The sequence below is a fragment of the Diadema antillarum genome, unplaced genomic scaffold (assembly GCF_040938485.1).
Source record: "Diadema antillarum isolate AM-2024a unplaced genomic scaffold, OU_Dant_1.0 seq00000054_RagTag, whole genome shotgun sequence".
Lineage (NCBI taxonomy): Eukaryota > Metazoa > Echinodermata > Echinoidea > Diadematoida > Diadematidae > Diadema > Diadema antillarum.
In genome coordinates this window covers 460,922-744,236 of record NW_027271162.1, presented here as the reverse complement: position 1 = coordinate 744,236, position 283,315 = coordinate 460,922, and the positions used below count along the sequence as shown (strand labels likewise).

General features: G+C 39.0%; 8 protein-coding genes, 1 long non-coding RNA gene and 1 pseudogene across 9 annotated transcripts; 4 read left to right on the top strand and 6 right to left on the bottom strand.

Moving 5' to 3' along the window:
* Positions 1–488: 488 nt before the first annotated feature.
* Positions 489–13,688, bottom strand: LOC139725698 (RISC-loading complex subunit tarbp2-like). The gene is made up of 6 exons (XM_071636780.1): positions 13,651–13,688; positions 11,555–11,835; positions 10,378–10,529; positions 5,992–6,104; positions 3,312–3,420; positions 489–2,634 (listed from the first exon to the last, which is right to left on the bottom strand). The coding sequence occupies exons 2-6, from the start codon at positions 11,809–11,811 to the stop codon at positions 2,348–2,350; spliced, it is 918 nt and encodes a 305-aa protein (XP_071492881.1). The 5' UTR covers positions 11,812–11,835; positions 13,651–13,688; the 3' UTR covers positions 489–2,347.
* LOC139725686 (uncharacterized) lies at positions 8,103–9,063 on the bottom strand (annotated as a pseudogene).
* Positions 13,689–17,641: 3,953 nt separating the features above from the next.
* Positions 17,642–24,474, top strand: LOC139725707 (uncharacterized). Its single transcript, XM_071636788.1, has 7 exons — positions 17,642–17,760; positions 19,497–19,645; positions 20,965–21,140; positions 21,819–22,027; positions 23,204–23,427; positions 24,240–24,417; positions 24,465–24,474. The coding sequence occupies exons 2-7, from the start codon at positions 19,504–19,506 to the stop codon at positions 24,472–24,474; spliced, it is 939 nt and encodes a 312-aa protein (XP_071492889.1). The 5' UTR covers positions 17,642–17,760; positions 19,497–19,503.
* LOC139725697 (uncharacterized) lies at positions 24,472–30,282 on the top strand. Its single transcript, XM_071636779.1, has 3 exons — positions 24,472–26,880; positions 28,668–28,737; positions 30,003–30,282. The coding sequence occupies exons 1-3, from the start codon at positions 24,482–24,484 to the stop codon at positions 30,006–30,008; spliced, it is 2,475 nt and encodes an 824-aa protein (XP_071492880.1). The 5' UTR covers positions 24,472–24,481; the 3' UTR covers positions 30,009–30,282.
* A 17,136-nt stretch (positions 30,283–47,418) lies between these two features.
* Positions 47,419–141,313, bottom strand: LOC139725696 (uncharacterized). The gene is made up of 11 exons (XM_071636777.1): positions 141,244–141,313; positions 105,558–105,716; positions 83,393–83,552; positions 66,951–67,075; positions 60,677–60,898; positions 59,729–59,978; positions 56,264–56,402; positions 55,540–55,661; positions 54,657–54,905; positions 49,100–49,271; positions 47,419–48,422 (listed from the first exon to the last, which is right to left on the bottom strand). Exons 2-11 carry the CDS (start codon positions 105,675–105,677, stop codon positions 48,023–48,025), a joined length of 1,959 nt encoding a protein of 652 aa, XP_071492878.1. The 5' UTR covers positions 105,678–105,716; positions 141,244–141,313; the 3' UTR covers positions 47,419–48,022.
* A 277-nt stretch (positions 141,314–141,590) lies between these two features.
* On the top strand, positions 141,591–181,640 carry LOC139725706 (vacuolar protein sorting-associated protein 41 homolog). Its single transcript, XM_071636787.1, has 25 exons — positions 141,591–141,614; positions 148,009–148,317; positions 149,161–149,244; positions 150,669–150,743; positions 151,732–151,797; positions 152,837–152,905; positions 157,408–157,527; positions 159,416–159,565; positions 160,487–160,553; positions 161,084–161,181; positions 161,792–161,924; positions 162,548–162,663; positions 163,902–164,020; positions 164,767–164,941; positions 165,529–165,704; positions 166,348–166,486; positions 167,516–167,566; positions 168,161–168,353; positions 169,015–169,155; positions 170,508–170,569; positions 171,901–171,975; positions 173,388–173,493; positions 174,380–174,424; positions 175,697–175,770; positions 181,309–181,640. The coding sequence occupies exons 1-25, from the start codon at positions 141,591–141,593 to the stop codon at positions 181,375–181,377; spliced, it is 2,736 nt and encodes a 911-aa protein (XP_071492888.1). The 3' UTR covers positions 181,378–181,640.
* An 8,447-nt stretch (positions 181,641–190,087) lies between these two features.
* On the bottom strand, positions 190,088–211,977 carry LOC139725705 (uncharacterized). The gene is made up of 10 exons (XM_071636786.1): positions 211,742–211,977; positions 203,429–203,719; positions 202,176–202,322; positions 200,108–200,299; positions 198,475–198,709; positions 197,561–197,716; positions 196,706–196,855; positions 193,998–194,356; positions 192,935–193,955; positions 190,088–190,128 (listed from the first exon to the last, which is right to left on the bottom strand). Exons 3-10 carry the CDS (start codon positions 202,284–202,286, stop codon positions 190,088–190,090), a joined length of 2,265 nt encoding a protein of 754 aa, XP_071492887.1. The 5' UTR covers positions 202,287–202,322; positions 203,429–203,719; positions 211,742–211,977.
* Positions 211,978–219,958: 7,981 nt separating this feature from the next.
* Positions 219,959–222,259, top strand: LOC139725695 (uncharacterized). The gene is made up of 3 exons (XM_071636776.1): positions 219,959–220,171; positions 221,469–221,537; positions 222,215–222,259. The coding sequence occupies exons 1-3, from the start codon at positions 219,959–219,961 to the stop codon at positions 222,257–222,259; spliced, it is 327 nt and encodes a 108-aa protein (XP_071492877.1).
* A 12,354-nt stretch (positions 222,260–234,613) lies between these two features.
* LOC139725694 (nuclease EXOG, mitochondrial-like) lies at positions 234,614–261,231 on the bottom strand. Its single transcript, XM_071636775.1, has 5 exons — positions 260,933–261,231; positions 252,725–252,883; positions 251,115–251,254; positions 242,963–243,154; positions 234,614–238,717 (listed from the first exon to the last, which is right to left on the bottom strand). Exons 1-5 carry the CDS (start codon positions 261,084–261,086, stop codon positions 238,280–238,282), a joined length of 1,083 nt encoding a protein of 360 aa, XP_071492876.1. The 5' UTR covers positions 261,087–261,231; the 3' UTR covers positions 234,614–238,279.
* A 10,227-nt stretch (positions 261,232–271,458) lies between these two features.
* LOC139725692 (uncharacterized) lies at positions 271,459–273,693 on the bottom strand. The gene is made up of 3 exons (XR_011710565.1): positions 273,581–273,693; positions 272,790–272,935; positions 271,459–271,938 (listed from the first exon to the last, which is right to left on the bottom strand). It is a non-coding gene; the product is annotated as an uncharacterized lncRNA (long non-coding RNA).
* Positions 273,694–283,315: the final 9,622 nt, after the last annotated feature.

Here is a 283,315-nt window from a genome sequence, read left to right as displayed (position 1 = left end):
GCAAATTTTCAAGACCATTGGGCATTGCATTTCTGAGATGGGGAGGGCAATAATCATCCCCCCTCCCCTAATCTTTATGGCTCGAAAAAGCTCAGACAGTACCTAAGGGTTTTGAACACCTTCAGACAACTAGCAAAAAATGTATGAATCAATAATGTACTACTTGTTTGCATACTGGTAGACAGAACCACATACACATAAGGCTTGCCAATAGATCACCATGTCCACAAAAGAAAACAAGAACAACGGGTCAAGGGTAGACTGGTCAGGGCAGACTGGTCAAGGTCAGACTGGTTAGAGGCAGACTTGTCAGAGGTAACTCTTTGCCCCCAAAATGGTGAGGTCACCCATCTCCCGTTACCTTAGATTTTTTACGCGTGGGAGTTCAGATGAGAGTTAAGATACTATATATTATGCCATATAGAAATGTACATGTATTTTGCAAATTTTGCAAAAATCATGTGCTATTAATTAATTCAATAGCACGCGAAGATATTAACCCTAATCCCAACACAAATGCTTACATGTACTGGTACGCAGTACACAATATGTGATCAAGGTGCATGGTAACTGTTGTGCTCCACAATTGCAAATTTAACCACTTGCGAAATTGTTGGAAGTCCTGATTTGAAAAAAAAAAATATATATATATACTCGCTAAATGGATTGGGAATACAGGGAACCAAAAAAAGAAGAACGGAGAGAGAGAATAGATCAAACCATGTTTACGGCAAGTTAATTGTCTTTGGACTAGCAGATGAATTATACAGTGCTGTTGAATTGATCTGATTACGATGTCAATACCCCATGAAGTAGAACTGGTACGGAAGGTATGGGGATAATCATCTAGTCTAAAGAAGTTCATCCCCAGTGCATGTAAAATCCATTTTATCTTAGTCCTCTATCCGCCGACAACTTGACTTCTCTTCATTTCAGCGGCCAGCATGCATGCATCACCCTGAATCTTTGAGCAATGTGTTTTGTAACCTGGACAAACTCAGAATGGCCTTTGGTGTACAATCAAAAAGATGGCTATTGGTAAGCAATGCTGTCTTCATACTTTCCATACAGTAGTACTTCAGTGTGTAGAATAAAACTCTGTAGGACCTACTAGAGTATGACTGCACAATATCCCTGAATACAAAAGGAAACGTTAAGCAACGCATCAGTAGTTTTTTCATCAAATGTTCACAGGCACCACTCTGCATATACATGTATATACAGTATAGTAGAAGTTTGCAAGTACAAAAACATGTTGTTTTTCACATGATTCCTGACAATGATATCTAAAAATACTCTATCCACCCCCTCCCCCGAAAAAAAAAAAATTTAACATCATTGATTACCACGTTACTCTACAAACCATGTGGCAAGAATGCCCACAGAAAACACACTTCAACAGGTATGTAAACACACAAAGAGAGATATTGACCCTTGATGTGCTTTCGAGTGCCGATTAGCCCAGCATCCTGTATACTGTCCAAAGTCCCTGGCAAAAAAAGAGAGTCAAAGAATACAGCTCTCATGGAGTAGTCTGGCCTTAAGGACTGAATTTTTACACTGCTTTTATGATTGAACATAACATAAGCATCTACACTCTGTAACAAGTGGACAATGTATTGAATTTTTAACAACAAAAAAAGAGAGAGAAAAGGAATTAATACATGAACTCTGTGAATACAAAGTATATGATCCTCCTCTATTCCTTCTGTTCACACTTCTAGAAATATTTCTATTACTGCTTGCCCTGTTCATAACTGGTCAAGGGCAAGGGCTGGGTAATCACCTTCACTTTTAGTTCTGTTTTGTTATTTATTTATTTATTTATTCAGTTTTCTTTACCCAGGGTAGCCCCATCAGTGGTTTATACACTGTTATCCTAGGGGGCCCTGCAACAAAATGACAAAATATAACAGTTCAACATACATACAGTATATGGGGACTATTTTTTAAAATTCCTCTATTTTTCCTGTCTATAAATCTGCAATGCATGAAAAATGAATGTGCTACAGATGGCAATATAAACGTCTTCATGAAAATATGTGCACATCATCTTCATCCTCATCAACGGGTCTATTGACGCTGTGTCCATAATTAAAAGGGTAAACTGGGGTTTTTGTTACATAATGAGGTACACCAAGACTGTAGTCATGCCAGTGACGAGGCACAAAATTTCAGCGTGATGCAGCCATGGGATTCTGGATCGTATCAAATGACATGCCGACTCCTTCGAGTTCCACATCACCTATTCTATCCTTGATACTGCAAGAGAATAAAACTCTTTGAAAAAAAAAAAAACAGAACCGAAATGTCCATTACATCACATGCAACAATGGCAGGCCCTGAATCAATGCGGCTCGAGTTTCACCCGCATCTGTCCGTTGGCTTCCATGGGCTTGGGCACGGCCGCCCGCAGGGCCATGACCTTCAGGTACTGCAGTGCATTGTGGGAGGCCGTCTCCATGGCGTCGTTGCGCGAGAGGCCGTTGGCGAAGCAGACAGTGACGGGCGCGGTCTGGAGGCGGACGAAGCACTGGTAGTGGCCAGCCTTGGTCTGCTCCTCCATGGGCACGTAATCCACTTTGAAGTGCTGCTCCCCGGCCAGGTCCTGAAGCATCTGGGAGTAGGTGGGATCTGGCAGAAAGAGGGAGCAGCAACCTTAGATCACCCAGTATATATCAGTGGATAGAGAAAGCTTATTCTCATACTAACACCTTGGCTCTTTAGAGTCTACCTTTGGCCTGAAGATCCATATTTGGAATGACAAGCTATCATTTAAGAAACCTCTTACTGCTTAACACTTACCAACACTATTCATGATTTGAACAACAACAACAAAATCATTTGAAATAGCTTCAATAGTCATACCTTGGTTCAAGAAGTGACCACTTTGCTGGTGCATCTATGGGACTGTACTGTTTTAGTGGAATGCATGAGTTGAAACATATGCTTGTGTATACGTGTGTGTGCGTTTGTGTGAAATGTGTAGTTGTTCTTTTTTATTTTAATTTCTTAACTTTTATCTTTAGTTGATACAAAAAGTAACAAACACAAGGTACTTTTCTTTTTGTATACTCAAGTGGAATGTGAGTTGCACAGTAATATGTTTCACGCTTAATATGTTTCCATTGGTATATATTGTACATTTGCATACTATATCTAAATACGGAATGTGATCAACAATAATTAAGTAAATATGCGCATGCAACCGAACCTAAACCAATTAAACAAACTGGATCAAACCCACAAACATTCTAGTAAACAAGCAAAGAAACAAACAAAGAAACAAACAAACATCTGACTGTGTTCACCTGGAAACTGGAGTGGGTTCACCCTGAGACTGCCAATAAATGGACCGTCAGCTTGAGGTAGATTCTTGATAAACAGTCGGCTCTGGGAGGGAAGCTTTGGACGCTTTTGCTACGAGCAAAGAAAGCAAAAGACAAAGAAAAATTATGCTTTGAAAATGACATCTGCCAATGCAATCATTTGACAGAAAGCAAAGAAGGTTTTGGGCTCAAGTTTTGCAGCATGGGTGCGGTAGAGGCACTGCAATGTTCGGCATCGCAAGTTGCAATTCCCTAGCCCTGGCCTGCATACTATGCTATGATATTAAGCATTGAGCATTGGGGGAAGTCGCCTGGAATGTGGTAAAGGGCCTGACATGTGCACCTTGTCCACGCAAAAAGGCTTAAAAACAGTTAACACCAACTGTCTAAATAAAGATGTTTGCCTGAAAAAAAAAAAAAATCTTGATCACTTAACACATGCATCCCTTGGTGTATGCCAAACTCACTTTTGAATATTGTGCCAAACCATGACATTAGCCAATAGCAATATCTCATCTTGATTTATTCCTGTACAAAATGTAATGATGTTAAATCAAATTCATACCAATTCATTGTACACAATAACAAGATTTCAAAATTCTTACTGTCTTGAACCTGACCCTTACAGTATCTCTGCGCAGCCAAGAGAACTCCTCCACAGAGAAAGTATATTATGTTTGAAGACCTTGCAAATACTGACCAACTTGTGTACACAGACAGAGGCCCTTTAGTTTGTCTTCTGTGGGCCTCTTGGCCTAATGTGGCAGCATACATTTTAATCACCTACTCTTTCTTTTTTCTGGTATATTGCTAGTTATTTAAAGTAAAAGGAAGTATAAGATACATCATAAATCTAAGTGCACCCATTCATTTCTGGGGAGGGACAATTAATTGATTGATATGTAATTGGGAATCACACATGTGATAACCATTGCAGATACAATGTGATAAACTAGAATTATCACTGAAGGTGATTAATACCCTCGTCCCTAGTGTCGCTTTATAGTATGTGATGTCATGATGGCAATCATACAAACAAAATGTGACCACAGTTGCTTGAGTGCTATGGTAACAGTTGGTTCCACAAGGTTTGGGTAAAAAGTGTGGTTACCATGGCAACTCATTGTCTGATACAGACACAAGGGACATTTTGCATAACTACACATTATACAGGCACCAAATTTGACCTTCATAGCTTGAATGATTTATTTCGATACAAAAATGAGTGATTACGATGGCAACACATTTTCCTTGTACTAACACATTGGTGTCTTGCAAAGCTACACTTCTACATCATGATACATACTAAATTTGACTTTAATTGCTTGAATGATGAAAAAGTTATTCGATCTGCAAGGTTTTGGTAAAATTGTGGTTACCATGGCAACGGTTTGTGTGACAAACACAAAAATTATGTGTTCCACATCTATACCTCAGGGCCATAATGCCTACCAAATTTGGTTTCAATTGCTTGTAAACTGTGGAAGAAGTTCACTCCACAGGATTTCAAAAAAAAAAAAACATGCGGTTACCATGGCAACACATTGTCCGATACGAATACAAAGGACATTTTGCAAAACTACACTTAAAGAGCATCATACGCATACACACCAAATTTCACCTTCACAGATTAAATGGTTCAATTTGATACAAAAATGAGTGGTTACCATGGCAACACATTTTTCTTATATCAACACATTGTTATCTTTTTTTTTTCAAATGATAGAATTTATTGATTTCTCGAAGCAATATAATTTTACAGAGGATAAATGAATTACAAAGTTATTACTTCAACACAAAAACATTTCTTTGATACAAACAATTTAAACACTTATCTGTGTTTTTTATGCTTTTTTTCAAATATTTAAATAACTTACACATTGTTATCTTGCATAACTTCACCTCCCGATCATCATACATACTAAATTTGACCTTAATTGCTTGAATGATGTGGAAGTTATTCAATCCACAAGATTTTGGTAAAATTATGGTTACCATAGCAATGCTTTGTCTGACAAACACAAAAATTATGTGTTCCACATCTATGCCTCAAGGCCATAATGCCTACCAAATTGGATTTCAATCGCTTCAAAACTGTGGACGTTGTTCACTCCACAGGATTTCGAAGAAAACATGTGGTTACCATGGCAACGCTTTGTCAAGTACAAATACAAAGAGTGTCTTGCATAACTACACCTATAAATCATCATAGATACCAATTTTGAAATTGATTGCTTAAATACTATGGAAGTAGTTCCCTCCACAAGGTTTTGGTAAAATTGTGGTTTCCATGGCAACGCATTGTCTGACAAACACAAAAAACATGTCTTGCACATCTATACCTCAATATCGTCATTTACCCTAAGTTTCATTTAAATTGCTTCAAAACTGTAGAAGGAGTTTGCGACGCAAGATTTTGCAACAGACCGACCGACCACCCGATCGCCCGCCCGACCGCCCGACCAACATCATGGTGATTCCTATACACCTCCTTCACACTAAGTGTGGCGGGGGTATAAATATAGTTACAACCCTACAGGCCATTATCTTTTTTTTTTCAAAATCCCATTGAGCAGCTGCAATGTACAGACTTGACCAACATGGAAAGAGTGAATGACAAAGGCAGTCAGTAAATTTATTTGGAATTTCTCCTTGCGCTCACCTTCTGCTTCTTGTTTATGAGGCCTGGGTTGACGTCAACTGGTAATTTCTGCAGTACTTCCAACATTGCACTGGCTGCTGCCCTTTTTGCCAGCCTTTTGCTCTGATCAATGCCTGATGCCAAGATAGTGAGGAAAAAGTGTTGGATGTTCTGGTGATTTTTAGAAGAACTCTTAAACTTTCAATTACATTTTACAGTTGTCACTTTGGCGTAAAAAGGACAAGCTTGGCCATGAAATATATAACTAAATAGAAAGACTAAATGAGAACTTACCTGTTTGAAATTTGATCTTTATTTTATGAGGGAGTTTCAGGAAGAGAATACATTGAGAGACCCGCTTTGCGCACGAGCAGTCATTTTTCGAAGCATCAAATGTGGCTGCTGGATATTTGAAAGATTATGGAGAACTTAGCCTCAAGTTTGAAAACTTTGGGAGGGAGAGGAAGGAATGTATTCTCTTCCTACAACTCCCTCGTAAAATGAAGATCAAATTTCAAACAGGTTAGTTCTCATTTAATCTTTCTATTTTACTTCTGGAGTCTCCGAAAGAGACTACATTGAGATTTTGAAGCCCAGCAGCCATATTTGTAGCAAAAGATTACAGAAATGACTCTATGAATAGTCATTTATCAAACGGGTAAATTGTTTACCTTGTCTGGTCATTTCTTTAGTAGAGCAGTTGTGAGACACTTGCTCCCATCATCGAGCAAGGGTTTGCTGTAGAACCTCCTGAAAGTTCTTTCGTTCGTCCAGCCTGCCTTCTCAAGGATGAACGAAACTGGCAAGTCTGCTCTGTGTGCAGCTGACATCGCAGCTGCTCTTGTTGAGTGAGCCTTATATTTTGAAGTGTCGATACCTGCCGCTGCCATAACATCTTTGATCCACCGGGACATGGTTTGCGATGTTACTTTCGCGTGGGGTCTGTGAAAGCTAATAAAGAGCCGACGCTCTTGACCTCGAATTTCCTTGGTCCTCTGCATGTAGGCTTTGATGTAGTTGACAACGCACAATCGACGATCCTCAATGACATGATCTATCCACCATTTGAGCTCTTCTTTCCCTTCTAATGACAGCTTCATACAGTAGGTCTGTCAAAATGGCCTTTGTTAGATTCAAGGGCGGCAATTTTGTCACATTCTAGGCATCTGTAGAAAAGAGGGCCATGTTGGACTCCAGGGAAAGTAGCTATTATCTTGCCAAATAACATGTGACACCTGTCTGATTGTGGGTCTAGTAATGTCAAGCAAATCTGAACAGACTGTGATAATGTCCTGCATTTTCTCTTCTGGTAGGGAGATAGTCATATCACCCGTGTGCAGCTTAAACCCTAGGAATGTGAGCTCTTGTTTGGGTTCTAGCATAGATTTCTCCTCGTGGACTACGAATCCTAGTTCAGACAGGAGATTTGTAGTTGCATGTACAGCCTCCTTTGCTTGTTCTATTGACTCTCCGATAATGAGAGTATCATCAAGGTAGCCTAATACTTTGTGCCCCATTTCTCTCAGTGTAGCGAAAACAGGTTTCATGGGCTTGGTGAAAAGTCTGGGCGCTGTGCTGAGCCCATTTGGTAAGGCTTTGAATCTGTAAAATTTCCTTTTCCATGGAAATTTCAAGAATTTTCTGTATTTAGTGTCAATTGGGATGGAGTAGTAAGCATCTCTGAGGTCGACTGAGGCTAGGAAATCTCCTGCGGAGATCAAAAGGGCAGCTGTATGAATGTTATCCATTTTGAAGTGTTGTACATACGCTCACACACTTGCTCAAATCTGACAAATCAAGTATTAGTCGGACACCCCCATTTTTCTTCGGTCATGTGAAAATGAGGAGAGAAATTCTCCTTCTTCATGACCACACTCTTCGATAACATTCTTAGTCAGTAAGCTTGCGATCTCTCTGTCAATACAAGCTGAATTGTGTTGGTTTGGTCTGTGTTGAATGAAGGGCCTATCCCTCCTAGGGGGCATACATGCTTCTTCAAACTCAATTTTGTTACCCCTGATTGCTGCCAAAATAAATGGATCAGCTGTGATTTGGCACCATCGCCTGTAAAAAAGCCTCACTCGATCTCCGACTGCTACTGGAGCTTTCATTGGAATACATTGCACACATGTACAAATACATTGGGGACTGCAGGTATGATCATGATGTGAATCGAAACTACCTACCTCTTTGGGTATGCTGGTAGTTATTTCTTGCGCTGCATTGGAGGCCTGTGCTGAGAAGCCTGCTGTGGGTGGCGGATCGCTGTGTGAGGTGGTGGCTGCTTGCTGTGACCCCACTGTGGGCGCTGACCTAAAAAAGGCCTGCTACTACCGCCGAATGTTGGTCTGTGCGTTGAAGCAGCTGAACTTGCAGTCCAGCCGACGCTTCTGTATTGTCGCTTGGAGAAAGCTGCTCCCCTGTATGGGTGGTACGTACTAGACTGTGGCCGTGACACCGGGTTTCTCATCACTCCTGATGCAGCTTTCTGCTCCTCTTTGAGATCTTTCATTCTCCTTCCCAATTCGTCCCCGAATAGGAATTTAGTGACGGGAGTGGAAGGTTTGCAAAGATGAGAGTAAGTGGCTGCCATGTCCGGCTTGATAAGCTCTTTCCTCAACGAATTGAGTTCAAAATTGGCATTGCACAGCAACGCCAATGCGTCCTGCTGTGTGTCAGTCAGCCGAGGTGATGGGAAGGACTGTATTAGCGCACTTAGGCCCTTCGTCAGCAACTTCTGCACACGCTGTAACTTGGCATCTCTACTGCGTGTGTGTTGCGGTAGGTTATCCCATATCGGGCTGTTCACCTTCGGTGTAGCGAGGTAAATACAGTTGCTCGGGGCTGGGTACTTAGACGCGTCTCTTCCAACACTTTTTCTTCTAGCAGGTGGCTGATGAGGTAAGTAGTAGAGCTGGCTAAGTCCTCGTCCACCGGTAGCCCCGTATCACCCGGCTTAGCAAATTTTGCTGCGAGAACGGGAATTTCTTGTATGACATCTGCCGCGTCAGACACAAACTCGCCTTCTTCCTTGTTGGCTTCGACCGTGTCACGCGCGTGCGGCTCCCCGCACTGTTGAAAATCAGTTTCCATAGGAACTTCACACGGCCTGGCGCTGTGCGCCTTATCGTACGCCACAAACTAGCGCGATGCCGGTTTCGGCGTGGAGTTTACAATGGGCAGTGCGTCAACTACTTTACTGAGAAGACTTTCAAGCCTCGTTAGTCTGTCCTGGACATCCGAGGACTTTTCAGCCATCTTTGGGCCCCGCTTTGGAACGGCCGATTGCGGCGCTTTACCCGCCATGTTACTAGTAGTACCGGAACCAGTACCCGACTTTTTAATAGCGGATTTTTTTTTCGGCTCGTCTATTTTGTCTGCCGGAGAGGAACGTTCTTCGCAAACAACTTCGATGGTTTCCGCTGCGCCGGGCTTAGCCGGATGATGCAGCTGTTGAGCCTCCATCACGATATAGCCACCGTGTGACTTTCGTGGAATGAGACAGAAGAAGCTGTGCTTGCTGCCTTGCTAAGCACCGCAAAGATCGTTGTATGATCTAGAAGATTGTGGAAATCTAAATTCCACTAACTGCTGGTTTCCAGAACCGTTAGTACCGCGAAATGCGATAAAAAAACGGATAATGCGATAGGAGAATTACGTTCAAGTACTTGTGTGTAGAAAAGCGATATGACTGCGCGTGCGCAAAGCGCGTCTCTCAATGTAGTCTCTTTCGGAGACTCCACAAGTAAAATCTGATTTATACTACTAACATGATAATACATTGATATGCCACATAGCACATAATAATCTCTTAAAGATTCTCTATGCTTTCCATAACTTTTGTCTTATACATCAGAAAATTACAAATTACAAAATTACAAAATACAAATTGCTTAGTGTCTGTCTCAGCCATAAATCTGTCCAGCAACTTATTCCACAAAACAGGCGCTGGAACAGCAAACAGATCTCCACATCAACAAGTGGATGAAACTGGGGCAGTAAGTAAATGCTTATCAGAGGAGCAGAGGTTTCTTATAGGTGAGTAGGGAATCATTACAGTATATGAACAGGAAGGGGATTTTTTTTTTAATTACAACTCTATGACATAAAAGAACAATTTTATAGACAATTCTATTTTGCAACAGTTATCTAATGCCAGTGATTCACTCAGCATTGGCATAATTGGATCCCTACCTTAAGCATGTTCAATTAGTCCTGCAGCATTATTTTGGACTATCTGTAATATTCCTATTTCTCTTATAGGGAAGCCACACACAAGAACATTACACAAATCTCCTCTAGATGAACAAATGCATACATCATGTATCAATTTCTCTGTAGTCTTCTCACACAAGAAATTGTGAATTTGTGCCACTTTTTCAAGAGCACACTTAAATGATTGCATACCTTGCTCCTTGTACTTGTCTACGGTGACGGCGACGACGAAGCGTCTGTTGTGGGGTGGCCCACTCTCATCCACAGCCTCGTACTCTGGTTTTCTCCATCCCAGGCAGGTCACTAGCTCCTGAAGCTTCCCAACGGGATTGTATTTCAGTGTTCTGCAAAAATATGTGAGACCAGCACAGCTGTAAAGCTTCTGTTGTTGTCATTCATTTAGTTTCTAGTGTAATCATTCACCTGTCATTATCTATTCCTCGTATAATTTTGTTGGAATCTTATGGAGAAAGAATTACTGAAATGGAAAAGCCCACGCTGTTTCATTCGCGCAGTTCTGGAAATTCTGAACGGGTGGTCATTATTAATCCTTGGCTGTGTTTTAAATATTTTCTGGCTATAGTCTAACTTCTACACTTCTCTTCACAATAATATCAGAGCAGAACACATTACTGGGAACATTTCTTTCTCTTTCTCTCTCTTTCCTATGGAATTTACATTTCCCCATCATTTCCAGACTACCAGAATACAGGTAGTCATTACTATTTGAGAAATGAGTCAACTGAGATGCCAAAGACATGTGCCCTTGGATAAGAGTATTACAACATAAAATATCAAATCTTCTCACAAACTTTGATCTAAGATGCAGAAGATATTGTAGAGTGTTCGGGAAACACTTGGAAACAAAACGCTTGATTGAGTGAGAACATACCAGACAGAAATAGGAATTTGGCAGAAAATATCATACACAATGGAGAGCCCAAAATGAGATGTTTGATGTACAGAAGAAAGACTTGGGGGGGGGGGGGGGGCAGGGAAGTTTGATGATGAGAAGGCATATCTCTGCTAATAGGTAACAATTGTGATGAAGAGAGGACAAACCTGCCAGTTCAGTTTGGTGCCAAAGGACAGACAAGCAAGTTTGACAGTCACACACTGTAACAATCGTTTGATGAGTGGATGATACACTTGAAAGAATATCTGATGACAGAAGGTCGATTTGGGAGAACGTTTGATGAACTAAAGACCTACTTGAAAGAAATATTGATGAGTGAATACAAGACAGAAGTAAAAGTATAATGCTTGATAAAGAATGGAAGACAGACTTGAAAGCATACATGATGAGTAGTAGACAGGATTCTGACACCCACGAATGAGGATTCTTTCTAACTCAAAAGATTCTGCTCACCCTCCATCAGCCTGTTCAGTCTCCACTGTTGGCACTTCTACATCTAGCTGCTGCAGAACATCTTCCGCAGCTGACTGCTTGGCCGCCCTCTTGCTGGGGCCCTGCCCCGTGCCACCGACATCCCCCGCCGTGCAGCGGATGGTGAACTTGGGCTGGTGTGAGGCGCCCTCCTGGCCTATCGTGTCGTAGACTGGCGTTACCCCCTTGCTGGCACACAACTCCTGGAGGATGCTGACCGGAGTCTTGCAGTTTGCCATGGCGACCGGATGAGATCCAAGCCACTATAAACAATTAAGGTGTGCACACAACTATTCTTAATGGCATCATACTGAACACAGAAAAGGGATGTAAATAAACTATCAGTATGAAGAACTGCAAATTTCCTCAGCCAGCTCAGGATTAATTCTGGTGTGGTGGTCATATCATCACACATTTATGCATAGAACCTAATTACCATTTTGTAGTCATTACTATTATGATAATTATCTGTAATCGTATTAGATTTGTCACTTCTTAAATGTTCTTCTCCTTTTTCTTCAATGACTATGATTGATGAACTGCAGTACCCCATCACTCGAGGACCACGCTGTATTGCCCACCTCATCATGCTGTACAAGATCCATCACAGCCTTGCCTACGTGGGAAATATCAATGAACAGTTCCACCCACTGCCATGAAGACAAAGAAGGGGCCACAATCAACAATTTGTCACCCCACAATGCCACACACATTAAAGGACAAGTCCACCTTCATATAGGATTGAGAGAATGCAGCAATATTAGTAGACAGAAAGATCCGTCTGTCCGGAGGAGTCTTTTATATTTTTGACGTTATCGCTCTCCTCCGTAGACAGACAGAAGGTACAAGTACCCATCGCTGTGTGGATGTTCTTAACCACTGTCTCTATGGAAAATTGGGTGAGGTCGGGTGGGTGAGGTACCTCACCCTTCTCGACTGCGTCTAATTCACGGCCCTAGGTCAGCAAATTTAAGCTTGTATAGCAAAATCAAAATTTCAAGAATGCACTACACTCACCAGATTAATGAATAGTTAAAAATGGAAATATGTTGAATTTGTTTTATTCTTTCTTTATATTGTTGTACACATGTGACATCACAAGCTAAGTAGTCTTTTCAATCAGCCATGACTGAGCAGAAACTTCACAAATTCATAACTTTTGAACAGATTGTCTGCTTTTCTTCAAAATTCTCACTGATGTGTTCTACTATTATTGCTGCATTCACTCAACCCACATGTCTATCCATGAAGGTGAACTTGTCCTTTAACATAGATCTGAAATTTATTCCTGCCACACACCACCATCAAGCAGTGGATCGGACTCTCACAGGATGTTGTTGAGACCAATTGCAATTCCATTGACACTTTTGTGTCAAGACCTCAAGTCTCAAGACTAGATCTAGTCTTTAGATCGTAGACAAGAGAGTAGGTAGCTAAAAAATTACTAGCTGATCATAACATCTGCAAGCCATTAATTTATTTCTGCTTATCATAATATTAACCACTGCTAATCGCGCCTATTGCCATGATAATTATTATATTGATTGCTATTGACATTTGATTATTGACGGTCGCTGTGTTTGAAGCCAAAGCAAAAAGGCAAAAAGGATGAGCTGCCATTATTGGCTGATCCTCTGATTATCTTCACTTGTTGTCGTTGTAGGAGCATGAAGTTGTACAACTGTATCTTAAACATGAATACATTGATTACACGCCATTTGCGTCACGTCAGGAATATGATGCAAGTCCTTCTTGCAATCTCTCACACTCACAGTCACAGACATAGACACAGTCCATTTCGGCATTGACATCGGTCATCACTCGGTTTGGTCATTGCATGCAGCATGCAGTGACTGACTGTCGTCTCACTAACACAGGTCTCAATAAGTGGGACCATGGCAGCCACTCCAGCTACTAACACTGACCCCCAGGCAGGGCCCGGTTCGACATGAAACAATGTTGAATTACACTGTAGAATCCTGGTTTCATTAATGGAACTATGCAAGAAGCAGATTGCAGTAGACTATTATGACGACGTAATTAACCATTACATCACACAGATTTTCATGTCAGCTTACCTCCTCAGAGTCAGATGGTCGCGCGTGCACAATACACACGGTAATACACGCTATTAAAACACAAATGCGTACACCACACCACATGCATGCATGCACATGCCAGCGCAGCTACTGTACACTGTAGTGACGGTGATGTAGTTACCCATAGTGCCCCCATATATCACCATGTGTTGGGGGGGGGGGGGGGGGGGGGAGCAACAGTGGGGCAAGAGTTGCAATTAAATTGCCAGAATTGAAGAATATTATATTAGGTACATATTGTAAGGATGAAAAGGAAATCCCCATTAAAAGAAATGAATTGGGTTTTTGCATTCATTGAAATGGGAGTGTTAGGCCTACAAACTTTCAGCCCCCGGACGTTACTTTTTGTGTCCCTCTTTTTTCCCCCATCATAACAACGGCTATATCTCTTTTTGACAGGTAGTTTTTTAAAAGTATTTTTATGAATTATCTTTCTTATTATAACAACGGCGATATTTGAGTGGGGTTTCTTTCCATGTTTTCTTTTTTTCTAATGAGTGATTTGTGTTTAGGTATATCTAGTAAAATAGTAAAATTGTATATGGGCAGGGGTATAGGAAGAACTACTTAAGGATGAGCATGTATGGCTGGAGCAGGGTGTCCTTTTAGTTTTAGTGTTTTTGTTGTTGTTGTTGTTGGTTTTTTTTTTTTTTTTTGGGGGGGGGGGAAGGGGTAGTTTCTAGTAATTAGTAGTACTCAAGTACCTCCGCCAAGAAACGAGGCTATGTTTTCATCGGCGTTGGTTTGCCTGGGTGTGCAAAATAACTCAAAAGTTGTGGACAGATTCGAATGAAACTTGCAGGAAAATTTGATAATGACACCACAGGAACAAATGATTCAATTTGGGACGGGGTAGGCCTATCTCCCTCCCACATACACCCTCCCCCCATCCCCGCTCGGTCGCTTCCCTCGCCGAGGATCTCAACATTGTCACATAGAATATGTGCCCCAATACATCATCGAAGTACCCCCCCCCAAAAACACACACACACACACACACACACACACACACACACACACACACACACACACACACAAAACCAAAAAAAAAAAAAAAAAACCCAAACTAAAAAGTGTTCTGGCATGCTTGCATACCAGCTTTTATGCATTGTGATAACTCGAGTGGTAAAGGGTGGCTTTTGATACGCAATTTCAATAGACCCTATTTGACAAGAAGTAGGACTTTTTACACATTTTTTTTTTGTTTTTTTGTAGCCTCTAGTCTAAATATTTCACTTCCATGTTTGAAAGTAAGTCCACCATTAGATACTGGTATATTTGGGCAGATCATGGGTTTTTTTTCTGTGTGTGTGTGTGTGCAAGAATTTTATGTTTTTTCCCAACTTTATTTTCCCGATTCACGTGCTGCTTCATACACCAAATACATGTATGATAATGAATAGTACATTATGGACAAAAATAACATAGAAAACTAAGATATATAAGAGCTTGCCATTTCCTCACATGAAAATCAAGACGATTCTTTTTCATAGCTACAACGTTCTGTCTTTTTTCCAAATGCTTCATAGAAAACAAAAACGGACTTAAAGGTGGAGGGATATTTTTGATTTTACAAGAAAATATAAAATATTTTGCGTAATAGATAATTGTATTCACGAAATGCCCTCTTTCAACATGTTAAAATTGTGTGTGCGCGAAATTTATGGGTTTATTCTTTTCCCGTTTATCCCTTTCTTTTTCCCCTTTTAGTAAAATTATTTCTTTTTCATTCGCAATATTGATAATGTGAAATTTATGTTTTCATAATGAAATTTGTATAATTATTACCTCAACTGTTGTATCTTTTTTCAGTATTATGTATAAAGATCCCCCAATTTTTTTTTTCAAAGAGTTAGACAGAAAAATTTATAAATTCATTTGGAGTGGTGGAAGAGATAGAGTAAAAAGAAAATATTCTTGTAAAGATTTTGCTTCGGGTGGGCTGCGAATGATTGATCCATAACTTTTTGCCATGTCACAGAAAATGGCTTCTTTTGGACAAAAATTACAGTAGTTTATGGATGATAATTGAACTTTCAGTATTAGAAGATTTTAGTCAGATGAATGATATTTTGTGGAAATCTCATGTACCTGAATCTGTTTTAATGAATAAGCTACCATGCTCTCAACTATCTGACTCTATTACAGCTTGGTATTTTTTCAGGGAGAAAGCAATATAGGGAGTTTGGTGTGAAATTCTCAGATTTAGGATCATGTCAATGTTTATATGGTTTAACAGAAATATTAGATCCAAGTCAAAGCGATTCTTTCTTTTGTTTATTCAAGAATGGTTTGATAGGGGTATAGTCTTTGTCAGTGATCTTTTAGATTCACCACTCCCTGATGGAAGCAAACTTTTTGAAGAACTTATTCTTGATTTCGGTATTTCGCCCAAAGGAAGGAGGAAATTTATATTTTTAATGAGCAATATTCCTCAACCATGGTTAACTATCTCAAATTGGGATCACAATGAAATTTTTGACACAGTAGTAAATAACTTGTGTTTAACAAATATGTTTACTCAATTATGGCAGAGAACTGTGCTCCAACAAAACAATATCAAATTTGTTTTTGGGAAGACCTGTCATTAGATCCAGATTCAGAATTGTGGGATAACGTCCATTTGAGAAATTTTAAAAGTTTTATTGACCCTCGAGTTCGTTCCTTTTATTTCAAGCTATATCATAGAGTTATAGCACTAAATGATTTTTTTTTGCACAAAATCAAAAGGAAGGACTCCCCAACTGCACATTCTGTCAGAGATTGCCAGAAACTGTTATTCACATGTTATTTATTGAATGTCATCACGTAAAAAAAGTTTGGGATGAGATAACTAATGTAATAAATCAAAATACTAAGAAAAATTATAACCTCTCCGGTTTTGAAAAAATTTTCGGGTTTAAAGATGATAAATTCATAACTTATATTTTCCTTATCCTTAAATGTTTATTTGTGTAAATTCAGAGGTAACCAACCCTCATTTCAAGGATTTAAGGTGTACCTAAAAACATAAAAGAACTTGAGTATCGCATTGCTAATAAGAATGGAAAACTTGTACTTCATTTCCGTAAATGGAGATTTGACATATGGTGTAAGGGTATGTTATTGCGGTGAGCACTCTGAATTTAGCATATTGAAGCGATCATTATATTGTTAATGACACCAGTTGTAATATGCGCCAATCTGTGGTGCCAGTGGCAGTGGGTGTGGGCCTCCTTTGGGCTTTTGGGGGCATCTACTTGGTTCCACATATAAAGTGGTTTAGCCATTTGTTATGTATACATGTTTCTATATGCTGTTAATTGTCTCATGTGGAATCTGGTGGGTTCTCCTGAGGGCGTCTTAAGGGCGACTTGATGCTCTCTTTTATCTCTTAAGGCTGTTTTTCAAAGAATGTACCATTGTATAATATTATGTACAACATTCTTATTGATTTTATTCTATGCTGCTTTGCTTTGATTTTCTATAATTTGTCGACTTAATCTTTTACTATTATTTATTATAAGTAGTATTTTTATCATCTCGAATTTTGATGTGATGCTTTTGTAATCTTGCTAATTTGATCAATAAAAACTCGATGATTTTTTTTTAATAATCTTGTGATAAATTTATAGTATGTTACTACATGTAGTATGATCTTTATTGTGTGATGCAGGTGTGCTTTTTTTTTTAAAGAGCCAAACGTTGAAAGGCTGTACTCCCCAAGACCTCACCTCCCTCCCACAGCCACCCCCACCCTCACCCACACTTCCTTCGAAGTTCCCACCCCCACCTCCGATCCGCGGCCCCTGTAATGAATACTAGTATACTACACTGTAAGCTCCTCGATTACGAAAGACTGGTACCCGGCCCGGTAATTCAATAAAATTTTATCGATTTTTCGTGTCCGAATGCTTAGACTACACTTGCTACCTTTTAACCAATCAGAATGCTAGAAAATTATTAAAGCGCAGTTTTCAAAATGGCGTCTGTTTGACAAGGACGAGGCAATACATCGTTGGCGTAGCATTTGTAAACAAAGTGCCGTCAATCAGAGGTTTACATATTTACAGCCATTCAGGAGACAGAGAAAAGACAGAACAAATTGCGGTAAGTAGGATGTCTACATTGATTTTGTAAGTGCATGATTTTCGAATGTGGAACGATTACGATGAATTTTTCCACTGCTGCACTGACCTTAGGCTTATGACTGGCACTCGCACACACACTGCGCACTGACACAGCACCATCGAGACCCCTCGCCCTGCCCTCGGTCGGCTAGCCGGCCGGCCCGCGAGCGGCCCATGTCCGCTTCGCGCTTCCTCGCTGCGCCGCATCAAATGCCGCCGCATCCGCATGCCGCCGCGCCGTTGGCCCATGCATGGATATGGCGTCCAGCATTGTATATTAAAAGTTGACCGGAAGATCGGTCTGTATCTTGTAGTCGGGGATATCTTCATCATCATCATCTTCTTCTTCTTCGAACTTCTTCTTCTTTCAAGAACAAAAGATCCGTCTGTTTTCTGTATCTGGTTGTCGGGCCTGATCGGGGATACTCTGAGTCTGAGTAGTCTGAGTCATAGTCGTGGATAGAGAGCAAGAGGGAGCTCTTTTCTGTGTAACGTTAGCAGTTAGCTTCTTTTCTGTGTAACGTTAGAGTTAGTATGTAACAGTTAAAAATTGTAAGAGGTCTATGAGTACAGTGCACTCCCGTTATAACGAACACGGTTATAACGAAATTCCGGTTATAACGAAGTAAAAATTTTGGCTGCAATGCCATCCACTCTATGTATTTCTATTGTTTATTTGTTCGGTTATAACGAAATTCCGATATAACGAAAGAAAACTGCTGGTCCCGAGGACTTCGTTATAACGGGAGTCCACTGTATGACTATCTTAATGTTCCGCGGAGACTGCGTCTGGCTTCCCAGATCCCCTCAAAGGATCGTGGCATGAAATTTTCGCGAATATTATTGGAATTGCCACTGGCGTTCAATGCATAGAGTTTTATAGATAATGTAGTGTAACTGTTAGACAAGAAATTTCGCATGCATTTCAATTTCGCGAATCTTGGCACTCGCGAAATTCGCGGAATTAAAATGCACGCGAACATTCCTCGTTTTACAGTAAAAGGTTAGATCTATACCGTAGTTATGGGTAAACTCGGCCTAGCGGGTAAACTCGGGCCCCCAGCGCGCGCATTATACATGCGTTAGATAGTAGTAACGTGCGCGCTGGGGGCCGAGTTTACCCATAACTACGGTAGATTAATAGCAGATAGACCTAGGTTTAGGGCCTAACACATCTTCCGCAGAGATTAAAACAAAAAAAAATGTCAAGTTTCACAGAATCCCCTCGGAGGAGGCCCGTATTTTAGTTTTAAAAAAATGATTAAAAAGAAGCTCCTCTATACGGACGGATTTTTCTGTCTAAATCGTTACACTGAAAGAGCTCTAGCTTATCCTTAACTACACGCAGCCGCTGTCGCGAAGCACAGCGGTCTGGTCAGGCTAGCTTATCCTACACCGTGATGGATACATCGTGTCGCAGTCCGATACAATACAACTAGGGTTTCCATCATCATTATCATTATGTACGTGACTCCTTTACTCCTGTAGGATATTTTTGCAAATATAAGTAGATCCTCACTCGTATTGTAGAATGGATCTGAGAGTGTCTGTAAATACTGTATTAAAATAGTTTGGCCTGTTAGCCTGGAGCATGTGCCCTGACCTGCTGAAGGACGCTTGTGGGGTCCTCACAAACCACTTTTTTCGTCATCTATCTTGTACTAGTTTACCCAGAGATTCACGCTGATTGGTGGGTATCCAAATTGTTATTCTCAGATACAACATGGATGCAAAGGATGATCCACCCTCGAATAAAGATGGGATGCTGGAAAGGAGCATCGAGGAGATTCGCTCCAAGATGAAGGAGAAGAGGCGGAAGAAGTTCCAGGCTGATCTCAGCTCATCGAGGTCTCGCTACAAGAATGGTGAGTTTGGCCATCCATCTAATACCTCTTTCTTTTCTGTGTTTGTTCTTCAATTTGAAGTTTATAATTGTATTGCTCATTACATCCATAATTGGTCCACAACATGACGGGAGTAGATTTACCACAGTTTGCACACATCATCAAATTCACAACAAAAACTGAAATGCATGATGCATTCACAACATGCATGCATTCAATGAGAAGAAAATGAAAATGGCTACATGTAAAATGAAAAACAGCATTATACAGTGAGTATCTTCCGTACATTCTCACAGCAAGTAATAACCTCATGTTCTATGTCTGTCCAGTGAATGTTATTCTGAAAACCAATCTGCTGATGAACAACGTATAGCCGTAGAGTAATATCTTTTGTGCATTCTCACAGCAAGTACCGTAATAACCTTTATGTCCCGTGTCTGTCCAGCGAATCTTATTCTGAAAACCAGTCTGCGGATGAACAAAATATGTGTCCCGCTACAACAAAAGGGTTCTAAAGTCGCTAACGGCTGAGCCGAGAAAATCGAGTTTGAAGTCACATCATCAAAATTGGTCAAACCAATCGAATTTCTGTTTTCGGCATAATTTTGTAGTGTAATGTTTTGTCTATCATTTGCTGAAATCTTGATATGATTAAAGGAAAGGCAAGAAATCAGTGATTTTCTGGGCCATGAATTTCCGACTTTCAGCGGAACAGAAACATGTCCAAAGATTTGGATTTAGCGCTGCAGCTATACTGTGCCCCTAGCAACGAGGGAGTGATCTTATTGGTCAGTGCAAGGCATTCTGATTACTGATTGGTCGTGCGTAGACCACTGGCGCTAAGCTTGAATGAACATCTGGGAGGTCACTAGGAGCATGCCTTCTATTGTCAAGCGATGAAAACTCTCTCGTCACCCCTTGATCATGATAACGTCGGAAGGAAAAATTTGAAGGCGTTTTTCTCAAAACTGATTTCCTCGGCTACTTGACATGCGCTAATGAAATCATTGATATCTCAGCAACCGAGTACTTTTATGAGTTGTTGTGCTTCATATGAAATTAAAGTAGAAGAGTCAAGGAATAATGCCGTGCCATTTTTAGAAAATTGTCCTCCCCCAACTTTCGGATCCTTTTGTTGTAGCGGGTCACATATAGTCATAGAGTAATATCTTTTGTGCATTCTCACAGCAAGTGATAACCTTTACATGTATGGTCCATGTCTGTCCAGCGAATCTTATTCTGAAAACCAGTCTGCGGATGAACAACATATTGCGATAGAGTAATATCTTTTGTGTATTCTCACAGCAAGTGTTTAACCTTTATGTCACATGTCTTTCCAGCGAATCTTATTCTGAAAACCAGTCTGCGGATGAACAATCGCAGCTTGGCCAAGTCTCTGGAGGTGGCGCAGACGGAGTTCCGCCAGACTCAGCAGGCTAACCTTGAGCTCCAGCGGGAGCGCCAGCTCCTACAGAGCGTCATCAATCGGTACCAGGAGCAGCACAGCAAGCAGAGGGTGTGTCTCTACTGCTTTCTTTGGGTTAATTAAAGGGAAAAATCTACCCAAAAAAATCAGTTTTTGTGAGTAGAAGCAGAAACTTTGAGTAACAGATCTGTTAACGGGTTTGAGCAAATTTTGTTCAAAACTTTAGTCCTTCTTTGTAAATTCCCAGACACTATGACAGTCTGTCATTTCGGATGTTTTCATTCAAATCGTGGCACTGTTGCTATTAGTTTGAATGACTTGCTTGATGAATAGCTTGATTCCAAGGGATAAGGTAATCATGGCAGTGTCTGTACCCAGTTTATGAGTTGGGTTTATGTGTGTTTAAGACTGAGGGTGTGTCTGTGCTTGTAAACATCTGTTTTTCTTGTGTATGTGAATGTGTATAAAAATTGTGTTTGCGTATGTGTGTATGAGTTCATTTAACTTACAATTCATACCTAGTTCGATTCCAGTTCAATTATTCATGCAATCCTGGAAAAAGAAATGAAAAGAAATAGAGTTATTTTTGGTAAAGGTTTTCATGTACAATTGTACTTTTGTAGTGTCAGTGTGGCAAACAAGCAAAGCAATAAATAATCATAAAATCTGACATAGGAAGAATAAAAAAGAAAAACTGCATATTAGATTTTCAACAAAATCTCCACATGTCCTTACTTACTGCTTACTATCTTCACTTCTGCACTGTAGAATCAAATATCAGGGGTAAGAGACCTGCTGAACAAAGTGACCGCCAGCCTCCTGGACACTGTTGGCATTCTCGGTCAAGCTCTGGACATGTGCGTCATCCCGAGACCAAGCAAGGACAGCAGCCTCGGCACAGTGTTTCGCAAGTCATGTGCCATGTCTGACGACGATGACTCATCCTCGTCCGACTTGGAGAAAAATAGTGCGGGAAGGTGAGGTTTTGACTCTTTAACTTAAACCGTTGTCACAAATCATAGCATGGTTAGCATGGAGTAGTTAAGAGTAGCACAGGTTTACTGGAATGTGTATACTGTGCTCTGGAGATTGGGAGAATTTCCTTACATTGATGCAAGTAGATTATCTAAAAGTATCATCTAAAACAAAGGATTCTCAGACAATAGTTGTCTCTGTATAGCAAATTATGTTGTGAGATGTATTTCATTTATGCAAACCATGGTCAGGATGTAGCATTTAAAGAGCAAGTAGAACACATTTTCAAAGATGATTCAGACTGTTTTAATAGCCTAGGAGAGATGCCAATCACTTCCAGAAAGAGTTCTATTTGGGTCACACTTTGCTCAAGATTCTGTTCATACCTTTTCCTTGAATAGTCTGTGTATTCTACAAAAAAGAAGAAAAAAAAAAAACCCTGCATGAACCAAGGGAACATAGCAGGTGCACTAGGTTGAACTCAAAGATCCAACAAGAATGGTTGAGGACATTCTTGATTGGTAGTGTAAGCAGTGTAAATAGACAAGTGACCCATTTTCGAACAACTCTTGATGTGTCCAAAACATAATATAGGACTGCACTGTATAAAAAGGGTATATGCAGGTGAGAAAAAGAAGGAGAAAAAATATGTTCTGTCAAAGGCTTTGTCCAATGTTCTTTCCTTTTGTCTGTGTTTTTGTCCCCGCCGAACGAGTTCGAGCAGGGGACTATGAAATGGGCTCCGTACGTGTGTGTGTCTGTGCGTGTGTCCGTGAGTGATCAAAATGCTACAAAATGCTACTCCTTCGCCATTTCTAACCCGATTTCGATTCCGTTTGCTTTATGTGATGGCACTAGGTGAGGGCTTCAAAACTTCTACACAGAATTTTGACCTTTGACTTCTTTGACCTTTGACCTTGATTTTTGACCTATATTGTACATTGGCTACAAAATGCTACTCCTTCGCCATTTCTAACCCGATTTTGATTCTGTTTGCTTTATGTGATGGCACTAGGTGAGGGCTTCAAAACTTCTACACAGAATTTTGACCTTTGACTTCTTTGACCTTTGACCTTGATTTTTGACCTATATTGTACATTTTGCAACAAAATGCTACTTCTGGCGGGGACATATATTACGCACCGCGTAATTTCTACTTTTCCTTGTTAATGTCTCAGATCGGCTCCATCCAGCAATCCAAACATCTTCAATCAGAACATTGTCAGTAAGAAGAAGCTGCAAAAGATGTCTGCCCGTTCAAAGGGCCCAGTAGGCGACCAGGAGGATCTCTGCCAGGACTCGTCCAGCGACAGACCCCAGGATGAAATTCCAGACCTTCCGGACATAGACATACCGCTCATGTTTATGTCGGATGACTACCCCCTGTCCAAAAAAGGCAAAGGTACTTATCTTGACCTTTCAACCACCATGTTTGATTTTTTTTTTCATTACTTGTATTGTTGCTGCACTCTGCGAAGGTCAATACAGAAGGCCGTATGTGGACATTCAGCTTCTTGTGTTATGCTAATGTAATTTACTATAATGCCAAGTTGTTGATAGAAAGCTGATATGAACATTGCTTTCCAGCAATACACCTCACTGTGTGCATTCTTAAAACAGGAGCAGCAACCAAAATGGAAAGAGGCAAGGGTCATCTAACGACAGCAAAGGTGCTAGTTTTAGCTGCAGTTTATGCAATTATCGTGCAAATGATGTACTTTTGGTGACAAGAGTGTGGACTCTTTCATATATGCAAATTCTTGATTTCTTTATTTGACTTTTTAAAGTTCTGGTGCACTTTAAAAACCAACCTATTATTAAAGTCAATATATAAAGGGTTTGACGGCAAAACAAGTTACGTCCATTCTTGTGAATTTGAGATTCCTTGTTATGTAGCAAGTGAGGTGTCATTGGAAAGGTTGAATTTTGCTCTGTGATGATAGACTTACTTTGTAATATTTGCAAATGGTACCAAAATCATTATGCAATTAAATATTTCATATCTCAAGCTAAAACTGTGATTTAAAATCATAGTTGCTGCCAGTGATGCTGACATCTAATGAGAATGCATTTTGGCAAGGTCTTGTCAGTTTTGAAAGTTTTGTCAGATGCCGGAATTACTCGATAAATTAATCTTTTAAAGGCTATCAAAAAAGTATGCAAATTAATGAGTGTAGTACTGATTGCATTATCACTTCCCGTCCAATATTTCAGTGACGGCCAGAAGGGATACCAGAAACATCTCACCTGAGGAGCTGTTACCAATGCCAATCTCACGCGAGGATCCTGGAACCAACTTCACAGCAGATTCTGAGATCAAGGAGGTAGCCGAGGAGACTGAAACGATGCTGAATGAGGCAGCGGCAGAGAATCCTGTCCGTAGGAATTCATCGCTCGACTCAAATGCAGATTTATTTGAAGCTGCGCATGCTGGCACAGATGGAAATGAAGTTGAGATGATGGAAGATGTAAGGGTTCCGCGAAAGAGGCGCAGCAGGCAGTCAAAGAAAGATCGCACAGGTGGGAAGCCCTTAGACCAGAAGAACGATGGAAAGGATGGATGCAAGAATGACGATGCGGAGGAAAAGCGTGGCAAGGAGAGAAGGAAAAAGAGTGGGCGACGGGGAAAAGAGGAGGAAATGGTTGCTCCTCAGCAGAATTTAGTGGAGGAGGAGATGGAGGCAGACTTGGAAGCCATGGAAGTGGGGCCAGATGAGGACCTAAATGATGGGACAGCAAGTCGCAGGAGAAGCAAAAGACAGTCAAAGAGGAGGGGCACATTTGTCAAGCACAGTCATGAGGATCGGGAGGCGGCAGTCCAGTTGGGCGTCAGTGAAACAAAAGACGAGCCGGCGAGTGAGCATACAGAGGCTGAAATTGGTGGGATTATTGGTGAAGGACAGCCAGAGCGCTCGGGCAAAGAGAACAATTCCAGTGGAAAGGATGTATCGGTGGTCGCCCAGGCTGAAGAGATTGAGCACAAAGTAGATGGCAGTTCTGGTAAAGGGAACTCCACAGACTCAAGTAGCAGGCAGGACAAGTGCAGTCAGCTGCAGAAAGAGAAAGAAGATTCCAACGGAAATAAATCGGATTACAGACTGGCAGATATGGAGATGACCAGCACGGCCCTCGGACACATTTCAGTCTTGGAATCTGGCAGGGATAGAGGTGTTGAGGCCATGAGCAAAGGTGATAACAACTTAGAGATCGGAGAGGAAGACACCAACAGTCAGCCGACTTCGAAGAAGAGTAAGTTGCCTGTAATGAAAAAAGGGAAACTCAAGGACAAATCAAAATCCCTGAGACTGGTCAAACACAGCTCAAAGATTCCCTCGAAGGCTAGGAGCAAGAAGGAGATGCGGGACAAGACGGATGACAGGGATGTTGCGCAGATGTCCATCTTTGATCTGTCAGTTGGGGACAGTTTTTCCCATCCAACCCCTTCCCGCCTGCACAAACCGCATCCTCAGACCCAGCCCGCTCCTGATGCGATGGCCAGCCAGGAGGCAAGAATGCCTGAAGGGGACGATGACCACAACAGATCAGTGAGAAATTCTCCATCTTCTGCAAAAACCACAGAACTGGCGCATACTCAAAGCTCAAAAGGCCAAGAGAATGTGGAGAAACATGGCGTGATCAAGAGAAAGTCCCGAAAATCAAAATCGGTTGTCACCCCGAGGAATCCGGAGGCCAAGAGGATGACGTCGGAGAAGGCTCTCCTGGAAGAGCTGAATAACCTCGATGCCTCCTACTTGAGCGAGGTCACCAACCCCGAGAGGAGGAGCAAGATCGGATCCTCCCTGCCATCGCGGAAGAGCAGCAACCAAAAGGAGGAGCGGGAGAGTCTGAGCGATTTGATCACAAGACCCCTCGTGCGAAAGTCTTCCAACAAACGCAAGCTCTCAAAGATGCAATTTTTCTTGGAATTGGAGGATGCTGAGAGTGAAAGCCGCAGCTTGAGTCTTGGCAAAGAGACAGAGAAGAAAAGAAGCTCAAAGGTTTCTGACATGAAACTGAAGGATTTGCGTGATGATGATGTACCTGATTGTAAAGGAGGGCAGAAAAGCCTTAATGTTACCCACGATGTCCTGGAAGACATAGATCATCTGGTGTCAGTGAGTAATGCTCAGGGCAAACTTAAGCCAGTCCCAAGACGTACCACAATCCTGAAGTCAGGCAAACAGACAGAGACATCCAACCTGAATGTAACATTTGATTTGGATGTTCAGCCAGAGAATGATTGTGCTCGGATGCAAATTTCTCACAAGCCCCAAAACTTTCATGGCAATGATGATTCCTGTCAAAACCGTAAGGCGCTGAATGAGGGTGGAAAGAAAAGTTCGAACTCAAAGAAGGCTACCGAACAGTATTCGAGTCCCTCGAAATGCTTTGATGATGAAATTGGCCATGACAAAGAGTCGACCCAGGGTGTAGCCAGAAAAGCATCTTCTGATACAGCAACTGAGAACCGCGAAAGAGTTCAGCAAGATCGGCATGCCCCCTTGCCCCGGGAAACAAGTGATCGCCAAACAGCCGATGCTGTTGAAGCAGCTGGGAGGAAAGGTATCAACACCAGCAAGAGCAAGAAGAGGCCGGCCGAAGACAGCTCCAGCGGCGACCGGGAGGAAAAGCCGCACAAGGTCTCCAGGACCGATGCTGTGTCAAAGGTCATGACAGATGTGACCAACACATTAGCAGCTGGCGAGGAGAGCCGTGGGGATGACGTGGTGCGCACAGGGGGCAAGGGAGATGTTCCTGCAGGGGATGCCACGAAGGAGAATGCCCCGGAGGTGCCCCAGAGAAGGGCGCGCAGGACAAAAGGCATGGTCAGCTACAAGGAGCCGTCAGGAAACAAGTATGCTCATTTGATATTTGTATACCTCTGTGTTATATGTTGTACTGGTGGATAAACTGAGAACCTTTAGATATCATTAGAGATAGTGAAAGGGAGTTATGTGGCATTTGTTTCAAATATATTCCATAGGTTTCCTTTACTGTGTACTTGCAAGCTACACAAACTGAAATATAGAGGGCAAGAACTGAGACACGTGAAGGTATTAGACAAGGTTAACCTCTGCTTTTCTCTAGTGGGGCAGATATGTGAAAAAGATGCTCACATCCGGCGGAAAATATGAAATTTTGCATATAGGGGTATTTTGGGGCGCTGATTTCAAAAATTGCTGGATCCAAGAGATCTGGCCACGGGGTCGGCCGCCATTTTGAATTCCAATATGGCCGCCGTCAAAGATCCCTATCTTCAGTTCTGAATGACATAAGCCATTGAAATTTGATACATAAAAGCGTGGTGATATGATGACTTCAATAACAGACTTATTCGATTCTTCTGACAAGCTGCACGGCAGTCAATTTGAATTTTCCTACGTAGTTTCCATGTTGCAGTGTTGAAAATCTCTTTCTCGGGTTTGTGAATTAGGCTACCTGATTGAGCGCGCGTCTGTAACTGATTGAGTGCGCGCTGCTGTATTTACATTGTGACGTCAGTGAAAGGTGCGTTATGCTTCATTTTTGTTGCACTTTTTGGCATGCCCGTGAATGTTAGTCGTGATGTTTGTCTTCGCAACCATATTGGAATTCAAAATAGCGGGCATTGCATTTGTCAGACACATCGCATTAGTCCATTTTTAAACTCAGTATGTTAAAGTACTTCTTTCCACGTAATTTCAGCGTCACTCACCACTTAGAACTCGAGATAGGAATTTTGACAATTTCGTTGAGGCGGCCATATTGGAATTCAAAATGGCGGCCATTCGATGATTGTCAGACACCACAAATGAATCTTTCATCACATTTAATATGTCAAAACGCTCTTGTGAACCAAACTTTGGTGCCACAGGTCATTTAAAACTCAAGATAGGGATCTTTAAATTTGTTTTGTGATGGCGGCCATATTGGAATTCAAAATGGCGGCCGATCCCGTGGCCAGATCTCTTGGATCTGGCAATTTTTGAAATCAGCGCCCCAAAATACCCCTGTATGCAAAATTTCATACTTTCCGCCGGATGTGAGCATTTCGATCAATTTTTGTTACATCTGCCCTACTACTCACTGTATACTTACAAGTGTATCAGGCAATATTTGCTTACGAACATGCATCCTTATAGCACATGATGTCTGCCATTATACATCATAACCAATCCTTTTTTTTTTTGGAATGCACTATTCAGTGCATTGATATTGATATGTTTTGTTTGTATACTCAACTTAAAAACATGTTATCTAATCACCAAAATCAACACAAAACTCCTAGTAACTCAGCTACAATTCTGAGTGTATTTCTGAAGAAATTGGTCACTCAGCTTGCCAAGACAAATTTAGTTTTGCTAATTATCCCTTGGTGTCCTGTTTCACATCTAAATCTGCACATTATTATCATTATTATTTAAATGTGCACATGATGCTACATTTCTTCGTATTTGCCTGCTTTTTGTCTGTTTCCACCAAACTTTCTGTCATTACTTCCCAATTTATTCAAATCTCATGCATCTCTTAAAAAAAGACAAGAGCACACCTTCATAGCATTACAGTGCTGTATATGAAATGCTAATTTGAATCTGCACATGTACAGTGTAATTGCAACAAATCAAATTTTGTCATATCTGCATGTACTTATTTTCATTGCAGGAAACTCCGCCAGGGGGATCCCTTCACAGACACAGTATATAAGAGCATTGCCCCAACCAACGTACCCAAGGTAACAAAATCATTGAGCTCTGTGCTTCATCCCTGTCATACATATATGGAGCTCCCAATAACGCACCTTGAATCACTTTCATAGTGCAGTCCTGTCATAACAAACACAGTTATAACAAATTTTCGTTACAATGAAGTAAAAATTCAGGTCCTAAAACTCTTATCTAATATCTTGACACACTTTTATTTGATTAGTGACTCTTCCTCTGACGCTATCCCTAATCCTAATCCTGAACGTAATTGTAAATCGTAACCCTCAACTCTTATCCTAAACCTAACCTTCACTCTAATCTTTACTCTGACCTTATCACTAACCAGTATTTAGCCGGGGGAGGGGGTGTAATTGCCCTGATACGATTTGTTCAGCTATAACAAAAAATGTATTTTAGCAGGAGTTGCCTGTACTATTTTTGAAATTCAAGAGTGGACTGGTATGGGAATATGTCACATATTGCAATGGATTCTTTTTTTATTTTTTAGGCGTGTGTCTCATGTGTCTTTAACCCTTGATGAAGTAAAATTAGTTGTGATGTAGCTTTTCTGACTTTGGTATTATGCATCAGTTGTGTAAGGATTCATTTTGTTCTTGTATTACACGAGCATCAAATTTGGAACTCACAATCTGATGAGTTTCTATGATTAAGTTTTGTGACTATGTCCCTTTAATAGTAATTGCCAGCCAAGAAAGTGACCATTGAATTACATATAATCTCAAACCAGAGTGGGTGTGTTCTCATGTGCCCTTGATATTAGGCTATGATCCAGGCAGAGGATACAGCTATTGTCTTTGCTGTAAATGCTAAACGTCTGATGCAGTGAGATTATTGTCTTTGCTACGGTAAGACATATGTCTGATGCGGCGAGACTATGAACAGTGGAAGCATCCACCGCCTACAAATGTATATCCACTTGTCTTGCTTTAGTTCTTGTTATTTTACCAACTATGAATCGGTGGCAATTTTTCTTATGAAAACTGCCACTGATTCAAAATCAATTAGAAAAAAAAACAATGACTACAGCAAGACAAATGGATATAGGTGGTGGATGCTTTACATGCATTCACTGTTCGTAGTATGGCCGTTTCAGATGTTTCACTTAACAAAGACAATCATGCTGTATCAGATGTTTAGCGTAACAGCAAAGACAGTAGCTGCATCCTCTGCCTGGATTATAGGCTACCTAGATATTGGTTTCAGTGGTTGATCATGAGAGGTACATATTGTACGTTGTATGTCATACTGTGTTTACCTGTTTGCCCATCTCCAGGCCTGAAAGAAATTAAAGGCTTACCAACATCACTAGCTGAGTAGCACAGCATTCGGCTGGTGTCCGAGCAAGAAGCAGGGGAGTCCCCCAAACCAAACAGTGAGGTCAAGCCTGCAAGGATGGCAGGTGTGGCCAGGGCAGTAGGCATCATCTTCACTGGACAAATCACATTACTGTTGGTCTTAAGTGGCACTCAAGCATCTGTAGTTGCATAATCCACTTTTTTTCTTCTTCTGAATCCTTGTGATGTTGATTGATATGTTCGCCGTATCTCAGTCAAATCTGGATATAGTATAAAACAGTAAGTTCTGAAGACAGTTCCACTGAATGCTGAAATTTTGCTAGGTTTCAGATAACCTCCCTTTTACTGAATTTAATCCTCAGAAGTGACTACATATGTTCTTTGTTTTTACGGTATCAGCCACTTCACTTGTGATATTGTAGTGCATGGTTTTGAGTTTTATGCTGTCTATCAAAGTGATTCCATTTCAGCTATGATACAGTCGTGTATGTGAATAAGAGAGCAGTGATAAACACAGTGTTTTTTTTTTTTTGTGACATAAGGAAAAAATTGCCTGTTAGGACATTCCAGTCTTTGAAATTGCATATTTAGGGTTTGGATGATTGGGAATAGGGAAAATGTCGCTAATCTTACATGTAAGAATGTCAATATGTTAATTCATGCCCCAAATTCATGGCTGAACTTGCCTTTCCACTGTATCCAAGATGTCTCCTTCATAAAGTAAAGAGTGAAAATTCAATCATCTTAACCCTAACTTACCTGGGCTATTTAGCGAGCTTGAATTCCTGGGGGGCCATTATCATGGCCCCCCCCTTCAGATCTCGGCCGTTGATCGCGTGATCGCCACAAAATTTTGCATGAACATAAAGCCGGATGTAATCTACAAGGCTATTACGTTAAATTTTCCAAAAACTGCATTTTCTATTTTAAATTAATTAATTATGCAAATATATGCAAAAAACCTAATTTTCGTCTGTAATTGGCTTATAAAAGCTTACGGACTGCTGATTTTTGGTGTAAATATTCCTAGTGACATTCCAAACATTTGTGCGTAAAAAAAAATTCAGTATCAAAATTAATTTCTTATGTTTTTTATTGTTTTATCAATTTTTTATGTATTTTGTTGTTTTTTCGAACTTTTGCTTTCGTTGTTTTTTTCAACAGAATTTGTCATACACATTTTTTGAAGCATGATTATACTAAAATAAATTGATTTCAGCCATTAGAATTAAAAATACGAATCTTTATAAGAATTGATTGAAAAAACACAATTTGTATTGACTTTGTACACAAAATCATGTTTTTGAGCAATTTTGGGGTTGACGAAAATTTTTTGAAGGGGCGTGGCTTCAGAACGGTATGCCCGGGCGCGACAAATTTGGTTTCAAAAGTTGCGCGAGACTTGAAAGTAAAAAGTCAGCGAGCGGCGCGGTCAAAAAATTTTGCACGCCGGAATGGTTGCGGAATTCATCGAGGGGGGGCATTATGCCCCCCCGGTAAGTTAGGGTTAAAGGCACTCAATCGTGGCGAGTGGTTTGTGCGGCACGGAGACGAACGCAACACGCTGCCTCCCCCATTCTGTATCAAATGTAGTGACCCCGAATGAGAATAGTGCTGGCTCAATGGGTCAGCGAACAATACGCTAGACTACAAGAGCTCTGTGCTACAAATCTCCTAACCCATAATGGCTGTCCGAGCGAACCACGAAAGCTTCCGAATGGACGCATACTCTCAGTGCGCATGCGCATGAAGAGAGGCCAAAAGAGCCACGCGTCTTCTGGCCTCTCTCCTCCAATCACCGCAGCTCGCGATGACAATGTTTGTGCATGATGCGTACACACACACGCACACACACACACGTGTCTCAGTGGCAGCATTGTCCCACACGTTTATGGATATAGCACCGAGTCTGGCATTGCGCAATTGCATGCACAAACTTCGGTCGTTCGGAGTTTACGTACCATAAGGGATGACGATCGTATGCCTTTAATATTGTATGTGTGATCATCAACATCGGCTACTCAAGTTACTGCTTGCTTGGGGAAAATGTGTTTACAAGTAGACTCTACTTATGTCAACTTTTATGAGTCTATATATATTCACATTTGCAACAGTCGCCACATATTCTTCTGTCCACAAATATACAATGTATGATGTGCTACATAGTTTGGTGTGTAAACTTGATGTACAATCGTGAATGTATCACAATACATGGTGTACAGTATTATGTTTATTTGACAGCTTTGTTGTGTCCATGAAGTTTCTTGAAATAGATTTGCTGTAGTACCTGTGGGTAATGATAGATACACATTTCCTTGGCAAAATTAAGAATAGAAGTGTGGCCAAACCTGATACCTTCTTTCTTGTGTGTGTGCGCGCTTACCAGACCATGGGATTGTTACCACAATGTATGTTCGATTTAATACAAAAATGTATTCCTCTTGATTGTGATGTCTTTAACATTTTCTTTTGTTTTTTGTTAAAATGTGATCAACATGTACAGGCAACTCCTGTTATAATGAAGTCTGGGGATCAGTAGTTTTCTTTCATTATACGGCTGTATCAACATTTCAATATAGCCAAGTGGTGTGTAAATATACAGTCTGCAGATAATTTGGGACTTGAATTTTTATTTTGTTATATGGAGAATTTCATTATAACAGGAGTGCACTGTCTTTACTTTCTCTTTGATGATGTAATTGTATAAAGATTGTAAGTTTGCAGGTATGTACATGTAGAATATTTTGAAAATACATAATCAGAGAATGAGTGTAGATCACAATTTTATTGTAGTCTGTGTAGACTGTGTGGTCTTTGATTTTTAAGAGTAATGTTGTATTTATGCCTGATGAAGGGCAACAGAGTGTATTTTGTCCTTTCTTATCTTATCCTGAGAGCCACTTTACTTCCGAGGCCTTTTGTGTAGGTCGAGGTACTTCGTACAAGGTATTTTCCCAGTCCTGCATATGTCCACTTACAATACACGTAGATGACAAGTTTGTTGTCTGTCCATGTTACCAACTGCTAGTGTACAGTGTTCATATCACTTTCCACATGTTCATATATGTCCAAAAATTAATGTTTTGTGTAGGTAATGAATGCACGGAATCATATGTCAAAGTTTTTCAATGTACATGTATTAAAGCTTGTGTACAGTGTACAGTGTAAGACCTGCCACATGGGAATGTACAAACATATGTATAGCATACCTAGGTTTATTTAACAAGGCAGAAAGAATCACATTATCCTAAACATTACCTCTTGACTGCAAATGGCAAAAATGGATGAATAAAACAGTGTACAAATGTATGATACATAAAGGAATAGTGCATGTTGAAAAAACCTTAATGACTAACACTCCAGTGTTTTGTACAAATCAAATTCAATGTGTCCTAGTTTGTCCCATTCACACACTAAAAATTGATATTTTTTTTTATTGATTGTTGCAATGCAATGCGAAATCTTGATTCTTGTGTCTTTGGACACCTAAAAAATGGTTAACTCTTAAAATACGCATCACGATGTGAAAATCAGTTCAGCTTGATTTTTTTTTTTTTTTTTTTTTTTTTTTTACTTACAATAATTTGATCTGCATGACAGTGCATGAATAGCATGCAGATTTATTTTTTTTTTTTTTTCATCCCATAATGCAACTTGCCACACTAGGTCTGCACACTTGGATGCCCGGGTAACACTCCAGTCATATTGTTTTAACATACTGTGTAGTCTGGAGATTTAAAGCACTTGATTCTGATCGTGATCTGAGGGCCTTATTTCTTTTGGTGTGTGTGAACAGTGGCAAACATAATTGATTTTCACTTCGCGATGCAAACACTGATAATTTCTGTGTGTAAATGCAGCTAATGTATGGCCAAACCAATAACAGCATTGGTTTGATACTTGACGGATGCTTCTGAAATAAGAAGAACAGTGTGACTGTGCATGCGTGTGTATGCAACTGTATGTATGTGTGTGTGCACACATTCTTTATACAAGATGCTTCAACTGGGATACGATACAAGTTGTAGTTTGCTAAGGGAAGCCGGGCATATTCCATTATTTGTTTCTTAAAAAAAATATACATATATTTTCCAATAAATCAACAACTAGTACTTGATATTGAAAAGCATAGAAATAAATTCTGTGTGTTTTATTTAAATACAGGTTAAAATACTTGCACTCAGCTGTTAGGCAGTTTTTCAGCAAGTCGGTATGATATACAGGAAAAACATGTAGTGGTACAATCAACGTACGGATTGTATAAGATAACACACAATAATCATTACAACAAAACAAAAAGATGAGAGAAAAAATACTTTAGTAAGTAAAAAATCAGGCTTCATGTATTGTATAGATAATTACATAATAATTGAGGACATGTGTAAAAATGTGCAAATTTCCCCATTTGAATGGGTAAATATGCAGGTGCATTCATACAGGTACAGCTGTACCCCTCAGGTACTGTACCCCTAGGGCCTCGAGAGGGCGGTTTTCATTTGTTTGAAATACATTTCAACAAACAGGCATATGTGCTATGTGAAATGTATTCCTGGTTGCCTGGAGTGACACACTAGATTGAAGCTGTTTACGAGAACGTGTGTGTGTGTGTGTGTGTGTGTGTGTGTGTGTGTGTGTGTGTGTGTGTACATTAGAATTATGATACATATTCACAAAGACTAGAAATCCTCCTATGCTGTAGTTTGTATTACTGTAAAAGTGGATATTTTCGCGCGACTAATTTTTCGCGCTCGGCCCGGCAAGAAGAGTTTCGTGTGTTTTTAATTCCGCGGAATCAAGACAGTAAGTACGGGAACATATGGCAAGCCAAAATATTTGCGTGCTTTTATTTTCGCGCTAGTTTCTGGTTGCACGAAATGCGCGAAAATTTCAACACCGCCAAAATTTCCTCTTTTACAGTATCTCCTGTGAGCCATTCTTCCTTCTCTCTCTTGCTTTTGTTTCAACAGTAATTTCTTTTTTTTTAAAAATAATGACTACATGTGTATTATCTGTCTTCTATCTCACAAAACAGATTTACACACAACCTCCACAAGAGCATGGGCACACACGCACACACACACAAACATAATCGAGGAACCCTCATACAATGAGGTCATCATGCAGGGACTGCCAAGTTTACATATGAAGAGTTTGTTCGCAAAAACCGTAAGTCCATTTTTGAAGATTTTGAAGTACGGTCTCTGTCATAAAGTACAAAATGATACCTTTTAAATGATATATTGGTCACTACATATATTATAAAGGTACATTTTTGAAGTTATGGTCAAAAGAAGCAAAAATTTTCCTATCATTCTCTTTATTTTTCTTGACCTTTAATCGCAAATATCTCCATTTCGCAAATATGGACTTATCGGTTTTTGCAAACAAAGTCTTCATATGTACCTCGTTATGATCCATACCTTGTATGCATTATAATGTAACAGTACCTTTAATTCATCAATTTCATTTCATTTCAAAAAATCCCTGCAGAACAGTACACAAATGATCAAAATCTGATAAGAAATAAGGAAGAAATGACTTCAAATTTCCAGAGAAATTTATTCAGAAAACACTTCTTGACCACTCATGAATATTCAAATCAGCAAGATGATGATGTTATGCTCTTACAATTTCTCATTCATTTCATGTATAGAAATGACAAATATAAACTTGCCACCCAAAATAAAGAAGAATAAATGTTAACTCTGATATATTTTGCTATGGGCATATGCTTTTACCTCTGAAAAATATAGCAATTTTTCCGAACTTCATATACATGTGTATAACATCCATGAAAAATTGTGAGGGCATGACATCATCGCCTGACTCACTCATTTGAATATTCATAAGGACTGGTCAAGAAACATTTTCTGAAGAAATGTGAAATTTCAACATGTCATATCTTCCTTATTTCTTATCCAATTTTGGTCATTTTTGGAATGTTCTGTACATATTTTTCCTCTTTCTTCTAGAGTTTATTCATGTTTGGGGTGGACTTCCTCTTTAATGGAAAATTGGGACTTTACAATTCACCTCGTTCAAAGCGGTACAGTACCTCATAAGCAAGCTTGTAATAGGAGGATTCCCTGTATACAGATACAGCACCAAACCACATGTTGTGGTCTCTTGAGACTTGATTTTCAGATTGGATAAACCCATGACTTGGTTGTTTCTTTTTTCAGTGCTCTGGAGTATCAAACTACAAATTCTCTTTCCCTAATGCATTTTGCATTCATGGCTTGTCTTACATTTATAAACACGCACAGGAGGATGGCTGATCCCCGACAAAATGACTGCCAAACAACACCGTATCATCTCGCATCTACCGGTACACAAAATCAGACCACATGCAGCAAAGTTCTGTCATTCATTTTTAGTTTTTATTCCATTTTCTTCAACACTGGTAGAAATGATAAATACAAACAATCACGTAATTCATAATTTAAAAATAATTCCACTGTAGCCAGCTCAATCTTTGATTCCTCTCTGCATGATTTCTTTATAGCCAAATTCGCCACACCATGAAAGTTCAAGAGGAAGGGGGTGAAAATTAAGAGCAGTAGGAGGAAGAAGGAACATCAAATAAGTTAAAAGGGTGAATACAATAAGACATAGTTGTAGCAAATTATACTTTGCACAATAAATACACAGACAAGATACAGTACCAAATTGGCAAGACAAAAAAAAAAATACAACATTTCGTCCATTGAGTTTTCATATACATTTTTCTTTCTTTCAGAGTCAGATAACAAAGTTACTTTATGTACAGGGAGCAACAATCTCATGAAATCTGTACACGAAATGACACTAACATGCAGGTAGCTCACTTTGAAACGGAATATCGACACAGGCCACTAACAAAGCAAGCCAGCTAGTACAGAGCACAGTTTGCCATGTTTCTTTACACATTCAAATCATCGCGAGGAAAAACAAAAGGCATTTGGTCCAAAATAAATCAAAATAATTCTTCAGTCCAGCAGAGCACCAGGACCTGTGCAAGACAACACACGCAAAAAACAAAACAAAAACAAACAAAAAACACACACACAAAGAAAAAAATCCCAGACAAAAAACAAAACAAAACAAAACAAAAAACAAAAAACGGTACACTTATATATCTGACAAATTTAACACTTCATAACAATTAAGATTCATCGGCAGGGCTCTACATCAGTGGCATGGAAAAATAAACCACCCCAAAACACGAGATGACGTTAGAATAAATGGCATGGAAAAGAGAACATCTATGTCTACGTTATCTAAAGTTGTAATTAGGCAGTGTACACCGCTGGCTGTTTCAAGTTAAAACTTTGCAAGAGTTGTGTTTTGTAAAGTATCTAAAAAAGACAGAGAGGAAAGTACATGACAGACGTAGATGCATGGGAAATAAGAGCACAAGGTGGGCAAGATGAAAGCATTACACTTTTGAGTATTTTGGCAAGAATCTCAGTTCTTTTTACGATACATATGTTAGTCAGCTTGGCTTTTTAGTTCATGTGCCAAAATCTTGCACTGACTTCAGGGGTACAATAACACTTCTGGCAATGAAAAGAGATGATAATATAAATAAACTTCAATATTCACAGATGAACAAACCACCTACAAAATAAAGGGGGGGGGGGAGACTGATCCAAAGCCTAATTGATTTGCGAGAAATTACAAGTTAAAGTATTGTGAAACTTCATTCTGAAATTCATTCATATAATGAAAGAAGACATTGTATCATAAGTGTGAGAAATCTCCTTCATCCTCCAGACCAAATAACTTTCAGATTTGTTGGCAGTTTTCTTGAAAGAAATACAATACAAACTGTATGTCATTCCCTCATACCCACGTACGTTTGTACATAGGTACTTTTTAGTTTGAGTGAATTCCAGCTCGTTCTCATAATTTTGCATTAATTTTCCTATTCCACATAAAAACAGTCTTTACAAGAAACTTGCACAATGATCAAGCAATCTCCCCCAAATGGAAAGGTTTCAATGCAATGAATGGCCCTTACACTTTAGAATATATATACTGAATAAATTTTTCAACAATAGTAATCAAGGTTGCATATGAAATATTTCTAAAGGTGTGACATTAAATATACTACGAATCTCAAAAAAGACAGTCTTTTGTAGGCTTATAGTGCATTTCCAATCACACTGATCAATGCACTCGACATGGTCAAAATCGTCTGAATGATGAGGTCAAAAAGAATATCCGATCTTGTTTATGTTGACCCCAAAAATTCCAAGAGAAAGTGTACGAATAAATGAGGACACATCAACCTCTCATAAAGATCATCAATTATTTAAAAATAGATTGACATACCTCATGATACATGGATAATTTCTACAGAATGAAATTTGTAATCAAAATTTGATAGTCTGTTCTTCCCCACCATCCATTCCCACACACACTATCACCTCATGAGGTAAATCTTGAGATAGTTTGCCCACATGCATTGGATTAAAGTAACAGTTTTCATTGATGTGAATCAGATATTAAGCTGGTGGTCAAAAGCGGAGAGTCAGCTTGGTAGATGATATGCTAGTTTTGGGGTATTCAGGGTAAATGGTCTCTTTAAGTTTAACCATACACCTACCGAAAATTTGTTATTGCTTTGTTTTGTGACGGGTCTCCCCTTACACTACGTCAAGTTGTATAGTCCCTTGCATAGGGTATGGGGGGGGGGGGGGGGGGAGGTGGAACATTTGCGGATTGTGGTGTGCTTGTGTACAAACCCTGGTCCCAACAAAGGAGCTGTTATGCCCCCTTTTGGTGTTGCACACACCATGCCCTCCCCTGCATTGCAAAAGACCTTCCCCTTCTTTTATAGAATGGAGGGATTGGATTATCTGCCAAAAGCTGTTTTGAATTTTGATGGGAGAGAGTGGTTGGTCAAATTTCCCATGTGTGGAACAAATTTCTGCTTGGCTTCTATGTATGTGCCTAACTCATGTCTTAAAATCAAGGCTCTCTTACGTTTAGAATGAGAGTTTTTGTGCAAGAGAGAGCACCACAAATGTACAATAAACCCAGTTTCCCCGACACCAGTTTTCCTAAATTGTTAGAAAAACTGTGGCCACATGTAGTACTGGGGGTGGGGATCCAAAATGCTTCTTGTTCCATCCAAGATGGCCAGAAACTGTTAAAAAGATGATCAGCTCAGTCACATTATGCCATAAGCAAAGGACTGTCTGTAACTGAAAAAAACAACATATGTATATTAAATACAAAACACAGTAAGAACTGACAAAATATCATGTACAAAATACAAAAGCAACGACTACACAAAAGTCTTGGAAAGTGAAACCATACAACTATTACCACCCTAACCCCCTTTGCAGTAACAACAAAGCAACATTGTGTAAGAGCCACAAAAAATCAAACGGCTACACTGAAATGAATTCTTCCTGAGTATGTATGTAGTAGTTAGAAACACTATACAACATAAAAAGTACAGAGAACAATAATACTGATCTTCACGTTGGGTACTAGGATGGACCATCAAAGCAAGAAGGATGTTAATCTCTCTACTGAAAATGCTTTGAGAGGAACACGACACAAGATAACACATATTTTTGTGTGGGGGGGGGGGAGGGGGGGGGGGTGTTCATGTAATCACACATGAAGGTTGAAATAAACGAAAGGATATTGTCGATTCTTCTCCGTCCCAAGCTGATCTGTAAGGAGGACAGTGGGGTTCAGGCAGATTCCATCATATGCACAATTTCCATGTGTATGGGATGTAACGGTAGCAGCTGCAAGCACGTAACCACATAACGTAGCTAATAAAATTTCACTTTTTGTTGTTGTTCTTGATCTAACCAAACAAACAGCGCCAATCCCATACACACATGCACTGAGACTAAAAAATGACTTAAAAGCATTTCAATACCACCACATCAGTCAGCACGCAGAAGCCTCTGTTGTCTTCAGTTCTGCTTAGAATATTCTGGAGAGGGGGAAGGGGTCTAGAGGCTTTGGGGTATTGGGGTGTGGGTTTTAGAATTTGGTAAACCCCTGATACCAAACACACCTGAACCACTGCAAAAGAAGACACAACAAAACAAAACAAAACAAAACAAAACCCAGAAAGAAAGTCAACTGCAAAGAAATGAATGCACACAAGAGCACGCCAACGTTTGGGTTTAGCGGCTTGACTCGCATGATTGCACCGCATAAACATCAACACGCGCAAGAGAGATTCAGTTGCCACGCCTTGGGTGTCACAGTTGCTCTCGCTCAGACTCTATACGCCCCTTGCTGACATCATCATCGTCCATGCTATGTGCTAATGGCCAAAAACTTTTGGAGCACATCTGGCCACAAAAGAGACGCCAGGAAAATTGCTTCCTGACTTGCTGTTTTGTTTTTTTGTTTTGGTGCTTTCCATTTTGGATAATTGAATATTTCAGCTATAAATATGAAACTGCCATCAAAGAATTATCCACATATTTGGGGGCACAGGATAAAAAAAGAAGAAGAAATGAAATGAACAAACAAAGACAATGAACAGGGAAAGGGGAGGGGGTAAGAAAATGGTTTAAAGCTCGGTGGTTGTAGTACACAAATACACGACAGAACAGTCCAGACATAAGTCAAATACCACGATAACACACAAGCACACAAAAACACGTCTACATGTACCAAAAATAAGTATTGTATTCTGTGACAGAGAAGACACGGAGAGACTAACTCTAGTCTAGCAAAAACAAAGACATTCAATAAAGCTTTCTAGTACTGTGAAAGGAACAACTGAAGAGGCGAAGGGGGGGGGGGATGAGGGGATGAGGAAAGAGAGAGGGGGGGAAGTAAGGTGCGATAAGTTATCTACACACAAAAATACATGTATGACTTATGAATATTGTACACACTCTGTCAAATATCATTACGTCATATAAATAGATAGCCTCATCTACAAAAAAATTCTGAACCTGCTGAAAACAAGCCATCAGCGATTTGATATTGTTAATCAGTACATACACTGTATGGTAGTAAAAAGGATAATTGCTGAAGCACCTAAAGGTAGTAGCAAAAATGCAAAAACACATTCATATAATTATGTATCTTTACTCGGGGCACTTAAAAAAACAAAAACAAACATATTACAACATATCATAATCTCCAAAACTTAACAAAATGACAAACACATTGTACAGTGACTATATATGTAAAAACTATTTAAAAATGCACTCATAGTACATTTGCTTGGTATGACAAGGATTTAACTGCATTCTTTCTTCTTCTTTTTTTTTTACCCCTGCTACATACAAATACATGTATACCACTTGATACAAGTATTTCTCATATTCAGTCTGCATATATGCATATCAAATGATAATCTGCATAACAGATGCTATTCAGGGTGTCATTTGCACTCTGGAACCAAAAGGATCTAGGGATACATCCATTTTGATTCCCCACAGCAAATATTTTGTGTTGGGAAGATTGCAGCATTTGTCCCATTGCAAGCAAACTAACAAAGGAACGTGAGTGAGCGCGGTGTGACACGCAGATCGCTGTTGAGAACAACTGACTGGCCCAGTGGGAAAATAACGCCCGGAGTTGCGTAGAAATTCTATACGAGTCTCGGCGGCTCAAAGTCCTTGACATCGTCTCGCGAGAGCATTAAACCTGTTTCGGTCGCTTCGATTTGGCAACAACGCACACGGGATATTATCGGGAACATCTCATTCCTGGGCACAAATCATGCAACACCCACTGCCTAGCTACAATGTAGGTTGCACTAAAAAAAAAAAATATATATAAAAACCTGACATGTCCGTTAGGATCAATTTGGCATTTCAGATAGACTACGTGTAGGTACTAACGCCTGGTGCCTACTGTACTACACAAAATACATACAGAACTTAATAATGAATACTATGGCAAGACACTATCAGGAATAATATTGCATTTTGAACGGAATTGAAGCGGGAATGGCAACAGGGTTTGACTAAAAAACAGTAACGACAATAAATAGAAAATTGACAGGAATACTATTATAGCAACGGCCACTGTGCCTGCATGTCACAAATCTCATAATGGCTTAATAGTACATATCAATCACAGAGTCATGATTTGTAAAATAAAATCACTCCAGCTTGGTTGCAAGTTGAAGAAAGAATATCTATATATACATTATACATACAAATGTATATACTATTGTTTGCATGTCATTTGTCATCATACCCACTGAGTGTCAACTGTTAAAAGACGCCAAGAGCTGCATCACTTTCAATACAAAATTTAGTTGTCACAAGTTGGCATACAACGTCATGTCTACATCGACATCAACCTCGAATTGCTACTTTATAAACGCACAGAAAAAAGTAACTACATGTAGTAGACTTGCACAACTACCGGATGTGACCGTTTGCTCATGCTAAGCATTCAAAACACACTGGTAAGAGTCAACGGCAGACAAATTTTGCCAGCTCTTGAGATTTGGCACTGAGCGTTGTCAAACCATGGCAGGTTTTTATGGAATAATTACTCTATACTTTCTAATCATTGGACACTGCGTGATACGTCAACTATAAGCAAATCTAAACTGCACTCTACCTTTTGTACTGAAATTATCATATAATCGCTGGGGTGACAAAACCTCACATCTCAAATTTTGTTGAAAATCACTTGTTCGAGTTCATTGTAAGATAATCACTTTAGATGATGTCCTGTTCAAATCCTACTAATTGTCTTGCCCTCATAGTAAAGCCACCACTGCATGTTAAAGGAAAGGTGATCCCATTTGTTATAGTGCTTTAGCTGCTTTTTTTTTCTGCTCTCCAAGAAATTTTGATATTTTTGAGATATGAGGTTTCGTCGCCCCATCAGCGATATTTGTATCATGTGCATGTGTGAGTGTGTGTGTGTACTGTATGTGAATGCTTTGCTTACAATCTTTGATGTCATAGTTACAGTTGAGCAAACACCTTAACCCGTTAAGGACAAGCTGATTTTGCTACAACGCACATTCCCAAAAGACACCTGCCCGAGTATACTCGGGACTAGTCTTCAATGGGTTGAAAAAAAAAAAAGCCCTGGGATATTTTGTCAAACTGTTTACGTATTGTGTTTACCCCATCACCTGTATGAAGTTGGCATGTTAAGTATTGAAACCATGGGAAATTACTGATCACAAAGACGGGTGGGTCAAACACACCCTGGCTAGAGTCTACGGAATGTGGGTGTCTCACCTGCGAACTCTACTCTTGTTGAGAAAAGATTCTTAAGTTGTCAATGCAGGTGCCAGTACTAGCATATTCTACACACACACACAAACACACACCTACAAAAGGTATTTTGTTACTCCAGCGGTATAGCACAGTATAGTTCTGATTGGATTATTCATGGAACTTTCTGACTTAACTGTACGACAAGAGCATCTTCTCAAAGTCATTTGAATAAAGTGTTGTCACAGTGATTTTTTTTTTTTTTGGCCTCCCTCTCACACATTATGACAGTATAACAAGGAAGAGGTTGACAAAAGCCTGGATCGACACTAGCACTTCAACATGTATATTGCTCTGTCCTGCATACAGCCCAGTACTGTTAGGATTCTACAGATTTTAACAAGGTCATGCTAAATTATCCTCCATGATCACTAGAGAGCTTTGAAAAAGGGAATACAGAGTGGGCATCTTTTCAAGGAAGCAATATTCAAAGAAATCAAAAAGAAAGAAAGAAAGAAGCATATTGTATGAATTATCGATTTGCTGTATACAATTGCATTCAGAAAAAGCATGCGATTTTGAATACCAAGCATAACAGACAGGTCACATGACATACTCTAAATATACACTTGGGAATCTGATTTCCCTGTCTAAATATGTACAGAACATCATCCTCAATGACACGATAATACAAAACATCCTACTGATCTACTCGATAGATACTAAATACTGGGTTGTATAAGTTAAGTACAGCTGTATTTCAAAGACTTCAGCAGTAGTCTCCACGTTTTGTGCCCTTTTACACAGATACATCATGGAAAGTACGGACAAAAATATGTACTGACAACTAGGCTTTACAAGATACGAGGAATTCACAGGTGAACCATCATTTCGTTTAAATATTTCAGGTCTTACCGCTCCGACATTTTAATCTTCAACTCCACTAGTTTCTTCCCCTTAGTCTCTTTGCCTTCAGTCAACACAGCTGTAGTCCTTATCAATATGTCCTTATTTTTTTAATTTCCAGAATTGTATTAACCTTGCGATCTATCCTTTTCTTACTCAATTTTCTAGCACACTTTCGAAAAAAAAAAAAGGTGAAAATCAAAATGTCCACTGGTGTCTTTTGATCACTGCTGACAGATAAATATGGAATATAGTCTGTGCTGTATACACAAACTTTGGATGAATTGGGATCAATATCGTCACACCAAAAGTCACTTGTCATCATAGATTCAGAAGAGAGAGAGGAATTAAAAAAAAGCAGCACGAACCAACCGGTGGTTACCTTTACATTTATAACTCATCTTTAGAGTAACTGTCACAGAGACAAAGAGATGTGAATTTTCAGTCACAATTGCCCCTCAGCAACCTTTATATCTTTGTGAAGAAAAAGTACAGGTGTACACCTTTTTTTCTTTGATCTAAAAATCCTTGCATTAAGCAATTGGAATATCTTTATCATCACAAGAAGCATCTAGGCAAAGTCACCTTTGAAAACAGTTCAGGCTCATTTGCCTGCACCTTGAGGCAAACATTTTGTCTATTCATTCATTCATTTATTCCATAATGTACTTGTGTAACGCCGACAAGCCATAATAATGCTGTAAAATTTCAGTGGGTGGTACCATTCTCTGTGATGCTGAAAGGGTTGTGATGGAAAACTACGATTGACTGCAAAACTGCATTGTCAGATCAACACTTGGTTTTCCCTTATTGTGTCTTTTGGTTACAATTCTTTCTTTTCCCCCAATCTACTTCTCTGCATGGGACTCACTACTATTCTCGACCTATCCTTTGAATGATGTAGTTCCTCCTTTAACCTTTAAACTGCTCAGTTGCATACCCATCTGGTCCCTATTTATGCCTACATCAGTACATTTTGTGTTTAGAATTAAAGTGGGAAAATACCACCCTTGACCTACCTTCTAAACCATACCTGCACTGGAAGAATCAAATATTAAAGTGATCCTGCATCGTTGCAAATTCTTGTTTAGAATTCTTATAAGGTGGCCTCAATTTTACAGTAAAAAAAGAGTTGCTTTAAGGATACCTTCATACAAACTTTCCCCTTTGCCCTTAATGTACGGTCACTAGACATATTTGTCGTTGAGAATTTGGAATACTAGAAGAGGGAGGGAAATTTATGACTCTTAAAGGCATTTGGTCTGCCCTTGACTGTTGTAACCTACCCTGGGACTCTTATTCTTACAGAGAAAGAAGAAAATTGGACCATTTTCCACACTAAAATTTCTTCTGATGAGATATAACAGACAGGTGCACATGTGCTGACTGTCACTAGTGTTGTACCAAAGAAGGTGTCTTGCCGCACAGTGCTGCTTATAACCTCACCAACAATGGGTTGTAATAGTAAGCAGACACTCGCACAATTTCACAATCACTTAATTTACGCACAATATCTACCACCAACCTGTGTCCCTGCAAAACTGCACGGAACAGCAATACGATTCCCAGTACTGACTTACAAGCAACCCCATAGAAATGCTCAGAAACGATAAAGCACGAGACTGTTTTGAGTATACACAAGTTCTACACACACTTTCTCCTCGTGACGAGCTGCCGCGAACAAATTTCCAGACCAGCGGAAATCAAGCAGACCACACGTTTTGACAGCGACACGTTTTCGTACAAGACACATTCGTATCAAGTTCAAATGTACAACCATTACTTTGGTCCTGAAGGAAAAAACAAAAGCTTCCTTTTAACTCTTTGCACTCCTGTAGACTTTGGTATATCGGGTGTCCTTTTCGTAAGTCATCACTTCCATCTACTATACCTGTACATGGTGACTACGTAAGTGTAGAAGCCAGCGTTGGATCTCCAGAAGCACGCTCAAATGATGATTGCGCAAGAACACTCTTCTCATACATATCGTTCAGAAATGTCTCTCCCCCCACCTACGGAAGAAATGCGCTGCAAGAAAGCTTTGGTAGGCTTATGCACAATACCAGTGGGGGGACAGTATTGGAAGCCTAATGTTATGTATATGTTAAGTGGCAGAGAAAAAAACAACAACAACAAACAAACAAAAACAAATAAACATGGTACTGTTGTAAACTTAGTGAAGCAAAACAACCTGCACTGTAGAGTGTGGCTGTTGGCTTGTTTAAAAGAAAAAGCTTGATGAAAATAATTCATAAGAAAAAGATAAATGAGTAAATAAATTGGTGTCATTGCTCTACGACTACTGTACTACAGTGGTAGTCACAGTATTGATAGAGGTGCTACTTAGTATTAAGATTGCAAAGTGTCTGAGCTAATGTTGAGTGAACGTCATGTACATCAAATGCAGTACACTGTTTTTGTGACTTAATCACTCTCCTGCTCAATTACTGGAAGATTTGCGCCTAATCCTGCATACAACTGCCTACTACGTGTATCCCTTACTCAGGGTCTTATTGCAGTAGCAAAACGAAATTTGAAATTCTATTTTCTACCTCTTTGCTCCTTCTTTCCTGTAGCTCTTTTGAGGCTAACTTGAATTTGCTTCCGAATTTTCTAAAGAAAATTAATACCGGTAGGGTAAAGGTATGGACAAAGTAGCAGTGGCATATAATGAAATGTGAAATTCTGAGTTCTACCTCTGCTCTTTATTCCTTCTCTTTTGTAGCTCTTTTGCTGGGAAAATTGAATCTGCTTCAATTTTTTTTTTACAGGAAATGAATACCGGCAGGTTAAGGATATGTAAGTTAAACTAGGCAGGAGCTTATGCTTTACTGTATGTATACTTACTGCAGAACAATACTGCTAATTTGAAACAAATCCTGTGATGAGGAATGAGAGAAAATCTATTGCCTTTCCAATTATTTACAGGATAATTTGAAAAAATAGATTATTCCCTACGTTGTAACTGCACCCTTGTGAATTAATTGCCTAGAGCTTATTTTTGAAATACTGCATTCATTTCTCACACTACAGGGGGCAGGACCATCTATCACCGTTTCTTGGGCAGGCATCACCAATGTTATATACTGACTGTGTCTGTAATTCAGACAAAAAAAAGAAAGAAAGAACAAAACCTCTTGCCAATTGAAGGCTGCACCTTCTATTTGCACTCCCAAAAGTACTCCCCATATGGCAGAGGTGCTAGATACCTCTGACCTCTCATTGCCAAAGAGTTTTTAATACACCGCATCTCGACATCTTGAACTGGCACACGCTTGAAGATTAATGTTGGTCTTTGTTGTATGGATTGATCACTAAAAAAAAAAAAACCCTTCATGACAATATTGTCAATTTATTCTTCACACAGAATAAGTAATTGAATATCAATTCATCAAGCAACAAAGTGACGATGGAGATCAACCTTATGAAATTTGGCAGACTAAATCCCCCTTGAAAAAAAAAAAAAAAGAGTCTGGAATCTTGAAGATCACTTCAACTGCTCACGTTGTTCCATCCTGTCACAAAGTATTCATTTACTCAAGGCTTCGTCTTACTGATACTATGTCAATGTACACGTTCCCAACCACGACTGGTTGCCGTCGACACCAGGGGTGCCGCTTCCCTGATAAGCAACTCACAAAGTTTGAGAAGTGCCCTCTCGCAACCCACATTTGCAGCTTTGGGACAGTGCCCACATCCACTCGGCACCCGATAGAGATGTTGCTTCTGTCTCCACTCAATCAATGTCACATCAATGCATATTCCAGAATGTTCCACGAGTTCCATTGTCCTTCTCTTTAAACTTGGAAAACACTTAGCTGATAAGCACCATTGCCCTTTTTTTTGCATGCCAGAGTACACAAATTCTCCCGCCACCTCGTCCTCGGCTGAAGATTCTCGTTTGCCCTCTACCGGCGAAAAAAGAGCTACACATGCTCCGGACTCACGGCGGACTCAGAGTCCTCCGCGTTGTTGTTTATCGTCGCCTCGGCAGCCTTCAACTTCTTGATTGTGTTCTTGAGCGCCTGGCGCTTGTTGCAGAACCAGACGCGGATCACCTCCCGGTCATAGTTCAGCTCCTGGGCTAGCGCCGTCATCTCGGCGCCTGTCGGGTGCGTGTTCTTCTCGAAGTGGCGGCTGAGGTACTCCAGGGCCTGGGGCGTGAAGGACGTGCGCCGCTTGCGCTTCTTCACAGGCTCGCTGCCGATGAAGTCGGTGAGCTGGTTAAGGCCGTTTTTGTGCCGCTCCTCCGCCTCCGCCATCCACCGCTCCAGGACCGGCTTGATCTTCTGCGCACTCTTCGGCGTGATGTCCAGCTTCTCAAACCTACCATTTGTGAAAAAAAGGTATCAAACACGCTTATGACATATCCTGTTCAACCATCAATATCCAATGTATATTTCAAGGAAGGGCAGTGAACACAATGAGATGGGTCTCAAGTAACGCTAACCAAATACAAAATTCTTTGAACTTCAAAAAATAAGAGGCCAAACATGATAATGAATTCTGATTTCACAGCTAACAACACCAGCCAATTTCCTGAACTCAAGTGGCTGCCTTTCTCCAACATTTGAGAAATAAGAACAAATTTATCAATCTTTTGCACCATGTTCAATCTTTAAGAGTCTTCAAGTTGCCTCTAAGAGAAAAGTTCTTCACCCTATCCAATTCTGAGCTATTGAAATGCTTTTGCAGAAACGGTCACCTTGTTATATTTAGACTTGCACCATTGAGTTTTGCTGCACACTCTAGATTGAAGAAAGACTAGATGGGTCTAGTGATGGGCCCTAGGGCTAGTGTGCCCACAAAATCACACACACACACACACACAAATGATGGTTACATTATATGAAAGAGCTTCCAAACTGTCAAATAATGTCGCAAACCAAAATCCCATTTTGGGGGTTGAAATTTCACGTTAGGGCCCTTCTGCTGGGGCAGACAGAATCAATTTCATTATCACTATATGATAACTCAATACTCTCAATAGGTTGATACTCTACCTGCAGATGGCCGACTGGCTGTAGGCGGGGCCCTCGGACTGGCTCAGGGCCTGGCCCACCTGGGTCTGGGTGAGGCCCAGGGAGAGCCGTCGGATCTTGAAGGCCTTGGCAAACTCCTTGATCTCCTCCAAGTTGATGCCGTCCACTTCGGCCGCGTTGCCCATGTTACTTACTGCAGCCGGGTCACAAGAGGGAGACAGACAGACAACACCATAGAGATGATAATTCCATTAGCAGCTTTTTTACCTACCACTAAATATTGCTACAAAGTTATTGAAAATACAGACCTACATGTATGGAGACAGAGGAAACAATTTCACTACAGAGCTGCAGCTCAATATATTATGAGTTGAATATGAAAGCAGCTGTCTTCTTGTCACACTACAGCAAAAAAAAGAAGAAAGAACAGCAAAAACAAACAAAACAAAACAAAACAAAAAACCCCAAGAACTAACAAGAAATGAAAACAAAGTCATGGGCACAAACAACTAGTCACCAACGAACCAATCATGAATGACAACAACAAAGTATATAATATATGAAGGGCAGAATATAGAGAAAGGTTGGGAGATTGACAGAAAGACAAAATAGCTAGATAGAGAGAGATGGCAATGACAGATTGACAGATATATGCATACTGTATACATCATGGTGTAGTTCACAGAAGTTGAATTTTCACATACTTATACACTGTATTGCCTCCTGTCTTGTTTTAAAGTTTGCATGGTGATGTAAATGAGGGAAAGAGATATGAAGTACAGTAACACCATGCGTGTGTAGTCATTCAAGGCGCATAGTCCCGGTAGTGAAGAGGGCGCTGTTGATGATACTGCCGATTACCGTTAGCATTGATGCAAAGATTGCCGAAGTTGAGCTGTCATCAAGAGTAAAGCACGTAGGTGTTGCTAAGTAACGTTGCCTTCATTGTCTTCTCTGCGCATCACGCAGTCTGTAGTAATGCCAGGGTGCGTGCATATGTGCTTCTTATGACATCACAAAAGAAGTTTGCTAAAGCTGTCATCCCCCTCAGCCGAATCATGAGCCGAACTGTGATCGAACCAATGACTACAGTGGATCGGACTTCTTCGGACTCAGGGGAAATGGGCCACAGCGTAAGCACTAAAGAGGAGTCGATAGCGTAGGTCTCTATAGGAAACTTGCGCCGTGCGCTCGCATACGCCTTTGACTTAACCACCGGGACCATGCACCTTTAAAAGGACTGCTCTTTGGCAAAAGAAGACCCTAGAAAGAGAAGAGTGGAGGAGGGAAGCGACATAGGGAGAGTGTAAGGAAGGCAAAAAGTGATAGTAGGAGGGCAGGGGTGATCTGGAAGTTGAGGTTGCACCAATGGAGACAAGAGAATAGTAGATAGGGATACATACGTACATTTTTGTAGTTGTAGGTAAGAACAGAGTGAGAATCAGGTAAATGGCTCGGAGGTCAGAGGGAGAAGGAAGATTTCTTTCAGGATTCTCTCTCTTATCCTACAGTCTAACTTCTCTTCGACCTACCTCTCTCCTTCTTCTTTTATACATGTATTTCCTACTTTCCTCAAAACCCAACAGTCCCATTCAGAACCTTCCTCACCACTTCACACTTATTTACGGGAACTAGTTCTCAAATTTTCTCAATTCTTCTTCCCCATTCAGGACTATATATTTTTTTTAATTTTATTGTCTTCTCTCCCACATTCCCACTTCCAGAGGAGTCCTTTTCAGGACTCTAAAAATAAAATTGAAAAAATTATTCTTCCTCTCTCTCAATTCCCCCCCCCCCCCACCCCCCTCCGGAGTTCTTCCCAGGATCATCCACCCCCCTTTCTCACCTTTCACACATTTTGACTCCTCATTCAGATTTTCTATCTCTTATTCATTCAGATTCTTTATCTCTATACCAATTCCATTCTTTCTCTCTTTGTTTCATGATGCATTGTTCTGAATTTCATCTCTTCATCACTTCTCTCTCTTATCCCCTTGATTTCCCAATCTTCTCCTTCCCCCTCTCCTCCCTCCTTTCTCGCTCATCTTTCTCCTTCCAATGACTTCTGAACCCTTTGACATTCTCAATCTATTCTTCCTCACAAAACTGCCCTTATCTCCTTGTTGTATATCCCACATGCCACTTCAAGAAGGGGAGGAAAAATAAATGGTATGAGGACAATAATTCAATCATCGCCTGCATGCCGATCTTTTCATGTTACACCTTGTACATTTAAATGACTAAGCCTACACCTTGCCCATAATCTAGTCAGTCAACTGCCCTGTCACACTACTATTCCACATACAAACTTCTTCAAATAGTTTGCTTGAATAAAAAACTACAATGTACTGCTAAATTTGGAAGCCGACCTCTGACCGTTGCCAGAATTTGGCTCTGCTGAAATGATGGGATCCGGTCATACTAAGCACTTTGTAGCCAGTCTGATGAAATTACATTTCAGTACTTTGTTATCAAATTTTTGAGATATCAAAGAAATTCCAGCAGTACACCTTTTCCCCTAGAGCCACAGGTGGCGCTCTTCATAACTTAATCTGTGCAAATTGAGAAATGTGAATTGACAGCATCAAGTAAATTGGAGTGCATGTGCTGCTGACTGTGTGTTAACTCTAAAATTTCCATATTTGGCCTCTATTTTCAACCTTTTCAACTCAAACAAATCCTGCTGAAATCAAATCACTCAACAAAATGATATATCTAACTAATTTCTTTTTATATAACTAGTATCTATTGCAATAAAAAAAAAAGCAGAAAGAGGATGAAAATGGAAGAAGACAATGATAGCCATTATGAAGATAATGAATAAGAAGAAGAGGAGGAGGAAGGGAGGGGGGGGGGAGCAAAAAGAACACTGAATGGAGCTGTGTCTAATCCATGCACAGGTCTGTATGCAAAAACTTGCAACTGCATGTACAGCTGAAATGTCTTCTACTTGTCATAGTGAGTGTGTCCAATCCTCGTCAAACTATCAACCTGACTTAAAGACTCTGGTTGTTAGCAAATCATTCAGAATAAGGAACTGAGAGCCTAACTGGGATGAATTTTCTCCCGAACCCATTTGTGTGCCAGGGACTGTGGATTGTGCATGTTTATCAGCACTCACAGCACACTATTCTAATGGTTAAAACATCTATCTTCATCATTTAAACCACTTCACCAATCTTCCTTCTTCTTTTACAAGAAGTATAATCAGCTACTGAGGACTGATCACATCACAAACATGACCGAACTTTCATTTAAAAACATACCATTTTGGGAGATTCAGGTATAGAAATTTGACAGGTGGAAATAGACACATGACTTTGTGCTTATAGTTCTCAGTGCAAAGGTAATCAGAATGACAAACACAGATGTTTTGACAGCTTCACAAGGTGGCATATTGACAATATTCTACTATCCACAGAAGTACTTCTACAGTGATTTTAGTGCTCAAAGAGACAGACAGACTTACTGCACAGGTATAAATGCTACATGTGCTTGTATCACTTAAAACTTAAATTAAGGGACTAATAAATTGAAGCAAAGGAACTGAATGCAGACTTAAAAGCACTGGTATGTATATATACAAATTGTATGCACGGAACAAAATGACAATTTCATTCGTTGTTTTTGTTGTTGCTGGCATCACATTTTGTGTTTTAGTAGGACAAGAGCTGAATTTATCCATATTCAAAAGCAGATGGGGATAAACAAAGTGATAAAACATTGACATAAATGAATAGGAATTTGATATTCATATATCTGGTTGCTCTTTTGATGTGTTCATATCATAACAAAGTTTACAACTCAGTAGATGACATAGATTGACTTTATTTTCTTTTTCTTAATCAATTTCTCTCAGTGAGGTGTCCTTCAAAAAAAAGAGACAAAAATTATTACTATTTAAATGGACAGACAACAAAAGGCTCACTAAAGAGGGAAATATTAGTCATTACAACTTTCCTTCATGGGTTGGGTGTTAAATCTAATGAAGCACGGAACAACACAAAAATATGACCTATATCAAGGTCTAGAAACGGCTACACAAAAGCCTGAATGTGGTCACAGTTGCATCTCAAATGTCAGCTTTCCTATCACAAGAATCTCTATGGTACTGTATAAGCAGTTATTTTCGCGAGGGTTTAATTTTCGCGAATTTCGCGAATCACAGTTGGATCGCAAATTTAACAACACACAAAATTGTCTCCATGCGCTTTGTTAACAGAGCATTAACGTAAGCATCGGCGTCGATTCGCAAAAACAACATGTCGCGAAAATGTCTACAACCTCATCAATCGCGAAAATATCTGTACGCGAAAATAACAGCATATACAGTAATTACTACAAAGCATACATGTACGTGTGTCCTCTCAGGCAACACTCTCACTGTTGAAAACATGCACCACATCAAATCATGTCTACACAAAACAAGCATATATACGAGCATTCATGAAATATATGCATTGCATAGAGTTAATCTCATGCATGAGACAGACACACACACACATACAGACTGACACAGATGCTAAAGACATGTACACAACATCAACCTGGCTCCGTAGTTGTATGTAGGGTATTTTTGGGATGGGGACTTCTGGGCTTTGCTGCATTTGGGAGGCATGGCTTGGACAGTTAACACTGGATTTCAAGTGGGGCAGGAGGGACATTAACCCACATATCTCTGACTTAACATGTCATGATTTGATCTTCACGGTATTTCGGTTGTATAAAATTTTTTATGATCTTACATTTGCAGTAGATTTCCCATCGAAATGTGGATGAGACAAGTGCAGAGATATTCCGTGCATTAAGGCTGGAGTTACTCCTGTCATGTTAACTGTAATTCTAGTTGCAATTGAAATAGAATAAACCCAATCATTTGCATGAATCTGACAAATAAGAGAGTAAAACTTTAAGCTGATCTGCCTAGATGCACAAGGTTGACTTGAGAATCAGGACTGAAATTCATCACTTGAATTGCAGTATTTGAAGATATCAATTATCTTCTTGTTAACCTTTGCTTGTGACCAGGCAGATGTTTAGCATTACAACTAAGTGGTAACTTCCATAAAAGTTTGACATTTGAGTTCTTTGAGGGGCAAAAGTAGAATGACTAGAGTCGATTGAGATCAGAGCCCGTTTCACAAGTGCCAAATATTGCTGCAAAACTGTGTGAAGGAGGGTCGACTGGCTGTGCGGAGTAGGTGGTAAGTGGGAGCAGAGGGGGGTTAATAAACCCAGTGTTAGTGCGTCAAGCCATGCAAGAAGGGGAGGAGGACACTTTGATTTTTGGTGTCGTCAGTCCGGAATGGAGACATGTGACACTGCTGACGTGAAAGGGACACAAATGTCCATTTGTTAGGGCGGTCAGTTGAAGGAATCTATCGCGGACAGCAAACAAAAAGATTTGTCAGTGGGTGGGAGACACAAACTAAATTTTCCGAAAGCATAATTTCATTTCTTTCCTCTCTCGTTCATTGCCAATTGTTTGATCGTTTCGTTTGTTTGTCGAAATTTGCGTCGCCTTAAGTTTGGTAAAAATCGTGAAGCCCCATCCCAAGTAATGGAGCCCGGACAGTACCTTTACCTGGGCTCGCCAACCCTCCGGCTACATGGTTGCCGCCCGTCGTTGCTGTCGTCGTGGAGACGACGACCTGGTGGCCCGGCTGACCCCCGACCTGCGTGACCCCGACGGGGGCTGCCGCGGACTGGCTGGAGACCACGGCGCTCCGCACCAGCTGGCTGGGCAGGATTTGGGCAATGCTGCTCTGAGAGCCCTGGGCTGCTGCTATGTGAGATATGACGGTGCCTTGCGCCGTGTTCAGCCCGGCTGAAGAAAAAGGACAACAAAGATATCGTAAAATCAAAGTCAATCCATTTGACGTCATGATCTCACAGTCAAAATCAATCTATTTCACATTGTGATCGCAAAATCAAATCAATCTAGATTTCAAGTGATCTCTCCATCAAAATTAATACATTTCATGTGATCTCAAAAACAAAATCAATTTATTTCACATGATTTCAAAATCAAATCAATCTATTTCACAGGGTGATCTCAAAATCAAAATCAATCCATTTCACATACAATCACATATACCAGCATAAAGAATTCCTCCTTCATACTTCATTCTCACCCACTTAACCCATTGAGGACGGTTCAATTTTACTACAACACACATTTCCCATAGATGCTTGCCCGGGTATTCTTGGGACTCGTCCTCAACGGGTTAAAATTCGCTGCAACTCTTCATTTCAAAGTGCAAGAGCACAGACTGATTAACAGCACCACGAGGTGGAAGTATATATGAAACTGTAGCATGCCATAACTTTCTCTACACTTTGCACAATTCTAATGAAACTGTCACAGTTCTGTTTGATTCGTTTCTGCTCCCTTTATCACAGTCAAACAAGGAGTTCTTCCTTGTGGCTAAAGCCCGAGGGAGGAACGCTGTGAGTAGTACCTGCCAGTCCCTGTAGTGAGAGGGCTTGGGCGGCGGCTGATGACGTGGTGCTCAGCTTCTGTGCCGCGAGGAGAGGGGCAGTGGGGTTGGAGGTGGTGGTCGGTTGTGACACCAGCACTGACCTGGATGGGGGAGAGAGTTCCAGAGAGTTCAAGAGGTCAAATAGAGGTCATGAGAGAGAAAGAGAGAGATCAAAACTGAAATAGATCAATGCAACATTTGCAAGACAGCCTCTGCCTTTCTTTCGACGAACTGACTCTCTTTTCGAATGTAGAAGACCCACTAATGTAATATGTACAAGTTTCCTGTTTCTTTTAGTAATACTCATTCAGAAATTAGATGCCTAATGCATGCACCCCTATCCCTGCAAACATACATGTAGGACTTTAAAAACTTTCTCATGGAATACCAGGAAAGCCAAAGAGGTTATAATTGTTTTCAGCCAAAGACAAAATGTACAAATACACTGTACTTGTTTGAAATATGAATCTCACTTCATGCAGCAAATGGATGTATTCAGTATATATTTACCAGGATACTGGATACAGTAAACATACATGAATATATCATACTGAATGATATACTGAATGTGCACACATTTGTGTCTGAAGACTTGTCTATGCAGACATCTTTTATCAATTTTGCATTCATATTTTGAAGTAAAAAGAAACAGAATGGATAAATTGCTTCAAGTGGGGGGAGGGGGTGGGGGAGAAGAATGTACCGTGCTGCATGCTGGCCTGAAAGGCTCAGTTGGTTGGCCGTGCTTCCCATCAGGCCTTGCGTTACCGTGGCGAGGGAAGGCAGGGCCTGGCTGCTGTGCGTGGTCACGAGACTCGGAACACTCGCAGACGTTGTACTGTCTGCAAGGCAAAACAAAACAAGAGTTTTTGGACAGAAATAATTTCACTGACAAATATCTACATCAATCAGCATCAGATCAGTGTTCGTCGTCGGCCAATCTACTGATGTCTTTTTGTAGCAATTCATTTTTTTGCTTTTATTCTGTGAAGACGCAATTACGACCCCATATAAAGGCATTATTTACCATTTGCAGACGAAAAAAAAAAAAAAAACCCAGCTTATGTGCTTCAAAATAATTCTAAAATGTGAGTCAGGGATAGAAACAACCAATGTAAAGATTGAATCAGTATAATCAATGGAAAGTATTTTCAAAAATCCAAAATGTGAACAATAGTTTTAATATGAATGTTTCTAGACTAAACCGTCTACAGTTATGGTTATTGAGAAAAATAGTAATATCTCCTTATATTCTATGTTTTTATTGCTAAGTCTTTACATGGTACATGTACATGTACAGTGTAGTATGTTTTGTGCTACATCTGACCTACACATATATGATCAAATGTGATCTCTCAAACATTTTTTAAACTACTGCTTCCAATAGTAAACAGTACTTTTAATCTCCCTGTGTCCACTTGCAATAACTCACCGTAATACTAAGTCCAGCTTGGATTTATCAGTTGTTGCTAAATTATGCAAGACTTCATAGACAAGCATTCTACTTGCCAGGTATTACCCTTGCTTTGAGGGCACATGCAAAATACTGAAATGCTATTGGACGAACCTTATCTTATTCAAAATTAATTACTTTTAATGAGGAGAAAGACAGAGAACACAGGTGGAAAATAAACTCTATTTGAGGAATTTTGGGGGAAATACATGCGAAATAGAGGTAATTAAAAAAAAATGACAAAAGATGATGATGACAACAGAACAATACTTAAAATTACCATTTATCTCTAGAAACAATCAGAGGCATTCGCCTCCCACAAAGTGCTGGGGGGGGGGGGGGGGTGCAGAATGAATCTGATATTACAGAATGCGATAGATGTGGTATAAGTTTGACCCTTGACATAACATGGACCTAGCATCAAAAATGAAAATACAAGCACAGATATTAATACTACTGTATACACCATATATTTCGCGAGTCTAAATTTTTGTGAATCGGGAATTCCCGATGATTTTGTGAGTGGTTAAATTCGCGATCGTGGAGTCCTGTCCTGAACGGAGAACTGTACATGCATATCAGAGTCAATATTTTTGCGTGTCTTTTAATTTCGTGAATAGCACCCGACTCGCGAAATTCGTGAAAATAAAAACCTCGCGAAATATTCGGCGTATACAGTATTTGAAAAGTCATATCAAAACAAAACAAGCATGCATAGTCAGGCAATACAATAAATCATGACAGTCTGCGATGCATCACTGTCAAAATGTTTTCCTCTGACATCATCCAATATCTAGCTTTTCTCCACCACACACACCATTACACACACAATCACAAAGGGCCTACAAAGCTATCACATTTGATACACTAAGCATGAGCTACACTTTGTGTAGAAGAGTATCAGTAGCGCCAAACCTCCCCAACCCTTCCCCAGCCCCACTCCAAATAGGAGGAAAGAGAAACACATGAAACAATATCTTTCCCATTTTGAATGATTTTATCCAAGTGATCACTTTCTTATTTTCCCAGCCTAAAAACCCAAATGATATGAAAAAAGGGGAAAAAAGGTAGGGAAATGTCATTTCACTTTTTTTGTGTGTGGGTGAGTTCTTTTTATATGCCAGCTCGTATGCCTGCAGAAAAGTTCAAATAACCGCACTCTGCTTGGCGTCCGGGTAACATGAAACTTTGTGCAATACAAATCAAATATTGACCGCCCTCCGAGGTTGTAAAGGAGGAACCCTCCTTCATGGGTTGTTCAGAGAGGATCGCGGGAAGGAAAAAAAAAAGGAAGAAGAAAACCCACAAACTGTCCACCATTTGGAGGACTCCGGGGATGTTTATTTTTTTCCGGATGTTTAGGGGAAAGGGAGTCGGAAAGACCGTCCACTGATATCTATCCATCAACAAGGCAATAGAGGCTCCCATGCCATCGGAAACACTGTGAATGTATGGAAAATTTTCTCTTGTACTCATCTAGAGGCTCTGTTCCTTACCCCTACCCCCTACCCCTAGGGGATATGCAGTTTTAGGGCAGAGTCTATCGGAAGAGAATGAATACGGTTGCATACGCATGACCCTATATATCTTTTATATAAAACTGAGCATTCAAAATCTTGAAAACTATCATTGAATTTTACAAAAAGCGAACAGTCTAATGACCAAAATGAATGAATATCTATTGGCCCAAATAGTTGCATGATGGAGCAAGTGCAACAGCTTTAAAATGTGTGTGTGTGTGTGTGTGTTTGCATACATGTTTATTGCACACAGTAGACGTAAAGACCCACTGGCTACCTGCAAGGACCACTGCGCGAAAGAGCACATTCTTACGGCAGGTACTTTAAACATTCCATTATTCATTCGGCAAAGACTGAGAAGAGATCAGCTTCATTGCTTCCTGTTCTCCTGTTCAATGTAAAATCTTCTGTAAAATCTCTTCGTAAAAAAAAAAGAGGAAGAAAGAACTGACATCTTTTAACCATCCTTATGTAATTATGGCCTACTACTGTAAAACAAGATTTTTTGGGGGCAGGAAGTTTTCATGAATTGGAACCAACAGCCATTTTCGCGAGTTGCCTCTAATATTCAATGCATATAGTGTAGGACAAGAACTTTTGCATGCATTTTAACTTTGCTCATTTTGGCTCTCGCGAAACTCGTAAAATCAAAATGCACGCGAACATTCCTCGTTTTACAGTATCTAATCTGTGACATTCTAATCACCTACATTTCAAGCAATGAACATGGAATTTTTTCAAATATTCAAGCAATGCTTCTGACTAGACTTGGTTGAACTAGTGACATATTTGTTTTAATGTGTGAGCAAGCTGTTTGTACCTATTGACAATGGTAACGACATACAATTCACTCAAATACACATCCCATAATAACGCAAGTATGGTACACTTTAATCACAAAGAAGATGGAGAGATAAATGGCAGAAAAGAGAAGAGAGAAGAAAAAATAAACAAACTGGAAAAGAAAAGAGAAGAAATATAAAGGATTGATGTGAAGAAAGAAGAGAATGAGGAAGAAATGAAGATAAAATTTAACAGAAAAAAAAAATTTACAGAAGAAAAGATAGGAAAGAGGGCAGTAGAACATGGTCACAGTTTCCTGCGCTCAAAAGACACTGTCTTGAAGTTCAGAAGGCAACATGATCTCCTTATTTTGAAACGGGAGCTAGCGAAAATAGAAAGAAAACACACTCACTGGTTTTGAAAGCTGTGCTGGATGTACTGCTGGTCGGCGTGGAGACGGAGAGGACCTGCGCCCCCGCCCCCATCAGCACCTGGGGGAGGGGGAGTGTGCCCAGGCCGGTCTGCCCCGTCAGGACGGAGACCGGAGGGAGGGGTGCGGTGGGTGAGGTCATGTGGTTGGATTTGGCAAGATGCGCTGCGGAGGAGACCACGTTGGTGCTGCTGGTGATGCTGGGAATGGCGGCCGGGGCCGACGGTAATACCTGCAAGATGGCGGAAACAATGAAGCCGAAGTGACCACCTGGGTTAATTTTGCAGGTATGCTTGTGTGTCTGTCTGTCTGTTTGTGTCTGTAGGTCTGCATATGTATTTTGTGTATCTGTCTGTGTGTGTACTGTATGTTCGTGTGTGCACCTTTAAACTCACTTGCCTAAAAACACAGATTATTATTGGAATACACATGGGAAAATATAGACATCTGCAAAAATTAGGATTATAGAGATTAACAGATCTGTAGCTGATTACTTGTCACCATACAGCACTACATTTTGAAATTGGGTCTACACAAACACAGGGATGTCCAGAGTCCAGACATTTTGTGTCAGAGCAGAACAAAACCACATGCATGCATCTCTTGGCATCTTATAGAGACAAATTCAGGGGTCAGCAATTGGGTTGAGTGTACTGTGGACTTTATAAAACATGGATTAATCATCATTTGAAAGGTTCACACATGTTCAATGTATGAATAGTCATGGTAATGTGTGAAATTAGTCTCACTCACACACAATAGAAAAGTGTGATTTGAATCGTGATTTAAATCATACTTTCAACTGGTCCAGAACTGCTCTTTTAAAAGGTACAGTATGAAGTGTTTATCAGAGCAGAGTAACACATTTTCATGTGGCACTTTCTGCGCTATGTGGGGACTTTACATCTGAGGCTCTGAGGGTACGTGTACCTGTGACGGCATGGCTGCAAGGTTAGCGAGGTTCGGGGAGGCGAGAAGCTGCCCGCCGGTACCAGTGGGAATCAGGAACTGAATGCCCCCAGCCCCCTGGGCCAGGGTGACGGGAATGGTCAGGATCTGCTGCTGCCCGGCCGCGTTGGTGATGGGCAGGGTCAGTATCTGCTGCTGGCCACCGTTGGACGGGATGGTCAACAGCTGCTGGGCCCCTGAGAGCTGTGGTAGTGAACAAAAAAGGAGACAGAGAGATAGAGAAAGGGGATGGATGGGAAATGGACTTTTTGCTGTACTGACACTTTAACCCATTGAGGACAGGTTGATATTGCTAGTATAAACACCTCACGAGTATACTTGGGACTCGTCTTTAACAGGTTAATCACACATGACAGGTCTTAGTCAAGAAATATGATGGACGGTCACAACTTTGTTAACCTTTGACCAACACACTTTTTGCTTCAGCTTATAAACTACATGATAAATTGAATTGAATTGTTTTACATGGCCACTAATGGAAACAATGAGTGCTTGTAAGTAAGCAACAACGGGTGCGATGGCTTTACGTTAGTCCCCTCGGAAGGATCAGGCAACAAAGCCAAGGTAAAATGCCTGGTCTAGGGGCACAACATCTGCAGCTAGGGGATTTGAACCAGGGACCTTGTGATAAACAGTCCATGGTCTTATCCACTGAGCTGCAGGAGATCCTCAAAAGCATTTGGCAATCTGAAGCCCCAGTCACATAGACATGCCGTATCACCCTGGATCTGATCCAGGGTAATCCGGGGAGAGATCCGTATTGACGCCTTGGGCATCCTTGGACATCTGGGAGGCCAACACGGCAATTTTTGGAGGTCAAAAACATCCGGGATCATCTGGGGACTGCTGTGTTGGCAGAGCAATGCGGGATGGTTCGTGAGGCTGCCGCGTAGCTGTGTTGGTCTGTGTAAGCGCCGTGTAGATGCCGTGCTGTTCTGGCCTTATTCGTGTAGCTGCCGTGTTGATACCGTGTGTACAGTCATCAATGCTCATCGACGCTCCATCCAGGGCGAAACTATCCAGGAACTCCGCGAATCATTGTGTAGATCCTTGAGGATCCGCATTTATATGTGACTGGGGCTTGAAAAATAAACCCTCACAACTTGGCCACAATGAGAGTCAGGCACACCAATTGGGCTTTGTAAATGTTACAACCGTCCTACACTATTGAAGGTAATTGTCACGTACTAGGGATACGCAATCCCTGCTCACCGCCATTTACATCTCCGAACATTGGCGCCAGTTGACGAAGAAAGTAAAGAAGTGCACAGGCAGAGTGGTGAAGAGAGCAAAGTAAAGGTTAATTCTCCCTTCTAATTTGGCTGTAAGAGTGGCATACAAATCTATTCCCGCAGAATGAGTTACAGTGCCGCCTTAACGGCAGCTGTGATACATTTTAGTTATCTATTGCATGCATTATCTTTTCACATTTGACATTTAGCCGGAAGGCATTTGCGGAAATCAGGGTGAACAAAGTGCACTTTTATTGGTTGGTGTCAGAATCCAGGTTCGAGTTGTCTACATGTATGTTTGAAAGTGGCAGATAAAAGAAAAATCTGAAATATAATAGTGCAAACAACCAAATTATAAATCTTCATATGATGGAAAGTCATCTGCTGTCATAAGTCAGGAAATCTACTCTTAACTATATTTTTCAGATTCAAAGCCAGTAACACAACAGCAGAGTGCAGCATAGTGATACAAGCTACAGTGCCAGAGAAGAAAAAAGAGCCATCTACATTTTACAGAGCATGATCAGTAGTTGAAGCGAACTGTGCTATTTTTTGTTTGTGTGTGTTTTCCTATTTTTTTCTTAAATCTGTCTGACATGCTATTGGACATAAAATCGAATAAAAAATCTTAACTCTGCCTCACAGAAAAAAGCAACATGTCTGTTTCAATTGCCGCATTTGAACTGAACGCCCCTCAAGGAATGATTATGAATGAACGCGTCTCGCCGCAACAGGTTCCCATACAAGATGATGTCATACGACAGTGCAAGACTGTTTAGTTGTAGTATTCGCCGGACAAGTTGTATGCACCGACCTGTACACGCAGATTTCGTATGTTTTGAAATCTCACAGAACTGTCCATGCATTATTCACAATGAGCAAATTGCCTGCGGCTGCCAGATATAACGCTCCTTTTTTTTTTTTTTTTTTTTTTTTTCCGACGGGGCATTCATTCTTTCATTCATCATTCATGGTGCAGCATCCGGGTGTCTGGCTTGTGGCCTTTCTGTTTCTTTTTTTTTTTTTTTTTCATTTCGACAATTACACAGCGGGTGGTGACATGGTATTCATCACAAAAACCACTGTGGCATTCGAGTAGCAGTGTATGTCAAAATCAATAATCTGGGCAGATCTAGAATGTGAAAGATCTACATTATCTATAAATACACTATTTCGTATAATTGAAGCATTGCACATTTCTGCTATTTGACCAAAGCTTGGGCATACAGGTGTATTTCAAAGCAGATGTACAGCGTATATACCAGTGGCAAATTGAACTGGTCTCATGATCCAAGTACATATGCATTTGCAAAAGAAAATAAAAAATCCACATAACATGAAAAGATATTCATGAAATAATCAATATTTAATGTTTTGGCATCAAAAGGATGAGTAAAGTTAAATTGGAATCCATGTGAGGATATTTTAACACATCCATAGCAGTTAGCTTATGATTATCCTGCATTTAGCATATTGTACTTATCCTTCTCTGGAAAAACAAACAAACAAACAAACAAAAAACAGTGAATGTGTTCGACTGTGTAATGGCAGGATTATTTTAAACTGCACTACACACGCTGCTTTTTGATACTCCACCTGATTTAAGAAAAAAAAAATAGTGAACCACATTCTTTTTACAAATAGGATGTGGAATGTTTTTTTTTTTTTGTTGTTTCAACTTCCTTTTATTGCCATAATGTCACTAGAATTGTCCAGATATGCCCAGACTGTATAGCAAACCACAATTTACAATAAAGAATGCTCAATGTGATAGTGGAAACTAGAAATATCACTATGGGGACTGGTATGCCTCTGTCATGATTCATGGTTCTCCCAATACAGCTGTAGGTCTAAAGTACAGTGTACGTCTTGGCAATGTGAGATCAATGACAATTTCACATAATTGGCAATATATCAAAATGACATGTTTGTCACAAATGTGTTGAGTGTGTACTTTTCTTGAACAAGGTTTCATTTGGATGGATGGCTAAATTGTTTACAGAGAGCAGGTATTGGGGATTTTAGCATTTTCAACTGACATTTGACACTTGACCCCCATGGCCCCAAAATTTCCAGGAGAATCACTGTCAGGCAGTACAATGCACATGCATATGTAAGTTTCATGATAATACCTTGAGTTATTTCTGAGATTTGGGCGAAGAAAGTAAAATCTTAGCATTTTCTTTTGACCCTTGACATCTGACCCCACAGCCCAAAACTTTCCAAGACAAGTTCTATCTGGTTATGAATGTATACACTGTTAAAGTTTACAGAAACTACCTTCAGGCATTGCTACCATGGGGGAAATTGTGAAATTTTTAGAATTGAACTGATTTTTTTACCCTTGACCTTTGACTCTATGACCCCAAACTCCCAAGAGAATCACTGTCAGGCAGTACATGCAATTGCATATGTATAAGTTTCATGAAGACACCTTGTGCCATTTCAGAGATATGGAGAAGAAAGTGAAGTTTTAGCATTTTCACTTGACCTTTGACCCTTGACTCAATGGCCCAAAACTTTCCCTGGAGAATCTTTATTTGGTAATACATGTTAACACTTAAGTTTCAAGAAATTTACCTTCAGGTATTGCATAGACATGGGAAAAAAAGTGAAATCTTAAGAATTTGACCTTGACCTTTGACCTTATGCAACCAAAAGTTGACAGGTACAACTTCGCCCACTCATACATACATATGCCAAGTTTCATTTGGATACCTCAAATGGTTCTTAAGTTAAATGCTGTCCACAAAATTGATTATGGACAGACGGACGGAAGGACGGACGTATGGACAACCCAAAAACATAATGCATCCGGCGATACTTCGTGGCAGATGCATAAACCCCCCCCAAAAAAAAAAAACAAAAAACAAAAAACAAACAAACTAGAAATGTCGCTATAGCGACTGGTATGCCTCCGCCATAACGCATGATTCTCCCAATAGGTGTATAGTACAATGTCTTCATAATGTGTGATGACAGTTTCACATAACTGGCAAAATATTGAAATGACAGGTTTGTCAGGAATGTTTTGAATGTTCACTTTCCTTGAACTAGGTTTGCTATAATTGTCTCAGAGTGCAGGTACATGTATTTGGGGAATTGAGGATTTTTACTTGACTTTTGACCGACCCTTTCATAAGTTTATGCATTGAGTGATTTTCAAGGTATGAAGAAAAAGTGTAATTACAGTATAAAATAAACAGTGAAATTTTGAGGAGTTGACCTTGACCTTTGACACCTGACTATAGACCCATGACCCCTAAATTCCCTAGATATTCCCTGTCAGTCAGTGCATGTGTATGTACCAAGTTCCATGAAGATGCATTGAACCATTTGCAAGAAAAGAGAAATTGTAACATTTTCACCTTACCTTTGACCTTTTGACCTTAGGACATGAAACTCTCTCTGGAGAATCTTCATGCAGTAGTACATGTCTACACAAAGTTTCAAGAAAATACCTTTGGGCATTGCATAGATATGGGGGAAATAGCAACATTTTTAGCATTTGACCTTGCCTTTTGACCTTTGACCTCTTGCCAATTTCGCTACAAAACTACTCAACTAATTGCCCCATCATACTTCATCCTTGGACCAAGTTTGGTGGAAGTTGCTTCGTCCAGTTTTGAGTTACAGCGTAAACAGATAAATTTTAGGATTTGACCTTGATCTTTGACCTTTGACCTCTGTCCGATTTCACTCAAAAACTAATCAAGTAAATTGTCTTATCATACATCATCCTCGGACAAAGCTTGGTGAAATTTGCTTGATCCAGTCTTGAATTATCGCGTAAACGGATACAATTTCATGATTTGACCTTGACCTTTGACCTTGGCCTTTAGCCGATTTCACCCAATATCTAATCAAGTAATTGCCCTATCATACTTTATACTTGGACCAAGTTTGGTAAAATTCCAGTCAATATTACTCAAGTTATCGCGTAAACGAACGCGGACGGACGTACGTACGGATGGACAACCCGAAAACATAATGCCTCCGGCACCACTTCGTGGCGGAGGCATAAAAACCTGAATCCTAAAGAACAGGATTCTAAATCAAAGGTCAGCTAGAACGCAATTTCATAGCTGTCCAATGTATGTGACAAAAACTTTTACGTTGTCACATCTAGCACAGAAACACAGAATGTTATTCAATGTCATCCAATACACATGCAGTGTACATATCAGCCTTGTAATCGGCTGTACAGGTCAAATTTTATCTATCTTGGACAGTCTTTCTGTCTGATCCCCTGTAAAGGTCCTAGCCCATTGAAGACTATAGACCTGCTTATTTGTACACATATTCTCAGGTACAATTGTAGTGTCAGCTGTGAGAAATGTGTGTTAACTGGCAAAATCAGCACATCCTCAAAGGGTTAAAGTGAAGAGGGAGGGAGTGCAAGCAACAAATTACATTTGAGCTGATGGCTAATCTTTCTTGCCACAACACCGAGTTGGCATGGTCATCCATCTGCAGTACACATGTATAGAGTCTGTCTCCGGAGTTACCACAAAGTATACATTGTAAATGCCTGGCGGATAAGCGATATCTGTCCCTGTCTTTATACAAAGGACAAAGGAGAATTTTGAACACATACTGCACATTGTTCAGTTCAGCAATTACTCATCAAATGCTGACAAAAATGAATAATGCAAACATACAAGTAGAAGTGCTATTAATGTACAAGCAATAAATAATCTCTCTCTCCCTCTCTTTCTCTACAAATGTTGGTACATATACATATATATTGTAGATATAAGTGAGAGAAAGACATACAAACATAAATACATACAGTGTAGAATATCTATATATATATCTATCTATATATATTCAATATATATATATATATATATATATATATATATATATATAAATAAAATATATATATATACATAAATTACATGTAAGTACTTATATAGACAGATAGACAGACAGAAACAGGCATAGAGAATAGACACCGAAGACACAATAAACAAATACAAATCCAAAGACGTATAATATACCTGATTGGCAAGAATAGGTTGTGCTCCCTGTAACGTGGGGCTCATTAACAACTGGGGCTGGTGCTGCGTCTGGCTGCCTGGGGGTGGGGTGCTCACTGCTAAACTGCTCGCCTGCGATGCAATTCCTGTATTTGAAAGTGAAGTTGCAGGGGTGGGGGGGGGGGGTGGGGGAGTTGGCGGTAGAAACAGAAAGGATGTATGAGATGGAGAAAGCGTGTTTATAAGTGTGGGTGAGACAAACGGCATGAGAGATAGAAAAAAGAAAAAGACATAAACAGAGAGAGAAAAAGAAAGAGAGAAAGAGATTAAATACGCTGGTGCTTTAGGCACACGCCATTAAAATTGAAATAAGCGCAAAAAGGAAAATGCCACTTGGGCTTTTAGTGTAATTGCATTAATGTATCAGTGTATCACCACATAAAGCAAAAATGTATATAAATTATGTGTGTAATCAGTCTTTCTCCCTCAAATGTCACTTTGGACATTGTAATCATATCCTCCTAGGCACGTTTTATTGTTGTTCTGTATTAAAGTCACCGATGCATTAGATGTTAAAATTTAATCTTAATTACTTTTAAAAATGGTGTATGAAATCACACTACAGTTCTGCAAACTGCAATAATGTATACATGTATGTCATACATTGTCAAACACTTCCTCGATACACCTGCCCCCACATACACTGAGACTTGCAAGATTCATGTAAGTAATAGCCAAAGGAAAACCCAGCATGTCAAAATCCTGCAATCTCTCCAGGTTAAAAACAACAGCAACAACTGCTGTCTCCTACCGTTGACTTCTTTTGCTCGCTTTATCAAGTTAGTCAACTTTACTATTGCATAATGCAACTATATGTGTGCATACAATGTGGTAAAAACTTGGTTTTATTAGTCTGGAAGTCTTTATTTCTTTATGAAAGTCTTTATGAGTCCTCATTAAATAGGAATCTGGATGACTCTGTAAGGGTATAATACTAGTAAAAAAAAAAAAAAAAAACCTCACTCCAGGTTTTTTGAGATGGAGTGAAGACTTCTCAAGAATCTACCATCAGGAGCCCGAAAACAGATGACCATGTGCCCCCCCCCCCCCAAAAAAAAAAAATCATTAGGAATACAACGAAACCCACAAACTGTCACCTCTAGCCATCAGGCGGTGCAAAGTGGCACCAATAGGACATCATACCATGCATGAAATGATAAGACTTGTTCAAGCTATTTGCAAAAACTCCTGTACAAGTTGTACATGGACCACATATTGGCTATTTAATGCATCAATTGGTAGTACCAACCATCGAAATGTATTTGACCTGCACCACAAATGGAGGCTTTTCACAGCATAGCGCGTGAGATGCAGAATGTAATTGACATCGTTCTTTGCAGCAGCTATGCAGATAATACTGGTAACATTATAGTCTTGCATTAACAAGGTACATGGAAGAGAAGCTTTAGCAACCATACACAGGATATTGACCCATTGAAGACGAGCTGATTAATGAAACGAGTAATGTGCAGTTTAATGCCCCGTCACTGTACAGGCACGCTAACCTGGAAACATTAAACTGCACATTACTTGAATATGACACCATTCTGAAGCAAATAATTTTCACACAACAATAGATATATAATGTACTCTTAAATGAATCCCACAAGGATTGGAACAATCATCCCCCAGCATTCCCACTGATCAGTTACTAGCCATCCCCTTTAATGACTGTAAATTGACTGCAACAATACAGATAAAACAACTCTACATGTCAACTCACCGAAGCCTTTCAACAGCGCCACTCAATCATATCGTCTGCGCTCACTGCACTCGACAGCTTCCTAAAAGCAGAGATTCTGCACTCAAAGCCATGGCAACGCACATCAGGCAACAACTGCATCAATGTGTTTGAGTGTTCATTTTTGGGTATCACATTCGTCTAAAGAAACGCTAGACTGTTCACACTTTCCAGACAGATCAGCATGTCATTTGAACCCTTTTTTTTTGTGCCCTGGCATGCACTTTCAAAAAATCTGTATTTGTTTAATTGGTTCGTCAAAAACCAAAACAAAGACAACTAGAAATGTCGCTGTGGTTATACCCCCGCCAAACAACATTTCATAAGCTTTGGTCAAAACAACATTTCATAAGCTTTGGTCAAAAAACTGAGGAAGTAGCTAAATCCGCAAGATCTTTCCTTGATCTTCTGCCATTAATATGCCATTACCATGGCAACGTACTTTCGGGTACTGTCGAAAAATGCGTCTTGCACATCTACAACCAAAGGCACACATCTGTACCAAGTTTCATGGAAATTGGGCAAAAACTGAGGAAGTAGTTTGCAACACAAAATTTTCCATCATTTTGGCTCATAATATGTGAGCTGTTACCATGGCAACATACTTTTTGTCACTGTCAAGAAATGTGTCATGCTGACCTATATCCTAAGACAAACATTCAATATGAATTCCATGAGAATTGGAAGAACACTGATGAAACAGTTTTGCCATGAAGCATTTTGCCCTATATTTTACCAATAACATGCCGTTACCATGGCAACGCACTTTTTGCCACTGCGGAAATATGTGTCTTGCACATTAACATATTCAGATGAACATCTGTACCTAATTTCATAAAAATTGATCAAAAACTGTGGGAGGAGTTCGCGACGCAAGATTTGTACCCATTTTTGCCCATAATATGCCGTTACCATGGCAACGTACTTTTGGGTACTGTCAAAAAATACGTCTTGCACATCTACAACCCAAGGCACACATCCGTGCCAAGTTTTATGGGAATCGGTTGAAAACTGAGGAAGTAGTTCGCGACGCAAGATTTGCAACGGACCGACCGCCCGACTGCCTGACCGCCCGACCGTCCGCTGATTCCTATATAGCCCCTTCAAACTTCGTTTGGCGGGGGTATAATAAAAGAATTCTACTGAACATCACTTCCTAAAACCCTTTCAGGAAATCCCCAACGGAGTAGGGATTAGGGAGATTACATAATCCTCACTCACTGATACTGAGGCTTCAGAAATTTGAATCACTGACAAAGGGGCCACTTATATTCAATTTGAGATTGAAATGCTGATCCAAAATTCCATTCACAGGGGAACTGTTCCAGTTCAATATTATTATCATTTTTTTTTTTTTTTTGGTAAGCTTGAGAGAGAGGCAATACCTTGAACATGCATAGCACATTTTTGGAAAACTAAAGATCCCTATTGTAGCGAGCTGTTCTGCACACGTCTACTTAATGTGAACCAGAAAGGCACTGACATGACGTCAGAATAAGCGCTCTATATTTGTGATTCTGTGTGTATGCTTCCCCATTAAAAGCATTTTAGAGAGAATTTGCCAATCGTAACCATGGTATGCTCATATGTCTCCCTGTTAAAGGCATTTAGAAAAAAAAAAAAAATTCCTGATTGTAAACGCAACTCTATGTGCATTTTGAATGCATTTCATATAGCTGGGACGCCACTGCGTCTTGAACTAAAAATGCTTCAAAAGCCTGAATATGGCCCAAAAAAGTTGAGCATAAAAACACCCTAACACTGCACGCCAGCGAGTGGATGTGTCGATTGGATGATAGAGCACAGTAGGGGATAAATCAAAGGGTTCTGAGGATAGACAGAAAGACTTCAACCCTTTCACTGTGTTAACCTGTTGAAAACGAGTCCCGAGTATACTGCGCCTCAGAATAGGATACTAGATCGAAGGCGCATTACAAATGCTGTACTTATTATACTCGGGCAAAGTGTCTATGGGAAATGCGTGCTAAACAGGTTAGATCACGTCCTCAACAGGTTAGATCACGTCCACTGGAGTGCTCTACTCACCCATTGACACAAATGTCTGGAAACTAATTATCAAAGAATAGAGACTATCTAATCCCTCTAATCAACGTTGTTTGTTTGTTTCCATCCTGTTGGACTGATGAGTCACATTGTACCAGTTAATGCCCAAGTGGGCTGGCTCACTAACAATTAGCTCATGTTCAGAGCTACATGTAATTGCTCACTGACTGCATGTGAAGAATGAATGGACACATATTGTAGAGGGTGCATAACAAAAACTTAAACACATTTTCTTACCCTTGCAGTGCTTTATATGTGAAACTTGTCTGAGAGGGTTACACAAGTACATATGCTTGGCTTGCCGTCTACTGAGTCAGGTGTGCGAACATGGCACATAAAGAGTTTAATGAAAATTAATATTATTCACATACATGTGTGATTTGTTTGTTTGTTTGTTTGTTTTTTGTTGCATTCTTAGAATTCAGGATTTCCAGCAAAAATGGCTAACATTTAGAGATTCCTCTTTATATTCCAATATCAATTTGTTGTTGTTGTTGTTGTTGTTGTTGTGAGGATGTACTGTGAATTTCTTTGGAAAATTATGACACAGTGGAAGCACATTAATCATAGGGACATCTTAGTTGATTTATTCATATATCATGCTTAAAACATTTGATGTAACTATCATTGAAACAAGTAACTGTGATGTGAGATGTGTTTGAATTGTCATGATTGTTGTACAAATGTCAATGGAAACAAAATTTCTATGTCCCATCATAGATCAAAACAAGATGAATCTGAATTTCCTGATAGGCACATCCACTGGGAAGCTCTCCTCATCAGTTGGCAAAGACTTTGGAAAATTCAGAGTCAATGAAAAAGAGATAGTCTGATCCTCCTAATCCCCTAATCCCTTAATCACCATAGCCTTCTAGTTGGACTGAGGCAACACTATGCCTAGAAGTGGGCAGTCTGAATGACATCAAGGTAGAGTATGTAAGAATTGACCAAATGATGTCAAAACTTGGCGTGTCAGAGCCATATATACGTACATAATTTGCACCTGTGCGCATACAGGTTTAGAGCAAAATACATTACACAGAAGTCTGAGAAAAAAAGCAATAAAAATGACATCTGTGAACGTTAATGCTTTTATGGACCTGTTGCCCATGGCTTTTTCCCTCCTGTCTATCATCCACACAAATTGAGTTGAGTGATCTGTGTATGTGTTTCATCTCCCACAAAAACAACCACTATATCTCTTCCTTCCTCAAACACAATAATAGCATCTCATTCATGTATAATTTTATGAGCTTTTCAGTCGAGCGAGCGTGTGTAGGCGTGTGTTTGCATGGTGTATGTCTGTAGCCGGGAGAAGAGACTATAGAATCCCCAGATGACATTTCAGGATTAAACAATGTCATTTGGAAGATTAGATAAATGCATTTCCCTTGGGTTCACATTTTCTGTTAGAAAGGGAATGGGGTTGTGAGATACAAAAAAATAACAAGCATGCTGACATTGCTGAAGTCTTCACTTCCCCCCCCCCCCCTCCCCACACCCACAGGATCTTTATCAAGGAGACACCAAGATATAGCAAGCTACACCACTGAATGTTTTAAATACAAAAAGCATACGTGTACATTCTGATGCAACAAACTTATTCCATGTCACACACTTTGCTGGTTTGTCAAAATGCCTGGATGCAGTAAAATGAAGACCACTTTTTAATAACAACTAGCTGGTAATAGGGCACTTTAGATAGAGTGTACTTTTATCAAAATGCAAACTTTGGCCAAAAAAAAAATAGAAAATAGGTAATCCAAAATTTTGCAGATGAATGCAATAGCAGGAATTAAAGTATGAATTTGTTTGTTTTACATGGCTACCAAATAGAAACAATGAGTGCTTTACAAGCAAGCAACCTTGGGAGTGATGGCTTGAAGTCCCTTCCCAAGAACTAGGCAAATGAGGAGAGAGTGTGCCTGGCCTATAAGGGGCACAACCACTGCAGCTAGGGGACTTGAACCAGCGACCTTCAGACTGACAGTCCTAGGTCTTATCCACTGTACCACAACAGCTCCTCAAAAGTGTACTTAGCCAAGAGGAAATGTCAGCTACAATCAAAGCAGATCTGCACAAATATATTCCACTAAAATGTACCTGAAGTGGACTTCAAATCGATCATTAGATGTAAGCAAAGACTGGTGGGACGTATCAAATTCATTGAGCAGGATGGGTGTGGAATCCACAAATGACATCCGGCATGAGAAAACCTGTGTTGAGGAGCAATTCGCAGAGAACCATGATTTTGAATTAAAGTAATAGTTTGAGTTTGTGCCACACACACAGGTGCATGGTCCCCGCAAATGGTAAAATCTCTACAGGATAATGCACAATGCAGTTTACTTTTTTTTTTTTGCTTCAAACTTTTGCACTTCCTTGCACCTCTGTGAAAATATAAAGAGAACTCATGTGACTCATTTCAGCACTTCTGATTGGCTACTTTCTTAAACCCTCTCTATAAATAAGTCTAGCTGTCATTAGGATCAGGGGTGTGGGAGCACTTGCAGAAAAAAAGTCTGAAAAAACTTGAAACTTATGAAAAAGAAGTCTGAAATGTACTAAACTGTAAACATTTCAATGTATTTGGACTGCAAAAAAGTCTGAAAAGTGAGTTTGGGGCAGAGTAAAAATGTTTAAATTGATATCAGATTAAACTCTGAACTCTCACATCACTGTAATAGAATCTTCTGGGAGACTGAATAGTCTAGCTGTGAGCAGACACTCCCGGAAGACCTGGCTTGAGACTCGATATAATTGAATAAGTGTTCCCAAGCTGAGAGAGTTCTTCAAGACCTTGCTAGTGAGATATTTATCATTGCCTGCTATCTGGCTATCGTACACTTGGATATCAGCATATTTTGGATATGCCGTATGTCAAAAAAAAAAATTACAATGGGACCCTCAGCAATGTAACTTCAAAAATAGTGAATCAATTCAAATACAATTTCAGTGTATGAAACTGTTACTTACTATCCACATCTTACAGAAAACCCCATCCCATGTGCTTATGTGGTCAAAGAGAAATGAGGAGTTTTGTAGAGCATGTCAGGAATCCCTTCCCTCCAGGTTCTGTCCCTTGCGTTCACACATCATGCAGTTCAAAGAGCATCCAAGTGCAAAACTTGAAAGAACCAGACCCATGACATGCTTTACAACGATCTCCATAAATTTCTTTCTGACCACTTTTTAATAACCAAATTGAATGGGATCTTCTGCAAAGCATAGCTAAGATGTTATATTCAAGACCCTGAGGTATCATTTAGACAGTAAATAATCAAACTGGAAGTTACCAATGTGAAAATCTGATTGTAATTTTTTTGGGGGGACATACTGTAGTCAACTGTCTTCCTTACATCAATATTTATTTTTTCTCCCTCAGGTATGTTTGTGTTTGTGCTCAGCAAGCATCTCATCCTCCTAAAAATTCACTGCAATTCTTTTTTTCTTTTTTTTTTTTTTTGGGGGGGGGGATAAACTTGATATGCAACTGATAGATTTGTGGCTCAAAGTCACAGCTCTATTTTTGTGACTGTCAACCGACGTAAGACCTTTAGCAGGAGAGCATATCATTCATCTGGACAGCATCAACGGGGATTTGAGAATGAGAGGAGAAATGGCTCAGCAAGGACATCGCGAATTGTCATTTTCGCTGCCCACTCTGCCCCACTCGGATGAAAGGGCACGGCGCGTCTGGGTGCAAAGTTGGATTTCAATTGCATTTAGATTGAATCCAATGGCATAGAGCCGAAGAGAACTGTAAACTCGAATTGAATTCACCTTTTTTCCCCCTTTTCTTTCAGTGATGGCTTGATAAGCACAAAAAAAAAAAGAAGGAAGAAAACCACAGCAGTACATACATAATAAAAGAAAGAAAAAACACATCTGGAGATTCAACACAGTGTCAAGGTGAAAATGGAAAACCACTAGAACAAAACGCTGTACTCAGAGAAGAAAGCAAAGACCACTGATATCTTAGCTGCAACTTAAATGTATCAGATGCTATATATCCATTGCATTAAAGATAGAATGAAATTGTAAGTAAAGGCTACTAAAGCCCCAAATGTACTGGGTTGGGCCATTTCTCATATTGTATAGCATTTCAAACTAAAATGCAGCACACATATTCAATTGCACACAAGTCATATACTCAGTGTTTGACTATCGACCATGTAAATTATTGTACTTTGCAGTGTTCTCTTTACAAGGTCTTCCTGAATATTCACATCATTAGAAACACAGAATTGCTGCTTCAGAAAATGACAGCCAAAATTGAAGCACACACCACACTGTGCACTCTTTTTTACCTTTTTTTTTTCTTGAGTCACAGATAAATCAACTTTAAAGCACAGAGAAATTAAAGGAGCGTATCCCTGCCTGTATAGTGCAAATCAAACTTAGATGTGAAAGTATTAAGATTATAATGACTATGCGAGGATGGTATTTGTCAAATTTAAAACAGCAGGAAATCTACACTGTACTAATAAACCACAAGTAATGAAGACAACACACACATGTACATCTGTAGGTAGCAATTTTCATCTATAAGTTGGAAATGTGGACCACTGTTACAATCTATGCTCTTTTCCCCCGAGTTTTAAGCAGGTCCAACAGATAAGAATTAAACAGCACTGTGCCATATGTTTTTTTAATGAAGGCGAGGTTGAGGTATCTATACGCTGTTCACTCCTGCGCTGCTGATCATTACAGGTGTGCGTATGTGTGTTGTTGCAGACGGTGTGCTAGGGTCCCTAATGCAGCAAATCGATAATCGGTCACTCGCGCCTTCTCCCTTTTCTGCTTCAGCTCCCTTTGCTGACTTAAATTTTCTCGCTGCTGGAGGGCAGTATTCGTCTTCTCTTACACCTTATCGTGACTCTCTGCAGCTCGGGACGCCTCTCCTCCCCTCTTCTGAGTCACATGACCCACACACACACACACACACACACACACACACACAAAACAGAAAACGTACGGACAAAGTCTATATTTCGGACAAAACACTTTCCCTCATTAGAGCTAATGCATAGAGAGGAATGCTGAACACATTTCCCCATTTGGGACCAGATGGTGTACAAACAGGATTGAGGGTGTTATGCAATCACTTTCATTATCACATCAAATTGTCACATTTCGCGCAATAGAAGCCAAAAAAAAAGAGAGATGCGGCGTGGATCAATTGTCGGACGTCTAAAATTTTCTTGATGAACAATGTCTGGCATGTTTGACTAGGTTTGACAGGAACAGTGTATTTGTAGTAAGCAAGATATCGATCAGCATTCCAGAGGCCGCTGATATGAAAGCTGTATGAAAAATAATGATATCCTCCGACTTGTCAAGATGTTTTAAAACCATGGAACATGAGAATTGCCCTCAATAGTAAGCACTCTTGAAAACTACCCTGTATCTTGAGAGCAAAATCTACTTTAGATGTTGAAGAAGTGGAGGCAATTTCGCATTTATCGTTAAGTGACTTTGTCATTTTGATTGCAACGAGAGAACTTGCGAATCTCATGTTCCAATTCCTTTGAATTTTCATTTGCAGCTAAAGTAATGCAGCTTGCTCAGCACATTACCCTCTCTTCACATTTCATCTAATAAATGTGCAATTATTGTCAGTAGGCCCTTTCAAAATGTTACATCATGTATTTCATCCATTATATTTCATCAAATTCCATGGATACACTTCAAATTGGGTAATTCTTTACTAAAGCACATGACATACATTTCCCCTAACTTACATGTATGATGTGATTTTTCAGAGAGAAAGGGGGGGGGGGTGCTTTAAAATTTGTTTAGATTCATAGCTACTTGTACCATCTTGATGAAAGAGACATTGAATACTACCAAGCAAAGTATACTATGTGTAGCTATTAAGTGTTGGCCCATCCACATCTATAGGTTGTAGTTCCTGACTGATGCAGTGAACAATGTAATTATATCATGGGTACATTTGGGAAGGGTGGGGGAGGGGGGGGGGGGGACAGAGCATATTAACTCCTCCTGCAAACACAAGCTCCGGATGTACACAATGTCATCGGGTCACAGCCCTCCCGACACCATCCATCTCGCGAAAGGCACACGCCAACATCCACTTCAGGTTTACTCATTTGCCGCTCTGGCCAGCTCCTTTTCCAGGAGGCTGGTGATGTCATCACTATTCTTGTGCCCCCGCTGCTTCCTCCTCCACCTCCTCCTCCTCCTCCTCCTCCTCCTCTAGAGGAAGAGATGGTTCGTCGGGTCTCCGGTCTGTGGCGGTGTCAAGTGGAATGGGGGGGATGGTGGTTAGAGGTAACGCGGTAAGGAGGAGTAGGGTAGAGGGTGGAGGGTGGGGAGGGGGGAGGGTGAGACACCGTGTGATGACTCAATGTCAGGGCGATTGTCTCTTGCCATCTACAGCTACTACAAGCATCTCCCCACGGGCTGAATCTGACCAACGCATCAGGTTTGGTGATGCTTTCTACAGTCGTGCTACTTACACTCCTATTGTTAAATTCATCAAAGTATGATGGAGCACACTCCATGCTATATATACATCACCTTCACGTTGACACCTCCAACTCACAGTTCATTCTTACATCGTGAGAGGATGGAGGCACATAAAACTAGTAATTTACAACTTGTACCATCCATTAAAACAAAGTAATACAAGAACAACAGGTATTATGTTTGAGAAATAAGCAAAGATGGACAATTACTTCGATTAAAAAAACATGATTTTAACATCAGTATCTGAATCATTATGCATGGTTGTCAACAAGAACCTTGAAAGAATAGCAGTGCAAGACATGACTGCATGAAATGTCATCATGCCAATTTCTTGGAAGGCACATTCCCATGACAACTATGCAGAGTGCAAGTGAAGCATCTCATGGGTTGTTGTTGTCGTTGTGGGTTTGTTTTCTATTCTTTCCTTAGAAAAGCTGGTGGGGAGGGCGTGAAAAAGACTAGACTGGCCAAAATGAGAATTTCTCAGAAATACAATTACAGTGTAGCTGCATATTAAACTGCACAACATGTTGTTCTTGCATTTAAACAATATTAACAAACAAATGTATTAATACCAGACATGCTATCTAAATGCATCCTGTTGCAACTGAGGACCCATCAAAGTCACTTTGACTCAAACACACACAAATACACACAGCATATAAAGCTACAGCAAGTCAATTATCTTTCAATTATCAATTGTGTATTGTGCAGATTCTGTTGATGTCTGTGCATGAAAAATTGTCATCTTCTTTCTACACACATGACAGAGCACAGATCTTAAGGCCTGTGTGTGTATGTTTTTACAATTATGTCCCCTTTCTTGTACTATATCCAGGTGTATTCATGAATCTATTTTGAGGAACATAAGCAGGATATCATAAACACCTTTAATTTTCCAACACAGAGACCAAAAATATTCCTTTACTGGAATCATGTACTATCTGCAAAATATTGTAACAAATAAGTAACATCCACACATTTTTTTTCTTTGACAGTGAGTACTTAGTTCATCCTAGACTTTATAGTATCACTATTCAATTCAGAGAACATGCACCTCTACCCATACGTGATAGACACTATAAACTATGGTACAACTGTACAATACATGTATACAAGAACATCATAGTATATCGATAGATGCAATACACAAATGCCATGTTCACACGCACACACACACATACACACACACGCAATTACAGACATACATTAGTACTAATGTACCATTGTAGGCAAAGGGGACAAACAAACAAATGGAGACAAATTAGAAGTAATTGCTATTTGAAGGGCATCATTAGTCCCAGAGAGAGAGAGCTGACATTTCTCAAATTGATTCGAGGGCCTGGAGAGAAGGTACAGAGTAGTCTCCCGGATACAATACACGAAGACATGACTGTACTCTACACTTGTTATCTGACAGGCTTTTAACATGTGTGCATACTTGGTAAGTTTTCTATGAAGTCACTTGATGATGAATACAAAACAAAGACATATAAAATAGTATGATACTGAGTATACAGTGGATCTCTCTCTCTTTCTCTTTCTCTCTCTATTTCTCTATATGTCTTATCCATCAATCTATCTATACATGTATCTATCTACCTATCCCCATATTTCTATCTATCTATCAATCTATCTATCTCTATCTCTGATCCATCTTTCTTTTAATATCTATCTTACTATTTAATCTTATCTATAGGATTGAATTCCCCTTGGAAAAATAATGTGCTGTAAAACGAGGAATGTTGGCGTGCATTTTAATTTTGTAAATTTCGTGAGCGGCAACATTCACATAATTAAAAGGCATGCATAAGTTCTTGCCTACACAATATGCATTGGATGCCCGTGGCAAGTCGCGAAAATTTCATGCTGCGAAAAAGGCCGTCGGCTTCAACTCTTGAACTTGTCATGCCCCGAAAATATTGTGTATTACAGTATCAGCAGTACATCACTGAAAACTCGTGAGGATGAAATCATTTTGCAAGAATATATGGCCAAAGACTAGAAATAATCTGGAAATTCATTCAGTCATCTGGGCAGACCATAATCAATCCTATTTACAATACATTGTACATTATAAGAACTCTGTAAATCATTATTTTGGAGCTTACATTCTACAAGCTTCTGCTTTTTAATAGGTTTCTCATGACAAAGGTTATTGATATTTGCTTGGTGTTTGTTTCTTTTTATCTCAAATTGAGTATTCTATGTAGTATTTCTCTCTTGAAATCAAATGGAACATAAAATTGTATGAAATGTGGAATATTGAACTACACAAGCAAAAAAAAAAAATCAAATACCTCTCAGGGCAAAAAATATTTTACATTTCAAATATCAAGAGGAATCCTGTAAAAGAAAAGAACCCTGTGAAAGAAACAACAAACCCTTAGTTCTTCACTCTTTCATCTTAATTATAACTACTGTAAAAGTTGTTTTAGCAAGAGTTTAATTTTCACGAATTTTGCAAATCACTGTTTGGTCGTGATTTAAGCAACACATGAAAATATTACCACACACTTAGGGTATTAGTGTGTACACCTAAAATAGCCAAGGCCTCAATTACAAAAACAACACACAAAATATCTGTATACAAAAATAGCAGCTTTTGCAGTCCTTAGTATTCCATAAACTCACTTGAGGCTATGTACTTTGTATATTCCTTGAACAATTCCAAGACTACTATATGAAAATATCTAACAAGTTATGCATCTAAAAGACAATTTTATCATTCAACAATTTTTACAGGCATCATGTCATCAAATTTTTTTCTTCTCAAAACTTTCCCTTTTCTTATATAAACTTTACACAAAGATGACACTGGACACCAAGTTTTTGAAAATGATAAAATCAAATTAAAGCTGAAACTGCCTCCTGGCTATAAAGCATAGTTACATATCTGATGGTTGACTTTAATTCATTTAGCCCCATCTAATTCATTTTTCTTGGAACCCCCGGATATCTTTTAACCAAATTCTGGACATTTATACTGTACAAGATCTCTTGGAACTCAAAATCACCTCACCTCTGTATTTTGGCAGTGGTATTTTTTATGATGGCTAAATTAACAGAGAAGTCAAAATCAAATGCTGATGGAATTTTGTCACAATGTGCAAAATGCACACAATGATGCATTGTCATAAAAAGTCGTCTGCAGCGTGAGATTCAGATTATAGCAACTCTTCAAATCACAAAGCAATTTATAGGCACTACAAGGGGTACTGTGAAAGATGGAGAGATAAGCAGAGAGACAGACAGACAGACAGACAGACGGACAGGGAGAGATAGAGATAGAGAGATAGATTTATAGCATTGTGCATTATTTCTACTATTTTTCAGCTGGCTGCTACACCTGTTGACAATTATTAATGCTGCTGCCGGCTACCATTCATTATCTGTGCGCAGGAGCTACACTTCATATACATAGTTAATGCCATGCTGATCTCTCACCAGAAAATCTTGTTTATGCTTTTTGTGCATCTCAAGGGGGAAAACCCCCTCAAAACAAGAAACAGATAAAAGAAAACAAAATTAGGAAAAGTGAGAAGGAAAAACAGCTCCCTTGGTACATTGCTTGCACTTAAATCTTTTCTGGGGGAAAGAAACCCCACCCAACTCAGCTTTCTGAACCCAACATACTTTCCCATCTCCTCAATTCCAGCTCCATTACAACTACTTTAATGTTTCTTTAACCATACAACTGCACTTTTGAAATGCCAGCTCGTTTCATCCTTGATCAAAGGAAATTGTTGACAGTTCACAGACTTACTTCACGCTGATCATAATGCTTCCATAATTGAATGTATGCTCAGGTAAATAAAAGCTTTTACTGGTATTATTACCTTGTCAACACTTAATGGCTCAACCTGATATGGCATACTGTTCTTCTTTAATATCATGACATCACACTGGGGTATAAATATCTTCATTTGTGACATTTGAAGGAAGTATGTACAAGACAAGCAATTACGCAGGGTCGCAACATTATTTCATATTTTCCTGGCTTGCACTGCCATTGCAGTATGTCTTTTGACTGTTATTGCAGTAATTACCATCTTGCAGATTCCGAGGAAATGTTGTTCATGTATATCAATTTCTCGAGGCTATTTGAAACAAAAATATGAGCACGGTGCTGAGCAAGAATTTTGTTTTCATAATATCTTTAATCTAGATGATGATTGATGATGATGATGATGATGACGATGATGATGATGATGATAACAACCAAGCAATAATAACAACAATAATAATGTACCTGGTCTGTTGTAAGGTGCATTTCCAATCAAACTCATTTATGTGCTTTACATGTTTACATGGTAAAATCATCTCAATGGTGAAGTGAAAAATATATATAGGAAGTTCTTAAAATTCTTCATTGGTGAAGTCAAAAAGAATATCCATTCAAAGGAAGTTCTTGAGATTCTTTTAATGAAAATTGATGCTGAGTGTGATGAGCGAAGTACCTTTGGCAAAGTATTCCATGCCTATGCTCCACAAACTGAAAAACCACGCTCACCAGCCTTAGTTTAACCTATCATTTTTCTACCATTTCTTGTAGTATCCACAGCATACAACAGACAAAATTGCTACTGATGTGATCAAATTGATAACTTACATTGAAGTGTTGACTAACCTCACTTATATATATATCAAACACATATGTTATATACTGAAGTGCCCTGCTCCACTGTTATCAAAGTGCCATCTCTACTTTAACAGCAGGACTCAATATTAGTAGTGGCCCGGGGCCACCAGAAATAGATGCCGGGCCACCACTTTTTTAAGGAAAGATATGTGTTGGTGGCATGATTGGGCTACCAAATTTCATTGTCCGGCCACCAAAAGAAAAAAACAAACAAACTTAGTGTCGAGCCTTAACTATAACATCAAGGGGGGGGGGGAAACTGCTGTGCTTGGACAATTAAAGAATTTTAAGCTCCCCTTGCAGTCTAGTACTATGCTTTGTTCTTGAAAAGAGAAATGCCTCCAATGTTTTTTGATCACATAAAAGTTTGTGAATTGTCTTCATGGGGTCTGGTACAATCTTGTTTTCTTGAGGTATTTCTAACTTCTCCTCAATGTGGTTTCAAGAGCAAATGCAGTTACTGTGATTACACTATAAATTTGACACAATACCAGGCAAGCAGGATAGAACAATGTTGGCTTTTTCTGCTCTTTTATGCCTGAGTTCTATTTTGGAATCATGATTATCTTGATGTCCTTGAGTAATAAAAGCACAACTACTGTAAAAGTGGAAATTTTCGTGGTGTTGAAATTTTCGCGCATTTTGCGCGACCAGATACTAGCGTGAAAATAAAAACATGCAAATATTTTTGCTTACCATATGTTGCAGTAGTTGATGTCTTGATTCCACGGAATTGAAAACACACGAAACTCTTCTTGACCAGCCAAGCGCGAAAAATATCCACTTTTACAGTATGTTGCTTAAAATTCTGCTAATATTCACTATCTGATCATATCAAAGTAAGACGTACATGTACATCAACAAAGATAAAGATCTTGAATAAAATCTATGAAAATCATTTAAGTGTAAAGACCTTTTCATGAATATTGTCTTTCAATGTACAGAAACATGGAAAACAGTTTTTACTTGTGAAATGGCATTGAGACAGATGAAAAAGATAAACGGCTCATGTCAGTCATTACATAACTTCATCATCTGAGCAGGAATGGTGAGTGTGGCAAACTTACACTCACTTTGCACAATTAAAAAAAAAATGCTTCCAAGATGTAAAGATGTTAAAAGAATTCAAATCTGCATTAAAAATTTATCTGCTCATCTAATAGTCTCATGCTTTAGCACTATGCAGCTGGTATGTCTGAACATTCTGACATTGTACCTTCTTCTCACATCTCTCTCTTTAACCCATTTAGGATGGACTGATTTTGCTATTTATAACACACATTTCCCATAGACGCCTGCCCAAGTACTCTTGGGACTCGTCTTAAACGGGTTAATAGTGCTTAGAGATCTTTATAGTACTTTAATGTTTTAATGTGAAAAGCGCTTTTATATTGTGAAATACTATTATTATTTAAGACATTTTTTGCACAACTCGGGGCTAAAAAAAAAAAAGATGTTCCTTACCTGCTTGGTATCCCGCCTTAGCCCCTGTAACTGACGACGATGACGACAGCGCTGTACTGCTTTGAGTGCGAAGGGCGCCACTGTTGGCCGCGGCACTCTGCATGGCCAGGAGGAGTTGGTCGGTGGCGCTTTGTGGCTTGGCTGCTATGCTTCCTGCAAGCTGGAGAGGGCGACAAACAGAAACCGACACGAAAAAGTTATATCATTTCCTTGCTTTTTTTTTTCATCTTGCCTTGCATTCATTACCCTATAATCTGGCACACGACCAGACAAACTAAATCCTTGAAAATCTCCATTACAATTCTGTGACACAGAACCCTATATTCCATCAATGAGGATATTAATGCACTTGAACTCCACTAAATATCACTAAGTGCATTTGAAAAGTCTGCCTTGATTTGACAGGAAACTCAAAAACTGTTTTACCAGTATTACTGTAAAGCCAAAAATGTTTGCATCCATGACACTTTTAAGTATTTTGTGAAGAGCCATGATTCATAAAGTATAAAGTACAAGCAAAAGTGTTTTGTCTGCACACAGAATGCCAGTGGTGATTTAAGAAAAGTTTAGATTTGTGAACATTTTAATTCTTATGTGGTGAATGTTATTGGTATTACAGTACTAGAGAATGAAAGTCTCCATTTTCTGTATGAAGAACAGTACTAACATATTGGTTTCTTTAATAGAAGGCATATATGTCACATACAAGATAGGTAACATAGCTACATGTATGTGTTGCCCCTTTAATATCAAAGTTGGCACAAGAATAAATTTGACGAGACCTGGGCCCTGTTATATTGACTGCTATCATAAGTCCATGGCAGCCTGTGTAGTAAGGATATTTATAATTGATTAAATATCTTTTGACAGAATGTGGCCCTGAAGTTGTTCTCACACAGTAAACTCTTGAGCTACAGATTTTGACTGCTGAGTTGCTGAGATGAATGCATGTGCTCTTCAAACTTTGGCCAGCCAGTGTAATCCCATTTTCTTTTGACGAAATAAGGATGAGCCATAAGATAAGCCATCGTCCCCCCCCCCCCTCCATCAAAACAAAGAAAAACAAGAAAACAAAGCAAAAGAAGAAAATAACACAAAACAACAAATCACGTGGGCCTCCTACTAAATGGTGATATGAAAATGGAAAGCAATGACACACAAAAAAAACAAAAACAAATAAGGGACAGACGGGTGAAGATATTGATACACTGAATTGGAATTTTTTAACTAGTCCTTCCAGATGTTAATATGGTGGGGGGGGGGGGGGGGAGGGGGGTACTGTACGGGTGACCCACTTGCATTTCAGAATCCACTATTAAGATATTCGATATGTGCATTTAGAAATAAGGTACAAATCTTGATAGTAGGCTCAGCTTGCACACTACAGCTCTCTTGTTGATCATTTCTGCGAAATGGCAAATGCGACAAAATATATCCTCCTGTATTATAGCACAGCTTGGATATTCCACAACAAATTCCAGCTGGTCTTTCTGGCTGGCTAAGAAAACATGTCCAGAGCAGGCCCTGCAGAAAAGACCCAGCCATCCCCTCCCCTTCTGCTCTTTAAATAGCAGTTGAAGGTCTTCGTAGTGGCAGATACTCCTGTCCCATCAATGAATGATTTACAACCTTTCCACTTCCAGGAAGTTTTGATCACAAATGACAATCTTAGGCACTATCACTGATATACTTATATTCAAGCATCAACACTGAATTGTTGGAGAGCCCTGCAACATCGTTTTACAACAATCCGACTTTTTTTCTGAAAGACTCAAGTTGTGTCATTGGAAGCTTTGCCATGAGAGTTGACCACATTTTCATTTGCTTCTATCCTCAGAGGTAAAAGAAATGGAAAACTGTAGAGTTGGCTTATGATGGAAGATGGAATAAAGGAGAGATGAATGAAAACCAGTCTGTCTTTAACCCGTTGAAGACTAGTCCTGTCTACACTCGGGCAGGTGTCTATGGGAAATGCGTGCTGCAGCAAAATCAGCCCATCCTCAATGGCTCAAGCTCCGAGGACGGTGCCAAGAGATACAAATAGGGAGTTTTCGATTGGGTGAACGAGAAGGTTGTGACGCCGAGCGCAAGAGTATGTCAAGGCGTCACGTCTGTACGTTGACCTGCTGCTGAAATACATTTTGATTTCGGGCGTCACGTCTGGTGGTGTGTGCAGGTGGCTACCTGTGTCTTGGGTGCATAGTTATGTGGAATTTGTGACTTGCTTTTTACCTGTAATATTTATTTTGTCTTTAGTTAGATACCAAATAAGTACCCTGGGATTAATTATGTGGATTTTAAAACATGATGCATGGTAAGGCTGCAAAGTAAAATGCGCTGCACTATATGCCAAGCACTGAGATGTGATTGCGTACCGCATTACGTGCAAATGCATGTTTGGGACTACGGTGTGCAATTGCAAACTGCGAAACAGTGAAAGCGGGCAAATAAAGTAGGGACCAAAGACTGTAGTTTGTATACGGTCAGCGCTGCTGCTGTGACATATCAAGATCATAAGCTTTCATGTAATCAAATTATCAATGTTCTCTCGAAAGAAATAGCAAAACAGGTGAACTGAGCACGGATTTCCTGAGAAGTCACCATGCTCTCTCGCGCAACTTCGTCTATCGCGAGAGGAGTGTGACGTCATAGATAAGGTGGGTTGAGCGCGGCGCAAGTGAATTGGGTGGACGGTGATAACCGTGGTGAACGCGTTCGAAAATTTGGTGATGAGCCAAGGGTCGACACTCACACATGCGCAGTACGTAAAAAATATGTCCACCCACGGTGACGCCTGACTCAACGTGCAAATCGAAAAGTGCCTAATCTTGGTAGGTGGAGAATTGGAGGGGGGGGGGGGGTGCTCATGGAGTACATTGTACATCTCCTCAGCTTGATAGATTAGGATTTGAATTTAAAAAAAAGCCCAAGGAGAGAGAATGATGATAGGACACACCCAGGCCAAGAGACATAGAGAGGATGAGATGAATCGCAACAAAGAAATTCAAAACGTCAGCTTCTGACCATTGATTGAATGACAAGCAAACAAGTCAATTGAATGGCTGGGAGAACCACTGCAACTGCATGCCTTAGAGAGAGGAGAAGAAGAAGAAGAAGAAGAAGAAGAAGAAGAAGAAGAAGGAAACAAAAAGGTCAAAATAGTCCACTTCCATACAAGTGGATAACACACATGTACAAAATTTTTCAACTGAATTGGGAAAGCTGCAAAAAAACATACAAACAAAAAAACAAACAAACAGCAGTATCTTTGTGTTTGGACACAAATTCAAGGTCAGGTGACACTTTCCATGTATGTTGTACAGGGATGTTCCCACGTGTTTGTATGGAATGAATGAATTCATAGCAATATTAATTTTGTAGAACACATAGGTGAAAGTTTGAAGAAAATTACACAATCCCTTCAGAAGTTAGAGAATTTCAAAGTTTTTGGTGCCGCCATTATCCAATACCTACAAACTTGATGCGGAGCCACTGATGCAAAACGCACAACTAACACACCTTGTTTCATATGAATGTAGAGAATCGATGTCGAGAACTGGGGGAGGGGGTCAAAAAAATCTGGCTTCAGTGTCCCATGTGTATCTGGGATTTCCTGTATAGTACGGGAAGTTTGTGAATTTTCGTTTTTGTGATGGCTGTAAACTGGGACAACGAAGGCTCTGCTGAATACCATTTGGTAGTCCTTGCCAGGTACATGTATCTCGGCTTCTCTGCACCGGGAGAGGTCATTAACATCCACTGGGTCTTTTCCTCTCACAACTGGGTTAGGGTGACAGGGAAATCTGGGTGAAACTATTACGTATGCAGATCGGTTTGGGCTACCACGGACATCGCGAGATGGAGAGCTTCCTCTGGCAAACGAATCCTTATCAAACACGAGCGCATTTAATAATAATCCAAGTTTGTTTTTTATGTTTTCCTTGACCCGAAACTTGCACCGGGGGTATTATATTCAGAGCTCAAAGAAACTCCTCAAGTTATGTTGCATTTATAAGAAAGTATGCAACAGAACCCTCCCCTGTATAAATCTAAAATATCCACAAATCGTAAACAGATTAGGCTCTTGTAGCAAAAAGGTTTAAACAGCTGCAAGCAAAGACTATAGAGTTGTATATTTGTACGAAAATTTGCTTGATGATTACCACAGATATCCAGCCAATACATTGTAGGAGACGTGCTTATATTCACACAGAAATTTATGATTAAACAATATACCATAGATCTGTCAAATCTGGAACATCCGAGTATGCACAATTTGAAACAATGATCTGAAAAATATCATCACCTTTACACCAAAAATTCAATTTCTGAGTGCATTGCTCGGATTCTAGAGTCCTATTTCTAAAAGATCAGTGCAATTATAATAAGGTCTCCAACCTGTAATGCACATGCTTTTTCAATTGGTGATTCAATCTCTCGTCATATGTAAATTCCCTCATATAATCATTTGTCTATTTATTCTTGGAATGGGGAAACAGCATCTAGAGTTGGTCTATTTTTTGTTATAAAGTGCAAATTAGAAAAAAATGGATTTGTATGGTAACTTCAGTTTTAATACTGCGCTATTTAATACAAAGTATGTTCACTATTACAATATTTTTTTTTTGCCTTCATCCATGGATATAAACATCTTTATTGGTTACTACTGTAAAAGTGGATATTTTCGCGCGACTAATTTTTCGCGCTTGGCCCCGTGAGAAGAGTTTCGCATGTTTTTAATTCTGCGGAATCAAGACAGTAAGTACAAGAACATATGGCAAGCAAAAATATTTGTGTGTTTTTATTTTCGCGCTAGTTTCGGGTTGCGCAAAATGCATGAAAATTACAACACCGCAAAAATTTCCACTTTTACAGTAGTACCAACATCGATTTTCAGGATAAACTGGCACGTTGACACTAATATAGCACATATTCCACAAGCCCTCCTCAAAAATTGTGGTTGGTTTTTCTTGCTGTGTATAACTTGATGTTTTATTGATACATACAGATATTTTCTTTGGCTAAATAATCCATTGAAATGAAGTATGGCTCCAGAAATATCTATGTTATGTGTACCTTGTTATATCCAGCTAGGCAAAGTTTCTTTTTTGGTACACAAAACATGCTGCAGCTCTGCCCTTGCCCACTTTCCTACACGACGTGCAAAGAATGTCAGTGCAGCACACGTTTTTAATACACACTAACCTTGTAAATATGCATAGTGTGGAGGAGGATACTAGCATTCATTTCTAGCGGTGAAGGGTTTTAATTGATCTTTTATAAGAGTTAAAAGTGGGGCAAAAGCATTACACCCAATGCTATTACCTATATTCAACGAAAACACACTAAGATCTAGTTAACTGTATCCTTCATAGTCGTCCAGTCAAAAGTGGGACAAAAGACTTTGCACCCAACGCTATTACTTTTATATAATTCAACAAATCCACAATGAGGCTTACATACGTACGCAACGATCCCCGTCAGATCTCTTTTTTGTTTTGTTTTGTACCTTTTTGTGCGTTTTTCTAGCTGCCGCTCAGCATGCATCGCATTTCCATGACAAATCATTGATACGATATCCCTAATCCCCCAGTCTGGAATCAGTGTAATCCACCACAAACAGTATTCAATGACCCTGATGTCTAAAGTGGGGCTTCCACCAGGTGTTGGAAGAATGAGAACAATTAGAAGAATTTTCATTTTGCTTTTGTCCTTCTTCCCCAGACAATAACAACTCAAGCTTACAATCAAAATACTACAAAGAAGAAAGGGAACACAAAATTAGAATTTTCGGAACAATTATTCTGAGAGGAAAAAAAAAAAACAAGGAGAAAACTCTATGAACAAAGTGTGCATAATCAGCCACCTCTTAAAATCTAGGATCTGTTCCTGTTCAGTTGCTGTAAAATTATTCTTATTTGATATAAAAAAAACAAAGATTGGCCTCCTAACAGTCCAAAGCCATATGTGTACAACCCTTTAAAGGAGAACAATATCAATATTACACAATGCACGAGAATCAAGGGAATGTAGAAATTATAGCAAAAAATATCAGCAAAGTTTGAAGAAAATTGGAAAATCTGTTCAAAAGTTAAATAATGAATTTTTAAAGTTTTGGTACAGTCATCACTGGATGAGAAGACTATACAACATTTTGTGATACATGTCAGGTGTGGACAATGATGCATTGTAGAAAGAAAATATTTATCAAGAAAATTCAGGATTTAAAAATTCATTTTACTAGCATAATGAAATAGCACTTGGGATGTCTGTGAAAAGTCAAGGGAATTTGTATATTTCAGTAAAAAAAAAATAAAAATGAAATTTTGTCAAAAAGTGTTGATGTATAGTGTAAGTTTTCAACGGATCAATTGCCCGACTGTCCTCAAATATCACTGATGTGTTTTATGAATATTGCTGCATCCCCTCAATAATCCAAACTTTGGTTCAATTCCCCCTTTATAACCCATTGCTGATTGAACTTCATGCATTGTGTACTCGTGGAGAGATCTCTACTCTTCCGCTACTCTTATGCATATTCATCTTTTTTCTCTGACACTTTCAACTTGGCCACAGTAGGATACTACGGTAATAGCTACAAAGGGCATGTCCGTACCACAGAGATATATAAAGTGCTATTCCACACCATGCTCAATTGGCTTTTAATAATAAATAAGAGCAAAATAAGACAGACAGAACATCATCAAGACGATTCTGAACTTGATCTGAGCTGAAACAAGAGTGAACTTTAATACCTTACAGCAAAGAAATCTGGCATTAGTATTTTCATAGTAGAAACTATCAAACAAACACACTTGTAAGCACATGCACACACACAGACAAAATGAAGCTTCATCTTTCGTCACTTGGAACATTACTTTTTTTAAAGGGACATCTGGCTGTTGCAAGGAGTTAAGGCTTTCCATGATGTACATGCTGGACTGGACAATCTAACAAAGCCTGTAAGCACATGAAAACTGGTTTTAGTAGGATTGTATTGCTAATTGACACTCATCGCTCGGAAATTTATGTCTCTACAGGTGGTCTTCAACCATGTGCATTGAACCTAGGAGAAAAGTGTTATGTAACTACCAAAGGTACACTGTATGTCCTTTTCACATTGCTATGGTTTTTGGTACATCTGTCAAATACATATATGAGTAGAATTTACACACAATAACTTTGATGATTATTTAATAGCAAATACTTATTTTGTTGCTTTGTTTGCTTCTGTTTGCTAATGCCAAATATATAGTTTATGCCACAGGAAAGAATACATTCAGGTATACATAGGGATTACTAATGTAATGCCAAGGAAGAAATACATGTATTCATACAATGAAAACAGAAAAAAAAAAACTGCCTGCATTTATTGCCCTGGGAAATGGCCTGTCCCCACTGATATTTCTCATTTCTATCTAACTAGCAGTTTGACATTTCTTGTTTGAGAATACAATTGCTGTGAAATGGTGTGCCAACATTGGTAATGGATGGCAGTAAAAAATGCTCACTATTTTCAACTACTTTATAATGGACTTCTGACCTTTTAAATCATGCAAAGAATATCGTGGTAGCAGTACATTATCTAGTGTCCTAGCCAGCCTGAGTGCTACTGTCTGGAAGCCATTGAGTAATGGGTCCCATGGACTATCATATAGATTGGCTGGTTTGTCCCTTTAACTCGCACCCAACTGCTTCACCTCAACACACACAAGGCATTGGGTCGGTGGACGTTAGTTTTGCCCCGAAGATCACAATCTCCATTTGGAAAGGTTACGGCGCGCCGAGTTGGGGGCCCCTCTGGAGGGCACAAGACGGTTTGCGAATCAATTCAGCGAAAGGACACGGGGAAAAGGAGCCTCCACTCTCAACACATACTGCATCTGACCACCATGTTCTAGGAGAAATAAGAATTTCTACAGCGTGATGTCTATTTGTACAACAGGCTGTATGACACAGGTTGTCAGAATGATAACGGTAACAGTTTCGGCTCAACGCGTGTGGTTTTGTCTTGTGCAATGGCACACACTGTGAGTCATACACTGTACATTTGACTAGAATTTTTTCTCTATCTATTTTACAAATATATGTAATATTGCTTTTTGAAATGACATAAACTGTATAATGAACATATTAAACTTGAATTTATACCCCCCTTTCTATAAATGTTGTTCTACTACTGTAGTACAACCCAAGGCTGCACAGCACTAGTCACTATGATTTATTCAAACATAATTTCATGCATTTTGTTTATTCACTCTCTTTTCTCATCAAAGTAATTCCAGTAAAATCACTCGTACTGTTCGGCTGAAGTTGTCTCATCAATTATATTTGCCTTACAACAACAACAACAACAACGACAGAAAAGGATAAAAAGTATGTCTTTTGTAATTCTGAAAAAAAAAATATCACACAATATCGATAACAGCACTATGATTTTCATGAACTATACTCTTAAAACCAACTGTTACCTTGTGTGGCCAAAAGCCATATATTTGGAAACAACTCCAACTGGAGTATGGTGAAGACAGCCCTCCATGATAAAGAGACATTAAACTGATAAAAACAGTATTCCAGAATTAATTCATACTTCCTTCATACTCTTGAGCTAACAATACAATGAGGTCTCTGTACGGTTGACTTCCTTCATGGGTTTGTGGGGGGGGGGGGGGGGGGGAGGGAGTAAACAAACAAAAAAGGTGACTTCAAAAACCCCTTGCTTGCCCAATTCAGGCAAGCATTTTTCTCATTGTTCCAAAGCACTTGACCGACTGATTTTTTGCTTGACCCTGGCAATCAGGCATGCGCTTTAATGTAGCACCTTGACACTTTGCATTGAATGGTGATCCCTTTGTCTCTCTACCCATTGCTCTACCCTTCATTAATCATCTTGATAAATGAAATGCAAATAGATGTGATATTGTTCTTCAGATCAACACTTATGATAGACATGCTGGGTGATGAATCATACCATCATACGTGTAGGGCCGGCGGAACGTTTTCAAAAGTGTGGGGGCCCACTTCCAGGTTTCATGAGCTACAATTGTAACAAGCAAAAAAAAAAAAAAAAAAAAGGGTCCTCAGCTCATCTCTCCCCCTTCCATTTCTGGGTTTTTTTTTTTCCAGGTGACAAGCAAAAAAAAAAAAAAATAATAATAACAAGGTCTTCAGTGGAAAAACATAACCTTACCGCGCTCACATTCAAGATCTCTCTCTATCTATTTCTATTTAGTGCCACTTACGTACTTCCGGGTTAAAAAAAGTGTGGGGCCCAAAGTAATAACACCTTAAATGTATTACTTTGTATGGTGCACAAAAAGTGGGGGGCCCGAGCCCTCAAGGTCCCCACGGTTCCGCCGGCCATGTCATAAGAGTTCAGATATGATCAATGCACTCAGAGCCTGGTATGAAGCAGCAGAGGGAGAAATATATCGTAAAAATAAAAACAGTATTATCTAATGATAATGACAGTGATGACTGCTAAGTAATGAATAATAAAAGATGATGATGATGATGATGATGATGATAATACTGATAATAACGATTTAACCATAAAAAATGATCAAAACAACAGCAACAAAAAATGATCTGAACTTATAATTGATCTCAGCCCAACTGCCCTATTACACTACAAGGTAACTTTACAATTGAGGGTAATTCTACAATCAATGGTAACCATCACTAGTTTCTTGGCTTTGATTGGATAGGAAGTAGTGTTGCTATGGTGGTTACCACTGATTGTAGCGTAACCATTAATTCTTGGTATCGCCAATGCGCAAAAAAAAAAAAATTCTGCGCATGCTGCGGAGCCCTGTCACAGATGCACTGTGGGATTCCTCAGTGAGCATTGTTGCTTCCGGTTGGTTTGTGCGTGTGTCACTTCCCATGCGATTCAATGCAATATTCGTCTGCTTTTCTCTCATTGCTGCTATTTTCTTCAGTCAGAATTAAGCTATAAAAGAGTTTGAAACTTCAAAATTTTACTGATTTGTGGTCACGAGAGTCATGGTTTACTACTGAAAGGCTTCAGTGTGCTGGTCACATGATGGAAAGCAATGAAATCTTCAAAAAAAAAATGGGCTTGATAAAGACGGAACGTGAGCTGAGTGCATACACAGCCAAAACTGGTTGCAAATTTGTCCCTTGAGCTATCTCATAATGCATCTGGGGGCTAAAGCAATGCTCGCCACAAGGCACCCACGTATTGGCGATACCGAGAATTGTAAAATTGACATGGATATGCATACGGTCTTGTTTCAGATCAATGGTGTAACTGATGGACAAAATGGCTAAAATTTAGAATTGCTTTTCATGCTTTGAAATGTTGCTGGACATTTCACTTAGGGTTGGTATTTAATGGGAAAAAATGTTTCAGAGCTCCCATATCAATGAAAAGGAAATTACGGGGAGGCAAACTGAAGCATGGGGCTAATTTTATGAAAAATTCATTTTTCCATTATTTGACATAAAAGCATAAAAATATTCAACTTCTCTTTCCATCATTATCAATATTTCATGCTTCCAATATAAACTCCAAATTTTAGTCAACATTTTTTGATAAGGAGATGTAATTTTTTTCATATTTGAGGAGGAAAACTCAAAATATGTCATTTTTTACAAAATGACCGTTTCTTTTTTGAATTTCTTCATTAAAAATGAGAGAAAATGAATCACTAATGGTGTATACAAAACATGCTTAGGAAGTAACACAATGATATAGGTGTCACCAGATTTCGGTCATTTTAACTTGTGGTGATATTTTTCTGACTCGGGTGTTTCGGACGTGACTGTTAACAAAAGGCTATTGTTTCGGACGTGACACTGTAGTTAACATACAATTTAACTCATTTTAAGCGGAATAACAAAATCAATTTCATTAGAATTCAAATCTTAATGGTGGCCAAGCCACAGTTTATGCATAATTACCCTGTTAAAATGCATTCAACATATCAATAGTATACATGCAGGACATTCGTTTCGGATGTGACACACAATGTTTACACAAATTTGTGTCTCTAATGTTTGATACACAGCCTTTCACGAAGCCTTGACTATTGTCCTGGCAAAGCAACGCACTGTATCCCTTAAGCTTGCGTGCCACATTAAAGTGGTGAGGAAAAGCAAATTTATTACCAAATGTCCTATTAACTTGTTGGAAAAAGCTGTAATTTAGCCAATTCATGCAAAGTATTTAGTTATCAAGAGGCCTGCCATTACACAAGTCGGATACAGGTAATATTGAGATACAGAAGGATTTACCGGCAGTGATTCATGTCACCTACACACATTTGAAAAAGGTCAGTTTTACAAGTCAGGAATAATGATTGAAGACCACTAAGCTTTATAGATCAGTAATAATCCATAATGTTGTTTCGGACGTGACTTTTAAAAGTTTACATGACACAGAGTGAAATAAAGAGCTTAATGTACACAATATAGATACATGTGCATTCTATGCTGCCAAAAACTCAATCAACCCAGATTGTTTAGTACAAGTTTTCAAGAGTCATGAAGAATACAGGATGTACAGGTGGTTTTATGTCCTACTGTTGTTGAGTGAGTGACCTGTGCTTTGTACATAACAACCAAGTCATGGCATCACTAGGCTTTATAATCTCCTATTTATGATTTCTTACACAAATATTCAAAAATCAGTGCATAAATAATATGCATTTGATAAATTGCAACAACATTCTCCTGGTGAATTCAAACACATCCTTCGATTGAAGTAGAGCTCACTTGTCTGCTGAAATTGGTTACTAGCTAGACAGATTACTACAGTAGTTACCTTTAGAACATCTGTCCAGTTAACTCCTGCGCATGCAAACATGCTCAATTATTCTGTGCATTTATGCATGTTCAAAGTGAGAAATGCTGTTATTTGTATTTTTGATACCTGTGACAAAGATCAAATCATGGCCTCGAAATTTTGTAGAACTGTACTGGAATCAATTGGTCCTGCACTGTACCATCAGTAACAAGTAAAAAAAATGTTATTTGTAATAAAATGCTAAATATCCTGACTACCATGGTATTTGTGACTGTAGGAACACAAGTTAGATAACGTTATGCATACATATATGCCATCAAGTTTAAATATATTTATAGGGTACTTTAGCAGGCAAGATCATATCCCCTTATACCACTTTTAGTTGCCAGTTTGTTTGTTTGTTTGTTTTTTGTATGTGTCTATGTAATCATTAAATTCAAGTTTCGTTTTACATTTTCACTTACTTAAATTCATCTATTTACAAGTGCATTGCTTGTTCAAATATATTGCACTACCCTGTCTGTCTATGATGCAATGCCCTTTACTGTGTACATGTGTTATTTAAAGACATCATACATGTACATGTATCTAGATTACTCGGGGATGTACAAGTACAGTTCTTACAATGTGTATACATGTCCTTAAACATTCATTTTTATCAGCTATTCTAACGCTAAATCAGCTTCTGGTTGGGAGTGGATGGTATATGATGTGATTTCAAGTTTACATCTCTTTAATTCAATTGGAGTTTGATTGTTCTCCATATATTATATGACCATATGCACGACCTGTAAAACTTGACTTGTCATATTTTGGTAGAGCAGATTGAGATGCACAAAAGAATGACCCTTATAGAATAGAGAAGGGGAGTTGTAAAAGTATCTTACTGCTCATAGCCCTCTCCCAGTTACTAGTATTAGTACTCACACTCTAGTTTCATACACCTTTAATAATATCCCAGTTCAACTGCGCAGTGCACTAAGGTGGAACTTCATGGGGGGTGGGGATAGTTGACTGAGGGTAACTTGTCTGGATAGTTACATTTCCAGATCAAGTGATTATTCCTAACAAAAATGTTTATTAATGGGGTGCAGTTTATCTGAAATCAGGATTGACCCTACTCATACACTGTACAAGTAGGGAGAGAAATCTGACATTTTGATTTTCACAGTATTCCTTAGTACTACAGTTTGTGTGTTTACAAAAGTTGATGTAACGAAATATCACTGAATTATTAATGAAACTGATTCAATATTCACAGCACTTTAGCATGACACTAATTTAATAACATACATGTACTGCTGCAGCACGCTTATGAGTCGCTGTGCAATGTATTGTACAGAAATATAACATGTGAATGTTCAATGAGAACATTACAATGTATGCAATATCCATGTCCATACATGAATCAAATATTCTTGACAAATAAAGGTGAAAAAGAAAGAAAAATAAGTAATGATAACTTAATTTTTTTTCCAAATAGTTTGCCTTGCATTGGTATTTCAATGAAACTGACTTAAAACACAAATGGATGTGAGCAAAATTGTATAGAATTCAAGTAAAAAGTAATGTTAACACTATATGTGTCACGTCCGAAACAGTGTTTACTATAATGCAAACATCTGTTGCTTTTCAAACTACCAAGAATTTAAATTAACTGCAGAGAGACTATGTAAGAGATATCAAATATGAGTTACATACTGAAGATATTACAGATATTTTGAAACCCTACTCCCTATTTTCCCTCTGTGGATGAGGAAATGAAAGACACTCAGTTGTCCCAATCCTAGGTTAAAATTAGGCATACTTGTGTCTCTGGGCAAGTAGGTGCCATTAAATAATGTTAGTTGTAGTTCATTCTACATCTTGTACCCTGTAAATGATGATGATACAAGAAGAATGAGTGAACAAATGTATATTGCTGTGTCTGGTCCATTTGTCTAAATAGGTTGTTAACACGTCACGTCCGAAACACCCTTTGTTTACATTTATTACTCCAAAATGTACAAATGAACCTGAGCTGACATAATTCATGCATACATTTAACCAGTGTGTTGTTATGAAAGTCAGACAAGCAACTATTTACCTGGTAAGTCTGTTAGTGGAGAACCTGACTTGAAAGTTATCATGTGTATGTTTTGGATGTGACATGGTGTTTCGGACGTGACATGTGTTAACGGAAAACGTAAAATTCCCAGAAAATTTTTTTTAAAAAACAAACACTTTTCTAATATTCACAGACTCTTATGAGAGTAGCAGTGGTGATTTAGAAATGGTGAAAACTGTTTAGTTATATTTTTTTGTATTGATTATCTCAATTTGAAATTTGTTTCGGACGTGACAAAAAGTTAACGGAAAATTGTTAACAAAAATGTATTTTTGAATGTTTTCTATTCAAGCATGGGTGATGCCTTCATACTGCTACATGTAAATCTACACATCATTGGCCATGCCTTAAATAATGATTTGATGCTCTCTTTTTGAATTTACTTATTCCAAGCACTAATTCTACTAGACCCTAATTTGTTAACGGAAAATGTCACGTCCGAAACACCCCTTTAAAGGTAGTGTCACATACACATATGAGATGTTGTAGTGTTCCAATGGTGATAGGTATTTAGTATGACTCCTCTTCTTCTACAACAGCAATAATAAGATTTTAATTTTGGAAAGCTTCATAACATAATATTGATTACCCTAAAACCTTGTAAAATTTGTATCTGAAGAATGGCACTTTTGGACCACGTATGCCATCCTGGCAAGGAGATGAATTGACCACATAAGTTTGTTATGCTACGGGAGGTAGCACTTTTAGTGCCCTTTCAAACCTCCAAAGGAAAAGGGAACACGACTTTGTACTTATTTTTTAGAGTTCATAAAGTAGTCATTTTCAAAGTTACACCATTGATCTGAAACAAGACCATACATGTGTAGTTTTATGCAACGGGGGCCATGATCTTGGACTACAGGGGCGGATCCAGGGAGGACCGCAACCGGCGCACGCCCCCCCTTTATTTTTTGTTGAAACAAAAGAAATAAAAAGAAAAAAATGGGGGGAGGGGTGCGTGCGCCCCCCCTTTAATTTTGTAAACGCGCCCCCTCTTTACGGAATTCCTGGATCCGCCCCTGGACTACAAAGTGTAAATCGCCATCTAAAAGTACTGGAAAAATTTGCCCATTTCTTGTATAGCACACTAGCCATATCATTCAATATAATTTGCATTTTTTCTTAAAGTGCTCTGCAGCCGTGTGCTATTTCATCTTTAATGCATTATGTACATATAGACGCAATATTAGGATTGTGAGACGCAGTCATGAATTGCCACGACACCTTGCAATTGGCAATGCGCACAAGCCAGTACATTGTCACTCAAACAGTCCACGAATCAAGGTCTGCGTGGGCCAACTGGTGTTATGATTGAAGTTGTAAAATATTCTCTGGATTGGAAAGTGGCGCTCATGTTACAGCAAAATCAACGGCACAAATAAACACATATATATATATAAAAATATCAATACACACCCACTGTACACTGTGTACATAAGAAAATAGATTGAAAAAACATATTCGTTAAGTAAAAGAGGTCACTTTTCCTGCCATACCTCCATCTAGGATTATGACAAGAAGATGAATCACATAATTCCAGCTTTAGTTCACTCCACAAAAATGACCTACCCCCTTAAAAAAACAAAAAAGAAACTTGACTAACAAGTGACACTTTGAATTATCATTTCAGGTCATCTTGAAGTCTTTTTCAGGTCATCTTGAAGTCAGACTAGAAAAGGGCAGATTTTTTTTTTTTTTGATAAATATGAGCAAAATTTCTTTATGTAGCATTTAATGAAAGTGTCATATTTTTGATAAAACACTGAGGAAAAAAAAAGGGGGCAGTGGAATCATCCTAAACAAATTTCATAAGTAACCGGCTTAGAATCACATCAAGGCCCTGTTTTATGAAGAGTTATAATTGATTTGATTTCTACCATAAAGTCTAAGGCAGCCTGTGTCGTAAGGGGTAAGGGAATTTACAATCAAATCTTTTCATAAAATAGGGCCCAAGTAGCACAGCTGGGGCTAAGGAAGACTTTTATTTCATTTCAATTCGGTTGTTATTGTCACTCATCAAAAAGTCTGGAGACTATTCAACAGTGGGAGCTTACATAAAATTGACACAGAAATAAAATCGAAAAGTTAAATTCATAAAAACATTGCAAAATTGTAAAGCATTATACACTGTTAAACAAATGAGTACCGAGGATGAAAAACATAGCAAAGGAAAGATAAGTGTGTGTGTGTGTGTGTGTGTGTGAGCAGAGAGAGAGAGAGCGAAAGGGAGAGGAGTAAAGAAATTGCTGCATTAAAAAAACGAGAGAAAATATAAGGCAATACAATTTTTTTATAAACTACTTTCAAAATACATTGTACCTGGAGATATATTGTTCAACTGTAAACACAGACATTTTCGTGGTACATGTACACTAATTTTGGGCTACTTCCGGCTAGTGCGAATTCCAAAGCATGCGAAAATATCTTAACGATTTTCTCTGCACATAATAAATGGGTTGACAATTGCACAGCACGAATTCAACAACCCATGAATATGTTTTTGAGCCGCTCAGCACACACACACACACACACACACACACACACACAAACACACATTAAAACGAAAAAAAAAAGTCAAGGTGCTTCTCCTACACAGATATGTGTCATACTCATCTCACTTTTTGCCAAGAATTCCCAGAAACATCTCATAAAAGTGTCTAGTGTCTCTCCTTGATTTATTCCGGCCAAGTGGAAACCTGCGGGCAATCCCATCTTGGGGCTGCAACTCGTCACGTCACTGAGATATTTTTCCCCCCTGATCAAGGGCAGGTCTGTCTAATGGACTCCCCCATGAATTTGTTATTGATGTTCCGTTTGTCTGCTACCCCGCATGCTTTTAAAAGGGCAAGACAATGGCTGTAAGTCTTCAAGTGTGCACTGCACTGGTTGCATGTCGTACATTTGGATGTACAGTATGTGTGCAAGGTCACGTCCGAGGGGGAGCGTTTTACTGTCCCGGGCGGGGGTCAAAGGGCAGGGCAGAGGCGGACATTGTTTCGCCGGAATACCGAGGCGCATAGATGCTGCCATAGGTGGTGCATGGGTTTTAATGGGAATTGCATAAATGCTATGATACACTACTGATAACGTACAAACTTGTACTAATAAAAATGAACTCTAGAAATCTGAATCGAAGTAATTTTGCACACCATTAAAACTTGTTTGGTCCATTTTTCTTCTTGTCCCTCCCCTGGCCCACACTTTCGCTCTTCCTTCCTTGCAATTGATTCCGTCCTAGGAGGTGTTTCACAAAGAACATTCAGTTGATCATAAAAAGTTAAGATCAACCTAAATTCATGATGCTGTGTGTGACTTTATTAATAATATTCTAACTTCCTGATGAAAACAAACCTTTGAGACTTTGACATGCGGCCATTATTATACAAAACAGAATAAAGGAAAAAGGAATTTTTCTGCAAATTTTGATAAAACTGGGAAGTTGATTCTCAAAACATAGAATGAAACTGAATAGGGAAGCTAATGGCATACCATACTTGTAAGTTGATTTTCACTTTTAAGATTGACATTTAAATTCTTTGTGAAATGGTGACATAACATTTGCCTCCTCCAACAATTGCTCTAGTCTCATTTTCTCCAAAGACTAAGGGTTAGAGTTGTGATGGGGTATTAGGCTTAGTCTGATGTAAGGATTAGGATTAGGGTGAGGATTATGTTTGTGGGTATAATTTATGTTTGGCTTAGTGTGCAGACATTTCACGAGAGCAATTGCCGCAGTCTGAGCAAATGTCAAGGAACCTTGTGAAACACCCCCATGTCTCTTCTTTAGTTAATGCCCTTCCTTTCTCCCAGCCCTTCTCCCCCCCCCCCTTTCTCACTTGCATCTCCACTGTCTTCAAAGTTCATGCGTCCCTTTTGCATCCCTAGACATTCAAATCCTTTCATAAAGCTAGTATATCATGGAAGTAGGTCATTCAGGCCTTTCCTCAGAACATGGACCTAATAAACAAGGATATATTCATCGTATCGTTAATGCACCTGTACATCTCACAAGCGCCACAAAGGCATTTTTAACATGCTTCACTGCTTTGATCCCATCATCGTCACTGCCAGCAAGCCGGGAGAAGAACAAGATGGAGATTCGAGAAATCTAAAACTATACATGCGCAGAAGAAAATAACTCACAAAAATCAAGTAAAGTAAATGTGCAGTTGTAGTGTGTGTTAGGAAATCATGCCTCAAACAATTTTGCTTGGGAGAAGCAGGCAGTTTTTAAAAGAAAGATAACATTTTGGCAGATGATTGTCATTTGTGATCTCGATATTTCACTTTTCCGCAGCTTATTCCAGAGCAAGAAGGGATGGTAATGGTAGAGAACAGGTATATCTTGCCATTAGGCAAGGTCTTATTTGTGTGTGCGAAAATGTGCAAATCAGCAATTACCTATCTTTTGACACAAAATTTGTCATGTTTTCAAGTTTTGCTGCTCCTCATCATCTGTATTTATTCAAAGACATATCCGTCTGAAAAAGGCACATCAGCGAAACAAGAGTGAAATGAGGGAAACGATTCTTTTGTTAGTGACGATACATGATCACACAATCGTTATTGTCCAGACACCTGAATGTACTCATTAAGTTGCACATAATCATGAGTCTGCGACGATGATTACATCAAAGAAAGACTGCCGTGAACAGTCCATGTATATTTATAGGTCCATGCTCAGAATAATGAAACTGGGAACATATTTACTATGGACGGGTAATGAATACCATAGATTTTTTTAGCCCGTTGAAGACTAGTCCCGAGGATACTCGCGCAAGTGTCTACAGGAAATGCATGTTACATATCTAGCAAAATAAGCCCGTCCTCAATGGGTTAAATGCTATAATACACACACACAATGAGTCTATGACCCACATCTCTGTCCTGAATTCACGAAGGTATTTGAAATCAAATCCATGGCTTTAAATTTAGTCTATAGACTAAAAAACAAGTGCGAAACAGGCAGGATTCACGTTTGTGCATCAGCGCGCATTCGTTATTGGATGTCTGCTGCCATACACCAAACATCAAGCGCATTTACGCGGTTGAAATTTACATAATCCATGGGCTAAATTTAAACTACCTTTTCGCGAATTCCAGTCATGGTGTCCTGAATAGAGCTGAACCTGGTCAGTCCCAAAACTTTCCAATTATACATCTGACGTTGATTATTAAACCTTGTACTATTCTGGTTACTTGAATTTTTACTGTTCATTAGTGTTACCTAGTAACACTGAGTGCCTATGCACTTTATTTTTTTTCATCCTGCTCCAAATATCTTTCTTTCTTTCTTTCTGTCTCTCTCTCTTCATGGGAGTGGATTGGGAAGTGGTACAACAACATCAGCTGCAAACAAAAAGGGCATTATCACGTTCTAAGATTTGAGCGTAAATGGAAAAGAAACAATTTTCATGACATAAAAAGCTCATTTAATCAAAGTGGGTAGATTTATAAGCATTGTTCTAAATATTGGGCACAGTCGCACTCTTTTGATTTTGATTTTTTACCGTTTTACTGAAAATGAAAATAATCTAAAAACAATACCATGATGATATTGAGCTCGACAATGTGATACCAATAATTTGATATCCCCCAAAACTGCGGTAACACACTTAATGGTTCTCAGCCGACGACAATTAAATCTCAATTGAATAGTCTACACAGTTTGATGGTATTTGAATTCAAATATGAGAAAAAGATATGAACACAAGGTCAAAAAGAACTGCCCATCAATTCTATGAGAATATCAGCAAAGGATATTGAAGAAATATTTCTTTTTCCTACAGAATATTCTACAATGTATTCTCATATACACCTTTCCTATGATGCACATAAACAGTTTATCAGTTCAAATCATTTCCTTCAGTTTAAAGGATCAAAAACAAAATTCAACATGAAATTCTGAGAAAAAGGACAATGTTATACACTTTTTGTAGCATGTGTACTTTATTGGAAAACCATGGCAGAAGAAAATTATGCTAAAATTAAAAACAACCATCAAAGAAGAGTACAAGCATATCTAGAAAAGATATCATCTATAGATAGCTATCAATGTATTCAGACCCAATTTCATCCAGATACATATGGATGCACTTTTTACTCCTGTATATATATATATATATATATATATATATATATATATATATATATATATATGTATAAATCTTTTACCTCTTAGAAAATAGGTAAAATAATATGTAATTAAAGATACAATATTGGCTCATGTCACGTTCACCTGCATGTAAAGTATTCATGATGTCCAAGTTCCGGTAACAAATGTGTGCAACAATAAACATTTTCTACGACATGTTCTTACATTTAAAAACAATTAATAGTAATTCTTGTTCAATCTTTAACTAGTGTATAACTAATTCTAAGTTAAATAATATATGGTTTCTTTTCACATAATTTGGAGTAACCTTAGGAATCACAAATATTTTCACCCAAAAAATTGCTTAAATTCACTCTAAACTCAGTCTATTCTGTTATTCTCTCCTTCAAGAGTGAACATTTTCACTTGTTTGTTTGTTTGTTTGTATTTTATTTTTTTAGAGAGAGAGTAGATATAAATGACACCCTCATCATTATCTGGATGTAGCTGTCCAGAGCCCCTTAATATGAAAACCATGTTGCATTTGTGTTTGTGATACTTACAATACACAGGGTGAATTATATTTCCAGATTGCTAAGTGTCATTATCTACAAAATATAATCGACAATGTATGTGCACACAACTTTGTATAAAGTCATGTAAAAATAAAGAGAGAGAGAGAGAGAGAGTGAAGCAATACTCTAGTTATCACCTCAACACTCAGAGAATTCATATCACAAATTGCATGCCTACACATGTAGATGATACTCTACACACAATGTGATACATTGTGGAAGCCCTACTTCAGTAGATATGAGTGAGAACTGATATGAAACTACAGTGTAGTGCACTGGTTCTTACTGAATGTGTTATCTGTGGAGTTATGTTCTATGTAGGCATCATTACCACTCTGGACAAGAAAAGAATAAATGACATTCACGAATGAATGAATGCAACTGAAAAAAAAAAAACACACTTGAGGAACAGCACTGCCGACATAACAAGTCATTTATACAGCATCACTATCTGGCCCAGTCAATGAACGTGGAATCCGAAAAGTCTCTACAGAGACTCTGGTAATGAAGTCAAGATACGTGTACATGATGTATGGGAGGCACCTGTCAATCATATTCTTGTTACTCTGGCATCCTCCCCACTTTGCCTTCTACCCCACCCCTCCCCCCTCTCCTCCTCCACCCCACCCTAACCTAACCCCCATCCCCCCCCCCTTAACATACACACACTCTCGGCAGCACATAATCAGTCAGTCAAAATACATTTTACCAACTGAAATGCAATGCACATTGCTAAGTAGCCAATTAGGAGTATATGCAGATGTTCTGACCCACTTACCTTCGTAGTCTAGCGCAGGACCATCGCTACCTCGATCGGCAGAGAGAGGGGGAGAGAGAGAGCAGGCGTCTTGAGCGCAGCGGAGCCAACGTTTCTGACTCCTTTGGCAAGATAAAGCAAACAGTGTTCACTCTAATGGAGCATTCCGGCGTTGGGCTCTCGTAAGATCCCAACTCCCCTCTGTCTTTCCACATTTTCGGAGCACTAGCGCGACGCCATCGCGCCCCAATCCACATTTGCGACTTTCCACGGTTCCCCCAAAGTGACCTCCTTTCACAAAGCCAGACATGAATATATTAGCCAGACACAAAAGATCCCCAAGAAAGTCAGGCCAGAAAGGGAGCGAACGGATCCCCCAACCAGATAATGGGACCAAATATGTTGACGGCCAGTTTGCTTAGCATTTCAAATGGTGTGATAATTTGATATAAATTTTCCAGAGCTATTACCAAATTAAATTCACGCTTTTTTCCTCTCCCCCCTCTTCGTAAATCTGTGTGCCCCCCTTACTGTCTTTGGGCTCCTCCGCATTGCTTTGGACTGCATTTGCATGACTTGCCCCGGATTTGATTTACTCTGCTGCGCAGTAGCGCCCAATGTGAGCGGTGGATGCAGTGTGTATCAAGGGAGTGAGGCATAGCATAGTGGCTCCATAGTTATGCATCCTTGTGTGTGTGTGTGTGTGTGTGTGTGTGCGAGCTAGTGTGTGTATGTGTGTGCATGCATATGTGTGTGTGTGTGTTTGTGTGTGTATGTGTGCATGTGAGTAAGCGTATGCATGATGGCGCTAGTGGTTGTGTGAAATACCCAGCACCGCTGCACTTGACATTTTCTCCCTCACCTGTACGGCTGTGATGAGTTGAGTCTGCACGGCGGAGGGAGCGGTGACGATTCCCGCAATGCCCGGCTCGCTTTTGACCTTTGTCTGCGCAAAGCTAGGATTGGTGGCCGTCACATCCATAATTAATGAGCAGTCATTGCCTCAGGTGCCTGCAGCCAACTGGGATGTGGGAGAGAGAGAGAAAAAAGAAAAGAGTGAGAACCAAAACAAACAAAACAAATAACAAAAGAGAAGCAACAGAAAGAGGTGACACAATGAATGAGAATGAAAGAAAAAGAGATGTCAAGATAGCAATATAAGAATGATGGGAATGACTAATACAAGACAGTATTAAAGGCATTAATTACCATTTGTAGATGAAATAAAAACCCAGCACTAGTGCTTCAAAATAGTTCTAAAATGTGAGTTAGGGGCAGAAACAACCAATGTAAAAAATTGAATCAGTATAATCAATGTTAAATATTGTTAAATATACAAAATGTGAACAATAATTATAATAAAAATGTTTCCAGACTAAACTGTCTACAGTTACAGTTTATTGAGAAAAATAGTGATATCTCCTTATATTCTAGGTTTTATTGTGAAATTTTTATATGATAGGTTTTTTTGTGATACAACTGACCTACACACACTGCATTAAATGTGATATCTTGAAAAAATTTTTAATCACTGCTCCCACAGGTAAACAGGACCTTTAAAGGAGACAAAGAGCTGTGAAAATGATATGAATGTACAGGAATATAGAATGGACATGTTTAACTGATCAGTGGGAATCAGTGGGAATGCTGGAGGATGATTGTTCCAATCCTTGTGGGATTCATTTAAGAGTATCTATTGTTGTGTGAAAATTATTTGCTTCAGAATGATCTCATATTCAAGTAATGTGCAGTTTAATGTTTCCAGGTTAGCGTACCTGGTCAGTGACGGGGCATTAATCTGCACATTACTTGAATATGAGACCGTTCTGAAGGAAATAATTTTCACACAACAGTAGATATATAATGTACTCTTAAATGAGTCCCACTGATCGGTTACTAGCCATCCCCTTTAATGCACAAACACACACAAATGGGACAACAACAAAAACAAAATAGAGAGGATGACATGAAAAGGAAAGAAACAGTGATCCAGAATCCAAAATGTGATGGAGTTTAATTGCAAAAGATAGGAAAAGGGAGAAGGCATAGGACAGGACAAATGGATGGATATGGATATTGGAGGATCAAAGATATAACATACCCCCAACACACACAAAGAAAGTGGAATAAGTTGCAGAAATACACAACACTATATATCACACATATATTGTGAACATAGTAACAACGGATTTCAATATTTCATAAGACAATTTTGCAGGTGGTTAAAATCATCATTGAAAAAGAAAAGAACTACTACAATGTATACCATCTCTTTCTGATGATACTGGATACTTATGTTCCAACATAAAAAGGGTAAACATCACTCTCCTGTCACTGGCAAAAATCCGTAATATTTGTAGACTTTCAAAACTTTGTTTATAAAATACATGTAAAACCACCATGATGAAAATGCCTCATAAACACACGAAAACATATCGATGACATCTGTATTCAAAGACAGGACTTGCATAGACTATTATCAAACAGTGAAACATGGCCTATGCAATGCAGAGCTGAAACTGTTTACAAACTCAAATGATAGAAAATTAGACTGTTAATGGGAAAGGGGACAGAAATTGGGAGTCGTTTTCCTATTCATTTATTGGTCTGCGGAATGTCACATGGAAGTCTGATAATGAGGTCATGCAGATTAGAGATCCAGGGACTAAAAATATCCACAAGAATTAGACACATGAAACAGATGAGAGACAGAGAGAGAGATAGATTCAGAACCATATGAACTGAGCTCATCTCCTGACAGAAATATAGAATCTGTGGCAGATCCAGAGGGGGCGGATCAGGCAGATGACCCTCTTTATTTCTCTACAAAAGAAATAAAAAGAAAAAAATGGGGGCGCGTGTGCCCCCCTTTAATTTTGTAAGGGTGCCACCCCTTTACGGAATTCCTGGATCCGCCCCTGAGAATCCCTGAAACAAAGCATGAGCATGACACAATTCTAAATGTATAGGACTAATGAAGTTCCCTATTGGGAGTTCAAATGGATGTGCGGAAACACTTTCAAACCTAAAAAAGTTTGGAGTAGATACCATGTCAGTATTAACCTGTTCCAATAATGGTTTAAATTCTAATTACATAATATCCTGTCTATGGAAAATTTAGAGTAAAAAGGGTCAATCCAAAAATAATGTTAACTCTTTGCAGTGTTTGACAATATATAATTTTTTGACAAACACCCATTTTTTTCAATAGATTCACAGAATATCAGAGACAATGGTAGCACAAAGGACTATGCCACTCATTTTTCCCCCTCAAAAATTTGTCTAAGCAATGACAGTCGAGTATCTCAACTCATGCAATATAAAATGATTTTTAAAAAAACAATCTTATTAATGCAATTATGGAATTATGCAGATGTATACTAGCACAGATAAAGCCCTGTGAGTGAAGGATTGATAAATTATGAGAAATAGGGAATGATCTTTGGTAGATGTGAATATAACGGCAGGCTTTTCAAACAACTCTGCTTTATGAACATCCTTGCCTCTGCTAGGAGAAAGAGCAATTTTGAGAATTATTTTTTGCTGAGGGCAAGCCAAAGATTGCAAAGCATTATCAAATTAAGGAGAAACTATGTTCTTCTTCTTTGGAAAACAAACAAACAAACAAACAAACAAACCACTGCATTTCCAATACTGAAAAATGTTTGTATGACATACATTTGTGCCTGTACAGTGAACATCTTCACTACCTTCATAACATCGCTTGAGGAAAAAATTGTGCCCAAATCATCATACCAGAAATGGAACTTATAAATACACTTGTAGATGATGAGAGTTGCTTTTCAGCTGTATTTTCATTCTTTCAGACTCTAAATACCACAATTACCCAGGCACAGTTAATATCAATTCATATTACATTTAATTCTTGGATAATCTACATGGAATTTAAGGAAAATGGGGCAATCTACACTGCAAACATCTGGCAGTGATGAAGTATGATGATTGTCAAAGTCAATACATGTTAAATGCTTTTGTTGTTGTTGTTGAATGTGGACACAAACCCATTATGGAATACAGCAACATTTGTTACAATGCACATGTTTGCTTAAATCAAAGATACCCTTTATACACCTGTAGGAGATATTCCTGTGACAAGAATTCTAAAAGACCTAACATCTTCATCAATATTTGGCAGATAGCCTTTCACATTTTTTTTTTATGTTTGCTCTAAGGATCCATCAAATGTACATATTCTTTTTTAAATGCAACTGGATATAGTAGGACTAAGGTCACACTTGTAATAAGATAAGCTGAGAAAGAAATTTTTAGAAATTCTATCATTTTGACATGGTATGACTCTTGCTGGGAACAATATGATTGGGTTGGCATTGCAAACATAGAATGCCCGTAATCCAAACATGAGAACAATACACAAGTGAACTGACACCACTGCTGGGGGTAGTTGATTTGTGTGGATTTCCTTGTACAACACAAATAATCTAGGCTTTGACATACATCTGACAAAAGAGTTGTATACATGAATACACACTTTTTTTTCTCTCCCTACTCTAAGTTTAGAGATGAACAATACACCAGGAATTCAGGAGTTACAAGCTTTAGCTCAAAGCACGAATGAGATGGATAGCGGTTTCTCTCGGATTACACTCGTCGACCGAAAGCAAACACTGCAATTAAAAGCTCTGGTTACAGCGCCAGTGCGGTGGTCGCAGCCTGGTGGTATCGAATGAGCTATGGACAAGAATCGTTGCCTTTGGATACAGAGCAGAAGCCGAGACTATGCGCGAGAGTTAAAATATACCCCTTGTACCCCACCCACCCCCTGCCTTTTATCTCCCTGTCGTCCTCTCTTATAAACCTATGTGTCCTCACGCAAATTACACATGTAGCCAACAGCAACTGACCCACATTATACATTGTTATCTCTGAAACTTCTTTCATATGAACCCCGTACCCCATGCCCCTCCCCTCCCCCCCCCCCCCATCCGCCCCACCATAATATGCTCCATTCTTCACTATCTCATCTCTAGGATCCTGTTGCTTCATGGAGGAGACTTTGAGCAACACAATGCACGTGGCATCTACTTCTGCAACAGCCAATCTGCTTTCAGGATTTCCACTTGTTGCCATGGTAACTGCTTCTATGAGGGAATTTTTTTTCTTTTCTTTTTTCCTGGCAATGAGCTGATGGGGCACAGGTCAAGTCTTCAACCCTTCCTATACCTACAATTTGTATTCTGTGTCATTTTAAAAAGGGCTCTCATCTTCTACTGAACTGTACAAGTAGAAATTTTTGCGGTGTTGATGTTTTCGCCCATTTCGCGCAATCCGAAATAAGTGCAAAAATAAAAGCAAGCGAATATCTTCGCTTGCCATGTGTTCCAGTAGTTGATGTCTGGATTCCGCTGAAATAAAAACACGAGAAATTCTTCTTACCCAGCCGAGCACGAAAAATTAGTCATGCGAAATTATCCACTTTTACAGGAGTCAGTCTATCAATTCTAGTCATTTCCTACCATTCAGAAAAACAGACACACAGACACAGACACAGACACAGACACACAGACACAGACATACACACATGCACAATCAGACACATAAAAATGCTCATATACACACAAGCACACACAATCAGAGGGTAATGCAAAAGAACCCATATAATGTACAAACACACACTATCAGACAAGTAGAAACACAGAAATGCACACACAGAAACATAATACACAAAATCTGCACACAGACCCCATCAAGATAGACCCACATCTTCCCAAATCGATCAATTCTGCGTATCATTTGCACAGCTCCACACCTCAAATTTCTACTCATGTGATTGGAATCTCGACGGGACATTTGATACAGGTGGATGGATGGATTACAACGCTAAAAAAGGTGACAAGCCCACATCATATAGTACGAAAACCATACCTTCACATTGTATGATACATTGTCTCAAAAAAAGAAAATGTGAATGAATGCCATTATCTTGGGATCAATCTGTTCAGACTTCCCCAATGACCAATGGATGAATGGTACTGCAAAAAATAAAACGATAATCATACGGCAATTCATGACTAGTCATCCTCACTCTTTTCCACACACACACATAAAGGAAATTGCCTGAATAAAATATTTGGAAGCCATCCATTTACTCCTTCGCTGATTCCTTCATGTAACGAAAAATTACAGTAAAATAATACACACACACACACACACACACACATACATATTAGCAAAATGAGAAAAGCATGCTTATATATGTTAACATTCTGCAATATGCACCTGAGTCACATCAAAGATATTTGCTGTTTGATTTGTCAAATTGACTGACCTCATCCAGTCTAGTAAAGCTTTTTTTTTTTTGAACAAAGAAAATCAAACTTCATTGCTTGTTGAAAGAAAAGGACAAGAGAGGAAGAAAGAGAAAATCCTTGTCAATTAAGAATGGATTTTTACTACTATACTTCACTCAGCTCCTGAACAAATGATGGCATGTTTCCTAACAAATGGACTTCCCTTGAGCTAACACCAAAATTGACACAAATTCGGTATCGGTCCATGACATGTGGACTCGTAGTGCAAAAGCACAAAGATGCGTATCTACACCTTGCATCTTCCTGCCTTGAATTTCATTAGGTAAAGGACTATATCCACTCATACTCTTCTTCCCAAGGACAACTGGTGCAGATTTCTTGCACAATTTGCAGAGCCAACAGAATCTAACCATCAGCATTCCCCCAAAGGGGGAAAAAATCAAATGAGATAAGAATAAGTCTTCAGTCTTGTGACAATTGCACTTTCTTCCTCTTTCTCACATTCTAAATCATCTGTTTCTAATGTGATCACATGATGCTGGTGGGGAAGTTTACCCTGATGCATTGCAAATCTGCAAAGCAAGCTCCCTGCCCTCAATCCTGAATTTTACCAGTTCTGAACATATATCCAAATTTTTAATATTCATGTGCACTTAAACTTTGTCATCATATTTTGATATTTTATATTTTGATGATGAGATTTATGATTATGAGAATGTGATAATTGGGCACTTTTGAATTTTATAAGAGAATCAGAGAAAATAGGAATTTATAGGGAGATCACACTTCATATCCCTACCAGAATGAGACAAAATGAAAAAACAAAACAAAACAAAACTAGAGAGGGGCCGTCAAAGGCGGCAGACCCACGCCTAAGTACAAAGTCGGGGTAAACATAATGTGCATTCGGTCATCTACCAGAATTCGGCCACTTAATTGCCAGTGTGCTTTATCACCAGCCAGTGAGTTCTACCAAAGATCGTACACTGAAGTGTACGATCTTTGGTTCTACAGTCACATCACACGCAAATCACATCATTACACATACGGTATTTAAACACTCATTCACGTACAGGAAAGTCCTTAAGTCTCCTCCAAAAATCCATCGAAAATCCCAAATTCCACCGTCAAAAGTGCAGAATCGGAACTTTTCCAAGCGCGCGCGAATTAAGTCCAGTTTTAAGAGTATTGTCTACGCGACGGGTCGCGGAAAAAGCGCTAAAAATCGAGAAATACGCCGTTTTCTTGCGGGATATTTTGATTATAGCAAGCCGAGAGTGTGATGATATCAAAGGTTGTATGGGTGTACGATCTTTGATGGTATCCACAAAAGCAAAAAAGAAAAACAAAATTTACGTACCCCCTAGGCAATTACCCCTATGATTAGTGTCTACGGGAATTATTCAATGCAAGGGTTGAATGCAAATGTCTACTGCACCAGTATTCGGCCACCAACGAGCGCCGCAACGTCCCCGGTGCAATTTTGCACCAACAGTGTAGAGCGCGATGCATTTTCAGCGGCCTTGCACACGCATTGACATTGAGCACGCATATCGTGCAGTGTGACTGCGACCGAGCAAAATGCTCCTCCAACGAAAAAAACAATCAATGTTAATTTGAAAAATCATCAAATATCAAAGGTCGTATGAGTGTACGATCTTTGATGGTATCCACAAAAGCAAAAAAGAAAAACAAAATTTACGTACCCCCTAGGCAATTACCCCTATGATTAGTGTCTACGGGAATTATTCAATGCAAGGGTTGAATGCAAATGTCTACTGCACCAGTATTCGGCCACCAACGAGCGCCGCAACGTCCCCGGTGCAATTTTGCACCAACAGTGTAGAGCGCGATGCATTTTCAGCGGCCTTGCACACGCATTGATATTGAGCACGCATATCGTGCAGTGTGACTGCGACCGAGCAAAATGCTCCTCCAACGAAAAAAAACAATCAATGTTAATTTGAAAAATCATCAAAATACGGGCCAGTTTGTGATGACGGAGAACGAACTTTCATAAATCTAGAAGGACATAGTCCCTCAAATAGGCCTAAACGTAAATTTCGGAATTCTTACGAACATTTGAGCAGCGAAGTCGGATCGTTGGGGAGTTTATGTGTTCGTATGGTAGCGGAAAATCGCAAAGTGAGAAACGGGAAATTTTCGGAATGGTCACTATACCATGGGGTCAAAACTTCAAGGTCACACAGAATTTGCAAGGGTCAACCGATTATCACCAAAATCTAATCGATTCTTTCCTGTCATTATCCAAACATTCCCTGAACATTTCGTGCAAATCCGTTTACCCGTTCTCTTGTTATCTTGTACACAAACAAACAAACAAACAAACAAACAAACAAAAAAACAAAAAAACAAAAAAACAAACAAACAAACAAACAAACAAACATACGGAACCCTTTACATAACCCCCTGCCGATTTTCATCGGCGTGGGTAACAACACCTGAAATTCTGGGGAAATAGAAGAGATCAATTACTACATGCCAATAGCAGAATTCTAGTTGGGGTCATTCAATTAGGGGACACCAGGGATGAATTTGTTGGATTAATTATCACTTTTTTTAAAACAAGAACCTACCACTGTCAGTGAAATTTAATGCCAGAATGAGGCTGCAATACAAAGTCCCTCAAAATACACAATGTCATAACAACTAAAGACAACAAACAAATCTGGTATGATCTATTACATGAATATAATCAATCTTTGTTGATGTGCTACCCTTTGGCACAAGAAATCTGATAATACTTTAACCTTTTTTGTGCCAGGGACTTTGGACAGAGTGTACAATGCCAAGAGGTTTTCTGTGTCAATTGGCACTCAAAGCTCCATCAGGATTAATGAATTACAGATTATCTCTGAAATTTTGTGAAATGCATTGTACATGTACTGTGATGTTCAATTGAAACTGATTGCACTTTGGAAGTCTTTCAAACACACAGTCTCTTGCAAATAAGTTTTCAAGAAACATAATGTACAGATAACATTTTCTTGACCTCTCAGCACATCACAAAGTACATTTGTAAATGTACCAAGCACTTTATAGAATGTATGCACTGTAGTATTTCAATTGAAAGAGCCATACTAATTCATACAATTGTGTAAGAATTATCATTACCTGTCCCTACAAACTTGTTTTCATCAACTAAAAGTGGCATACACTGGCAAACAATCCATTGATGTTTTATAGCTCATTTAAAGATAAACAAACAAACAAACAAACATACACATGTACATAGATCTATTGATAGAAAAAAGTGAACAAGAAATCCTACTCCGCACTTAACTGGCAAGACACAAAATTCATGTCTACGTCTTGGCCACAGTATTGACTTCAGTTTGAGAAGGGTAACCCCTAGAGTACAGTGCCCAAAGCCTCGGAGGGCAAATTAGGTCCACGAATCCACCAGATATAAGGCACACATTTCCACACATCTCCCTACATCTACATCTAACAAAGATGAATTGGCAAAAACCTTAAAATAACAGGGAGATGCATTAAGTTTGAGAGGGATACACACACACAAGTCATGTAGACGTGCGTATTATACTCCGCACGGCTGCATGTTCGCGCAGCTGGAGTACCTGTATGCTTGCAAGCCTTTCCCGTCCCCCCTCGACCGCCCCGAGCGCGGGCCTCTTTTCAATCAATGGCAATATATGGACATTCTATGATTCAATGTCCGATGCATTTTACGGCCAGATGGAGGTGATAGAAGGAGACAAAGTCTGGAATGTAAAAAGGGTGAGGGGGCTCGAGAGCTCATGGATGCCAAACTGCTTTTAAAGGACAAGATTAACTTTCACTTTGCCCACTTCTTGCGGGTTCCGAGAGGGGGTGGTGTGACATCCTGTCGTTCCGTTGGCACTGAATAGTCCACGGGTGCCTTTTCAATGACATGCTTTATCATTACTCCTCCCTAATAATTTACTGACCTATAAACACATTCATGAAAGCAAAACATATAGTGGATTCAACCAATTTGAAATCACAGGGCCCATACCCTGCCCTGTTCCTCATTCATGTTCTAAATAATCTTTTCGTTTTCTTGATTTTGGCTTCTCCGGAATGGAGAGTTAAGCTGCAAATTATTACTTAACCAATTGCTTTTTCCCCTTTCACCCAAGTGCCATATTTGGACACATCTCCACATTCTTATATCCATTCCAGTGATCTACGCTGTCCTATCACACCTTGCTACAACATCTTTGTCTTTTTGGTTTCGTGTTCTCGCAAATCTGTATTTCTACTCCTTTGCCTATCAGTTGTGGGAGAAAAAAATATTCCAGGATGTAAAAAGAAATTACAGCAACAATAGTGGCAATTTCACTGCATAAAACATTAGAATATTATACAAGCACACCATAGTCAAGTGAAAGCAACAAATGGATTGGGTTCCTCATGTCATTTTATTTCACAGGGTGGGGGGGGGGGGGGGGCATGGAGAAAAGAAACTTTATATATTCTATTGACATATCAGAAAATACAGAGATTATCTTTAAAAAGGAAGATGGAATTGTATGTGGAAAAATAAATTCTATAATTTTTGTCTAGATATATTTGAGATTCACATGGCTAAGAAAATTCCATTGATGTATTTGTTACGTGTAAAAGAATCTCATTTTATCAATTAAATGGTAATAAAGCTGGCAACCAGACAGACATAGTAATGTGAAAATGAGCCTTGAAGTTTACATGCAGTCAAGCAGGTATGTTAAAACCAGTTGAGGATGAGTCCCGAGTATACTCGGGCAAGGATCTATGGGAAATGCGTGTTGTAGCAATACCAGCCCATCCTCAATGGGTTCATTAGGTATCTCGAGATCATATCTAGGTCAACAAGAAGCAAAAGAGTAACAAGCTCCATGGAAAGCACAGTCCAAATACAGTTTGAGAGGCAGTCTTTGACATTTAAACACTCAAACACCTTCTTTTTCCTGCACAAGTAATCATTAAAATCCCTGATTTTTTTATTCCTTTGAAAAACCACCTCATTAAGGAGTCTTTTCAGCTTTGACGCTTGCAATTTTTATTAGCAACCAAAGAGGACAGCACTCTGCTGGTGAGATTTGTGAAACCCAAATCATGCCATTTGCAAAGGTACGTACTCAAACGACCCTCTGGGAATAGAGAACTGCTGGGAAACTGGAAAAAATAATAAATGGAGCTAAAAAAAAAAGCAAAGTAAAAAATAGAGACCACATTCATATTACATCATGTGTCTGGGACTAAGGAAAATATACATATTGTATGAAAGCCATAATTCAAGGACTTGCAATTTCTACTTCTACACTGTTGGGTTTGTTTTTGTTTTTTTTTGTCAATTTAATGTTTCTCCCCATGACTTTTTTTTTCTCTGTCTGTCTGCATTTGAGCTACACATACTGTCAATGGTCCATGTTTTCACTGCATGACTGCATAATATTGCAGTCTGGCTTCAAAATTGACAGTGTCAATACATGCAACAAAGACTTCTATTGAACATGTGCATTAAACTTCCAATTTCATAAACCCTGGATGACATCTATTTCTGTTCATTAATATGTGTCTCATAATGAATACAGGCAGTTCATTTCCACGGTTTGCCATTTATTACAGTCTGTGCCGCTTGAATCTCTTGCAACAAGAAACAGTTCTGCACAGCAGATACAAAATTGAAAAAAAAAAGACTTTATGAATGCAATGTACACTTGGAAGCCCTCGGATGGAAAGTTATTATATCCACTGAAATCTTTGTGAATAGAATTTTGGATTTTGACAGAATGGCAAACAAAGTGACTATAAAGTGACTAAAGCTGATACAAAAAATCATTCATAAAAAGGATGAACATTACTTTTGAAGGATATGTCCATGAATCATTCACTAGAAAGTACTACACACAGAAGCTACACTACATATTCACATTGGAACCGTCACATTCATAATTCAACCGAAATTTTGAAAAGCAATTTTTGTCTTCAGAGGATGTCTTTTTCCTATTAAGCTAGTCTCAGCAAAAATTTGAAATCATGAAAAATAGGAGTGCTCAAAATTATGAATGCAATCACTTTACAATATAGTCTAGAGATTATCTATGTACCTTGTTTCTCTTCTGTTCTTGTCATTTCTTTGTTGTTGTTTTTAAGGCTGAGGTATACAGGGAATTTTCAAACATGAAATTCAATTTCTATGGAATGATCATGATTTTACCCTAATATCTGGTCAGGCATTCTGCTCAACACAAAATTCTCTACATTTTCTGAATAGCAGACCCTAAAAACTTTATACACGTAGGTTGATATGAATGTGTAGTACAATAAAGGCATAAAACTGTCGAGTTTGAACAAAGTGAATGACACATTTGTCAAGGAAATGGTCTAACGTCTCGTTTTACAACATTGTGTGTTTGTGTGTGTGTGTGCGTGTTGTTCATTTCATCGCTGGAAGCTGTCATTCTCACTTTTTAAACATCCAAAAGAGAAAGCAGATCCCATTAATTGTGCATCAAGGGACATTGAAATAATTGATATTACTGTGGGGGGGGGGGGAGGAATATATGGCAATTGTTTTCTGATACTAGAGAGGAGTTTACAATTCAGCTTTTGTACTTCAAACATACAATGTTTAATGAGCTGTTATCCTGCAATGAAATCACAAGTATCCTTTTAACAAAGGGCTAGTGGAAAATAGAGAGCACATTGCAGCAAGCGCATAGTACTGCCTCTTTGGGGCTACCTCATTGAGCAGTTGGGACTTTATTAGTGAATGATTAGGATTTTATTTGCCAACCTGCATACATGTAGCTAATTGAATACAGCTTGCTGGGAAATCAAGAGGAGGAAGTGTTTATATGAGATTTGCAACTAGCCTTGTTGCATAAATATTATGGTATAATGTTTGCTTGCTTGCCTTTTTGAGGCAAGTGACTTCCACACAGATATTTTTTTTTTTTTCAATGCCCACTGGAAGTGTAAGATGATCTTTGAAATGAGCTGCCCTTTTTATGCCATCAGGGCTTTTTGTTTTTTCGTTTGTTTTTTTAATGAAGTTGGTAGAAATGGGAAAATGGGAAAAGTGGCCTATTAGGAAGAGCTTGTTTTGTTCAACTCCAAATGATGTACTGCATTGGGTTCTGTCACTAGTCCCAAGTGGCCAAAACTCCATCTACAAGTAAATTGCACTTTGACTGAATAATCTGCACCCAACTATCTGGAATTGCCTAAATTTACATTCACGGGTGGCTTTTCTCTCCCCCCCCCTCCAATCCCCATTTTAAATCTCTGAACTCTACTGCCTTTATCCAGCAAGATGCCACAATTAATATTCAGTGGTGCGAAACTCAGGCCAAGCATAAAAAATACCTGATTTCCCAGCAGGCCATGCTAAAATATTAATGCCCATAAGCCCCTACCCTCAATGCTGGGGACTTGGAAATACTATATTCATGACTCAACCAACTCACAGGGCAGGCACTGCAATAAAATTTGCAAAGATACACTTCAAAAAACAATGCAAAATTTCGTCACAGCTGCAGTCATCTCACTGTTTCTTCTCTGTTTCTTCAAGGAGTATCGCCCTAAAGAAGGGGGCGAATCAGGCGCAGGGAGAAGCGAATTACACTTTGCCACACTCCACTTAGGAGGATTAATCTGCTCAGGGCGCAATAGGCAAAGATTATGTCCGAGTCAAAAGCTATCCTCTTTTCATTTTTTCCCCCGTCGAATTATGGAAGATTTCTCTGGGATGGGATCTTTGCAGGTATGGAGAATTGAGTTGATGTGGAAGATGTGGGGAGGGGGGGGGGGGGGGGGGGGGGGGGGGGAAGGAGGACCTGAGAAAGAGGGAGAATAGTGAGGTGGTGATGCATTTGACATGATGACCATGATGGGAGGGGGAGGGGGGAGGGGTAGCAAGTAAAGGCACACTGTTGGAGAAGGAGGAGGATTCGGCGAGAGCACCAGTTGAATGCGGCACCATGCATCTATTTGCAGAGTGCCCGTCTTGCAATTCCGCATACTAATGGACAAGACCTAGGGGCAAGCTATTGGGGAGAGACGGCGGTGGGGGTGGGAGGGAGGGAGGGAGGGAGGGGGGAGAGTTGGGATAGCATCGATCTGGTCAGGTTCAAATCAGGCACAGGCAATTCCTGACTTTGTTTCCGACTTTCTTCACATCCTCTAGCAGGAGGAGTTTCATGTTGTTGTTGGGTTTTTTTCTTAAAAAAGGGATCCATACACGGTGCAATGGTGGAGCATTTCAGAGGTAAAACTTGGCAAATTCCATCTTTCACCCTGCCCTCTCTCTCTCTATTTCTCTCCCTCAATATAACAACATAAACATATTAAATGGACTTTTTGTTTTTAAGACAGGGGGCACTTCCTTATCAGCTGAGAAGTCAGTTCATAAGCAATACATAACAAAACAACCACATAAACACAAAGGATTCAATGCCAATTCAAAGTATTTAACCCTTTGAGGACGGGCTGATTTTGCTACAACACACATTTCGAATAGACACTTGCCCAGAGTATACTCAGGACTCGTCCTCAATGGGTTAAAAGAGGGGAAAAGGAGAAAATTAAGACATTTTTTTTCCCAAATAGTCATGTGTGGTTGGTAGAAAGGAGTATGCCTGAAGACCACTAATCTTTGGTGGCGGTTCAATGACATTTGCTCACGGACTGCGACAATTGCTACCATGAACTATATACACGCTAGGCCAAACATAAATTCTAACAACAAATATGAATCTAACACTAATCCTATCCCTCACAACAAACTAAACCTAAAACCCTGTCACAACCCTAACCCTAACCCTATAAAGACCTTGGAGAAAATAATAGACAGGAGCAATTGTGGTAGGAGCAAATACTGTGTCACCCTTGGTGACACATTTGTTATCTTCATGACTAACTCATGGCCAATGAGACTGAGGTGTTGGCTTCACAGGAAGATGGCCAATCATCAAATATAAATCTGTTGTTAATAGAATATAGACATCTCTGTACCCCCATTCTCTATTTTCTGGGATTTGCTTTCTTCGTGTGTATTTTTCTTATCGGAAAAATGTGGGTGAGGAAGCGGTACTTCTATGATCACATCTTCCTAAAGTTTGCAGAAGCTGTAATTGATCTAGATACAGGTGAAACACAGCATGCGTACAGATAGAATACGACCTACCGGCACAAGACTACTGGTGGTACATTAATTTTATGTGCAATGGTTTATTTCATGTTTGCTCTCTCTCTCTCTCACACACATACTCTTTCTCTTTCATTCAAACACATGCATTGTGTACACACACACACACACACACACACACACACACACTTTTCTCATTGGTGCAAGAGAGCCATGATAGCCCCCCTCCCCCCCCCCCCCCGAACAACAACAACAACAAATAAACTAAACTTAAACATTGGACAAATGTATATCATATTATCTTTTCTGTATTTGAATGGCGGGACAAGTTTTTCTGGTATCACATTGCAATTTGCTTTGCATTTTTCATACCATTGCCACAAAAACAGTAGATAGTAAATAGCAGTTTTTTCTTCCACACAAGTGTGCAGGATACCATTTCACATATTATTCATCAGCTGAAACTGCTCAGTTGAGTTGGAAGATAATTCCTGGGAATGACAGTAGAACGTGATGTAATTCAAACACTAATATTCCATGGATACAATACTGGTCCAAGTCTAATATCACAAAGCGCTGCAATACGCCAGCAGGATATAATTCATTACTTGAATGATCAAGACCCTTAAATTTATAGGCCCGCCTTGCATTATACAAATGGAAAGTCCACATTTTCGTTAAATCCCCTCCTTCCATCATCACAGCATCCTAACACGAGCGCTGAATTTTGCTAATGTTCCCTGCCATGTCAAGATCAAACGTTTACGGAAGTCAGGCCCTTCGGTCGCTCATGGTTACCGTTTCCCCCCCACGGCAGTATCCACAACAATGCAAATCTACAGGCTTGAGCAATTAATAACGAATCGTAAACCACCGTCAACCCCCATTGTTGGCGTGGAACGTGTGAAATATCCTGCATGTGTGACAAATAATGGCTGTATTACACCCACAATAGGAACAGCGTAGATACAAAGGCTCTAATTTCAAAGGCCATTCAGTCCAAGACAACTTTGACCCTCATCCAATCAGTCTCTACAATGCAGCTTTGCCCATATCCCATTTTTTCCTCCCCCCCCCCTCCCCTCCCCTTCTCCTTTCCTCTTTTTCTCTCCCTCTTCTTCTCATGGCTAGCATTTTTTATTCCGCCAGCATTTTCTATTGCCAATCAGAGTCGGAATGAATGATTGAGCACGATTGAGAAAGAGGCGCACATTGGGGGCATGCGGGTAAATTATTGATAGCTCCACTGGAGCGCGCTTCTTGCTTGACAGCCTCTCCTCTGCATCTGCATACACATCCCTCCTGCCTGAAAATTGACAGTTCGAGCCACATGGGCTCAGAGTTTGGTTTCCTGTCTCACATCGCCAGCTGTCCCGAGTGCTGGGTGTGCAATATTTGTCAAATCTTGTCATTAGGTTGTCTCTTGACTATATTTTCCTCTTTTTTGTGTGTGTGTGAATGTGCGGTGTGTTCTTATTAGACATTCTAACAACACTGGAAAAGGAATGCCCTATAGTATACATTCATACAATAAATACTCCACTTTTTTAAAAGAAATTTTTGCAAATAATCTCTCAATCATCTCTCTTTTTGTCTATCTTGTATATATGGTTAGTTGAGAGCTTGTATATATTTATCATTCTTATAGAAATGCTACAAAGATTATTGTATAATTCTAAAGGGATATCCTTCACCTTTTATTTAATAGTGATGATGGTATTTAACTCTGTATTCTGTTAAGTTGTTCAACATCAGCCCATCCTATGAAAAAACAATAAAAGGACAATGGGATGGATACATGGATTTAGTTCTTAATTTTGTTTTCCCCAAAGGACGAAAAACCAAATAACTTGCAGCATGAAGTAGCACTCAAACATTAACTGTTCATGGTAAGACTTGTTGTGTGTAATTACAAATTACACGTACGAGATTACTTGGGTGTGTTATGACATTCATAAGTTGCCTTCAGGTCAATACACCCAATGTGGGCCAAAATCCCCGTTCAGTTCAGTTCAATTTAGTTTGTTTGACTTGTCCACTTGCACAAATAAAAAAAAAAGAAGGTAATGGATCATTGATAACTTTAATGTGACAAAATCAGATTTCCATGTACTATCATCTTTTCATATTCATCATTTTTATTTTTACATTTATTGTTCAATTCTTAAGGGGGAGGGGGTAATGAAGAGAAAATGACAAAAGCAAAAGGTACAGTTAAGGAAAGAAAATATTTGTCCTCTTTTTTCTACAAGACTCACACCTGTTTTTGTGTTTTGTAACTGATTTGTTTGTTTTTCCTCTCATACACACAACTTAGATCAGCTCTAAAGATATTGTACATACATGTACAGTATAATACTGTATAATCTCCATCCTATTCAAGTGTTCTCACTTGGCAAAACTTCAACAGACTGGGAAATAGGATCAACGAAATCTCTATTTTGAAGGGTGAATGTTGCAGCAACAATATCAAGAGAAATCGGGGAGATTATGTGCAGAAATACCCTATTCTTGAAAATTGAAATTGTTTTCTTTTGTTGTTGTTGTTGTTGTTGCTGTCTACTGGTAGCAAATCAATTCCTTCTGGGGCCCAACTGGACAGTGGCAGAGATTAATTCTGTATAATTTACTATAAAATGTTAGAAAACACAGTCAGACAGATAGACAGACGGACAAACAGACGAACACATATGCACACAATCTCAATAATGAACTCCTCAATGCTGAGCACGAAAAGTATCAGATCACTAAAAATCAGGAATGAGCAGTTGACAAGGCAGGGATCATAACATACAAAGTTTAAATTAAAGTGCTACCATTTAGATGAGGATGCGAGTCTTCCAGCATGAGACAGGAAACACAGAGGCACAGGGCCATTGGCCGCGCCCGTATCCTGTATGACCTCACAATAGCGGTTCATCTGTAATTAGAATTTTGAGGGGATCCTACCAGAGGAGCTGGCTATGTTTACATAGATCTGCTTCATATGCCAGCCAAGATGGGGTAGAAGGAGGGAGGGGGGGGGGGGGGGAGGGGGGTTGGGGGGCAAGAACGTGATCAGGAAGCCACGGGACCGGAAGTGGAGAGCATTTGGCGGAGGGATCGTCCCACGCAGAAGCGGCGGCGGGCCACCAACGCAGGTTGCATTGTCTTCCTGAGCTGCGGCCATCCTGACTCCAGCAGACGTGCGGAGTAGTTTCCAGCTAATGCTTGAAAACTCACCCCTTCTCTCTCTCTCTCTGTCTCTCTATCTTTTCGAGCTACAGTATGCATGTGTCACTACAATATCAGAGTATCTCCCCACAGAGAGCTGTAGTACACCTGTAAATATTACAGTATAGCTTATATCAGCTTTTTATACGGTGACATGACATTTGCTCCTGTGACAATTGCTCCAGTCTTATTTTTTCTGAGGACTTAGGGTTAGGGTTAGGGTTAGGGTTGTGATAACAACCTTCTTTTGAATAATGTTTGAGGTTTAGTTTCATGTGAGGATTAGGAGCAGGGTTTAATACTATAAATAGGGTTTAGAAGGGTAATGTTTGTGGGTAGAATTTATGTTTGACTCTTAAATAGCATGCAGATCCATAGGAGAAATTGTTGCAGAAGCAAGTGTCATGAAACCATTTCATACAATGAACAAATAAAAAATGTTCCCCTCAATGGTCTGATCATGTTCTTCTATTCATGAATATCAGGGAATAATTTTCCATGCAATACGATACCAGGAAAATTATTCCCTGAATATGTATGTTACTTTAGTGCAACGTCAACAAAAAGGTTGCAAACCAAAGGGAAACAAAATATCAAACTTCTGGACATGTAGTAACCAACTCATCTTCAGGGATGACAGATCATATTTAATAAGTAAACACAGATGACAAATTACACATTTTTTTCTTCACACTACTTACAGAAAGTACGTATGTCTAAAAGTAATCACTTTCATATCTATGAACAAGGTGTTCCCCACATAATCTAATCATACATTATGTGTAATGTATAGCATATCAATGTACAATTTCAAAACCCCATCACTTCAAATTACAGGAAACAAACACACATACTTTCAGAATGCGATACAAAATACACGTCATGAGCTGCCGCACTCGAATAACGTGTTTGGACAAAATCAACATAAGGACCATCCAAGGCACTGTTGACACATGAGTCAGTTGTCAGCAATTCCATATCTACAGTAGACGTGTCTGGATAACTGTCTAGTGGAGTGTTGACACCAGCGAAAACAACATTTTGAGCTCAAGTTAAGAGCATTCCTTCCTTCATTTTGCTGTTTTTTGCACATTAATGATACAGCAATATTTCTATTTTTCATGGGGGGGGGGAGGGGAAAGATTTGGTAATGATGCACTAGGGAAGTTTGTTGTTGTTGCTGTTTTTTATTCCAATAGCTATACAAAGGGAAAAGACCCAATGAAAAAAATTGAGTGGTCTCAGGAGTTTAATCATTTTTTATCAGAGTCCTGTCATTCCAACAATATTGTTTGCTTTAAGTTAATAGCAAACTATTTAATTGCTGTATAAAAGGTAGACAGTTGAGGTGGGGCAAATTTAATAACAATCGCGAGGCAGAATAAAAGCAATTACACAATATACCTCATGTTTAAAAGAAATAACAAGGTCAGAGATATACCCCGCATTCTGGACGTCTCAATCTGTGTGACTCTCTTTTCTTGTCGCCCCTCTCCCGCTTAGCCTGACTACTTTGCCGGCAATTATGCACACGAGGCGAGAAAATGTCGTAAAGTCGGCCAGCTGCCACAATTTCCAAGTACGAGCATACAATGCAGCTCTCCAGGTGTGCCATGCCTATTAAAACTTAAAAAACAAAAACAAAAAAGACACAAGAAGAAGAAGAGGGGACAGAAGCACGGACCTTCGGGGGATACAGAAAAGGAAGAAAGGATCGAAGCTTATCCAATATCCGCTGACGAACGCAAAACAAGACGAGCAGGACTGGAGGGCAAGCAGAGAGAGGGGTATAGTTTGTTAGATTAGCAGCTAGGGACTGATGGATGGTGCTACATACAACAGGGTCCATTTTGAAAGGGGATAGAGAGAGAGAGAGAGAGAGAGAGAGAGAGAGAAGTGAAAGGGAGAAAGAAATGGGGAAAGAGGGAGAAAATGCACCAGATTTGAAGCAAACCCTAATCACTGCTCCCAGTCTCGTAGCCCCTTTCCCTGCAGGGAACTACATTTTATAAGTCAACGTTGCTAACGAAGAGAAGGGGATCGCGAATAATGTGTGAATACAGGAAAGGCCAGTGGGCTTGCTTTATAGGACTTCAACATAGTGCGCAGTGGACTGGCACAAGAATTGACATTTAGATTCTTTCTATTCATATCTTCCAGAGGTGATTGAACACATGTACTGTATGATTCTTTTACACACAAAAAAAAAGAGAAAAAAAAATCAGCATATCTTTTCTTTTCATTCATTTTCATACTTCTCACATGATGACACATTGAACTAGCAAACACAGTGCGACTGAATATTTCTGCTGAACAAACATAATGAATAAAATAGACAATGACAAAGTGATGAACTATTGGAGTACCAGGTACTCCAAAAGAAAGGATATTAAGATAAACTAAATATTAAAGATAAGGTCTACATAGAAGCAAACTTGTTTGCAGGCAGGTTGCATTTACATGTATAATACTTGACATTTTGAAAAAACAAACAACAACAAAAAAATAATAGCAACTGTTGAAATGGAAGAATAACCATTACATTTGAAGACTACAACATGAAAGCTTGGCAATACAGGCTATTAGTGAAGAAAGTAATTTTGGACCTAAACAAACTTAGATGCTTAATACAGGGTGCTACATAACTTTTTTTTTAACCACTTGCCCAGTCGGGCATGCAGATTTTCAAATTGTTGCAGAACACTTGCCCGAAAATGAATTTTACTTGCCCAAAGAGAAAGTCAAAAGATGTAAGAAACTGAAAATCACTTGTGAAGTCAAGGGCTTGATAAAACACAATCATTTGAATAAACACACACATGTGCAGAGTTACAAACTTGGTTCGAAAGAGTGTTGGTGTTGGATTGCATTGGCACTTCTTCATGTAAGTGTTAGAAAGTAAAGGTGGCTTGAAAACATTTTGCTTGCCCAATTCGGGCAAGCATTTTTTCTTATTGTTCCAAAACACTTGCCCGACTTAGATTTTTACTTGCCCCGCACAATCGGGCAAGTGCTTATGTAGCACCCTGTAATAGTATTTGGACTATAAAGGTACAAGCAATGCATAGCAAACGTGGCCAAGAGCCATGTACCTCGGAGAAGATAACAAAATATTAAGATGATATTGCAACTAATTGATAAACTGCCCTTCATTGATGTAAATAAACACCAATTCTTCAGTGTCTGAGCAATACCCATGATAAATAATTAGGGACATATATAAGCAGTGGGACTCAAACATATGACCTCTTGACTGCTAAACATCCACTAGAGTACCTAGCTTCTGTCCAATAGCCAGTGATGGTTCTTTAAATTTATGCATTATAGCAGCAAGTACTGTATATATTCATACAAGTTAAAGACTCTTGCTTCGAGATGTTGCTTTTAAAAAGGCAAATGACTGACAAACTGGTCTTCATTGCTGTAAATCATCACCAATTATTCAGTGTCTGACTAACAGCTGAGATGAAAAAAAAAATTGTGGACATAAAAACTTGAGTGAGACTTGAATCCACAACCTCCTGATTACCAGACAGGCATCGATATCCATTAGCACCTAGTATCTATATCCAGTACCGTACCATCACTGGCTATTGGACAGTTCTAAGCTAAGTAGTCAAGTGGATATGTATAATCAGGAGGTCATGAGTTCAAGTCCCACCAGAGAGAATCCCTAGCTAGTTTACAGACTTGTTCAAAGAGTCAAGCCTACAGTAGGTGATTAGTACATTCAACAATACCTACAGGTAACCATGACAGCTCACTGAACACTTATAGTATCTATCCCCGCAGTCAGACTAGCAAAAGATTGAGAAATTGAAGATTATGATCTTTAAGATATCAAAGTTTTGTAGTAAAGTATGACTGCAAACTTCCTGCGAAACTTCCCACTCAAACTAGGAATATTTGAACTCTCACAACTGAAACTTCGCAAAGTTTGTCACGTATTCTAACCAGTCCACCACCAGTTTGCGGCATCGATCACTGGCTTTCGTACTGCATTTTGCTTGCTGGTTGGCCTCAGAGTGGCTTCGCACTTTTCCGAAGAAGGAAAGGTTAGAATCTGAATTTCTATGATGTTGTGCCCTTCTCATTTCTTTCACCTACCAAACAGCCAACAGCCTTTCAATGTTAGCGCATTTTGTTTTTCGCTAATTGCATGTGCTCTGTACTTTGTTTTTCAAAGTGATGCAATTTCATTCAAATTTGGTGTTATAGCTCCTCATGTGCCCACGCAAAACGCTAAAACATGCCTCTTACGTTTTTATTGGCACAGAGCAAAGGTTTCTCAGCACAGTGCCGACAAGTTTTCAATTGATGCAGAGATGCAGGAGGGGGATTTTAACCATTTTAACAATGCACTGACACCATACCCTTACAAATGTCAGGAGTTCTGCTTACAGTTTACGAGTATTTGAAACTTTGCAAATAAATGAAAGAATTATGGAGCTTCAAGATAATATCAGACCAGGATTTTCAGATGGCGAATTTCCATTTTTTTATTTTTTTTTTTATTTTGGTGATTTTTTTATTTTGTGAAATGTTGAATATTCTTTTAATTTGTATATCTCGCAGGTAAAAGTTCCACTTTCAGCATCAGCAAATTGGCATATTTATTTCCTCTCAAGATTTCTTTCTACAAGTCTCATGAATACGGAATGTGGCAAATCTGTCAGCAATTACATAGTTACGCACCATATTCTTTCCCTGTGATGACTTCACCTTGCTACTGCCGCAAATGACAAATGTTTGAATTCTTGACTGTACTGGTTCTTCACAGAAGTTGTTCCCTCCCACACTGCCCGCCTGCCTCCACAACAAACCGACTTAGATTTCGAATTTCATTACGTCTGTTTACCCGACACATCACCAAGTCATCATCTTCACCTGATAGCTGGTAAATTCAATTATGTTTGGAAAAAAAAAGACAAGAAAAAAAGGCATCCTACCCATTACACTATACTCTTAACTTCATAAGACAGTGAAAATAAACATCGTGCAGCCTAGCAGTTCTGCTAAACCAGAGATGCCTTAAAAAAGAGAGAGAATAAAAAGAACAAGAGAGAAATAAAATGGGCACTCACACCCAACCAAGAGCTGCATCAATTTTTTACATTAATATGACAAGTCACACTTGACAATTTGTGTGTGTGTGTGTGTGTGTCAACTTTCCTCCCTGTACATGTCCAGCAAAGGAATATGATTTATAAACAAATGAGTCCCTAGGAAAAGGGACATATATATTGCAGTTACAGGGATGGAGAGAGAGAAGGTTGGGTGGAAACAGAAGGAAGAACGAATGAATGTAAGAGAGAGAGAGACTGGCACAGAGAGAGAAAGTGAGGGAGACAGAGAGGAAAGGGGTGGATTGAGGGAAGGATGGATAGAGGGAAGGACGGAGGGAGGGAGTAGGGATGAGCAGGGATATGCAGCAAAATGAGTATTCATGCGAAAGGACACTAGACGAGCAGGCAGGGACAGATAAATAGGAGACACGGAACAAGAAAAAGAGAATTAAGTGGACATAGATAAAGCTGAGGATGATGAGAGAGAAGAGCAAAGATACTTTGGTTTACATCCACAATTCTCAACCTTTTCTAACCCCAAACCCACTTTGGCTCCTACAAGGTGTTTTTCATTATTAAGGCCCAGTTACGTATGTAGATTAAATACAAATCTTTATTATTTTATTTTGGGAAATGCATCGCAGCCCAGCTGCGAGAACTCAGCGGCCCACTGGTTGAGAAGCATTGGTTTAACATCGTCCATTTCATGCAGACAAGTTGGGCTAAAAGTGGCTTATTTCATTTTGAAATGGTCAAGCGCTTTTATTTGTAATGAGAGAGTGTGGTATTCAAACTTTGTTCACAGCATAAATAATCAAGTTGACAGAGACTGAGTTCTTGTCTTGCATTGCCTTGGTATTATAACTAGTAGACATTATTTGACATACAAACACAAAAACAAACAAAAAGGAGGCTCTCAATAGAGTACTACTGGTGTGCAATAAATGCATGTTTGGAGAATTCCACGCGTGTTTCATGCTGGAAGGAAGGTAGGACCAATCAATTTCCAGCCTGGAGTTTGAACAAGAAGCATAAATGAAAGAAAACGATACAACAGAGCGTAAAGAGCTGCGGTCACTACATCGGGGGTTGGATTGCTCGGCTCCCCGCAATATTCAATGCACGACGTGGGACTTGTGTGTGCACTTGGCGCAGGTAAAGTACACCATCTCAATGCCACGGCAGGCCAAACTCTAAAAACACACAAAGGGGGTGGAACAAATGCAAGAAGGAGACGAAGATGAATCCGAAATGTCAGTGGCAGCTTCTTGATAAATAACATAGCGTATCGGGTGACATTTGGGGCTCCTGGCCTCGGCTAGATTGGATGGGCGCAAATTGGGATCCCAGGGGGTCACAAAGAGTGTAGCACACTGGAAAGGCATTTTGTACAGCGGGAGCAGGTGGGTGTGTTCACACCGCGGCTACTTGACCCGCCACTCACATGAACTTTGCAAAGACCACGTTCTGACCTGCCAGTATGTGTTCTCACTGGCATTACAGTATCGGAAACCTTCACATTGCATTATCATGTTCACACTGGAAACTTGTTGGTAACTGCTGTCAAATCCTTTTAAACTGTTAAAGCAAATCAAAGAGAACAATGGGTTGTGTGGAAAAGTGGCATATTTTAGTACAAAATTCTTGCACACATTTCAGAAGGGAAGCAAATCTCATGACCTTTATAGCCAGCTGGTTTGGGTATGATGCAAAGCCCTAACCTTATTGTAATATTACTTGTAGTTTGCAATCTGGAAGTTGCTTTGTCATCAACATTTTTGAACCTGTTACCTTTTTATTCAAACCATGTAGGACTGGCTCCACTTTTACCTTATGGATGTACACTAAAAATTCCCATTTTATTGTATAATGATAATGACAATAACAATTGTTATGGTGATATTCACCATAATGGTAATGGTAGTAATTAATGATGGTCACGTTATACAATGGTGATACTGATAGTAATGACAATATATTATAGCAATAGTTAGTAATCCTTAGTAATATTAATGGTACTGATGAAAATCAGAATGATGAAGAATAGATGGCAATGATACTGAAAATGAGGATAACTGGAAATCATTTTATCAATTAAAAAATTGCCATTAGAAACCAATAAACTGAAGGGCCAAAACTGTGAACTGAGATATGTGTATGAGGAAGACATTTTTAGTAGTGTGAACATGTTTACACCACTGTTTTCTTTCATAAGGTCTGAAACACTCACTTCTAAAGTTATGCAAACTTACATGTAGAAAAACACACTGCATTCAGCAGAAAAATTAGAGTAGTTATGCCTAAGGGGTTTTTCCAGTGGTCTACAGCAAAACTGCTTGAGTTTGAAAAGTAGCAGCCCATTTTTGCTTAGCCTACGAATTTCTGTGAAATTGGATTTAGAAGATGGGATATAGAGCTCTGAACTGTGTTAGATTTCAGCTTGCACCACTCACGAACGTATTTATTACTGCATAATGAATACACATTCAGAGACACTTTTATTGAAATAGCTTTCATTCAATGCTTAGAGTTTCTTCCACCGACATTATGATAACATTTTCTTCAACAGGTACGGTTGAATGTTACTGTGCAAGGTTTCATTCCGATACATGTTGTGTAGAAGTTTATTTCACGCCAATTCATACATTATGGTTTTTACTTTGGACATTAATACTGTGTACATGAAGGGCTACAATTTATGATTTTTTATTTTTTTAAAGGAGAAAACGGCAACTGCTGCATTATATCACTCTTTACGGATTTACCTATCAGACTGTGTACAACAGGGCCGAGAATTGTAAAATATTAACTGAAAATAAATGAAGAGCTATGCACATCAGCTTGCTTGTTCATGTGATTTCACACTTTGCATAATACATTCAAATGTAACAATGCGCCACTAATTCCTCATATTACTCCAAGCTAGACAGCATTCATCAAGTATAGAGATAAAACCCACATCTTAATGGCTTTGATTCCATTAAAAAGGAAAAATGAGACATATTGGATATCATAACTTTTTGTCTCACACTAGAAGTTACAGCTGTTATTATTTCTAAGCGGAAAAAAAAATGAGGCAGATCCTTTCCCAGAAAATATAAAGTTCAGCATTCCTTGAACAAGGCCTGCTATCTATCCATCAAACAACACTGAACAAACTATGTATCATACACATTGGATTATGCTAGATTTTGATAGTTGAGAAAAATTATTGCCACCTGGTAGGTCAAATGATAGCTCACCATTAATACCACTGTGTATCAATATTGTTTATAGTGTACCCCTCTGTGCCAAAGCATTTTTGTATTTTTTTTTCTTTTTGTGGCCTGCTGACCATACTCAGGCAGGTTCCAACAGGTTCCTACGTCGAACACCTAATTTCAAGTCCTGCTGTGATTAAATTTGTGTCTTCTCAGTTTCAAGTTATCAGAAAATGCAACTGCATGAAAAAAAACAACAACTAATATTATTGAACTTCAACCATGATGCAACAAAACATTAATTCACAAAGCAAAGCATTTCAGACAAAATTTTACACTGGGTCAGTCCACTTACTTTTGAATGAAAAATTAACTTTCTTTGCCACTTTGAATCCCCTCCCCCTTCCCTGGCCAGTTCTTTCCTCCTTCCTTAAAACCAGTATCTTCTTTAAAGGACAAGTTCACCTTCATAGACATTGTAAAGTGAATTATGGAGCAATATTTAGTAAAACACATCAGCGATCACACTACAACTATTACACGGCTCTACATTTGGTTGACTCTAATTTTATGAAGGGAAACAGAAAACAACACGATTAACAACAAAACAAAAATAAATTGGCATCTGTTACTTTCATGCATAAAAAAACCCCCAAAACACCAAAAAGCAAGAAAAACAAACAAACAAGCAAAAAACCCAACAGATCATTGTCATATTGCATATATTCCTCCTCTCCCCTTCCCCCTCCCCTACCCACCCCCATCCTTTTTCATCTTCTTCTCTCTTATCTTCTTCATCCAATGACTCACGGCTCTCTAAATTCTTCTTTCTTTTACCAGTGAATCGATCAGCAGATACCAAATTGTACTTTGGTTGTAGCATTGCATGGACGGCACCACATTTTCAAAAGTGTGGGGGGGGGGGGGGCACTTCTGGGTTTCATCAGCGAAGCAAAAAAAAAAAAAAAAAGACTTTGCAGCGCAAAAGCAAAGGCTTTACTGAGCTCACAATGCCGAGTTCTGGCCCTACATTAAATCGATCTTCACTCACTGCCCACTGCGATACATTAAAAAACCAGGACTAGTGCAGGCCTGCAAGAATACAATTGCACATCTGAGAATACTACATGTATGTGCACCATACATGTACATCTAGCAAATGACTGTATGAAACCTATTGAATGCTTTAAATAGATTATAATATCTTCAACCTGTCGAGGACGGGCTGAATTTGCTACATTGTACTTTACGCATTTCACATAGACACCAGCCCGAGTATACTCGGGACTTGTCCTCAGCGAGTTTACTATTAAAGGAAATTGGCCAAAAGAAGATAGTAACCTGCCCCGAGCCTGTTGTGTGAGCATTTTGTGTGAGCATTTTAAGGAGCATTATGGGGAATCCCCAATATCTTCAGTACCTGGCAAATCTTTGCAATAGGTTGACTGTACAATGTAGTCTCAACATGATACAGTCTCTTTAAGAGTGGCATGCATTGTGCCAGGTCCATGGAGTTATTCCCTTAGGTGAGCAAAGACAACTGATGCAAGACAAATTCTTCCATGGGACGGTGCACCCTGTATGCCATGACATGAGGTGGTACATGCAGGGTTTCTCACCCTGTTGACTTTGAGAAACTGAATAATATCTCACCATCATCTGTAATACATCACCGGGTGTGTCACGTGATGTATTTTAACCCGTTGAGAACGATCTGACTTTGCAGCATTTCCCATAGACACCTGCCCCAGTATACGCAGGACTAGTCTTCAACAGGTTAAAGGCACACCTTATACATAATTGTGTTCTATTATTATCAGCATCACTGCCATTAGCATCACAATAATGGTGATGATAAGAAATGAAACTATGAAATAAAGGTAGGGGGAATAACTGCACTCATCATGAATGCAAATCTCCCACTGGATATCAGCATGAATAAGTCAAGATAATTCCAGCATAAAGAAAGCTATTTTAATCTGGGTGCGCCTCTGTGTTATCCACACTTAGTATGATTGAAATTACAGCAAAACTACCACAAGCTGTGATGCACTACATACGTATTAGACATTTCAATAATTTAAATGGTTTCCAACATTTACGGTATATGTGCACTCTTAAAGTACACTGTAAAGGATATGACCCATGCTACAACCACTGACTAAAACTATACAGTGAAATATACAAATATAATAAGTTTATTTTGAAAGAAGAAGCTTCGGGAGTATTTACATTCACTGCTGTGGCTGGAAGCTGCAATCCTCACACCGTGTAGTTCACGCTTTTTCCCCTTTTTCTTCAGGGTATTTGGGTCTGTTTTTCCTTGTCTCTGCTTGAAACTCTAAAACTATTGAAACTATCACACAAAAAAAAACATTCTAGATTGACATACAGCAGCATATTGTATAATAAGTATCTGGTAATGTTTTTTTTTTCCTCAAATCAATTAACAATACATATTTCATACTGATACAGTATGGCACTTCAATGTACAACACAATGCTTTGCCATGTGGCGTATGATCATTTTTTTCAAGTTGTGTAACCCCTTTCAGTGGTTTTTCACACAAGAGGATATCATCATCACTCAACTGATAAGAGTTTTTATTGCAGGCTTCAAAAAAGATACTACAACTTACCACTGAAACAACTATTTGTAAATTATTAATCGACGAGAACAGTATTCTATTTGAAGAATTGATACATTATGTATTCATACTAAAAACTGCTAGTTCCACCTTCCACAGTGGCTAGCACCTGCACTCCTTGGGTTTGCGGTTTGGGGGCCTGGTAGTAGAACTTTGATGACAATATCTAGTGACCTCAAGTAACAGATATCTTTCATCTATATAATTAATTACATCAGGAAAACAGAATGAACTTTGAATACTTTGTACAAAACATTGGGAGCTTCTTGACAACGAAGCACAATCTCTAGTCAGTGACTGCACATTTTCATCCATAAAATACTCTCACGAGGATATTCAAGTTTGGAAGTTATGTGACTAGTGTGTTTAACAGTCCAGTGATATTGAGGATCATATCACAATACTTCTATGAGTTTGTACAATTGTAGATTGTATGTCCCCCTTGTGATACACTGAATCCCCTAGATCCCCCAATAATATTGAAAAATTCAATTTGTTCTGTCTGACACAGAATCAATCCTGGAATCTAATTTCTGTCCCCCCCCCCCCCCCCCCCCATTCCTTCACGCCCTTTCAAATATTGATATCACAGATATTGCAGTGGTTTCTTCCATTACAAGATGGATTCTGATGGCCACATAATAACATACATAGTGTATCGTAAAAAGTTGGGTAGAGCTCTACAAGTCCATGTACTAGAATGTGCGATGTAAATATGGCATAGCAAGGTTATATTCCCCATGCCAGTATTTCTCGAGAATGCTGTCTGGAATGTAACCAAATTTATATGCAAACAATGTTTTACCTTTTTATGACCTGAAAGGTCATAAAAGGGAATAGTGGTCACTGGATCACACATACAATTTCTCTTAAAGGACAAGTTCACCTTCATAAACATAAGGATTAAGAGAATGCAACAATATTAGTAGAACACATCAGTGAAAGTTTGAGGAAAATTGGACAATCGATGCAAAAGTTATGAATTTTTAAAAATTTTGTGTTTGAACCGCTGGATGAGGAGACTACTACAGCTCGTGAGTCAAATGCATACAACAGTGTAAAGAAAATATAAAGAAAATTCAACTTATTTTCACTTTTTTGCATAATAAAAGAAGAGCACTTGACTTGCCTCTTCCTAAAGGCAGGGGGAATAATATTACCCATAACATTTGTCGGTAATGAGTCAGGGGAATGTGCACTTTTTTCAAAAGATGAAATTTTGTGAAATTCTCTTTATATTTTCCTTATATTGTTGTACGCATGTGACATCTAAGTTATTCATACACTGCAGTAGTCTTCTCATCCAGCGGTTACTGCACAAAAACTTCAAAAATTCATAACTTCTGAAGGGATTGTCCGATTTTCCTCAAACTTTCAATGATGTGTTCTACTAATATTGCTACATTCTCTCAATCCTTATGTTTATGAAGGTGAACTTGTCCTTTAAAGTACAAAGATATTTCTATGCTTGTCCCATTAGATTGAGATTTCTCCGGAGATATTGTAACACACTTACAATGTATTATTGTACTCTGAAATCATAATTCATGGTTTTGGAAAACCAGATCGAAATTACTCAGTTTTGCTACATGATATAAGAAATTTTGTCACTAAGAAAAAAATAAGATTTGAAAATAAATGCAGAGAGAGGAATGTATCAGAATATAAATTCATACAATTTGCAAGATCAATCAGACTACAACATTAGTGCTTATCAGGAAAATATCATACCATCATATGCTGGGGTAAAATGAGATTGTACAGTAGAAGTAATGCATACAAGTGTAACTGTGGATGCCTTGAACTTCAAAATAAAATGCATATCCTCACAAAAAAAAAAAAAATTGATAGAATTGCCCAAAAAAGCCCATGTCACAGATTGTCTGGTCTACAACACGTATCGTATCACACAATATTGACCAATCATCTAATTGTTATGCTCACTCACATAGTCCTGTCACTGCGTGTTATCACATTTCATCAGTTCATCACAGGATCCCCTCACGTACATTCTGTATTATAAACCTTACCATTCACTACTTGAAAAAAGAAAAAAAAAAACAAGCAAGTTCTTGTTACTTTATAGACTAGTCGCAACATGGACAACATGGGCTATATCCAAAGTAAATCCAATTTTTATAAATATGAAATATTGAAAGTATAACACGCAAATTATGATCATTAGCTAAATATTCACACAGCCATCTTTTCTGTCTTTTTCACTAGGTCAGTTATATGTTATGTCAGCATTATATCCCCTTGCACCATAATTACGGTACATGTGGTGGCCTCGTGCAAACACCATTTAACTACTTAATCCTTTAGGGACAATCACTTTCTTTGAGAATACTACTCTCACAACACTGACAAGTGCACTGCAGATACTGTAAAAGCCACATATTCTGAAAACTAACAAAGCGTGTCTTGATTCACATTTACCTGGTAGGCAACATCATTTGATTTTGTGTAATGCACTGTGAGCAAGTATGATTGGGTTGCTAGTTTCCGTAATTCTTTCCCTTAAAGACATGCACAAGACATGGATTAAGAATATTTAACAATACACAAACATAAAAACAGACAGAGAATTCAGTATTCTCAGAAGCACATCTTTATTGGAACGCTCACAAGTCATTTGGCTTTAGAATATCTGTAAAAGTTAACCATTGCCAAAGGTTTTTTGAAGTTTTTATTAAATAAACTTTATTTAGTTTAATTATAAAGAGAGTATGAACTTTATTATTTAACCACATCATTGTCTCATGGTAAGAAATCAAACAGTTGCTTGACTGTCATAATCTTACTGGTTCGAATCAAACTTGACTCTCATTTTGTGTTTTTGTTTGTTAATGTTGGATTTTTTTCGGGGGGGGGGGAGGGGGGAGAGGAACAACTCTCAAGCTCATTAGATATTGGTCTAACACTCATCCATCAAAGCCTTAAACAACAACAACCAGAGCGGGCTAAAGATGGATACCATTTTTTAATTCCTGCGTTCAATGCATCATTAGGCCTATGAACGTCAAATGATCAGTTATGAACAACCAACCCATATTTTCAAAAAATGAAATTAGTGCAACCACAACAATTTTAACAATCTTAATTTCTCTATGGTCTTATCTATCCCAGGAATGCTCCTCCTTGCTTGCACTGCTGTGCAAGAGGGCCCCTCATTTATTATTACCCCAGCCTACTAGCAAGTTATAGGTACCCATATTTTCACACTTTGGGTCAAGGAAGGTATATCATAAAATGAAAACATCCAGTCCAGGGAAATGCTCGCATGCACCAGGCAGGTTTCAAAGCCAGGATAATATCCTGTTTGCAATGTGTCTCCACGAGCAATAGCTACCACTATGAACCAGAAATTTCTGTGTGCGTGAAACTTTCATGAATTTTGCAAGGAGCCGAGATTTGCACTGTAATTAAAATGCAAAAAAAAAGTAATTATATTTAATTCTCCTTGCATTTTTTTAAAAAGCTCTCTGTCTGTGTTTGTCTATTATTCTCCTGTTTATTTACAAATGTACAAAATGACATCAGTCCACAATATCTTAAGGAATTAAAATATTTACCTCACCTGATCCCACACATAATCATAGATCACAACATCAATCCCTTTTCTGTCTGAAGTCCTACAGCTAATACAAAATTTTATGGGGACCGGTCTTTTTCAGTCGCTGCCCCAAGATTGTGGAACTCATAACCAAAACATATCTGTCAGTCGTCTTCATTGGTTTTTGGTTTCATTCAAATCATCTTTAAAGACTTATTTGTGAAATGAACATTTTTGTTTGCATGTGTACATGTGTATGTTATGCATACCGTTTATGCTGAAGCTCTGCATGATTAAATCTATTTTTATTATATTGAATGTAATTTGTCAATTATGTTTTGTGATAATATTGTAAAGCGCACAGGGAACATTAATTTGTTATATGCACTACAGAAGGGCAAGTTCAATGTACATAAATTATAGTTAGTTGTTACACATTCTCATTGAAGTTTGAGGAAATTCAGATCATTCGATCAAAAGCATAGCACAATCCCTGTGCTGTCAACACTGAATAAGAAGATATATGTGTTCAATGTCACAGTATGGCAATGATGATACAGTCTGTTTACAATTTATACACAAAATATGAAGAGAATTCCACAATATGGATTAAAAAAAAATGAAAAGTGCACACTCATTTGACTTGAATACTGACATAAGAATGCACGATGGGTAAATTTAAATTCCCATTGCCTGCTAAAAGAGGAATGTCAATCTGGAGCTCTTTCATTACGCCAGACACTGGTTTCACTTTACTTTGAACACAAGAAAATGATAGTGTATGCAGTGATGCATTAGAGTTTTGATAACAAAGCTCATTATAGTCTTCAAGCCTGTGGAACATTTAGTCTAGGTCCAGCCTCCTGTAAGTTTGTGGAAGTAATAGTTTACCAGAGAAAGAGACCATAATTTATGTATTTCATGCAGAGCTTTGCATTAAGCTCCTTCCCATAAATCACGCAAAGAAACACAAAAACTTAAAACCATTAAAAATGACCATTGCAACATCTCAAATACAGTGTTTACTCTAGGGGGTTCTAAACACAGATGTCATCGATAGCAGGGTTTCATACTGTAAAAGTGGATATTTTAGCGCGACTAATTTTTCGCGCTTGGCCGGGTGAGAAGAGTTTCGCGTGTTTTTAATTCCGCAGAATCAAGACATCAAGAATCAAGACACCAAGTACACGAACATACAGCAAGGAAAAATATTCGCATGCTTTTATTTTCGCGCTGGTTTCTGGTTGTGCGAAATGTGCGAAAATTTCAACATCGCAAAAATTTCCACTTTTACAGTAAATGGCAACATGAATCAGGATATTCAAATGCGCGTACATTATAAACTTACTGCTGCTCATATGATGAAAATATTTGAACCTGCGATTATCAATTCTATGGATTACATTATATCTGTACATGTCTGAATACTTTGAATCTTTAAAGGAATGATAAAGAAATAAGAAAAAACACAATTGTGAAGTGCAATAGAAGCTACACTGTATTGGACACTTTGCTTTCTCTACAATACCCTCCCTTTCCCTTCCCTCAAAAAAAAAAAAAAAAAATGTTCGACAAAAATTCAACTTGTCCCAAACAATCTAAACAGCCAATGGCATCTGGCTATAGTTGGCAGAAATATGGAGGGCTTCATACACAAGAGAGGACTAGACTACGTATGTACCTTTAAAATATGCAAAGAAATTTTCTTGCATATATAAAGTCAGATGAAATGTGCTTTAGCGAAAAGAGACTATCAACAAGTACTTGATTCACATGAATGGTTGCATGGGAGACAAAACTTGACCTGAAACACTATACTTGATCTGTTTAATCAAAGCCAACAAATACACAAATTATGACACTGCATACTGAGTAACATACATTTACTGGACATCATGTTTCATTCAGATTTTGTACTTTGTAATGCAGTAAGCTCTGTTATAACTTATATTCTCTACTCTTATATTGCAGGATTTGAAATTGAGGTCTATTCTAATAATATTTCATGGCTAAATACAATGTGTAGGCGATTTAAGTTTATGACTATATCAGGGCTGCCAACACTGGAAACTAGTTGAGAGTGAGACTCCCACAGGCAAATGCTTTTATTTAGGAGTCAAAATGAGTGAGATCAATAGAAATGCATGCAAATGAAGTAAAGTTTTAGAGTGAGAAAGGACCAAAATGTGTGAGTCTCACGCTCAATGCGTGAGAGTTGGCAGCCCTGCTATATTCATTTAAGTTTTAAGCAACACGTACTATGACAATTTAAACAAATGGAAAATAATCACAATTTGACAATATGTGACTCTGTACATCATAGTAGAAGCTGACTTCCCAAGAAGTCACTCACAATAGCACTTAAAGGTTGCAATCAATACCCACTATGATAAGCCATAATAATCAAGGTTCCTTTTCATACTTCCGACCCAAATATCTAATTGCCGACAATGCATCAGGTCCAGGGATCACACACTAAGTTTAACCCTAGCACTACAGAAAGGGTTTGTTACCGTGAAGTACAGACAAAACCCTAGACATCTCAGAACAAAGACCTATCCCTACACTCGCCCTCACTCCCACGCACGCACCACACACGCTGTTCACATCAACGAGCCCAAACAATATCCCACAGCACATATTCGCCAGGCTGCAGACACAAAAATCCTCCCCATATGTGTTGATGCAAGGCCAAGACACAAAGCAAGCATTCACAACACATTGCAATTGTATGCCTTTCTGTTTACAATCTGACTGGCACAAATATGTAGCACTTCCACCACTGCACTGTAACGGCAGCTGAGCCAGGGCAGTGCAGCAGTTGTGCTCTGCGACTCGGTGGAACAATAACAGTAATTCCTCCTAAATTATGATTATGACATAGTAATATTATTTCAAGTAAATGGTCAGGATGATCAGCATCATAATTGCACAAGTATTATGTTTCAAATGAAAAAGGAGAAAAAATAAATATCACATGTCCATATAAATTATGATAATTCTCTAAATAGCGAGTGCAGACATTAATTACTATCAAATCATCCTGTTGATAAATTAATTCACTTACTGCCTGCAGGGCTCAACAGATCCGATGTTCAGCCAAAACATAGTCAGGAGAATTGAAAATATTCAAGCTTTCTACAATCTGAAGTCACCTTCTTGACCAGAGCTGGCAAAGAAAATGCATTACTGCCTCAGCTCTGGCCTGGATAAAAAATTCTAGGGACCCCTACGGGGTTGATCAGATGCTCTCTCCGCACTGGTACACAATCGTAATTTGCTGATTTTCATAAATAAAATCACAATAAATACACGTGCAACAGAAGATAAATTATGCTAATAAAATACACAACGCTTATCTTAGAATTCGCCCACAGAATCTGTACGAATTACGGTACGGAATTGACATCACAAACAATAAAAAATACGAGTCTTACCCAAATTTCAAGCCTTTTTTGATATGAGAAAAATGGTCGTCCGGTGTTGTATTACAGCGGTCGTATCCCTAAAGACGCATACAATATGTAAATGTATTGTGTGAAATCCCGAATAATAAGCACCGGATCGCGAACTATGTTCCTCCGCAAGATAAAAAGTCCAAGCGTTTCATATCATCAAAATTCAAACTATTTCTTTTATTTTAATCAAATAGTAACAAAATAAAACCTAAGAATCATTTGCGGCACAAAATTATCCGTACATCTCAGATTACTTATTATACTGCGAGAAGCGGATTACCATTTTATGCTTTGCAAGAAAATGTTGAATATTCATTAGTAGCGAAATGGAAGGAGGAGGCGCAGCGACAGTGAGTGTTGACTTTCTTTATAAAACTGAACGTATCTTTGTCAAACATCGTTTAAGTATCAGAAGCGGCTGCAAAAAATTATAAGAAATATTGTGGATAATGTGTGTCAGTCTGAAACGTGAATGTCATAAGGGAATGCGTTGAACTTGACCTATATATATTTCGTCCTGCTGCCATCGTCTTCTTATATCAGTCCCACATGCTGAAATCTTTGTAGGTTTCCTAATCGGCGGTATTTAAACACGTGAAAACAGGTGTCGTTGAATGTTGGCCGACGTTGCTGTATGTACTTGATGCTTGATAAGATAATTCCTTTGTATGGTAGCTCACATAGGAACTATATTGGAATGATAGATGCAGTGAGCCATGAGGAGTGTAGTGACTAGTGTCACGACATGCAGGAATGGTGGTGTCGACGTGTCTCAAAGCGAAAGGTGCGCCCAAGTTTCTCAACTGGCTGGGATGGGAGTGAGAAACTGCGATTTAGAGACGAGATGTAACCAAAACAAAAGGGGTGCGGCGCGGAGCAGTTGTGGGGGTTGGAGTGGATGCCCGAGCGGATGTCCCCTTTCCCTGTATTGAGCTTTTTCATTTTGGAATTGAAATTGTGTAATTTGGTGCACACTTATGATTCTAATAGCATAATTGTCATCTCATCATTGGAAGGTGGTTCTGCAAGTCATTATTTTGTTTAGCATTTTTAGCATTAGAATGAGTGCAGATTGTATGACTTACCTAACAGTTAGTTACATTTTATTCTTAGAGACCTATGTATTATTTATCTGGAAAGGAAAATAGCTGTTATACGGCCAGTTGGTATTCTCCAGCAAACAGAAGGAATGAGGAAAGTATACCGGTACTCAATTTAGCATAAGCGGGCTTCTCATCTCGTCCAATGATAGTATTATTGCTCTACCTGCCACATTTTTTGTCATTCTTTCTTTCTGGGAGGCTTGAGGAAATTATTGCTGGGCAGGTGGGCATGGGATGTGTTGCAGGGGAGTAAGACTCGCGTCTATGAGACTTGATGGATCTGGTGTGTGTACTCTAAATGTTATATTTCAAATAACGAGACACTATCTCTTGATTCTGTGACAGCAGGATACTCTTTCATTCAGGGGCAAGGTTACTTTAGGCCCTGTCCATGTCCTTTGGCCAAAGTAAAAGACTGTTGGGTAGTAATCATGGCTGGCGCCACGTTTTGAAAAGTGGGGGAGCCCACTTCCGGGTTTCATGAGCTAACAAGCAATCAAAAAAAGAAAATAAAAAGGTCTTCAGTGCAAAAACAACTTAAAAGGCCTTACTGCGCTCAAAGTTTTCATTCTATTTTTTTTCTAGTGCCACCACTTCCGAAGTTAAAAAGTGGGGGTGGCCCATGGTGGTGACACCCTATGTATTCCTACAATGTATGAACAGATGCAAAAAAAAAAAAAGTGTGTGTGTGTGTGTGTGGGGGGGGGGGGGGTGGGGGGGGGGGGGGTCTGAGCCCCCCGGTTCTGCCGGCCCTGCTAATGGTTGAAATTCTGGTTTGATACTGGTTTAGATTCAGTGTTCATGAATGAATTTCACCCTCTGCTACACTAGACCCTAGCTAGATTGCTTTAAAATATTTATGTATTAGTAAGAATACTATCTGATGCATCACGTGTTACCCCGGGGTACCGTAGTACCCCGGGTTACCGCGTTGTGTAGCGCCACCTCACGTCCACTCGAGGACAGCCGCAGAGAAATGCATGCACTTTGTGTGCGTGTACATAGTCACTCCCATGCTGCTGCACTTTTTGGCAACCCAGGGTACAACCTTTTTAAGAAAATAAATAATTCAACAAAATGGCTGATTTTCATTTGGTACCCCGGGATACCATTTATGTCATCATTTTAAGATATTATAATATTTACAAATGTATCTTCAACTTTAGAAATACTCATGATCTGCAACTAGTTATTAACAAGTGGCATTCACTGAAATTGGCCCAACACAAAAACTTAATCAAATAAAAGTTTTTGCAAGATTTTTTTGGTACTTATCCCACAACATGTCATTGGTTTGTAGCTGTGGTATAACACTTCTAAAAATCATAAGATCTGGTGCAACAGTGCAGTATTAGGAATTTCCGTCATCAACTAAAAAAAATAGAAGAAGAAGAAGTTTGCCCGCAGTAAACCCCCCCCCCTCCATTTGCAAGCAGCCAAAAATATGAAAGAAATCAAAAGAAAAGTGTGCCCCTTTAATTTTTGTTAAAGAAACCAAGAAACCATCTTTGTGAGAAGATTGTAGTGGTACGCGAAAAATGTGCTGTTCAAAGCTTCTTTTTTTTTTTTTGCTTGTTGGCCGATGAAACCCAGAAGTGGCACGAGAAACAAAACAATTGCATGGGGAGCCTTTTTTTTTTTATTGGCTTGTCAGCTGATTAAACTTGGAAGTGGCACGAGAAATATTTTTTGTGCCCCCAATGTGGAACGTAAACTTGAACTGAAAGGTCCAGTTTTTTTCTAATTCTGAACCCTCCCATAAAAATCCTAGTTGTGGCCCTCTTACTGTTGTACATTCTCACATTTTAGCTTTTCCACAATGTCATGATGATCATGCTTTGCCAATGTGAAATCACATTTTTGTCATGAACCTTGCCAGATCATGCATGTATGTTCTGGAATACAAAACATTCTACTCACTCACTCCTCTCTATTTGTAACGCATTTAATGTATCATAGGCTCTAATATATAATTCTTCCATTATGTGCTGGTTCTGCTAAGATTTAGCCGCTGTGAGAGAGTGTCAGCTCATTAGTGTAGTGGCCTTAAATGCTCATGATAAGAGGTCCGTCCATCATGTTTAGGGATTCTTGTGTGTGTGTGTGTGTGTGTGTGTGTGTGTGTGTGTGTGTGTGGTTTGTTTGTTTGTTTTTCTCTCTCTTTTCCTGTCGCTCTATCTAATGGAGAGACTTCGTAGAAAGAGTAAATTTCTTTGTGTCTTTTTGGCATACCAAAATAAAAGGGGGCGTAGGGAATTCTTGCATAGTTTGTCTTTCATTTGGGAGCTTAAAAGACCATCTTACTTGTATTGTGACAGTGTTCAGATCACAGTTACTAATTTCAGCAAGTCATGGAAAGATTGTCAATCATAAACATAGAGTAGTGAGTGAGATGGGTGTGATATTCTATGCACTGAGCAATGTTTTAATACCAAATTACACTGGTAATGACACCAGGGAGAAGCTGAAACATGTGAGAATGACAATCTTTATTTAAAGAAATAAAATAAAAAAATAGGAGCTGCACATGTGCAATGAATTTCACATCGGTTGATGGCTGACCTTGCTTTGTTGCTGAGACCTTGTCTGGTTTTAAAGGGTTTTTTTCTTTTTCTCTTTGTAAAGATTCATTCCTGCATATTGTGTGTAGTCATTCACATATTAAATCCTTCATGTTATATCTAGCCATTTCTAGTAATGGATGAAGATGAACTTTGTACTATGTAATTACTGTACTAATGTACAGTCTTGCACATAACACATTCAATTGTAGGCATTTCAGGTTGTGTTTTTCACTGTGACAAGATGTTTTTGATGAAATGGTATTATGAGGTTGATGCACTGTGCTATAGTTACTGAGATTGACATTCATTGCAACATAGAGCATTAGCAGTCAATCACAACCCTCCACAGTCCTGTAATGTCTGTTTATAGATTCAGTTTGATTTCTAGTAGGTCCTTATAGTTTTTGTTTTTAATCTGTGAGGTTGACTATTGACATTTTTTAGTGTTGTTTCGCTTGTCATTAAGTTTACAGTGATGTGCACAGCATTCTTAAAAGTACCAGTACCAAGGTATTCGGACGATATGTCTCAATGACTGGGTTTGGGACAAGCTAGTAAGAAACTGATGGAGGGATGACATTAGTGGAAGGTTTTGCAATTAAATTGTCACTCTAGTTGCAACTGAACTAATGTTCAAATGCCTTGTGAAGCAAGTGGTGGTTATTTTGTTGTGAACGTTGTGACAAGTAATGTTCTGTTTTAATAATGCTGTTTTAACATTTTGGAGAAGATCCACCGGAATGCAAAGTGCATTTTCAGTGATTGCATTAAGGAATATACCCTTGAAAACAGACAAAAGTTGAGTGGTTTGTAACAGAAACTACTCTGGTAGTAATGCATGCATGCTCACTAATAAAATTCAAAACAATTTACTAATTTGATGATGATGATGATGATGATGATGATGATGATGATGATGGTGATGGTGATGGTGATGGTGATGATGATGATTACGATGATGATGATGATGAAACAGCATTTGTATAGCCCCATTTATCTGTAGAAACATTCAAGGGCGCCCGGCTCCCACAATATGTCACACATCACTTTGTTATCTGTTGGTTCTTTTTAAATTCAGATTCAGATTTATTCAACACTTTCAGTAAAAAACAGAGAAAAAATACAGAAATTTGACAACACCATACTATAACAAGAAAAGAATGATCACAATAAGCATCAGTATAACATTACGAACACACAATACCTTTGAAAGTGTTCGGAGACAGACAGAAAGGCTATGCCTTATATAAAAGTCCTGCCCCCATACTATTCCATTTATAAAATATCAAAATATTGATCAAATACATTTCCTTATGAATTAATACACACACACATACGCACACACACACACTGACGTAAAGAGAAAAGTTTATCACACCATTTCGGCATACTGATTTAAATCTTATCAAATCATTGTAATATTCATGATGAGAGTGTTGGCAAAGCAACAAACCAAACTCATTATTTTTTGTGCTCCAATAAAAAATGGCATTTGACATGGAGAAATGGTTAGACAGTAAATTGAATTATGCAAATATCTAGCACAGCTAACAAAAAATTAATGGAAGAAAAAGAAAAAGAAGACCTGAGCCTCGAGCTTGTATCAGGAGTGAAAGTTACATTTTCTGCAATGTCATCAATAAAGTTACATTGTAAATGACAAAGGTTGATATGCATTCATTCTCTATGTTTTTGTCTCATAATGACTTGGCCTGACATGGAGATTTTGACAGCCAGTAAAGAGAAACACAAAGATCTATTTTGATGTACAAGTAGAGGCATCAAATGTTTTTGGACTTTCTCATCCTCTTTTGTTTCTTAGTGAGGCAAATTTGTGCCTTAAATTGTTGCCCTGAGCAACCAATAATAAAAATGGATTTTAAAAAAATACATTAAAAGGGGAATGAATAACCAAAATCATTCTTGTGTGCTTTAGTTGACTTCAGAATTTGGATTTTTGTCATTTGATTATTATCATTTTAACATTCTCACTATCGCTATGCAACGGTACTTTAAATCATATTATGACCCATTACCGGTATGTTCTCTTGCTGATCTGCTACACTGGGATTTGCATGCATTCAAGACATGACAACCCCACAGCGTTGGCCAGTATGACTAATGTAATACACATACCCAAAGATCAGACTCCATGCAGTGCCATAATTAACTTCAGTCTGGCACTTTTGTCAAGATATTTGATGTGTTGCCATGGCAATGGCAACAATTAGGCTGGCATCCCAGATGTGTCAATCCAGGGGTTTTGCTCAGCGAATGAGATGCCATCATACATCATAAAGAAATAAATAGATTAAGAAAAAATGGATTCAAGGACTGTGAACGACTATTAGAAAAGGCATTTGTCATAACTTCTGTGACATTTTTGGCTGGCATGTGCAAAATGTGCATATTGCTGGTTGTCTTTCTCTTTCTCTTTATATTTTTTTTTTAAGTACTTGTGGACCGAACAAGAGAAAATACATTGCTTTGATGGGAAACTGTAAACTATTGTCATATGTACCAACCAGAGTCATTCTAAGTTAATTCCAAAATGTGGTGAAACACATTGTTTATGATCCCCTTTGCAAGAAAAACACAAACCCATGGCAGTCAGGAAGGGTAATGAATTTTGCTTTTGAGCAGAATCTGAACAGTTGATTTGAATTTTCCTTAATAGGCAGTTTTATCCAGAAGAAACAACACTCAGTTGATACACAATTCAGTCTTTCTCAGTTCAGTAGTTTTTTGCAAGCATGGCTCTATAAGAGTTAGGACATACTATACCAAACTGTGTCTGTGGCCACAGATTCAGAATCGATAATAAGAAAACAACAACAAGAAAGTAAGATGGTGGATATGAGGCGGTGAATGCTTTCACTGTTTGTAGTCTCGCTGCATCAGACGTATCGCTTAGCAAAGACAATAGCCTCACCGCATCAGACGTTTAGTGTAACAGCAAAGACAATAGCTGCATCCTCCGCCTAGATTATAGGCCAGTCCACCCTCTGATGTTGTCCTCTTAGTGTATCTTCTGCTCATGGTTTTGAACATCAACACTTTGTTTCTCTTACTGACAGAATAAGGACCAGGACCAATCTGGTGCAGGGAGGGTGGAGGAGGAGGAGCAAGATAAGCAAGGCCATCTCCCAGGCACTGCCAAGGATGAGGAAGGGGATGAAGAAGAAGAGGATGATGAGGATGAGGATGAGGACGATGAGGATGACGACGACGACGACGATGAAGACGATGAGGATGATGATGATGATGACGACGATGAGAATGAGGAAGACGCAGATGAGCCCAAACTGAAATATGAACGAATCAGCAATACGCTGGAATCCATCCTCAACAGTGATGCTGCCAGCTACTTAGCAGTGCATACAAAGGTACATTGTATAGTCCAGTATCATTTATGGTGAATACTTAAAATATGTACACATAAACCAGAATATGTGCGCTGGTACATAAGTTAAATTTCTATGAATATGTGCACATAAATTTGTATTTTTCTTCAGCAACACAGCAAGCCAGGTGGTTGGACTATCAACATTTTGGGGTTATGTTCAGTGGTTTTTTTTCTTTCCTTTTATTTACCATGATGAGCGTGTTCTTGATACTTGGTACTTGGTAGCGATCCTCCAAAAGACCCCAAGCAGAGTTTAAATTGGAGGTGGCGGCAGGAGGTGGACTCAATTTGGGAAAACATACATGTACATGTACTACACGGTTTTTGTAGCTGTTACTATGAAAATGGAGATTTAAGCTCAACTAATTTTTGGCACTCAGCCTGGTATTGTGACTTTGCATTGTATTTGATTTGGTGGAAAATCATGACAATGTAGCAGACACTTCACAATAGCATCGATGAAAGTCTTCCCAGCTGTGTGGTAAAAGGTAGCTGTCTGCACTACAACAGCAAATTCACTCATTCTATACAGGACTCCCAAAGAGGAAGAAAACTACAAATAACTAAGCAGTTATTACGTACAATACTGTAAAGCAAGATATTTTTGCGGCCTGAAATTTTCATGAATCTGAGCCAACAGCCTAAATGATTTATTATGTGCCTCAAGTTTTTTTCTTTCGCATTTTGGCAAAGGTTTTTAAAGATTGATATTGTGAATGGATCATTACATGATGTTGTTGTAGTTGTTCAATTTCAAGAGCTGTGGTACTACTGATTAAACTTTGACCAATTATGTGATTTTACTGTTGTTCTCTGGCTCTAGTTCTTGGCTGTTGGCACCCACTGGGGAGTTCTGCATGTGTTGGATCACCAGGGAAACACCATCAGTGGCAAGGAGTTCACCAAGGTGAGATAACCTGGAGTATCCACCCATCTCATTGAGATGGCACCCTCAACAAAATATTCTGTCACCTGTCCTGTTGGCCCAATGAGCACTTGATGCAGTTGCCTCGCTCATTACCCATTTAGGACAGGCTGATTTGCTACAACACATATTTCCCATAGACACTTGCGCGAGTATACTCGGGACTCATCCTCAACAGGTTAAGCAGAAAAGTGCCTGAAAAACCCACATTGTCTCAGACAAACACGAGCACTCGACCATATTCCATAGAGATTTCTAACCAGGAAATTACCCCAGACACGGTTAGGCAAAGATTTAAACAGCTAGATTTCCATAGGCAAAGGTGGCAATAACCCACAAAGCATCAACCTTATTAAACTGCATGATTACATTAATTCTTTGTGCATGAGACGTCCAGTGGTGTGCATGGCAGATGATATTATTTTGAAACATGTGTTAATGTTTTGATTTTTTTGTACGTTTTAACCCAATACTGAAATTGTAGCAAAGGTACATGTACAAACCACATGCATGTATGTGTGTGTTCGTGCACATGTGTCTGTATTTTTGTTAAAATTTGTTTCAGAAGGTGTGAAACTTTGTGATTCTAGACTCTTGCCTATTTAACCCTTGAAAAGGTGCTCTCTTTGCTATTATGTCAAGAAACAAAATGTCAGTGAAAAGAGATTACCTAATCCTCCTAATCCCTATTGTTTCACCATGGCCTTCATGCCTTCCTAACTGAGGCTCATTGCTACACCTGAGTGGGCACCGGTATCTTCAACTAGGTCAAGTTTGGATGCAATGTATGCTGTAGAAAAAACATATTGGGAATTAAATTATGTGCCTATATCGGCACTACAAGGGTTAAGATACAGTATGGCAATGTAGAATCATTTTAGTTTTCACTCAAAGTCAGATGTGATATATAGAATGGAAGCAATAATATTACAGTGCTGCCAAGTTTCCCTGACTCCACAGGAGGCTTCCTGAAGTTTTACATTAAAATGCAAAGAATATTCAATCTTTTCATGTCTTGAGAAGAGAGTATAGAAGCCTCCCTGATTAGGGAATATTTCACTAACTGAGATTACATATGTACTTTGAACCTTCCTGATATTGATGGGCGAATGTTGGTGGTCCAAATGTTTTACACGACCATGGGACTTATCATTGATAGAGACATCTGGGCCCCATTTCATAATATAAAGTTGATATGATAGTAACTCTTGCTGGAATGGCAATTGTCATGGTAATTACAAGAATCCATTTTGCTGATTGGCCGTTACTAAATGTAATTACCGTTCCAGCAAGAGTTGCTATCCTAACATCTTTTATGACATTGGGCCCTGGACTTTGGAAACCTCCATTTGTATTAAAAAATGCACATTCACATTTCCTGCCTTCTGCTCTACTGCACTCGGCAGCACACCACGACGGTCAACCAAGTTAGCCTGGACATGAGCGGGGACTACTTGGCCAGCTGTTCTGATGACGGAAGGGTAAGTAGCTGTTGAGCAACTGACCAGTTTACCAGTTTTTCCCACATCCCTTCTTGTCAAAGGTCGGTCCCGACAGAGACTGGTATCTTTGCCCCACTGTTACCTGACCTTGGACGGAGTGGTACATGCACACTGGATTTTCACATGATATGATTCAGGGTTTACCAATGCTGTTCTGACTCAAACATACCATTTACACTTGAAAATGCCATGGGGGAAAAACAAAATTGTTGTGGAGACTTTGCAAATCTAACAAAACTAAACTGATACACAGTGCATGTGTGCACGTTTGCTTGCTGTAACTGTGCGGCAAAGAGAAACTTTTCAGACACAGTTTAATTCCTGACCATGCCAGCAAAATTTCATGTTGGTTTTCTCTTGCTTTAAAGGTTTTTTTTTTTCTCTCTCTCTCTCATTCATCACTGCATAAGATATTGATGAGGCATGAACTCTGGTGCACATCTCTGGCAAATGAGGCGTGGCCAGAATGTTCTCATAAAACTACCATCCATCAGGGGAGTGGAGATGACAAATGGGTTTTTGTCATTGTGCAGGGTTGCGTCTCATTTTCATGTTGTTCTGTGTGGTTGTTGTCATTGTTTAAAGGGGCAAAAAGGTTCCCAAGTTCTATTAATTTGCTCCTTGGCATTGCTCCTGCCAACAAGGAGTAATGGCATACAACACACGTCATGCCATGTAAGACATAAATACCAATCTAGTGTTGTATGGTACAGTGTATATTGTCTGTCTTTTGAGATGTTTTGTGCATTTTTTTTTTGGAGGTGTTTACAATGTATATTTTCTTAGTCTTTCCTGGATTTTTTTTGTCTTTTTGTAAAGGGGGAGTTCTTTCTTTTTCTATAAATGTATCATGCCTTCTAGTTCTGCATATGAGGGGGGATTACTTTCTTATTTCTGTAGATCCATGCCCTCTAGTTCTGCAAACTTAACTTGTTGTTGGTGCTTTTTTTTTGCAATGAATACCCAGGTGGCTATCACAGGCCTTTATGAAGGAGAGCACAATCAAGTCCAGTCCTTTGATCGTCCAGTCAAGGTATTACTGACTGTTCTCTTTCAATCTTAACTGTCATTCAGTATGTAAGACATCAGCCACCATTTGTAAGTATTTTGTCCAAATATGTGTAGACTGCACTTACCTAGTTCTTTACTGCATTTGTATTAGCCAGTTAATGAAGGGATTGTATCAATTTCTTGCCAAACAGCCTAGAGGTGGTTTTGAAGGGAAGGAAAAATGTGTTTTGCGACAGGGATGTGATTTCATATTGTTATCAAAGCTGAGAGACTGTGTGAGCGATATTAATATTTGTATTGAGGGCTTTGCTTTTACAAATGTACATGTAGCTCAACATTTCAGCCTTTATATAAGGGCAGTTTGATAGAAAGATTACCACAGCATTTTATAAAAGATGCATATTCCTTGACTTTTGCTTCCTAGTGTATTATTCTCCTTCAGCATACTTGGTCAGCCAAATGGCACCTCTGCTGGTGTGCTTTGTTTCCAGATGTCTCAAAATTTTACCTTGTATTGCCTGTGATATTGAAATGTCTTCTGTGGTCCTTTGGTATCACAGTGGGATTCATGACATTTGCTCATGCAACACTCGCTCCCATGAAATATTTACATGCTATTAAAGTCAAACATAAATCATACCCACAAACACAACCATAACCCTATTAAATCCCAATCCTCACATCAAACTATGCCCAAAACCCTATCACAACACTAACCCTAACCCTATCAGTCCTTGGAGAAAATGAGACTGAGGCAATTGTTGCAGGAGTAAATTTTTTTTCACCATCACAGTGACACTTGTCTATGACTGTCATATAAAGTTCATTCATGGTGGGAGTGGGGGGTGGGATGCAGGGGAGTAAACTTAATGCAGTTTACATCAAGTAACTGCTCTGTACATTTGCACACAAAAAAATTATAGGGGAGTTTACACAGTGATTTCTCAGCTAGACATAGGATGTTCATGCACCCAGTGCATGACGTGATGTATTTACACCTTATCTGTGATTGGTTTGCATGTATTTTTCCATCTTTCTCCTCCGATGGATCCGCAATGTAGGCTGTGGCCCTTGATCCAAAGTTCTCGCGACCCGGAAGTGGAAAGCAGTTCATAACAGGAAGTGATAGGGTGAGTGTCTTTTCCTTCAAATTATATTTTCTTTTCCCCTTCTGCTTTCACTCTCTCTTTCTTTGTGACTCACAAGAAATCCAGACAAATTGGTGAAGTTACATAGTGAAAGCTAAAGCACCCACAGATATCACATTGACATACTGATGTCAGGGTTCTCGCCAGGAATTTCTTCACGCTTGTCGGCATTTATGCGCGCTGTTCTGGGGGTGGGTACGGGAGGGGGTTCCCCCCCCCCCCCCACGCGCGAAGCGCGGAAGCTTTCGCTAATGCTTAATACAACACAGATAAATCGCCGCTAAAATGCCACTAAATGCGACATTTTCACGGAGATGTAATGAACGTTGTGAGGGGCATATTCTCACAGAAACAATGCAAAAACTCCATACCTTTTGTTAGCGGCAGTTCCTAAATAATAAATGAAAGAGAAGTAGGTGCCGATGGTGGAGGTTCCGATTTCTTTTAGGCCTTTCCTGTTTCACTGTTGCAATAATTAGCTGCCTCTGCATCGCAACAACACGCGCCGTGTTGCTTTCTCGCCGTCTGCTCGACCACGTGGTAGGCCTATTGCATGCAGATGCGCGAGAAGCGATCGAGAACTTTCGGGACATCGTTGCACTTTCCTTTCTGGGTATACTGCGGTAGTTTGGCCGTGACATCAAAGAGATATCATACAATTTTAAATGTAATGATGGTCATTATTCCGAAGGTTTGTTTAATCATAAAATGAAACGATTCATTACTGAGTACTGTACTTCGAAGGTTTGTAATCGAAAACAACAATAACACCAAAGGTCGGTACTACAGATGAATGTTCAAAATAAAACTGAGTTTGTTCGAAGATTAACAAGCATTTTTTCTTTATTATTTTCCGATCAACGAACCTTCAGAAAGGAATCTATCATCTATCATCGTTATTGTTTCAGAATAACAAACCTTCAGAATAAGAAAACACCGTTTTGGGGCCATTGTTGTATTCCGAAATTATACTGGCAGAACATTCGAAATAACAAAACTGATTTCGTTTGGATATAAACGAATATTTTCTCCTTTATAATTTTTCGATTTACGATCATTCAGAATTAAGAATGTAGAGTATTATTTTGCCATTATTTTTTCGGAGTAACGAACCCTGAGGGTAAGAAAACTATTACAGTTTTCATTTCTTCTTTATCGTTTTCCGATTTAACGATCGTTCAGAATTAAGAATCTAAAGCATTATCGTTATTCTTTCACAGTAACGAACCTTCAGAGTAAAAGAAAACTAACAGTTTTGGGGCCGTCGTTTTATTCTGAAATTTCACTGACGGAAACGTTCGAAATAACAAAATGAACGGACATTTTTTTTTAAAACCATTTTTGGATTAACGAACCTTCAGAATAAGGAATATAGCATTATTTTATCATTAATCTGTCGGAGTAACGAACCCTAAGAGTAAGAAAAGTGCAACTGTTTTTTGGGGCAGTTGTTTTATTCCAAATTTCACTGACAAAACGTTCGAAATGACGCACTGATTTCGTTTTGAAATTTACGGACATTTTTCTTTATTCAATTTTCGGTTAACGAACCTTCAGAATAAAGAATCTACAATTTATTATTTCATCATTACTACTTCTGTCGGAATATCAGACCCTTATAGAATACGAAAACATGCTGTTTTGTGCCATCGTTTTATTCCGAAATTTCACTGACAGAAACGTTCGAAATAACAAAACTGATTTCGTTGTGAAATGAACGGACATTTTTTCTTAATCATTTTTTGGATTAACGAACCTTCAGAATAAGGAATCTAGCATTATTTTATCATTAATCTGTCGGAGTAACGAACCCTCAGAGTAAGAAAACTGCAACTGTTTTGGGGCAGTCGTTTTGTTCCAAAATTTCACTGGCAAAACGTTTGAAATGACGCACTGATTTCGTTTTGAAATTTACGGACATTTTTCTTTATTCAATTTTCGGTTAACGAACCTTCAGAATAAAGAATCTACAATTTATTATTTCATCATAACTACTTCTGTCGGAATAACAGACCCTTAGAGTACGAAAACACGCTGTTTTGTGCCGTCGTTTTATTCCGAAATTTCACTGGCAGAACGTTCGAAATAACAAAACTGATTTCGTCGTGAAATGAACGGACATTTTTTCTTAATCATTTTTGGATTAACGAACCTTCAGAATAAAGAATCTAACATCATTTTATCATTAATCTGTCGGAGTAACGAAAAAAAATATGAACCTTGGTGGCGATAACTGATGCTGGTGTAGAGAAAAACAAAGACAGTTCGCTCAAAAGATGCTTCCTTCTTTCAGTTTATTTTTTCCCCAGTCATTCCTATCGTTCTCCTCCCATGAACCCCTGCCATGCACGGACGATGAACAAAACAAAATGTTACCGACGCTGCAATGAAAAAAAAAAGAAAGAAAGACGTCCTCGAAGCAAATTATCTACACTTTTCAAGTTGAAAAAATGGATGTTCGTAATGAAGAATAAAAAAAAAGCACGACCTCAAGCAGTGGGGAAACTTGATATCATGGCTTGTGGAAATTTCCATGAAATTTCCACGAAAGCCAGGTGTCAGATAGAGAATGTCGCGCGTACTGCCACCTTGCTTCAGTGGTTGTAAACAGCGTGTACATAGCATGTAAACCAACTGGGAAAATTGATGAATGATCATCCATTTATTTTCTGCCCATGAAGGCCCCCTAACCCACCTTTTAACAAACCAAGCCAGAAGCACGTGGAGCATTATGTACGTTGAACTTGAAAGACCATCATGACAGAATTACTATAAATTTCGGCCCGGAGAAGGAAAATGGAATATTCACGAATGACGTTTACAAATCCATGGAAATTGAAAAGGCTAAAATGGAACGCATGGCTTTTTAGATTAAAAAAAAAAATAATAATTAACCCACTGAAACTACCAACACCTAAATAACAATTTGCATTTGCATACTCCATCGCACGTTCTTTTTTCTTTTCTTTCTTTAACAAAAAAATGGATTTAATTTTCTCTCTGCGGCAATGCTTTGAACGCATCTAATTTTGCGTCATTGCCGATGGCCAGTTTCCTAAAGAATTGATACGAATCCTATCAAATATACGAAACAAAGTCTAAAAATCCTGGATCCTGGCGGTGAATTTCGATGGTATTATAAATCCTGCTCACAATCAAAATTTAATCATCTGTTCCTTGCACCATTTTACCAACCAACTGTAACTGTTCCTGAAAATTTCATCCTAATCTGTTCCCAAATTTTGACTTATTTTGCGAATAGAGAGACAGACAGGCAGACAAACTAACAAACAAACCAAAGCAGCCAAAAAAAAAAAAATACAACCTTTGGCGGAGGGGGGCATGCATTTCATATCGTTTGTTTTTGCGTAAACCCGACAACAAGCGTGACAACAAGCGAGCACGTGTCAGCCTTCCTCAGCCTCCTTCGGCCTCCGACCCTCTCTTTCCGTCCTCTCTCTCCCTCTCACAATACACTGTACCGTTGTACACGCAGGCGGCTGTAAGTGGCCGGCTGGGTGCTTGTGCATGTGTGTGTGGATCCCAAATCAGAGCGCATGTAAGTGAGCAAGTGTGTGATGTGGTGTGTATCAGCTAGTACGCGTATACGTCGCTCTGTTGAGCCGCGTTGTTGTGATCGGTGCGGTGACTGCGTAGATAAATTTTTGCGCTTGTACAAATGTATAAGTATGTAAACTGATGCTGCTTTCAACATCTACAAAATAGCTTCTTTTCTAGCCAGATAATAAAGACTGAAAAAGGCGAGAAATTGGTCCGAACTTAGCTCGTCAAGCAAGTTACCCTTGTCGGCAAGTTCACGCGTGGTGCTACCCTTGTCGGCAAGTTTTACCCTTGTCGGCAATTGCTTCTTCAAACCGCACGCTTGTCGGGGCCGACAAGGGTGATATACGCTGGCGAGATCCCTGTGATGTAATGGATTTTATTTGGAAATATATGTATGATGTACGTTTCTGTTCAGTTTAGTATGTAATTTGTTACAGTAGCCCTTGTAGATGGAGAAAATATCCTGTGGGCATAGTTCAGGCAAATATTCGCTCTTAAAATGGGATTAACTTTCAGACATTTCTCCAAGTACAGTACACTTCTATCTGAACCCCCTCACCCCCACACCCATTAAGAAAAGATTGAAGTAAACGTAAGCTAAACTTCAGACTATGTGCTAAGTGTACTTAACTGCCTTCACAAGGGGTGAAATTAGTAGTTCTGATACCACTTTGTATCAGTTAAATGCACATTTACCTCTTAGAGAAAATGACCAATGAGGTTACATGGGACCTGGGTGCTGTCCCAGAAGGCGTTCGGTCGAAAAAAGACCAAAAATGCTTGTCAGAAAAAACAAAGCAAGGTCTTGCCCTTTGATTTCTGATTTGTGAAGTATAAATACAATGTATGTGTCGCCCGAGGGTCATGTCTGTGCTTCAACTAGCAAGAGATGACCTTTCGCCTTTGACCTCCCCTTCCAGCTGGTCCTCCATGAGAAGGGCTTCCTTGGGCGGAGCAAGTCCACCATCCTCCACCATGGAGAGGGTCCCATCAGGAGCATCAAGTGGAGGGCATCCCTGGTGGCCTGGGCTAATGACTTGGTGAGCTGCTAGCATAGTAATAAAAACTAGAAAAGCACTCAGAGAGCGCAGACCTTCGCCAAGCACTGTATTTCCACCCTTACATGCATGCTGAAAATCGCCCAATTTCCAAATGATGTAGCTATTACAACAAAACAATAAAATAGAATAAGACAGGTTTTCCTCATCAGCTTCCTGCTTTGCGCCTCCTTGAGCAGAGCATGTGCTTTAGTACGTGTATGCAAACCTCAAATACGAGTAGCTAGACCCCCAAGTTCACTGACCCTATTTGCCAAAGTATTTCAAAAAATCCTTCAAAAATTCATATAAATTCCTGGATCACTACCAAAATTTAATAATCTGTTCTTTCTGTCATTATTGACTTTTCCTCTAAGTTTCATCCAAATCTGTTTTCAACTTTTTCAGTTATTTTGAATACAGACCAACAGCGACAAAAATGTAATCTCCTTCCTTGGCGGAGGTAACACAAACAAATAGCAAAACTATAAAACAAGAAGCATTTGCATCATGAAACTTTTTCGGAATTCGATCTGACAGCCTTTTTCACAGCACGAAACTTTTGCGAATTGCCATTGGCATTCAGTGCATTGTGTAGACAAAAGCTTTTAGTGGATCATGGCTCTGTGTGAAATTTACAGATGTTTCACGCATGCAAAAATGTCTGGTTATACAGTTCTTTCAACAAAATTTATGCCCTTCGTATTTACTAGAGGGAGTATCCAAATTGTTTGCAGTCCTATCCATGTAAGCATCTCTTCCTCTTCTATTTTGATCTAAACTGACAGTTATTGAAGGAGAGAAGCTTTTGTGCATTTTATAGTCAAATTGCCTACAGGTTCAAGTTTGAGATATGAGAGTGATTTCTTGAGAAAATTTAAAGAGAGTGAACATGTTTGTAATTCTGAAGAGAATTTTTCAGCTGTCAAAGATGGCAATATTTAGACAGCCATGTTGATGCCCTGCAATGGCCATAATAGTAGTAAACTATTTCCAATGTGATTCATTGTATCTTTCAATGCTTTTTTCACAAGTGGCTTCTGAAGTGTATTTGATCACACTAAAGGTCTGTAAGTTACAAAACACCTTTTGCTACTTCTACTTGACCATGTGCATGTATCAAAGTAGCCAAAGGGGTACTTTTTATGTCAGTTGCATTTTGCCAGTGTTAATTTATCCATCCAAACTTGACCTAGTTGTAGAGTTAGCAAGTCCACTCAGGAGAAGCAAGTGTCTCAGTCCATTAGGAGGGCTGTGATGACACAATGCTCATTATTGGGTATACGTCATTGCAGGTATAGCTGGAGTGAAAACAGACAGCTCGCTGTGTTTAGTGCATGTGCAAGAACTTGTTGGGTGAATATGAATGCATGCAGTGCATGAATGTGTGGTGATACAGATGACGCTATACGGCGTATATTGTAGGCATTCAGGATCCTCAATCTACCATTCTTTAAGTACTGTAATTTGTCGATGACATTTCTTGTGTTGTTCAGAAATTTTTAGATGGACTGTATCTGACAGTTTCATGGAATTTCAAAGCCAATTATAGAAGAAAAGTAGATAATTTTGTCTAAAAAATATGCCAATCATCCAACCGATCATGGAGAATCGTAGGTTTGTTTTTTACTCCAGCCCCCGCTAAATACCTGGATGTCCAACCATGGGAGTAGGGATTTGGGAGATAAGGTAATCTCTAATCATTGACAAATACCGCATAGTTTCCAGACGTCTGTGCCAATTGGCAGAGAGAGTGCTCCTTCATATGTGCCAATTAGCAAACAAAGCACAGTAAGGGTCAAGGAGCCAATGATGGTGATGGTGATGTCATAATGATGTCATGATGATGTCATAATGATGTAACGATGATGTCACCGTCTGTGCACGGCAGGGAGTGAAAGTCTACGACATGCATTCCAAGCGCCGCATCACGTTCATCAAGAGGAGCCACCCCGAGGCCATGAGACCTGAGCTCTACCGCTGCAACTTGTGCTGGAAGGACGACAACACCCTCCTCATTGGGTGGGCCAATACCATCAAGGTACACCTGCCAACTTAACACTCTGGTTTGTGCCCCCCCCCCCCCCCCCCCCCCCCCCCCCCCCAATGAAGGGTCTGTCTTCCTCCTGAAGGGTGCCAGAGAAAATCCACTCTTGGGTGTGTCTGTCTGTTCATCCATCCCACACCTCTTACATCATAATATAACTTATAGATATTCAGCAGACTCTCTTGTTACCTGGCAGCAGTGCACTACAAAGTTGGAAAGTAGATAAATGATTGTGTCCATAAAATAATAGTTTTAGAAGGTCAAAGGTCAATGTTCACTGTCCTTCAGTTAGATGTGTCATTCTCCTGCCATGGCTTGAGCTTGATATTTCTGGTGGTAATACCTAGAAAGACGGAAAGGAATTTCCTGAAATGATAGGGGTAAAAGGTTAAAGGTCACAAGAATTTATGCAGGATGTCATGTTCTGACCATTAATTCTACTTGATTGATGTCCAGTGTTATTTGTTGTAATAGATACAAAAATATGTTTACTACAAAGATTGTATTAAGAGGATTGGAAGTGCCTCCACTATGCAGAGAAGGGTCAAAGGTCAGTTCTTGGTCAGAGGTCATGATCAATAAACATCATCAAACTGTAGAGGAATGCCTTTTAAATATATACTTATGGCAGATGAAATAGTTGCATCTTATGAGGCATCCCAGTCTTCTGTGTGAAGCATTGAAACTGCCCTTTGTTTTATGAAGCTGTACTGGCTTGATGTAGCCCATACCCGAGTACTCAAGTTCACTTCACTCTGGTTTCATTGTTATAACAGCAAACGGTCATTGATTCTTTGTATCATTAATGTGAAAAAGACGAGATGTCCTGATATAAAAATGGTTGAATTGAAAACACTTGGAATGGCACATGTCTGCATTTCATACTTTGTGCTTTTTGTTTTGTTTTTTGGTCAGATTTGCTGTGTGAGAGAGAGGATGACCCCAGAAAGTAGGGATCTACCAAGCAAATATGTGGAGATCAGTGAGTATACAAATGTACCAGTATCTCTGAATGCTGTGCTAATTGTGTGACTTTCTGTTTGTTCATGAAATAATCTTTAATGTTATCACTTTGTATCTTCCCCTCCCACACTTTTTTTTTTTTTTTGAAGATAAGATTGTTAACTGGGTGAGGAAGTTTGGTATCCTGTCATGGGAAGAGAGTTGGAAAGGTTGATCTTTACAGGTATGAATGTCTACTAAAATACATATTTGAGGTAACCAGTAAGCAATATCCCACCATGTGCAGATATGTGTACTTGTTAGACTGGGATAATTTTTAATGTGCCTACATTACTTTACAGAATGCTAATACACTTTCAGGGATTTTTTTTTTTTTTTTTTTTTTAGGTTTTAGGTTTTAGGTTTTAGAGTTTTAAGGATGTGAATGAATTACAAAAAAAAAAAAAGAAGGAATGTTTATAAGTGTGTGATTATAGACTGATTTTGGTTTGCTTTGTCTTTGCACTGTCACTTGCTGGATATGATTATCCCGTGTGTTTTCCTAAACAGCCTCCATGTTCACGACAGACTTCACCGTGTGTGGTCTAGCTCCTCTCAATAGCGACCTGGTGGTCCTTGCCTATGTGACGGATGGACCAAAGAATGAGGTGAGACCTGCGGTCTTTACACCACAGACAGAATCATTTTTTTGTATGTTTGATGATGGATAAGGTACATGAAATTAGCTAGGAGAAAGAAAATAGTAATTCTATAGAGTCTCCACAATGTATACAGTGAACTTTTAGTTCTCTAACTAACAATGAAGAGGATTTTGTGCCCTAAAGCCTCGCAATTTATCAGCGCATACTCCATGCATGTTTTATGCTTTTTTTCATGGAGCATGAACCAGCAATCTGTCACCGAAGGCTCACACTAGACAAAGCATAAACCGTAGAGTACAGAACTTGCGTCCTCATAATATTTCAGCATTGCCTTTAATACGTGTAATTTGTATCAATACACAAAGAGCATTATCAAAAGAAAGTACCCTGTAAGTATATGTTATAAAGAAAAAGATGAAATGATGATGTCTTATAAAGGCCTGCTAGAGCTAGACTGGACAACATAGGATGCTATCATGGTCCAAATTCACTCAAAATAAGGAATTTGGAGGAGGATCTTCAAATTTTTTATTGGGATACTTGTGATTGAGAGCAATATTCAAATCGAATGGGTGATGCATCAGTGTTCATTTCTAGCTGTCATTTTTGTCCGTAGGGTGAGGATAGCGGAGCTTGCCGACCCCAGCTGAAGATCATCACCCCATCGCCCGACGACTACCAGCTGGTGACAAGCGATGCCCTCTCCATGCGCGGATTCCAGGCATACCGTCCCAATGACTATCACCTAGGTACTACACTTTGTGAAGTCTTTGGAAATTTGGGAGGGGAACCTCTGCAAAAAAAAAGAGAAAAAAAGAAAACATGTTTGAAAGTTTCATTTAGTTTGCTTTGATGTGAGAGAGGACATCACAGAAAGCACCTTAATAGATATTTTGCAGTTGAAAGAAATATACTATTTCGTTATTCCAAATTCAGCATAGTATTTTTTGTTGTACACTGTAGCAGAGATTCATAATTTCACAAATATCTGCAGGTGTAAACAATGCAAAGGCTAGACATGGAAATTGTATTTACACTGTAATTTGTACAATTTTAGTGCAGCTTTGATGGTGCCAGTTACTTCAAAGTACTTTTACATAACAAAGACTGGGTATGGTCTTTACACAGCATCCATCTTTTGGCTATCAAAAACTTTAACAGTGAACTTTGACATACATTGTAACCATGGAGGACGGGTTATGACTGATGAATTTTGAGAGCTTTGCATGAGTATTCAGGTATTGTTTTTACAGTTCACAGAAAGGTATGAGAAGTATGTGAGATAGCATGAAGTTATGTTGCTGGTCACATCAGATGTAAATTACTCTCTTGTGTCTATCAATGGTCTCCATCCTCCCCTCCCACATGCCAGAATACCTGGAGGATGAGGGCGTGTTCTACATCGTCAGCCCTAAGGATGTGGTCGTTGCCAGGCAACGGGACATGGACGATCACATCAACTGGCTGTTGCAATTTGAGAAGTATGAGGTGAGTAGAAGCTGAGCCTGAGCTGTCAACAAGAAAATCACTCCTACATCCAGGGGAGGGGGGGGGGGGGATTTTTCACTCACGTGGGTGCATTGTATCCCTGTTAATGGAAGTTTGCTCCAGATGATATAATATGTGGATTCAGTGAATGCAGTTCTAAATATTACTACATGTAGTACACAGCAGGGAATTTTGTTCTAGCTTTAAAAAACAATAACACAAGGCCTGCCTCTTTCAGAAGGCACAGGGAATGACATAACTCTTTAAACATCTGTCAGGAACCAAGTCAAAGGAGTGTGTACTTTTCATTAAAAAAAGAAATGTCTGGAATTTTCTTAACAATATTTTCTTTACATTGTTAGCCTACTGCAACATCTTGATTTGTTGCGGGCTTCTTATCCAGTGACGAGCTGCTGCAGAAGTCAATCAGGTCTCCATTTTATTTTATTTTTTTTATTAAAAATGATATATAACACTAAATGTTTAGTATTACTTGGTCAGGTACAATGTACCTGTATGTGTAAAATTATCCACCCTCCATAGCTTTTGAACAGTCAAAAAAAAAACAACAACAACAACATCAAAAACACTTAACCATTTATGTGCCACGTTCACACGTCCGACTCAGTCGACGGCGTGCCAACTTCGCATATTCTGCTCAAACCCACAAACCTGCCCAAACCGATCGATAAATCGCTAGATTTTGCAGTACAATGACAGCTTTTCTCGTGCTTCAGTTCGTCTCACATGTAATATTATATAACTTGCATTTTATGTGTTGATCGACTATCAAGCGGTGTTCCCTTATACATCGTGTAGATTTGTGTGTAAATTCTAAGTTTCTGTCGCTGTTCTGTGTGCAAAAGTCATGCCTTTACAGCAATGTAGCCACTGGTCATTGTAAAGAAAAACAATCATCGATTTGTCATACAATTTTCATCAAAGCACAGCTTGGCATTTTCTCTATAACTATATTCACTACATGTCCAGCTTAACAGAAATCTATATAGAAGTTACATAGATTTGAAAAACAGAATGTTTTCTCAAAGCATGACTACGTTGGTGTCCCAGAATAATGCGGCACACAGGGGGTTTCCACCATGGCACATACAACAAAAGTTAATTGCCTCATGTGTTTCACACTGTTCCAAAGTTCCTGTCGTGTGGATAATTCTTGCAAACGCCTTATTCATTGTGCATTACAGTTTGTACTTGTGTAAAATTGAATCTGTCAACAGGAGGCTCTTGCCGAGGCCAGGAGGCACGCCAAGGATCTGATCAAGATCAAAGTTCAGGATGTTGGGAGGAACTATCTGAACCATCTCTTTAGCACCGGTCAGTTTGAGAAAGCAGCCAGGTGAGTTGTGGTTACTTACATATGTAGCATTCTTGCAATCTTCAAATGGCTGTACAATTGTATGGTTATAGTGGCCAAAAAGCTTTTCTATGACAACATTCTTGCTGGACTAATAGATGAATAGCTAGCTGGCTGGTTCAATGGATGGATGAAAGGATGCATAGATAATAGAGTAGATGAATGGATGAATGAATATACGTGTATGAATGAATGAATGAATGAATGAATGGATGGATGCATGCATGGATGGATAGATAGATGAATGGATGGCTGGATGCATGGATGGCTGGATGAATGAATGGATGAATGAATGAATGAATGGATGGATGGATGGATGAATGAATGAATGAATGGATGAATGGATTAGTAGATGGATGAATGAATGAATGAATGAATGGATGGATGATAGAGGAATAGATTAATGGATAAATGCACAGACGAATAGATAAAATAGATGAATAGCTAGCAAGCCAGCTTGGCATCTGGTTGGTGCGATGGATGGATGAAAGAATGAATAGACTGACAGATAGGTATCAGAGTACATGAATGAATGAATGAATGAACGGACGGATGAACAAACGAACGAATGAACGAAAATCGAACGAACGATTGATCCATATAGTGAATGAATGTATGAATGGACAGGTGGGTGGACAGACAAATGGACAAAAGAATGGAGCCCTGCCACTGTGCCACATATAAATCCTGATTCCAGTCGTTCAAAGTCCAAACGTCATGTCTTTCAGTCTCTGTCCGTCGATCCTGGGTAAGAACAAGGAGCTGTGGGAGAATGAGGTCTATCTCTTTGCCAAGCTGCGGAAGCTGAAAGTCATCAGCCACTACGTGCCCCGGGGCGACCTCCGCCTCTCCAAAGCCATCTATGAGATGATCCTCAATGAATACCTCCAGACAGACATTGAGGTCAGTGTCCGCACAACTCTGATTTCAAGCGGCCAGTTTCTTTTCTTTGTATTTCTTTTTTCACTTAAAACCATCAACTCACGTGCACAAAGATGCCAACTGTGACTTTTTTTGCAGTTTATTGCACTTCTCTTTTTGCCGCAACTGCAGTATGTTTCATGGGAAAATGCTTTTTTTTCCCCAATTTTATGTTAATACAATTCCACGTGCATTGCAAGAAAGGTAAAATCGGACTAAAAATACTGTTTTATATATATAGAGAGATATACATGTACATGTATATTTTTATATGAGCCTCAACCACCCCCTCCCCTTCACTCCCATCCTATTCCCAAGACATACAGTCGTGAATGCTTGATCCTCACCCTTGAAAATCTAATTCCCCCCTCTCTCTCTCGCTCTGTTATATTAAACTGTACGAGGAAAATTTTGGCCGTGGTTTTGCTTTTGTGAATTGCATTTGAAACATGACAATAAAGATGTGCATATGTGAAAACGTCCATGAACAGCAATTCATGAAAATAGCTGTACGCAAAAATTTCAGCTGGTGCAATATAATATCCCCTTTTTATTGAACAAACCTGCAGGGATTCCACAAGTTGATCAAGCTCTGGCCACCTGACCTCTACGACCTGATGACCTTGGTGTCAGCGGTCACTGAGCGACTGACCGCTGACCCCGAGAACCGAGCACTGATGCAGACGCTTGGGGAGCTGTACCTGTATGACCAGCGCTACGACAAGGCCCTGGCCATATACCTCAGGTACGTTTGGACCTTTTATCCTTTACCAGTGGTGCAAGAATGCACTACCTTCATATCTTGCAGTGCTTATGCAGTTGTGGCATATCATTTCATTGAAGTTGGCCTAGTAGGCTCAGTTGATCTTGTAGACTCTCAAATCTTGTTCTTGATGTCATTATTTTCTGCAGTTGTAATGTCAAAGCAGAATCAATGTCACTTCTTTCTTTCTTGCATTCAATTGTCAGTGCCCTTCTCTTTTGAAAGAATCCACATTTGCTTTACACCTTGTTTAATGCTTGAGACAGGCTGTGGTGTCTGTAAATATAACTCTGTGTCATCTTTCACTTCCATTACAAAAAATAGCACTCGTCTCGTTTTACACTGCTCAAGTTGGGGCAACAAAGTATACAATTATTTTTTTAGATACAGGTTCAATGTTCGATCCCATGGCTTTTTAACTTACTTTCAACAGTCATTAGTTTCTTAATTATTCGCCAGACAATGTATATTGCTAAAGATCTTTATACCGTGGTACTTATTTCAAGCTGTGATCTCAGTGTTGCATTTAGTTCCTGTTTTTTGTTTCATTTTTAGTCACACATACTGGTAGATTTGACATGCCTTATGCATTATTTCTTGCCTCTCATTGTTTTTTCTACTACAGGCTGGGGCATGAGGATGTCTTTAAGCTGATCCACAAGCGTAACCTGTTTGACTCCATCCAGGACAAGATAGTGCTCCTCATGAGATTCGACACCAAACAGGCCATTGAGATGCTTATCACTAACACAGACAAAGTTGCAGTGAGTGCACTAGGGGGAATGCCCCCCCCCCCCCCCAACCCCATTGACAGGGTAGCCCAACATTTGCCCCTGAGATGAATTGCTCCAGTCTTCTTCTTTTTTTTTCCAAGGGCATAGGGTTAGGGTTGAAATAGGGTTTTAGGTTTAGTTTCATGTAAGGATTAGGAATGGGGTTAGGGTTATGTTTGTGGCGGGATAGAATTTGTGTTTGGCTTGAATATTGTGCAGATATTTCATGGGACCAATTGCCACAGGAGCAAATGTCATGGAACCCATCGACAGAATGATGTCATATCTAGTAGGGGACCCTATTTTTCCACTAAAGAGGCATCAGTGACTGTGCATGGTAATAAATTTAATCCCACATTTGGCCAGATACAAGACATCACGTAGTTGGTGCAACTCCTCCCCCCCCCCCCCCCCACCCCCAATAGCTGGAAATGAAGAAATGTTTCATCTCTTGTTTGCCAATAAAGAGAAGTTGTTTTGAGAGCTGTCAGTGTGAAGGCGCTGTGTAGAAAAGTGGCTTCTCTCCTTTTGTGTTTGTGCACCTGTGTGCACTGGCTTGATATGGGTTAGAAACATATCTATTATCTTTCTCGTGGATGAGAATTTGCAAAACCAGTTTACAGTAACGTTTGATGGAAACAGTGCTATCTCCTTCTTCTCAATGATCTAAATTGTTGTTCCATTTCCTTTTTTTCCCATTTGAGTATACAGTTATATCGTCAAATGCATCGTTACATAAAGTGAAAATTAATTTTGCAGATATAGGGAAAACTCTTTTCAGTGGCCGTCAAGCAGTCGTTATGTCCTGCTGTGTACACAGTGCTGATGCATTTCTTAATTAGTCGTACTTAAAAATGACAAGATACTGAACAAAGGTTGGGTCTACATCTGTAAAAATATAACATTTTGTTTGCTGCTGGTCTCTTTGCTGTAACAGCATTCGGAAGAGACGTCTTTATGGACAGACTATGATGCATGCTGAAATGGGCACATTATATCTTCTTTTTCTCTCTCCTTTAGGTAAAGAAAGTGGTATCGCAACTTCAGGAAGATCGGAGGTTACTGTACCTGGTAAGATAGAGAGAACCATTTGTGTTCCATCTATTTATGAAATTTCAATTTTTTGCCGTGAAACATTTGTTTTTATTTCTCATGATTCTTGTTTTACTAATTCATTTAATGATGTTTGGAGGAACAAAATTCATTGAATGATGCTTGAAGGAACAAAATTCATTGAATGATGCTTGAAGGAATAAAATGTGATCAGTGCAAGGACTAGTATGTTCCTTTTTTTTGAAAGGACAGAAAACAATGTGGTTCCCTCACATGCCATACATTTAGTTGCAGAATTTTGTATGTTCTGCTTGAACTGAATCAAGGGGTTAAACCTTTCTCGTGCTTAACAATAATACAAAGATATTGCATATCAATGTGTCATTGCAAACTTCATTGGTTTAGTAAGTACACAGTATATCCACCCTATTCTTCATATAAAAAAAGAAGAAGTAATGTACATGTAGATAGTGTTGCACTCAAACTTCAACCATTAAAAGGAAGAAGATTTAAAATTCAGCATTACTGTAAGATAAGGTTTACCAAGGTAATACTTTGGAAATGAATTTCTCTCTGCATCTATCTGTGTCACCACCCCCACCTCGCACTCAGTACCTGGACGCGCTATTCCAGAAAGACGCCAACCAGGGGCGCGACTTCCACGCCATGCAGGTGGAGCTGTACGCCGAATTCGACCGGGAGCGGCTGCTGCCCTTTCTGAAGACCAGCAACTACTACCCGCTGCAGCAGGCCCTGGACCAGTGCGAGCAGCGGAACTTTACCAAGGAGATGGTCTTTCTGCTCGGTGAGTTCCGTAGAAGGTCCACCGCAGACCTCCAGGTCAAGGGTCAAAAGTCAAAGGTTGCTGAACTTGTCAGTGTCCAGCTCTTGCACAGTTTGGAAAAGTCTGATGTTTGAAATTCAATGTGTTTTTGTATAGTCTGGCAAAAGTTGATGAAGAATTGTTTCCATCACAGAGAGGTTAAAAAGTTCATTCCCAATGTTCAATACCAAGATGAGTGGACTGCTTCTACATGTAAAAGAGGTGCATGCTTAACTCTGCGTGTGCTTTTGACAAGAAAAACCCACAGCATTGCACACACTACCCAAAGTCCCTGGCACAAAAAGAAACAAGGCACAACATAGTAATTGCACAAGTAAGTTGAGGCATCTTAGTTGATTACGTGTGGTGGTCAACTTAACTTTGTTCTATCATACTACAGAATGGTAGGCAAATAAAAGGGCACAGATACTTTTTTCCCCCCAATATGCATTGCATCTGGTATCGAAAGTAGATGAAGAAGTGTAATGTCTAGGCCGAAAATTGAAGTACAGTGTATGCCACTGCAGCTGGTGATCAGAAGTGGGCATATTGGTGTTGGTACGTTGGGTGTGGGAGGGTTAGCTGCAGATGGGTGTAATGGAAGAGTAATGTTCGACTTTTTCCCTCCGCGTGCGTTCACCAGGACGGATGGGTAACACCAAGCAGGCCCTGCGACTCATCACCGAGGAGCTGAAGGACGTCGAGCAGGCCATCGTCTTCGCCAAAGAGCACGACGACGCCGAGCTCTGGGACGACCTCATCGACTACTCCATGGACAAACCACGTGAGTCCTTGCAGTGACCTGGTCGCTGATGAAAGCCTTGTTGCTTTTAATTCCAAATTGATTGTAGAATTTGTTGTTGTTGTTAGGTTTTGGTTTGTTTGTTTTTAAGAGAGACACAGACTCACAGCTGAGGATCAGGTGCATGCTTTGAAATTAACTCATATCTGTGCCAATGAGTCAAATGTGTGCAAATTTCACACACATACCTGTGGACAGGTAATTGAAGGTATCGCCAATACGTAGGTGCCATGCGCAGAGCAGCGTTTTAGATGCATTATGAGATAGCTCATGGGGCAAACTTGCCCCGGTTTTGGCTGCACATGCACTTACAACACGCTCTGTCTTTATAAAGAGGTATTTTTTGTTGAAGATTTCTTCGCTTTCCATCATGTGACCAGCACATTGAAGCCTTGCAGTAGTGAACCATGGCTCTAGTGACCGCAAATCAGTAAAGCTTTATGGACACTTTCAACTCTTTTAAGCTGAATTATAGCCAAGAAAAAAAGGGCTAACAACGGAAAAGCAGACAATGAACTCTATGAATCGTATGGGAACTGCGACTCGGGTTAGACAACCGGAAGCGAACAATGGATCGAGGAATCCCACAGTGCACCCGTGACAGAGCTCTTTAGCATGCGCAGGAGTTTTGTACGTCATTGGCGATAGCGAGAATTGATATGGCATGCAGAGGGTGAAAAAAGATCTGTTGATGATCTGTAGTGCAATAACATGAAGTAGCCAGCAATTTCTTTGCCCTCCGCACTCTATCAAAAATCTTTGTTTTATTTGGTGTTTGGCTTGTTTGCTGTCTATGCTGCTACTTTCCTAAGCTTCTGTTAATTGGAAGAGCTTTGTTGTTAGTTCAAATTCATAAAAATTCAGACACAATGAGAAGAACGATCCACTGTTTTTCTGTTGCAGCAACTGTGCTTTCCAGTGACCATTCTAAATTCAGCATATTATATATCTGGATGAACATGATATTTGCATATCTTTCTGAGCCTCCATTCCCACCCCTTTCCATGGAGTTGTTCTTGGAGTGTGTGTTACTTCTACACACATGCAATCTACATGCAGTTGAAAAGATTACTTGTTATTGCTTCATAAGTCAATGAAATCCAACAACAGGCTTTGCCATTTGGATCTGTCAAGTAACATGATGTCTTATTAATATTTTAATATGTTGTTGTTTCTTGCATGTTTTTGCATTGAGAAGGTGGATTTGTACAACAAATTTTTGAGACCATATTGTGTCACTCTGTTTATATTTATTTGACTTTTATGTTCCTCACTGATTTACTTTTTAATACCATAAAAGTTTGTGCTTTCTACTGTATACATTTTCCTTTCAGCATTCATCACTGGCCTACTCAACAACATTGGAACGCATGTGGATCCCATCATCCTAATCAAGGTTGGTGCTATATTATCAATCTGTGACTGTAAGCTTGATCATGTGTGGATGCATTTCTTGTGAAAAAATGACACAAAATAGGAATTCCAGTCTTCTGTGTAGATTTAGTAGAGTATGACAACAGAAATGAAAACAATGAACACATTCAAGTGTTTAATGTATGTGTTTGTAATGCTGAAATATTAATTTAAACCCAGGCATTATATTTCAGATTAAACACAAGTTGAATTATGTGACCCTGCATCACAAAACCAACAAAAAGTCACCAGACATAGATTTTTAGTTAAGAGCAGATTCTGAAAGAGCAGACTTTAAGCTTTAAAACGATGTATAACTCAATTGAAATGGAATCTCCTCACCTATTGGAAAGAAAGCATGCACTCTGGAAAACTGTGAACTGAGGAAAGAGGCTCTGAAGTACAGGGTCTATTCAAACGTTAAATCTTTCCCAAGTAGTGCTAGCTGTGTGATGAATGGGACAAAAAAAAAACAGGATGTAAACCACTGGAGCAATAACAATGAAGGGATTATCAGATTAAGCTGAAATTGAGCATGCTTTATTAACCCATTATGTCCATGATTAATACCAACTTTCAAAGCAGTAACATCATCCTTTCTAAATTCATTACAGTTGAAAGTGAAGAGTGTGTACAGGGTTTTTTAAGAAATGAAAAGGGGACTGTATAAGATACACCTTATCACACTATTCTACAAAAAAGTATTCGAGAAAAAGAAAACTGCTGAAAACACTATTACCTGTTCGTTTTATGATCCCAACTTCAGCATAATGTACAATGTAGAAGAAGACTTGCTCTTTCAGAAAATATGAAAAACTCAAAATTCCCCAGGTTGACCCATTTCACCTATTTTCAGTCCTCACACAAAATCAGTGCGTGTGGCTTTTTGTTAATTTTGTCATGCACGGTCACAAATGATTACCTGGTATGGCTACAATCTGCTATTATAAATGCTAACTCTCAATGATACCACTGCAGGTGTGATCAATATGAAATGGACCTCTGTCTCCTTCAAGCTGGTAACCATGGAGACAATTGAAGTGTGCATAAGGTTCTTTACTCATGAAGTTAATTCCATGCAAGTTTTGTTTGTCAGTATTTCCCATGACTGTCCTGGCAATGAGATGATCCTATTGGGTGGACTCTTAAGGTTGCCCCCCCCCCCCCATAATCTTTCATACCAACATGTTATCCACATGTTTTTTACAAATACAGTAAAAGGGTAAAAGTTCATGTTTATAATGAAGAATTGGCAGTAGTTAAACTTCAGCATTTTCTTTTTTCCCCGACTATTCATAACCTGTCATATATCAGAGGATCAAGGCAGGAATGGAAATACCAGGCCTGAGGGATTCACTTGTCAAGATTCTACATGATTACAATTTACAGGTACGTGTGTGTCAATCGGCTGTTTTTACTGTGGGACGTATAGTCATGGTACTCATTGCTTTCATCATCTGCTACATTTGTTTTAATATAGCAATAGAGTATTCAAGGCCACTCATTGCTGTCAATCCCAAAAAAAATATAACACTCTGGAGGAATGATACAAGAAATGTTAAATTGTATTGAATTATGTGAATTAGTGTTTTTCACTCGAATCGTGAAGGTCTGTTAAAGATATTTTTATATATTTTATGTTTGTTGTTGGTTGGTTCGCACTTTCTTTTTTTCCCCCCACATCCTTGTACATGTATACCAGGTTTATGGCTCACTGCTTGTTCACCTCCCCTCCCCCCCCCCCCCACCCCCTGCCCCTTTCACTCTTGCTGATGCTATTTCTCTCTTTTCCCATTCTTTATCCCTTTGTTGTTCCTGATCTTGTTTGATGCTGCCTCCCTATTCATCTTTATCCTTCACAGGTTGCCCCCAATGATCTTGGGATCATCACTGGCCTACCTCTGCCTTTGTCTGTTCACCCCCCCCCCCCCCTCCTGCTTTAATCCCCCTTCCTTATACCTGTCTGGCTCCCTGCCTTTGACTTTTAACCCACCCCTTTTGTTTTCATTGTTCTGTGTTCCTAGCCCTCCTCAGACTGTGTTTGTTGTGTGTAGTCCATGTGTATCAAAGCAATCACAATCAAAGCAATCACATATTACGAGTATGTGATTGCTTTTGATACCCACTTGGTAGTCATATTTGGCCTCTGACAAAGACTCTGCTTGGATCGAAAGCTCAGGGCCCTTTTTACTCCAAAGATATTTTTTTGTTAGCTCTTGGTAGAAGTTGGTCTTACTTTGAATTATATTCAAACTGTTGAGTTTACTGTGTTCCTAATCTTAGTAGTCCAGAGTGTTGTGTATGTTGACAATCGCAGTAGAGTGTTCAGTGTACAAAATATGTATGTTTTTCAGCAATGCAGCAAAGCGTACAAGTGTATAAGATGCAATTTGAAATCTAAAGTATTCTGGTGTATTTGACACCAGTAGTCAAGACTGTACAGGTGTACATGATACTGGAAGTTCAGGATGGGCAGATAAAGGGTATGAAATGGACAGATTAGAGTACTGTGTTGTAAGAAACACCTGAACTTCACGTGGATTGGTGTATGTACACTTGTAACTGGAAATCCAGAGTAAGCTGGTGTACAACTACATGACACCAGCAGTTGAGAGTAAATATATATGACCTCAGTGTCATCAGTTGGCTTGTGTTTATGACAAGGATAGTCCAAAGTGTGGCAATGTAAGAAATGAACACAGACCATCTAGATGGCTGGAGAGGGCCGATGTTCTCGAACCTTTAAGATTTGCAACACATACACTGTAAGTTTGACCTGTCTTTACTGCATCGCACCATAGATCATGCTGAGAGAAGGGTGTAAGAAGATCCTGGTGTCGGACTGCTTCTCCCTCATGAAGAGACTCAACAAGATCCAGAAGCGCGGTGTCAGGGTACAGATAGATGGTAGGTGCCTATGGAAGCGGTCACAAATTTCTCTACACCAGAGGTAACACGTGTTAAAAGTCCGCAGCCGTGACCTAGGAAACTGCCTGGCATACAGATGACTGTCCTTTGAATCTAACCCAACACTAAACATGTTTTAAAAGTCCACAGCCATGACCTAGGAAACTACCTGGTATTTAGAAGACTGTCCTTTGAATCACACACAACACTGCCCGGTGTAGTGGTCGTAGACACTTCACTTGCAATTTTCCTTTTTCCTGCCCCTGCCCCTGCCCCTGCAAGTCAAATATTGAGATGATTTCTCAGACTCTCGTTGACACTTGTTGATAGGTATCAGAAGAGCTACACAAGGAAATCACTGCAAAAGCAACAGATGAATGAAAAAATGTTTCTTCTGTAATAATTCAAATAATTCAATAATGCCAATATGTTTGGACAATTTTAGGACTATTTATTTTCGCAACTTGATATCACCTATTCAATTTTCACTTCTTTTATACTTTTAGTCATCCTTATACTTGACTCTGCTTTGTCCTAATTTGTTAAATCTCCATCGAATGCACTTGATGTCATTATGTCACTGCTTCATCACAGTGCCTTTGCTTTTCTTGCATCTCTGAAAGATATTGCAGACCTCCCCCAACCATTCTGACTTTATAAAGGAAAGAATCTGCATTTTGACCATTCCAAGTTCCTGTTTCAATAGGAGTCTCCTATTTTTCTTGATAATTTGACGACACACTTGTATGGGAAGCGCTCTTTCTTTCCTACTTTTGAGCCAAATCATCCATATTTTCAGTCAAAAAGGTTAGAATGTCTGAGATTGTCATATACTGGCTATATTTTCTGCTTCTAAAATCTCATTTCTGCTTCCTCCCTGTGATAGAACGACAGTCTTGCGACTGCTGCCACCAGCCTCTGCAGAATTCTGGTAAGTTTCAAGGGTTTTGTATTAACCTTTTAATGCTCCGTTTTGTGTATACCAATACAGTGCACCCCAGTTATAACAAACACAGTTATAATTATGAAATTCCGGTTACAAAGAAGTACAAAATTCAGGGCCGCAAAATTATCCGCTCTACAGTGTATGTTTTTTATTGTTTATTTGTTCAGTTATAACGAAATCTTGATAGAACAAAAGGAATGCCGGTCCCGAGGACTTCATTATAACAGGAGTCCACTGTACTTATCTCTACGTGAGTGCTATTTTCATGTATACAGCCATTCAGTGGTGTACCACATCCTCGTTTTCATACAGTTGGCACACTTTCATTGTCTTTGCCTACTGATTTTAGCAGACTGTATTGTATACATGACTGATTTTAGTGCTGTAGTCATCCCTAGGCACATCCTTATTGTTACTGCTTGCCTGTTGACTTTATTGTTGTTGCTTTGTTGATGTCAGGTATTGTTATTTATCATTAAAAGTCTTTGAATAAGTCTGGCAGTGAAGGAATAACTCTTTGGCAGCGGCTGAAAACTCAGTAGGCACTTTAAAAGGGTGAAAGAACATTTCCTTTTCTTTGTTAGCTTATCTTGGGGTTGATCACATTTTCATATCCCTCTTTTTGTCCCTCTCTTGTAGTTCTTCCTTCCTCCCTCTCTCCCTCCCTCCTTATCCCCCCCCCCACCTCCACTCTTTCTCTCTCAACTAATCTATCTACAATGTACTACCAATCTATCTACGTTATATACCTGTCCATCTACCTGTCGTTCTATCTACCTACTTTGTACCTACCTCAGCAATCTGGCGACATCACATTTGCTTTAATATGCAGCAGTTGTTCCAGTCTTATTTTGGTTAGGGTTGTGAAAGGTTTTTATGTTTAGTCTGATGCGAGGATTAGGATTAGGGTTAAATTAGGGTTATGTTTGCGGGTAGAGTTTATGTGTGGCTTAGCCTGCAGATATTCTATAAGAGCAAATGTCTTGGAACCATCAATATATCTATCTGTCTATCTACAGTGTACCTATCTGTCCAGAACCCAGCTATATCTTTGGATTTATCTACCTATCTGTCTGTCCTTCTATCTGTCTGTCTATCTACACTGTATTGCTCTGTTTTCTCCTACATCCTCATACAAAACGGACATTTTTGTTGTAGCCAGAACAGGCAAGTATCTTTTGCCACAATTCTATTTATCCCAATGTGATGATGCCAGTATTACTTCATGAGGAGTATCTTTTTCTTTCTTCTTCTCAGAGCCGCCCCCAGTGACAGTGGTCTTCTACTGCCACCACACCTTCCATGAAGAATGCCTTCTGTCACAGAACATGGTAAATTGATTGATATTTGATATTTGATATTTTGATATTTTGATATTTTGATATTTATTTCTGCAATTTTATGGCAAATGTAGTATACAGATATACTTTTCTTTTGTACAAATCATAGGATTTTTAATGAAGTAATAAACTTGATTGATACAAAATATTGACAATAATTTTATACAAGTACACTGTACTTTGATAATAGAGAAAAACAATTTAAAGGTACAATCTAAGGGGAGCAACTGCAGATAAAGGCTGTAACCTATAAGCTTACGCTTGACAGCGGAAACAGCCAAGTTGACAAAATATAGATGATGTTTATTGCCCTTTATTTGAATTCTTGCATCCAGTTTATATTGCAACTAATTGACAAATTGCCCTTCATCAACATAAATAAGCACCAATTATTCAGTGTTTTAGCGGTATAGGCCATGGGGTGAGCTGGTTTTTTCGCTTGTTTCGTTCCGACAACTGCGGCACTAAAATTTCTCCACAGCTACGTGTAAACAAATAACCAAAAAGGCTACAGGAAAAAGTTCGACACAAACCCTCCTGCAGTATTTTGGTAATTTAGGGGGAAACAGTGAACTTTTTTGTCACTGAGGAGCTGAATATGTACACTTTGCCGTGTACGATATTCATTCGCGAACGATCATGTGATGTATGTTATCCAATCCGAATCGAGAATTATTGTTTACGAGTCAAAATGGCCGCCCCCTGTGAGCCTGTCGACGCGTCTACGTCGTCTGCTCAGCCGAAACTTAATGCGTTATTATGCATGTAATATCGATGAAGTTTGAAAATTTCACGGCTATGACAAACCTAAGATAGACGAAACCTATTTTGTGTGCCAAAGAGTGGATCAAACTGAGTGGGGGAGACCGTGAAATCGCAGACCAGAACGAAGTGATTCAGCTGCTCAGGGGGACTGACTGCAACCTACGTAGTAGGATAATTTACAGGTTAGTTTACGTGCGTACAGTCGAGTCGTAGCAGTCGACACTGCAGTGCAGTCTCACTCATAATGTTAATGACCATGATGACTACAAGTACAATTGTACAACGTTTAATAGCTATGTTATGAACGTTGCTTGTGTATGTTATAATGAGCGCTAATGCGGTAGCTTAGCCGTTAGCGTGTCTGTTACTTAGATAAATTATCTTGAATTTCACCTTGGCATGGCATAGCGCCGTTATAAAATGTCGCCTAGGCCTAGATGTAATTTTACATGTTGTTCTATGTACAGCCCAGGTTAGGTTGATGTAGCTGATCGGTGATGTTGTTTTGTAAAAGTCTTGACACACAGGACTGGATTGAAAAAGGTCTAAACTGCATGTAAATTTATATTTTCATAATCATGGCCATGGAGTATTAATATTAAAAATCCATCCTGTTTCTCTCACCCCGAAATTGGCGAATCCTCCCTCAAAACACACATTTAGCATCTCATTAAATTAAACTTATTAATATTTGATATAAATAGATCTAAAAGACCAACAATGACAATAACATAATTGCAACAATTAAACTCCCTAAAACATCTGATTACCATTATGTTGTGCCAAACTATAAAGCAGTGGGTGGTGGTGATAGTGAAAGGCCAAGGATTACTAGGATTAATGATGATAAGGCAGTTGTATTCATAATTATGATAATTGATATTGCATGTGATCAGGTGCTGAAAGCTGTAGATGTAATCTAAAATCAGTAATTGCACTGCAAGTACAAGTTGAAGTAGTTGATGATGACAATGATCATGAGGTGTTAATGATTACCTGGCATAGTACTAGGGCCTGTGTATTGGTAATTACAAGATTCAAATATTGGCAGTCAATAGTCTACCGTACATTTAATGATATATTGAGTGTAATGTTCAACCCCTCCCTCTAGCATTTAACCTTTTTTCCCCCTAACAAAATCCAACGGCTAATCATTGCTGTTCATTTCTCCATTGTATTAAATAGGATTCCATGAAACGTGCTACAAGAGGTTTATAGATAGCAAACGCCTGAATCTCGCTCAGAAACGAAAGCTGAAGGAGGAGCCTGGTCCGTCAGCAGGAGCATCTGTTTCCTCCCCTAAGACGCTCACATCAAGATCAAGATTTTCTTCTGGAAGCTCTTCAGGTTCTGCTGTGTTGCCTGTGAAATGCATCATTTGCAACAGAGTCAACCTGCTCATTACTTGCCATGGGAAAAAGGTTAATATGATTGATATTGAAGCATGAAAACATTGTCATGTTACTATAAGTTGTCCTTGATAAAATGGAGCAATATATAGGCCTATACACCACTGAAACATTCACACACATACACAAAGAACTTCAGTGCAAAGTTCAGAAACAACAGAATGTACTGTATATGCACCAATGCTTTGGTCAATGTGATTGATATTCAAGAATTGACATCTTACCAAAGTTGTGCATGATAAAATGTCTTTGTAATACAGATTGCTTCCTGTATTTTGAATGCCAATGTTTATGCAACATGTTTTGACTCCTTGCCTCAGTATGTGATTGTTCGCCCTTTAGCAAACATTTCTGCCCACTATTATGATTTGATTAGGGTTGAATTATTCTAAGAAGAAAGATGTTTTCCTAAGTGTGATTTTTTTTTCATAAAACTGAATGACTACGATTAAAATTTGTTTCTCCCACTCTGGGGAAAAAAATATGTAACTACATTGTATTATTAATACTGAAACAGAATGTTCATGTAGAAAGGTCAGTACAATGTAGGTGTGAGTACAAAATCAGTTTGCTAAAACTAATACACACCAGCCAAATGAAAATTGTGCATAAGTTGAGTCAGGTTTGCACAGATCCTCTGATATTGGATGTTAATTGCAATGTTATCATAATTTTTAATGCCAAACCTGTTTTATTCTCTCCAAGATTTTCAGGTACACATTGCCTCCAATGCAGAATCCAACAGTTTTCACTCATGAATGGGTAAACTATAATTTTGCCTTTATTTTATGTATTGGCATTTTTCAAAACTTTTACACCCTTTCAAGGATATTTGGACCATGGAATGTTCCAGGAAATTTATTAAAACTAGAAAATTTGACTGATTATCATTTTGAGCTATCTTACATGAAAGGAGGTAGTGTCCCACCATGTTGTAACCTAATGATAGCAATGAAAACTTCAGGAAATTTTATGAAGATTAAATTTTCTAGTGCTAAAGTAATGTATAATATTTCATGAACAACGTGATTACTATGTGATCTAAGTATATTAAAGCTTCTTAAGAAGAAGAAGAAGAAGAAGAAAAGAAAAACATGTTTACTGATAAACAATATGATCTGTTTAATAGTAATGTCTCATGTGTGTAAATGAGTTTGTATGTGTGCGTGTGAGTGTATATATGTCAGCGTTTTTATGCACCTGTGTATGTGTAATGCACTGATCAGTACATGTATTATATCATTGTGTGTGTTCATGTTTATGATAATCTTTTTTATGATGCTGATGTGATAAATGGCCAAGGCATGAAGAATAATATTTTAATACACTTGGGTATATTGAATCTTCATAACTATGTGTGTGCGTATGTGTGTGTGCATGTGAGGGTGTGTGTGTGTGTGTGTGTGTGTGTACAATAAGATTCTCCCACATGCACACGGACACACACACAAACAAACACACTGATTTTTTTTCTCTTTTTTTGCCTTGAATGATTAGTCATTTGATTAATAACATGTCTTTGAACAGAATATAAGGCATTTGCCTTGACCTCTGACGGTCAGTCAGTGCTCTCTCTCATATGGTCTTGAACCACTTTGCTCTTGTCCTCCTTTGCATAGCCAGCATCAGGAAAAGCTGAAACATGAGATATAATGCTACTATTAAACCAAAACTTCACTTTTTTTTCTAGGTATATGGCTAAAAGCAGTGCTTTACAAATGTGTATATGCATTTCAGCTGAGAAACACTATGGGAACTATACTGCGGCTAGCAGCCCCATACGCATAACTGCGGCTAGCAGCCCCATACGCATAACTGCGGCCAGCAGCCCCATACGCATAGCGTCATGGGGCTGTGAACTGTAGCATACAGGATCATGACGAATATTTTATCGCGGACAAATATCAACTTAAAATCGGGAAAAAATCTTCAATTTGAAGACTTATTAATAAATTTGAAGTATTGATAACAGAGTTCGTGCAAGGTTTGCTTCTGCAAATAGTTCCTTTCTGTTCAAATTGATGACTAAATGTGGCTCGGTCGAGAGGAAACTGGGAGAGCTACACTGAATTGACGGCCAGCGCATGCACACACAGACATCTAATATCCAGTCAATGGATACGAAATTTGTGCGCAGTGATGTGTGCGCCTGCGCTGACCGTCAATTCAGCGTAGCTCTCCCAGATTCCTCTCGACCTAGTCATATTAAGTCATCAAATCGAACAAAAAATGACTATATGTAGAACCAAACCTTGCACGAACCCTGTTGTCAATACTTCAACCTTACTTGTAAGTCTTCAAATTGAAGAATTTTTGTTCGATTTAAGGTTGACATTTGTCCGCGATACTTCCCTGTCATGATCCTAAATGCTACAATCCGCAGCCCCATTACGATATGTGTATTGGGCTGCTGGTCGCAGTTGATAAAATATGGATTTTCGCAAAAACTGCAGGATATTTCGAGGAGAACTTTTTACAGTATATTTAGGATGTACAAAACATCACATTTCCGCATTCAGAAAGTAGTGCCAGTGTTGCTGGAACGAAACCCATTTTCTAAGCCTCTTTTTCAGCTTCACCCCATGGCCTAGTAGCCATGATAAAAGAAAAATTGTGGGCATCCCAAATGTACACGTATGTCAGTAGTGTTGTTGTTGTTGTTGTTGTTGTTGTTGTTGTTGTTGTTGTTGTTGTTGTTGGTGGTGTTGGTGTTGGTGTTGTTGTTGTTGTTGTTGTTGTTGTTGTTGTTGTCATGGCTACTACTAAAACACTTTATTGACAGCACTTTGAATGTTCACAAATTGCACAACAAACCCTCATGGACCTGAACTCTCCAAGATGGTTGAAATATAAACTTCATGGTTAAAATCTACTCCATTGAGCCAAGAGTAGTGCAAAATATGCATGAATTATTGAGTGTGCATTGGCACCTCTAACACATTCCATCAGCTATATTGCTGATGTATGAAAGAGAGGACACGTTAAAAAAACGTAATATCATGGACAATGTTTTAAATTTAAAAAAAAAAAAAAAAGATGTATGAGCCCCAGTGAATGCTGGTTGACCACACACCATTTTTTTTCTTGGATATTAAAGTATTTGCTACATTTGCTACAAAACATATGGAGCCCAGGCTTCTCCTTATGCAGTCATTCAGAGACAATTGACAATTTCATTAAAAAAAAGCAAACACAAAACAAATCTTTTATATGCATGTGTGCATGGAACCCTACACTGCAGAATGTGCTCATGAGGGCGTCTGCCAACTAAACAGTCCATTTAATGTAAATTGATGTTGTCAAGAAAACTGTAATCATTATTGTTGTGTTTGCATCGTCTCTCTTTCCCTTACAGACTCACTGTCTGATCTGCCACTCGCAGCGACGCGGTCCGGGAAGTGTAGCGTCGGCCTTCATGAGATGATGATCCCGACGTTGCCCCCGCTCAAAACGCTCAATGTGGCTCCCTCGTTTCCCACAGAATATTGAGACTGTTCGAAACCGAGAGCAGCACATGATTTTTGCATCATGCTATTGCCCATTTGTACCCTTCATCGGTAATTGTAGTCACTTTTATGATCGTCAAGGTTATATTGAATATCAGTTCTATCAGTTCCGAGCCAGAGGGGGTGCCAAGTGTATCCAAAGTTTAGTGCAGTACAGTGGAACCTCGTCATAACGAGGTCGGATGTACTGTAGTAGGATACCTGATATAACAAGGTCCTATTGCTCTTTTTAGTCTTTTGTCTATTCATGATTTGGTGAGATACTCGTTACGAGGCTGAAATTTCAGTAGTCCCAAGTACATTGTAGCTTGTTATATAGCGAGGTTCCCCGTGGTAGTCTCTTGCTAACCAAGTGAAGATTGCTACCCCGTGGTAGTCTTTTGCTAACCAAGTGAAGATTGTAGAAGAGAACAATTACAAAAATAAACATGTATGCAGGTCAGAAATAGCAAAAATTGCAAATCAACAGTAGCAGAACAGAGAGACCAGCATTGGTTATAACAAGGCTGCTTAATGGATGGAGTTCCAACTGACTGTAATTATTCAAAGATAATTTGATGGAAATTGGTTTTTAAATGGCCGAGTATTAAAAATAAAAGAGAGAGAGGGATACTGATGAAAGGTGGGACCCCCCTTTCATTAGGACCACTTTGATTTTACTCTGTTTTTTTATATCTCGGCCAGATCAAAGCTGATTTTCATCAGATAAACTTTGAATTCCCCTTAGAATTGTATGCTCTTTCATATATTACAAGAGGTTTCTAGTTGTCTCACATAAAGTTTAAAGGTCTACTACAGTTCATGTAAATGGTTGTTCATAAATTTCTGAGTCCATTTATATTGTTGAGGCCATAGGTCAAAGTGACACAGGAACTTGTGTGAAAAGTTGTTATTTATGGGCGAGTAGGTTTTGTTTGGTGTTTGTTTAGCACATGGGATACTGTATGAGCTGAAATTTTCGCGGTGGTTTTATTTTCGTGAATTTCGCGAATCGCCTTTGAACCGCGAAAATAACAACGCCCGAATAACTAAGTTCAGTTAGACCCTCGCAACCGCAAAATTAACAACATGCGAAAATGTCCTCCAAGTAGCAATTCACGAAAATATCTGTATGCGAAAATTTCAGCTCGTACAGTAGGTAAACTGTTCTTATATGTACATCTACTCACCAGCTATGGGGGAAAGTTCATTGTAAGAATGAGAACTTTGTAAACGGCCTTAGTTGTTGACTTGAGTATTTCTCGCACATGATGAAAAAGTTTTTTATCATGGTCCAACCAATGTAGTGAACCAAAGGGTTAGATCATGTTGTTTTATATCATTTCTGTATATTTCTGTCACATCAAATGAAAATGTCGACCACAACTCATTACTGACATTAGAAATTTATTTGAATTATATATAAACAGGCACATCATGTTTTTTACATTGATTGAATGGCAATTAGAGGGAATGTCATTCCAATCTAGCGATCAAAATATACATACATGTACATCAATCTATATCATTATATCTCACCTGCATCTTAGTAATAAATACATATGTGTACTCGTACACAAGTACAGAAGGTGAACAGGAACAAATGAATGAACAAATGAGCATGAAATTAGCGATCTTATCAACCAATTATACAACATACACAAAAGGGAGAATGCAGTGAAGGAGATACATTACAAACTTTATAAACAGATAATATTGAGTCCGTCTTCAATCCACGTATTACACTTTATGTTATCATTAATGATTAGATGTACAGCATTAATGCACACTTTGAACACATGTAGAGTTGAACTACACACAGCTTTTTGGTTGGCATGTACAAAATGTATGAAAACATCATGACAGTCCTGTATTGCTTTCTGTAGGGACAAGGAATTGAGAATAAATTATAAGTCATTGAACACAGCCTCATCATAAAGACACACCATCCTGGTTTGTTTACCCCTGAGAATTGTATCATACTTCTTGAATACATTCAGATTAAGATGTATAATTTGTTTTTGTACAAATGTGTTTTACATCAAGAGAAATACAGTGTATATCAATGCAACAATGGCCATACATTGGTCTTCAAGTGAACTGAGTAGGCACAAATAATTTGGTAAATTCTAGTCATATACTTTTTGACTTTTTGGTCACTTGGAAATCAAAGTTGCAGAAGAATTATTATGAATGGAACCAAAATTACCTGCAAATCAAGTAGGAGGAGATATTCTAGCAAACAGGGTGATGTCTGTCATGAAGAAATTACATTGTACAGATGATATACTTCTTTGATTTGAGCTTTTTAAACATTCCATCCTGTTTTGAGGTAAAGTTATTGTGAGAAAGCCTCTGAAATGTTGCATAAAAATGACAAAATTTCTGCAATGCTTGTGTTAAAATGTTTCAGATATCTTTATCCATTTCTTCACAAATACAAAGGAGACAAATACATTTGTAGATATTAAGAGACCAAAACCAGAGTAAGTAGCATAGGTAGGAACACACATACACATGGAGGAATCAAATTTATTCTCATGGAGAATGTAATAAAGACAATAACTGTGCAATAAAGTCAATACAGTCGAGATATAATACATGTACAGTTCTTCAGAAAAAAAGAAATGTGATACTCCACACTAATCAAATAATTTTGCTGTGTGAGAATCAGATGTCTAATAATTTTTAATACTACGTGGAGGAACGAGCTACGTATTGAAAATTCTGCACACACTTGTATTAATCCTTGGTTACATGCTTATCTTGTTCATGCTGGCTTTTGATATATTATATGTAGATAAAATATAGCTTTCTATATAAACATTCAATGACTGAGCCCCTTGTACTACTGTGTGTGTCATTTGCGTCCAGTGTATGTAACTTGCCACTCTCGCAGGAACTCACTAATAACACAAGGTAGCATCGGAAGGCTGTGTGGTGGGAAGGTTGGCCTCGATTGAAACAATCTTCACTCGCTGCCCACCAGGGTATAATCTAGAACCTCGACTAGTGCAAGCCAACTAGGATAGAACTGCCGTTTAGTGAATATGTGCAACAAGGCATACGCTTGTCGGTAATGTTCAACTCCAGTCAGCACTTATCAACTGTGTGCGTACTGCACTAGAAGCTGCAAACAATTCATTACAAGGGATTCTGGAATACTGGTATACTGTATCTGAGTCGGGCCAGTCTTCCCATTACATGGTGTACCCACGCTACCTGGTCTTCAACCACAACAGGCATTTTTACTGTTCAATACAGAAGGAACACCGTGAAAAACGATGTCTGCTCTCATCTAGTTGACAGAATCGGCCCAGTCAAACTGGTGTAGAAAAAAATACAAACTCTTGTAAATGGCTCCATTCCACTCATCCCTCCAACATTACGTAGACCCTATCTGTGAAACCAGCTTGCAGTGCTTCACTCTGTAACCATGGCTTGGCATGAATTATATTCTGGTAGAAAAGTAAAATGTGCGTTTTCTACCCTCAAAGTGCATTTTCTACTGCACAGGAGATGCTACTATGGAGACATGTATGTAACAGGGAGGCACTGTACAGTCAACCCTCTGGCTGATAAACAGTGGTTGGTTGTGAACAGCCAGTACACATGTACACAATAAGGCCCAATGAACAACAGTACAAAACATCGGCCGCAAAACAAAGAAAGCATATTACAAGACAATACAGTATATTGGCTGCAAGCCAAATGTCACACATTACAAGCAAAATTGTCCAATGTTCCCAAATATAATGTCTATGAATAATAACATTTGTGCCACAAAAGCCAGAGCATTTTTTTTTTTTTTTCACAGAAGGAAACCCCATATCACGATTTGATCGACATTCGAAGGGGAGCTGGTGACATCTGCAATTGAGAACAAGCACAAATATGAAAGTTTTTTTTCTTCTTCCTCTCCTTCAAGTTATACATTTCTTGTAACATCGGCAGCACAGTGAGCAAATGCGATGATCCACTTTCGAAACTACAGGTTGTACAGTCAACCTTGCCCAAGTCGAAACTATTTTGTCTTAAGAAACAGCTTCGACTTAGGGAAAATTTGACTTATGAGGGATAAAACTTGATAGAATATAAAGAGAAGAGGGCTTGAAAAGACTTTGGACTTAGGCGATTATTTGACTTATGTGAGGTCGACTTTAGCAAGGTTGACTGTACTGCAGATCTGGCACTGTACACTATTCCACATCATTTCAGAATCTTGGATTCATCTGCTTTATGTATGATTTAATCTTTTTTATCTGTTAACTCTGAGGTATCCAATCCTGGTGGGATGACCATTTGTCACTGAAGACTATTGCACAAATTTGCATATAATACATATGTAGTTTGTGTCTCTGCATACATTTGCCTGAATGTCAACAAATAATAGACTGATTTTGGCACATTAGTAGAAATGCACAGCAGTGCTGTGATATTAGCGCTACACAAGTAGAATACAAGTAGAATAATGGTAAAAGGATTGCAGGTATTGATACTTGAAGATTGTAAAAGAAAAAAAAAAATGCAGATCACAAGCAGCAAAAATTGCAAATGAATAATAAATTGCAGAACACCAAGAGACTGGCGCCGGTTATATCACACGCATCGCAAAAAAAAAAATGACCACTGGTACACGGGTGACTGAAATAAGAAATGCTTTCAAGGGCAAGTTCACCTCAACGAGTAAATGCAGCAATATCAGTAGAACACATCAGTGAAAGTTTGAGTAAAATTGGACGATCCATTCGAAAGTTATACATATTTGAAGTTTCAGTGCTGCCTTCGCTGGATGAGAAGACGATCTGCAGCTTGTGATGACATGCATAGAAAATGAAATATTAGATTCTTTTCACATACTTTCATTTTTCTCTCATAATATATAGAGCCCTTGAATTGCCTCTTCCAGAAGGCAGGGGGAAAATCATTAGCCTTAACATATGTCAGTAAGAAGTCATGGAAATACTCACTTTTTTTCAAAAAATAATATTTTGTGGCATTCTCTTTACATTTTCCGTATACATGTATCGTTCTACACATGTGACATCATAAACTGTAGCAGTCTTCTCATCCAGCAGTGACTGCACAGAAACTTTAAAAATTCAGAACTTTTGTACCTATTGTCTGATTTTGCTCAAACTTCTGCTGATATTGCTTCATTCACTCTTAAAATCCACAAGTATATAAAGGTGAACTTGTCCATAAAACAGAGACTCCAACCCCAAGCACCTTCTGATCTGGAGATTCTCCCAACCGAAACACCTAGCAAATGGGAGACTCCAAGTTGATGTGTGCGAAGCGCGAAGTTCCTAGGATTCTAGATGTTCTCTGGTGCTATCTAAGGCTTATTTTTTCAACATACGATAGAAATAAGTAAGAAATCCTTTCCACCGGGAGACACAGAGCCAGGGCGGGAGAAATCAAATCTCAAACGGGAGAACGGGAGATCTCCCGTCGAAAACGGGAGAGTTGGAGTCTCTGATAAAATACAGAAATATCTTCCCTATTCACAGAGAAATGACAAAGACGCAGAGACTCCAACTCTCCCGCCTTCCATGGGAGATCTGCCGACCGAAAGCCCATTTTCCCAAAATCTCCCGTTCTCCCGCTTGAGATTAAATTTCTCCCGCCCCGGCTTTGTGTCTCCCGCTTGTATGGTCTTGTAGATGCCAGTCAATTTCATATGCATGCATAAATAGCATCTGCATATGATATACGTATGAAATGAAGTTTTATTAAGCGAAAATATAAGATTTGAATCATTGAATTATTACTAACTTAGTGCCATCTTATGTAGAAAAATAAGCCTGAGACAGCATGAGAGAGCATCTAGAACCCTAATGACCCAAGGACTTTGCACACATCAAGTTGGAGTCTCCCTTTTAGGGGTTCAGGTGGGAGAATCTCCAGATCAGAAAATGCTTCGGGTTGGAGTCTCTGTAGACATTCATCACAGGACCAGACATTGCACAATCAATCAAGCGGTTGAACGATCCAATAAATGTATTCACCCTACCTACATTGTACTCCAATTACAAGTGAAATACAGGCGTTACTACCATTTTTATGTGACATAAAAATCATGTGCAAACACAAAGTGTAGACTTTATACTTTGCACTCAACACTAGTTAGCCTTCATACACATGAAGTAAAAGCGCAGACGATGCCTCGGCAACTTTCACGTAGCATTTATCTCTGAGACATGTGGAAAATCAAAAGGCAAACACACGACATTCGTAAAAATATTTATACACATGTCCATATGTGTGTGTACACTGTCAATACATGGCTAGATTGGCAAGAACAATCTTTTGGTACAAAGGATGAAACACTAAAACAGCAGGCATCGAAATGCAAACAAAAAACAAAAATTATGATAACTGAGAAAGCACAAAATACTGTACACAGGGAAACGGTTGATTTACGTAGATAAGTATTATCCCCACACAATATAACAAGAACATTTTAGGGCTGCTGCTACTAAAACAAGAAGTACATTACAAACAATCCTGTAATTTTCCCTTTAATTTTTTTTTTCTTTACATAAAAAAGATCCCAATCTAATTCAAATTTAAAATAATCTGACAATACTCTACTTGTCGTATGGCAACAAAATAAGAATTTGAAAGTACATGTAGCAGTACACAAACAAAACCTTCTAAATTTGAGAAATACTCCCACCTCTCACCGTTGACCTAAGTGTATTCTACGTCTCGCATGAACTTCTGCAGCACTGATGGTAAATATCATTCTACGGCATGATGATGTGATAACTGATGGATCCTGGGAGGTCTTGCATAAATTCATTTAATACTTTGAAGGAGCCAAAGTTATGATGCACATTAAAGTGACCCGCCGCTCTGCTATCCTGATAAGGTGGCAGACTTTACAGCCACAAAAAAAAAAAATCGTTGGTTGGAACATCAGAAATTTGAGCTTTGGTATACAGATAGCCTCATTTTCAAAACTAAGAACGTTTTGAAGATCTTAACATTTTCTGCTTCTATGAAAAAAGTGATCACAGTGTTTCTAATTGCTTGACTACGTTAGATTTCCTGCATGACATGAATGCATCATTCTAAACTTCAAAGCAATTTTACCAAAATCATGGTCATGTAGAGGCTTTCTTACACCTACCTCTTCCAATGTAATTTTTTCTTCTTTCTTTCCTTAAACCATACATGTGTATAAGTGGAGCAAATCATATACGACAGCGAATATTTCATGAATTTTGTGAATTGAGTACTATTCGCGAATTTAAAGATGAGCGAAAGTATTGACTCTGATCCCGATATGAATGTGACAAGCACGTATACATTTCTCCGTTCAGTACTAAACTCCACGATGGTGAATTTAACCACTAGCAAAAACATCAGGAAGTCCCGATCCGTGAAAATTTAGACTCGTTTAGACTCTTTGTCATGCTTTGAGAAAATATTCTGTTCTTCAAATCTATACTAATTTTAAAGATTTCTGTTAAGATGGACATGTAGTGAGCAAAGCTGTAGAGAAAATGCTAGGCTTTGCATTGATGTTCATTTTATGACAAATCTATTATTGTTTTTCTTTCAAATGACCAATAGCTACATTACAGTGAAGTCATGACTTTTGCACACAAAACAGCGACAGAAACCTAAAACTTTCACGCAAATTCAGTAGGGAACACTGCTTGCTAGTCAATCACCACATAAAGTGCAAGATTTATGTGAGAGGAACAGAATTCCGCGAAACGCTTTCTTGCATACTGTCGTATTTGGCGATTTATCGATCTGTTTGGGCGGATTTGTAGGTTTGAGCAGAATATGCGAAGTTAGCATGCCGTCGACTGAGTCGGGGGTGTGAACGTGGCACATAAAGAGTTAAATTACAACTTTCCCAATACCTACAGTATAAACATTACCATTAAAGCATCATTTTACCCTCTAACCATGAGTATTATGTCTATATGTCTTCATATTTGTGTTACCCTTTCAACCATGCTCACACACTCATCATTTTTCTCCTTCCAAGGAGGCACAACCTCCCTGAAGCACAACTTGAATACTTCAGCATGTCTTTTATCAACATTCCTCCTTTTGTCTGCTTCACTGTTGATTTCATGAAATGTCACACATTCCATGATGTCCACTTGTGCAGAACACTTTGATACATGTATACTCCTCCTACAGACTTGCCTACATTCTTCACACATTGTGCTTTGTCATCACTCTGTTCTCCTCTGCTCGCAGAATGCTTGGCATTTCACACAAGGCACGGATGATTACACTTTCCCTGTGCATGCATAGTTGGCATTACTAGATGTATAAGCACTATTTTTAGGCACTATCTTGCATTCCACACAAGGGATTACAATTTGTACGTGTACTATATTAACATGAGCTGTCAACTCACAAGAAAAGTAGCCACTGCTAACATTCTACACAAACGCTTCTAACTTATCACACAAGATATGTGTATGTCACAGTACAGAAAAATTGTACATATTATGTTGTATTACAAGAATAGTATCCCAGGCCTGTCCATCATGTGAAGGTTTTGTATGCACATTCTGGGCTCTGCAATACTGGGAACTTGGAGCACAAGAAACTGTCACTTGCATAAGAAACTGTCGCTTGCATTTTTCTTTTCTTTTTCCATTCCAGACGTTGTCAGTGCAGGAGGGCTTGTATTTGGCTTGGGGTGGGTTTTCCTGTGAAATTTTCAAGAAGAGAAAAGTGCATGTTGGAAAAACTGATTAGACAAGACCGTTCAAACACTTCTAAATCTCTTCACTGATGACAATCTACAAAGAGGTCACCCCGGTATGGTTTGGAAGAACACCAGCTGAAGAATATATCTTCAGACAACTACATTACACACATTTTCTTGGCAAAGGCTTTATTTGCATATAAAACAAAAACTAGAAATGTTGCTATGGCAATGGGTATGTCTCCACTGTAGCGCATTCATTCTCCCAATAAACTCAATGTACAAAATATCTCGCCAAATCCTATCAAACACCACGAGAAGAACGAGCATGGAATCTTCTCTGATTACAATTTGTTCAGGAAATATGGCTTGCCATCAATTTGATTGCAACACTTCATAATTTGTTACAAAATAACACAATTCATATGAAACATTATTGGGCATACTGCTTATTTTATATTAAGTAGTCACTGAAACAATAGTGAAAGAACCATGTACATGTACAGTAGTTGCAAAATAGGTAGCACCAGTAAAAGAAACATTCAGAGCATTCACAAAAAGGGAAAAAGTAGATTTAAGTAAGTTATGTTTCACACATGTGTAATTACCAGATGAACTGGGAAAAAAAATAAGCATTTGGGGCAAATGTTGGTACACCATTCTACAAAACAGATGATGCACATGTTTGTTTGTGTGTCGGTAGGAGTAGTGTGTATGCGGTAACCATGGAAACTAGTCTACAACTCCTCCTCTTGGGTTAAACAGTTTCCAGAGTTCCCTTATTTGTATGCACACCATTCCTATTGACGCACTCAAGATGCTAGATATGCGCCGCAGTTGTTACCAGCTGTGAGAGCAACAAGAATTGCAATTAATCAAGCAAGACATTTAAACAAGCAAATAATATCTAATATTGTTATTTAATGGTACCATGCCCCCTCCTTTTTTTCTTAATGTGACATAACAAATGCACATCAGATACTACAGCGTAGGGCTTTGCTGTTTGTTTCTGATCTAATAGTCTTACGGCACAATGGCACACAAAAGACAGGAGAGTGAGAGAAAAAGATTTTGCAGCACCCTGAAAGAACAGAGTTTCGGAAAGGAGGCCCATGGTGTGTTTGGTGTCATTAAAAGCACTGCTGTGAATTAGTCTTTGCATAAATGCGAAATTGCGCTCTCGAACAACAGAAAAATGAGAAGGAATCAGGAGATTGAAAGTTGGAGATGAATGCTTTTTTAAGAAGAATGTCCTAACAAACATGACATTGACACATACCAGAAATAATGCTAACATAAAAAAAAAAAATAATAAAACCATAAATAACTCCGACTCGACATCTACAATGTATATGACCATTAAAGGCACATAGACCCGGTGGTTTAGTCAAATGCGTATGAGGGCGCACAGCGCAAGTTTCCTAGAGAGACCTATGCTATCAACTCCTCTTTAGCGCTTACGCTTTGACCCGTTTTCATGAGTCTGAAGAAGTCTGATCCACTGTGGTTGTAGTCAGTGGTCCGATCACAGTTCGGCTTATGATTCGGCTGATGATGACAGCTTTAGCAATCTTCTTTTGTGACGTCATACTAAGAAGCACGCACACTGGCATAACTGAAGACTGTGTGATGGGCAAAAGACAATGAAGGCAACATTACCTAGCAACACCTATGCGCTTTACTCTTAATGACAGCTCTACTTTGGCAATCTTCGTATCAATGCTAATGATGATCGGCACTACCATCCAACAGTGCCCCCGTACCTACCGGGTCTATGCACCTTTAAAGTAACACATCTAGATGCATTATGCAACACTGATACCACTAAATCAAAATGTCTGTACAGCCTTTGAAGGTTGGCAAAGAATCTTCCGTTCAAAGATGCACAAATGAAAGACGAAACACAAAACAATGCAAAGATGTGACATAAATTGAATTAAAAAAAAGTTGTTCTATTTTGTCACTAGCACTGACAGAAAAGAGAGGGTTGCTGAAGTCATGAAGACAGCATGCTGTATTTACCCATTACGTTGGAGAATTCAACACTGCATCGTCTCCTAAAATGAAATGTACGATCAGCAAATTATTCAATAAAGATCCATAAGTTTCCAGGAAAGGAATGGGACTTCTTTCCAAACCTCTCCCAAGTACTAAAGATGTATGTCAACTTTCCTTCAATATTCGGTTTGCTCACAAAGAGAACCTCACAAAGGAGGTTTCCTTCCGCTAGTCTTTATGTTTCTGTATGGACACATAAGGACACATTTCCTTTCATTCAATCTTGGATTAAAAAATGTCACCATATCACTTGACTAGGTGACATCCAAATGAATTACTTGAATGTTTGTTTCATCTGTCCAATTCTGCTCAGTTTCTAATCTCTCGCTTTTAAATTTGTTACTTCCCATCTCTTTTAAGGGCATAACTCTCTGTAAACTATCCTTGAGCTTTACAAGGGATGACTGAGAGTTTCCTCTAACCTAACAATTAGACCTTGTAGCTTTGTCTTTGTTTGATCCTGCATACACAAGCAAACTTTAATAACTATAACTGAAGTCCTTTTTACATAGGGGGCTCTCATAAATGAAGCTGTGACATATGAGCAAACCACACACTGTCATATGACATACATGGACTCTGCTTTATGAACCTGACTGACTGCCCAACCAACAGTTGTTCATACATTGTATATTACACTTCCACTCTCTCTATACTGACACATTTTGCCCTTCAATTGTCATACAAATGACAAGGCCACTTCAGACATCATTGTTCACCCAAATTCGACAAAAAGGAATGAAGTTTACCTGGCACTATTGTGCAGCGGAACACCGGCATACGGGTTTGGTACTTGTGTAGACTGCTAATGTTGGGCTCTTGGCCTCCGAAGGCGTACAGGTGTACAGGGACCAGCAGATGGTGGCGCCCTTTGCCGCTGTCCGGGAATTTCTCCACCTCGCAACCTTCGTTAGCATATTGCACCGACTTCAGGTACAGACTGTGATCCGTCTGAGAGCGTTTCCGCAGTTTCGGACGAACCTGTTTATGATGTTCCCTTCGTCTCGGGTTTGTTCTATTTCTTTGCTTAGTCCTCTGTCTCTCCAGAAGCAGAGTCGCCATGTTTGGCAAATCGTTGAAAGACTTATAGTGCACATCAGACGCAATAGGCGTGTCATGCAGTTTGTGTTGCAGCGATGTCAGGCTGTTTGATCGCGGTCTACCGCTAAAAGGAAACTCGTCCGCCGCTGTAAAGCCGGCATTGTCAAACGCTAAATGATCCTGCGACTTCGATGCCTCAGTTAGGCACAGGTCATCGAGAGTGCCATTGAGCCGTATGAGTGGTGTTCTGTCTGACTGTGAAATTGGCATAACCTTGATTACACGCTGGGAATCCAACAAATGCGGTTGGTTATTGCACAAATCCTTGATATGGACCTTGTCATTCATATTCTCATTGATGTGACTGCTCTGCACAGCAGACCTCTCATCAAAGTCATCAATTTGCACTCTTGGTACCGCCCTGTCTCCATGTTTTCCCATCCTTGAGTCTGAAGAGCTCACCTCTCGATGGCCATTACACACATCCCTTGCTGACATCATTACTGCTGCGTGGCGAGAGACACTCTCCCGCTCAGGAGTTACTCTACCCGTTCTCTTCCTCCTCGTGTTACACGTGGAATCCTTGTGCAATGAGCTGCCAAGCAGTTGTTCCCTACTAGCATTCAATGCTTCCCAGACAGGAATAAATACCCTTGATTCATACAAATCCTCCTCCTCCTCCTCCTCCTCATCGTTTTCATCATCATCATCATCATCATGACTATCTTCCTCTCCTTCACTTTCCCTGCCCTGCCTATCTCCGCCCCTTGCATCATCACCATTGCAGCCATCCATCATACGCACGTTACCACGGTGAGCATCATCCGCAGAGGACAAGTTTGGGCTTTCACCCGCCAGTGGATGCACCCTGTTCTTGAACGTCCGCGTCCTGCCGCGCGACTTGCCCTGTGGCTCCAGCGCGTAGGCCGGCGAGGAGTGGGGTCTGGGGAGGGGCGTGACATGCAGGGAGGACTGGCTGGGGCGTTGGAGGAAGGGGGCGGAGAGTGACCGCTCCTCCTGGGGAGGGAAGAGGGCATCACTGTCTGGGATGTTCATCTCCAGGGTGTGGTGGACGGTGGGGGATGGGATGACACTACCCTTGTAGGACATCTTCGTCCAGTTCTCAGAGCCTGCAGATACAGATAGTCATGGTCACACATATCACACTGATGAAATATAATGCCTGCAGACATAGATTAGTTCTAGTATTAAATATATATAACACTGATGAAATATAAAGCCTGCAGATACAGAGAATTATGGTCACACATATGTAAAGGTAACACTGTTGAAATAGCAAGAACTTTGAGATACAGGGAAACCCTCTTGCACCAAGGTTACCAGGATCGCTGATTCTACCTTGTTGCAACCGGTAGCGTATTTGAAACATATGAAAAAGGAGATCAGCAAAATACAAAGGAAAATACGAACTGCTGAATTTACTTTACTGAAAGCAAGTTATGTTGTTGTAAGCAACCTCGTTATATTGGGGTTTCCCTGTATAACTGCATTTTATTTCCCAAGTCATCTCTTTAAAAAAAAAAGACAACAACACAAAACAAAACCCTTAGACAAAACCTTTTTTTTTCTCACTATTAAATACTATGACATGTCTGTTAGAGTTCTTGTTTCCATCCCTTGCCATAGCTCTGTTACCTGTCTTACTGAGCATTATATTTGTTGCCGTGCTGTCAGCAGAGAACACCACACTTAAACACACAGCCAGTACAATCATCCTTCTCCAATTCAAAAACAATGCATTCTAGAAATTGTCACTTTATGAAACCAAGGGATGTCAATCATGCATACTGTAAATGCAGAAATTCTTGTGGTACAGCGGTACATTAATTTTAGGGTATTTCGAGCTTCTTCATGCTGGTGTAAATTCTAAAACCTGTGAAAATATCTTCACAATTTTCTCTGCACATTTTGAATGGGTGGATAATTGCGCAGTGCAAATTCAACAACCCACAAATATATGTTTTGGGGCCGCTCGGCACGAAAAATTAATCACACAAAAATATCGACTTTGACAGTATCCCATTATCGTATAACTGAGAACTGAAAAAGCAGTATTTTTATTTTTCCAGAAGTAGGTACTAGGTGTTTCAAAAAACATTTCCCACTTTTGATTCTTAATAATTCAAAAAATATATATCAAATAACACTGTCATTGATATGAAAGATAGCTGAATGGTGTACAATTTGGTTGAACGTGGTTTAATTTTGAAAGCATAAATAAGTTTCATGAAATCCATGATTAATTTCACAGTTAGGTTCCAGACTTTGCTCTATTTTCAACCCTCTGTACAAAATTTCACTTTGCACAGGGGGCATTGGGTGTGTATGGGAGTGTGTGGTTAACACCCTGACAATGGTCCTGAACAATGGCCAGGGTTTGAATGCTTCATTATTCATTCATGAGAAATTCCACTATCACAGCTAGTCTTTATTCAGCCTCTGGCAGTATCTGTGTAAAGTCAAACGCCTGTCGATACTGTCGTTGAGTCGCGTCAGTGCTCTCCCTACTTCTGAAAAGCAAAATTACAATGAATACCTTCTGTTCTTTCGTAAACGTGGTGACAGGAAGTAATGAAAATCAATTATATATCAAGTATATATACACTTGTGTATATGGAGCCTTAAATAAATCTACTCTGAAACAAATCGCCCCAATGATAAATGCAGCTGAACTCTTTTCCAAAAATGATCTCTTTGTATCGAAAAAGCGAAAAATTTGTCAGACTATTTAATTAGTAGACAGTTGTATTAAAATGAGGAACTTTAGATCATTTATGCTTATTTATATCCCAAATTTAGTGATATGTGAAGCAAAATTTGAAAATGATTGCCAGCTGGAATGAAATGTGGTGTTTGCAAGCACTTTACCGTGCATGAATTCAGACTAGCAGTGCCCAGGGCAATCCACATGAATTATTGATCAAGCATTCATGTGCCAGGGAGCGCCAGACTGACGCCTAGTCAACAGGTGGTTCAGGCATGTCCATTGTTCAGGGCCATTGTCAGCACACACTCACATACACATCATTGGTTCCTGTGCCAAGTTCAATTTTTGTACAGAGGGTTAAAATTTGATCAAAATCTGAAACCTTACTTCAAAATCAATCTTGGATTTAATGAAATTGATTTATGCTTTCACGTGCAAATTACCTTCAACCAAATTGTACACTATCCAGCTATTACTCATATCAATGACAGTTCTATCGAATGAATAGTTTTTGAAATATTTATGATCAAAAGTGGGAAATGTTTTTTGAAACACCTAGTATATGTTGTAACACAATTTGCGAAAAAGAGAGTATTTTCTATGAAACCTGCAGTACTGCAGTACTTTCCACACAAAAAAAAGTGGCAGTTGGCATGTCTGGATACTGCATGCAGTGATGTAAGATACAACAGAAATAAAGCCAAAGCCTTGATAAAAAAAGAGATAAAACAAATTTTCAAGGAGAACTCACTGTAGCTGAAGACCCAGAGCTCACTCCTGAGGATGCCTCCCGAGTCCTCGCCCCCGTAGACCATCATCGAGTCCCCCAGGGTGACGGCTGTGTGACCGTGGAGGGCCGGGGGGCCCTGCCAGAAACGCACCTTGCTCCACTGCAGGCAGTCTGATGGAAGAAATCATCGGAAAGAATGGATTAAAAATTGCATTGTGTTCAAAAGGTGTTGACTACCAGGGTATCCTAGAAAATGGTAAATGGTAGTACGGGACAATGGTTTGAAGAGGGTTAAACAACTGAGGTGAAAAGAAGGGGGTGGCAAGGGTAAAGGGGTGAAGGAAACGGGAATGCTAGGGTGTAATTATTGCAAGCAAATAGATACAACATTAACTGTTCCAACAAATTTTAGAGATTCTTTGTCATTCAGTAGAGAATTTTCTGAGGAATATGCCCCAGACACCATGGTATCATGGACTTGGCTATAGCATTTCTTAGTATCATTGCAGGACTAACTGTCACAGCCACAGCAAGTAAACTAAAAGTGATTTCTCTTTTCGGGAGGGGGGCACTTTAACCTCATTCCCTTCATGAGTGGCAATTGGCTTGCTCGGTCTTATGTACTTGTTTGCTTTTATGTTTCCCACAACAATCCTGAATATTTGAAATGATTGATCCACTTAATACAGTGTTTCAGTTCCTAACAGAAATGGAACAAATAACCTCTTGCCTTATATCAATGAGTGAGTACTAGGTGCCCTTTTGAATGATTACGCAATAGTTTTCCTTGCCATGGTAAAGCACGCAAGCGAGGTGGTTTCACTGGGCAACAATAGTTGCGTGAAGTGGTTTTTCCTTTGGAAATTGTGGCCTTACCAAAGTCCCATTTCCACATATCTTTCAAGGGCTGGAGGTTGTTGGAGCCACCGTACACAAACATGCAGCTGCCACGGATCACGGCCGAGTGTCCATGCCGAGGGGGCGGGGCGGGTTCCTGGTTGTTGTACACCCATGTGTGCCAACATAGAGTCTCTGCAATGAAGAGATCACAGATTGAATGTTCAAAGGGAACAAGTCATAAATACATATTAGCAGATTATATGGATTACCAGTAGTCAGATACTAGTTAGTTAATGGTAAAACAAGACCATGCGGAAGCTGACCAATAGTAATGAGGGGGGAACATTTCCGTGCAAGCTAGGGAAAGCAGCGAAAAAGCAAAACAGGGCATGCAATTCTGTGTACCCCCTGTACATATATGTGGTGGTGAAAAGACACTGAAGCTGTGAATAGTTGAGCACAATATATAATAACTGCAGTTATCTTGCTATGCACTTGCCAGTGAGGCTGCATAAAAATTGCTCCCCCCAAAATTCAAGCTTTATAGTCATACCGCCCCCAATATACAGGGTACTTTTACTGAGCTATATGATACATTGTATAACAGATAACGATTTGTGTTGTTGAGGTGAAATTGTTTGAACCTCAGGGTTTGATAGGCACATTAAACTCTTAAGATGGCTTGTCCTTCATGTCTTCTTCACATCTACACAAGTGAAGTACAAACAAAACCTAAATAGGTTTGAAACACCAATATTTTGATAATTCAAGTGACATGCACTCTCAACATAGATAGCACACAGGCTCTCAACATAGCAAAGATTGTCTCCATAGCTGATAAAAATCTATGGTGCAGCTTCAAACTTAAATGCCACCTTTGTGAGTTGTAAACTGTCTGAGTTGTAACTGGCTACTTTGGTCACCTTGGTCATACATCCGGTCAAGCTTACCGAAGTCCAGCGTCCACATCTCATTGGTGGAACCCTTCAGGTCCACGTGGCCCCCAAAGATGTGCATGCCGTCTCTGTGTAGAACGACCGTGTGACCCCTCCGGCTCGCTGGGGTCATGACCTCCGAACAGATGACCTGCTTGCTCCAGACATACTGCTCAAGGTCAAGCATCCACAGAGCGGTCTCGTCAGGATCGTCAAAGCCGCACAGACCCCCAAATATGTAGATCGTATTCTGCACACCAAAAAAAAACACATACCACATTAAGAAATTATTCTGATGCAAACATGTATTTTTTTCTAATGATTGCGATGAAAAATGGCCATAAAAATGCGTAGTCACACATGCTTAGAGTTACAGGTAGAGAGTGCTGTGATGGGCGACATAAAAATGTGGAGAACAGATCTGAATCTGTGCCATTATAGTGATCACTTGCATCAAGATATCTGCTCACATTGGCACAGACTTCTTGAAACAGCAAACTGCAAAAGGGTACTAGGTAATGAAGGAAGTCACTAGAAATGTTGAAGTAGCAACACTCTGTTTAGGGGATGAGAAAAAATACAGGGCCTTTTTTAGGACTGAAGTTGTTTTCAGAAAATGGTCTCAGACAAAGAAAAAAATAATTCTTGTTTGCACATTATATGAGAAACTATCAAAACAAAATATTTGTGAGTCACATCATACAGCAAATCACTATATCAGTAATGAACAATGCTATGAAGTGCATTAAGCCAAATGGAAACTTATGAGAAAATCAAATATCCCTGATGCCACACACCAATCCGCCATAATGGTTTTCCATAGAGGTTCAATGTAAGTACGAAATAAAGTCAAATATGGTGCGTATGTCATATTCCTATATATAGATACAGAGAGATGCTACTATCATCTTCCAGAACACTCTATCCTTACACATTGTAACAATCTTAACATTTTTAGAATGCGTACCCATGAATATCCTTATTTTTATGTTTAAATATCAGAGGTATGCTCCCTTCTGTATTTGACAACATGTTCCAAACAAACTCTCATTTACACAATATTCCACTCATTCTTGAAGTAATTTATGGTACTCATTTGATTGTACGATCTCACTCTATTAGGTTCACCAGTGTAAATAATGAATGGAATTTAATAAACACAACTGCTTTGAAATGCAGCACAACTCTTTCTAGATTGAAGTGCTTACTGAAGCAATTTCTTTTTGAACAGTTAGCCATGACTGAGTAGACAATGTTCTTTTTATCTATCCTGTACTTAATCCTTTTGTATACTGCATGTGTGTGTGTTGTGCGTGTGAATGTACATAATATGTACATACTAATGTGATGGTGTCTTGTTCATCTACTTGACTTCACACAGAATTATTTGTAATATGTGTTGCCACTGTAAAGTACATTGTATATAGTATTTTCTTGTGTACGGATCCTAATACAAGCACAAGATGCTTTCAAGGCTGCCTGGCTCTTATTGTAAACGCCACAATTACATGCTGTTTTTTGTTTTTCTTTTGCCGAATAAATGGCGTAAATTGGCATCAATCAATCAATCAATCAATCAATCAATCAATCAATCAATCAATCAATCAATCAATCAATCCATCAATCAATCAATCAATGCATCCATTACCTTGTAGCCCACCATAATATGATCCTGGAGCAGGGGCGGGGTATCCCCACGACACTCTATCTTGGTCCACACGCAAGGGCCCGGCTCGAACCGCCACATGTCCTTGAGGGCGACGTTACCGCACACTCCGCCATACAGGTAGATGGCCCCATTGTGGAGACAGGTGGCATGCTTTGCTCTTGTCATGGGGGCCTTTTATAGCAGAGGGGAAAGGGTAATGAAACAAATACTATTGACCTCACTGTGGAAACCCTCAGTGCAATATACAACAATGTTCACTGGATACACCAAACACTGTAACATATATGTAATTGATGGCATGTAGGAGCGTCATCAACAAACTATGAGATGAAGGAAAATATATGCCATGTGTGCCTCTTTATGTAGGAGGGTCATCAACGGATTATGAGATGAAGAAAAATATATATGCCATTTATGCCTCCTTGCACATCCACTGGACATGCACTAACTCTGAATGTCAACATCTGCAGCTAAAGCTGTAATGGCTTACAATAAACACATCAAAGACCATACACTTGGTTAAATATAAAGAATGGCAAACTTATTTGGGAACTAACATTGAAAGTGCTGCTCCCCCAATTACTCCATCTCTCCCTCTCTCTCGCTATCCGAGATATGTTTCTCTCTCTCTCTCCTTGGATTATGTCTCTGTCTTTCTCTGATTTATTCCATCTCTTCCATCCATCTGTATATGTGTGTGTGTGTGTGTGTCTCTCTCTCTCTCTCTCTCTCTCTCCTCTACATTGTATATCTATCTCCCTCCATATCTTTTCATCTATCTATACATCTATCTCCCTCCATATCTTTTCATCTATCTATACATCTATCTCCCTCCATATCTTTTCATCTATATATCGATCTCCCTCCAGATCTTTTTATCTATCTATACATCTATCTCCCTCCATCTTTTCATCCACTATACATCTATCTCCCTCCAGATCTTTTCATCTATCTATATATCGATCTCCCTCCATACCTTTTTATCTATCTATACATCTATTTCCCTCCATATCTTTTCATCCATCTATACATCTATCTCCCTCCATCTTTTCATCCACTATACATCTATCTCCCTCCATATCTTTTCATCTATCTATATATCTATCTCCTATCATATCTTTTCATCTATCTATATATCTATCTCCTTTCATATCTTTTTATTTATCTATATATCTATCTCCCTCCATTTCTTTTCATCTGTCTATATCTATCTCCCTCCATATCTTCTCATCTATCAATAAATCTATCTCCTCAATATCTTTTTATCTATCTATATATATCTATCTCCCTCAATATCTTTTCATCTAACCATCTACCAGTATATATCTCCCTCCATATCTTTTTATCCATCTATATCTCCATTTATTATCTCCATTCTAGGAAGCCGGTCTATTCGTAAATCTAGCTACCTTGCAATCTACTTATGCACAAGTGTCTTTATTCATTTAATATCTAGATTTACATCATGTCTATCCATCTATTTTCTTGTTTATCCATCCATCCCTGGTCTATCCATCTGCATCTATGTGAATCCATTTATCTACACCTACAGTATTCATCTTTCTGTCCATCTATCCATCTATCTATTTATCTATCTATCTATCTATCTGTCTATCCATCTATCTACATATCTATTGATAGTAACTACAAGCAACAAGTACCTACCTACAGTACCTACCTACCGTGTACCTACACACCTAAAATGTACCAATAGTATCTTATTTGAGGGACCACCAATTGAGGATGGACCGGTTTTGCTATTATAACACACATTTCCCGTGGGCACCTGCCCGAGTACAGTGCACTCCCATTATAATAAACATGGTTACAACGAAATTCCAGTTACAACGAAGAATGAATTTAGGCTCCAATAATCAGCTCTATGTTCTTTATTGTTTATTTGTTCAGTTATAATGAAATTTCGATATAACGGAAAAAAAACTGCTGGTCTTGAGCACTTCGTTATAACAGGAGTCCACTGTATTCTCAGGACCCATCTTCAATGGGTTAAGAAAGGGGAAAATGACTTGACTGCCGAAGGACTAACCTGGGAGCTCTCGGGGAACACGTGGGTCCACACAAAGCTGTGGCCTAGGTGGAGCTTGGTGTGGGCCAGACTGGGGTGGGCACTGGCACTGACCAGCCCATTGGTCAGCATTGCTGGGCTGCCCACTGGATTTGCCAGCCGGGTCCACTGTGGAAAGGAGGGGGGGGGGGGGGGGGGGTAAATGAAGTGAAAAATTTATTGTACAATCCGTTTGATCAGATTAAACACAATGAAAATACATGGTAACATTATATTGCTACTACTCACGGATAATGTTGATACTGTGAATATCAGCATACAAAATGGGCAGCTACGGAAAGCTTTGAGTCCATTTGGAACGTCACTGATCTGTAGTATGGTTGTAAGTGCATAATAATCCAAACATGACATGCAATGTAACAAATGACAGCTGAGGGTAGAACATGTAATTCAAAGGAATGTATGTGATGTCCTCCTGTTGGTTTGAGTGCCCACATGCATGCATGCACTCACACACAGAACTTATGTATTATTTGTTGAGTCTCTGTGCAAACAATCCTGAATGGTGTCAATCTTTTTAGTATGTTTGCATTATATGTATACTACATAGACTAAGAGTGTACATTACAACGTAATACACACAATTGGTTACATCGTACGCAATGAATTTTCAATTACCAAAATCTGACACCTTCATAATGGATACAGAAACTGCTAGTAATATAAATTATGCAACTTTTTAACGCTGGGTTTTTCAATTTTCCTTTCCCTGACTGCATCACGATTACCAAAAATTTTACAATTCCTCTGATAACATTTATCTTTATACCTGGCCTATTTCATTTGAACAATCAACAAAAATATAAGAAATAGATACACGGATGTGCATTACGTTAATTGTTCAATTATACATGGAAAAATCAATAAATGAATATAATGTATGGTATGCCACTTGCAGCAAAAAAACACACTACAAATCTACACTTTCTACACTGTTGTCAATTGATTACTACTACGGAGCAGCATACAGATCTGTATAGAACTCAAAATTTCACACCTACAGATTGTATCAGGTCATCCAGAGACAAAGACCTTGGGAAAGTTATATTGATCACAGGTTTTACACCAGCAGTCCCCCCCCCCCCCCCCCCCCCCCCCTTCCCAATCTGGAAAGCGGTGTATATTGTATTCACATGAACAGGTGGGACCCACAAACTGAATGTACACTGTATGACAAAATGCATTGCACTCGACACTCGAAACACAAGACTCACCAAGTCTACAGTGCGTCAACCGATACAGATTTGAAGCCTGTCATGCTTGCCAGCCCCATTCATCACATTCCCACGACAACTCCGGCAAAGTGTGTCCTCATTAATTGCGTTCCCATTTTCACTCCCTGACCATCACTTTAAAGCCGACGACGAGTGGTTGGTAATTACTCCAATTTCTGATCACGATGATGAGAGAGAGAGAGAACACTCACAACCCAACCATCACGTCCCCTCCATTGCAGTCATGCATGGCTTGAAGGTCGCTTCCATTAACCAAGCTTTCACTGCGCTCTGTTGTTAAGATACAAAAATACAACAGATGCTACCAACGATGATAAAAAGAGGCGGTCATCGATTGCACAACATAATTGATTCGTCAACGGGACAAAATACAGGAAATGAAGTAAAATCTCTCCTTCTGATCTGTATTTGAGACTCTTCAAGTGTGTACGTACCTTGTGTATCACGGTCACATATGGTATCATAGCAACCATTTTCAAGAAAGCAGCAGGAGCAAATATTTGGAATAAGGGCCATTCATGACTAACTGAGAAATAATTGATGAATAAACACAATGAAAGGCAAGGTCCTCATATATGGTGAAAATTGATCAAAATTGGATAAGTAGCAAAGGAAGTTAACCCATTGAGGATGAATCCCAAGTATACTCGGGTATTACAAGCGTCAGTGGGAAATGCATATGTTGCAGGAAAATCAAGAATCGTCCTCAACAGGTTAAGACTATTTAAATCTCACAGCACATCACCCAAATGAATTACATTTCATGTACTTGTGTGTACCCAAACACATCTTGGTCTCATTATTCAACTGCTCACTTAGCTGCAGTGCTAAGATTTTTACTCTTTATCGCAATGCTAGAAATATATTGTCAACAATTTCACTCCACATTACACTTGTAAATTTCATGCTTTGTAGTCTTTTCATTCAAATCATGATCATTGCAACAACAACAACAACAACAACAACAACAACAACAACAACAACAAAAATAACAAACATTCATATGAAAGTTTTCTGGGTTTGCTCACATTAATGCAAAAAAACCCCACAAAGACACTTGTATGTTTCTATGAATAGCATTGTAAATAAATGTATGGCACATGGGTGAGAATACGTATGTCACATACATGTAATGTACAATAACCCTTTCTTCATCTCTCCCTCAGCCCCTCCCCCTTTTCTGATCTTTCTGTTGGGGGTTACTCTGTTAATAGTTACGAGAACTAGTAATAGAGTACTGATGACTGTAAAATGTTAACCACTCCTGCACACTGGCACTGGTCCCACGGTTCCTGACCAGTAAAATCACTGTCGGACCAGTAACTGTTTTAGGTACATTGTATGGACTCGCAGTAAAAAAATGGAAAAAAACTGGGTACCTACTGGTCCAACAGACAGGTCGGACCAGTACCAAAAATGGGTTAATGTGCAGCCCTGTGTAGTGTCTAAAAAAAGGGGGGGGGGGGGGAGTCAATAATGAAACAAAGCAAAATGCAAAAATAATATTTAACAATAACACTAATATTGAGCGCTGTACTAAACGCCACACACAGGCTGTAAATACTTGGTAACAAATTTTGTAAAAGAGAGAATGGGCTTTAAAAGGAAAATGGAGGGAGAGAGAGAAAGAACTTATATGTTATCATTACAGCTCTTGCTCACACTATACAACTTCACTGACCAAATAACCTTAACTGATTATTTACAATGTACAGTAGACTTCCTCAGATGTCCACTTTTAGCTGTGAAGCACACATTGTTTACTCCTGCAACTATGGAAACGCAGTCCAAGCCAATAGCTAAGCTTCAGATGATGGAACAACCCTGATGTAATGGTCCTTGAGTAACCACAAACTGCTCACTGTGTACACACAGTGTGCAGCCTGCTGTGCCCCTGGAAACCTTACCATCAGTGTGCTAAAACTGCCTGACACAATTGTCCATACAGCTGAGCTACAACAAGACAACATAACAACCATGCAGGGTTCGAAATTGGCGATGGTCCGCTGGCCATTGGCCACCCAAAATCATGTCGCACTAGCTAAAAATCATACAATTCTGAAGTAACTAGTCCGTCTGGCTAGCCAAAATATTGCTTCAGTGTCAAAATTGATTCTAAGTAGTCCGTCTGGCTAGTTAAAAAAAAAGTTAAGTGCGACCCCTGCCATGGCATCACATGTACAGTATTTAATGTTCATGTCCAATGCTATTCTGATAATAAGAGTAATGATAATGATGATGATGATGATGATGAATGGTGGTGGTAATTAGTAAAAATGGTAATGATAACAATACTGATATAAGTAATAATACTATACTAATGATTTAACAATAGTAAAAACATCCTATAATTAGATGTACATAATAACAATAATACACTACAAAATATACTTGATCTGAATGTAACCCCCCCCCCAAAAAAAAAAAAAATGAGCAAGGTCTGAAACAAACAGACTAACTATTGAATGGGAGATAGAATTAGCACATTGTATTGTGCACTAGGAAAGGTACACTTGTACGTCTGTATGAGCCATTACTCCTCATCCCTAATTAAGCAATGTCTGTGACAGGCATAAACAATTGATTTTTTCAACACAGTGCAAATTGCAGTCCCTGGTCCATGCTTGTAGTGGACAGACCATTTGTAGTGCATGTATTGTATTATGAACTGACCAAAGCTGAACCAGGCTGCAGTATAGATTACAACACTGGGGCTTTACAAAAGAGCTCAGTGCTTAATTTCCTAGCTAATCAATTAACACATTTTAACTCAATAAGGACAGGCTGATTTTGCTACATATCCCATAGACACCTGCCCGAGTATTCTCGAGACTCGTCCTCAGCAGGTTAAGAATAAAAAAGGATACATTTACGATCCAACATTTTCCATTCGGGAAAATCAGACGTACATTGTAGGTCTCTTTCAATAAAAACATACTTAAAACAAATATACAAATGAACAATATAGAAGCCTTTGTTACATTATAAACCCTCAGCTGCGCAACACGCCTCACCCTAGCAGAAACTAGAGCACGCACTTTAGTGCGTGTTTGAAAACCTCAAAAATGCGCAGCTTGAACTCCCAAGTTCATTGACCCTACCTGTCAAAATATAAAAAATCCTTCATAAATTCCCAAAAATTTCTCAGATCACAACCAAAATTTAATCATTTGTAACTTGTGATGTTGTGTCATTCTCAACATTTCCTGTAAGTTTCATCCAAATCCGTTACCTACTTTTTGAGTTATTTTGCACATGGACAAACAAACAAACAAACAAACCATTGGCAACAAAAACAACCTCCTCCCTTGGCGGAGGTAACTAGTGTGAAAGAGATACTATAAATTTTAGATCTCAGCTCAATCATGTGTACAAAGTCTTGGACATACGTCATGTACAAGGGCAGTCCACATAAGTTGGGATCTATTTTTATTTTTAATTCCAATATCCTTTTATCTGAATGCCCAAATATCCTGTTCGAGAGTGAGAGAAGATTTACAACTGCAGTACATTCTAGTCAGCAGTAACTTGTCATTCTCTATGGCAAGATATTGAACACATTCAGGCCACCATAACCATTGCAAAAAATCCCTAATCTGAGGTCGTGGGTCGCAAAGATCTATTGTTGTACTGTCAAAACAACATTTTCCAGTGCGAGTAGTGTGATGCACCAGCAGACGACATGTTACACTTTTGATACTGAATATCGCCACTTCTGAGGGCCTGAAATAACTGGTTTTTGTACTGAAATGCGTTTTACCCCACCCTTAACATAATCAGTGGGCTAAAAGTCTTGATTTTCATTCTTCTTTAAGTACACACTGCCTGTAGTCGCCATCAGGACAAGAAGGTTTGATTTCAAGACAGATACATTCATAGACATGGATACCGGTATACATGTACAGTACTAAAGTAAAGGCCATGAAATGATCACAATTCAATTCACCCCCAATCGATGTCTATGGTATGTCATACTTAAATCGCTGGGGGAAAAAAAAAAATCATCTAATTAGAATGTCGGCAGCAACTAGTCTCATCAAACAGGCAGATCTAAATGGTAAATTAATTCACAAATTTTTGATTGTGGCAAAATGAACCTTGATCCAGTAACGGTACGGTAGGGCCTATCAACATGATTACGTGACACTTCAAGACACAGAATTTTATGCATATTCCTTGAACCTTGATGAGATAATCCCTGAAGCAGCTCTTTCCGAACTAACAGTTTAAACTGGGGTGGGATTAACCGCTACCACGCAGCAGCGACCCCAACACGTACCAAGTCGGGTTACAGCGACCCCGCGCCGGGGTTAGGATGGGATTTGACCGACAAGTACAGTCAACTTCGGATACCTCGAAGTCGTCGGGACTGAAGAAAATGGTTCGAGGTACGCGAAATTCGACGTACGCGAAATTCGAGGTACGCGTACGTACGTCAAATTTTCTTCGATTTATCCGATGTTTACCGATGTTCAACATGGTATCTGTTATAGTGCCTACCGATTGTTTGCATGCTTGTCAATTGGAATTGAAGCGACTTTTATATGAATGAATTCAATGAAAATCGGAATTGAAATCAAAATTTCAGAAATGAAGATTTTGGTGGCCCTATCGCGCCACCAAAAAAAGTCTGATGTTTGCCTTTACTTTTGAAAATTAACAGCGGTAACAATCGGCTCCGTAAGATACTAAAATAAATGTCGGATGTGTGCTCATACTTTTGGAAATGAAAAACTAGTACGATAAGACTCAGCTCCGTATGGTGCTAAAACTAATGTCAGATATTTGATTTTGCGTTCGGAAATGAATAAGGATAATATTCGGCTTCGGAAGACGCTGAAATAAATGTCGAAATTGGCTTTGACGTTCGAAAATGAAAAACAATATTCAACTCCGTACGATGGTTAAAGTGTCGGATGTTTCCGTATATACTTTCGAAAGGAAATAGCAATAACATTCGGCTCCGGAAGATGCTAAAATAAATGTCAGATGATCGCTTTTATGTTTGGAAGTTGCAGTAATATTCTGCTCCATACGATGCTAAAATAACTGATGTTTGCTTTTAAATTTCGAAATGAATAACAGTAACATTCAGCTGCGTTCAATGGTAAAATTAATGTTTGATGTTTGCTTTGACGTTTGGAAATGAGTAACAATAACATTCAACTCCTTATGATGATAAAATAAATGCTGGATGTTTGCTTTTACGTTCGAAAATAAATGGCAATAACATTCAGCTCCGGAAGATGCTAAAATACATCTCGAATGATTGGTTTTACGTTTGGCATGTTTGGAATTGAATAGCAGTAACATTCTGCCCCATATGATGCAAAAAAAAAAAGATATTGGATATTTGCTATTACATTTCGAAATGAATAACAGTAACATTCAGCTACGTTTGATGGTAAAATAAACGTCTGATGTCAGCTTCGACGTTCAAAAATGAAAAACAGTAAAATTCGGCTCCGTACGATGATAAAATAAATGTCGTATGTTTGAAATGATTAACGGTAATATTCGGCTCCGTAAGGTGCTAACAGACTAATAAATGTTGGATGATTGCTTTTACAATAAGAAATGAATAACGGTAACTTTCGGCTCTTTACAATGCTAAAACAAATGTCGGATGCTAACAAATGTCGGCAAATGCTCATACTTTTTCATTTCAAACGCAAGTTTTGACCTCCTAAATGTATAGGCATCAACTTTTATAATAATCTATACGCCTATTTGCTAAATCTTAAAAGACAGAATCTGGATAATTGGATTTTCTATTCATTTGTTTTAGACATGGGCATCTGTATCACTTTAATATGCTTAATATTCATTTTTCGATGTTTTGTAGGACCGATTTAGTTTTTCTAATGTTTTTCTCCATTTTTTTTTTTTTTTTTTTTTTGGTGTGTGTCGCCAGATTTTAATTTCGAGTAAATTCGACCACCAAAATATAAAAATCAGTGATACTGGTGGCCTGATAAAAGTTACAAGTGGATCCCTGTCTATTCTATTCTTTATTATGCTCGGCCTATACTTCCACATCATATTCCACAATATTTTCATAATCGCATTGCTGAAAAAAAAAATCAGTGCTTGCGTTCTCAGGAAAGAACAAATGAAACATACTTTGTGAAAGGCAAAAAAAAAATTTTTTTTTACAAGGCACTACGCTGGAGATTGATGTTTGGACAGTGAACCGTGATTAATGCCAAAGATATAACTGTCAACACCTACGCAGGTGCGCCACGACGGTTAAGAAATCTACGCGCACGGTATGACTACTGTATCGTGATCAAGAATTAAAACACAGTGGTTAAAGAAAAGAAGACGATCGGCAGAGCGTAGTGCTATCATAAGCACTCCATTGCTTGGCAAGGGTGATATGTGCATACCGTGTACGTATGTAGGTACTCCTAGGTGTTGGGATTTTTCTTGTCCACTGTGTACCGGGTATTTCTTTGGGCGCGCGATTATTCTGGTCGGGAATATTTACAGTGGAGTGTGAAAAGATTTGTGACATGTCTTCTTCGCTGTCCACGCGCGCTTTATCGGAGATGCTGAGTGATGTTGCAATTTCGATTCGAGCTACATGAGCTCGGGACGGTAGATTTCACTTCGAGGTAACCGAACTTCGAGTTATTTTCTTCGAGCTACGCGAATTTTAATACACGGAAACTCCATAGGAACAATCGGGACTTTCATTTTGCCCCCGAAGTAAGTGATATTCGGCTTATCCGACGTCGAGGTATCTGAAGTTGACTGTATGTCTAATTCCGCGAAAAACTTCTCATTTAATGATATTTGCTGGGTCAGTTTTTCGCTTCTTAGACAGACACCATTGATACATACGCTGTTGCGATGGTTTCAACCATTTTGGTTAACGCAACTTCTACCCAGTTCCCCCAGCCTAAAAATGGTTATTATTTTTTCTAGCTTGGTTTTCAAACCAATCTGGAAAAAATACAGGATTAATCAGTAAACATTTTGACTCACCTCTTCCACTGTTTCCTCCTGTTTTCTGGTTGTTTCCTCCACTTCTTTGCAGCGCTCCCCAATTCATCGCCGCCTTCGTTTGAAAAGTGACTGCACGAACGTCTATGGCATGCCAAATGCTCCATACAATCACTACATCGGTACACTTGCGTTTATTGACTAAAAGTACTAGCACAAGTCTAGTAAGTTGTTCGAGCACTAAAGTTAACTTCGTAATATTGTGAATGAGTATTTGGCTTGCTAAAGACATTTGTGCAGTCATGTTTCAAAAGAAGGTGGCGATGAATTGGGGAACGCTGCAAAGAAGTGGAAGAAACAACCAGGGCCAGAAAACTGGAGGAAACAGTGTCAGTGGAATACATTTTGTAGGTGAGTCAAAATGTTTACTGATTAATCCTGTTTATATTTGTCCCAGATTGATTTGAAAACCAAGCTGGAAAAAATAATATTTTAATAATAATAATAATTTGTATGCGGGGTGGGGGGGGGGTGGGGGGGTGGGGGGACTGGGTCGAAGTTGCGTTAACCAAAACGGTTGAAACGGTGAAAACACACGTGTTTTAATGGGCGCTCTGCATCGGTTGATTAAAACTCGATTTTTGAAAAAAAAAACATAGGATTTTTTCTTCTTTTCATCATGGATAGTGGACATGTGTGTGTAACAAAAAATCACCGTGCAAAGTTGCGACAATTTATACGTCAGATGTGAGATGAATAGAAATGAATAGGGGGGCCTCATTAGGCGTTCCCCCTGGGCCTCATGAGGCATGGGGGCGGTCCTGATGAGGCGGGGGGGCGGTCCTCATGAGGCGGGGGGGCGGTCCTCATGAGGCAGGGGGGGGGGGGGGGCGGACCTCATGAGGCGGGGCAGTCCTCGTACGCGGGAGCGGTCCTCATGAGCGGGTTTCCCGGACTGATGTCTCTATTCTGGTACTGACACTGACAGAGATCCATCCACTCAATGCCAATGCCATGGCAATGCCTTCTCTAAAATCGGTTACCGGTAATCGTTAATCTTATATTTTATGTTCTCTCGCTTGGACACCGAAACGGTCACTCAGCTCAGAACACAACATACAGCATTCAGCATAGTCTACACATATTTAATGTTACTGTTAGTGATATGATAGTAGCCTAGGGTCGGGGAGTTAAGACGCCTCAATCTCACCTACAATGTACATGTACGTTAGGCCTACTCTGTCTCTGTACTTTAGAATCTACCGTACCAGGCAATAGCCTATTGTATAATCTAGGTGAGTTACCTCCCTACCCTGGATCTAGTATTGTCCATTCTATTTCTACCTTCTATTACAGCAGCAGTTGACTGTGTTGGTAAAAATCACCATGGGGTGGGCCTGGGGTAATTTTCCACAGCTTACGATTCTCATGTAGCTCCAAGCCAAGGATGCAAACAATCATCAGGTTTTCCTGGGCCAAATGTGTACACGCGTGTCATGTATGCATCGGAAAACACGGCAAGGCCTCACAACACAACAACGTTGCCACAACTTACCAGCGACTGTCCCTAGCTTGATTTGTGTGCATGAATTGCGAATCGTCGTCGGCGTCCCTTTCTTACTATCTGTACGACAGCTGTGTACGCTATACGTACATGTACGTCGGCGGCCGCCGTGTTGCGGACTCTCTTATTCCATGTACACGAACACTTACTACGCACTTTATCTATGCGGTCGCAATGCAGAGCGTCCCTCGAAACGTAAATAGCGTAACACCCAAAAATAGCTTACGAGAAGAGAAGCTGCATCCGTTGGACGCATTCAACGTCAGATGGCGCTACTAAAGAAAATTTGGACCGTATGTCGGATAATTAGCAAGACGTTGTCAAAACACAGAAAAAATACGCAAATCAATCAATCAATCAATCAATCAATCATTTCAAAGGAAATAAGGTTCGTTATAATGATAATAATAAAAATAACAATGATAATAAAAACTAAATCAGGTACGTTATTCTGGAATGAAATCAGGTTCGTTATTCCGAAGTTTCGTTTATCTGAAAATGAAAAAAAAAAGGAGGGGGGTGTCGTTATTCCGAAGATTCGTTCATTCGAGAAGCCAACGTACATTGTAATAAGTTTATTAACGGGTACTGAACATTGCATGTTTCGGTATAGCGAAACTTTGTAATAACGAAGTTTGTTTCATTTTCGGATTAACAAACGTTCAAAATAACAAATCTTGTTTCACTTTCGGATTAAAAGCATTGGGAATAGCGAACCTTCGGAATAACGAACCTTATTTCCTTTTCGGATTAACGAACTTTCGGAACAGCGTAGCCTACATCATCGTATTTTTTCTAAGCTCCCTTTCTTATTCTTAGTTTCATTTATAGTGAACTGGGTTTTAAGAAGAACTACGAGCTATACAAGAAAAACGAAGCGACAGAGAACAAAATCTAACTGAGCTCTCAATTTTACCACCAGTTTTCCTCGTGAATGACTTTTAGATTCATTCAACAAATCCCCACTTCTACTTTTATCTGCAAATCGTTTCATGTTTCTGCTTTGAGGTGGCTTGAAATGAAGACGACCGAGAAAAGATAAAGACACATCTTTCAGAGAAACGAAAGAGACTTGGCAGATTTGGGATTTTTATTGAAAAGGTGTATTTTTGTGTCAATTACACCAACATAAATTACATCGATGGGCAAAATCTTTTATTTGAATGATTTATGTTTTTAGGGTTAGATTGAATATTATATAACATACGATTTTCACAAAATTATAACTCGCTGAGCATAGAGTGATAAAATCATATGAAATGGGCAAGTCCCTGTTAATACATGAACGAGTAGTGTAATAACACAACAAAATTTGGGATTTATAGGGTAAATGTAATCTAGTACAAGACAAAACAATAGCACAAGAGAATACTTTCATTGATTAGCAATAATCTTCTATTATCAGACAAGATCATGGACAAATCTTATACTCATTCTCATGTTCGTGTACATTGCCTAATTTTGCTGATCTTTGTAACAGTGCATGAGAGGACACCCGAGTCAATGTTAATGTTAATGTTAATGAATAACACTGTCTTATAGCGCTTAATACTGGATGTTTCTAAGCGCATTAATCCGGGGGAAAAATGTTGAGGTAAGATACATTATGTACACATGATATAACAATTACAGCAGCAGCAACAACAACAACAACAACAACAACAATGAGGATTGAGTAAATAGATAAGTTTTTAGCAACCCTAAAGAGAGATGGGGGGGGGGGTTATACCATAATAGTTAACCAATATTCTTTGGCAGGGACTCCTCTTGACAGTGTGTACAAGGCTATTAGGGTTCACTGCCCTCAATGCCACTTGGCATTTAATGCACACAAAGGGTTAATACAAGGGACTCTTTACTTTGTAACCATAAAATTTAATGTCGGTGATAAAGAATATGGGAAAAATGCGTGAGAAAGAAGGAAGGGGAGATAAAGAATAATTGGAGAAGGGGAAATAGGTAGAGAAAGAAATATAGAGACATATGGTCCTATGTTTCTTTTTATTATACTTAAAATTTGCAAAGTGGCAGCAGCATCAGTTCAGTAATCTTTGCAGAATGATACAATAGTCTGGTAGATACAGTGACATCATTTGAACATCGTCTATTATAGCACAATGAGATACCCAAAAGTCAGCGATGACTTTTTTTTCACACAATTTGCTGATCAATAATCAAATTAGCAATTAGCAAATATTGTGCAATATTTGAACAGAAAATAAAGAATACCTGCACATAATATCAATGTTTGATATTGCTGTATAATAGACCCCAAAATACTGCAAGTCCTTTGGGAAATATCTCAGTGTTACAAAATGAACATCAATCAACAGATGATGGGAGAAAATTCTAGTGCAGCAGGTGTAATTGACAGGATAAAACAGTTACAAATAATGTCAACTAGGTTATTTTTTTTTTTTACCGCAATTTCTTCAACGTTCTCACAGTCACGAGCGCAGCCAGGGTACATAACATTAATCAGTAGAGGGCGCTAATACAGATTATCATGTCAGGACCACTTCACAGAGATTTTATAGGGTTGTAAAAAATCTCTTTGATCAGACGGTAGCTGACGTACTACTAGAGGGGTGGGTCGGTGAGTGGGTGGGGGGGGGGAGGGGTATGATTTCTCACCTTCCTTAATTTTGATTACAGGCTGCTTGATATGGACAAAATGATACATGATTATGTGTAATATATTATGCATACTGATTTGATTTTTTTAGGGTATAATGTGATTTTTTTAATGATGAAGGGGAAATGTTAAATTGAGTAGAACAATAAGGGACTGTTTTCGACAAAATGAGGTGTGTGTGTGTGTTTTTTTTATTGACTTTGTATTCTGTATCGATGATCCTCTGTTGTATAATGTAATCATTTCATGAAGGCATTAATGTTTTGTTTATTGTGAATATATCATATGCCAAGAGGAAAAAATTAAAAATCTATCAAAAAAAAAAAGTATCATTAGCATCTCTGCGAGGGACAAGTCAAGCACGAGCCAGTGGCGGTTCCGGGGGGGGGGGGGGCACCTTGCGCCCGGAGAAAATTACTACATCTTTTAAATGACAATGCACTCGTTACTGTAGCATCAAAGATTATTTGTAATATATTATCAAAATCATATGTTTTCACTATTTGTTCAATTTCATTCCAATATCTATCTATCTATCTATCTATCTATCTATCCATCCATCTATCTATCTATCTATCTATCTATCTTCCTATCTATCTATGTATCTAAATTGTGTATGGTATATCTATTAACGTTTATATGTCTCTGTGTGTGTATGTGTGTGTGTGTATGTAATAGTAAATAATGTAAAATGGAGAATATCACTGGATTGTAGAAAATAATGAGAAATGTAAGAAACATGAACAATATCATTGTGTTGCATTTTACTTAACTCTATATTACTCGATACTTACTTCAGCATGCAATATTTAGGCCTATATGTAAACATAATGGGTATGCTCTGTACATATACGGTTTATTATGTATATCACGCTGTGATAATCATCACCACGTCATCATACCCTATATTCATTCCTGTACAACCATTCCCGGATCGTATATGCGACGGAAAGATAATGCAGCTCTTTAATAAATCCTATACCCCATAATATCGAACTGAGAGTAAGCGTGATTATTTATGGTCGTGGCTGCCATTGTGATTCGAATAGCCTCTTTATGGTTTCGCGTATACAGAAATATGTCAATACTCCGCATTTCGTTTCTTCCGTTTTATGGCGTGCTGTTGTCATGGCAATAGGGCAAACACTTCTGAAAAACACTCGCATTTTTCCCGCGCAAACAATCGCACCAAAATTTCAGTTCATCAGCGTGAAGTAAGGGCAAAAAATCATGGGGCTAATGAATAGGGATATCTTTGTTACCGCTATCGCCATGGTGCTAGGGTCGCTACTTCATTATGAGACGGTGATCTTGCCATGACCCAGTTTGTTGACAGAAATAGTTGAATACTGTTGAAGCCGTTCGCAGGGGGCCGGGGGGGGGGGGCGATATTTCTTCCAACAGTGACTATAATTCTATGGAGGAAACAAGGGAGGCGAGTGGTGCATGAGATTTGTACAACTTATAGACGAATAGATCTTTAAATTGTATATAGATAGGCTTAAGATAGAGCAAACTGACATTTGTGAAATTAAACCTGTTTGATCCGTTCAGTTTGTTTGGCATTGACACTGAATAACAGTGTGCCGGGTTTTGTCGATATGCATCTAGTACAGTTCATTAATTCTTAAATGAAGTGAAATAAATTGAAACGGATCACTGTATAAAATGAACGTTGATATACTGCGGCATAAAAAGAGATATGATGCGATGAAACAAAACTTGAGCACAACAATAACAATTCACATCATTTGCAAATTACCGGAGATACACTCACTATCGTTTGCACAAAAGGTTCTCATTTTAAATCCTGTTTCACATTGAATCGATATCAATTTCCATTGCATTCTGTGAAACAAATTATGCGTAACGCAAGAGCATATACTAATACTTTTGCCTTCTTGTTAGGGAAACACAACTATCGCTTGTTTAGTTTGTAATGATCATAACCACTAATAGCAATTAAACCAGTTTGATAAACAACCCCAGCGGTCATTTCAGAAAACGTTTGCATTTTGTATTCACAAATCACATTCACTAATTTACTATAGTGTTTAAATGTGATCATAACATTGTACGTGTAATTATGCAATAAGTCATGTGATGATTCATGTGATGTATCACAATATGATGTAATGGTAATGGTTTATTTAAAAAATCATTTGCAGCCATTGATATGGCTGAATTGCAGAATTTTGTACATTTTCATTTTACAAAACATACATAATCACGCAATCATTCTTAGATTAACATGTAAACCAAACAATCATTATAAAAAATAACACCTGATGAGCAAAATTTCAAAATTAATCAAATACACTTGTACATACAAATTGGAGAAACTGCTATGGAAAATTAAACATAATCTTCATTTCACAATCATAATATTCGCACACAAACTTATAAACAGAAATATATCAAATATATTATACAAGTAAGCCTGTGTGTAGCAGTTCGATATAATAGTCCCTATACGGACATTGTTATTATTGGTCAATAATAATCTTAAATGACATATATTTCATTTTAATTGGTTAGACGTGTATGACCTTCATTAGTTTGGCTCAAGTAGTGCACGGCCATGCACTTTAAACATGAGTTCTTATGGAATTAATGCTATAGCTATAATAATTATGTTTCTTTGCCATGCAGTGTCTCGTGCGTATAATACACAAAGCTTTCACAAAATTGGAATTCACTTCCCTGCCTAAGAAGTCAGGGTGAGACAAAACTTATAGCTTAATTTGTCGTGTATTTCATCTGTAGTGTGGTGCAATCAAGATATCTCACTTTTCATACAGATAAATAATGTTGTTGGAAAATGTAGTGAGAGGAGAACAAATACAAATCAAAGCTGAACAAACACAATGTCATAAGTATGACAGCCGGTAATCGGGTAGCTATTGTATAGGGCAGTCTAACTCTTTAACTCAGCCATAAACTATCAATAATTATCAGTCGGAAGAAACACTGATTGGCATATAGATACTGGTTAATGACAGTCATGATCAAATATTCATTTTTTAAAAATACATTCGATCTAATTAGCGCGACAAGCCATGACTGCACGAGTTCAATTTCATAGTCTTGTTTGCTGTGATTGTATTACAATGATACACGCGCCTGACAACATTTTTAAACTACCTTTACCGCTTGGTAGTGGTGATATTGTAGGTGGACATATAGGTGAAAAAAAAGCGGGGAAATGATATGAAATCGCAATAAGAGCTTCATAACTTATGAATTAGTTAATGGTAACAATTATAATTCCGGCAGTATATAGCTGTAAAAAAAAAAAAGGAAAAAAGTATTACATAAGTAGTGGAAGTAGATAATAGATACAGCGACTATAATATTCATTTTTTACCAATCTGTTTATCATACCAACCTATTCACACACATAAATAGCATGCACACACACACACACACACACTCACACGCAACACACTCACACACAAACAACCTTACGATATGAACTATAGCATGAATACTCATAATCACTTATCATTAGGTCCAAAGGCATGAGTACTTATGAACGACCACTAAAACATGCGCGCACATCACGTTCATAAGCGCATACATTGTAATTATACACAATGATAATAATGATACACACGTGCAATAATACATTTTCATTGATCTGTAGTGATGAATGGAAGCACAATATATCAAATAAGATATTGCACATAACGCATCTAATTCACCACTCTGCACACTTTCGTAATAGCCTTTCACGTTGCTTCTTCTTTTCGTTTATAAGGCACTGTATAAAATATATAGCACAAGACAAGTTTCAAGGGCAAATTGCGCATTTCTGTGAATGTTTTTTTTTTCCTGAGGCTGCCATCACTATCAAGCACCTGCTTGAAATATAAATAGCAGACTTGAATTTTTCTCTTCTCTCTCAAACTGGAAATAAGTGTACCATTGACTTCTCTCATCAAAATGGTTCTAAGATCATCGCGATCATTACACTGCAAATTCATCATGTGGATAGTTGTTGTGGGGTTTTTTTTTTGTTCAGATAGTATATGTGCCTTTAATTAATGTATAATTTTCATCTAAATGCAGCAATAAAATCAAACTGACACTAAAACTTTTGATCAGAAATATATTTATATATGCGATATTAGATGTAGTATCTACTGGTAATGCGATTATACAGTATGCCCCAAGCACAACTAAAATAATGTCTTTGATACTGTATTCTGTTGATTTGCATATTGTAAGCTGGTACCGACTTTGTACTCACTACTGTTTATATAAAGAGCTATTCTTATATACTGGATAAATTTTGCGTTTCGTTGGGTTTGTTTTTATTTTGATAATGTATACTGTATACAGGGCTGAATTGAAAAGTAGGTCTGCTGCGGATACCAGCAGAATTAGACGAAATGTCCCTGTTGAAGTATGTCGCGAATAAATAAAAAGTACATAAATACAACTCTTCATTTTCATGGTCTTAACTTGACTCTCCTCTTTCCAATTTTAGAGTTCATATAGGGAACTCTTTTAGCGTATTAGGTTGATTATGATATGCACATCCTCTGTTCTTTAAAAATTGATTGTACACTTGCATATCATAATCACAGAAATATTTGTACCTGCAAAATAATTGATAAATGATAACTTTATAGCCTTTAATTCTAACAGCATCGTTGATTATGGAAAAAATAACAAGTTATCAGTCTTTATAGGTCAGTCAGTCAGTGGCAAGCCATTTACAAACTGAAATACCTAGACCCTTTAATTATAAATCATCATTGCATTCACTGGTTTATTGCACACATTTTCGTTGCTTTCCGAGTGTCGGAGATGGGGGAGGAGCGATAATGCGTATCGGACGTGAAGACCCACCAATAAAGTATTTCCCTAGATCGTGACAACAACTCCTCAACAGCGATCGATTACTGTCGTGAATCGTCCTTGACCGTATCCACGTTTCCATTGACAACACGCGACGCCGAAGTAAGCCGGGGAAAGAATAGCCGACCAATCAGACTCCGTGTTTCAACAATCCTTAATTCATTACACGAGACTCCCCACCCCACCCCCAACAAAAATGAACAATTCGTTCATCTTCTTTCTCCCCCCCCCCCCTTCTCTCTCTCTTCTTAACTCCTCTTCTCATTAGAGAAACACCGTCGTTTGTGGACCACTCTCCCGATTTTTGCGTGGCTTGTAGGATCTTATACTTTCCAAGTCGTCCTTTCCCTGCACTCTGCGCGAGCGTGGACTTCAAATTGGATATAGCCATCTCCTATTTTATGTGCTTCTGGAGAATATAGTAATCCCTCGGGAATATAATAAATTGAAAAAAAGAAAAGAAACAAGAGGAAAGCAAAACAAAATCTCTGCAAGTATGGGTGAATGGAAAAACGGCACCTTTGGTTGCTTTGCCAACATCGGAATCTGCGTGATTACATACCTCGCGCCCTGCTACACGGCGGGCAAGAACGCGGAGTCGGTCGGGGAGAGCTGCGTCCTGTACGGCTGCCTGTCAATGCTGGGATGTGTGGGACTCTGGTCTATGACCACGATAAGGGGGAAGACAAGAGAAGCGAAGGGGATTGATGTAAGTTGTCATCTTATTATCATTTTATTTCATTTTCATTTCATCTCCAAACAATACAAAACATCATAGGCCTACCCATAATTACACAATACGATGCAGTAACGAGGAGAAGGTGAAATTAGCAATGATAAGCATCACTTTCTAATGATATCGAATTAATATAAAAAAAAGGAGGAGACGTGCTGAAAAGCCAAGATTGTATATTGCAGCCTCCTAGTGGACAATAAAACTAATAACTGAACAAAACTAATAACACTGAGGAAGCAAGTTGCTGAGATCATTTCAATTTATTTATCTTATTTGTTTATTTGCGCCATTTAAGCTTCACTACAGTGTATTAACTATATATTGATTTGATTTATTTAGGTACGGGGAGGGGAAGATAATTGAAATAGCTAGCAAGAGAGTTAGGCGGCATTTTCCTTTCTTTTGCTTCATCATCTGTCAATATCTTAGTTTTTAGCAAGGACGTACCCATAGAAGAAAGAGGAGGAGGAGTATGGCTGAGCTGTGATTAACTGCGAAAGTACCTTAATATACTTTAGTCAGAAAGAATAAATGCAGAAATCACTTTATATTCAATGTATAACATGAATATTGTATACGCGCAAAATTACCCATCAACCACTGCTAAAGATTGCTTTGCAATAAGGCTGGATGCCTCTTAAAGCTATCAACAAGGTGCCTGTAATCATTTAAAATGAGAGGACTAATCATAATCTATGTTTCCGTGCGTCTTATTATACGTACTTTTGCAGGGAACACTTTATTCCCCCCCCCCCCCAAAAAAAAAGGAATGCTAATTTGACCACGCAATGACGTGAAACGGTCTGAAACGATTGAAACAATTACATACATTATATATACAAATAGGACTTGGCAACACATTTTATGACAGTTATTTTTGCATGAAGGTGGTTCTTTCTTATCGTTATGTTTAGGAGGTTTGAAGAACGTCGTATAATTCATCAGTAAAATCGTATTTGTCTGCATGCATTGGTTGATATCTTACTTTGAAGTCCCGAAACATTGTGTGTAGATTGGTGTGCTCTGTAATAATGGAGCCTGCACACTGAGCTGCCGCTGACCCTCTGTTATGTCGATCCCACATCATTTTCATTCGAATATTTTCTCTCCAGATCTTCTCCCTTGTGTAATCTGTATACATCTTGCTTTTCTATCTTGGGATTGGAAAAAAAATGAACACTACAACGAGGTGAGTAATAAAAAATGTACATGTATATATATACTGTTCGAATGCATAATCATGCCTGTTTCTCAATTTTGTTTTCTGCAGGGGTCCTACACGAATGACCTGCTCCTTATTTGGTTCTGCACGCTCTGTTCGCTAGTCCAGGAACGGTTGGTAAGTCAGCACCAGCACTATTGATCATTTTTAAGAGATGCATTTAATAATTATTTTTTCCAGTCTTTTTCCATAGTGACCTGCTGGACTTAGTGCAGTGAGTGACGAGCAAGCACGCGCGCACACACACAAACACAACACCGATAAACAATATGGCCACATCGATTTGATATCTCAAAATTATGGTTCATTCGGTGGACGGGGACACAATGCCCCGCGTTTAATCTATTTATCTATAGACAATGACAAGAGCATTGACAGCGTATTGATAGAGCGTGAACTTATTATCTTGAATCTAAAATGTGCTCCACAACGATATGGTGTTGCAAAACTTATGTTTTCATCTAATATTTATGTTTATTATTGCTTCACGAAGGGGACTGTATATTGATCAGCCCATCCACTAATCCAAACCTACAAACTCAGAACTAGTATTTCACTTATGTTTCTATAATTAATGACATCAAATAATGAAAAAAATGCATGTATATACCTACATCTGTTTCCATTCCTACCATAAATGTTTTGCTTCAGGAAAATGTGCACTAGCCACTTACATTAAATTGTTCAATTAGACCTCATATACAGCGTCTTAATTATCTTGATATGATTTACATTTATATTTTGATGTCAGTATATAATTTCTTGTTCCTCTCATTTCTTATTCTTGTTTTCAGGAGTGGGAAGGTATATCTGGGGGTCAAGGAATGGCTCGCGAATAACCCACACCACTCCGCCCCAGTCTCTTGCAGGAGGGACCTATACTTCAAAAGTCGTACACCAGCAAAGTACTGTCACAAGTGACTTGAGAAGAAACTACACATCCTATTCAACGCGTAAATACTCAATCTTGAGTGCTAGACGCCATTAAAACAACAACAACAACAACGCAAGAAAAAGAAATAGCACAGAAAACCGCTTTTGAAGTATATAATGGAGATATCGATGGATGTTCATTTTGTCATACTGTACCGTTTTGTACCTGTCTTGAATCTTGCTTCCACTTTTTGAAACAGTTTTCACTTTGCTTGGAATTTGTGACGTCACACTGAATCCATTCATTCACGATACGACTTGCGGGAAACGCCATAAAAAAGTCCCAGGGGAAAGAAAATGCGCGGGAGGAACATTGTTATGTTCTATTGGCTATCAGATATTGATTATCAATACAATTTTTAATGATCGTGTATTGTAAGAAACAACGGCAGCTGAAACGGAGTCGTATTATTAAAAAAAAAAGATAAGGGGATTACACATACGTAACTTTTCTCCTTTTTTTTTTGCAGAATAGATGCGTATAAATCGTGATTTATAATAATTATATCCCACAACTAAGATAAAACTATGTGTTTTGTTTGGCATTGAGAACTGCATGAATTCATTAATAGACAAAATGGCGTAGTTTAGAGGAGGTTTGTAGAAAATATTCGCGTTCTTCTGCCAATGTCTATAGTATGTGATACTAAGTTTGCAGTGAAGTGTGTCGTGTGCTTTGTTATATAGGCTGAAATACTTTCTATTTTTTTGTACTACCTTCTTCTGTCTTGTATATTCTTTACTTTCTTTTGATATTCTATGCCACTGAAGGTAGATTTACTACTTAGTGACTTTTGCATTATATTCAAGATGTATATATACTTGCAACTAAATGAGAGAAAATCCCTCTGTAAGACGAACTAAAATATCAAAATTCAAACAAACTTACATCAACTTTCAACAATAACTATTGAGTAATATTATGCCAGATCAGGCCAAACAGGCAAATCTTTTTGAGGCCTCATGCAAGTGGAGTTATAGTCCAAAGATTTTTTTTCTTCGCAACATCAATTTCTGTAAAAGTTACACTCATGTTACACGTCATGGTGTACCCTCGTCAGCTCTTCGTGTGTCGATATAAAGAAATGAAACACAACAACTCCGTACATAGCAATGGGTTTGTTTTCTTTTGATGTGAAATTCCTTTCTTTGTCTTGCTTCTGGAGTTTCGAGGAAAAGTATATAATAACTATAGGGCTCCATTTCGAACCTAGGGAGTAGTTGCTATGATGACATGCACCTTGTGATGCAATAGTACGTGTATTATCGAGACAAGAATCGCTCGCTTCTTATTATTGGGTGTCGCTATACGAGAAGTTGCTATACTCTGGCAAGAATTTCTATCCTTATATATCTTTCATGAAATGAGACCCTGAGGTGGCAAATCGGAAAAACCCAGCAGTGATTTTTCTTTTCCTTGAAATAATGTATATCCGAAAATCTGAATGTTCGGAAATCATGAACTGCATCGCGGGTTGCTCTTAATTTCTAAATCGGAAACGAATGTCAAATAAGTTGTGTATACGGATGGTGGGTCTTATATATGTAGATTGCTAGTGCTGTCATAGTCAGCGCAGTCATAACACGGATTTTTTTTCCATGTCTAAGTATGATGATGTGATGTGTGAAATCTACCAAAAAAGAAATGAAGACAATTTCCTTGAATAATGAGATCAGAAGGAATCGCCCTTATGATTTCGCTTCAATTGAAATGACGATTCGATTCACTTTCAGAGCTGCATGCATGTTTGTTGTAAGTTTTTATCTGGCGTCTACATTGTACATTTTTATTGAGTATAATTTTGAGGAAGCTTCGAGGCTAAAAAAAAATAAAGATATTAGAAATGATATCCCTTTCACTATATAAGATTCTTTCAGCTTTCTTTAACGATGTTTTCACTTAAAGGGGACCTCCGGATGATTTTCAGACTTTTGCATTTGAGCAACCATAAATTAGTTAATAAGAGTACAGAGTTTCAGTATGTATAGTGATTGGGTTGAGGAATGAGAATGTTTTTAAAATGTATAGTAAATTGCAATGAACAAGGGTAATGACATGGCAGCCTTATCATAAGAATGCATGAGTTGGGGCTCAAGGAAGCAGAACAAAAGAAAATGGCATGCATACATTTTTCACAGGTGTACTTGTTCAGCAAGCAGTATTGTAATAGAATTACACTGCTAAATTTCTGAAATATGTGAGGCTCTGTTGTCATCAACACTGTTCAGTGTAATTTGTTTAAGATTTTTACTTTATTGATTTCTCTGCTCAAGGACCGCAATTAATTCCATGAATCTGTACATGGAGCTGTTGATTTATGTACTTCATGATGTGAAATTATGAAAATCGTCTGGAATGCCCCTTTAAAACCAACAATGGGAATGGAGAGACGGGTTAATATGGTGAATATCCTCAATTTGATCTTACGTCATTCTGTGTACACGAATGTATTGTGTATGTTTTGGAGTGTGCGTATTTCTGTGCGATGGTATAATAAATGTGTTAATGCCCCGAATGTCAAGTAAGATATTTCACAGCCGCACCCATCCCTATACACACATACACACACTCACTCACACGACATCGAAGTTGTATAATGTGAGCATGATTTTAGCATCTCGGATGAAGTTTTAATAGTTGGATGACGACATCACTCACATGTACATCTGCCTGTGGAATGCGAGTACGAGTAATCGTGGTTGTAACATGGACATTTTTATAACTATAATATAATATCGGTAACATCCCTTCGACCCTGTGTATGGCTATAAAGAACGGTTGCTAAGAAACTCGTCCGCAGCATGAATGTGCGCTAACTTCGAGCGTGCAAATAGAAAAAAAAAAGTCATTCAGTGCGTTCATTCAGATACAAATGTCGTGTAAATTTGCTTTTGGAATGTAAGGAGAAGGGTTCTTGCAGCAAACGGACAGTTACTATCGAACCTTTGCTGTTGCTCCGATATCCGTTGCTAGGGAAGCGAAAATCGTCGTTGCAATTGAGCGCGCACATTGCCAACGAGTCAGTGCTCAGCAGCCCGTGGAATACGCTCGATCGTAGTTTGAAGGTCAGCGTGATGGCATTTGTAACTTCATCGACATCTTTTTTTTTTTAACCCAACTCAGAACTGCCTTTCCGGCATGAGCAATTGATCACCATAACACTCTCGTCCTTTTATTAGGTCGGGTTATTGTCATCATACGAGAGATCGATAACTCTTATGAGGATGAAATCGATACTTACAAGCAATATTAAGAGATAATGCGTGCGGCAATATGGACCATTCAGTATAAAATCAGACGTGAGGATTAGGTTTTACCCCCAGGAGTTTGATTGACAGTCCTCTTCAGCTGTTATTTCTTTCCTCTTCTACCATTTATAACTTTTTTCTCTCTTCCTTCTTGTCCTTCTTTCGTCTCTGTCTAGCTGTTAGTCCTCATAATTTAGTTCTCTGTCAAAATGGTGAAATCTTTTACAATAAACGGACAGTTTTCAATAGAAAATGATACCCATGAGAGATTGGGGATCAAACACTCTTTCAAAACGTATGACAACCTGTCGTTCACAGGTGTTTTTTTTTTCTCCAGTAAATGACGTCTTCTAGGTGTATTCTTAAAAAATTGTTATATATATATATATATGTATATACATATATATATATTAATTCTCTTACGCGTATACTAGTGTTAGCACTTTGAGCTCCATTGAAATGGGCAAAATGCTTGCTGTTACATAAATTCACAATGTTTTTTTTTTTTTTTTTTTTTTTTACGTATACGCTCGTATAGATGATATACCTATTTGATTTGTTTCTGTGTGTGTGTGTGTGTGGCGGGGGTGGAGTGGGGCTGAGGGTATGTAGGACCCTATAGTGGAAGCAAAATAATGTACATAGCTCATGTCCTTTTTCGTAAAGTATGTTTATATACTTGTAAAAAAATATCAGATATACTTCATGTGAAAATGGACCGGAGTATACCGGGGTGTTGATAGAGACCATAATTCATATCATCAAAGGTCGACCACCAGCTGTTCGTGTAGCTGAGGCTACTCTCAAAGTTGAGAAGTCGCGATGCGAAATTGTACAATCATAATCTTATTAATACAATGGAAAAACATGCCTCTAACAACCCCCTGTAACGTGTTCTAGATCTGGCGCACATTTATACAATTGTCCCTACATAGTGCACAACAAGCCACTTCGTAATTAGGTCATGTACACAACGGCACAAATGACCTTATTCTTATTTTCTCAGTTGATTGAATATTAAAGCACTCCCTTCACTGGTTTTCAAAGCGACAGATAGCGCGGGCATTATGCTTACCCAACGTAACAATAAGACATTCATCAATCATGTTCAAACAAAGAATGAACTTGCGCAAATACGTCATAATGACTGGAATCAATGGTCCTTCATATATTCCCACTTGGGAAAGCATCCATTTCATTACTTTATATTGAAAGTATTAAGAAGCGTTTTATATTTAGAATCTTATTCAAGCTTTGCTATCAGGTGGATGTAATGGTTGCGCATTGCACGACGAATCTCGGTCTCCCCCCCCCCCCAAAAAAAAAAAAGAAGAAAAAGAGGAAAGCATATTCACGTTTAATGTATATTCTGTACTTTATCTACAACACACTGTATTTAATAAAACAGGCGAAAAATATACAGCTTGGTTTCGAGAGATACAAACATTGATGCTCATTTTCTTCTACTTCTTGTCATAACATTGTCATTGAATAATTGTTTTTCATCTAGTTTACAAAGAAAAAACAAAAGAAAAACAAAAACATGTGATGGAGATGCAATGAGATACGGATATGATTATAGGAAACATTCTTAAACGAAAAGGGTAGAATATTATACCACGGGAAAATTTCGGTATTATATTGATGGTAGGTGCATAGACGCAAGGTGGAGCGCACAGAAAGCATGCTCAATTAACCAACATACAAGATTATTTCATCCACTCGCGGACACTGGTATTAAGTTGTGACAATCCCGTCGCAAAGACGCTTCCTTTCCAATTCCTACAAACTAAATGAACTTAAAACACCCCTAAAAAGCCTCGAAGCAAAATCATAAAGCCTATATAATTATCATGTATATTATAATCATGATAGATTGACAGAGCGATAGTTTCTATTTTCTTTTAAAAGGTAGGTTGGAGGAAAATCAGTGCAAACTAAACAAAAACAACATGAAAACTTATGAGAGAAAACTCAGCAAAGATTTGTCTAGCAGCAACCGTCGTAATCACTCAGACCACGTTGCCAACAACATGTTTTGTAGTGTTTTCTTTTTCTTTTCATTCATTCGTTTGTATTTCTGCAAGCAGTTATACGAAGTCTAACTATACGCTGTATTCGTAAAAGGAAGACATACAAGTATGCACTGGTATGGGAGCACTTGTATTTAAGAGTGCAGATCTCAGCTTTGTTCGATTTGGGTTGTCGATGTCAAAACATTTCGAATCTCTTGTCTGTATTCTCCGACTATAGAAGCACCTGAACAAGTGATCTGGTTCCCATGCCAGCCCCATCAAGGTTAACCTCCTTATCATACTCGACTCGCACTGTAAAATTCAATACAAAAGACGACATTTACAATGAATGCACGGCTTTGAGTGCCTGGACAACGCATACAGATGACTTTGAAGTGCCTTCAACCCCCCCCCCCCCCCCCAACGCATTCATCCACTTTTTTTGTAACTTTCATCTCATTTCTATTAATTGTAATTGTGTGAGTGTGTGTGTGTGTGTGCGTGTGTGTGTGTGTGTGTGTGTGTGTGTGTGTGTGTGTAGTCTAGTCTCTGTATATGTGAATTGGATGATTTGGAAGAAGGATGGGTCTTTTTTTAATACTGATTTCATGCTTTCAAAATGACTTTGGTATCATGATGCGGTAGGCCTATCATTTTCAAAATGATTGTATTTAAATCATTAAATCATTTACTTGTTTTATATACATTCAAGTGAATGTTTACAACTTATTATAATGATTATGCTCAATGAATTCAAATAAAGATTACATTGGGGGAGGGGGTAAGAGGGCGTAGGGTTAACAACGGTGCATGTTCCTCACAGTAGTCAGTTAGATGTTGATAAACAGTACAAACTGACCGGTAGGAGAATAACAGTTTCATTCATATCGCCGTTATCCGGACATGTACACTCTCTGAGCTTTTCTTTAAATCATTCTGTTGTTGCTAACGCCCGATTCAATTCAGAATGACTTAACGGATGTATATACTTCGAAAAGAAAATGTAGAGATATTAATCTTATTCGCGCGGGAGGTGAGAAATTGGATACGAAAATCTGACATCTGTAATGGAATCTATTCATATACCTAAATTCTTCGAATCATTGCGCCATCCTGCATTTCAGAGTATACACAACTCCCGCCGACCTGCGACAGTAAAGGAACACGCATGATCAGAGATAAATCGAGACACTACCATCAATATAGCCTTCAGTGCCTTTCGTGGGAGCACTGGCAAAGTTGGTGATGTTCGTTTATTCCGAAGGTTCGTTAATCCGATTAAATGAAGTAAGGTTCGTGCTTAAATCTGAAAAAAAAAGTGCGTTGGTAACGTAGGCCCTACCTTCAGAATTACGTACATTACTATGTTTTCGGATTAAGGAACCTTTGGAAGAACGAATTTTTTATCATTTAGGGCAGAAACCTTGCAGTTCGGATTTGTTTCATTGAGCTTAACGAACCTTCGGAATAACGAACATTATTGCCCATTTCTTTTTTCGGAATAGTCAAACCTTCGGAATACCGAACCCTCGGAATAACGAACCCTCGGAATAACGAACTGTGACCGACGGAGTGGATATGACTCTGGAACTCTTGAACACGAAGTCATGCGTTCGAATCCTGCCAGGAGCGCTACATCCGTGGTAGAGCACTGTACTTATATCGAATGACTCTGGAGTGCGTATGTGTCCTGCCAATATAGTAGGCCTACGATCGAGGTATACAATGAAATTCGCAATGCCCGAGAAAATGTGGACACACATTCTCAACAGATTCGTTGAGACAATGTAATGGATCCTCATATAAAACTATAGTTTGGAGTTAAGAGTGCTTTGCAAACTTTCAAACGGCACATAATTATATAATACTGACTGGCCTTGGGGAAGATGTCAGAAAATATTGCCCAAACTTAGAGAATAATTATTGCCCGAGTCGAAGACGAGGCAATATTCTTTCAGTGCAGACAATATTTATCTGGTATCTCCCTCGAGGCCAGTCAATATCATAATTATTATCTATCCTCTAGGTAAATTAGGAGAATATGTGAATACGGCTATATAAATCAAGCCACATTTGACTACCTGTAGATCATCACCAACATGTCGAATAATTGCAAAATTGTTCTTCAATGTATATCATTCAACTCCAACTTCCAAGATACATACTTGTACATGTAGGTAGTTGTAACAGGCGAACTTCAAACATCTGAACGTATCTTACACTTTGTTTTTGCTTCTGTTCAAATTTGGAGAGTTGTAATGATAATGACTGATGGTCACTGTGCAGTTATTGAGCACAATTGGACTAGTCATTGTTTGACGCGTAGTGCTGCTGGAAGTGGTCGACCTTGTATGAGTTGATTTATTGGCGTTCTTCTGCGGTGCCTGTGTCCCGCGGATTTGTGAATGTCTCCTCGTTGTGATTTACTGGAATGTTTACTCATAAAGTGAATGGCAAGACCCGGATGTAGGGTGATACCCACTAATATCGCCCGCTGACCTCGACGACCGATCAAAATACCAACTACAATTGCCCCGCAAAACTACCTCATATAGGTAATAATACATGATTCTGGTTCAAGGTCAAGATTAGGAAATATCCGATGTCTTGGTTCTGTCTGTACAGGCTTAGGTGCCTACATATCGACAACTCGCCTGACTGCGTCAATGAGAAACATCTGAAGGGCCTGTTCCTGAGAGGCTACTACATTACGTAGCCACTACCGTCTTACTACCACCATGATACATGTACCTACGGTTTTATCAATTCAGGGTATTTCTTCAGTGTTAGTATTGTTCTTCCTAGGGGCCCTGCAGGGTCCCTAGGAAGAACAGTGTTAACACTGAAGAAGCAAACACACACTTATTATTACCCTAGCATTGTTGGGTCTTAATTCATGGGTCGAGAAGGACATCATGGGTAAAAAGAAAACAAAACAAATAATTAAAAAAAGAAACCAAAAGTCTTGATTGAAATCCACGAATAGGGGGGGGGGGGTCTATAAAAGACGTATTCAACAAGAGTGGCCACCAGTAATTGGGTTTGGCTTCCTATTGAAAGCAAGAACGTTTTCTCTGGTGTCTAATCCTTCATGTGCATTAAAAATCGGATCAGCACGTTAATCCACTTCTCTTTAACAACCACACAAGCTAATGACTGATTGTGAGCTAATGCTCTAAATCCTAAATGATTTGCAGCTCAATTGCAGAGACTTAGGGTGTGGCTGTCTCTCCTTTATCGCCCGGGTGCGAGGTTGCCTTTCAATGCACGGTCAAGCTTGAGTGACAATGACCTTACAAGCAAGGATGCATTCAGTTGTAACTCCCCCAAGGCTATTCATTAGTACGGTATTTGGTTATCCCAGCCACCATGCCCTCGAACTTTGATCTTTGTTCAAAATCAGACGATCTAATCTTGTTCAACAAGATGCATGCCCCCTCTGAGACCAAACCATTTATGATACTGGAAGGATGGGGGGGGGGGGGGGGGGGGGGGGACAGGCTATTATTGTTTCTTGACAGGTTAGTTAATTGACAATAACTTGATCTCTGCCAACTGGCGCGGAAAGCCAGTCATGATAAAGGTGTGCCAGTAGTGCTTATAAGCGCAACTGAAAATTTGATCAAAGTCGGATAAAAATCAGGAAAGTTATGAAATTGAATAGTTTCTCTCATTTTTGCAAAGACAGGTCTAGACCAGTTGATATGACTATGTAAATGAATGAGTTGATGATGTCATCACCTCACAATTTTCCATTGAATGTGTACAAAAAAAAAGTCTGATGACAATTTATTTTCTGCTTAGATGTGTAAAACATAATCTACTGGATGAATAATTTCAAAATAATGATCAAGCAAATACACTAGAATTTGAGACTGGGGCATAATTGCATTAAAAAAAAGAGGGGGGGGGGAGGGACCCACACACTGTAATGTCAAGATTTTGTGTACAAACTATATTGCAAATTGTGAGCTAATGCCATCATCAATTCATTCATTTGTATCTATTCATATTGACCGCTGAAGAAGTGTTTAGTGAAAATTAAAGTGAAACTTCACAATTTCATAGGTTCCTTAAATCATTCTTATCCCATTTTGATCAAATTTTCACTGTTTGCCGATCAAATTGTACTGTTTCTTATCAGACTAACCTTTAACTGGTCTGGAATTCCTCTTTGAAATTAAAGAGCAAGAGAAGATGCTTGGCAAGAATAACACTGCTCAGCGAAGAAGGCATGTGTGGGGTTGCTCTGGAAGGTCATGGCTTTAGTGTTAACCCTATTCTAACTGGGCTATTTGAGACCAAGTTTTTACTGGGGGGGGGGGGGGGGGTCAATTTGACCCCCCCCCCCCCCCCTTCAGATCTTGGCCGCCGATCACGCGATCACCGCGAAAGTTTGCCTGAAGATAGAGCTGGATGTCAACTACAAGATTACATGGTCATACAATAGAAAAAGATTGCCCTTCTATTTTTAATAAATTAATTATGCAAATTTGTGCATGAAATCATATTTTCAACCTTAACTCCATTAAATAGACGGGAGGATTACTAAATTTTTGTGTCAGAATTCCTCAAGACACATCAAATAATTTTCTTGTAAAAAAATAGCACAATTGAAATCAATTTCTTTTGTTTTTTATTGTTTTGTTAATTCCTTATGTATTTTATTGTGTTTTGACCTTTTGTTTTCTATTGTTTTTTGCCAAAATTTGTTGCAGGCACTTTCTCAAGCTTATCTACACTAGAATTGATCAATTTCAATGGTTAAAAGTTGAAATAATCTAATTTATATCAATTTAAACAAAAAACACAATTTGCATTGGATTTGCACACGATATCATGAATTTGAGCTGTTTTTCGGTTGACAAGCATATGCAAAACATTACGTTACTTCAATACGGTGTGGCCGGACGTCGCAAATTTGGTCTCAAAATATGCGGGAGACTTCAATGAAAAAAGTCGTGAAACGACGCGGCAAAATCTGTGCGCGTTGCGAAATCGTGGCGCGAAACGTCGAGGGGGGGGGTCAATTTGACCCCCCCCCCCCCCCCCCCCCCCCCCCCCCCCCCCCCCCCCCCCAGTTAGAATAGGGTTAAAGCATGCAAAGGGTTATAAATGACATGAACAACAACTCCAATCATTAAAATCTGTACAGGCAATCTCATAAACCAGGATGGAAGTAAGACTGACACAGGAAAGTTGTGTTCCAGTATCAACACAATTATCATTTTTAATCATTATCCACACACTAGGGAATATGATAAATATTCAATTCATGGAAAAGCAGTGTTGCAGATTTTGTACCAAACTGAACTCTAACTTCAATGAATATTACTGGCTAATCACACACCTGTAGTCAACATACAGCAGGAAAAGGATTGCAGGATGCCATGATACCAGACACAAACTGACATCATATGTCAACAGAATATCAAGCTTTCTATGAATTTCAGATGAGAATGATCACACATTGAACACCGCCAGGACACATATCAGAACCAAGCCTTATATCATATCTGAACCAATGTATTGCAGAAAAGAAAATTATCCCTTTGGTGGCATAGAGCTTTAATGTTCACTTGAACTCTTGCATGCTAAAGACTTTTACTAAAAATGTTACATACACCATAAAATTGCCACACCAAAAAAAGAAGAAGAAAAAAAAAAGGGACAACAATACAGTGAATACCTCAGTAACTGCACAGTACATGGATTTAAAATGACCCGCACATATTTAAACGCAGATGACACTCTAAAACTTGAATGTTTTGCCCAAAACTGTGGTCTGTGTATGTCACTGCCCTTCCGATACAAATCTTCCCACAATGAACGCCATGTCTTTCAAGCTATAATGCATTCACAATTTTCATTCATTTGGCGAGTCTTAATTTTCTGCAAATCGGGACTTCCTGACAATATCATGAGTGGTAAACTTTGCGATTGTGGAATACAGTGATGAACACAGATAATGTATACAAGGCTGTATGTGCATGTTGAATTCCTGTCAGGATCAGAGCAGATATTTCTGCGCATCGTTAAAATCATGAATGGCACTGGACTCGTGAAATTCTTCAAAATAAAATTTCATGAAATATATTGCATATACAGCATATAATCATATCAAAATCACACTTTTTCTGTTTTTCTTATCATTCTACTGTACCTCACCCTAAAAAAAAATTCCTGTCAAAGTGACAATATCTGATTGCTTAAAATGTATGTAACATTTTAAAAGTAACACTTCTGAGCAAGTGCCATCTTCATATTCTTTTTTTTTTTTAAACTGACATTCACCTCTTGAATGTCAGTTTCACCCACACAAGAAAATGGGCAAATGATGGCGACCCCTTGTTGTTTGTCCCAGGTGACTAGGACCCCATTTACAGCGCGAGGCTCGGCCGCAGCTCGGCCACGGCCGAGCCCGCCTTCATTTCAGTGTAAACGCGCAAAAGGCCAAATGCGGGGCCCAAATTGGCCGCGCATTTGGCCACGTTCTGGAGGTGGTCTCGGCCGTGGCTTGGCCGCGGCCGAGCCCGGCCTGTTCTCAGTGTAAACGCAAACTGGGCCAAATGCACAGCCAATTTTAGTCTGGCTCCCAAACCCTCTGCCCGTACTATTTCGCTATTCAGGATATTAACGTCGAAAACTAGTATAGTTTAAGGTGGTTAATTTGTCCTGCAAAGGATTTTCCTTCGGCAAAGGCCTTTGCCCGAACGGCGACTTTGTCGCCACGGAATCCAGTTGGCAAAGGGTCTGAAAACCAGACTATACCAAATTGCGTTTGTTTACAAGCAGAGCGCCACTACAACAAAATATTAAGTTAGCCCGGCAGTGTAAATGGACAAAATTGCGGGGCTCATGCGGGGCTCGGCCGCGGCTCGGCCCAGCCCAGCACTGTAAACGGGGTCTAGCAATAGTCAGCAAACCGTATCAACCAGGTGCTTTGTGCTTTTAAGCTTGAATGAATTGAATGAACCTCTTAAATTATGAACACAGATGTTACCGGGTAAACAACGAGAGTTTTACAGCTACTGCCATTCAAGAAATATGCCAAATATAGCTAAAGCCCAGTCAAAACACAAAGATAAATACATGTATTCCTGAGCTGGTCTTATTGACAACTACATATGAGAGAAAATGCCTACCACCACTAAGCCACTGGTGGTGTACAAAGCAGTGGATATAAGGTTTCCTATTGGAGGAAATTGGGATACACTGGAAGTAAAAGAGCCTCTTTTGCACAAGACATTTAATGATGATGATGACGATGATGATGATGATGATGATGATGATGATGATGATGATGATGGCTTCTTGTATAGCGGCAGCATCTGCCTCTGAAGGGCCTTCATGATCTAGAATATCTCAACTTCTCCTGTTCAGTCAATATGTGACCCGCTACAACAAAATGGTCCTAAAGTCGCGCACGGTCGAAGCCGTGAAAATCGAGTTTGAAGTTAGAGCATCAAAATTGGTCAAAACTTACGATTTTCTGAATTTGACATATTATTAGAGTCTGACATGTCTTCTATCATCTGTCGAACTTTTGAAGCAAAATGATGAAAGGAAAGACCAAAAAATAGCGTTTTTCTGGGCCATGTTTTTTTGGCGTTTCAACGAAGCAGAAACTGGTTCGAACATTTGGATTGAGCGCCACACATAGGCTCCGCCCCTAACAATGACCAGAGTGATCTCATTGGTCAGTTTGCTGCTTGCCGCTAACCGAAGCGTGAAGCTCGCACACTGCCCAGTCGACTGGTGCGTGCGGGCGGGTTGCGCTATGCCTAGCCGCTTCTCCTGACATCCTGGCCACTGATTGGTCGGTGAGGAGACCGCCGACGCTGTGTTTGAATGAGCATTTCGGGGGTTGCTAGGGCTTAACTTCTATTGTCCGGAGGTGAATACTGGCTTGCGTGTCTCTTGATTGTGATTGCGTCGCAAGGAGAACTTTTAGGGCGCTTTTCTCGAAACAGTGATTTCCCAGACGTCTTTACATGCTCTCTTTTAAACATCGATATCTCCGCAGCCGATTATTTCTATGAGACGTGTTATATATCAATTTAAAGCAGAAAGATTAAGGAATTGTGTCATGCAATTTTCAAATAATCGACCTCGCCCGACTTTAGGATTATTTTGTTGTAGCGGGTCACATATATGATGTTGGGATATGTAATTTCGATTATCCTGAGCCAAGGGTGAGGTAGAACTACTACTGTTGGGAAGGCACAGCTTACGTAGCTGGGAATCATTTGACAAATCATTTAGCTGCATCATTTAATGATTTGTTGTTGTGAGGGGTATTCTCAGTTTGAAAAGAGCATCATTATACAGGATGACCATCATAAGAGATCTTCTAGCAACAACTTGTGATGAAAGCATCTCTTAACATACTTCTCAGGGTCATTAACCCTTTGAGTACAATGCCTTCCATGGGCTTGCTATCCCACAAGAGCCGAGTCTCTTCCATCACGGGTGTGGTCATATATAGCCTTTTGTCAAGGCCCTCTTACTATACGATGGCTGTAACGGGCGAGCGAAGCCAGCTGAGCCGAGCACAATAATGCGAGGGCCTTTTTGAGATCTGCTTCACATATTATTATTCATGACACATAACCCTACTAAATAGTCATATTAACAGGTTCCGGTCATCCAATGGAATGGCACGCTCCCCACATCCTCCGTCTTGGCATTGTTCGGCCTGTTCGTATGCATCATTGACCTGCACATTGGTTAAGTTTTGCTCCCCAATTCAGGGAGCAAAAGTTGGTTATTCAAAGGGCTAACATAAGGATGTGAATCAGATCTTAGAAGGCCCTCGCACTGTCCACTCAGCTGAGTTCGCTTTATTTGCCCCCCATTTGCTCACCACCAAACAGCGAGAGGGCCTTGGCGAAAGGCTAGGTCATCCACTGATTTTGAATCCAACCATAGTTAACTTTGATTTCTCATGACCAGGTATGCTACAACATCTTATACTGCTGTCAGCACAATGGCTCTTTTGAGTTTTTGAACATATTACCTGGTAGGCCAACATGTTTTTAACTTAAACCATAGATGAATCTCTAAAAACAATGTGACACAAGATAGAAGATAGAAAACGGGCAGAAAATATGACTTCTGTACAGACCCTTTGTCTGTGAGGAAGGTGCAGTTTGTTCTGTGGATGCCTGAAATCCAAAAACAGTTACCAGTTACTGGTGAAGTTTCCAGTTGTACCCTGAAGTGGAAATGACACCGGGAATCAGTGCGAGTCCGTGCGTTTAGGTGAAGGTCATATTGAGGTCCAAATTCTGTGACCACATACAGAAAAGATTTGGCATTGTGGTGAAAAGGTGAATTGCAAGATTGATCTGTGTATTTTCCATTCTTATCATAAACTATAATTTAGCTAAAAATTTACATTACAATGTGCATGGTCATATAACCCATTAGTTTGCTACGATCACTGGTATACTTGTACCAAAAAAAGATGAACCTTGCTGGAATTACTACCACTAGAATTCACTCCTGGTATATATATGTAGGACAAAATTGTTGTGTGAATAGGGATCTCAGTCATTTCTTAACCTCTTACCTAAATAGACTGGGGTTAAATGCTCAATTGTTGAAGTTAGACAAAAACTCATCTTGACACTGGACATCAAGTCCAGCTTGTTTGACATCTTTCAGCAAATGACCATTGCAAAAGGTCTGATGTGAAGGTGAGAGTCTCAAAAATCTGGTGAAAGTTCACCGTCGTACCTCTAAAGATTCTACAACTTATCATGCACGTTTTTTATCACACTGCCAACATGAGCCAGCATGCAACAGTCACATCAGTTGATATAATATTAAACCCATTCCCCCCATCCCCCTGTTTACTGTTTGAGGCTGACATATCATCGAAGTTCAGATCTTCTGCACAAAATTACATGTACACTATATGCATGGTCTGCAATGCGCAATACCCATTCATTTTTACGTGAAAACCTGGCCTGCTTTCTCACAAAGCAAAGACGCTGTTTTGGCGGAAAACCTGTACTGCAATCACGTCAATGCAATGCGTGGGATGTGATATCATCTCATAAACTAAAAAAAGCACCTCTGACATATCAGTGGTACATTTACCATATCACCAGTTGGATATATAACCTTTTTTCACTATTTCCCTTGAGAAATAATTGGACTCTGACGGGATTTTGCACAGTGGCAATATGTTTTATCACTTTCAATGGACTCGACCAATCAAAGGACAAAAAATAATTTGTGAGGGATGTAAACGGAAATAATTATGAATTATTTACTGTAGATGCCTTGTGTCTTGAAAGGGAGAAAACAAACTTGAGCATCAACCCTTTATCAAAAATCAAACCTGCACTCAACAGGGATTCTGGATACAATTTATCACCAATCTCCAGTCCAATGATCAAGAAACAAGCAGGCAGTGCTAGAGAAACGTTGCAATCACTTGGCCTGAAGAAGTCCACAGGAGTGGATGAAAGAGCTAGCCAGCAAATCCCTAAAGGTTGGTAGAACCTGAATCTCCCATGGCTTTTTCTAGTGATATAGTAGTTTCTAAAATATTGTTAGTACATGGATGTTGTATTGAACAACTATAGGTAGCCGAAGGTAATGAGGTTTAACATATCAAATCATTCACGGCTTAATCCTCTTGCCGTGGCACTACTTTTTGTCCTCCATTTTGAGGGCTCGTTTCTTCTCGGCGTACAGGTTTCGCAAATTTTCCGTGGGCTCCAGGCGCCTCTTCCCGAGCTCCGCCCACGACTTCTCCAGCCGGTCCAGTGTGGTGGCGTTGGCGATGCGCTTCCCAATGAAGAACCGGTCCAGCTCGTCCTTGCTCTTCAGCCGGCACGAGTCTAGCGAGCACAGGTCCACGACGGCGGCGCTCCGCGTCAGGTTCGGCAGGAACGTGATCCCCACGGCCTTCTCCAGGGCCTCCAACGAGACCTGGAACTCTTTGAGTCCGTGCTGCTTGGAGTCGATCGCCTCGTTGGGGACGATGAACGCACCCACGCCGATGGTCTCTGAACCGTTGCCTGGCTCCACGGCGATGACTTTGTAGAGATGTGTGGGCACAGCCACCAGATTGTTCCCGATGACCTGGAATGCAACAAACAAAAACATAAGGCAGCCATTAGTGACCATAGACATGTGTTTATACAAACCTTGTAAACAGAGATTCCAACTCTCCTACTTTCGGTGGGAGCTCTCCCGCTTTGTGGCCATTTTCTTAAAATCTCCTACTCTTCTGCTTAATTTTCTGTAAATTTCTTATGCTCTGTTTGTGTGTCTCCCATTCAAGATATATTTTTTTCTGCGCATTTCCTTAAACTACTGCTTTTTTATGCCCAACATTAGTTTGTCATATAAGTGACCCTGCATCACAAAAGCAACAAAAAGTCGCCAAACACTGGTTTTTAGTTAAGGGCAGATATTGAAAGAACAGATTCTGAGCTTTAAAATGATGTATAACTCAATTCAAATGGACTCTCCTAACCTATCTAGATATTGGAAAGAAAGCACACACTCTGGAAAGGTGTGAACTGAGAAAAGAGGCTCTGAAGTTAAGGGTCTATTCAAGTGCTTCATCTTCAGAAACTGTGCTGGCTTTGCGATGAATGGAACAAAAAACAGGATGTAAACGAACCGTAGCGATAACAATGAAAGGATTATCAGTTTAAGCTGAAATTGAGCATACTCAATTAACACATTCTGTCCATAAAAAATGCCAACTTTCAAGGTGATTAGCACTATCTGTTCAAAAGTTATTAGAGTTGGAACTGAAGGGTGTATAAAGGATTTTAAAGAAATGAAAAGGGACCTCTGAAGACGTACCTAACTGCACTACTCTACAAAAAAGGGGTTGTAGAAAAACTGTTGAAAACACACTTTCCTGTTCGTTTTATGACCCCAAACTTATGACTAATGTAAACGAAGAATAGCTCTTTCAGAAAGTATGAAAAAACTCAAGATTGACTTGGTTGACTTGTTTCACCCTTTTCGAGGTCCTCACGCAAAATCGAGGGCTGCGACTTTGTGTTCGTTTTGTGATGCACGGTCATATATGTTCAAAAGTATGGCTGCAGATAGCATCAGAGAGCATCCAAAACGCTAGAGCTTGCAAGGCCCCTAAACAAGCCATAATGTGCACTGTGCGCACATCCCAATAAGGGCATGTTCGCGCGATCAGAGTCTCGCGTTTGCTCGGGCATCCATGCTTGGGGTTGGAAACTCTGTATAAAGCTGGAAAGAGAAAGAGAGGAGGAGGGACAGAGAGAGAACTGACAGCACAAGAATTAAGATCTGAACAAAGAGATTTTCCCCGGTGACTGCTAGAGTGCGGAGTCTTCATACGCCCTGTACCATTGTTTTGTGAGCATTGGATGACAACGAGGCGATAAGCTCACCCCTCGTGCTAACACACTAGCAAACGAGCAACCGAGGAGCAGCCAAAATCAAGTGCGTACATGCGTCAAAGTTCAGAAGTTCTCGTAATACGCGCTGTAGAAATGTATACTTAGTACGCAAAGTCCGCCATTACTAAGTGGGTACAATGGCGGCCCCCATGAAATCACTGACACCATTGTCGAGTCCGCCCTCTAGTGGTGGGGAGGAGAAAAATCTCTTTGGATCTGAATGAGAACGGAAAAATGATGATTTATATCCAGATTGGCAATGGCTAAAGCATAAAAGACCAGTTAACCCTTTCGAGTGCTTTGAGTGCCAATAGGGCACAAAATACTCCATAGCTTTGTGCACATTGTTCAAAATCTCTGGCAAAGAAAGGGTTAAGATGAGAAGAAATGAAAACTACATTGAAGAGAAGTTGCTTTGCAAATACTGCATAAATCCTAAGTAAACAGATACACACATCAAATGTGTGTGTGTATCTGTATAGGCATAGTACCAACCTGTAGACACAGTTCACTCCTATTTCAGAGTGTGTTGGGCCTCAATGACATGCTTGGTAACACAAGGCTAGTCCACTACTAAGAAACTTTATGAATATGTGACCTGCTACAACAGAAGGATCCTAAAGTCGCTGACGGCTGAGCCGAGAAAATCGAGTTTGAAGTCCCATTATCGAAATTGGTCAAAGCAATTGGATTTCTGCTTTTTGCATTAATTTTGTAGTCCAATGTCTTGTTTATCATCTGCCAAAATTTCAAAGCTACTGTAAATGATCAAAGGAAAGGCAAGAAATCAGCGCTTTTCTGGGCCATGATATTCCGACTTTCAACGTAACAGAAATGTGTCCGAAGATTTGGATTTAGCGTTGCAGCTAGACTCCGCCCCTAGCAACGAGGGAGTCATCTTCTTGGTCAGTGCGTTGCATCCTGATTACTGATTGGTTGTGCGCACACCGCTGGCGCTAAGCTTGAATGAACATCGCAGAGGTTGCTATACGAGCATGCCTTCTATTGTCAAGCAGTGAAAACTGTCTCGCCTCCCCTTGATCATGATAGCGTCGGAAGGAAAACTTTGAAGGCATTTTTCTCGGAACTCTAATTTCCTCAACCATTTGACATGCGCTAATAAAATCATAGATATCTCCGCAACTGAGTACTTTTATGAGTTGTGCTATATATGAAATTAAAGTAGAAGAGTATGGGAATAATGTCATGCCATTTTCTGAAAATTGTCCTCCTCTGACTTTCGGATCCTTTTGTTGTAGCGGGTCACATATATAAAGACTTTATTTAAACATGTGGTAAATTAATTTTGCTTTCATTTTAGCTTAAACAAGCAGAACTTTCTATTTTCCCTTCCTGTTTTTTAGTATTGTAATATCTGGGCTTGTTAGTCTTTCACAAGTGCTGTAGATGTATTCTCCTGAGGCATCAACATAACAGTGTACATTATCTACACTGTCAATTAAGCTGTACAGGAAGTGCCACTAGCAGAGTAGAATTTGTTTTCAGCTCAAATTACTTGTCCAGGGAATACTGGCAACTGAAATCATATTCACAGATTACAAGCATTGTTTGATATTGCAAGTGGCTTTTGTTTTTTCAGATTAAAATTGTTGGTCTTTGCTGACTGAGTGGTATGTCGATGATGTAAAAATGCAAGAAAAATCGCTCTAAGTTAGAGACACAATTTTGAGAATTATGTGATCATTAGCAAGTGATCTACAAACGAATATCACCATGCTACAGACCGTTTACTGAATGGTTCACTTTAACACGGCAGTCTATGGGGAAAATTGAGTATAGTAAATCTGGTCACTCACAGCTTTATTTTTCACTCTTGTGAAACACTATGTTTTTATTTTGAACTTATTGATTTTCCTTAGTTTCATATTAGAATGACACGAGAGATTCCACTGGCATGAAGGACCACAAAGCTCAAAATTTTAAATGGGGGACATTGTTCAACATTGCCTTTGCAGACAAAAAGACCACAAACTTGTGTGACATTTTCATGTTAGGATGGCTCTGGCTAATTTTGCCTTGTGAATGTATAACCTATAATACTTAATATCTTTTCGTGTTTCCCTATGGGCACGCCTGCATGAGTACAATGGAGATTGACATTTTCTGAACTACTTTTAAAATTCTGAGCATGACTTCACGTATATCCAAATGTGTGAACTTGGAAGTTCCATCAAAATGATTCAGTAAATTGTAATGTGAACATGTTGGGGATGGACAGTAAACATTGGACACAATACACCTGAGTAAAAAATACATAAAATAAGAAAAAAATAAAAATAGTACAGGTAAGTAAAGGAGAAACTAAAATGACTGGACCTCTGAAGGTTTGGCACACATCCAGGTTATTATGGGGTGATATTTCATAATCATGTTGGTAGCAGCACTGTGTATTGGATCTGCCACATGGGGGCGCCCTACATGTACACAAGTTTTTATTGATTCAGTGCTTAGGGCTCACCAAGTACTAGATACGGTAACTGGAGACGCTCCCCGTTTGAGACACACCAAGATTACATCATTACTCATTAAATCCCAGAGTGCTTCCCAAACTCATCTTACAGTGGAATTTCAATAAAGAGTTTAGGCTACAGTATGCACGATCATCAAGGGAAATTGTATCTTTCAAGGCTTTTGTGTACTACTGTACAAACAGAAATTTTCGCATACAGATATTTTCGCGAATTGCTACTTGGAGGACATTTTCGCATGTTGTTAATTTTGCGGTTGCGAGGGTTTAACTGAACTTAGTTATTCGCACGTTGTTATTTTCGTGTGTTGTTATTTTTGTGGTTCAAAAGCGATTCGCGAAATTTGCAAAAAATGAAACCACCGTGAAAATTTCAGCTTGTACACTAGTACTGAGAAAGAATGTGAGCCCATAGAACAAACACAAGCTCTCGCTGCTCACCTCATACTTCACATATTTCTTGCCGTCCTCGGTGACGTTTGGCACCATCAGGGGTCCGCTGATGACGCGCACCTCGCTGAAGGTCGCCGTCAGGTCGCGGCAGTAGATCTCCATCAAATTCCAGAAGTTCATGTTGTTGTCAATGTCCTGAGGGAGGATGTTTGTCAGATAGAACGTCTCATCCATTGCATCCTGTAAGCAGATGACGAGGAACATGGACAATCATGGCCTAGAAAAGTTTATCTGCGATATCACTCCATTACCATTCCATATTGACTTCAATGAAAATTAGTTTTTCGAAGAATAGAGCTGCCCAAAACATTCAAATAAGTTTAAGATACAACTCTAAGGGCATATCACTGACCTGTACACATATCTCCATTACATTTCCTCTTTGAAATCAAACTAAAAAAATAGTAAAGTTGTATTCCAAGTCTTGAAACTTGAGATTAGCCTGCCCATTCAGAGGAAGAAGACAGCTCAACTATATTGACTACATTGCATGGGATATAACTATTGGGCATGATTTAGCCGATGTGCAAACACTAATGATGGACAAGGATATTTGGCAAAGGCATTGTGCACTCGATCCCAAATGCATTTGTCAAGATGTAGTGGTAGAAAGTTGCATCTTTCTTATTAAATTTCCACAGTAACTAGTGTAATAACCTGGTTACGAGGATCTTTTATTAAGGGGTGAGAGGGTTTGTGCAGCAGCTAGATCGTGGGGATGTTCCTAAAAAAGATAAATTGGGACATTAAAATTCCCAAAACATTGATGTTTTATGCTTGATTGCAATAAAACCTACACCATTATGTCTGTTTGATTTTGACTAATCATTTATACTGATACAAACATGGAATGGATTTTCTCCATGTACATTGTAGGGGGGAAATTGGGAGAGGGGGACAATATTTCCTGCTGTGCATTGTAAAATTCATTGGAAGACAGCTAAGGCTGGCCGGGTTGCTAACATGCAGACCAAATTTCACAAATCAAGGATATTCCACAGAGCAATCAGGGAGATGCCTCTCAGTTTTAATGCATTTCAAGAAGTCAAAATGAATCCCTAAATCAGGGTGACTTTGGCATTCCTTTGTCACCGGAAAGGAAACACATTTAATATCTTTCTAATCAACAGAGACTCCTGCAAGATCAGGAACACTTGGTACAATGTAGCTCTACTTCTAAAATATTAGTGTGTAAATGCTAATAAGCAGCAAATGATCACAATGCGAAAGATTTGGGCTAAACTAAATACCTACAAAATGTGAATTTTAAGCATTTCACAGACGGCAAGAGAATGATAAGAGATAAAGATGTGGTATGTTTCACATAAACGATATTCAAATTGAATCTGTAACATGACATTTATGAAATTAGCAACTTGTAACTTGACACAACTCGCCATTGAAAATGGTTCCGTGTTTGATATGTCTCACAAAGATACTAAGAGCATGATTCTGATTTTGACATTTAAAACGAAATGAAACCCCTAAGTGGACTGAGTGAATGCAGCATATATAAAGAACAACATAAAAATAAAGAACATTCCACAAAATTTCACTTTCTTTAGAAGTACATTCTCTTGACTTACTGTCGAAAAATGTGGCATGTTTCCAATACAAGATATTTTACTGGAATCTGTAACATGACATTTGTGGAATTAGCAACTTGTAACTCGACACAACTCGCCATAGAAAATGGTTTCGTGTTTATGTCTCACAAAGATACTAAGAGCTTTATACTGATTTTGACACTGAAAGGGAAATGAAATCCATGTGGATAGAGTGAATGCAGCATGTATAAAGAACAATATAAAAAATCAAGAAAATGCAACAAAATTTCACTTTCTTCATAAGTACATATTCGCTTGACTTGTTACTGACATATGCTAAGGGTATATACCCCTGTTTCCTGAAAGAGGTATTAAAGGGTGTGTACAGTTCTGGTTGAGGTGAGGATTTAGCTTTTAATGTTTTCCGAGATATTCAGAAACCACTCTATAAGATGTCAAAGAGCATGCAATTCTAAGGGGTATCAAAAGTTTATTTGATGAAAATTGGTTTTGAAATGGCTGAGATATCCCAAAACAAGGTGAAATAAAGAGATCCTAATAAAGGGCATGGCCTGTCGCCTTTTATTATTATCACTTTTTTGGATATCTCAGCCATTTGAAAACCAATTTTCATCAAATAAACGTTGAATCCTGCATAAAATTACATGCTCTTTCATATTTCATATGAGGTTTCTCATTATCTCACTTAGGAATTTTCAAAACATGAATCCCCACCTCAACCAGTACTGTACAGTCCCTTTAAAGTCAAGTGCTATTTCATTATGTTTGCCTATAAAAGTTTACTTTGTTATTAGTACACATTCCCTTGACTTGCTACTGACATGATTATATTAGGGTAATTTATCATTCCCCCTGCTTTCTGAAAGAGGTATCAAAATCAAGTGTTCTTTCATCATGCTGGAAAAGTGAACACATGTTGAATTTTCTTTACATTTCCTTTATATCGTTCTTAATAAAACATATGTAAAATTAACTGTAGGAGTCTTCTCATTGAGCAATGGCTACAACAAAGCTTTAAAAATTCACAAATTTTGAACAGACATCCAGATTTCCCTCAAACTTTCACTCATGTGTTCGACCAATCACGTATTGCTGCATTCACTCAATCTACATAACTCTGTACATGTATATTTGGGTTTCAGTCCCCTTTATGGACATGTCATCTTCCAAAATTATAAGTTTCCGTGCAAGTATCCATGCTATGTCATTTCTATGATTATCAATCTATGACGATTGATCAGTAGTCATAAATCTCTTTATAGAGAGACGATGACGGATATTAGGCACTCTATTGACACAATCGCAGACACTGTTGTTATTAGTGTCATGCATCTTCCTCAAGAGGCTAATATACATATGCAGTATATATCAGTATGCAATTGACTAATTAATCTCTGAAGTGATTTATGGGGATTTGCTTCAATTTAGTTTCACTCAGTATACGCAATCAATTTGTTTTCAATGATGAAACCACCATGAATTCCCGTTGGAGATGTGTCAAGGGGAACACATTAGTCCCCAAAACCCACATTTCTGTGGTTGGCATTGCATGTTTTTGCAAATTGTCATAATTGCAATTTTCATAATTCCTGTGCAAAGATCACACATGTAGTCCAACGAGGCTTTGGGATAATAGAAGTCTGTCAGTTGCTATGAAACAAGCTACTAAATGGGTTTTTTCATTTACAGTCGTAGCTATTATTTTTGAACAGCTAATCTCCAAGTTTTCTGACTGCGTGTATAAAATAATGCCATTTTTTTTTAACTGTTCAAAAAGTTACAGGCTTTTTGCTGGATGAGAAGATTACAACAGTTCCTGATGTCACAGGAGGACACTGATATAAAGAAAGTATAAAAAGAATTTCACAAAATGTCATTTTCAATGAAAAAGCACACATTCCCTCAACTTGATACTGACATATAGTACATTATGTTTTAAAACCCGTTGAGGACAGACCGACTTTGCTATTTCCCATAGACACCTGCACGAGTATACTTGGGACTCGTCCTCAACGGGTTAAGAGTAACATCATTCCCCCTGCTTGCTGAAAGAGGTAAAAGTCAAGTGGTCTTTTACTATGCTAGAAACCTGAAAATACGTCTGGAAAAAAAAATCTTTGGACATTACGATCTTGGTTTATGATTACTTACAATAATAAATGTTTGTGTGTCCTCCTCAGAAGATAAGTTCTGTTTGTGCCCTAAAATTTGAGAAAAATTAAATTCAATTCAGTGAAATTTTTAGCTAATATATTTTAAAAGAGAGTTGCTTAACACCTAGATCACACAGCATTGCCAATTAGTCATACTCCCTAAACTCTTACAATTCATAACTTTTTGTGTGTGTCTGATTTTTTCCACAAATTTTCACTGATCTAGTTCACTGATGCCTCTGTTTTCACACACAGCAAGATGATAATCAGGATGGGTTTTCCTGTTAATGTTCAGCGCCTCACTGGACACCCATCTATATACCTGGGTGGAGAGGAGCACTGTGGACAGAGAATCTTGCAAGGGAACACGAGTGCCATAGCGGGGCTTGAACCTGAGACCTTCTCATGGAAAACACACCATGTCACCTGCATTACGTATGGTATGGCTTGTGCAATGGGTGATGCTTATCTATAGTCTTTCTAACTTTGTGTTATTCTGGCAAGTGGGCAGCTCTGTGGAATCGTCCAGTTCCATTTATAAAGCACCAAGCACCTGGCGAAGTGTACGAAACTTGTCATACTTTCAAAAAATTGGCAGGGTTACAGACACTTTGCAATGCACAAGTCACATCATTTCAGCTTTTGGCTGGTAATCCATGTCCTCACTTGAATATCACAGAAAATGCTGTGCAATGTATGTCTAGATCAAACGTGCAAATTGTACCTAAGCATTGTTGCCATTATACGGTTTATTACCTCTGCCAAGGGAGGAGGTTATGTTTTCTTCAGCATTTGTTGGTTTGTTTGTCCGTGTGCAAAATAACTCAAAAAGTTGTGAATGGATTTGGATGAAACTTACAGGAAAGGTTGAGAATGACACAAGTATAAAGAGATGATTTTTGGTAGTGATCTGGCAATTTTTGAGGATCGTACGAGGGATTTTCCATATTGTGGCAGGTAGAGTCGATGAACTTGGGAGTTCAAGTTGCACATTTTTGAAATTTTCATATGCGCACTAAAGTGCGAGCTCTAGTTTCTGCTAAGGCGAGTTGCGCCACGCAGCTGAAAGTTGATGACGTAAACAAAAGGCTTCTACATTGGGAAATCAGGCGACTTTCAGCATGCATATGTACATGGGTGGAAATCACTGATCTCTATGGAAGAACAAGATCAGTGGTGGCAATGAGCTGCTTGGCGGAGGTCTGCGCTCTCAGAGTGCTTCTCTAGTTTGTTTATACAGATATAATATACAATCAAGTTCCAAGAAGTCGAAGCTGAATGTCACTTTCTTCCGGCACACTTGGTGCATCTCAAGTTCTAAGATTTGACCATCTACATATGACGTTCCTATTTGTTTTGTGGCATAAATTTGGCCGCTCTGCAAAACCGATACTTGCATCATATCAAATCAGAAAAAATATTTCATTTCCATTGAAAAGGCTAACCAAACAATATAACCAACAGGGGAAAAAACAAAAACAAAACCCAAAACAAAACTGCCGGCAAAACCCAAGGTGAAAACAAATACTTTACATACCGATATCGATAACAGATGCATGTATTTCCCCACTCTTGTAGTGTGTAGTCTTTCTTGGAACAATACATAAGTAGCATTCCCTGACAGGTAAATACCCTCACCTGGTGGGGGATTCTTTCTTCCTTAACCCGTTGAGGACGAGTCCCGAGTATACTCGGGCAAGTGTCTATGGTAAATGCGTGTTGTAGCAAAATCAGTTCGTCCTCAACGGGTTAACAGATCCATTACTCTAACCCTAATGACCAGCAAGAAGATATATTGTCTGCTGGATGCATCCTGTTCTGATAGAATACAATATGTAAGCTTTATGTTCCCATGTGCTGATATCATCTTACCAACATTCTACCCTCAAAACCCGGTTGAAACACAAGATTTGTTGTGATGTGACTAAAATGCTGTCATGTGAGGCAGAATAAAAGGATATGGGGCTATGTACATTTAGTTTTGGGAGTGTCCCTTGTGACATAAACTTCAGAAATCCTGAATTCCTAACAACCATATTTTTTGTTTCTCTCTCTTGCGCTGTGGTTACGTTACGGAACCAACTTACTTTGAACATCTGCTCATAGGTACCAGTACTTCTTGTCTGATGTCTTTTCAGCTTCATATTTCCAAAGCCCATTTTCCAAGATGTATTCGAATACAGGTAATGCTATGTCTAGTCTTTGTCAAAGGCTTTTTCACTACACGATTCCTGGAAGAGATGTGAGCAGAGGGTAGTCATGCAAGATAGACCCATGCCACTAGTGAGATCCAAGTCACAGTGACAGGGCATTTGCAGACTATTAAAAATCCAAATTTTGGAATTTATGTCTTCGAAGAACCAAATTTCGTTATCAGTGTCTGGTAGCAAAAAAAAAATAAATGAATAAAATAAAACAAACGTAGAACACACATTAAAACAACAACAACAACTACATCTAACCAGGAGAGGTAGGAGTCAATGAAGCTTGAATACAAATAGTGTGCATTTTATTCCACATATTAAGAATCTTGCTATAGGATTGGTCAAGAGCTGATCACTTGATAAAGCGAAGTTTTGCCCATCACATCACCTGAGAAGAAAAGTTTGTTACACTCTATGATGATAGTCATTTTGTTTCGCTGATCTTTTAGTCCACACAGTCCTAACGCGTGATATAACTTGCAATTTTGAGTACGCGCGAAATAAAAGTGCATTGTACTGTGGTCTATCATTTGACCTGGGTCAAGTGATAGACCACAGTGCAACGCACTTTTATTTCGGTGCTACGCGTGGGGCACGGAGCAAATTCGTTGTTTTGTCATCTACGCGCATACCACTACTACTAGCACTTCTTCCACTGCTACTACTACTACTACTACAACTACTAGCACTACCACTATCACCACCACCACCACCACTACCACTTCTATATGTACTACCACTACTACTACTCCTATCAATCTACTAACACTACCACCCACTTAGTATTACTACATGTATCGCTACTACTCACTATAATGATACAATAGAACCTCCCTATGAAAATGAAACACAAAAACTCCCAACTCTCCCCCTTTCAACGGGAGATCTCCCGCCAAAAGCCCATTTTCACAAAATCTCCCGTTCTCCCGCTTGAGATCTAATTTCTCCCGCCGAAACACCTTTTTTAAAACCTGGAATTGAATTTTCATGAATCCAAGGGGATTCAAGGTCGAGCGTCATAAGATCTACAGTGTATATGGGGGCCTAACATCTGTCTTCATATGATGTAATAATTATGATACGAAGTTGTATCAAACCAAAACATATGATTTGATTCATTGAATTATCTACTTAGTGCCCTCATATGTTGAAAAAAGGCCCAGATAGCACGAGAGAACATCTAGAATCCTGAAGCTTCCAGGGCCCAAGCGAACCCTGGACCCCGGCCACAAGGGACTTTGCGCTCGTGATGTGCGCTTTACCATTCGCGCACATCAAGTTAGAGTCTCCAGTTCGGTACGGGTTTCAGGTGGGAGAATCTCCAGATCAGAAGATGCTTGGGGTTGGAATCTCTGGAAACAAAAATCCTCTTACTACCAAGGAGATTTTGCAGGTCTTATTTCTTTCTACTTCATTGTTTTTGTACCTTGATATTTAATGAGAAATCTGATATAACAAGGTAATTGTCATGGTTCTTAGGTCCTCATACAACAAAGTTTCCCTGAAATAACAGGATTGTTCTGGCATAGCCCGTACAGTTGACAAGGTCCTAATAAGCTTTAAACAAATAGGACATTGTAATAAAAAGAAAGTTAAAGCTGCATTAGCATGATCATGGCAGACGTTTCTTGAAATCAGGTATGCCTTCCTCAAGTACTTGTATACTGTAAAACATGATATATTCGCGGCATGAAATTTTCGTAAATTGGAGCCGACAGCATTTTTTGTGGCATGAAATTTTCATGTTTTGCCACTGGCGTACAATGCATAATATTTTAGTGTAGACAAGAACTTTTGCGTGCATTTTAATTTCGCAAATCTTGGCGCTCACAAAGTTCGCGAAATTAAATGCACGCAAACATTCCTCATTGTACAGTACCTCTTTGTGCAATAAGATGAATAAACCTTCTTTGTTTTGTTTTTTCCCGGATTGTGATCATTTGTGAATGCCGTGGCTTTTCATCAACAGAAATATTGCAACGTTTTTCAGCTCTTACTCTTGATCCACAACCCACTTCAAATGATTCTCTCCACTGTGTGTGTGTGTATTTTTTCATTTTTTTTAAAGTTTGTTTTTGGTGACAGTATACTTAGAAGAGCTAAAGTGCACTCTAAATGAAACCAAGAAACACAATCCCTTCCTTGGTTTTTATTTAGTTGGGCTTTTTTTTTTTTTTTTTTTTTTTTGGGGGGGGGGGGGGGTTTCCAATGTTACCTGACTGTACTTGCAATCAGCGGCCGGAGCCATGTGACCCCTTGACCATCCGCTGCCCCTGTAGTCGCTGTTCATGGAAGAATACATCGGGGTCAAGTTTGGGTCCATCTTGAAGTTGCTCTTCTTGCGGTTTGCATCACCTGATCGAAACACGTATTAACGAGCAATACATTTGTACAAGGATCTTAAGGAAGTACTTGATATGAGAGTGAAGGGAACACCGCAGACAATTACTGGCAAGACACACAGGGTGAAAGTCTCTTTCAAGAGGACCGATGAGGTCTCATAAATATGACATGCTGGAAAATGGCACAGCAGTGCTTCATTTTACACAAGTTGGAAAATGGAACTTAATATCAATTAACATTGCATTAACAGACATGATCTTGATATGAGTGTGAATTTTCACTGTCTTAAAACACCTCATTTCAGCAAGGATCTGGTTTGATACCGGTACCCCCCAAAAAAACCTGAAAGAGAGTCGCCCACTCATCACTGTTGTATCCCAATGTCGCTGTGCACATCATAGCATGCATGTATAATGTAGCCATGGTCTGAAAAGAAGCTAGAGTCTGCTGTACACTAAAGGTGGTGAAGGTTTTATGGGTTTGTGGTCTTTCACCGTCAGTGTCATTATCTTAATCAGCAGTGGGTTTACAGATTCAGCATGACACCTGTATGGAAGTTCACATAGAAAATTGTTGGAGGCTGCAACGGATGAGAAAAAAAACAAACAAACAGGGGGAGTTCCAGAAAAATTGGCATACTGGAAAAGGTCAACACGAGATTGTAAAAGAGCTTCTCTTCAGCATTAGGTTCTAAGCCCTCTGACACCATACAAATTATTAATTTACATATTCAATCTCATCTGAAATACACAGAGGCTCATAAAAGACAAATTTTGCATTCTAAAATCATTGATCACATCTCATTTAATATTTTTATAAACTTTTTGCCCTTACTGATCTGTTCCCTTATGTATTTTTTTTTTCTCTCCAGTATACAACAATATGATGAAAATTCAATCAGGCACAGAAATTGTGTGTTGTCATGTATTTGAGTAGGTCACATGACAATGTTAAGACCAGGGCCCTGTTTTATCAAGAGATATAATCGATTTTAAATTTCCTTACTACAAAGGCTGCCATAGACTTACCAGAGAAATCAACTATATAATCAATTTTAACTCTTCATAAAACAGGGCCCTGGTCCCAAGATATCAATGGAACAAATGATCCTTAATAGTAGTACCTGCCCTCTAGAATAATAGCAGCATGGACCTGGGTACAAACCATGGAGATGGTCCAGTGATTTAGACATGGCTCCATGATGTGGTAACAGGTGCCAAGACAAAGTTGAGTTCCTTTTACACGGACCAGGTCCTATAAAGATAAGGACTGCATTTCATGAAACAGACCTGGCACGGTGACACATCCCTGGTCTCATGGTTCATCAGACTGGATCCCCCGACATAGACCCTCGGGCCCGAATTCACGAAGGTGGTAGGATTGAAACCTCTGCTTAAACCATGGTTTCAATTGCACCACCTTCGTGAATTTGGGCCTAGTTGTACAGATGAATCGTTCACAACACAAAATTAATGTAGTTACCTCGCAAATCTTGGGCAGTGATGTGTTCCGCCACCCACTTGGGTATCTTGCTGGTCTGGTCATAGCTGAGGGCGTGGTTGAGGTAGTAGCGTGGCTGGCTTCCGTCATCGGGAACACCGTACTTGAAGATGTTGGATCCCTGAATAAGACGGCCCCTTACTTTCCACACAGAAGGAGAGGAAGGTATATCGTATGTGAAAGGAGCTACTTGTAGAGTTCAACAGGCACTTCAGACTGCGCCATCATACGTCATTTGGATAGAGGTTTTTGGTTCTTCTACCATAATTTCATTCTCTACGCACAAGATTTTAACTGTGCAGGCCCTATATCTATCCCAGTACACTAAATATTTTTTTTTTCTCTCTTATATCTCTAATTTGCCTAATTGGGTAATGGGATGCAGGATGAATATGAAATATATAGTCTGTCAGTCTTGTAAAAGCTATTTCAGGATTTGAATGATAGATATGTACAACTGAATTCAATTATTCATTTTCAATTTATCTATTGCAGTGTCAATTGACATGGAGGGAACAGAAAGTATTATGCACAAGACTTATGAACCAAAAAAAAAAAACCTCTATTGAAGGAATATTTTTACATTTAGTATATGTTGAGATTACATAACAAAAACTTTATGTGAGACCAATATTTGATCAGAAATCAATCAATACCCTTATATCACTTGGATTCAGTTCCTCATGATTAAAAATACAAAACTCTTGCTCAAATAGGAAAAATTTTCAATGGAAATCAATGATATGAGTGAAAAATTGCAGGCAACGTTGACAGTAGGATTATTGCATGAATATTATTCAAACATTGCACTGCAAATCCACACACCTGGTATTTCTCTAACAAAATCTCGGCCATTATGAATTTTATCTTTTTTTGAAAAAAGAACATTACATTTTAAATTGTTCATGGCATGCTTTTAAATTCATCAATTTTATACTTGTAGGAGAAAATAAGAAAGACAACAAACAACAACAGAGGAGAAGATGACATCAATTGATTATTGGGATTAAAAGAAAAAAATGGCCGACTGAATCATAGCACCAATTCTGTCTGATACCACATCCCTTGTGGCTTCCTTCCTGCCTACGTGGACACATTTTGTATAGACTCTGGTTGGTACAGGGATATGACAAAAAAGAAAATCTCATTAACCCTTTGCCCTACCAAAGAGACACAGGTGCGGCTCGTCCACAGTCTATGAGCCATTCACGATCTTGTATGGGTTAAGAACAATATTGTTATTCTAAAAGAGGAACCTTCATGTGAAGGTGTGTGCATGGGTTGGGCTATGAGTAGACTTGTGGGTTGGGTGTGCGATTCCTCCTCTGCCTAGCCAAACTTCCCCCTCAAATGACAGGCGGAAAGAGCTGCGGATTATTCACGTCACGCTGTCCCTCACTGATGACTGAATGTGTTGATCTTCTCCCTACATTGTTGTAAATTTTTCTTTTTATTCAACATCTTTTGTTTTTCACACCGGAACTGGAATATCATGTCCTGACCTAATTTCAATTGTGAATAGAAACTCCACAAATGTGTCTCAAATCCTCCATGAAAATGAAATCAATATGAATTCAGGAAGAAACACAACTATAGATTTTCACATAGTTCCTGACAACAACAAAAATATAGCATTTATAAGGATAAAGAAGTAGAAGAAGGAGAAAGAGAAGAAGGGGAGAGTTCCATTGTAGTTGCAACACCAAACTTATGGTATCAAAATGACAATATAAGCAGACAATGTAGTGAGCTCTTTAGAAACCAGTGAAGCAAAAATGAAAGTGTTTTATGGCACAGTTGGGGGTTGTCACGTTACATCAGGGAGGTGGGAGGAACTGTTTCCTCTCACCTCCCTGGTTACATACATGTTGTATGTAATGCTACACTGTAGTGCAAGCTACACCTGTATATTGTACGGCTTGCTTAATTTCTGTATAAACTACAGTTACCAGTATTACAATAAAGATATCTTGATGACTTGAAGTATATGCTGGACCATATGATATTCAAAGTATTGCAGCATTGTGCAGGGATCTTGATGGGGTTTTCCACACCTAAGCAGTTCTTTCCTTTTGTTATTTTGAAGGACATTTATACTGTACTTCCTTCTTTGAATTTCACATACAAAGTACAAGTTGTACGAACACGACACTAACTCTCAGGTCTTTCTCAAGTTAACACATCTGAAAAGCTTTTCCCAAAGTCTCACAAAATGACCACCATTGAAACAAAAGTCACATTTTGAGGCATTTTTTTTTTCAGCTAATAATAAAAAAAAAATGACAATAAGTATAAAGCGACTGATTGAATGAATGACAGCTTGAAAATCTATGTGATTTACAAAGTGTACAAGCTCCTTTAAATCTGTGGGGGGGGGGGGGTAGACACCCCTCCAATGTACACCCTCCCTCCTTTCTAGCTTTGATCATTCGGGTGACATGGCTCTGACTAGATGTAGGTCTCTGCTAATATGATGTAACAATGATCAGAGAGCCAGGAGTATGCTACAGTCACACACGGCCGGGTCACAAAACAGATTTGATCCGGGTGAAAATGAGCCGGATTAGTCCCGGAATGGAGGGTAATTTATGATACAGTCACACACGGCTGGATTTCGAACAGGGTCCATAAGGAATTACAACCGTATCGACACGGTTCGAGCCATACAGACCGGTATTGACCAGTATCGAACCGTATAAAAATCTGATTTAAATCCCTAACTGAATCCTTTTCAACCCCTATCGACCCGTGTCAACCCGCTTTGACCTGTACCGACCCGCATGTAAACCTTGTCATCATCCGTTGCATGAAGGCAATGCGGTATACAGCAAGGGTCCATAATATGGTTTTATGCTGCGGGTTGCAGCGGGTCTATGCGAGTCAATGCAGTTCAAACCGGGTCAATTTGGATATCAGTATGGTATTGAAGTCCGTGAGAAAATTTTGAACATGACCAAAACATTGTCACGGCCGTATTGTAGCCTGCCCCCGGAATCCATCAGGAATTGACACAGGTTATGCTGCAGGTCAATGCGGGTCTCTACCGCTCGAACCGGATCATGGTTTTAAATCCTTATGGACCCGGTTTGAAACCCGGCCGTGTGTGACTGTAGCATTTTTTAAGGAGGCGATGGCTAACAGACGGCATCAGGTTGACAGAATATTTGGACCACTACAGTTGAACCACTGATAAACATCTGGAACCAGGTACTATGTCCAGCATTTAACTACAATCCATACGTTTGATAGCAGGATCTAAAAGTGAAATTCATATAAGATGCAGCTTTTAGCCCATTGAGAATGAGTCCCGAGAGTATGCGGACAAGTGTCTATGGGAAATGAGTGTTATGGCAAAATCAACCCATCCTAAATGGGTTAAAACTTCCTCAAATGCTTCTTTCATTGTCAGCTATTCCCACTTATTTAATGTAAAAATGTGGTATGATACTTTTTATGAGGACAACAATTAATATCTTATGTTTCAGTAAGCATCTTTATTCATCGACTGATTTTGTAGGGCACCCCGCACCACATCTACACCTGTATACAACCTTACAATTGTCTGCACACGTACACAAGTGTATCAAACTAAAAGTCCGAAGTTCAATCAATCAATTGCATGGCAATACAAGTCTCTCTATACATTTTGTACAATAGATGTCACAGATGCTGCTAAAATCCTTCTTAAAGTCATAAAAACAGCGGTTTTTTATTGTTAGTTTTTTTATTTCTAACTCTTTCATTTTCACACTTATTTTCATTTTTCAAATTTTAGTCTGTAACTGCCAGATATGAAATAAGAACAATTAATGCTGTTGCAGTTCACAATAAAATCAATGTTACTGTGATATTGGCAAATCATAATTATGAACTACATGTCTAGGCCCTATTCTGCTTCCTCTTTCATAACAGTTGAAAAAGCCATGTTGTATTCCTATTTTAAAGATGAACTTTGGTCTGTGTGCTTAATGAAACAAGAAATAAAATCAAAAGATTGCTGAATTATTCCACAGGAAAATCATCAAAGTGGTCAAATAAATTAAAAATACGGTTAAAGTGGATATTTATCCAGGGAGCTTGAGAGTATGAAACAGTTTGGTTGTGGATTCCACACAGCAATAACATGTTGTGCAAAGACAATTACCAACATTGCTCTTGGGTTGATGGCTTCAGTCAGGCCAAACAAAGGAAACCAAAGTCTATTAATGTGGATTGTGAGATTGAAAGCAGCAATATTAGTGCTGATTGTAAAAAAAAAAAATCAATTAAAGTTTGGGGGGAAAAATTGGACAATCGATTCAAAACTTATGAATTTTTAGAGTTTCAGTGATGTCATAGCTGGATAAGGACACTACTGCACTTCACAATTTATGTTCTTCATTATGGACAACAATATGGAGAATTCCACAAAATGTTATTTTTCATGAAAAGTACACATTCCATCAACTTGTTACTAACTGATGTATGCTAAGGGTGATATTATTCCTCTTGCTTTCTGCAAGAGGTACATGCACATTTAAGTCGAGTGTTCTTTCAGTATGGCAGAAAGTGAAAATTAATTGCATTTTCTTCATATTTTCTTTATGTTGTCCACAATGACATCATGAAGTGTACATGTAGTAGTCTCCTTATGCAGCCTTCAGACTCAATGAATCCCAACAATACTGGGTCTCACATGTGAGTGGTTTCACAAAAAGGAGTATTCAGTGAATTATAATGTTTGATGACAGACGAAATAATTATCACTGATTTAAAGGACAAGTTCACCCTCATAGACATGTGGGTTGAGTGAATGCAGCAATATTAGTAGAACACATCAATGAGAGTTTGAGGAAAATCGGACAATCATTAAAAAGTTATGAATTTTTGAAGTTTCTGCTCTGTCACGGCTGGATGAAAAGACTACTATAGCTTGTGATGTCACATGTGTACAACGATATAAAGAAAGAACAAAGAAAATTCAACACCATTTTTCTCGCACAGCAAAAGAACACTCAACTTCTCTCTTTCAGAAGGAAGGGGAAATTATATTACCCTTAACGTCAGTAACAAGTCGAAGAAATGTGCACTTTATTCAAAAAGCGAAGTTTTGTGAAATTTTCTCTTTATTTTCCTTATATACCTGGTACATTGTAGTTGTACGCATGTGACATCATACACTGTAGTAGTCTTCTCATCCAGCAGTGACTGAGCAGATACTTAAAAATTTCATAACTTTTGAACGGATTGTCCAATTTTCCTCAAACTTTCACTGATGTGTTTTACTAACATTGCTGCATTCTCTCAATCCTTGTGTATATATGAAGGTGGACTTGTCCTTTAATACGGTATGTGTGTAGTATTTGCAACAAGTTGCTTCAGCTTGATACATGCTGGTCAGTGACAAGTATCGGCACCCGTACCAAGGTTCAACCTCCCGTGCCAAGGATTGAATCAACTTCAACCATGCATAAAAGCAGGCTTCTACATGTAGCAGGCAGTCAAATTCTGGACGGCAGTGTGGTTGAATTATGGGCAGCTTGTGTTAGTACCCTACGGCCTGATAACAATTTATTGGGTCTTACTCTTATCTTCATGCTTCTTTGCAGTGCCAGTCATGCCACGGTATAGACAGAAAAATCTGTCTGTCCGGAGGAGCCTTTTATCATTTTTTTAACTCTTACAGCTCTCCTCTGTAGAGGAGGGGATTCCATGAATCCAAACACACTCTACGCGGAACATATCCCCGATGACCAGTACAGTACAGACCGATCTTTAGGTTAAGTCACGGCACTACTATGTTATGCAAGACAACAAAAGGGGAAGTCTTCCTTGTGTCCACCCTACTTCATACCCCACCACTTGCCAAATGTGTGTGCGTGTGGGGGGGGGGGGGGGTGGGGGGGGGGACTGTAAGCGTGTGCATCTAAGCGTAAGCTAGCAAGTCACAATGAAAATCTTTTCAGGAAAAATATTTATAGATTATGTCATTATTTTGATGGGAAAGGTATACGGCCGATTATTTATTTTCAAAAAGCAGGTTTATGCAGTGAGGAAATTGAATATGTTTGGAGGATTTGTGATGTTATTTTGAAAAGTGGACGGTTTAGTTTGTCGTGGGTAAGTATTAAACCTTTTCAAGTGGATGATATTTGGTTAAAATTACACGGAATAGAAATTAGGATTGGTGATATACCTTCGAGAAAGATTTACACTCATTTTCAAACTGATTTACAGCCATTATATACATTGTAAGTACAAATGTACGAGATCAACAGAGTAATTTTGCCTTCTCCCCAAAAGTAACTGTAGATATTTTTCTCCGACCCAGAGTCACAACTCTTATCCCAAAGCTTAGGGAATTTCAGTTTAAACTTCTTCATGGTGCACTTTATACAAAAGTTAATCTGCTGAGATTTGGGTTTGTTTCTAATGATCTACGTTCTTTCTGCAAAAAAAGCACTGAGACATATTCACATTTATTTTGGGAGTGTATTGAAGAGCAGGAATTGTGGCAAATTATTATTTGAATTTAGAAGAATTAGGAATAAACTGAGAAGTTGTTTATACAGGCATATCCGGAAACTCGTTAAAAGTCAAAGGATGGAATACAAAATTTTATATCGATGGTTAAACATATTTCATAATTAGCGAGATCAGAAGGGAAGGTACCGAAGTTTAATGATTTTATGAAGTATTTTAATATGTGTAAAGAAGAAGAAAATAAGATAGCGAGTAAAAGAGGAACAGTTGGAATGCATTTGTTAAAGTGGGAATATATGATGTGTATCCATGATGAGACATGATTTTTTTTTTTGTCTTCATTTTGCCGTATCCGTGAGTTTATCACATCGTTGTCGGGTTTTTTTTTCTCTATTGTTTCTACCATTCCACATCATCTCCATATTATGAATAGGATGTATTTTATTGTATGACAAATAAAATGGCAACTTACACGGCAGAGTTACTCAAGTGTACACATAAACCTGAGGGCTGAAGGCACAGGGAGGGTGGGGAGGGGGGAAGGGGGAAGGGGGGCATGTTGGCGTTAGGTGCAGGTGTGTCTGTGTGCATGTGTGTATGCTATTTCGCAAATGGCCTCTTTTTTTTCTTCTCTTTTGTTTTTCTTTTTTTTTTCGAGAAGCAATGAAATATGCCCTTTTTTTCAAAGCAAATTATCAGGTTCCTGTTTTGCGGGCTTTTGTGAGAATATAATGTGTTTAAAAAAAAAAGCGGATAACTGGTTTTTTTTTTGTTAAAAGAGTTACAATGTAAGTTTTATATTAGTTTGCACAGTGTGTAAATTGATGTTATTTTGTATTATGTTTGTGTATAATGCAGTCTGTTTTTGTATGATGTCTTGTTTTTGTTGTGAACGTTTCTGATCCTTCTGATATGAAATTGAATGCAATTCGAATAAAGAATTACCCCCCCCCCCCAAAAAAAAAAGAAAAAAAAAAAGAAAAAAGGCCAGGGTATAACGTAAAGGTGTAAGAACGGTATGGAAAAATTACATAATGGGGGGGGGGGGTTGATAAGCAAGTCTTTCCCCCCCCCCCCCAAAAAAAAAGTGAGATTCTAATACATTTTCACCATGATCTCTATTCGAAATGGAATCAATAACACTAACACTTAGTAACAGACTGATAGTAGATCTACCACTACCAGCAGTTGCAATTGCAGCTACTTAATCTAAATTACCACACAATCAATGTCAAAAAGAGGATGTCATTTATTATCAAGAGTATGCGTAGTAGTTGACCGAAAGATCGGTCTGTATCTGTCCGTCGGGGAATGTTCCGCGGAGACTGCGTCTGGCTTCACGGATCCCCTCCTACGGAGGACAGCGTTAATGGCAAAATATAAAAGAGTCCTCCGGACAGACGGATCTTTCTGTCTAGCGTAGTAGCTACAGTATTAGGCATTAATTTACAGGGCTGAACAATGTCTGCGCAGTGCAGTGTGTAAGTACTACTGAGTACTGTAGCCTAGTGTAGCAGTAGGGCGGCTGCTAAGAATAAAATCAGTCTTTATCTCACACCACCACACAGGCCACAAGCGGCGATGACAAGTCTGCCCCTGGTCTGTATCTATTGTGTGTGTACATTTGCGTTTTATATATTTTTTTCCTTTTTGACAATCTAGAGTTTGACGCCATTCCACGCTATTTTTCTGAGCTTCTCCTAAGAAAAAAAAAAATTGGGTTCTTACCAGCATCTTCGTGAACCTCGGGCGCGGGCTGCGACGGCAGGGAACGTTTGAAGACAGCATGCCCCTGATTGTGGTTGATCAGGGCTGCATACAGTGCGTACACAGCAACAGAAGCAGCAGCGCCGCTGGCAAAACCTCTGGTAAACGTGTTCATGTTATCGACTGTAATTTACCGCTTGTCAGCTTGTCGGGAAAACTGAATACATCATCTTGCCGCAGGTGTTCATTTGGTTTACTCTGTAACTAAAGAGACTCTACGTCATTAATATTTCAGGGCTACCATGGCCGCATGGGGAAACATCCCGTGTCCTGTTGTAAATGTAGTACAAAATTGTACAATGTATCGTGAATTACACTGTCTCAGGATGTCCGTTGAGGGGGTTTTAACAGGCATAATGGCTGGGGATTCCCCTGTCCTAACTATCGATAACCGTCCACGACCACACCAAAATCGTTCTATGTACCGTACTAAAATCACTGTGTGCTCTGTGAATAACTGTTCGAGCAGCAGGGAGCTAGACCTAAGTCTCACGCCCACCGCGTGAGTCTTACTCCCTAGCGACCCATCTCACGCCAACCCGCCCAGTAATAGTTTTCTCAAGCCTCCCAGGAACAAAAACAAACACACACACACACACACACACACACACACACACACACACAAAGCAAAACGTTGATCAATTTTGAACATCGGATGGATAGCCAGCTAATGCTGAACTGAGTGAGGCAAATCTTTTCATATTATCTTTTTGTTTGATAATACCTACATGTCTGTATCTCACAAATGACAGCTATATAAACCTAATATTCTAAAGAAATAATCCAAAAAGTCTTTAAAAATCCTGCCATCTATACAATGTTACGTCAGTCATAGAATTCTAGAGTATGCACTAAACTCCACAATTTCTAATCCCAAAATTCAATTCAATTCAATTCATTTTATTTCCATACTTCTCATTTATGGACATTATAACAGAAATGTAAGTTCTTTCACCTTGTAAACAATGTGCAAAACACAACAATGTACATGGTGATAACACAGTAATTATATGAAATAACTGGTCAAATTCGAAATCTAGATGGGGTTGATCAAAGAAAAGTATGGCGGGACCTACATGAAAGCAAGCTTGTTTGGCTGTAAGCCCCGAGTAATCAGTGTTTGTGAAAAAGAAACGGAGAACGGATAGTAGATAAGACCAGATGATGTAAGGGTGCCGCAGACAAAAAATGAAAAGCTTCCTACCGTAACGGTAGGAAGGGATTATATTTCAATATACTGAGAGAAAATAACAACTATTGTACACGTTCAGGTTTCACGACATATACTGTGTTTCATACAAGTAACATTTGACTAGCTGCCCGTTGCGATATTCGTACCTTTTGCTTTCTATACCTTGTTTCTCTCAATTAAACTCTGGTTTCTATCTCAGTCCCCCCGCCCGCTGAGTAGTATTATGATGTCTCGGGTGCCATAACTTAATTCTATTGTTTAGGACAATAGAATATGAAATATGAATATGAATATGAATATGATAGATCGATGAGTTATGAAATATGAATATGGGATATATAAATATGAAATTATGAGTATGAATAAGATATAAAATCAAATTAAAAAATTAATCAAATAAATAACGTGATAGGAGAACTGGAAAATGAATGACGTCACTCATTTAAATATTCATAATGACGTCAGGAGCTTTATTCATTTGCATAAATGACGTCATAGGTTGTTTTGAGAAGAGAAAACAATAAAGAAAAAAAGAAAGGTGTATAGTGAATAGAGGGTGAACGAGTTGGGGCATGAAAGTGGCGTCATGACATAGAACGCTGCATGAAGGTGTGCAGGAGTACGTGTGATTTATACATACAGTGCATTCGTATAATATATATATATATATGGTTATATATACTCCTTCCCTCTGAGAAGGAAACAGACACAATTTTGTCAACCAGACGAAACAGTCCTACAAGAACGAGAGAAAAATGAAGCAGAGTTATTACAACTACGTGTATAACACGCCATCAGCCCCATCGCCTGAAGGCTCGCAAGACATGAGCAGTATTCAGGGGGAAGTCGGGAGTGATTGCACCGTGGACTATTCTCCAGACCGTCTATATATATGGAGGAGGGAACATGTTTTCCCCAGTCGTCTAAGCGGAAAAACATGGAAGAAGGTGAACATCGTGTTGATCTTTCACGTAAAAGAATGAGAGGAGGTGGAAACGTGCAAGGAAAGAAGACCACGGGGAACCCCGAACCTACGAGCCATACTCCAGGAACGAAAGATGAGGATGATTCAAAAATTATTTGCAAAGTGTCCATCAGCGTGAAACCGGACCGCCTGAAGTACATCGTGGCCAAGACGTTCCGCAGCAAGACTTACATTGACATTCGTGAGTACTTTGAGAAAAACCACGAAGAACTACCTACCAAGAAGGGAATCACGCTCACCATGGAGGAATTCAGAGCTTTTACATCGGTGATTAAGAACATCAACGACGCCATTCAAGGGCAACATGTGAGAGGGTGAAGTGGATCGGCTGAACGATGGGAGAAAAAAAGGAAGGCTATACAAGAAAGATTATTTTAAATCAAGATGAATACAGAAAATAAAGGCCTAGATTCAGGAGACCGATGGAGAAATTATGTGGACTTAACTGATTTGAAAAAAAAAACAATTTATTTTATTTTGTTCTTTTTTTTTAATGTCAATGTCAAAGGAGAATGAGGAATAATAATAAAAAATACATCATATAGAGAACTTGTTTCATTTTACCGTCCTTATTACGTTGTTCCTTATAGATATTTCGTTGAAAAATAACTATGAGACATTGATTGGATAACTATGAGTGAGCATATGTGTTTGGATGGGTATTTGTTTGCCTCTAAGATCAAAATGTACTGAATTGCATGCTAGTGAGAGAAGAGGAGGGGGGAAGTGAGTGAGTATGCATGATGAAGAGATGAGGTGTTTTTCAGTCCAAGTCCCCAGTCCATTAACGCAGTACAAATATCGGTTAATGCGCACTGTAAAGAAAGTTTGCGAGGTGTAATAGTAAAGAACGATGACTATTATTTGGGGACTCAAGAACAAGTTTATTGTCTCTCCATTAAGAGAACTCCGGACTAAAAAACACCTTTGTCGACAGTCCAAGTCGTCAGTCCATTAACGTAGTTCAAAAAAAAAAAAATGGTTAATACGCACTGCAAAGAAAGTTTGTTAGGTACAATAGTAAAGAACGATGACTGTTATTCGGGGACTCAAGAACAAGTTTATTGTCTCTCCATTAAGAGAATTCCGGACTGAAAAACACTTTTGTCCCCTGTCCATTAACGCAGTACAAATATAATACGCACTGTAAAGAAAGTTTGCTAGGTATAAAAGTAAAGAACGATGACTGTTATTTGAGGACTCAAGAACAAGTTTATTGTCTCTCCATTAAGAGAACTTCGGACTAAAAAACACCTTTGTCGACAGTCCAAGTCGTCAGTCCATTAACGTAGTTCAAAAAAATTGGTTAATACGCACTGTAAAGAAAGTTTGTTAGGTACAATAGTAAAGAACGATGACTGTTATTCGGGGACTCAAGAACAAGTTTATTGTCTCTCCATTAAGAGAACTTCGGACTGAAAAACACTTTTGTCTCCTGTCCATTAACGCAGTACAAATATAATGCGTACTGTAAAGAAAGTTTGCTAGGTATAATAGTAAAGAACGATGACTGTTATTTGAGGACTCAAGAACAAGTTTATTGTCTCTCCATTAAGAGAACTCCGGACTAAAAAACACCTTTGTCGACAGTCCAAGTCGTCAGTCCATTAACGTAGTTCAAAAAATTTGTTAATACGTCCTGTAAAGAAAGTTTGTTAGGTACAATAGTAAAGAACGATGACTGTTATTCGGGGACTCAAGTGCAAGTATATTGTCTCTCCATTAAGAGAACTCCGGACTGAAAAACACCTTTGTCCACAGTCCATTAACGTCGAACGATTCAAAGTTAATCCTTACTCAAAAGAATTCTTCCAAGTAGGTCTACGTAAGAACAATGGATGGAACTTCCTATGCGGGACCTATGCGCAAGTACAGAATTGTTTGTCCTCCACTTGAGAAAATAATCCCTTATTTATTGATCGGTCCTTCCCGATGACTTACATGTCTCAGCTTGAAAGTAAAATCTTTTGACAAGTGACGGGAAAATGGAGCGAGAGTTAGATAAAAAGGCCTGAGCAAAACCCAGTTCTCCACATTTCTTCCTATTTTATACACGAGCTATATCGTGTGGTCATTGCTCTGTAACTTTACGTTTATACAGAATCTAGACGCCAAGAGGGGTGACTGAAACCATTATGACTGTATTTAGCGTTTGAATACTTGTCAAGTTTGCACTTTTTTAGAGTTAACTTGTTACTCACTTTAAGCCGTAAAATGGATGAAAACCATCCTTCACAACGCAGTTCTACTCTTAGAAACAATCTAACCAACACGATTTCAAACTTGTACGACCTCACGTCTTCTCAAATTCAAAGGATTGTGAACAGAACAGTTGATTTAGTCCGTCGTGCTCCTAGCGTTCATCCGGCAGATCAAAATGAGGTAAGTGAATGCGATGTTTCTTTTCCTAGTTCAGATAGAGATGTGGGTATTTGTAAAAACGCCTCTACAAGTGAAGTTATTGCCGCTTCAGCAGTTTCGTCGAAACCAATATTACTTTCAAAAAATGTTCCTGTTAGTTCCGTTTGCAATTGGTCTGATGATGATGACTTTGTTGATCCTAATCCACAACAGTCACGAGTTAGAAAGCGGGAAAAACCCCGCTCTAATAGAGGGAAAGGTGGTGGTTTGAAAAAGAAAAAATCCGAATTAATTGCTGAAAGAAGAAAGTCAAAGGGTAAGGAAGCAAGACGTGTGTCTGATTCATTGAAAGGAAACAAAAAACGATCGGAATGTCCAATTGTAAAAGAAAAAATATTTCTCTCTTCTCCAAAACAACAAAGAGGAATGAAGCGTAGAATGGACATCGGAAGCGGTTCCCAATTCAAAAGATCGAAACTGAGTCTCCGACAAAGGTCAAGACGGAAAAAAGGAGAAGACAATAACATTTATGATATTCCTGGCCCTTCACATTTTCATGGTACCCCCGGAAATTACGTACCAGAACATGCCCCTCCTCCCCTTACCCGATATCATGATATCGATGACGAAGATCTCGATGATTTTGACTACTCTGATAACAACTGTCATCATACTCCATGTGGTCATGTACAAAGTGGAGGAAATAGACAAAATTCTGATCTTCCCTCTGAGACGAAACAGCACGGAGGCAAGAGAAAGAGAAAAACAAAGCATTTAGACCCACCCCACAATCAGTCTCGCCCCCCACTGACTTCTTCGTCAGACATAAATGAATCGGAGAGCGATTGTTCAAGCCAGAGCAATGAGACTACAAAAACAGCCTCACCTCAAAGGAAATTCATAGATTCACGAATTAATAAACGCTTCGGCGTACGAGAAGTCTGGTACGACTTTGTCGGAGATATACCCGATCATTCTTCAATTAGACATGTTCTTGACTATATTAGATCATCTCTCGAGGAGCTACGAACGCTCCTTCTTCACGATACGAATGAAAGAGACTATGTGCGACTGGTGCTAGTCTCGGACCAATTGAATATTCCGATCGCTTTTCCCTGGGCAGTGGTCAGGCACTTTGACATCGCGCTTATATTAGAACGGATAGAACGAGTTCTCAATAGTAACCAGAACTTTTTCCTCAAACCTGGTTTTACTATCAGATTTCACCATGTGCAAAACCCCACTGGTGGATATACGCGAAAAATGGATGGCTTGCCTGATGACGAGGCATCCATAAGAAAAACTTCCATCATCACCGTTCCCTCCAGCAAAGAAGAAAAAACCTGTTTTGCAAGCGCAATTGTCATCTCGCGCTATTACGTTAATAATGATCGAAAATATCGAACCTGGTCTCGAACTAACAGACCACCCACAAAGGGTTTACTTCATGAAGCCGCAAAACTTCACGATCTAGCTGGCGTTCCTAAAGGAGAGGTTGATTCGAGTCAGTACGACGCCTTTCAACAAGTCTTACTACCTGAATATAGATTGATCATATACAGAGGTCGTAAAAAACATGCCATGATATATGCAGGCCCCCCAGCTGAGAAGACATTGTACTTGTATTTGACTGAATCCGGTCATTATAATGTCATCAAAAATGTTTCTGCATTCTTGTGTGTCAAGCATTTGTGCGAAGAATGCCATGAAGTTTACAACGATCCCAGAACTCACAGTTGTTGTAATACCTGCTACGATTGTTTCAGTACAAATTGCAATCGCACTGACCCCATTAAACGCGATCCTCGAACGTGCGCCGATTGTAACATGACGTTCCTCACTGAGCAATGCTTTAAAGCTCATTCGGTGACAATTTTCAAGGGATCAACTGCCTGTAAGACCCGTCGTAAATGCCTAAAATGTGCGCGCGTGTTTGATTCGGAAGTATTTCCAGGCATATTTGATAAACATGACTGTTCCAAGATATTTTGTCAAACATGTAAAGATTATGTCGATGGACCCACCCATGAATGCTACATGAAAGTAACAAAAGAAAGCAAATACTACGTCCCCACAGAGGCTGAGAAAGAACTTGCAGCTATGAAAAAGAAAAAAAAAGAAATCAAAACCTACCACGCAAGCTGATTTGCCAGACCCACAGAGATATATTTTCTTTGATTTTGAATGTACCCAGAATACCACTTCTCATGTTCCTAATCTAGTACACGCTACCTGGGATTGTAGTAACTGTATGGATGGTGTAACTCCCGATGGGTGGGGCTGTCTTTGGTGCGGTAATGTAGATGAAGGAAGAGAGATCACTTTTCAGGGGGAGGACACCCTGGAACGATTTTGTACATGGTTGTTGTCAGAAGATAACCACAAGGCAATAGCTATTGCACACAACGCTAAGGCGTATGACACATATTTCCTTCTTAATCACCTCGTTCGTAAAGGGATAATCCCCGAAGTCATAATGAATGGAGGAAAGATCATGTGTCTGAGCACACAAGACCCCAAAATCGTAATTAAAGATAGCTTAAACTTCTTCCAAATGGGCTTGGCCAAACTTCCAAAAACTTTCGGTATCAAAGAGCTGAAGAAGGGATATTTCCCACATCTCTTTAACGTAAAAGATAATCAAAATTACGTTGGTCCCATTCCCGATAAGAAATATTTCGGGACAAACACCATGATGAAAGAAGCGAAGACAGAATTTGATGCATGGTACGATAGCCTTCCTGACAATTTTGTGTTTGATTTTCAAAAAGAAATTTTGGAGTACTGCAAGAGCGATGTAAAAATACTGCATGAAAGTTGTAAATTATTTCGCCTGCATTTCAAGACAATAAGTGCCACAGAAGCTAATCCCGATGGCATCGATCCCTTCTTACGCAGCCTCACCCTTCCGAGCGCGTGTAATTATCTCTACAGGAGTAATTTTCTAAAACCGAACAAGATAGCCCTTATTCCGCACGACGGTTATTCTAACCCTAAGCGTCATTCGCTTAAAGCTGGAAAATGGTTACATTATCAAGCTGAGGAACGAGGGATCGATATCAAATATGCATTTACTGGTGGGGAGCGCAAGGTTCATGGCCGCTATGTGGACGGGTATGCCGAGGTAGGGGAGGAAAAGCACATTTTTGAATTTCTAGGTTGTTTTTACCATGGATGTAGTCAATGTTTTAACCCCTTCACAATCAACAAAAGATGTAACAAATCAATGAGTCAACTCCATAACGAAGTTATGGAAAGAATCTACCGTCTCCGAAATGCAGGTTACATAGTGCATTACATCTGGGAGCATGAATGGGACATGCAGATCAAAGATCCTGCTGTGAAAGCCCGCGTCCAACATCTTCACGAAAAATTCAAAAATCCCCTCAATCCACGAGATTCTTTTTTTGGTGGTAGGACTGATGGATGCTCACTTTTTGATGAGGCAAAACAGGGTGAAAAAATTTTATACTATGATTTTACTTCTCTGTATCCATTCATAAACAAATTTGGAAAGTACCCCATTGGCCACCCTCGAATCATCCGCTCAAATTTTCCACCCCTCGAGAAAATGTTTGGCCTCATCCAGTGTGAGATAACTCCTCCCAAAGATTTGTATCACCCTGTCCTCCCCTACAGATCCTCGGGTAAACTCACCTTCCCACTGTGTGCTACATGCGCAGAGTCATTGAACCAAACTCGGTGCACGCACGAGGACCGCGAGAGAGCGCTTAAAGGCGTTTGGGTGTCAGAAGAAGTAAAAAAGGCAGTAGAAAAAGGATACTACGATATCAAAATTTCTGAAGTATGGCACTTCGATCGATATACACACTAAGAAATCAGGGTTCAAAATTGAACCTCTAGGCGTGATGCAATAGCAGCACCCCTTTTCCCTCAAAATTTGAACCCCTGTCTAGGGTTCAATTTTGAACCCCATAAAAATGAACCCTCTGCATTCAAAACTGAACCTCAAGGTTTATTTTTTATGGGGTTCAAAATTGAAAAATTGAAAATTGAAAATCATAAAAATGAACCCTCTGAGTTCAAAACTGAACCTCAAGGTTTATTTTTTGCACCCAGGCAGGTTAAAAATTGAACCTCTGAAGGATACATTGTTCAACCTCAAGGTTGTAAAAAGGTTCATTCTTCCACCCAAAAGGGTTAATTCTTGAACTTTTCAGATATCAAAATTGAACCCTTTGCGGTGCATCTACGCTCCCTGGTTTTTATTTTTCCTCCTTAATGGGTTACATATATACTTACATATATACTTTATGTATATATATATATATATATATATATATATATATAAAGTATATATGTAACCCACTGAGGAAAAATAAAAACCAGGGAGCGTAGATGCACCACAAAGGGTTCAATTTTGAATACATGCATGTATTAAATAGACATATATATATATATATATATATATATATATATATATATTATATACAATATTACATACAATATGTATATATTATGTATATTATATATCCTGCTGAAATAATGGAGATGTTCAAGCTTAAAGTACAGCACAGTGTTCAGAGTTGTTCAATCAAACACATACTCCTTAACAATGCCACCACCAATTCATTGTACATGCTGCTCATACTTTATGTTTGGCACACACTTTGCACAGAGAAATTAAAACATATCTGCATCACAGATGATTACATTTCATGTTTGTTTAATAAAGTCTTGGGATGATAAAAAACGAGGAAAATTAAATAAAGAGAAATTCCCCATTTTCGTACATTATCTAAGTACAGTTCATCATTTGGTACATACAAACTTGTCACTTTCATTTGTCAAGATGGATGCATTTGTGCATTCACACAAAAATGCACATGTATTAATTTCATAGGCTAGGTTTTCATCATTCAAAACAAAGAATTAAGTCAAATCAAGTTTTTGCATTATAATGTAATACATGTACAATTAAGAAAGTTAAATACAATACATGTACATAACATATACTCATATAGTAATGGAATACAATGTATATTTAAATTTTGTAAATAAGGGAAAACAATATTCCCTGATGAAAAAAAAATGTATCAAACATCTGTCATTATATTATCATTACATCATTTCAATTCCCTATAAGAATTTCTGTATGACAAAAAATAAACATAAAAATCTCTCCCAGCAGAAAAAAAATGAAACATTTGCAATCAATGTGCATTGTGCAAAAAGTACACTTTTATCATCTAAAGAAAGCAGAGCTGTTAATTCCAGATGTTGCATTTGCAAGCAGTTACAACACAGTGAATTCAGGTAAAAAAATAAAACAGTTGAATAAAAGGTATACATGTACATTACAAAACCTTCATGGTTAGTTTCCACATGCATAGAAGGAAACAAAATGGCCACAATACTTTCCAGCTACATGTATATGCAAATGAATGAAAATACTTCATAAATTAAAGATTAATATCTAGAGACCTTCAACAAAGAAGGATCATTAACAACTAATCAAAGCACAGTACACAAATATTGGTAGAATTTCCGTGAACACATCTTTACATGGCTAATGTTTACATACTATAATTGTAAAGGTTAGTATCCTCACCTGTTACATAACAGAAGGAAAAGAAGGATACCAAGTTTGCTGAAACTGCAATAAAATAAATGATCAACACCACTAATACACACACATGCAAATTGTGACAAGCAAAAAAGGAAAAAGGACCCCCCCCCCCCTCCTTCCTCTAACAGCATCCAATTAACCCAAAGTATGGGGATATGTCTATTCCATCGATATAGGGATGGCATTTGTAACTAGAATCACATTGTACGAGATATGATAGAAGAGAGAGGAACACTCAGAGATAATAGTAGGATAGCATAGGCAGGATAGGAGAGGCATAAAACAGGAAGGTACAGGAATTGTCCAGCTTTATACAGAGAGCTTGAATGATACCACTGTACTACAGTGTAATTCTCAGTGCTGGCTCAAGGCTAAAATTCATCTTCCACCCAAAACATCAAAATGCAGCTTATATTCATAAGCAAGAATGACAAGAAAACCAAACTACTCTAGCTGCAAGAATTTCTATAACAACCTCGAGGATGATAGTACTGTACAAAGTGTCAGCATACAAAACAATACATTTTTTAGTGTTTTAGTCATTTAGGCAGAGGATGATACACAATGCAAAGCAGATACAAGTATTAACTCATCACGATACAAGTAGCCACAGGGTTGTAACTCTACAGTGATTTCTTTAAAATCATTCGATGAAGTGTTCTCCACAATACAATATTACCTGCCAGTATACTACACTGATTTTATGAAGACTGTTTCAGACTGTAGTTGATTGCCCTGGACAAAGGTTTCATCATGGATGCATCTGTAGAACTGAGTGAAGTTGTAGCGATTCATTCCACGAAGACAGCTGAAGAAGGTGCCTCAGTCATGCAGAATACCTGGGGAAAAACAACAACAACAACAAAAGTGTTACACTCTCCTCTGTATAGTGATGCAAAAATGTACAATATATCATACATTTATTGAGAAGATTGATTTCTGGGATTTCTATGGGTTGCACTTTCCTGACAAATCACAAGTACAACACACTCTACACACCCTCTTAAGCTTAAATTTGATTGTAGGGTAACAATATCAAAACAATGCTATACTACATGTACAATGTAATTCTAGAACTTCAATAGACCATACACTACACTGAAAATTTGAAAATGCTCTGCCATCTGGATAAAATATATGCCAATGAAGAACAGGTGAAGTCAAAATTACTTGTGAGGGCCATCAACCCTCTCCATGAAAAAGGTTATACTGATCATGTACCGAGTTTTCACATTCAATGCAAAAATGCAGATTAACCTTGAACTGGGAACAACTGTTGATTGAGAGAAGAGAGATGACCAGTCCAGTTGTATACTAGTACTGGGACAAACGTCTTGTCCAGGATCATCCTCCTTTTATGTTGATGCAGTGACTGCATCAGCAATTCGGTACAGCGTATTTGGCCCAGTATACACTGGACTCCTGTTATAATGAGGTCCTCAGGGCCTACAGTTTTCTTTCGTTTTATCAAAGTTTTGTTGCAACCAAACAAGTAAACAATAAAGCAACAAATGTAGAGCCAATAACATTATGGCCTCAATTTCAATTTTGTTGTAACGTTATTTATCAGAACAGGAGTGCACTATGTGTATGTATAAAGACTGATGCATTAAAGAGTTCCATAAATAATACATCTGAACATACAATGCAAAAAAAAAAATGAGACACAGCAGTCTCGTGATCAACTCACAGTATTGTTCTTTGGCAGATCCAGTACAGGTCAGTTGCAGGTTAGGTGGCAGCGACATATGGCAGCAGACTTTTCCGGACTTTGCGAAATGTTGGCAAGGTTTCTTTCTTCCTTGGCGTTGTAGTGTTGCGATTCCTGCGTTAAATCTATTAAGCACATGTACAAAAGTAAACCGAATACATGGTATGTTATCTTTGATAATCCAACTAAAAAAACAACAGTAATGTAGAGCTGTGCAAGAAAGAATTGGATGCTATATACATGGCCACAGGAACCAGGGGGACTCGGGCCCCTAATTTTTCGGCACAATACAAAGGAAAACATTATAATTGTCCCCACTTCGGGTCCCCATCCCCCCCAACTTTCTTTACCCGAAAGTGTGTAAGTGGCACTAGAAAGAAATACATGTAGATAAAAACCTGGAAGTGTGAGCACCATAAGGATCTGTTTTTGTGCTGAACACTTTTTTGTTTTGTTTTGTTTGTTTTTTTGCTTGTAAGCTGAAACCTGGAAGTGTCACCAGAAGTTGCATTTAAGGCCTTTTTTTTTTTTTGCTTGTTAGCTCATGAAACTAGGAAGTGCCGGCCCCCCCCCCCCACTTTTGAAAACCTTCCGCCAACAGTGATACAAAGACTCTGCATGGCATACTGCAATTAATCTTACAAGATTAACCATTCGATCTTTGCAACTCTTACAGATAATTAATGCTGCATTTGCAACATTCATAAGAAAACAGTTTTTATATCAAAGGGAGCAAAAGTGCATTTTCCTGGCCTGCAGAGAAAACTCACCTTTGCCTTGGTGTCACAAGTAGAGAAGAAGCTTTGACATCAGGTTTCATACCGAGAATACTCCCAGGGAGTAGGATGCAGTTCAGCGCAGCATAGTCCATAATGAAATAAACAACATCCTTCATTTGCTGTAAGGACAAGGATGCTTCAAACACCTTTGACCTGAAGAAAGAAAGAAAGAAAGGGGAAAAAGAAAGAAACTTGCAATGGTAACACAGAAATTTATATTGAACTGTTCATGTGCAGTAGGCCCTATAACAAATCTGCAGGTAACAGTGCCGTCAATGCGATACAAAGCATTAGGGTCTGAGTAACGTACATTTGTTGTACCGGTACGGGTACCAATTGTAACCTCAAATTTTCAAAATGTCAATAGGCTATTATATAGATTGCTCACACTTAATACAATGTACTAGTCTGCTACATGACGTACAACGCTGCTGGCAACTTGTATTTTCACTTCGAAATCAGTATAATTATGATCGACTGTTGTTCACCATGTCCATAGATATAAAGTTTGGGCCATAAAGTTTATACATGTACTGTATATCTACTTGAAATATCTTTTCTTTTCTTTTTCTTTTTTTTTTTTTTGATAATCAGTACCGGTATCATCAGCTTCACACCCTTGCCACACTGACACAGCTAAACCTTTTAGTCTAGCTAGTCGGCCACTATATACCGTACAAGAAACTTTATTATACCAGTATAGGATTTTACTGTACTCAGTCTGCACTACTGTGGTACTTGGTACTGACTGCGGCACTGTGCAACCAAACCCAAGAAAGAAGGAATTTCTTTCACACTGATGATTACTAGCTGTACCTCCTCTGCCTTAGTACAGTTTGATGCACATTCTCTCATTCAGTGTTTCAATCACCGGTATCCGTATCATGTGTGTCACCGCCGACCGCGACTCTCACACAGCTTATCATGCAGACTGTATCAGGGGCATGCAGATATGACTAGTGACAGTGCGCGATCGAGTCTTAGTCCCATACACAGTTGTACACTGTGGGAGCCCGAACTGTTCGGGCAGGTCGCAGCAGTTAATAGCCTACTGACTCTGTAGACTGTCTCATATAAGCACGTGCAATAGAAGACGAAACAGTATCACAAATCACTATACATTAAACTACCATTAAATTAAACAATGCAAACTGTTTTGCCTTATTTCTTGTCGATAGTCTCACTCAGAATGCGTGAGACTTGGTAACTCTGCTAAATGGCAGTAGCAAGCAGTAGTAACCGTAAAGAGGCCCGTATTACTTCCCATTTATAGGTCATATGATTTTGCATGTACAGTGTATTAATACACGCGTGAACGTGGTAACAAAGAACGGCACGACAAACGATTGAAATTAGGCCTATTACCGAAGAATTGAAGGATCTAGCCGTACAGAAGCAACCCAAATATGTCATGATTTACAAAGTGATCATTTACTCACCTTAGTCTTGTATAAATCAGCAAGTCTTGCAACGAAAAAGCCCCGCTGCAATGCAATTGCACGGGAGTTCTAGAACGAAATGGAAGTGAACTGTCGCGACGCTTTGCTTTGTGACACGTATACACATACTGTACAGTAGCTAGCTCGCTGTATGCCTCGATCGTCTTCTCTGATGTGAGTGATTGGTTAATTTCCGGGATTGGCGTGTTAGTCTTTGCTCACGTACTGTTTATGAAACTGGCACGAACAAAAAATGCTATTTCATTTTATCAAACACCAACAAACATCTTTATATTGATTGATTTGCAATCTTAAAGATAAACATCATCCACAATTCAAATCACTACTGATACTGCATTACAAATCATAACATGTTTGAACGCAACACTATGATCTAGGTTTTTGTAGCAGACTAACTCTTCTATTTGGAGACGTTCAAAAATTAAACTTTCTCAAAGGTGAACCCCATTCGGAGTAAATAGCACCCATAGAAGTTAAATATTCAACCCTAGTCCACGCAAGGGTGGATTGGGTCAAATTCAACCCCAAATTGAACCCTGATTTCTTAGTGTGTACCAAGTATGACAAACGGGAATGCAAGGGGGGCCTTTTTGCGGAATATATCGATACTTTCATGAAAATAAAGCAAGAATCGTCGGGCTATCCAGCTAGTGTCGAGACAGAATCCGATAGGATAAATTACATTCAAAAATATCACAATCACGAAGGAGTATCGTTAGATCCTGACCGTATCGAGAAGAATCCGGGCATGCGTGCCATTTCAAAATTGCTCTTAAATACATTATGGGGTAAACTTGCTGAAAAGAATAATCATAAGCAAACGAAATATGTCAAAACACCAGCGGAACTATTACGGTATTTTAGAGATGATTCCGTTACAGTCCATGACATGTGGGTTATCAATGAAGACATGATAGAAGTGCAATACAATAACGCCCGCGGGTTTGTAGAGCAAAATGTTAATACTAATATAGTGATAGCGAGCTTTACAACGGCAATGGCTAGATTGAAGCTGTATTCAATTCTGGAAATCTTAGAAGAGAGGGCGCTCTATTATGATACTGATAGTGTTGTTTTTAAGACGAATCAGTCCCTCGAACCCTTTGACCCAAAGACTGGCGATTACCTAGGTGATCTCACAAATGAAATCGACCCCACTAATGATGAATACATTCACACGTGGGTGTGTGGTGGACCGAAGAATTACAGTTACAAAACTAACAAAGGAAACACAGTGTGCAAGGTGCGGGGGTTCACGTTGAACCACACTAATTCTATGGTCATTAATCATGACACACTCAAAGAACTCGTTATGTCCAAAAGCGATGAAATACGCACCATTCATGAATCAAAAATTGTCCGAGACACCAAAACCAAGACGATTCACACAATCGAATCTAAAAAAGATTACAGGGTAGTCTTTACTAAAAGGGTTCGAGTTGGAGATGGAACCAAAACCCTACCATATGGCCATAAGGATATTTCATAACCAGTATTTTATATACACCGGTGTAAAAAAATGCTGCCTCATTTAGTCCCCGACTCTAGATCTGTAAGGTTGTATTATTTTTGAGGTTGAGATAGTGTTGAAAAAAAAAAAATGGATAGTATGATTTTTTTAAGAATGCATCGTGACTTTGTGAGGCGTATTCCGTACAACACGTGTCGTATGAATATTTTGATTACCATTTTACTGATAGTTGTTATTTTTGTCAGTTTTTCTCTCGACATTCTTCTTGAGAAACAAGGCATGACAAACTCGACTGTAATTTTATCCCATTTAAATACTTCTAGCTCTGAAGAAAGCGTCAGTTATATTTCAGCTGGATGAATGTGAAGACGTTCCTGATGGGGGACAGTAGTTACATGTGTAATTGTTTTAACTGCTCCTAGCTTTAAGTCATGAATATTGGTACCCACATCTCTATATTGTAAATATACATCGCATTCACTTTGAACTCAAATATTTGTATTTTAATGTTTGCACTCTTATAGTATTTTCGTGTTGATTTTGATTACAGATCTACCATGGATGTCCGTCTAAAACATCCCTTTACAATGTGCGTTGTCGGACCAACTTTTTCGGGAAAGACTTCTTTTGTCAAAAGACTAATTAAACAGCGTGAGCGTATGTTTAACCCTGCTCCTCGAAAAATTGTCTGGTTTTATGGGGAATTTCAAAAGGATTATGCTGAAATGATGCATGAGATTCCTCAAATTGAATTTCACGAAAACCTACCAGAAGACTTTTATGCATTTACTGACAACGCACGACCCACGTTATTTATAATTGATGATTTGATGGATGTTGTTAGTGATAGTAGAAAAGTGGCTGCTCTTTTTACAAAGGGATGTCACCATAGAAATGTAAGTTTGATTTATCTAACCCAAAATATGTACAGAAACGGAAAAGAGTCTAGGACAATTTCCTTAAATACTCAGTATTATTGCTTGTTTAAGAATAGTAGAGATAAAATGCAAGTATCATGTTTAGGGCGTCAAATGTATCCAGGCCGCACCAAGTATTTCCAGGATGCGTATGCCGATGCTACCCACGAACAATATGGCTACCTTTTCATTGATCTGAAACCCGACACGCCAGAAGACTTCAGACTGAGAACTAACATTTTTCCTGGAGAAACGCAGTTCGCATATCTTCCTAAAGTATAAAGAGCACGATCCCATCTTAACCTCGTTATTTTTTAAAAATGTCTCGTCGTATCAAGACACATGCGGTTCTTCTGAAGACATTGGCACACTGTACAGCTCAACAGCGAAGGGCCCTGCTGAAAACCGCTGACAGAGGGTTGATAGACGCCATTTGCGAATGCATCGTGAACGTCATTAACGGTAATATCAAAATTTCACCGACACAGAAGCGAACTCTGTCTAAACATAAACAGAAGTTACGAAAGCTCTCTGATCGGTCCACGTCATTAAGAGAAAGGAAGAGACTTCTAACTCAACGCGGTGGATTTCTCTTACCCCTATTGATGAGACTCGTGGTTCCAGCGGTGGGAGCACTAGCGACAGCATTTACCGGAAAGAAATAATCTGTATAGACAATCATGGAACACGCACGCAAAATGGTCCTTGTTCCGCCTAATATGTTACAAACACTGCAAGCAGCTTCTTCATCGTCATCGAACCACCACCGAAATGAACTGGACGAAAAGATGCGCTTGGTGTTAGAGAGGAATGATTTGGACGTTCATGAGAAAGCCAATATGTATTCGCAATATCTACAGAATTTTTTAAAGTCGGGCGAAATTGCGAGGAAACCATTGTCTATTGAGGTTCGAGACATTTCGTCCGCAGATTCTCCCGACCAACCATCGACTGTGACAGAAACTGAGCCCGAACATATTGAACCTGATCCGCTTGAACTGGAAATTATTCGACATATTCCAAAATCTTACGTCAACCGAGCCTCTCATCTTTTACAGAAACTGAAAACCAATCCTAGCATTGGTTGGACTTCTGCGGGTCAGCTTGTCATAGATGGGCGCACAATTCGTGGGAGTAATGTTTGCGATTTGATGTACGATATTTTCCGTGAACGACGAGGATATTCTCCCACAGGTAGCGAACAATTCATGCGCATACTGGCAGCGATGAATATTCCAGAAACATTTCTCACTAATCCTAAGAGGAGACAGGACCTACAACGGTGGAAGCGTATGGACAGCGCAGACGAAGGAGGAAGTCGGGTAGATCGTGAAGAAAGGGTGGCCCTGCGAGTACGTGGTGGTGCAAAAGACAAACCTAAACGTGAGAGTTTAAGTGGTATTTCTCAAAGCAAAAAATGGGTTAGTTTCTAATCCCCCTAATAAATAATGGTTTCAGTCACCCCTTCTATTCTCTAATCCCATGAGGATTAGACCCCATTACACAGGGGTTCTGTTTATGGTGAATATGACTGCATATTCATAAACGGATTGAAAAATATTGTGATATCATTTTGATTGTAAATAGATATAGGTTTTACTATTACTTAGATTGATTAATGTATATATTTTTCCTCTGAAAATGTGTGATGGAGACTGTAATATTTTTCAGTTTCCCATATAACTCACACTGAAACAAAAACGAGCAAATGACCAAATGAGCAAATGGTCAAATGACCAAAAGGCCGAATGACCAAATGACCGGAAGAGTATTAAAAATGGTCAGACGATACATTAGGTAGACTGATAAAGTATCTTCATATTATGCTGAATCATATGATGAACTGACTTACAATAATTTTAAATTTTGACTTTTATGTATTATATGAGGCATCAGCTTTGTAAACGTAAAATGAGTGAAAGGCTTATCTATTGATTGATTTGCTTATTTTTTGTTTTTTCTATTTCATTTCCTTTCGCTATCTGTATTTACAAATCGTTGCTGTGAGGGCTTATCTCATATTGAAATTATGAGGAATATATTGAGAATTCAATTGTGTGTGTCTGTTCCTGCGAATTATTTGTGCATCATTATAATTAGCAAAGGAGTATGCACAAGACCATCTTGAAAGAAAAAAAAAATAATGCTTAAAGTTATTTGTATTGATTATAAGAATGTGGTTGATACCTAGATACATTTTTTCTTTCCTGCATAGATTGTACTTAGTTCGAAATAATCTTCTGTGTGTCTGTTCTTTTACTTTTCTCATTAATTCGTTATGTCTATGTATATAGGACAACAAATAACAAGATTTTGTACATCGATTGGGATAATATGTAATATTTATTGATTGTAAACGGAGTATAAATCACATTCAATACAATGATTTACAGAGCTTGTTACCTTCATTTGGTTCTTACATTACGAGTGGAATGAGTGTACGGTTGCATGAAATAGCGAGGTGAAAGAAAGAGTTGGCCTACATGTCCATATTCTAAGATTTGATCATGTGATTATTGGTTTCGGAGTGAAATCATATTCAGTACAATTGATATCACTTATTTTACAGAGCATGCTATCATTATTTAGTTCTTACATTACGTTTGAAATGGATAGTGCATGAGACAAGGAGGTGAAAAGAGAGTAACCCTATGTGGATATTCTAAGATGACCTTAGAATATCCACATGGTCAGTGATTAAGTGACTAGCTCTTACATTACGTTTGAAATAAATGATGAATAGAACACGGATGTGAAAGGATTATGTACACATTCTATTACGGTCGTTACGTAGTATACTCAAAGATGTAAACTTACATTTACAACACTTTTTCCAACAATCTCATACCATTAAAAAAGAAAAACAAGTACAAGCACATTTACATACAAAAATATTTTCATATTTTTCGTTATTAAAGAGACAGCTTTGTGTATTGAATTCAACCTCTTAATACGGAATAGATATTTAGTATGCATGAATGAATTCATAACGTGTCTCCACAGCCATGAATGAATCTGAGTTAGAGCCCGTGCTGAATACATGCATCTGTGACTATTGGGTGTGTGTGTGTGTGTGTGTGCGTGTGTTAAGTATTGACTTCTCGATCTTCAAAACTACGGGAAAATTGAGTGAATGTGAAACCAATATCATGCGTTGGAAAGGCTGAATTGTATTTTCGATTAAACCACGAATTAATTTTTTCGTCATTTAAATGCAAATCCTTACCGAATACATTAACAATGTCTCGCAGGCTTTTCCCTTCACATTTTTTGATTAAATAGTAAATGCAATATTGACCACAGACAGTAGAAAAAGTTCCCTGAAGCCTCTTTGTATTAAAGTTCCACTTTTCTGCAAATGTCTCCATAAATCTTTCTAGGCGATCGTCGTAAAATGAGGGCGAATTCCCATATGAACAGAAAAACTGTCCTTTGTTTCCATCAAAATACACCGCTAACCAGTGGGAACCGCTTTTGTCACTCGTGTCTGAATTCACGATGCAACAATTCTTTTCCCGCTTTAATACACGGGGAATCTCATCTAGGGCATAAACTCCCCTGAAATACGCCTTGGTAGCTTGATGACGAGTCAAAGCGTAGGTAATCTGATGGGTATCCATGACAGATAAGGTGATTTGATGTAATAGTCCTCCCCTCTCTTTCTTCACCCTTTGAAATCGTAGACGACGTTTCTGCTTCTATCGATTTGAATCAGTCCCTGAGATTCAGAGTACACGATACAGTTTACGGTGTTGGGTAGAGCTTGGTCAAATCCAGCTTCAAGTCGCACGTTTCCTTCCTTGACTAGATTCAAGTGACATCCGTCGCTTAAGTCAGGGGTGAGATCAAACGCGTACAATGTATATCCTTTAGCATACTCCTCTCTATTTATAGCAATCCCTTTGTCAGTAAATAGACGATTTGTTCCTAGAAACAGAGTATTGTACGCCTCGATGAAGTTTTGACCATTTCCCTCTCCAAAGCTAGGGCGGAGGGGTCTCATTGGTAAGGGTTCACCATCGACAGTAACTGAAATGTAACTTAGATGAAAATTTTTGAAATTAAAGGGATTTTTCATGTAACTCCCATTATAGGCGTCGTTGTCAACAAATCCAATGATAATCCGATTTGGAATTTGACCTAGAAAGAGATTATCTTTGTTCACTGACATATTTCCAGATGAAATTGTAAAAGAGCGTACATCAACTTTGTTGATAGGATACTTCGCAGGTGAAGACTCGATCATCTTGGCGTGTGAGAGCATCACTGATGGATTTACTTTTACTTTTCTAACGTAGAGGGAGGCCTTTTCAATCATAACTTTGTACTTGATCACAGCTTGTGAAGACAGTAAGCAAAAGGCATCCTTATTACGAATGAGTTTAATTTTGATATCCACTCCTGGGAGTAAAAGCCTTTCTTGAAAGAAGATATCTCCATATATCGGGCCAATTAAAGAGACCGGTTTACTCGTGCCGATGAACGTCTGTCTTTTCTTCAGTCCTAAATTAGCATCTCCTCCCGTTGCAAAAGGGTTCCCAACATCCATATGTCCAGCAGTGTCCTTGTAGAAAAGTTGTTGAGTAATCTGAGAAGACAATGCATCGGGTCCGTAGTGAGTTATCACGTCCAAGTACGCTCTGTATGCATTTGTGTTTGATGGCTGTGACACTAAAGTTTCATTCAGTTTCACGTCTACCTGACTAAACAGTGAAGGCAGGAACAGATTGACTGGTCCAACTTGCGCATCGTTCGCTAGATTGGTTCCATCTGGGTTCACTACTTTTGCTTGTACATGGAGCATGGTTTGTGACAAATCCACATATTCTTCAGCAGTACCGGCGATATTAAATTCGATGGGGCCGGAGTCGGTGATGTTGCTTACTGGGTGATATTCCACCCACGGTCCTTTCACGATGCTCATCTGCGTGAATGGTACAGAAAAAATGTCCAATTCTGACTTGCAGCAGGCGTCGCTCTTCTCGTGAAGCAGAGACATGATGATTGCTTATTACACGAAGGATATAGGCGTGGTTTAATCGAAAATATCAAGACGACGTCTTTTCGCACGGGTTCCTTTAACTCGAATGACACGTTTCCGACCTCGTTGCTTCTTTTTAACCAAAATAAATTTACCTCCTCCGCTCTGTACCTTCCTTCTTACACCATTTAGAGCCTTGTGAGCCATTCTCTTGCCTGCTTTTGAAACATTTCTTTTAGCAGCTTTTTTAAACGATTGACCGCTTAATGTGTCTTGCATTATATTCATTCCCGTTGTCATAGCTTCTCGTCCCAACGCCATTGCTCCTTTTTTTAGTAATGGGGTAGCGGAACGAAATAAGCCTTTTACTAAACTTCCCAGTCCATGACCTCGCTGTATCGCAGCTCCTTTATAGACGGGAATACCCATACCACGTTGATATGAATGGAAGGGTCTAGACAAATGATTGACACTTCTTCCAAATGATCTAACATACACCATTCTCAAGATAGATTCGAAGAGCGCTCACGAAAGTGTAGTTTCACTATGACTTTCCCGCGTTCAAATGGAACAACATTACCCGTTTCAGTAGTTAATATAATGTCAATAGTCTCAAAACTGAAAATTTTCAGAGGAACGTAGTGTGGAGAGGCGTAAGTGTTGACAATATTTTCATGCCTCTTATTGGGTACCACCGCGACTGTTCTCAAAAGGGGAACAGCTACATCACCCACATGTTGAAACTGAACAATGTCAGAGTAGACATAAAATGTATGAAAATTCATATGGACATCTACTGGTAACGGACTCATCGTTGTTTCAGTGATTCGGCATTCACGTTCAAAACCCAATATCATAGCCAGATGACATGACATCAATATTTCTAAGTGTTCTCGT

Bases quoted from the DNA above. Each gene is read 5' to 3' on its own strand.
- LOC139725706 (XM_071636787.1), top strand. From the start codon at position 141,591: ATGGAAGGAGGAGGCGCAGCGACA. The intron at 148,318-149,160 runs GTACATTGTATA...CTCTGGCTCTAG, and splicing joins ACTTAGCAGTGCATACAAAG to TTCTTGGCTGTTGGCACCCA. The intron at 170,570-171,900 runs GTTGGTGCTATA...GTCATATATCAG, and splicing joins ATCCCATCATCCTAATCAAG to AGGATCAAGGCAGGAATGGA.
- LOC139725707 (XM_071636788.1), top strand. From the start codon at position 19,504: ATGGATGCAAAGGATGATCCACCCTCGAATAAAGATGGGATGCTGGAA. The intron at 19,646-20,964 runs GTGAGTTTGGCC...ATGTCTTTCCAG, and splicing joins GAGGTCTCGCTACAAGAATG to CGAATCTTATTCTGAAAACC. The intron at 22,028-23,203 runs GTGAGGTTTTGA...TTAATGTCTCAG, and splicing joins GAGAAAAATAGTGCGGGAAG to ATCGGCTCCATCCAGCAATC.
- LOC139725697 (XM_071636779.1), top strand. From the start codon at position 24,482: ATGATGGAAGATGTAAGGGTTCCGCGAAAGAGGCGCAGCAGGCAGTCA. The intron at 26,881-28,667 runs GTATGCTCATTT...TTTTCATTGCAG, and splicing joins AAGGAGCCGTCAGGAAACAA to GAAACTCCGCCAGGGGGATC.
- LOC139725705 (XM_071636786.1), bottom strand. From the start codon at position 202,286: ATGCTGACCAATGGGCTGGTCAGTGCCAGTGCCCACCCCAGTCTGGCC. The intron at 200,300-202,175 runs GTTAGTCCTTCG...CTGCTATAAAAG, and splicing joins TGTTCCCCGAGAGCTCCCAG to GCCCCCATGACAAGAGCAAA. The intron at 198,710-200,107 runs GTAATGGATGCA...TTTGGTGTGCAG, and splicing joins ATATTATGGTGGGCTACAAG to AATACGATCTACATATTTGG.
- LOC139725694 (XM_071636775.1), bottom strand. From the start codon at position 261,086: ATGAACACGTTTACCAGAGGTTTTGCCAGCGGCGCTGCTGCTTCTGTT. The intron at 252,884-260,932 runs GTAAGAACCCAA...CTGTGTGGAAAG, and splicing joins CGAGGTTCACGAAGATGCTG to TAAGGGGCCGTCTTATTCAG. The intron at 251,255-252,724 runs GTAACTACATTA...TGTTTCGATCAG, and splicing joins CACTGCCCAAGATTTGCGAG to GTGATGCAAACCGCAAGAAG.
- LOC139725695 (XM_071636776.1), top strand. From the start codon at position 219,959: ATGGGTGAATGGAAAAACGGCACCTTTGGTTGCTTTGCCAACATCGGA. The intron at 220,172-221,468 runs GTAAGTTGTCAT...TGTTTTCTGCAG, and splicing joins GAGAAGCGAAGGGGATTGAT to GGGTCCTACACGAATGACCT. The intron at 221,538-222,214 runs GTAAGTCAGCAC...TCTTGTTTTCAG, and splicing joins CGCTAGTCCAGGAACGGTTG to GAGTGGGAAGGTATATCTGG.
- LOC139725698 (XM_071636780.1), bottom strand. From the start codon at position 11,811: ATGGCAAACTGCAAGACTCCGGTCAGCATCCTCCAGGAGTTGTGTGCC. The intron at 6,105-10,377 runs GTATGCAATCAT...TCTTGGCATCAG, and splicing joins AGACAAGTACAAGGAGCAAG to GCATTGATCAGAGCAAAAGG. The intron at 3,421-5,991 runs GTGAGCGCAAGG...CTTTGCTCGTAG, and splicing joins TCATAAACAAGAAGCAGAAG to CAAAAGCGTCCAAAGCTTCC.
- LOC139725696 (XM_071636777.1), bottom strand. From the start codon at position 105,677: ATGGATGTGACGGCCACCAATCCTAGCTTTGCGCAGACAAAGGTCAAA. The intron at 83,553-105,557 runs GTGAGGGAGAAA...CGCCCTCTCCAG, and splicing joins AACTCATCACAGCCGTACAG to CTTGCAGGAAGCATAGCAGC. The intron at 49,272-54,656 runs GTACTGTCCGGG...ACCCGGCTGCAG, and splicing joins GTTGGCGAGCCCAGGTAAAG to TAAGTAACATGGGCAACGCG.